The following is a 275,706-nucleotide window of genomic DNA, read 5'->3' on the forward strand; positions in this document are numbered from 1 at the left end:
CCATGTGACAAAAAAATCAGTTATCACAGCTTTCAAGGTTCAGAACCTGCCAACTATCAGAGCCGCTACCGTTACATCAAACGTCTCACACAAACCTGCGTAAGCAAGTTTTTATCTTATAGGAACAAGTACATAAATATACTCTTGTGACTTCAGGAGCTCTGTATATGCAAAAAAAAAAAAAACAGCTTTATGTCACTTTTAGTAACTTCTGCTCATCCAGCATCAGCTTCATCCAGCTGATTCCTCCAACATCATCCGAATTTTAACCAGAAATGTTTAGTCAGATTTATCCTCATTTAGACAGATGTTTCTGTAGCAGTCTGTGCTGCTGTTGTTGAAGCAAAGTGCAGATCCCCCAGTTGATGGCGAGCAGCTCTGACAGCATGAATTACTGCCATAATCTACCAGCCAACGACTATTTTTATGTTTCCCCTGAACTAACATGTTGTTGTGATCCAACTCTGCAATCTGCTGCTCTTTACTTTCTGCTCTAATTACTGTGTTGTTTACCATAAAGAAATAAATTATTCAGAGCTTCTATAAAACTGAAGCTGCAGTCAGCACAAGAGTCTGTAAAGATACAGACATGTACTCTCTGTACGGTTAAATCACATTTTGATATACTTTTAATTTAATATGTGAAACGTTATATTTACTGTAAAAAAAAAAGTATTTTTGCTATATTTTTTTTCAGATAGGCTATAAAAAAAAGAGTTGCATACATGGAGCCTGGGGTCTGCCACCAGAATAATGGCTGGTTTTTATTGTGTTTAAAAAAATTAAAACATACTTAATTAAATTTGCATTATATCACATTCCTTAAGAAACAAACACAGATGCAAGTGAAAAAAAATAAAAGAAAACTTTCCATTATTTTGTTTGAAATATTCAATCATATATTTCTATACATGTGTTACACAGTTTTGGTTGTAAGAAAAAAATTGAATTATATGTATGAAGTCTGCAGTCTGCAGAACTGATATAGTTGAAAAAGTGATTACAAATTAATAAATTAAATTTGCAGTAAAATGATGCATCAATGAACTAATAAACAGATGCAAGTGAAAAAAAACATAATAATAATAATAATAATAATAATGAATAATAATAATTATGACGAAATCATTAAATCAGAAAATGTGTTGCCCTTATTCTAACTTAAATTGTGAATTATTTGACATTTTATAATAAATAATATAGTAAATAATGAACTAATTTGATGATATCTTTATTATCACTATTTTACTTTAATTACTTAGTTTTTATAATGCATCATTAGAAATACACTAATTTATCAGTTTATCAAATTATCAGTTTATGGATTGATTACAACTGAACACTGTAAAGGTTTTTAATTATTCCAGTGGCGTCAAACATATTCTCAAGGAAAAATTAATTTACATATATTCATATGTGTTACAGAATTGGAGCTCATTCCTCTAGGAATGGCAATATCAGTCAATTTATTGATCATCAAAAACTTATAAAGTTATAATAGTTAATACAATATACATAAAATTATATGGAAAAACCAAATAAAACGTAATATATAATGTAACATATTTTCTACCTGTTGGGTTCCATAGACACTCTGCATACATGCTCTGTACATGAAGCAATGAGCTGTCTGGAGACATTTGTTGAGCACTCGGTCTCTTCTGACGGTTTTCAGGCAGATACAAACATTTGTCCTCCATGTTGAGTGTTTGGAGCAGAGTGATGGTTGGCTGTTGATGGAGACGTTTGATGATGACAGCAGCGGCAGTCTGTCAGCTCTGCAGTCTCCTGGCCCTTCTCTGTGAATGAATCCATCCAGCTGATTGATCGTTCAGTCTCAGAGGCTCCAGGTTACGTTGAGGCTCTTATCAAAGCTCTCAGCAGCTCCCCGTCTGTCAGACGGACTCCATCACTGCTGCCCTCCTGCTCTGATCTGGATCTGTTTCCATCAGGTCGCGCTCTCTGGGCCTGCGGCGGGGGTGATTATTGCTGATGTTTCCCTGCCATCGATTAGCTTTCCACAGAGCAGTCAGTCAGCGGCCGGGGGTGTCGTCGAGAGGAGTCTGGAGAGAGAGATCAACACAAACACTGTCAGGACTCATCTGGTGTATGTAGCAGCACAGGAAATGAAAACTGTCCCTTTGACAGGATGGAGAGTCAGGGGGCAAGGAAGACGGTTCAGGCCTGAAATCAACACCTGACAAATAACTGAGACCACAAACTGTCAAACTACCAGCCCACATGTAGCTGAATCTAAATATCACTTCATCTGTCTGAAGGAAGCCAAAAGCAAATGGTCAAGTGTTCCCGGACAGTTTTAGTCCTACTTTTGTTCATGCTGCTCCCCATCACACTGCCATCACCTCCAGGGATACTATAGGTTGTTCAAACTTTTAGTAAGAATCATGGCCAAAAAATGACCAAACAGTTATGGGTTAGGTATGGACCAGCTCTGCACTGGTACAGATCACTTCCAGGATCTGCTCCACATTTATATATTACCAAACGGACTTGTCATCTGTACGCATCACCTGGGGACTTGTAAGCTTGTGGATGCTGCTCCTGCAGCCTCCTGCGTTTGGACAACTGTCCTAGTTATAATTGTTTTGTGTAGTACTGATTTAAATACTTTCATTTGCTCCAATTAATTTCTTCTCCTAGTTTTGCCTACTGTCATGCAACCCTGTATTTTGATACTGACCATATTAATAAAATGTTCAAGATTTGGTTGTTTACACTTTTTGGCTGGATTGTGACGCTGGGGCCAGCCCTGTAAACGTGAATGTTGCTGACTGACTGAGTGATGAAGTTCTTCCTTTGGAGAGTGAGCCGAGGGTTGGAGTTCCCCCATTGGTCATTGCTCTTTCAAGATAAAGTGGTATAAACAAGCAGTGTTGCATCTGTCACTAGATTAACCAACTTTTTAGACCCCACTAAAGAATTTTTTTCAGCAACAATTCTAGCAACTTTTCGGACAAACCTTAGCTACTATCTGTAGAGAGTCGCCAGCACTGCTCTGTGATGAGGCTGCAGGGACAGTCAGTCATAACCAAATACCTCCAGAGGGTAAGGTAAGGGTTCTGAGGAGCCAGCTCATGGGTAGGAATAACCCTGAATTCATAAGGTGTCAAAATAATCAGGAACATTTGTTTTTCAGACTGGGAAGATTCATACGAACGCCCCCTCGAGTTGGAACAATGATTTGAAAAGATGGCAAAGATGTTGGTACACAACTTGACGAGTTGTTGACGTCATATATGCAGAAATTATTAAATGTTTTGTTGATAGTGAGAAATTTTGATAAATGGTGCAAATTCATATATTGTTTTTGCTGACATTTAATTTGTAAAATGGTATTAAGTTTCTAACTATCCATGTAGAGTGACCTTGATTAGTTAAAAAAGGTTATTTATTAGCAGTAACCCTGATAAAAAAGTAGCACAATCACTAGAAACAGCTCAGCAATAAAATACAGCATCCATGCTGTTTCCACTTTATGTCATAAAACCACATGAACAAAGTCAGACGAACGATTTCCCAACTTGGGAAATGGGACCATCAGAGAACATTAGAACCATTTAATCAACATGTGCACCCTGCAAGTCAAGGGATACCCAGCTGGAATATTAAGCTTCCCACAGGAGGAGATACATGCCACTGATATTGAGACATAAAAACTCTTGACAGTGCTTCGGAGGCTTCTTTTTGATGTCCAGCACCCTGAGACTCTGAGTGTCCATGAATACATCGTGAAGATACCTCAGGCAGCAGATGACTTGGGGTTGATGAGGCAGTAGGTAGTAGCAGGGTGTAAGATGGAAACTGGTACAGCGTACACTGAAAGGCATAACAAAGTGGACGGGATAGTGTACAGCAACATCTGTGCTGAGTATGGATTAGAAATCCCAGTGTCCCAATGGGACACATCCCTGAAAGTGGCTGAGAACAACAGAGCTAAGGTCCTGTTGGACTTTAAGTTCCAGACTGACAAGCAGCTGCTGGTTAAACAACCAGACATCGAGGTGGTTGACAAAGAGCAGAAGTTGTGATAGATGTTGTTAATCCCAGTGAACAGTAACATCAGAGAGAAGGAGCATGAGAAGTCGAAAAGTACCACGGGCTGATGGAACATCTGGAACAGATGTGGACAGTTAAGTCGAACGTGGTCCCAATGGTAATGGGAGTATTAGGGTAGATATATATATATATATAGACATTTTTGTTGATTTGCCCTGGACATTATAGAATCAACACAATTTTCATAGTAAGTAAAGTGAAACACTCATTGATGTCATAAGTTATCACCTCTACTTAGCTTACTACTTTATTTTGGAAGGACAATAAAGGTTAAAACTCAAACTTCCCCAGACAAATGAAACAACACCTGTGAGAAAGCTATGGAACACAGATGTTAAGAAGGGCTTCAACTTAAATCATATTTAATAAATATAAATATGATATAAAAAATAAATATAAAAGTTTATGTTGGTGCAAATGTAGCCTGACGTGGACTTTGAAGCGTCAGTGTGGTATAAAATAAGCTCAGTGACATCTGAGATTTCTGAGTGTTTTCTCAGTGTTTGATTTTCTGTCTGTTGTGTGATGCTACACAGCAGCAAATACACAACCAAGCAGCATCTGTTTAATAAGTGATGAAAGCTGACTGCAAAACAATTCCAGTTATTAGATTAATGTCAATGAAACAAATTGATTTTAATTGTCTGCGAATTAAAGTCCAGCCTTAATAAGGTCAACACAAACTGTTTCCTTGTTGGTTTTGAGAACGAACTGATGAACGAGTTCTCCTCATTTTGCTGTTTGCAGAATAAACACTAAGGCTTTTTTTTTCTAACATGCTTGAAGTGAGAGAAGTGTGTCGACTTTCTCTGATGAATAAAGTGTAAAGCCTATTAAAAACCCTCTGGGTTTTTTTTTTTGTGTTTATTTCATGGAAATCAGCTCCATGTGTGCTTTCCATCAAAACTCCTACAGACTGTGTAACAATGATTTTCAGCAGGCATGAAGGAACAGAGGAAACACTTCACTCAGCATGAAACAAATGCAAATACACCAAAAACCGTGCACAATCAGGGGGAACGACACAGCTGGCTTGAAATCGAGGAGCGGTTCTCTTGATTCCTTCGATGGAGAATCTTCTTCAACTCAGAGCCACGGATCAGCGTCTCTTTGTGTCTTTGGTCTTTGGTTTTAGTTTGTTCCTTCAGGAGCCAAATTAACTCGGCAGCGGGGACAGATCCACTCCGACAAATGCTGCTTATTTGGTGATGAGCAGAAAATGTGTGGAGCTGGCAGAGAGCTCGCACCTGCGACTAATGAGTGTCCTCGTTTTCACAATTCACAGAAAAACACAAAGACACAGACTCACGAGCTCGTTCCTGCGCCACTCAAGTGCCTCATTTAAAACCTATTCCCCTTAAACCAAACATTAACATCCAGATGTTCTGCTGCAACGGAGGATCTGTCATCGGCCTCTGGGCGCTAACTGTGTAACAGCTCCACCACTTTGAGTCCAGCTCCATGTCACCTCGCTTCTCATGTTCTGTACCAGCTTGTTTGACGTCTGGTTACTGTGTCATCAGGCCAGGGTCAAACCTGATCTGACAGGAAATACAGGGATAGTGTATTTTTTTGTGGGCACAGGTGGAGGTGGTTGTCACTTGACAACAGCTTTGGCCATCGTTGCATTTACAAGACAAGAGGTTATAATATGTCCTCTGAGCAATGCTACGTCATTGGAGTCTACACTGAGTGACGTTGGTCAGGGCTAGCTGGTTAGCATGCTAAGTTCAGTAGAGGAAAAGAAATGAGAGAGATAAGGCATTGGCGTTCCCCATCTGGAGACAATTGTTGGTGGGTAAAGGAATGAAGTTTGATGTTTCAGGTAAGTAAACAGCTGTTAACGCTAACGTTGGCTATGTAGCAATAGCAAAACTTACAAATGTCCACTTTAAAATATCATCTGTCATTAGTCTAGAGACGTGCTGGCAGCTCTGTGTGTTCAGCAAAAATACGAACAACAGGTGTTAAGTCAGAAACCACAGAACTGGACAATTTAAAAGTTCATTTATGGCGGCACGAGAAGAAAAGAAGAGACTTCTGGCACAACTTCACCAACCTCCAAGGTGCATGGAGAAAGGAAAAAGTCTAAAGAGGTTGAAACTCCAGCAACACTTGAAATGTATAGAGGAACTTTATTCTTAGACCAATGCATTTTGGCGTTTGGCCTTCATCAAAGTCTTTATCTAATAATAATAATAAGTTCTCCTGGGGGTCGACCCGATAGCTGAATAGCTGGTTCGACTCCTGGTCAGTCGGACTCTTTGCTGTATGTCAGTCCCCTTCTTTGATACTGTCGACCACCGTTTACCTACTACTTACTCACTTCTCCGTCCCATTTCCTGTCACTCGTCACTGTCCTATAACATAATAAAGGTATAAAATGGCCAGAAAACATAACTGAAAAAATAAATAAATAAAAATAATGATAATAATAACAATAAGTTCTCCTGTAGCTAAGCGTGGCACGAGAAGAAAAGTAATTCCTGTAAATAATTTCATGGCAATCCATCAAATTGAGTTGATAATTGAGTCTGGACCAAAGTGTTGGACCAGACAACAGACCAACTTTGTCACCAATAGAGCCACACTTCTGGCATGTCTGAAAAAAAACATTTTAAATAAAGTCTTGACAAGACTTTAATCAACTCAAGACTGCAGGTTGCTCCTGGGCGGGAGACTCTGTACGAGAGTAAGTGAAAACATTTAGCCACATACTTTTGGACAGTTATGAGTTGTGCGTCTGCGTTTGTTTATGTGTGGGTGTGAAATATGAGACAGCAGCAGCCTGATTATACACAGCAGCAATAAAAACTTAAGTATCAGTGATTAAACATGACAGCAGAGCAACACATTTTATCACAGTGTAAGTTAATGAATCACAGCAGACAGGCACCTGAAAAACACTCAGATCAAATATTTCATCTTCTGCTGGTGTCGACCACAAAGAAACAAGAAAAGCACGTCTGCAGACTGCAGCTCAGCCCCATGGTGAGGGATGTTAATCACCAGTGAAAGTTCTTTTTGTCTTGTTCTGGTCCGACAGCCACAGTGAGAGGCCAGTTTTTCATTCCATGACATGGAGCTTTTCAAAAATGCTCTCCAGCTCCGACGTTAACTTTTATTTTGTGGCCACTTTAAGTCAACTGCTACTTTAACTTAAGTCTACTGCAGGTAATACGCTGACTGTAGATAAGCACCTCACACAACTCCACATGACATAACCTGAAATATCCCTTTAATGGGACCAATGGGAGAATTACAGCCACCAGCTGTTTATCTCAATGCGCCAACTCCAGTGGATGGAAAAGTGTATTCATTAAAATTTTCATTTGCAGGTTTTAGATAAAATTTGTGCCACATTTGGATGGAAACCTGACAACAAACAAACACAGGGAACACAATGCAGAGAGTTTCCAAACTGGCTGAATTTTCAGTGTTATTGTCAGCAGTTGCTGTTTTGATTGAAAATAATTTTCAATATGTACACTGTCTCAGTCAAGATTTTGTTCTCTTTGTCCTCCTCGTTTCTCTTTTACCTATTGTACAATCATTCTCTGCATCTCTGAAGATGTAATATAACCAGCAAAGTGGAAATAGCCTTTAAGATGAAACTTTTTATTCCTCTGACCTTTCTGTTTTCCGCTCAGCTTCATATTTGCTGAGAAACTTAACTGTGCGTGAAACGATTCATTTTCACTTCTGCCCGAAGTGAAGATGAGCGATGGATTTTTTAACAAAAAACTAAGTGTCTTTAAAACAAGCAGAGAGTTACAGTACAATATTACAGCTGTAAAACAACACTGTGACTTACACATTGTTGACTGGTGGAGAGAAAGAGGGAGAGAGCTGAAACCAATTTAATGTTCCCATAAAAACCGGAGGATGCAGAGAATGAAACTGGCCTCAGGTCAGCGTTGAGCGCATTTCATCCAAATTCAATCTGAAATTTACATTCTGTGTCTTGTCATTGTTATGCAGAGCACAGAGTTTCTCAGGGCAACACATTAAATGTCTAAGAGAACTGAACTAAAACTGTCTGCGTGTCTGTGCAGAGACAAGGGAAAATATGCAGAAATTAGGAAATAATTATGAGATAAGAAAGCAAAGAGATCTCATGTCAACAAGTTCAGTGTTTGATTAGGAAAAAAACAGGAGTGAGATTTAGCTGGAGGCAAAGCCAGTAGTTTGTATAGCACCCTTCAACGAGAGGGGACACAAAGATGTAAAAGACATTAAGACAAGATATAAAAGATACACATGGAAATATAAAGAGACCCACAGAAAGAGGGTTGAAAAAGAGTAAAATAAAATAGAAGATAAAAAATAAGGTAAAATAGAAACAGGAGAATAAAAATTACAATGCAGCTGCAGCATGAATTGTCCCAAATGTAATGTTTTTAAATACAGCGGCAAACAGAGACGTCTGAAGCTGAGTTCAGTGCTGGTTTGTTCCAGAAATGTGGAGCAGAAAAACTGAAAAGCTACTTCTCTGTGTTTGGTTCTGACTCTGGGGACATTAAGCAGACTTGTCCTGACCTTCTTTGAGGTCCAGACGTTTCATAACAGAGCAGCAGATCAGAAATGTATTTTTGCCCTAAAGCGAGCGCTGGTTTATAAACCAGCAGTCGTATTTTTAAGTCAATTCTCTGACAAGCAGCGAGTTCAGTTCATAGCTTTAGAAAAACATATTGCCTTGCCCTCCAAAAGTTTTTAGCAACGCGTTGCACAACAAACTGTTGTTAGAACAACTTTTGAGTTTTTGTTAATGAGTTTACAGAAAGAAAAAGGGGCATGAAGAGGACACCTGTGGCCCAGTTTCAGGTCTAACAGTGGTTACTGCAGCCTGAGACCTTCACAGACCCGGCCAACAACAAGTCTCCAACCTCAACTACCACTGGTCGTTTGTCTCTACCCTCATTGAGCGCTCCTAGCTTTAGGGAAACATCTTAGTACTTTGTTAAGGTTAAAGAACATCTGTTGTCATGGTAACATTAATAAACATCTGTTGTAAGACCGATCATGGTCATGGTTAAAACTGAAAGGACAGAGGAAACGGACGGCTCCAGGAATAACGTATTTTTGTAGCCTAACCCAGATGTTAGCATCACCTTGGTTCCCTCGACAAAGAGCCGATGGGATTGTTACATTGGCTTTTGAATTATTGCAGGAAATAAACTCTGTGACAAACAGAAGTTAATGGGACTTACATGTTTTGTTCAGCTGGATAATCTTCAGTAATTAACACCACTTTTATGATTGCTGAAGTCTGGTTGCGGACTGGTGAGTAGATCTGTTTTTGTGTTTGACCTGATGACGTTTAACTGGACTGGGATATTTACTGATGTATTTTGGGTCGTAGAATAAAACGTTAAAATGTCTTGAGCTTGTGTTAAACACAAACCTTATTTCAGTCATCTCACCAAAAACCCATTTACAGAACCCAGAGACAGGATGAGGGAACCAGAAGTGCCAAAAGGCAAATAATGTCCAGGATAATTTCAACTGCAAATAAAACTATACAGTGAAAAGTTTGTGTGTCCAAACTTTTGACTGGTACTGTAGTAAAATGACTTTTCAGAGCCCTGAGCAGTGTCTGCAGGTTTGCCTTTAGGTTGCATTCAGCCTCAACAACATAACCACCGTGCAGCTTGTGAAATCTGCAGTTTTTAGAGGTCAGGATTGCAGGTGAGCTTCTCTGTCACAGGTTAACCTCAGGGTTCAGATTAAGCCCCTCCCCTCTCTCCTCCTGACCCCGCCACCTGCTGCGTTGCTCTTTATCATCTAATTGCTGCATTATTCAGCCGGCATCTCCGAAGGTTCAGCCGCTGCTGGATTTATGGTCTGGCTTTAAGTCAGAGGTAGAGCAACACATTAGGCAGATCAGAGCGGCCTGTGTGGAATTATTACGCTCACTTTGCTGCACAGGAGGGGGATTAATTAAAGAAAACACAGAGGTGATACATCACCAGCCCGTCACTTCATTTCCCACAGCAGACGCACAGACTGTGGCTACACTGGATACCACGCACACTGTGAGGCCGCTCTACTCAGGAAAGCACCACAAAGATTACCACGAAGGTTTCAAACATCAGGCCTCATGTTTCAATACACGCCTGTTGAATAATAAAACACAGCCCTGCTGCCCTCATGGGATAATCAATAGGAAACTTATGGTTTAACTTTATATTTTATGAAAGTGGTAAAATAAATAACTATGCAAATATAAACTGTGGTGTGGCATTATTCTTAATTAGCTGCACCTCTAAGGTCTCGTTATGTCCGTAACACACTGCTGTAAAACTAGAGGCCACTTTGTTAACTGTCAGTTTCATGAGCTTTAAAGCACAGTGACAAACCATAGGTTTCTGAATAAGATAAACTGATGTGTCTTTGTATTTGTAGTACATGTTTTAAATTTAGTTTTTCAACAAGACTTATTGTAAAATTGGCTGTTAGGGCTGTAACTAATGATTGTGTTTTTTATCGATTCATCTGTTGCTTTATTTCCCTATTAATTGATTAACTAGTATAAAAATCATCCGTCACAATTTGTTCAAGTTGATATATTTAAATTCACAAAATGACTATAAAGCAAAAATGTATTCATGCTGTCTTGGGCAGGAAGCTTGGTGACGTACTAACATGCTAGTGTTAGCCAGCCACAGAAGCCAAAACATAGCTCCGTTTGCTAAGTTGCTAACTAGCAAAAAAATTTTAAAAGAAAGAAAAAAAACTTAATAAAAGTTAAACATTCAGTTTACAAACACAGATGGTGGAGTCAAAAAGCAAATATTAACATTTGAAGATTGGAACCAAATAATGTTTTTTTCTTAAAAATTGACCTAAGAAATTAACCAACTATCTGAATAGTAGTTGATTAAATTGCTGTTGATGGAGAAATTTACGAAATGACGAATAAGAAAAAATGTATTGATGCTCTCTTTTGAAGCCTGTGGTGGTGGAAGCTAACACATATTCATGGGGCAAGCTGCTAAGCTAACTGCTAACATGCTAGTGTTTCAGTCGAGATTCTGACTGAAACATGTTCACACTGACAATCTGACAAACTGAATCCAGCTCAACCTGCCTGCAGCCTGAGATAATGAAGAGCATGTAGAGTGAGGATGTAGAGAGTCAGACTGGAGGTTTATTCTCATATTCAAAATGATGCACTCATCTCAACTACACATTATGAATTAATTAAAGTTTAATTATTCTTGATTTGAGAGGAAGCTAATGTCATAAAGACATGACGGCGTGCCTAGTCTGTCACTTTCTCTTTCACAAACATTAAACTGCCTTCTGGTTCAGTCAAGAAAGATCTATATGCAGATTATTGAAGCTGAAAGGAAGCATGAGACACTAACTCTGGCTCCGTTGCCACCAATTGTTAGATCTCATTACTCTGAGTGAGAGCTAATGTATCTCTCAAAGTCCTGGTAGCTCATCTAGTGAAGCGATCGGAGGATTGTGGGTTCACATTCTCTCTGGCATTAAAAACATGTTTCTCTCATGATGCGTCTTCTACATCAAGGCCCAACTGAGAAACTGGAAACTGTTTTTTAAAACCGTGTTTATCAGAAATGTCTCTCCCTGTTGTATAATTAGACACGTTCCCGTCTCTGCACACTGTTCACACTGGACAGGAGGTCATTCTCAGGTTGAGATGTGAACGTATAACTTCACTCTGCAGCTTTGTTTTCCTCCCTGGTAAAACCCAGTGGAGCAGCCTCTGCTGGATGTCTGATGATGCTCCCCGGCAGCTCATTCATCTGAGGATGAGCAGTAAACAATGGAGCAGTATGAGTTCTGTTTTCCGGAGACTTTGATCCATCCTGCTTCTTATCGCCTGTTTTTCAGAATCGCCTGCAGGGCTTCATTTCCACCGGCTCGCAGGGCCCGTCCATTTATCTGAGGGGTTTACATACAACGCCAACGGGAAGACGACCTTCCTCCTGTGTTACAGACGAGGATGTTATCTGGAGGAATTTAACTGACAGGCCGTCATATGTGGATAAGAACATTCACAGTGAGATTACATCACACCAGCCGCTCGGAGGGTTTGTTGTAGAGTCTCCAAAGAGATGAAAAATAGCAGCAGGTGAAAACAGATCTGTAAACGTCCTCAAAGTTTTAAGTTTCGACTCATCATCTTGTTGCATCCTCCTCTTCAAGATTATCCTGAGGCACCAACATTCACGTAATGTCAGCGGAAGGAAAAGTGCATTAATCCATGTTTTCTTGTGCCAATTGTCTTGTAAACCAACCTTCTGTATTTTCTTTTCATCTTAATATTTGTATTTTCCAAAAAGTTCAATGTTAAACTTGCTTATATTGGTGCAAATTGAGTTTTTGTTTATTTATTCATTCAAGATAATCATGAAAAGTATAAAACAGACAAAGAGAAAAAGAGATAAACCTCAATTAAAGAAAAAAAGTTGATTTAAGCAGAAGACAGAAATGAGTCTTTTCACATCCGTCTGAACCGGGACACACACTCAGTGCTCAGCTCAGCGTCTGATTTAGCCAATATATAACCTGAGCAATGACTCAGGTGTTTCAGTTTTATCAGTGGAGACTCATCATGTCGATTTAATCAGGAAACGTAGCAGCAGGTCACTGCACAAATGAATTCCTGCTTACAAATGAGCTTTAGTTTTTGTTTCTAAATTGAGACACCAACTGATGTGACTGCATCCTGCAGCACTGCGGCACTCCTCCAGATTAAAACGCTGATGGAGACAACAAATTAAAACTAATTCTGCTTTTAAAAGGAGAGTTTGCTCACTTTAAGACAACGAAGCATTTTTACAGACCCATTCCACAAGTGAAATATATATATCTTCATTTATTAATCTTCTCTTGTTCTTGTTTTTCTGCCTTTAGAGCATTTCTGTAATTGTTTTCAGGATTGTGTCTGTATGAATAATGTTAACTTTTTGATTAATTAATTTAATCTATTATGGGTAAAAGGGATCTTTAGAGGTTGAAAGTGTCCAGCCTTCCTACTGTATTCACACGGAGAAGAAGAGAAATTTTAACAGGTTTAATGTTCAAAGCAGGTCTGACTTTGTTTGACCTGTCCAGGCTGCTTTTCAGTCTGTATCTAGTCATCCTTTTCTTCTTCATCGTAGTCTTCTCTTGCTGGACCTCGTGCAAGAATCACTCTAATGAATCGATTTATTCTTAAGCTGCAAATTCAAACGATATTTGTGGAATTCATCACTTTTCTCGTGCTTCTTCTTCTCTGAGGAACAAATGAATTTCATAAGTGGTCCAGACCTGTCGCACAAGTCGTGACCCAAAATCACAAAATCCTAATCTGAATGAATGTAGAGTTCGCAAATGACAATCATTGTCATCATGGCTGCCAATTTACCGAGAGGTTTTTCTAGATTCTAGGATTTTATTGTCATATTTTGGCACAGAAAACTCTCCCTCCTCCTGCTCTCGCTGCCTCAGGGTCGTTCTGCAGGTCACTGTCCTGTATCATCCTCTGTTATATCAATGACAGTGTAAAATCACCTACTGTTGGCTGTAATATCCTCTGTGGTGTAATATTTCGATGATTGTTATGTCCTCTTGACAGCCTCTCATATTAGTCAAGGGCTGCTTCGCTTCTATTAGACTTTTTTTTTTTTGTGGCTAAGTTCATGTCAAACCGTTCTCTCTCTATTTCTTTCACAGTACACGGCGCTGACACTTCGCTGGCAGCTGTAAGACTAATATTTTCCAATGGTTTCTGGTCCGCTCACACCTCTGCTGACGCTGCTAAACGTGTGATGTTCTCGTCTGCTCATTTCTGACAGCAGGGACCTGAAGCTCCGTGGAGTGAAATCCCCTTTTTTATTCTGTTTGGTGATGTTTTTACAAATAAAATTTGCCGCCCAACAGGTGGAACAGGTCATCTTATGTGGAAATTTTAGTGTCATGCTTATGCTAATGATGCTAACACGCACCTACTCATGAAAAGGTGACATTCATCAGGCTGAAATTAGCATTTTATGACAAGTCTGTGCATTTTAGAGAGTTTGGTGAATCTGACCTGGAACATTTACACAAGCTCAGACTCTCAGAGAAAAAAGTCAGAGAAGTTTAGGAGAAGAAAGTTTTCTTGCATGAAGCTCAATCTTTTATATTGGGGCCACTAAAAAAATTTTCTAGAAAAAAAGTCGTAGTTTTGGGAATAAGTTTTTATTATAGGAATAAAGTCACAGTCTGACTGATATCTGTTTCCTCAGCAGACCATTGTAAAGTGTCCTTATGGGAGGTTTAAGCAGGTCTATAGTTGTCATTGTAAAATGTGCTGTTGTTGTTAGGATGTGGACCTTTTGTTTTCCCTCCCTCATGTTCGTTTGTCCCCAGTTTGATCTCTGTGCCTGTATGTGTGTGTGTGTGTGTGTGTCAGCTGGGCGTGGCTTATCATGATCTCTCAGGTCTCCATACACACCTGCTCTTCATCATGTGATCAACTCCACAACCAGCTGCTGCATAAAGGACCAGTTTAACTCACCGTTCTCCAGATCATTACATCTCTGTGTGTGGTACTAACGCTTCGGCCAAGCTCTGTCCGTTACCTTTTTTTCTGTGTCTTAATCCTTTCATTCCTGAGCTTCAGATCCATACTCCTGCTACCTGCCACGCTCTGCTCCTGTCTCATCTTGGGTTTTGTTTTTAGTGGATTCCTGTTTTGTTTGACTCCCCTGTCTGCCCTGCTCTGTGACTCCTGCCCATCTTGGCCATGACTTGACCTTTTACTAAAACTACAATAAAAGTTTTGTTGTTTTTACCACTACTCTGTGTTCAGATCTATACAAAAACCATACAACTGTGGGTCCTTTTTCCCCGTGAGGGCCCCAAGCATTTACTGGGAGTGTGGACCTCTGGTCATTTCCTCACCCGTCATATCAGCTGATCAGCTTAGTGAAACACGACACACTGTGTTTTATTTACTCGGCTCAGTTTAAACTGATTGAATCATGTCTGCAACAGAGCAGAAACATCTTACTCTCTCTCTTCACAGTAAGAAACAGCCCGACTGATTCCACAGTCTTTCTGAAGCCAGTCTGCTGAAAAGAAAACCAAATCATAGTCACGTTATTAAATGCTATTTGACGACAGTAAATGCCTGTGGTCGGATGTGCGCATCTGATTTTCAGAGAACTGCTGAAATGTGCTCCGCTGGGAGGGAAAGTGGATTATGAATAATAAAGAGTTTCCTCCAAACTTTCACACTGAGATCAAACTGTTCAGATTCCTGCTGTAAGAAGACGTCAGGATAAACCTCGTGTGGATTAACTCGTCTGTTCACAACCGGAGTTCACAGCTTAGCCTTGTGGAGGTTTACAGTACAATAAAGTCAGTGGGTGTGGGTTCAGCTGCCCCCAGCAGCAGGTGGAGCTGCTCTGGTCAGGGGAGTCTGGTTTCTGGTTTCCGTGGTGATTATTCTGGATGGTTGTCAGGGTGTGCCAGCCAGTTGCTGGGGTGTTACTATGGCGTGTTTAGGTGATTGACAATCTGCACAGTTGGTTGTTAAGGTGGTGGTTTGTTGCTAGGGTGTAAGAAGTGGTTGCCAGGGTCTTTCAATTTAGTTGCCATTGTGAATATTTTACAATATGTGAATATTTGTTGGCTGAAATACTCAATCAACAGCAATTTAGCCTAATAGATTTGGCTTAGCAAGTTAGCAACCTAACTAACCTTAACAGTGTTTTGGCTACTGTGGTTGGCTAACATTAGCAGTTAGCAGTTAGTATATTGGCAAGCTTCCAGCACCACCTGTTTCACAAGACAGCATGATACAATACATTGATAATAATACATACAGATACAATACAATCAAGACAATTTTGTTCTTTAGTCATTTAGTAAATTACTACATTGACGGCAATTTAACAATACCAATAAAACCTAAAGGATGAGGAGCAGGAAGGGGAGGAAGAGGAGGAGGGAAGACATAAGGAACAGAAAGAGGAAGAGGAAGGATCTTTAGAAAGATGATGTGTTTGAACAGAGTTATTTTTCACCCATTATTTTCTGACTGAATCAGATTACAGACGAAATATTAAACGAGTGAAAAATGTTTTATTTCAAAAATAGAGTGGAGTGACCGTAATGAGCAGATATTAGGATGAGTGCACATCTGCTGCACAAGACTTAAATAGCTCCAGTCTTTAATAACTCCACCGCCGCCACCAAACACCGTTACATGACGGAGTCTCCATCCTGCTGAGTGACTCAGTGATCACACTGATCAGACTCCAACATCTAAAAGATGGAAGAGGCTGTTTTAGAAATTGATTTATTGGTTGCATTATTTTTATTTGGCCTCCCTGTGCTCATTGATTAATCCACAGAGTAGCTACATTTATGCACTTCTGATTAAACCCACAAGAACCAATCCCTGCAGAGCTGAGGAGGCAGAGGGCCAATCAGGCATCAGAGGAGGCGGACCAATCCACTGGAACACAACAATCCTATTAGCTTGAGGATACTACTCCTGATTCCTGCAAATTTAGAGAAAATCACTGTTGCAGTTTGGTTAAGTTCAACAACTTCCAGCGCCTGTTAGTGTTAATGATTGTTCTGCATTTTGATTTAAATACTTATATTGTCTTAGTTCTGCTGCTGTCATGACACAACATACATATTACCACACTGAGAGACAGAGTGAGTATTAATGGGTGAAACCATGTTAAGTACTCATGCTGCCACGATAGTAGATATTTATGGGAGCTTTAGTTTGTGTTCACAAAGTAATGTTAAACTGTCACTAACTACCAGAAGTGTCATTTCCTTATAGCCAGTGTTGTATTTGAGGCTGAAACTGAAAGGAATATTGAAAGAAACCCCAGATGCTCAATTTCCAGGTTACTTCCAGGTTAATCTGGAGGTGACGCTGGACCTCAGCTCTGTACTGTGCTGATTAAAGATGAGACTTCACATTTGAATATTTATTACAATATTTCTTGTTAGTGTTTGTCAGTTCCTGCAGACACTTGAGGCCTTTAAATTTCTCTTCCTCACTCAGCCCACCACTCAGCTCTCTCTGGAGTCATCAAACTAAATATCTGAGTTCATTTAAACATGAAGTATTATTGAAACCACTGACTCCAGGCCAGTCAGTGTGGTTACAGATGTGTTTCAGCTGATTACATCATGGGCTGAGAGCTGAGCGTGGGCAGTGACATGAAGCTGATGGGAATCAACTGTAAAAGCACTCAAAGAAAATGGACATTTGAATGGAGGGTAATATATTGAGATACTTTTACAGCCTTTCTGCAGAGTTTAAGGTTGTGCTAACCAACCTTTTCCTGACATCACTTTTAAAGATGTACCATTAAAAAAATATTAGACGCTCCTGCCCTGCCATGTGCATTTAAACACCTCTGTGGTCAAACAAATAAATGCATTTCCTGTGGTTGCTTCACAATAAAAGTGTTGTGAACTGCAAGTATTTTAACCCCTGTCTGCAGTGGCAGTGTTAGGCCTATTTCTCATCCATTTAATGCTTAATAACTAACCATTAACGATGGTTAATGCCTTAAATTGAAGAAGACACTTGTACCTTTTACTGTATAAATATAAATTACTTAATTTATTTGTCTCCATGAAAATATAGGACACTGAATACACTTTTATGATCAAATAAAAATATTTATTGTTTTATTGTTTTTGTAATGTTTTTAAATGCCTTTAGATGGCCTTCAATAATTGTAATGGAAATACAAACGTGGTTTTCATTAATTACAAAACAACAGTAGCATATATAAACTTCTAATTTTGCATATTTGTAGCTTAAATGTTGCTAATAATTTTGAAACCAGTTCTACAGACCTTTGGTTAAGGAGCAACTTTGCTTGATCGCTTGACATCCTGCTGGCTCCAGGTGTCCAGGTGAAAGAGCAGAGAGGATGAAGATGTTAGAGGAGGAAACATCAGAGAGACTCAGCCTCATGTTGGAGCCTCAGTCAGACCCAGACTCAGATGAGGAGTCTGTTGAGACCAGAATCAGAGACTAGCAGACGGATCAGAACCGTTACCGTAGTCTGCATCTTTTATTTGTTGTTTGTTAGCTTGTAACTGGCAGTGGCTGACACAGTGCTAGTGGTTGTGCTACTGCAAAATGTTGCTCTCTGTACTGACAAGGTTTCAGGTTTATTTAGCCCCGCCCCTGTCCATGCAAGTTGACAGGATTGGTTCCTTAGGTTATATGACGTATAAATCCCTGACTCTCTGAATCTGTTTTTATGAGACTGTCATTGGTTCACTGCAGTTCAAGGTCGAAATTATTTCACTCATGAAACACTGCATGGAAATGTTCACAAAGTTAACACTTGATTTTCATCACAAGGTTCTTTAAGGATAAAAAATTCATCATAATCCTTGTGTGTGTCTGACATTCATCTTTTATTCTTTGAGATTCTGGACTTAAGTTTCCCACCTGCACATCGATCCACTAGAGGAGCCAACTTCTGACATTTGGATGAATCACAGAAAGCTACTGTTGACATCAATGTATGAGCCTGTTATAACATTTTAACTTGATGAAATTTAACATGTTGATATAAACATAACTATATCTGTAATTTTATCTCATCTGATATTAAACAAATTTCCCCCAAAAATGACAGATGCTCCTGTGTATCTGATGGTCTGACTGCAGCTGCCCCAACACTCATGTTGACCAGCAGGAGCTCCATTAATCCATCACTGAAACTGACTGATGGGTCTGCCCTGTCGCCTCCTGGAGCTCGAAACAGCAGCTTCCAGCAGTCAGATAACAAACGTCACCGTCTCAGCAGCAGCAGCAGCAGCAGCAGCAGAGCCATTATCCCACAGTGTGTTATCAGGGATGGATGAGGAGGAGGAAGAGGAGGAGGATATCAGCTCCTAATCTTCCCCACGTTGCTGTCTGTTGCTCGCACTGCCGCCGCCACCAACACCAACATCACCACTGCTGCAGCAGCAGGCCGGGGAAAATGGATTCTTAACGCCCGCTGCAAAAACATTCCTCCTCCTCCTCCTCCTCTTCCTCATGTTCCTTCGTGTTCGTCTTCCAACAGTTTGGTGAAAAATTAAACCTTGGCTGAGGAGAGAAGGAGTGGAGCTCTCTGACCACAAACAAACAATCAGTCTGGTTTTAATTATCAAGAGAAAACCTCTGTGTAGGTGAGGGAGTTAAAAATGATGTTCAGGGGTGTCCAACAACCACACACACACACACACACACACACACACACACACACACACACACACACACACACACACACACAATCACTTTATAGAGGTGAGCTTAAACTAGCTGCCTTATCTTTTTCCAGCTGAAGGAAAAAGTAGATGACTGTTATGACTATAAAAATAAGAGTAATAACCAGTTAACTGGAGTCTGAGTTATACACATGTGAAATAAGAAAATACAGAGTCAAATTCAGCAGTTTAAAAGTCAGTGAATAAATCAAAATTCTGATTTATTCCTTAAATTAATTCACCATTTATTGTGATTTTAGTTTCACCAGATGCCAAGTATTAAATGAAAGAGACAGAATTATTGGTCTGTGAAATGGTTTGTCATCCTGCAGGTTTAGTTTAGCTTCACAAATGTTGAAAACTGGGGAAAAGAAAACAAAGAGCAGCGACTGTGTGCAGGTGAGATGAGGATTCCTCCGGAGAGTTTTATAAAAATGTCAAAGAGGAGGAGACGCCGGAGGTGAAGATAACCAACAATGACACAGACGGCAGCAGGTTTGTGACCTTTGAACGCTTCAGAGAACTTTACAGTGCGAAACTCTGTCTGAAGGTCTCCAGAAAACTGAAAAAGTTCAGAGAGCCTAAGAAGAGCTGGAGTTGTCTTAAACAAAGTGGAAACATTTGCTGGGACGAATCATCTCAATTACATCAGTAAAAATGCATCGTAACTGTCCTTCAGAACAACACCTGCATTTTCTGATCGATCACTGCTGAAAAATAAATCTGTTTTATGATGTGATTGCTATGTGGCTCTAAGCATGGGGAACCTTTGTCACCATGGTTACAATAACAATGGTGGTTATGGTCGGTAGGCGAACAACAGTCTCCCATGTCAAAGTCCTGTCACTGTGCCAAACCTACAAGAATCTGAAGATGTTCTTTTTAGGTTCTTGCAGGAATCTGGATCATATCTGGAAATTTTTTTTATGACATGTTACAATGCCGTGATCGGAGCATTTTGTGCAGTGATGTGTTTTGAACAATACGACGACTGTTTCCACCAACATACACAGATTATGAAGCTTCTGGCAAATTCTTAATTGCTAGAAACTTTTCTGTGTTGCAAACCTCAGTAAATATTATTACACTTCCAGTTGAGCTCTGCTTCAGTCTTAAAAGTCAGAAAGTGAAAACAGCAAGAAAAAGCAACACACTGGGTGAAGGATAAACAATGATTTATTGCACACATTCCTAAAAAAATAATCACAGATGAAAACACCTGTGCAAGTCGGTGGAAACCATCTTTATATGTTCACACTTCACAAGAGCTGCTTCAAGTTCAGTTCACCAAGGTTCATTTCTTGTTGTTTTTTTTTTTTAAATTATTTTTCAGTACAGCCTCGGTCGTAATCCTGTACACACTGTACATTTTTTCATGGAGATAGATAGATAGATAGATAGATAGATAGATAGATAGATAGATAGATAGATAGATAGATAGATAGATAGATAGAAACTTTAATGATCCCAGAGGGAAATTCAAAATTCCAGTCGCTCACAGTGACACATTAGAAAAAAAATATATACAATATATACAACCTACAGCTGAGGCGCAGCAGAGATTATTGATCAGTGATCAGCTCCCTAAACAATCAGGCCAGTCGTTTATGAAAGGATTCCTATTCTTAACCATCCATTTGAGTGTCTGAAACTGTCATTTGAAGACATGTATTTTTCCTTTTTAAAATAAATCTTTTACCCACTTGAGAGCAGCAGTGGGTGAAAACACCAGAAGCTCTCCTGTTATTATTATTTCACTTAAATCCAGTTTAAACTTCTGACTGCACTTGAAATGTTGAGTCGTAGCCTGTGTGAGTCTCTGCAGCTTCATCCTCAGATAAACTGAGCTACAACATCTTCAGCCTTCATGCTGCTCCTGTGTCTCCACTGTTGTTTAATCTGATCTGACTGAACAGTCAGAGTCTTTTGTTCCTGCTCTTTTGAATCATTTGTAATCTGTCTGTTAACACCTGATGTATGAATAAAGATTTAATCGCTGTAGTCGACACTAAAGTGATGAGTCTGGTTTTCTTTTACAAAATTAATGAGAAAGCCATTTAACATGATGCTGCCAAACACATGCTGCACAGTCTGTTCCAACAGTTTAACACACACACAGATTATTTATTGAGCTGATTGATTTATTCATACGGTCAATCTGCATTTATTCTGATTCAATGAATGTAAATGAGTCACAGAGATAACAGCTCAGGTTACACATGAAAACTGCATTTCCCATCAACCAGGTTACATCCAAGGAAAAAAGAAAAACAAACATAGTGAAAATAATGAATGTTATTGCAGAAAAAACACTTTAAATGGAACCAAAAGCTGCTTTTTATTTCATGAAAATCTTGATGAACAGACGTCGTGTGTCCTGCTGCTCAGAACATTTATTTTGGTTAGTTGAATATTAAACATTTCCTCTCATCACTTCCTCCATCTTTAAACACTTTCTCTGAAATGTGAAATCATGTTATTATTACATAACACTGTTGTCCAGTGAAAACCACATATATCCCAAAATGTCAGCGCTCCAGTTTCCAACAGTTTAGGAGGAGACGTGCTGCACGAAAATATGAAATTATCGGCTGTGACTTAAATGTGTTTATGGTGAGTGATTCACACAGGTCTCCACAGGGTTTATATTTCTATTTCTTGTTTTGAATTTTGAACAACATCAAACTAAAGTTTGTCCCTGAACCATATGTTATATCTTTATGTTTTTTTTATCCTTTAGCTCGGCTGAGAGCTGGTTCTCTTCCTCTGACTGTTGAGGTTGGTCAATTAAAAATTCAGGAGGAAATCTATTGTGTGATCTGGGTGGAAAATGGGCCCCATTTTCCTTTGTGTTGTACAAATTATGGTGATTTAATGGTGAGATACATAATTTTCACTGGACTGTGTGTGTGTGTGTGTGTGTGTGTGTGTGTGTGTGTCCAAGGTGAAGGTTTGGAGCTGATGATTTTATTTATGAGATTTGAAGTCAAGAAAGAAAACATGAAAATCAATAGACCAAAGGTGTGTATATGTGCGTGTCCGAGTTTTTTATAATTTATACTTCCCAGCTCTGAACACACACACACACACACACACACACACACACACACACACACACACACACACACACACACACACACACACACACACACACACACCTCAGTGTGGTGAACTCCTCGCTGATCCATCGATACGAACACATCCCTCTCCTTCCTCCTCTTCCTCTCGGTTTAAAGACTCTGCCTCAGAGCGGACGAAGAATAACTGAGCATGTTTGATTTCATTTTTGAATTAAATTTTTCAAAGTGAAAAATCTGCAATCTTGTGCTCCATCATCCTTCTTCTTCACTCTGCTTCTCTCTGTTTATCATGAGGCAAAGAGCCTGCGGTGAAGATGATGAGTCTCCTCTGTGTCGAACAGGAGGTCAAGGACTGATGGGGTCAGAAGGCTCCTGGGCTTCAGCTGCAAAATATGACAGAGAGCAAACGACCAAAATGAGACTAAAAACTACCACAAAGAGACAAAAAATGACCTCAAAGAGACACAAAACAACTAAAGAGACACAAAGTGAAGATGAAGAGACTCAAAACACCTACAAAGAGACACAAAATAACAACAAAGAAATACAACACAACCATAAAGAGACACAAAACGATGCCAACCCACCAGCCACATGTCCAACAATTCTAACTACATTGTAGAAATGAAACTATTATTCCCATTAAAGTGAATTAAAATTGATTACTTTCCAAGTACAACAGTGTTGTTCACTTCTTCACTCTTTACCTCGTTTTCCTGAAGATCGGACGCCTTCAGCTGCCTCCACTGGTCACATGACCCTCGGGCCGTCGAGGGTCTTCTGTTGCAGGAGATAGTAACGTCTCTAAAAACAGCTGGAAACTGTGAACCACGTAAACATCCTCACATTCTAACTCTCACATCACATTCTCGGTTTGATTTCAGATCTGAGGCTGGAGCACAGAGACAAAAACCTCTCACTGACGGCAGCAGAGGGGATGTTACATGTCGCTCTTTTCAAGGGTAACCTCTGCACGCAGCCTCCCTCGCCTCTTCTTCTTCTTGTAGTCGATCTCACGCAGACAGGCAAGGTGAAAGGTCACAGCAGCTGGAGTGCTTTTAAAAGGATTACATGTATGTACCCAGCACCACGATGTCACTTCTGACCTCCAACAGAGACGAACATAGATTTTTCTGACCTGAAAAAACTGTCTCAGAGCTCTTCACCACCAACGCCGCTGCCTGGAGAAAAGGCCGCCACTCGCCTACAGAGAGCTCTCAGCGCTGGTGGTAATTGGATCCTGGTCTTCCTCTGCCCCCCTCCCCCCCTTCCTCTCTCTTCTCTCTGCTGGAGGTGTCATCATCAGCGCTCTAATAAGGCGAAGGCCACGAATGCCTTCAGCGAGTCATTATTCACAGTAATGACTTCCCGCTCAGCTCTGAACACACTCGGCTCCTCGTTTACAGGACGGCTTGTATCTGCACGCACGGAGCCGGGCTGCAGCTTAAAGACTCAGGTCATCGGATACTAAAACACAAACTGAAAATAGTCCAGTTCTGCTGCTCAGCAAGGACACAGCCAAACTTTTACTGATTGTGTTTCTTCGCTTAAAGTGGCCACAAAGTATTTAAACAAAACTGAGCTTTCCCAAACTCAAAGAGCTCTGCCAGCGAAGTGAGGGTGAAGATGAACTAACTTATTATGTTAGGAGCAGCTTGGGAACGACTGCTGGTTAACATGAAGTGTTTATTTCACCTGCGTTCAGCACAACAACAGACACACAAAAATATGTGAATGAGAACCTCTATATGTTGACTTGTTCCTGCATTAAAACACAGTAACGGTCAGTACAGTCAGTCTGGCTGTGACGAGTTCTGTCAGAGTTGCTGAATGAAAAGATGATACAGAAGAAGAGATTCAGCCATTTCAACGTTGTTGAGGTGTTTCACTGTGGACAGAGCTCTCTACAAGAATAATGATGATAATAATAATAATAATAATAATAACAATAATAATAATCTCTCCTATGAATGAATGTAAAGAAAAGACAAAAAAGTAATTTAACGACATGAGTCTTGTAAGTGACTGATTTTTGTAAAACAACCTCAGGCTTCAGTTGCATCCTTGTCTGATCTGGTTTTTCTCCATTTGAAACAAAAAGGTTAAAATATATTATAAATAATAAATATTGTTTATAATAATTATAATAATAAATATTGAATATTGTGGTATTTTTCACAATATCAAAGAATCTTTTTTTTTTCAGTTTAGCACAGTCAAGTGCTGTTAAGTGGCAGCATCACTTATACCTGAAACATGAAATACAACAAATTAATTATATTATGGTTCAAAAAACAACTGTAACATAAAATACTGTAATATAATTTCATATTATTAAAACAAACTGATTCATAAAATGCAATAATATAATTATATAGTTTTTTTTTTTAATTTCAGTGATACTGTATGTTCATTTTTGGACATCGCCCAAGTCTAGTTGGTACCACAGGCATTTATTTTAATAGCGTCAAATTAATTAACACATGTTTATCATATGGAAATAAAAAATATATAACTTACATTGAAGTTTGCAATATAACTTGACTTGAAAATAAACAAAAATAAATATGTTGAATATGTAAAAAATAATTGAATTTTGAGTTTCTGAAAGCACACACTCAGCAGTGATTGTGATCTACCCTCCCTGGGGGGGACTCTGTGGTCCTGAAGACCTTTAATCTCTATATCTCACTCAGAGTTGTCTGTTCAGTGAACTGAGATTCGAGCTTGAGTGAGTTGTTCTCTGGGCTGAAGCACAAACTAACCCCTAAAATCTCATCATTTGCTGTTTGTGCCTTGGTTCCTGGTTCATAACAGTTTGTCATTATATAAATTGATTCATTACACTTTAACCTCAGAGTTAATTTCTGCAGCTCCTCTACAGCTTCTTCTGTAACATAAAAAAACCCGGACTTCATTCAGATCTGCAGCTGCAGTCGGTCTCAGTGTGCGATCATCAGTGTTTGTCTGCTCCCTTGAATCTGATGATGTGGTGTCCTCAGAAAACCAAGAGCATGTTTTATTCATCACTCCATCAGTTTGTGCCTCTGAAGACGTGGATTTCCTCAGTAACGGGACACAACGCGACACGCTAACTGCTAACACAGGAAAAAATCCTATTCTGCTCTCTTTACACAGCCTTTATATTTCAGTTTATTCTCTTTTCCCTTCCTCCATCTGTTGTAGGATTGAGACGGTTTACAGTTATTATTACTATTATCAATGTTCCTGCAGCACAGTGATAATGTCACCGGGTTTAAAAAGCTGTTTCACCCTCTGGAAGAATGGAAGTGATGATAATCTGAAATGGACTTTACTGTATTTGGTTTGAACACTGGCCTTTATCCTCCCTCCTCTGAATTACTGAATCATTAATACTCCTTAAAGTCTCATGTTTTCTCAGCAAAAACACACAATGTGGTCAAAGTTAAAAAATAAACTTTGATAGTTGAGAGAAAAACTTTTCACGGCATCTTCAGTCTCGTTCATTTGTGAAAGAAGCAGCAGCAGTGTCGACAAACCGGCAACAAAATTGCAGCTACAGACATAATTTTAGCTCTTTTTCCTCTAGCTTCAGTAACTTAATACAGTCTCATTAGCATGTATGTCCTCAGGCTTTGTGAGGAAATGAAGTGAATTCCTGAGGTTTACTTTCACTGTCTGAACACATATCGAGGCTGGCAGCAGGAACCAAGGTCTTAATCCAACAGATAAGGACATTTAGCTTGTTTTACCCATACACACATGTAATATATGTACATATATTGAATTTCCATATATGAAATATATGTACAAATAAAATAAAAACACATCTGTAAAAATTATATACTATATAAAAACTGATTAGTAATTGGAAGCCACATCCACTATCAAGCTAAAGCAAACATACAACATAAATAATTACACTTATCGTTCTGTTACGTGACTTTTGGTCACAACAAACTCCTGAGTCTGGATCTGACTCAAGTGGCAACCCACTGCCGTCAATTACACGGTAGCCACGCCCTAATGTATACCCTGCTTTATCATCTATTTTCCACTAAATGGACCATAATTTAAAAAATTAACATCATGTTGTGTTGAAGAAGACTTGGAACTAGAGATTAAGACCATAAACTCACCAGGAAAACATTTACTGAGGTAGTAGTTGAGAAGTTGAGACATTTTCCCATAGACTTCAATACAATCTGACTTCTTTTTCAACCAGTGGAGTCGCCCCCTGATGGTCAGTAGATAGAATTCAGCTTTAAGACACTTTAGCATTGACTTAACAACCAGCGACTTTACCGTGTTTTTATATTATTTAAAAAATAAATTTGTCAGTTTGTTTTGAACAAACCTTTAATACAGGTATCTGTAAATAATAGAAAATATTTGTCAGAAAAACCACAGTTTTTAATCATTCAGTCGTAGTTTCTGTGGTTGGTTGTTTCCAAGTTCATTTTGTATTTCATATTCTCAGTATGTGCTTATTTCATGTCCTCTGTGTATAAACTGAGTCTGGGTCTGATGTTGTGAACCAGAATCTCTCCTCCATCACCATCACGCCATCGAGCTCAAACAGCTTCAGGCAGTCTGTCGGCAAAACGCTGCTGTTTGAAACAAACTGCCCCTTTTTGTGTTAACTGAAGTCTGCAGAGCCTTTCCTCCACACGGCGAACGCAGCGCAGCATGAATATAAAGTGGAGAAGAAGAAGTCACTGATGTCTCAAAGAGCAGTTTTCTGTCAGAGGGGAAGAGGCGGCGGTGTGAGAGGAGACGCTCAGCGGGAGGCCGAGGACTCTCCAGAGACTGAAAAATATCTGCGCTTCAGAAACAAGGAGAAGAAGTCGGCGTGTTTAACACATCGCTGTGACAAAGGACTCTGGGGTCCTCTGATGCAGAGCAGTTTGGAAAACTAATCATTTCTTTTTTTTGTCATCTCTCCATCCAAACTTCTGAATTTTAGATCTTTTCCATTATGCTCTGCAGAGGAGATGAATTTTAAAACAGCTTCATGCTGTGAACAGAGAAACCGGAGTTTCTAAAATGTAGATCTACATTAGTGATGTTTCCATTCAAGTGTTGTGCAAAAAATTTATCTGAATTTGCTGAAAATTGGCAAAAAGAAAATGCAAATGAATGAATCCACGACTGTGATGTGAGGATTAGGAGATAAACAGCTGGCGAAGCAAATTAACAGCTCGTTAAAGGTGCATCAGTCAAACTTCAAACTGTGAAAATCAATGAAGAAAATATGATGGACATTTCTGTTCGTCTCATGTATTAATATGAGGAGTGTTACAGTCGCTCCACAAAGATCTGATGATTTCTCTTTTTTTTAATCGTCATCCATTCAGTCTGTTTTCACTGCACTTTGTCACATTTTGTTTTCAACAATTTGCAAACTTTTCCTCCTGAGTTTAGGATTAAAGGCTTTAGATTACATCCCTGTTTATCCAGAGTCATTTAAATTAATAACCATTTGTCACAATTGCTATGTGAAGTCTTGAGCAATGGCTAAAAAGTGTTTTGTGAGGTCAAACTGACCTTGACCTTTGACCACCAATATCTAATCAGTACATTCTTGAGTCCAAGTGAATGTTCGTGCCAAATCTGAAGAAATTCTGTGACGGCGTTACTGAGATATCGTAAGATGGTCAACCTGAAAACAATATGGGTCCAGCATTAAAGCACAAAAATCCATTTGACTGACAGAATTATTATTATTACCAAATTTCTTATAGATATTGCAAATATATTGTTATCGTGAATTCCTTTGGTCACAATAATCTGCATTTTCATTTTCTTTTAATACTTGTCTCAAAATTGAGGTAAAGTTTGCTCAACACTGGAGAAACTGTTTCTGTTTCCTGTGATCTTATAAAAATACATCCAGACTCAGACTCAGTTTAATCACAGATTTCAACTCTCTCAAGCTGAGATGTTGCCCTCCACCCAGGGCGAAACTGTGGATATTTTCATCTCTTTGCATAATCACATTTACTTAACATACGTTTTTCTCCCCAACAAAAATGAGCTGTCCAGTTCAAAAGAATTTCAGAAATAAAATAAACAAACAACAAAATGAAAAATATCCAACCACAGGCGAAGGAGGCGAGGAGCAAAATCTGATTGGCCATGACAGTCAAGCGTCTAACAGAGAAATATGAGGGACCCTCCTCCTCCTCTTCCTCCTCCTCTTCCTCCTCCTCTTCCTCTCCACACTTCTGTGTCCTTGCTCGTCAATGTTCGCTATCAGGAGGACGTATGTGTTTTAAAGGAGCAGAGACCGCGCCTTTATCTCAGCCTGTCATCTCTAATTGGCTGTCAGTCTCATTTCCCCTCCTCAACATTGGTTGACCCCTCGACACACACATGTTAACAAAAACACACACACACACACACACACACACACACACATCTTGTTCGCCTTGTTTCGCCGCTGCCTCTCCATCTGTGTGTAAAGATGTGGTCAACTGAGGGGAAAGAAGAAGATGGAGGTCGATCTCAGCCAAACCGCTGGTCTATAGTTTATGATGAGCAGAATCAAAGCTGTGTCTTCATATCTCGATGAATCCAGATGTGATATAATATATTACTCAGAGTTTCTCTGCTGTTTTTGTCACAATTTTATCTGATATTCTTGAGTGTTATAGCTCCAGATTTCTCCTCTGGTTTCTGGAGTTCTGTCCAATATTCTCTGATATTTTAGTCCCAGTTTTGTTTGATATTCTCTGATGTTACAGCCCTGACTTTGTCCAGTATTCTTTGTTTTTAGCTCCAGTTTTCAGTCCTGATTTGTCCAAACTTTTCTTCTTTCCCAAAGTCACACAAACACAATCAGCCCCTCCTCCCTCTGTCCATTGATTTATCAGTATCTTCCACTCTCTCTTCCTTCATGCTCCTCTCTCTGACCTCTCTTCATTTGCACCACTTGACCTTTGACCTCCGGGATGGATCCAGACTTCCTCAGTTCATTTCATCCTCACCGAGACTCGGTGTCTCTGACTGAAACCAGCGAACATCAGCGGCTGTGCTCCAGATGCTCAGAGGTCAAAGGTTAATGGGATCAGGAGCTGATCAGTGGTATCAGCTTGTCAGATTAACTGTGGGGTTAACGATCACAGCCGATGTGATCAGTTGTAAAAACAGACACGAAGCTGATTGTTTATGTCTGGAAACAAATCAAGCCTAAAACGTCAATACGTCCTGGATTATCTCTCCTGGTCACTGATCAATATCTTAAGATGGTCCTAAAAAGCTTGGTCTGCTTTACAGGTTATTAGAGGCTCATGCTGACTCAGTCAAAACTGTGACTGCTGCTTGGTTTGTGGTGTTTTATTCAGCATGTTATTATCTGTGGTTACCTTCAGGAGGTTAGCTGCTTCTCTGTGCTCACACGAGGACGTCACGATTCAGTTTTAACACAATTATCAAACCCAGGATTTACAGGAGAAAAGGCAGGAAGTGTAAAAACATTCAGGCCGGATCCAGATGTTATCACCATCTTTGTGTCCTAAACTCAGTGCAAAACGTTTTGCACGACTTCCTGACACTGGCATGTTGCAGGTGTCAAATGAAGCGATACCACGTGATCCGTTCGGTGGCATTTAAAATGAATAAAAAATAACCCAGAGCAGGCTGAGCTATTTCTCCTTCTCTCCCTGGATTTATGCTGCACTGATCCCTGTTTTTAATGTCACTCCAGTGATTCAGTCTGTCTCTTAAACTTGTCGGACTTCACAGATTTTAAAGAGAACGGTCTGTGCAGCAGGGGGTCGAGCTCCAACAAGAGTAATGAATGATGAAGACAGAATCTGCTGTGACGTAAAATGTTCTCACCCATTCGAAGTTCCTCCACTGCACCTTTATTCAGCAAAGTCATTACCAACACGGCTCAAGTCCAGACTCCGGCTCTGCTGTTGTACTGAGAGTGTTGCCAATTCAGTTAACGTCAGCATTGCCAGCACTCAGTGAACTTGAAGCATGGTGAGTAAAAAACATATCTAATTTCATCAGTTCAGCTTTAAACTCCTCCTCTCCTCTTCTATCCTTCCTCTTCTGAGCACCGCTTTTTTATTATGCTGCTGACGAACTCACTTCTAAAAGGTTGAAAAAAAAACTGACGGCCACTAACACAAGTTATCATAAATAACACAAAGCAAGCTAATTGGTGAAATTAGGATTTCCCAGCAAGCTTTATTTCATAACTTTTGAAAATAAAAAGAAAGTAAAATTTCATTTTAAACATTTAAAAACATTATTCATTGCTTTTTTTAATTATGATTAAATTTTTTTTTTACCAAAACTTTTCTGTTTTGCAAATGATTTGTCGGCCCACTTGCAATACCGTCGCGGCCCAACAGGTAGCCCTGGCCCACAGGTTGGGAACCACAGGTGTGGAAGGTTATGGCTCCTTTTAGCAAATAAATCATAGTCAGAACAAAGACATGACACAATCTGACTGTGGTCAAAACAACCCCTCTCCTAAGAATTAAACATGTTATATAAGGTTGATGAAATTAACGTGGACTTGACGTCGATCTGCACGATACATATGTTACAAAATTTACTTTATCGTGATATATCGATGAACTGATCAGGTGGAAAACTGATGGAGTTCCCAGTTAACTCCACCTCCACCCTCTGGAGCGGCAGCACAGGTTGACGGCAGGATACGTTGTTATGTGTGTGTTCAAGCGTCGCACTGTCTCACCTCGTTGTTCCTGAGCTGCGACACCTCGTCTCTAACAGCACGCCGTGTGTTTAATCATGCAGACTGCGTTTCCTGCTTCTCATCGCATCCCTTTAACTGTGAGCAACACGCAGGAGGCCTGGACCTGCTCAACACACACACGCCGGCGGTGTCTATTTATAATGCATCCTGGATGTCTGTTTGAGAATTCACTTCAGCTCATTTCTGCTTTAACAGCTGACATAATGTCACAGGTTTCATTCAGCCGCCCAGGGCAGTTAGCGGAGGTCAGTCCGAGGTCGACCCGTCGGCTCCAGTTATTCACACATTTGTAAGGAGAGAAAAGCGTTTTCGTCTGTTTGCCATCATCACGTCTGATTAAACATCGGTCTCGTCTTTGTGTCAGTTTCACGGTCGTCTCATCTTCACTGCGAAGAGGAAACAGCAGATTCCCGCAGAGCTCAAAGCAGCACCTGGAGGGTTCGGCGAGGGGGGGGGTCGCTCAGGATGAGGGTTTTTAGATCTGGATTTTCTCAGGACAGATTCTCTGAGAAATAAAATCTGTTCAGCTGCTGAGCTGACACAAGAGAAAACTACCTGTGGTCTTCTTGGTCTTGGCCTTTGGGTTTATTGCTTGTTTGGAAATCCTCCTCATGGCCGACTCTAAGCTCTTCATTTGCCCATTGATTCATTAAAGTGGCCTTTACTCTCCCTGCTGTGTTCAGGTCCTCTGTCCTGTACGGTCACACCCTGAAAAATGACTTACACCTCAAGTCCTCTGCTGAAGACCAAGGGTCACTGGGCCCTTTATAAGTGAGCTTTGAGTGTGAAATTACTATTTAAATCTATCTGTCATTCTCCTGATTCTTACTTTATTGATTATTTTAATCATTTTCGTAGTGAAGCATCTTCAGTTCAACCATTTGACTCCGTATGGGCACAAAACAGAAGAAAAACCGAATGAATAGTTTTTAGATTTTAGAGTTGAATAAGAAATTATATCTTTAGAGCAAGAGAAGGTCACATCTTTCACTTTCTGTTTCTGATTTCATCTCCAAAAATTTTAATTTTTAGTCTCTACTACCATGGAAACTTTTGAACTTTCAGCCAGACTTTATATTAAAGCTTTTGGAATTTAATATTAATCTACAGCATTAAATTTTCGTAACTATACTATATATTTTGCTGATATTACTCTGTTCTCAATCACATTAATTTCCCTCTCCCTTCATCTTCCCTGCCAAGAAATAACACTGTACCTAGAAGAATAACCACAGCCATCACAGATGAACTGAACCCACTACCTGCTTTTATTAACCAGTTTGATTCAAGATCATTTCTCTACACATGCACTGAAATTTGGAATAAAATCCCACATCATTTTAAAGATACCTCCCTATTTGCACTATTTAATCACTTACAGTGTACACATGCATCCCCTCTTCTCGGATAAATAAATAAAGACAAGCTTCTTTCTTTCTTTCTTTTCCCAAACTCATCCTCATTAGTGGATTTATACAGGAGTCCTGTTGACAAGGTCACCATCGCCCCAGCAACGCTTCAGCAGGGGGACGATGTGGAGAATAATGACGAGGCCTATCAGAGCAACATCAGCAGCATCAGGAGATAAAATATCCACCGAGAGAGAAAACAGCTTTATTTTCAGAAGATTACAGCCTGAAGGGGGGGGGGGGGGGGGTTGGGGGGGGGGGGGGGGGGGGCTGGTGGTGGTGGTGGTAGGAGGGGGGGGTTCAGTGTGTTCAGGTCCAAGTCCTGATCTGTCAGTATCAGCAGTTTGAGTCTGAACTTTGTCTCCTTGTGTGTGTGTCTGTGTTGTAGAGCATCAAAACCTCTGATGGACGATCAATGATCGATGTGATTATTGATTGTTTGTTACGGTGACCCACAGAGATCAACGCACTGAAACCTGTGTTGAGTGAATCAGTGCATTTGGTTGTACTGTGAGTATTTGCAGTGCATGTGTTGTCAAATGGATGAAGATGATTTCTGAATTTGTGCATGTTATGTCTATTGGTATTGTTTTCTTAAATGCAGTGAGCTTTAAGGGCCACCGTAGTTTGTCGTCTTAGCTATTTGTAAGTTATTGCTACATAGCCAACGTTAGCATAAACAGCTGCTTACTCCCCAGTGTAAAAGAAACATTGTTAGTTCAACATCAAAGTGGACAGGAGTGGACAGCAACACTAATGTTAATTCTTGTCCCTATCACTATTTCTGCTCTACTGAAGTTAGCATGCTAACAAGCTAACCCCAGCTAAAACCACATTGAGCAAGTAAAGGAGCGAGTAAAGGAAAGAAGTCGCAACGTTTCTCCTGGACTGGTAAGTAAACAGCTGTTAATGCTAACATTAGCTATGTAGCTAATCTTACAAATAGCTCCTTCAAAGACCCAATATTTTACTCTTTTCTAGTGTAAAATTAGGACAGGAGAATTCCTCTCTTTTTCTTTTTTTTTGTGTCTTTATACTCACAACATGAGTATAAAGTTTTATGAAATGAATAATCGATGAAAACTGCTGAAATGTTTTGATTTAGTCCAAAAATAGCAAAAGTCTGATGGACTGGAAAATACTCGGTTTTGTCAAATCATTAAAAATCAAATCAGCCTGACTCAGGGATCAACATGAGAGGATCAGGGTCCAGTTAATTTACGGACTGTTATTAATCAGACGCGGTTTTGTTCTTTACGAACTCTCGGTCTGTGTGTCTCTGCCTCTGGTTTCCTTCAGGTTTCTCTTCTTTGTTTTGTTCCTCTGAAGGTTTTTTTTTGTATTTGAGGTTCGTCTCTCTGTCCGCTCTGCTTTCTGTCAGGCTGCATCAATTGATTCATTATTGATCAGTCAGATCCGGGCAGGTTGGCTCTCAGTAAAGTGCTTTGAGCCCGATGACTTCAGTTCTACAGTCAGAGGGTGGTGCTCATGACTCTGAGATGAAGGGAAGCTTTCAACACAAAACACGTCAGCCTGGTGCTGGTCGGTCACAGAAGTTTGAACCTGCAGAAGAGAAAAGATACCTCAACAACTACTGCTCACGTTGGCCTGAAGTGTTCAGATCCTGCTCTCCAGAGGATGAACCCTTTAAGATAATAGTTAGTGGTATGTCATTGTTTTGTGTTTTGTGCCTTTTTTGCATCTGTTTGTGGTCATTTTTATTTGTCTGTGTTGGTTTTGGATTCTCTTTTATAGTTGGATCTCCTTGTTGTCATTTCATCTTTGTAGTTGTGCACATTCATTTTGTGTCTGTAGTTGTTTCCTGTCTCTTTGTAGTTGTTTCCTGTCTCATTGTATTTGTTTCCTGTCTCACTGTAGCTGTTTCCTGTCTCTTTGTAGTTGTTTCCTTTCTTATTGTGGTTATTTTGTGTCTCTTTGTGGTCATTTTGTAGTTGTTTTTTGTCTCTTTGTACTTGTTTTCTGTCTCTTTGTGGCAATTTTATCTTTCTTTGTAGTTGTTTCCTGTCTCATTGTGGTTGTTTCGTTAGGGTTAGGGTTTACAGTCTTTACAGCACAATAAACCTGCAGAAGTCACATCTGTCTATTCACATCAGTGATTATAGTTTTTTTTTCCTTAGCTCTGACTCAGGATCAGATTCGTCTCTTCACTGTGAGGTTTTCTGTGTGTAATTAACCATGCTGTCATACATCATTCACACACTGACGATACGGCGGCTCGTGTTTGATCCGCCGATTAGCCTGAGTCAACTCTGCTAAGAGTCTGTACAAACCCCAACAAAACTTGTGAATTATTGATCAGGACCCAGCGTTTCCTCCCATCAGCTGTGGTTTCCTCTGATATCAGATCAATACGCTTCAGACCACACAGTCGCCCAGCAGCAGCAGAGTGCTCAAGCTCTTTTATTGCAGAGTTTTTGGATTTTATATGTGTATCCAGTGACTGTGGCTGCAGATCTGCAGCTGTGGTGTTGGAAGAAGACGAAAGAGTCACTGTCATCCTGCTTTGATGCAGCGTGTCCATCAGGGTTCAGTGTTTTATCACAGAGCCGTGACAGAATAATAACTGTAACAGGGAGAGCTTCAATTTAGATGTAATGAACTGAAATAACACTCTGTGTCAGTCTGGATGAATAGAAGGACTGATTTACTGGAATAAAGCTGAACTTTTCATCAGGAAAATCATCCAAATGATACAAAAAACATTCACAAACTGCTCTAAAAAATTTTAGCTGCCCAGTTACATAAAGAGTAATCACCCAACAGCCTTCACACTTCCTCCAAAGGACGCTGTGACAAAAACTTTTTAAGATTCCCATGTTAAGAAGTTGGAAATGGACACAAATACTGTTTCCCCCCAGAACATTACTTCACTGTGTCTGACTCAATATTTCATCATCTGCTGTTTGATTCGTGCTCTGCAGAGAGAGAGAGAGAGAGAGGAAGTGAAGTGTGTGTTTGGTGGCGGCGGCTTATGTTTGTTCACTCACTGGGGAAACCCGACGCCCTCGAGCGGGGAGTGTCAGGGAGATGCGTGTGAGGCTGGTTTGTCGTGTCGGCGTCTGTGTTTACGCCTGTTAATGTCACATCAAACATTGACGAGACACAAAGGATGATGGGAAACAGGGCTCTGTCGACACAGCTGGAAGTGATGGGACAGTGGTGTGTCATAATGAGTTATGTGATGATTGACAGGTGGTATTTAGAAACATTTAAAAAATGAAAGAGTGGCAGCGTTTCGTCGCCTCCCGCCTGTAAACGTCATCAGGAGCTAATGTGTCACCATCTGCCGCCGGTTAACATCTGCAGAGGAGCTATACTCCACACGTCTCAGCCAATCACAGACGTCCTGCTGACAGGTCATCAGCCGTCGTCAAGCTGGCAGCCAAGCAGGGAGTCCCACCTGCTGCCGCCGCCGCCGCCACAGTTTAAAACATCAGGGTGCACAAACAGACACTGAGTCGTTTTGCTTCAGGCAAAGTCACAACTGGAGGACGTGGAGACGACGTCAGAGCTGAGACAGCTTCTGTGATCTGATTGGCTGAAACAAAAGAGTTGGTTGTCTCTTATGTAACAGAAAATGATCATTATTATCTATGAATTAATGCCTGAGCTATAAAAAGATGTTTGTCCCAGAATTCTTTTCAGTCTTGCTCCTCGTGATCTGAGAACATTTTTTAATATTTCATCCTTGAACATTCCCTGGTTCTGTCGGTCCAACACACAGCGGTGTCTGCTTTAAGAGACTCTAAGAGTGACAGCGTCATTTGTTTCAGCAAAATCCACAAAACATGTTTATGTTCAAGTGACACCTCCCTCTAATGGTCGTAGTACGCATCTGCAGATCTTGGTGGGGGAGGATGGATCGAAAATCATTAGACTTGAACACAGCAGACAGTTGTTAATTTCATGTTTCAAATCAATACTCAACATTAGCAACATTTTTATTATTGTAACCCTGACGACAAAGTGAACAAACCTTAACAATCTGGTAATTTCAACCCAAAGAAGAAGTGAAAGACTGGAACAGCAGTGGTGGTGGATCTGATATCCTGACTGTTCTCTGCTGGGTGTGCATTTGTCTCCTCATCATTCTCCTTCGACAGTGATCTTGGATGAAGCGATCAGCCTGACGGCGGCTGCAGGTATTTATGATCCTCGTCATCCAGTCAGCAGCAGGAAACACATCACTTTTATGGAGGGGGGCATTAATATGACTGTTATTCAGGGATTTATGGGTCCATCCTGCAGCGGCCGTTTGTGCCAGCAGGTAGTAAAACGCACCAAAGTGTAACAACCTGCATCAGATGTTTAACAGCAGACTGTAAAAGCCCAGACGTGTTTTGGACACCTTTTTTTTCAGTGGTCTAAGTTATCTTTCAAAATGCTCATGCAAGTTAAAAAATACTAAGACATCCTTTGAATCAAGTCAATCTCTGATTTTAAAACGAGGCAAACTGGATATAGAACAGGTGGGAATAAAACAAGACATACTGGTTTTAGAAGGTGTTACAGCAAAGGCTTTGTGGATGAGGAGACTGACTCAGGTGATGGATTCAAACATAAAGCAACAGGGCTAACAATCAACGATGTTCAATATAATAAGACTCTTATTATAAACCATAACAGAGTCAGCCACATTGTTAGACATCTCTCTTCTGACATTGGTCTTTGTCTTAAAGCTGAGCTGCAGCTTTTTTTACAGGCTCGATGTTTGTGACCAGATTAACCTTGTTGTTGCGCTCCTGCTGACGTCCTGTTCACTTCAGCTCAGTTCAGTTTTATTTGTAAATCACAACAGACATTATGTCAAGACTGTGCTTAGCACTGTTGCCTCAAACCTGTGGGCTCGAACCTGCCGGCTGATCAAGTTCGGCTTCCTCCCAAACTCCAAAGACTCCAAACTCCAAAGCAAAAATACCAAATCTTCACTGGTGCCAGCTTCTCTAGATTTTCTATGACATTAAACTCAACATCTTTGTATTTTTGACTGTTGATTGAGTTTACAGAAACATTATTTGAATATATGATCTTGGCCTTCAGGGAATATTGATTGGCATTTCTTGCACTGAATACTTCATTCACATTTTACACCCACCCTAACTCTAACCCTTAACTCAGCAATAACCTAGAGAATCCAAACCCTAACCTCCCTCGAGGTTTTCCATCTGTTAACAACTTGATAGACAGAACAAATGGAGGCAGTTTCAAACTTAAAATTAGGTTTTGACACAGGATCTCTCTACAAGGCTGCGCTATAAGATGGAGCGGTGCAAATTTCAATTAATCCAATCATGTAGACCCACGTAAAATGGAATAATCCTGGGACTTTTCGGGCTGGTTGGTAAACTGGTGCAGCAGCTCTGAGTGTTTGCTGTGACTCAGGTAAATATCTGCTATTCAGAGACTGAGGTGACTCTGATTGGCCGAGGCCCTCTGAGGATGCGATGTAGAGACTGATTTACAGCTGACGATGTCCGCAGGGGCCGACTGCAGCGCTGATCGATAAGTCACAGTGAGACGGAAGACGCTCGCTGATGGGTCTGGGCACAGGAGCTACTTTTCTCATCATCTTCTGTCTGCGTTCATGAGTAGACCTGCATCTGTGCCAGAACCAGACGCTGCTGGAGCCGATGTACCAAACAAGACCCAGGCTAGCTGTATCTGAGGTCGACTGGATTTAGATCAAATTAGACTGGTTCTCACTAGACTGGACTGGGTCTACGCCAATTTAGAGTACATTTATACAAGATAGGTCTGCACCACTGGTTTAGGCCAGGTTAAACTGGATTTAGACCACATTAGTTTTGACCATATTAGACTGGGTTTAGGCAAGATTAAACTGGGTTTAAACCATATTAGACCAGTGTTTAGACCAGAGTTGATTATGTTAAAACCAGTTAAAATTGGGTTTAGGACAGATAAGACCGGTTTTAAACCAGGTTAGTCTGGCATTACACCAGGTTAAACTAGATTTAGACCAAGTTTAGGTAGGTTTACACCACATTAGCCTGGGTTTAGGCCACAGTAGACTCAGTTTAGGCTAGATTAAACTAGTTTAAATCAGGTTTAAGCAACATGGGTTTAGACCAGAGTAGATAATGTTTAGACCAGGTAGAATGGGTTTAAGACACTCTCTTCCGGCTCCCAACGAAGGCGGACGCATCTTCCCCCTCTCTCCTCTCCCTTTTTTTCCCTGCTTTGCATCTCACGTCTCGTCCTGTCTTGTCTAAACCTTGGAAGCCTCTCTCCGCACTGCTCTCCAAATCTAAAATCATGGAATTGGTCAACTGGTCTCTCAACGCAATTGACAGGATCTTCTCGACGAGAAGCCCGGGTTCGGGGGAACCTGTCTGCCCTGGCGGAACGTACCCCGCTGGCTACATGAGGGACTCCTGGGAGCAGTGGAGGGTCGTGTGCCTGGCGAGTCTTTCCGTTGAGGACATCGAAGATCTCTATATATTCGGAATTGTGATATCAGGCTTTCTGCTGATTGGATTAGGCATTGCCCTGGTGTATCGGAAAATTCGGAAGACGGTGACAGCAGTCCAAATCCCCACGCTGCCCGACATAATTGATGGAGTGAGTAAAGCTGTAAGCACTCAGACTGTGATTGTGAACCGCAACTTGGGAACCACCTTGGAAGGAGCTGTTAATGCTCAGACTGTGGTCATAAATCGCAACATGGGTCACATCTTGGAGAAGCTTGCAGCTTTGAAAAGGAGAATGGATGGAGATGACCAGAATGGACTAACAGAGTAAGCCGTGTCTATTGAAATACGACTGCTCGCCCTAACCCAAACAATCATAATCTAATCTGCGTTCCGGCCCCCGCAGCACCGGCCTTGGCCAAGACCGGTGCTGGAACAACTCCCCCACGAGATCGCTGCAGTGAGACGCTTCTACTCCTACCCCCCCCCCCCTCCTCCACGGACACCTGTGGATTGTTGACTCCGTCCAGGAACCGATCAAGGATGTCTCCATGGCAACTTGCTGTGTTATCGCGATGACACCCTGCGAACTGAGGCACTGATTGTGAACTAGACGAAGCGACTCCCCAGGCCTATGCACACACACACATTCACGGACACCTCTTACATGTACATATGCAACTCACAACCCAACCCCATCCCACGCCTTCGCCGCTTCCTCCCATCCAGCGCGGCGGGCGGGGTCCGATAGCTGCGCCTAAATGGCAGCGGCTGCGGCTGGCTGCCTGTCTGCACTGGAATCACCTCCTCCCCCCTTTACCCCCTCCCCTGGAGCAAATTGTCTTGAGTCACTGTGTTGTAAGATGTGTTTGTTTATATATGCCTATGTTGCTGAGGTTTTTTCCCAGGAGTATAGTTTGGGTTCTGTTATTTTTTCTCCTCTCCTCTCCACGTGTTTTTTCCCCATTCCTCCTTTTTAAATGGCGCCGCAGATGGCTGCCTCTGTGTTTTGGTGCGCTCTGCACCATTCACTAGAACAAATTCCTTGTACGTGAAAACATACTTGGCAATAAACCTGATTCTGATTCTGATTCTGATTCTGATTCTGATCAGACTGGTTTTAAAACCGGATTTAGACCAGGTTAAAGCCTGGATTTAGGACATGTTCAACAGAAATCATCCCGCAGTGAGACGTTGCTGGATCAGTGTTACAGGGAAAGTTTTAAAAAGCTGCAGATAATCTCAGTGTTTTTAAAAAGTCTGAGCAGACAGAGGAGGATTGGGAAAGTTTGACTCTTCTCAGTGAAGGGATCAATATTTATTACACAATCTCACAGTCTCACTGACTGATTTATAACACACACACACACACACACACACACACACACACACACACACACACAGCGAGGTGTAGGCACATGTAACCTTCAACACAAGTCCCTCACCATGCTTTGCTCACCAGGTGTTTTCAGCTACCTGTCCTCTCTGATGAAGGGAGGACAGGTAGGAATATTGTTTGTCTCACTAACGACTGAAAACTCAAAATATTCATCTCATGAGTTCAAGCTGGCAAAAACATCTCCGACTCACACAAAACATACGTCTCACATCCTGTTTGTTTGTTCGTCTCGCATATGTGTTTGGTGTTCAGAGGCTGTTTGTGTGTGTGTGTGTGTGTGTGTGTGTGTGTGTGTGTGTGTGTGTGTGTGTGTGTGAGGAGCATCATGGGAAGTGTCATTTTGAATAATGACAGATGGTGTTTGGGGTTTTGGAGGTTTATGTGGAGTCTTTAAACATTCATTCATCTGTCTGTGGGTTTGTTTACATGTCAGAGATAAACCTGCTGATAAAAACAGAATTGCGTTTACATGTTCCATCTACACAGTGTGTTATTCCACATGCCAACAGTGTGTCCAACAGTCACATTTACCCCCATGTAAATTTTACTGTTTCATATTTAATCCTACATTTAAAATGTGAAATATCTGAAGTGTCCGTGTGTTATGATAAATTCAGTTGTGCTTTTTGTAATCAGTAAATAAAATAATTATATAATTTTCCTAAATTTATTTATTTCTCTTTGCCCTGTCTGGTATCAAAGATTAAATTGGTCATGATTATATAAAATAGAAAAATATCTTATATCTATCTAAATCAATCAATTAATTAATTACATACAGTGACAATGAATGAAATAAGTGATGAATATCAAATGAAAAATATGAATACCTCTCCCTGGATTAAATTAACAAGCAGTTAATGGAGTAAATAAATATCATATATATATAATCAAATATATATCCAAATAAATCAGTGTCCATTGAAATAAATAAATATTATATAATATTAGTTTAAAACTGCTTCCCAGCTCTTCTCTCTCTCTCTCGCTCTCTCTCTCTCTCTCTCTATATATATATATATATATATATATATATATATATATATATATATATATATATATATATATATATATGTCTATATGTTTCAATGTATTTGTATAATCTGTTTGTTTTTTGTATTTGCCTTCTCCCAACAGACAAACCCTCCACACTTTTACTAATCATTAATGAAAATGAATAAATCAGTTTTAAGGTGAGATATTGTTTGATTAGGCTTAAACAGGATCAAGGTTTAAGTGAAAAAAAACAACAGATTGTTAAGGTTAGTGGAGCTTTGTCGTCACGGTTACAATCATAAAAACATGGCTAAGGTTGTGTATCGATTTGAAACAGGAAATGAACAGATGTTTCCTGTGTCCAGTGTCCACTGTTTTATCAGTTCATCCGTCCATCACGACCTCATCCTAAACGTTTACTATGACCATTTATGTTTACATCAGATACACACAGTGTCTTTCAGTTTCATAACTACATAAGAAATGATTCACACACAGCCGAGTGTCTTCAGTTAGTCACTGTCACCTCCAGAAACAACAAATATTCATATCTACATCATTTTTGTGTCCTTGTTGTTTCCTCCGAGCTCAGACTGGACTCTGGACTCGTGCTGATCACGATGAAGCTCTGGTGTCTCTGAGTTACAACAGAAAAGAGATTGCAGTTCTTTATTTTCAATATTATGTTGATGCAGACACATCTGACGCTTTTATTCTCAGCACTAGTAAGAGTTGATGTTGTTTAAAACTAATAGAGGAGCCAGTTGTCTCTGTGCTCATGAGCTTAACTATAATTTTGCAGCATTTAGCGCCACTCTTTCTCTCGGTCTCACTGTCCATTTTTTATCCGCACCATTTGGCTATAATCACTTTACACACTGACTGAAAGTTGTGTGGATGTGACAGAGTGAGGTGACCAAATTCTCTGGATCCGGGTGCATGTGTTTTATTGCTGTTTTAAGAAACATGAAGATGGAGGTCCTGATGTTGGAGACTCTACCGGCTCAACGCCAAATACTTCAGCATCAGTACGTCTCTTCTTCTAAACCCAAGCTTCTCGAGGAGTTTAGAAAACAGAAAAACATGGTTTGTGAGTTTGTTGCTGTCGCTCTCTGAGGCAGAGACAATAAATTTTAAAGTGAAAAAGAAACTCTGGTCCAATAAATCACAGTGTGGACGAACCTGAAGTGTTTCAATGAGCGGCGCCGTGCAGCAATCACAGCCGAGGCCTTGAAGAGACTTCTGAAGGGCGGAGGTGTTTTATTGGCGTCTCCAGGCAGCTCAGATGTCAGCGTGAAAAGACTTCTGATGGAAAGGTCAGCGCTGGTCTCCGCTGCTCCACCTTCAATCTCCACCCGGACCCCGCGCCGCTGTCACCGCCTCCCCTCGGCTGTCCATCACACCGGGCAGGGATATTATTGTTCTGAGGCAGGTGGAGAGCCGTCGTTCTGATGACAGATGAGCCGCCCAGATCAGAGAGTCCTGCAGTCCTGCAGAAATGAGAAACTGGAGTTCGACCGATGTGAGACACTTTACAACATGTGAGAGGAAGGTTTGGACTTAAACTGCAGCAACATCATCATCATCATCATCATCATCATCATCAGACTGATGAAACCTGACAGAAACACAGCGAAGGATAAAGGCTCTTTACCTGCCTCTGAGAATATCTTCTACACACATGAACTTATTTTGTCTGCAGCACAACAGCTACAACAACACAAAGACACAATCATTAAAACAAACAGATGTTCGTTAAAGCTGAACATCCACCAGTGGCCGTGGTGTCTTTGTGGGAGTTAACCCTTTAAACCACTGGTATAACTTCACCAACTCCACCTGTCATGTGACATAAAGAAAGAGGCAAAAAAAGACCACAATAAAAAGCTTGGCTACATTTTTTTTTTTTCTGCTTGTTTTTTGAAATAACAAATCAGTGAGTGACATGGTGATTTGGAAAACATAAAAAACACTAAACATATGAGACAGACAGTTGACATAACTCTGGGTGAAGACTGGATCATGTTAGGTGAGGTATGCTGTAGGTCGTGCGTTTGTATGATGAGATGTTTTCTCCCTTGTTCGTCTTTTGGGACATTTTTGTCCTCTAAGGACCTCAGTTTAAGTTTTTTAAAAGGATGCAAAAGGGTTAATAAGAGCCTGTGGTTAATAATAATAATAAGAAGAAGAAGAAGAAGAAGAAGAGGAAGAATATGGAATTTGAACATGATGTAAAACAACCTGATAACAATAACAAAATATAATATAGTCACATATTTATATTTATATTTATATTTATATTAATAACCATTCTGACAATCGTTACTATAGAGAGGCCATGACGGTGAAGGAGAAACCTGTGGACATATCTGACATCAGTGGCAGTTTGGATTCCTCTTCCTTATTCTGTGGATGACGAAGGCTCAAGCTCTTTAATAAGCAGCAGATTTCTAATAAATTAGTGCTAATAGCTCACTATTTATACCAGACTAATGTGGCATAATGAGCTACACCCTCAATTACAGCATGTTTCATTATATAATTGAATATTCATCCTGGTTTCATTTCATTCAGAGACACATGAGCAAGAAGAGAGAGAGAGAGAGAGAGAGAGAGCTCAGTCTGCAGGATGAAAAACGATTAAAGTTTAAAGTCGCCTGAAGAGATCCAAGTTTCACAGAGAGAGAGAGAGAGAGAGAGAGAGAGAGAGAGAGAGAGAGAGAGAGCGCTCACTCTGCTCAGAAAACTGAAGCAACAACACAAACATGGATCCAAGTTTTACAGTTTGTCCATGTGTGGATTCAGGTTAATTAGCAACAGTTCCCTCAGCAACCTGCAAAGCTTTATTTCTTATTTAAAGGCACTCACAGACCTTTGGTCAAGGTTGGTGAGAGATGTTGGTTTTGGTTGAATATAAATAAACATGTATCTGAAGTCACTGTGAATTTTTTCTGTATCTTTCCTGAACTTTAACCCAGTGACGTGAGAGTCTGAACAGAACCATGAACCCGTTTAATGTCGCTGGAGTCGCTACAGGTGAATGTTGAACTGTGAACATTTTACTGATACGCCCAATAAATGACCTTCAAAATGTTGTAATGGTGCAGTTCAGTTGTGTATAAATGTTATTTAAAGGACACAGGGGTACAACATCAGAACCGATACATTAATTTCAGTGATCTCTTAATCAATCCAGAGCCGCCCCGGCCTGATTCGTCAATATAAGAGCCTCAAACAGCAGGTTAAAGAAGTATGACAACACTCCGAGCTGCTGCTGGGAAGGACAGGAGAAAACGCACAACAAAAACCTTAATAAATGCTAAAAAAATAAATAAATAAATGTGTTTCCAACTCAATCACTCTGACACACTCAGCCACAGCCTGGATGCCTTCATACATTTGAGATCATTTGCAGAGTAGCAGCAGACTAACAAATGTCCAAACACCATGTTTTTATCATTTTATCATGGGATCTGAGGAGGAGCAGAACCACAGAGTTCAGGTTCATGTTTCAGTATTAAAACGTGAAAATAAATCTTACAGTCGAGATGCTAAAAAAATGACCTTGATTTTTAGGCAACCCTCCTGCAAGATAGGATTTTGATGTCTTCGGTTGGTCCAAGGTGTAAGAGGTCCAACACTCCCTGAGGCCCCTGAACGTTGCACACTGGTTATAGTTGACAGTCAGCTGGATGCACAGGCTGCAAAGTTCCCGTCTACAAAAAGGAATTAGTTTGGACATGAGGTCCTGTGTCATGGATCACATCAGGACCAGAGCAACGCTGCAGCTCCGCGAACAACCACAGAGTCAGTTCACACCTTCCTGTTCGTCATCAATAAACTCCACACGAATCAGCAGGAAGATGCACTGTGGGATTTATTCTGATAAACATGTTTCTACTTTTCTTTTCTCCAACAGCCAGGTTTCTTCATCTCCTCTGAAATAAAATAATACAATAACAATATTAAAGACTCAACAAGTGCTCACAATATCCGACCGTGTTTCATGGATTAAATCTGTGACAGTTTATAAAATGTCTCATATATTTTTAATGAACTCTATCCTTCTATCTCTCTGGATGGAGTTTCATTTGTTCCTGATGCAGCTGGTGGCCCTGCTGTTTTTTTTCTTTTGTTTTTTTTTTTTGTTTTTTTCTGTCACGCTGGAGTGTTGCTATTTGACTCCAGTAATTAATTAATCCTGATTGTGACGGTTTCTCCTCGGGGGCTCGTTGATTTAGTTTTTGATTAATCCAAGTTTCACTGAGGAGGATAATTGATGAAAAGAGTTTTCAGCTCAGGCTGAGATGTATATTTATAAAAATGATAATTTATCCATCAATAAGTTGATGAAGCATAATTACACATTTAATGACCTTAACATGCACATTAGGTCTATATTTGGTCCTCATACTGGTACTTAATTAGTTTTTATTCTTATTTTTATTCCTTTTCCTACAGATTTTTACATGAACTTGTTTTTGAAAAGTGATAAATCATTTAAAGGTCCCATATTTTCACTTTTCCTGTGTTTTATCTGAAGTGTTGATCTCCATCAGAAGATATATTTGTGGTTTTAAGAACCAAAAACCATCTCAGTGTAGTTTTACATCTCCTCTCTCAGGCTTCTCTCTGGAGCTCTAGTAACAACAGGTCGGTCAGCCAATCAGAAGAGAGGATCTGAGCCTCTCTTCTGATTGGCTGACTGTTTTCTGAGTGATTGAATAAAAATAAAGCAGATTTTAAGTGACCACGTTTTCCACCAGCACTTAAACACAGCATATCGTACATTTGTGAATCAGGGATCATGAACATTTGCTCTAATTGTTTGATATTCGTTTGTGGATTTGACAACGATCATCATACAGATTTATAAATCTTATTTATATTTGTAGATCATGTATCAAACATTTGACACTGCTGCTGAGACTAATCTCTCTCCATGTTCATGCCTCCTTTGTGCAGACGTTCATGGTCCTCAGAGGATGAATCCCACTGACTTTTCCTCCAGGGCCACATAAATTCACATTTATCTGCCTCTCTTGGCCAAATTAGCTCCAGACACACTCACACAGACACAAACAGGCTTTTATTTTACTATTTTTATATCTTCTACTGTGTGTTTGTGTGTGTGTGTGTGTGTGCAGTGTGTGTGTGATGGGAGGTGAGGAAGCTGCTCGGACAGATGAAGTCAGAGGTTGTCAGGAGACAAGCAAGTGCTGTTGTAGAATCTGCTGAGTGGCCCACTCCCTCTGACCTCTGACCTCGAGCATCCATCCCATAATCACATCCCAGCTCCGTCCTCTGTCTGCCGTCGACTCACACGTCAACATCAGCATCGACACTAAAGTAAATCTACAGCAGCAGGTACAGTTTGACATTTAAATTGCAGAAGGACACATTAAAATAGAACACAACTCATCTTCAAAAACAAGGAGCTCTTATTTTGAAATAAAGGCACATCTGATTATTTTCATCATGAGGTAACTGTCCTGTTATTTTCTTGACTTATTGTTTTTGTGTCTAAACTGATGATGTTTTTAGATTTTAGCACAGTTTAATGTCTTTATTATAACTCAACTCACCCACAAAATTAACAATGGATTATTTACTGAAGGGACCTCTACTGAGGAAAAGGCTCAGGGGCCACAGGGCCTGCAAAATTATCACAAAAAGAGACACAAAACAACCACAAAAGCAAAATGAGGCAAAGAATGCAAAATATCTTCAAAAATATACAAACAAAACTACCTCAAAGAATCTCCTTGAGGGTCTTTCCTCTGTGTGTGAGGGGTGGGGCAGTTTTTACATGTCTGTGCCATCTGTCCAAACTGTTATTAATTAACAGTTCATTTTAAATTTGTTGTGTTTAAATTTCTCATTTTCATCTTTGCAGATCCAGATCCAGAAATCACATGTGAAGCATCTTTTCCTATAAAACAAGCTTTTGAATACATGTATTATTGTTGTCACTGGCCTTGGTATTATTTTTACTGTATCTTTGTCCTTTTCTGCCTGAGACCGAACTGTCGCAGCAGCGTCTTGTCGTCTAAAAACTCTCCTTCATCAAGGTCGTCCCCAAAACTTGCTGCCATCATCATCATTAACAAACTGCTTCGTTTTCCAGAAACAACAAAAAAAAAAAGAAAAGAAAAAACAGCCACGTCTGCGTAAAAATAACACAACATTAGACTTAAATGACTGAACCTTTTACACACACACACACACACACACACACACACACACACCTTTCCTCTGGCTGTTAGCAGTTAATAAATAAAGGAAATGAGCAGAGAGAGCTCATTAATATCAGTGAAGGTGAACAGCTAACAGCCCCAGGAGGCTGCTGCTGCTGCTGTTTATACTAGAAATGAATGGAGAGAGATGACCAGAGCTAACGCTAATGCTAACAAACACAAATAGAGAGACTCCCTTGTTCCTATCCATAAAATAGACTATAAATGTTTACATATACAAACATATTTTATATTTTTTCCTCCTCCTCTCCCCTCTTTCTTCTCCTCTTCACTCTCAGGACCTCGGTCACCAGGAAACCATTGTGTGTGTGTGTGTGTGTGTGTGTGTATCTGTTAGTGTTAGTGTGTGTGACCTTGGCTGGACTAATTATTTATATGGAGGACACAGCACGTTTTCCTGCCTCTAATGATTCATAAACAATTTTAACAGGATGAACTCCATCAGGACCTTAATTAGTCTGGGACACACACACACATACACACACACACACACACACACACAAACCTCTGAACACACTAGATGCAAAAAAGTGTTATATGGACGTATTTTAGTGGAAACTGGAGACAGATCAAAGAGGATGTTTCCCATCATGTAACATCACCTGTTGTCACCTGATTTGTGCAGATCCATTCTTCAGACAGTGAAATGTTATAGAAAGCTCTGGGTAAAACTTGTAGTGAACCTTCAGTTCAGATTATTTTTGACAAATATCAGATAAAACCAAACTAAAAAATGTCTGTAAATTCAGTATAAAAAATAGAAGTATTCATAATGCAGAGTGTTACACTGCTGTATACTGAAAACAATGAGATTTTTAAGGCTGGAACTAAAGATTATTCTCAGCAGTGATTAATCTGTCATTTATTTTCTGTATTTTCTGCACCTTGGCTAAAACCTGGATTAAAACAGTGCAAAATGTCTGTAGTATAATTACTGGAAGACTCTATCCACAACTGACCTCAGAAACGGAATCTAACCAAGTTCAAACTGGTTCTGATGGTGGGTCGTCACAGGAACTTTTTGTTTAAGTGCTTTCATGGAGTTTGTAAAGTTGTAAAAAAAAAAGTAAAAAACAAAACAAAACACAGTTTCAACCATTAGACTGCAAAGAAAGATGGACGTAGCCTCTGTGACGTCACCCACAGGTTTCTGAAGAGCGGTTTTGAAGCTCAGAGTGGGCTGCTCCACTGTTGCCACCTTGGCAGTGCCTGACCCCGCCCCTAACTCCTGGCTAATCCAAAAATGGGCAAAGAGGTGATGCTCACCCACCTGTTACTCAAAGCAGCCAAGTCCACAATTATGCAGAACTTTAACCTTAATAAAATGTAAACAGGTGAGTTATTTAAAGATTCACCCTCTGTACAGTTGTCATGAAGGAGGAAATTAGCTTTAGATACCAAAACCATTTTTTGCACCAGGCTGTAAAACATGTTTATTTCTGCTGTGGGTATTTTTACATGGGAGTCTATGGGGACTGACTCACTTTCCTGTTGGCTTCATTTTTTCTTGGTGACAACACAGGAAATAATGAGCTGCTGTAGTTGTGATGCCTTATTAGTCAGGTGTGATTTAAATAAACAAAAATAAAAGCGTAATAAATTTATCTGAGCAAATGTACATTTTAAATGCAGGTAGCTGGACTTCAGTTTTTTTACTGTTTAAAACATCAGAAAACAGTGAAGATGACCATAAAATATTTAGATTCTCTTTTTATATTGATTAAAATATATTATCAAATTTTATATTAATAAGACAATGAGGTAAACTCTCACATTTAAGAAGTAGGAACCATCAAATATTTGGTGTTTTTGCTTTAATGATCATTCAGTATGATCAATCAGTTCTCAAAATAATGGGCAATTAATTTTCTATCAGCTGACTAATTGATTATTCCAATAATCACTGCAGCTTCACTAATCTTCACTATCTTAAATACTGTTAGATAATTACATTTATAACAGTGCGTTATGTTTCATCACAACATGGCTTGAATGTAAAATTTGGACTAAAGTTCTGTGTCAGAGTGAAGCTCAGGTGAGTCTCAGCAGGTTGGAGCAGGTGAACAAGGCACAGCTGGAGGACCATCAGGTCAATCAGACAGGAGGTGGAGCCAAACATCAGCTCAACAAAACTCACCTGCTGCACAGGTGAGTTTGTTTCGAACAGAGGAAACACAACACAGTGAACACGCCAACATGATGTCGACCATCAGATTCCTCTTCTGTCTGTTCTGTGGAGCTGCAGCAGCAGCTCAGGGGTTAAACTGGAACATTCAGTCTGCAGCCGGCAGGTTCGGAGACCAGACACCAGGTCAGCCTGACGTCCAGGAACCAGCAGGTAGACCTGATCCACATCACAGGGATCAATACAACAATTACCAGTTTCTTATCTGATGAAAAGGGCTGACGTGTTTTGTCTTGATCAGTAGAAACATTGACCCTGAAACTATTTAATGTTCCTGGTTCAGATCCAGAGTGATGTGAGTCTGTATTCATATTTTCACTGAAAACATGCTCAATAATACATTAAATAAGCATTTAAAATTTTAGTTTAACCTTTAAAATTAAATGTTAATCTTTGAGAAACATGTCAAACATTCAGCTGCAGATCAGAGATTATTCACCTGAAGGGACATGTAGAAAAGAGACCAAACAGAACAGGGGAAAGAAAATGGTACCGCAGTAGAGTTTCCACTTTCTTTACTTTATGCTTCTATTCATCACAATTCAGAGGCAAAATTTGTTTTATTCCACTTTATTATTATAGTTAGTTTTCAGATAAACAAAACAAAATACAACCAATTTATAAATGATCATGTATTGTTATAGGATTAAAAAGATTTCATTGTTGTGGCAAACTTACAAGCTGCTCTATAGAATTACATGAGAGGCCCAAGATCAAGAATCCATTTTTTTTGTAGTTGTCATAATGTTTAACAAAACAAATCCCACTGATGGATTCCCCCCCCCCCCCCCCCCAGCTGTCCAGCAGGAGAAGCAGTCTTTCCATGAACCGTTATCTTGGAGGTTTCCGGAGCCTCCGGCTGAGGAGGAGCCTCAGTTCCCTCCAGATTTTGAGCTAAAGGTTCCGACGGCAGCCAGCAGTGTCAGCGCCGTGTGCGGGGAGAGCTCTGTCCGGGTAGAGGCCAAGAGAGACCTGCTGGGGATCGGTAATCCTGTCCTGCCTGCTGACGTCACGCTGGGAGGGTGTCCCGCCACAGGGGAGGATCCTGATGCCCAGGTCCTGGTCTTTGAGTCGGAGCTGCACAGATGTGGCAGCCAGCTACAGGTGAGGGTTACTGAGAAGCCTGAGTTCTGCTGCAACACCTTGGTTGATAAAGGTTATAGGATGTCCATCTCGTCTCGTCAAAGACATGACCTTTGTTCCGACAGACCTGAGAATGCAGGTTTTAGATTTTTGACAAAACGCACAGTTTGAAAGAATTGCCATAAAGCTTGTTTACGTTGTAAGTGTTGGTGAGAACCACATTTCATGCTGTTCAAGAGGCAGCGATGAGTTCATTCCCTACACAACAAACAAGGGCAACGCAAAGGTGAGATTTATGCTTTATCAAAAGCAGGTGAGGGTTTAACGTGAATCATGGGTTTAACAAAACACCTTGTTTGACTGCAGGTTTGCTTTGGTTTATGTCCATCAGAAAAAATACATATTTGCTCAAATGTTCCAAGAATCCAGTTTTCATATCGTGAACCTTTCAGGTTGACTGTTGTTTGTATGAAGTTAAACTGACCTTTCAACAAGTCTGGTCCCACTTATTTGCTACTTCTGTCACGCTGAGACTAAAGCGTACAGTAAAGGTGCTGTAACGCTGAAATTAGGAGCCAAATGAGGCTAAAGAGAGTTGGAAACTATTCTTACTGGGTTCATAACTACAGAGACACTTGACCATTAGTCAGTTGAAATTAGAATCCAAGACATAGAGCTTAAGGTTAAGGTGTCCAGTAAACTGTTTCAGATATCTGAGGACTCGTTTGTCTACGAATTCACACTGATCTACACCCCCAGTCCTCTGGGAGACAGTCCCATCGTCCGAACCAGAGACGTCACTGTCAGCATCCAGTGTCACTACCCGAGGTCAGACTTTACACAACTCTACCACTGAATCTGTTTAGTCTTGTATCAGTTATTTCAATGTCTGTTCCACGAAATGTTTCCTGACATTTGGGTTTTGCTGTTAGAAAATATTATCAGGTTTCAGACTGTGGCTGTAAATGTGTGTTTTCAGGAAGCATGATGTGAGCAGTAGGCTGTTGAAGCCGACCTGGACTCCGTTCAGTGACACCAAAGCTTCAGAGGAAAATCTCTACTTCTCCATCAGACTCATGACTGGTGGGTTTTTGTTCCAACTTCTTAAATGATAGAAGTAGATTTTTGAAAATCACTGACATTGTCACACCTAATGGTACAGATCCTCTTTGATTACCTCTAAACTTAACGGTTAAATGTCCCAGAGCACTGACGTCCTGACCGGCGCTTTTGTGTCTCAGATGATTGGCAGTTCCCTCGTCCATCCGCTCAGTTCCTGTTGGGAGACATGATGAAATTTGAAGTTTCCATCAAACAGTTTCATCACATCCCTCTCAGAGTGACGGTGGACAGCTGTGTGGCCACCGTGGTCCCAAACATCGACACCGTCCCTCGATACGTCTTCATGGGAAACAACGGGTCAGTTCAATGTGCTAGTGATAAATTGTTCAAATTTAATTTCAAACCTTTTATGTTGTGTTCAGGTGCATCTGTCTGACGTGTCTTCTGTGTTGCATTCAGGTGTCTGTTTGACAGTCAGCTGACGGGATCCAGATCTCAGTTCCTGCCTCGGTCTCAAGATGACAAACTGCAGTTCGAGGTGGAGGCGTTCAGGTTTCAGCAGGACGAGAATGGCGTGGTGAGACTCTGCACTTTTAACTTTTACTACTAAATGTCAAAGTTGAATTAACCATCATTGTTTCTCTTCAGATCTACATCACCTGCAGCATGAGAGCCACAGCAGCCACTGCAGCTGTTGACGCCGCCAATAAGGCCTGTTCGTTCTCCAACGGGTGAGACACCACCACACACTACAATTCCCATCATGCTCTCTGCTGCAAACACTACAAATGCCTCATCAGTGGATTTAAATTATTTCAATCACCAGACTTTGTGCTTTGGTGCTGAGATACTTGAAAGTAAGACAAAGCAACAGTTTCACAAGTGAAATTCTCCTCAGTGGAAAATCTAAAATTAAGAAAAGTTTAATTTTAGAATCTTAAACATCTGTTTTGTGTCTGTACTGTAAGAGGAGTAATAGCATTTGATTGACAGGTGGACGGAGGCCAGTGGCAGCCATCGCACCTGTTCCTGCTGTGACACAGACTGTGGGACAGGAAGCCAGACTCACCTGACCGGGACAGGTAAGTGAGCCTGACCTGGTTTGGACTGGTTCATGCTGCTTGTTCTGAATCAGCAGCTCTGTAAACAAAATGTCACGTGTACCAACGGCATCCAAAGACAACATGTGTGATGCAGCCGATTTTAGATTTCAGAACATAACAATAAACTCATGAGATGCTCTCACCTGATAAGAGCTGACTGCTTCAGATGTTGGATTAACAACATGACAGTTTATAGAAACCTTCAATTTCTTTGTGTGTAATTGTGGAGAATTGTGATTTTGCTCTCCGAAGATGTGTTCTGTGAACAGAGTAGATGTTGTGTGGTCGATGGTGAGTTATGTCAGAGGCTCAGCTCATATCACAGACAGTTCTGTCTGTCTGTGGTAGCTCCAGGCTACAGTATGAATATTATTTATTTAATGTCACACAGACTTTGGTAAGTGGGGTGTGATTATTGTTGAAATAATATTTGTGCAGATGTGAAGCCCTGGCAGTCTAAATAGCTGACAGATCAATAATGTCAACAGTTCTTTCCCTTTTGTGAATTTTGACTATTGATTGTTTAGTATTTTTGTAGTTTTAAAGTGACAGTAATCACCTCTCATCTGATTTTAAATACAGCAGCTTTTTAAAGAGAATTCATGAGGTTAAACCACAGATCGTCTATATATACCACATAATGCAGCAGGAAGTAATTAAAACAACTGGAGACTGAGTCCAGGGTGACTGGTCTTGAGATTTTATTAAATGAAGATCGAGATTTACTGGATACTTTTGTCTGCCTTGTTTTAAAAAGAATAAAATCAGGCAAAAGATTAACCTGTGGCTTCATCTTTACACATGGACACTGTGTGGGGTTATAGGAAAAAATACCATTAAATAATTGCGAAGAACTGAATACAATAATTCAGCTGTTCAACAAGGTTAAATCTGAAATGCGTGTGTTCATGAATAAGTTTTTGTGTATGCACATCTTTTCTATATCTGGGCCATGGACTGTACACACCATGTGCCTGAATTCCTTTTGAGTTTTTACCTTAAATTTCCTTGAACAATTATCCATGATCAACAATGTAATCAAGGTCATTCTGAGTTATGTGGATAGTACATTACTGTTAATGCATTTAAAATATTAATGGATTAGCTGCAAAGGTGCTTGTGTGTTTTTGCTGTTAAGTGTTATTTTAATATTTTTAAATGGTAATGCTCCACTTGAACTTGACTAAAAAACATTTAAGTGTAGTTTTTGTAGTTTGTACATATGTGGTGTTTAAAATAAATAAATAAAAAAACTAAAACTTGTACTATGCCAATAATCCATTTAAAAACTGTTAATCCAAGGTACAAATCAACAGGTTCCTGTAAAGTTGTTTTTATATAAACTTTAAGGAGTTGGCGTCATGTTTGTATTTCCAGGTGCTCAGTGGGAACAGGAAACAGCTGTTGGGCCAATCACAGTGAAGGAAAGACCTCTACGATGAAAAATGAAGTGAATGAGATTAAAATTATGTTCTGATGAGAAATTGGTGGTGCTGTGGTTTGTTTTGGCAAAACTCAGGAAAAACAATTCTATTGACGACAGTTTCCACAACGCTAATGATGCTGTAGCTCGGTGTGTTGGTGTTCATACGGACAATCTATAACTTGACATGTAATTTGTTACATTTGTTTTAAATTTGATTTAATTGGTAACAATTGCATTTCCTACAAAATTATTTTCTGTTGCTACATAAACATTTCTAGGAGATACGGTTGCAGCATCAGAATCTTAAAAGCGACAGGTCATTGAACTAAAACGATCCATTGTCTTGGCACCAGGTACATTTAACCCTTATTGTGTTGAATCTATTGGCTACTGACCAACACTGTGCAGGGACAGGTGCTCTGCACCTCCACCATCGTCCATTTTAGGTGATAACAACTGAGTAGACGTGGCTGGAGAGGCTGTGTCACCATGCATCATACACAGGACTGTTTCCTATATATAACCCTGACCTACACCAACCCTCCTCTTCCTCCTCCTCCTCCTCGCCATCGAGCTGCTGTGGCCTGAGAGTCAGGAGGCAGCAGCATCCATCACGGGCCGGAGAGGAGCTTCCTGTCAGACTCATCCGTCTCTGCTCTCCGTCTCTCAGGGGAGGACAAGACGACCTCAAACTGAGAGGTCACAGGGTCAAACTCAACAACAAAGTCTTCAAAATAAAAGTCTGCAATCAGAGTACAATGATTTTATGTCTTGATTTATCAATTACTTTACTAAATTAACTCAAACATTTTCCAAAGAGCTAAGGAAATTTTACATCTTTTACACAGTTGATCATGGAAAAAATTAACTTTTAAAGATGCATTGAAGCTGTTCTGGCAGCACGTCATGGTCCAACACCTTTAAGGACACTTTAGCTGTCTCCCAGTTCAGGGGCCGGATCCTTCGGGGGCTGCGTTCAGGGAGTTAAAGGAGTTAATAAAAGGTTGTGAAGTGACCATCAGCCAAACAGACGTTTTAGTGGAAGTGGACTTTTTGGATGATTCTTTCTCCAAACATCATTTTTGACAGATTTTGCATAAGACCAACAATATGCAAGAAGTTAAACAAGCTCATCATCACTTCCTCCTCATCTTCTGTATCATATCAACATTAACTCTTCTCTTTAGAAACCTGATCAGCACCCATTAGAGATCCAGGTTAATCAGCACAAGGACGGACAGGCCACGGGGAACCAGGCTGAGTAAAGAGTTTTATTTCTCAGTGTCTCATTGAAGACAGGAAATAACATTTGTAATGATGCAAAGACACAGACAGTCTGCTCAGAGTCTGACGTTAACTTTAAAAACCCAGCTCTAATTATCTACTTCCAGCATCACACTAACCATCAGCAAAGGGTTTAAGATAAAAATATATAAACATTCAACGGCTTTTAAACAGAATCTGGATTCATGTAAATTCCATTTAGTGTTTTCCTTCCCTCCTGTTTGAGTTGAGATTAAAACTGTTTGAATCTTATTTGTTCAAATTAAATAGTTTGAATGAATCAAACAAAAATGAATAAAATCTGAAGTTTCATACACACAACGGTTTGTGCAGCAGCAGCTCCCCCTGCTGTCTCTGAAGACAGAGACATGCTGGTTTTTTTGAAAAGAACTGAAATGAGAAGAGCTGGAAGACACACATCACATCCTGGAGAACCAGGAACTCGCTTACCAGTCAAAAAAACATCCTGGAAAATGTAAAAAAAAAAAAAAAAATGAAATGTCTTTCGTGTTCTTTTTTTGTTTTTGTGTTGTTGTTTTGTTTCTTTTAAGAAAAGCACCATAGTCAAGTTGATTAAAGTAAATGTACTGAACACAATTTAAACCAACAAATGTTGATTAAGGTGTCATATCAGACCACAGACCACACTGGTTCCTTTTACCACTGATTTATGTTATTTTTGTCCATGCTTTTATCTTTGAGATATTTATTTACTTCCTATTTTTGACTTCCTAAACTGATGATTAAAATGATCTGGCATATTTTTCTTTTCTTTTTTTCAACTTTTATTGACGTCTTCATAACAATTTTGAGAATATCTCATTGACGTGAGGACGTGATGACATCAAACGCAACAGTCTTCTGATGCTTTCAAGGGCACCATGAAATGTTGGACATTATGAATAGACACTGCAACAGAGATAAATGAGGTAGATAAATGAGACATTATGTTATGTTAAGTTTGATTATAAAAATGTTTACAAAAAGTAAAACATAAAAACATTCTCACTGTTGACTATTCTAATACTACTACTAATAATAATATACTATTTTAACCTGTCAACGTAGGAATTTAGGTGAGATATAAAGAAAGAGCAGTTTAGAAAAAACATATAGTGTCTCTGCATCAACCTCATCAGTACAGTACTTGAACTATGTCCAAATATAATTCATGTTTGTTGAGTACTGAGCAATCTTCTGTTAACTGAGGTCAAAGAAGTACTCAGAGACTTTACTTAAGTAAAAGTACCAATATAACAGTATAAAAATACAAGTTAAGGTCCTATACTCAAACCTGCTGAAGTAAAAGTATTAAAAGAAAAAGTACTACTTTTACAGGAAAGTTTCCCCTTAAACTGATAAATTTATATGTGACATTAGTAATTTTTCTGTTCTATTTTATTTATTTTTTATTGTCTCTCTCACTCTCTCTTTCTTTGTGAAAATGTGGATGATTTTACCGCTTTCGGTCTGGAGCAGTTATTTAAAGATAAAGTTTACAGGGGAATTCATTCTCTGGGGACAGTTCATAGACAACAAGCCAAAATATAAACCACTGATTTAAGCTTAAAGAATGCACGAGTTAAGGTATTTTATACGATTATCATGTGTAAAGTCCTAATCTGAAATTTAACAAACAACTGTATTTGCCAGAGAAATGTATTGGAGTGCAACACAACGCAGCATTAAACGGACTCATCTTCTCATTAACATCGGGAGGATTGTTATTTTCCACCACTGTCAGTCAACGGAGGTTTTGATATCACACCAAAATGTTTGAATAACAGCTCAATCTCAAAATACATGAATCAAATTGAAAACTAAATATTCCGAGTTTTCTGGCAGCATCGAACGCACCATGTAGCCCCTCCCACATCCGGTAAGAAACCGCTATCTGCCAGAAAAAACATCCCGAGCTGAGAACCGCTACACGGCCGCACTTTGTTGGTCTCACCGCTGGTTTATAGGTGTTTATTTGGGGGTTGGAGCCTCTCCGGACCCGCAGAGAGAACATGCCCGGGCGGAGGTAACCGTCCCGGTGCTGCTGCTGCCTCCTCGCCGGCTGAAGGACGCAGATGGAGAGGCCGGGCCGGCTGCTGTTGTTGTCCGAGCTCCGCGTCAGAAACGCCGCGAACGACGTGAGCCTGTGCCGGTCCCTGCTCACCTGGAAGAGGCGGACCTCCAGCCCGGTGTACCACCCGTTCAGACCCAGTAAGACCCGGCTGATGTGTGTGTGTGTGTGTGTGTGTGTGTGTGTGTGTGTGTGTGTGTGTGTGTGTGTGTGTGTGTGTGTGTGTGTGTGTGTCTTTATCTCCCCTGTCAGTCAGTCTGTCTGTCGGCCTCAAACGCACCGCGACATCCTGTGTCATAAACAAAGGACAGAGAGGACACAGGAGGGACATGTTGGACTCGGAGACACTGTCTGGACCTGTGGGTAACAAATAGCCCCCCACACACAGCAGGACACAGTTTGGTCACATCCGGTTACCTAACCAGGTTTCTGTGGAGGTGACTGAGGCGGGAGCAGCACAGCCAGAGCCCAGAGAACAGCTCTGGATCCAGCTCCCTGTCAAACAGACCTTCTGCTTTATTTCAGTTTCATGTACAGACCCACACATGCGGCCTGCTTTGTCTTATCCTGCTGTCCTCTGAGAACACTTACTGATTTCCATGATGTGGTTCACCTGCTGTTACTCTGCGGTGCAAAATAAGTACTTTTACTCAAATATTGAACTGTAAACTGCTGAAATCAATACTTCTGTATTACCCAGGAATCACATGACTGCCTGTGTGCAGGTCTCCTCGGCTCTGTGGAGCCTTCTGGCTTTCACTTCACTGCTGAGCTCAGTCTCAGCGCTCTCACAACCTCAGCTCTGGTGAACCCGCCGCACTCACTGGTGATTAAAGTTTAATCAAAATACCAGATATACTTCTCAGGAGCCAAAGGGAGAGTGACAACCGGACTGAACCATCCCCAGACAAACAAATGTTGCGTTCACAGCCTGTTCCTGCTGCGCCCAAAACATCAGCTACTGCAGGCGGAAGAACTAGTTTGAGGTCACAGTAGTTTAAACCTTCATTTTAGAGGAAAACATTTTACTGCACTACATTCTGGTGCTTAATCGTCTCGTGGCACAGGAAGTACACCGCTCCACCGCTCATCCTGATTGAGCAGCTGCACCATCACATGCTCAGGTTCTTTGGTTACTTTATAAATTCAGATTTGACTCATAAAACACGATAAGTCCGTTCACCTGTTGTTGGGCCCCTTGTGACCCCTCTGCTACCTTGTCAAATATCCCTGACTACGGCTCCTACCCTAGAATAAAACTACTCATCTGTTATTTAAGGAAAAGCACCTTATGAGCACAATATAAACAAAAATTAATTTATATTTACTATGTTTTATGAGCATAGAAAATGTTTTATGTTGGGATGAATTATCTTATATCTTTGTCAGGCTGTAGTGGAGTGTGCACTGGGCAGCTGTGTCATTAATATAAGTGTTAGATCAGCTTTGGTGTCAGCAGATACCAAATATTAGGAGGGAAGAGGCGACGAGTATTTCGAACAGCAGAAAAAAATGTGGTTTTAGTGGTGCTGACTAACTTAGAAACTGATATCACTCTGGGTTAATGCATGATGAATAATTTATCATCATCATAGGCTGCCATGTGAGGATGGCACCTTTTCAAGAGCCCCGAGTGGAAAACAACAACACACAAGCCCAAAGTCTTTGGTAATAAAAGTTGTGATGTCAGGTGCTGATTACCTGGTGAAGTTTGATCGGCTGTTGTCGTCATTTGCTCATAGTTGGTAGAAGTTTGTGGGTTTTTTTTTTTTAAGGAGGAGAGAAACTGGTCACTATGGCAAAGTGGATTATCCTCTAAAGCGACGAATGGGGGGAAAAAGTGTCTTTTAAAGAAGAACTTGGCTTTGAACTCGTCAGTGCCACAAGCTGCAGGATGTTGTTGTCAGGATCTCGAGCAGCTTTCTGAGAAGAGTTTTACACATGAAAGCAGCAGGAGTCAAAGACAACAAAGGGAAACTGGGTTTTCTCTGCAGATCAAACACAGCGACACGTACAAACGGGGAACTGAGCCGCAGGTCAGTCAGGCAGATTATCACCTGCATTAACCTGGGCAGGAAATGTGAAATAGTGTTTTATGTTTGACTGTGAAATTGTGCACTTGTGTGTCCAAAGCCACTTAAAATGAAAGGTGTGTCCAGGTGTGTCCTCGGTCAGACGGCTGAGCTGGGAGCTGCGGGAAAAGTGATTATTTGAATATTCAAAGCAGCAGCGCAAGAAGGTTTGAGATCAGCCTGAAGCAGCTTCAGGGTGAGACCTGCTGCCGGACCACGTCCCGAACTGATCCAGGATCAGGCAGGGGCCCCACTTTACACAGGGTTCATCAAAGATCACACTGTGGTGAAACAACAGACCTTGAAGCTCTGTGATTGGATGTTTCTTAGTGAAATGCACCATGGGAGTTGTAGTTAACTCCTCTCCTTCCCTTTTTTTATGAGCTGAGGCTTCTACCTTCGACCTCGTCTTTCGCTCTGATGACTCAGCAGGAACAGTTTCCACGTCTCGAGGACACGAACCCGACTGTGACCTCAGGAGAAACTGGACCTGGATTAACTCTGACAGTGCTGGTGCTCCGCAGCGTCTCAGCTGATCCCAGTCCAGCTGTTCAACATCCCCATAGCTTTGTGTTTCTGTTGCCAGGGCGACGGCAGACGGCAGTGTGCGTTTGTTGTGATTGTGTTTCAGCCATGAATTTTTAATCTCTGACCTGCTGCTGCTGTGAAAGTACACAGGGGTCAGTGGTGAAGAAGTACTCAGATAAGTGTACAGAAGTATTTTCAGCTACATGTTTTAAAAATACTCGTTCTGCAAAAAGGACTGATACGTTATTATCTATAACATTATAGATATTTAATATTGATCGATCAGTGTGGTAACAGCATTCCACTGTTGTAGCTGCTCGAGGTGGAGCTTGTTTTTACCACTTCATTGACAGGTTATTAGTTTAGTCCAGTGGTTCCCAATGTAGGGGTTGGGCCCCTCCAAAGGGACACCAGATAAATCTGAGGGAATTGTTTTGTTTTTTTCTTAATAATGATCATAAATTTGGATCCATTGGTTTAATCTTTACAAACGTATCAAACTTTTCCATGCAAACTGTTAATCTGAAAAGTGGAATGAAAAGGATAAATTTTCTGGGGCATCGGCAGGTTAGGGTTTGAATCCCGGCTGATCGAACCCTTTACTGCATGTCTCTCCCCCCACTCTCTCTCTCTAGCATATTTCCTGTCTCACTCAACTGTCTCTATCAAATAAAGGCGTTAAAAATGCCCAAAAAATCACCTAAAGAAATTAAATTATATTTCCTCTGAAATGTTGTGGATTAGAAATATACAATGGCAGAAAATGGACATGTAACAGTACATGTATCTCAAAATGTTGCATAGTACAAAACTTGAGTAAATGTATTCAGTCATTTTCCACCATGGACAGTGATACAGGATCAATAATTTAAGGATCAAAAACTTAAAATAAAGAATTTCTCTGTCTGGTCCAGACTGAAAAATCTCAACAGCTTTTGTTCAGACATTCATTAACCACTGATCCGTTAACTTTTCATCTAGAGCCGTGAAGATTTTTTTTTTTTTTTTTTTTTTCATGACTCTGGTTTATGATCAAACACACTAAACTGAGACGCTGAACTCGCTAACTAGACTTCACCTTGGACCCTTGACATTTTAAGGACAAATCTTTAACTGAGAAAATATTAAAAAGATCCGGGAGGGGGGGGGTTATAAGCTGACCACGGCCTCCTGGTTGAACTCTGCTCTGTGGGGTCGTCTGGTAACCGTCTGGTTCTCCCGCAGGGTTTTGTGTTCCCTCATTCCCTCGTCGACCGCAGTCAGGTAGGAGATGTTTTCCCAGGGTGCAGTGCGCCACCTCCACCTGCTGACTGCAGGTTTAGTGATTGTGTTGCTGTTGCTAGAACGTATTTCTGTGTCTGATGGCTGAACTTTGACCTCTGGTTGAGTCCTCCCAGCAACACTGTGTCGTGGACATTACGCTTCTACACGACTAAACCACAACAGCAAAGATGTTTTGTGGGAAACGTAATCAGAATCAGAGGCAATTTCTTTTTAAAGAATGAAGCTCTACATTTATTGATTTATAACGGATTCATTTATTTCATTTAAAAGTGGAGTAAAAAGAACATTCATTTAATTGAACTGATTTAATTTCCCCCCGGGGACTGATAAAGTTATAAGTTTCACATCCACAGTCCCGTCTGTGGTCTAGGCAACAAAAGCACTTTATTTAAATTTTAATAAACACATTGTTCCTGAAGTCACTGTGAACGTTTTCTGTATTAAACCAGAGCAGGATTTTCCCCCAAATTCATTCAAGATGAATTAAAAACATAATGATAAAAATAATGATAATAATCCAGTTGCTGTGTTTCCTACAAATCATATTTGCTGTCACAGTTTAGTTGCATTGACACATAATTTTTAGGATTTTTAGGGTTGAGTCCAAGACTTAACCAACAGTTTTGTTCCAAAATCTGAAAATTTCCTCTTAAGATTAAATGAAATGAGTCAGCTTCTTGTTTCTGTCAAGACTCTTAAAAATGGATCTTTAAAACCACAAAGAAGAAGCTGAACTGAATCCCAGACTGGTGTCAAACCCCCATCATTAGTTTCAGTTTCACGAGTTCGTCTTGATCTGATGAAGATTCTGTGTCACCAGAGTGAAATCATGTTTTGGAATAAAACTCAGTTGTAGCTTTAGTCGTCCTCCTCGCTGCTCCTGGTTCATGTGTAGTTGGGCTGATTCCGCTCACCCAGTCTGTAGGTTAATGTGCTGCTGCTGCTTCCTGCAGTGAAATCCTGTTTAAGCGACAATCTTTAAAGGAGCAGTTCAACATTTTGGTACAGTAACTCCGACCTTTACCAGCTGACCACAGAGAGAAATTAAAACCTGCAACTCGTCACATTTGAGCTCAGATCATTTGTGCTTTAGGAGCAGGCAGTTGAAGCTATGGATTGTGCAAAAGATACACACATGCATATTAAACAGAATATATGAAATGTCAGTAGTGCAGATGATCATGTCATTTTTTAGTTATAATACACGAGCACGTGGATGAATCAAATGCAGCTGTGTTAAAGCAGAACGAGCAGCATGTGGATGAAGGAGATCTCATTGTCCTCCACAGACACAAACAGGCTTTATCGTGGTTTAAGAAACTCATTTCTATCTGAAGCGTCTGTGACACTGCTCTCAGCCAAATTTCCAGGTATTTATAAGATTGAACAATTTCAATTTCAGTACAATTCAGTGCACGTATGGCAGGGAAATGTTAACTGGAATCATGGGTTCTTGAGAATGAAGCGTCGGTACAAGCTTTAAATGATGCAGAGATGAAGGCAGATTGTAATCTGTTGAAGAGGAGCCAAACAAGGTCACGACTACATCTAATGGATGTGATGAGTCTGTGCTGGAGTGATAATATTGGTGATGGAGAGTGTCAGTGGTAAAGGAGCCAGCGCCGCCTCCTCAGTGACAGTTGAAGCCACAGACATGGTCACAGCTCTGCAGCGTCTCAGTTCATGTTCCCTCGTCACATCTTGGGTTTCCCAGTTCGTCGTCTCTGTGGAAGCAGCAGCAGCAGCAGCAGGGTGTCACTCCGGAAAGTTGATCCATGCATCAATTTCCCCCTCACACCCTCAGGGTTAACGTTATATAACGTGTTTGTGCAAACATCTGTCATAAGGCACAGATGCGTCATGTGGCCGACAGGTGACCGAAGGCCTGAAGTCACCTGCAGTTTGTTTTCTTTATCTCAGTCTGACCTGATAGAAGCTTTACAGTGTGTAGCTTTGTGTTGGTGCTTTATAATAGTTTATATATTATAATATTGATACCACAGATTGTGAGGAGATGTTTTTATGGAGCCTGTAAGTATTAAAAAAATGTTTTTCATGTGAATGACTAGTAAAGTAATAATGTGGGAAATAAATCTTTCTGTTTTCTGTTTTATCATTTGCTTTACTTTGTGTATAGACATAAATAAATGATAAATGCATTTGCTCTTTGACTTTGCTTTTCACTGTATTTCCACTGTTGTCAACTCTTTTGTTTTTTTTTTTTTTGGATATGTAAATGTGTCTGTGTCTGTGTGCACTTTGCTGCTTTACAACCTTTTTCCCCCATTTGGTTTCAGTTCATGTCTTTAAATATCTTGTGAAACTTGCTGCATCACCGGAAACATTTGATTTTATTTCGGTCACAGTTGACCTCAGACCTGAAACTGGAAGTGACAGTTAACCTGCTGTGTGATGGTGCGTTCAAGTGCCACAGAGAGGCTCTGAAATCTGATGTGCAAGAGGCGGCTGCTTGATTGTAAAGCTAACTGTGTGTGTGTGTGTGTGTGTGTGTGTGTGTTGTTCAGGTGTGTTTCACAGTGTGTCAGTGTCAGAGATCATTTCTGTCAGAGAGGAAGAGGAGGAGAACATCAGCAAACAAAGAAACAATGGCAGCTGGAAAAAGATCAAAGAGGGGGAAGGAAAGGACTACAGGCAGGCCTTCACAGGTACACACACCTGGAAACACACACACATCTGGAAATATAGTTAAAACACCTGGAAACACATTTAACACATCTGGAAACAGTAAAATAAAACATCTGGAAACACACCTGTAATCTGTTCTGAGTACTCTGAGAGTTCTGACTGAAAGAAGAAACATGAGAATAAATTATTCAAAATATCTTTATTATAACCTCGGTGACCAACATGCACTTCCTGTAGTACTTCACAGTAAAAGCATCCCATTAGCTCACAGGTGAAATGTTTTATTATTTAGAAAAGTTTGTTACAATCTGAAATTTATTGCATCATTAATGACTAAAAAGTCACTTCATCAGTTTTGACTTTGTGTGTGTGTGTGTGTGTGTGTGTGTGTGTGTGTGTGTGTGTGTGTGTGTGTGTGTGTGTGTGTGGGTTTCAGTGTTGTACGTGGAGAGGTGTCGGCAGCACCGCTGGCGGTGTGCTGAGGTCACCTTTACATGTCCAGATGCCGCGCTGTGTCAACGCTGGGTCAGCAGCATCAGAGAGCAGCTCGCCGCCATCAGTACGACTTCACACCAACACACACTGACCAACACACACTGACTAACGCACACAAACACTGACTAATGCTGCATTCACACACACGGCTGATATTCATTGTCCAGCAGCAGCAGAGGATAGAAATTACAAACTCAACACTCGGGAGAGACCAGATCCTGACAACTACTTTGTATCTGTGTATGTGAACGCACCGTAATAAACACTTAATTGTTGCCAGAAACTGTCAGTAACACGTTTGTTGTTTACAGCCAATAGACCCAAACACCTGCTGATCTACATCAACCCGTATGGCGGGAAACAACAGGGCAAACGCATCTACGAGCAGAAGGTCGCCCCGCTGTTCGCCGAGGCCGGCGTCTCCACAGACGTCATCGGTACGTCCTGCATTACATCTACAGCTTCCTGTGTCAGGGATTATACATCTCAACATGTTATATTTGTATGTTTGTTGTCACAGTAACGGAGTACGCCAATCATGCGAGGGATCACCTGAGGACAGAGGCGGAGCTGAAGAAGTACGATGGGTGAGTTATGTAAACATTTAAGATTTAAGATCTCTGCAACAGCTAGCAGCTAAAATTAGAACCACGTCCAGGGACCAGATGAGGTTCGAATGGCAAGAGAGAGAATATAATACCTTTATTTATATCAGGTAACAAAGGGGTTTACATATGATAAAAAAAAGTACGGACTTTCATTAACATTGATAATTAGTTTTGTTTCTCTTTTGTAAGTTCCTGCTAAAGTTTCATGTTTCACCTCTGACCCCCTCTCAGCGTGGTGTGTGTCGGAGGGGACGGCATGTTCAGTGAGATGATCCACGGGCTGATCTGGAGGACACAGATCGACGGCGGTGTAGATCCAAACTGTCCGGATGAAACGCTGCTTCCCTGCTCGCTTCGCATCGGTATCATTCCTGCAGGTCAGAAACACAGATGTGACTCCTGCTGCTTTTATTTTTTTGGCTTGTTGTTGATTAAAATGCAGTCTCGCAGAGGTCACTGAGGATGTTAAAGAGGTTGATCTATAAAAGGTCTATAAGGGTCTTTGAAGAGGTTGCAGAGGTCACTGAGGAGGCTCCTGGGATCCTTGAGTGAGGTACAGTAGCCTGTAGCATCATAGATGTTGCTATGGTTACCCACAGCTCTGGAGTCCAGGTTAATTTTGCTTAATATTTGACAACTTTCGATGCAATAATTTTTGTCTTACCCAGCATGCACGGTATTATTTTTCAGCACTATGCACACTATGTTTGAGTTGAACACAGTTGAGTTGATAGACAGCTGACAGCCAATCAGAGAGCTTGATTCTCTGTTTCCAGGATTTAAATGCAGATATAGATTGTGGCCTCATTCCTCAGTTTGTTTGCGTCCTTTCTGTTTTCTGTTGTTAAGTGCTCTATAAATACACACAGTCATGAGGGAGACACTATTCTCTGCAGCAGCCGCAGAGGAGGAAGCAGCTCACCTGGTTAATTAATGGTTGCTGTGATTGGTGCAGTTGTGAGTGAGCGTTGTTGTAATGAGACAGTAAGTCAGGCTAACATGCTGTTATCAGGCTAAAATAGTCTTATTAAATCTTATTCAGCTAGTTAAGATCTTTGAAAGCAGCTTGAGGATTGATTTGCTGATTCTGATGATGTTATCTTGCTCTTTAAATACAGGAAAAGTTGAAAGTGATCAGCACCCAGACGAGGCGTCCACCAGAACAATATTCATGCACATAGTTCTCCTTCAGACAATCTGTTTGTTTGTTTGTTTCAGGTTCAACAGACTGTATCTGCTTCGCCACTGTGGGCACCAACGACCCCGTGACCTCTGCACTGCACATCATCGTGGGTCAGTCACATCAACTTTGACATGAGTGACCTGCGGGGATTAAATTTAATAGCATTTTTTTTTTTAATGCAGACCTCATAAAACAGATTTCTTGTCAAAACATGTCATTATTTCCCAAATAGATTCTCCACATTGCACCACATTAGTTCCACCGATCCTGGATGTGACCAACCGTGCCAAATTTGGTCAAAATTGAATAATATTATAATATTATCTCAGCATTATATTGTTCAAATGTCACCAGATGTGTTTTCCATATCAGTTTGTCCTCCAAATTCAGTTCAGTTTTAAAATGTTATTTATAATGTTACTTTTCTTTCCATGGTCTCATACAGCCATCTAATAGGCTCTGAGCATGCCTGGATTTACAAACAAAGGCATGTTACACCACCAGCCTTATTTAGTAATACTCCTGCCTTCCCTATCACCCTGGGTCGGTATTATTCTGAGTTGAACCCCGGTATACCTGTTGTTATACCTGTATTCCATGTTGATATGTTGATGTGTGCTTATGTGTGTGTTCAGGAGACTCTCAGCCTATGGACGTGTGCTCGGTTCACCACAACAACACGTTCCTGCGATACTCCGTTTCCCTACTGGGATACGGTTTCTACGGCGACGTGTTAACTGACAGTGAGAGGAAGAGATGGATGGGACCGGCCAGATACGACTTCTCAGGTAAAGACGTGACTTGTGTTAAGCGGTGAGAGCGTGAAGGGTTTGAGGGGAAACCTGTGATATTAGTTAAAATCCTGGAAACGTAAGAAACAAGAGAATGTGAGGTTACAAACACATTGCAGGACCCAGCAATAAAAAAAAAAGACAGAACAGACTGTGTCCTGATGATCCCATTCATTAATGTGTAAACTGGTTTCATGTTGACTCCTGCAGGTCTGAAAATGTTCCTGACTCATCATTATTACGAAGGAACAGTGTCCTACCTGCCGGCCAGGGGCATCATAGGAACGCCACGAGACGCCGCCAGGTGTCGATCGGGGTGAGAGAGACGCTATGTGACAGTGTGTTTTAAAGAAAAATGCTCTGTTTACACATTCCATTTGTACTTGACCAGCTCATGGTTGAACTTAAAACTCATATTAATCTAGTATATATTAATCATATTAATCAGGTTTGCTACCACTTAATTTTAGGGGCCAGAGCTGGTTTGCTTCAGTTTAATTTAGCATCCAGAACTGTGTAGTTCATGTTAGTAAGTAGTAGGAAGTTAATTATAGCAAATTTCTGCTCTGGTTAAATATCCATTTAGCTTAGCAGCAGTTTGGTTCAAGTTAGTTCCAGTTTCAGTTAAGCAGCCAAAATATTTAGTTTCTAGCTGTTCATTTTGGAAACTATAATAGTTTGGTTAAAATTAGCTTAGTTTCAGTCGGCTAACACTTTAGTTTAGGAGCTAACATAATTTGGTTCATCCTATCTAATGGTTCAGTTTAGCAACCACAGCTGTTTTGTTCAGGTTTAGAAGCTAAAAAGATTTGATAAAGGCTAGCTAACATTTTAGTCAAGTAGCTAAACAGTTCAGTCTAGGTTTGATAATGTTTTGGTTTAGCAGCAAAACGGTTTGATTAAAGTTAGGTCATGGTTCAGTTTGGCATCCTTAACTTTTTAGTTAAGTTTGGTATCTATAACTGTTTGGTTCAGGTAATTTAACAACCAACACTATCTGGTGCGCTGAAGTCTAGCACAGTTAAATCTACCTATCTGATCTGGATTACGGCTAAAATATTTAGATTTAGTTTAGCAGCTTGAATTCCGCTGAGGTTAGCTAAGGATTTGACTCAGGTGTGCAACAGCTGCACTTAGTAGCTACAACAGTTTGGCTGTAGTTAACCTGATCTAACTACTGTTGTTTCCTACTTTTTTGTGATAACATCCGGTTTGTAAATGTCTGTATGTCTGTGAATCTCCAGCTGTGTGGTTTGTCAGCACAACGGGCAAGTGCTATCAGAAAGATCTGAGAGGTGCGAGATGGATGAAGCATCAGAGTGCGGTGAGTTCAACAGATCCCTTATCCAGAGCGGCTAGGTTTTAAGAAAATAACTGAGCAGTCCATGGGCCAGTGATACTGAAAACAAGGGAACACAAAAATGCAAAAATGGCTTCATCAAAAGTGAAAGTAATAGAGCTCCTAACAACTTAAAAGCTGTATAATTGTCATAGCTTGTTGTAAATTCGAATATATTTATACTGTATTTGGAAAAAAGTGGGCCATGAATAGAGCCCAGGGGTATGCCACAGCATGATCCTTTCCACACTAAACTAAAATTTCTAGCTTAACATGCGTCTATTCTCTTCTTAAAGTTGACAAAACAAGATTACCTCAGTGTCAATCCATTCAGTAGCTGTTCTGGGTTTTTCAGTCCTATCCCATAATCTTCATCAGCAGATGTCATGGAATTGCAGATGTTAAAATATTTTTTTTCATTTTTCTGAGCAAGAACTTCTCATACATATTGTCTTGAAAATTGAGGTTCAAAGTTCAATCTTGACCTTGGAAACAGCAGCGCACAGAGAAATCTCAGCTCAAGGTCCATTTAGTCGCTGTTCTGGAGGTTTCAGTCAAGGTCATCAAATACGACGTTCCCAGAGTCAAGAATAAACTTTGAATGTCAACTTTTTGAAGTTATTCAGCATGTTGTGTGATCAAAGGTTTGGCAGCAGGAACACTGAGAAAGGTCAGCACTGTCTTTTTGTGGGGTTTGTTCCAGAGAGTGACGGTGAGTGGAGGACGATCCGCGGGAAGTTCCTGGCTATAAACGCTGCCAGTATGAGTTGTGCTTGTCCTCGCAGTCCCAAAGGCCTCTCACCTGCCGCTCACCTGGCCGACGGCACCACCGACCTCATCCTGGTCCGAAAATGTTCCCGCTTCGATTTTCTCAGACACCTCCTCCGACACACCAGCAAAGACGACCAGGTAAGACTCAGAGGACAACAAATCAGTTAGGGCTGGAACAAACGATTATTTTCATTATTTATTTATTTATCTGCCAATCACTGATATTGATAAAGGTTGAGCACATTCTTATGTTGCAGTTGCACCTGTTTCCTCCAGATCTCCCTCACCATCTTCTTCCCTCCTTTCACACAGTTTGACCTGACCTTTGTTGAGGTCCACCGGGTACGACGTTTCCGCTTCACGCCGCGTCACTGCCAGAGCGACTCGGACCTGGAGCTCGACATGCTGGAGAACAACAAACGCCAGATCTTCAGCCAGATCTGCCGAGACCACCCGGCTTGTGGCTGTGCCCCCGCCTACAGCAGCTGGAACTGCGACGGCGAGATCCTGACCCACACAGCCATCGATGTCAGGTACCACAGCCCTCTGGGATTTTCTTACTTTGCCATTTTCAAATATTATTTATCCACTTTAGATTTCTTTTAATACCTAACACCTTTTCCTCTTTCTTTTCCCCCAGAGTGCACTGCCAGTTGATCAAGCTGTTTGCACGAGGAATCGAAGAACCGGCTGTGTTCGAGGATCTCACCAACCCCTGTGCAATATAGACCCATGTCCCCAGTATTCCCTGTTAGACACTGGAGTCGTCTCTCTCTGTTTGTCTGCCTACAACACTCCTGCTGTCATCACACAACCGCTCATCACATCCTTTACCAGGAGACTCGACAGGATTTGCTCTGACGTAATTTTACTTCCTGGGTTTAAAAGTACAACATAAGTTTCCTTAAATCACCCCGAACAGCTTTAAATGTATTTGAGAAACAATCACGAATGTATAGACCTGTAAAGATTCACCCTCAGATTTTGGATTTGTTGTGACACTGAGGGTTTTTTGGTGTGAACAGCTGAATGGTTGCTCGGTGTCTGGCACCTGATTTATTTTTAATATTGATCTCCAATCCTGAAACTGAGATGTATGACAGCGTTTCTTCTCCGTAATCGTCGTATCATGACTTGATGATCTTGATGTCTTAGTAATGTAATGTGTAACCAGAGAGCAACTGATATAGTTGGAAAAAGGTCAAAGCAACATGGACTCATTGCATGGCTGTGTTGTCCTGCATCTCACTGCCTGTAGAACTCAGCTCCAGTTTTAATGTCCGGTCTCTTTTTTTCTTGAAGTCAGACTTGTTTTGAGCTTGGAGTCGTATTGTTGACAGTTTGACTCTTTTCCCTCTGTCTTCTGACAGTTTGGACTCTGATCTGTCCTGACTCAGACTTGTCTCTCTCTTGGGGGTGTTTTGACCCAGACTTGTAATGACTCAGATTTGTCTCGGCCTAGTAGGTGTCCGGACTTGGACTTGTCTAAGTCTTGTGGTACTTTAACTCAGGCTTGTAATGAGACAGACTTATGTGTCTCATATGTGTCTTGACTCAAATTTGTCTGAGTCTTGTGGGTGTTCTGACCTGGACTTGTTCTGACTCTGACTTCTCTCGTTCTCATATGTGCCTGCATTGTGACTTGTCTCAGTCTTGTGGATGGTTTGACCCGGACTTGTCCTGGCTCGTACCTGTCTTATTGGTTGTTTTGAACTGGATTCTCTGGATCTTGTGACCATTTTGACTCAGACTTGTCTTGATTTTGTGGCTGTTTATACTGACGCTTGTCACGAGTCTCGTGTGTGTCCAGACTCAGTCTCGCTTCGATCCTGTGGACACTCTGACTCTGAGTAGCTCTGGTTTCATTGGTGTGTTTAGATTCCAACTTGTTTCTGTCTCGGCTACAAGTCTAACCTGTTACAGTCTTTTGTCTTGACCAACTCCAGATTGGAGAGGCTGCTGTCAGTCAGATGTAAAGTGGTCTCAACTACAGCCCTTCTGCAGATAAGAATATCGAGTCTTTGTATTTATTCAGCAAATAAGTAGATTAGAAACTACTACATAAATGTTAGCTTGTTTGCACTTTTTAAATAGTTTTAATTATTTTAAATACATATGTTTTAAGGCTGCCAGACACCTTCCAGTCATTCCCAGGGTCATGTGATCACTAGGGGTTCATGAAAAGTAGAAACTAAATCTCATGCATGTGGTCAGTACTTGAAGGGAAAAATGACGCTGACAGGTGATTTGTTTTCAACTGCTGATTTTCCTTAAACAGTCACCATGTTGTTCTTCAGCTGTGTGAGGGTTTCTGTTACATTCTGCTTCTCAATCTCCATGTCTCTCAGGAAAACCTGAGCTCAATCGTAGCTATGAAATCATATTTTTTTACACACACTAATTCCCAGCAATTGAGAAAAAACTGACGAAAAATCTCAAAATTTAAATTCAGACAAGAAATGTTGTCAGTCAAGCTGGTCGTGGCTGAGTTAATCGCATGAATGTTTTTAATCTTGATATGCAAATGGTCTCAGTCGGCACAAACACATGACACAAAGGAAGTCGTCTTGAGAATTTTTGCTTTAACACCAAACAAACTGTGCAGATCTGTCTTCAAGATGAGCTGAAGATGTAGCTGTACCTTCAAATTACTGTCAGTGTGATGTGATGTTCTGACCTGGTCCGTTTGGTTCATTTTGTTTCATAAAACCTCAAGATAATCATCTGAACCTTCCACAAATCAAACAACAAATCAACAGACACAAACATATTTCTGCAAAATGGCTTCAGAACTTTTCCACCTTCTAAGTTTAAAAATATGTATTTGGATGATTGTGACGTTCCTCACGATGAGATACACTAAATGGCCAAAAGTCATATTTGATAGTTGAACAGCTTATTACAAAACCATAGACTTTAGTCATCTGCTGTAACAACCTCCACTCTTCTGGATTTATGCTCTTCAACAGTTTATTCACCTGGATGTTGGGATTCGCTCCCATTCAACCACAAAATGCATTAACAAGGTCCATCGCTCATGTTGGCCTGGTTCACAGTTGGTGTTCCAGTTCAAAGGTGTTGGATGGGGTTGAGGTCAGACCTCTGTGCAGGTCTCCCACACCAGACTAGGAAATTATTTCTTTAAAAACACTTTTGTCGAAAATGTAATTGTGCTGTAACATTAAGATTTAAATCCTCTGGTAACAAAGGCCACAAGCCAAGAAAACAAAAACACTACACCTCAGGCTGTTGTTCAGACTTTTCTCTTGTTAAGTGTTGGATGATTTTATGTTATAATAATTCAAATAAAACAGTCTGATCTGACATAGACATATTCAGCCTGTGTGAGGGGTAATTAACAATATGAAGAGGGACATCCATATACTTTTGGCCATATATTTCACACTTTTCTTTCTGCTTGTGAATAAATGAATCCATCTCGCTGTGAGAAATAAATATTGTTTCACTTATGTAGATTTAACAAAAAAAGAATTGTGAATGTTATTGATTGTATTAGTGAAAGGTTCATGTTATTGATTTTGTGAAGTTTTGTGAATCCTGGTTGTGTTTTTAAAAAAAAAAAAAAAAAGCTTTTCTGTAAAGTCCAGTGTTGATAGACACGCTGTAGAGACACTAGTTTTTATTTTGAAATGTTCAAAGTGGACAGCTCTGAGCTTGTTGTAACCTGTCAACTCGCTCTGTAGCTGCTGCTCATTGTGTCCAAAACATAATCTAAAGACAGCAGCATTAAATTGATGATATTCTACTTTTAGATTCATGTTTTTCCATATTTACTAATCATATTCACAGCGAAGTTGCACAAAATCTGAGGATGGTGACGTCAATCTATCCATCATTTTGGTTCACAGATCTGTTCACATCATCAAAAATGTCCCAGTTTTATTCCTGCTCTCCAGAGGATGACAAACTTTACATTTTTAGCTCCACTACTGTTAAGGCCTGGAGAATCTGTAAACCATCAGGATATTGTTCGTACTCATTGCAGCTTCTAGGGGACACGGTCATGGAAAACATAAATGAAGTAGATATAATATGATGACTTACTTTATATCCATCCAACAGGAATTCATCTATCAGCACTGGACAGTCAGACTCTGGATGCTGTTTGTTTTTGTATTTTTTTTTCCCCCCCTACAGTTTGTTCTGACCAGCAGTCCTGTTTCCTCCCTGCTGATGTCGAGCTGGACTCAAACTGATGGAGGAGGGAACCAGTAGCAGCTCACGGTGCTCCAAAACACCGATCAATCACCTTTCAGCTTTGTCCTGATTTTAATCTGACCAAATACCAGCCGGGGGTTTCATGGTGTAGCTGTTTCTCTGTGACGGTTGTAGCTCAGCCTACAGGTCTTCACAGGTCCAAAATGTTGGACCCACTCCAGGTAGACCCATGGAAAACCTACATACATTTATTTTTAAGGAAAGAGATTTAAAGATTTAAAGGGACCTGAGGACAGACAGAACCGGTCTGAATTGGACCCAAAGATACTTGACCGTATCTAAAATGTGGTGGATCTGACCAGAAGCAAACAGAACGAACACCAGCACTGGCAACAGCACGATGCAACAGAACAGCAGGACCCTCACAGACCTGACTCGGGTCTCAGTTAGAGCCTTGGTTCCTGGTGGCCGAGTGGATCTGTGAAGACCTTAAGCTCAGTCGTCTGTCTCATGTTGATTTATGTCTTAATTTCGTGTAATTATGCACAGTCAAAGTCTGGATCTTTGCTGTAAAAACCTAACCAACAAACCAAATGTGCGCACACAGAGGTCGACTGATGACAGATGACTGAAGTGGATTTTTAATTAGGAGAGGATAGAAAATTATTAACATTTAGCTGACTGAAATCATTAATTTAACATATTTGGGCTTTAGTATTAGCACAAATTTAGTTTCCAATTTAGCATCAAAGCAGACCCTTGTAAATGAATTTGCATGTTTTGTGAAATGCTGGAAGCTTGGAGAAATATTCTTGGTGAGATACTGAAACGCCAACGTGCTATTTAGCCATAGTCACCTACTTAACTAGCTCAGCTGCTAACAAGAAGTAGCTTAACTGTCCAACCAGAATACCTGGTCGACTTACTACCAGCTAATGTCGCACACACAGACTACACAGCCACAAAAGGTTCAGCAACAAAAGAAAATTTATCTTTGCGTCTGCACAAAAGAGGTGTTGCTAGATGCTTGGTGACGTACCAACGTCTCACTGGGCTGGTCAGTGAACTCATAAATTCACACAGTTTATTCAAAAGACATATGTGTCTCATAACTGTCTGTAAAATATTTGTTAATACATCCGACAGAATCGCAGAAAGAAACGAGACAAAAATTGAAATTAACCGATTTAATTTTGAAATCTTGCTCATAAATGCTGACACGACTGGGACCTTTAAAGACAGTTAGACATGTGAAAACATAGATTAGAGAACATCTCTAGTGTTGTTTGGTGTTTTGCTAACATGTAGAATGAAGCATTCATTATTTTTAGCACTGATTCATCTTATCTATCTTTCCAAAGTGTTTCTTCAACCTCTTTCTTGGCTTCTTACTGAAGAAATTCTGAATGAAGCATTAGTTAATCCCAGTTTAAAGCCTCCTCTCTTAACAGGGAATATATTCATTTTCAACACTGTAGTTTAACCTGACACTGAAAATTATTTAGATTTAATCAGTCGACCTCTCGCTGTATTCTGAGCTGTAACTGATCTTTACCTTCTGCTGTAGCTGTTTCATTATCAGGAATTAAAAACATACTCAGCTCTTATTGTGTGTCTTATTCTTGACATCAGACCATCACTGGTGAAAGGATGACTGTAATTACAAACACTGTTGCTAATAAACTAATGAGGTTACTTACCACTACTTATGAGCTTACTAGAGGACTTAACTCTTAATTCCCTTTACCTTTGGTGAAAACTACAATGACATTGTCCATACTGTAGTAAAAACAACAAGAGACATAGATTCTGATTGTGTGACACCGCTCCACTTTTCTTCATTAATTAGTGATAATAAATCACCTAATGAAGAAAGTATATCAATCAAAATATTTCAAAAAATAATTCGCATTTTCTACCATGCAACAATTAACCTTCACCTGTCACTGTTTGCTTTAAAAAAAAAAAAACTTAATAAATTAGAATAAAATAAATTAAACCAGCACAATAAAACATTAAATAAAATCATATTAAGTTGAGTCATGATCCTTAAAGCCAATGATGAAATTAATATCAAAATAAATGCCTTGTTAATAAATCTGATTGTGTTTAAAGACAAAATAAACGCATTTTAAGGAGAGAAACTACTGTAGTTTAATAAAATCATGGAGTTTACTGGTAAAAACGTCACCAGTGACAACGTGAAGTAATATTAAAACCTCACCAGCGACCTCATGAAAGAATATAAAAGGTTTTAGTTTTAACCTGAATAAGGTTTTCTGCTCAAAACCTGAGCTGCAGGTGAATGTCTGATCTCTGAGGTGGTCGAAATGTCCAGAGTAATGTCTGTGAGGAAACCCAACAGAAGACCATGATGTTCTTGATGTGTGTCTTGATACCAAATGCAATTTTTCAGCACAACACACACGACGTTGCTCCTCTGGAAGAAGAATGTGGAGGGAAAAAGGCCGAGCTGCTGAGAGCAGAGGCTGAAATTCAGCAGATGACCCAGAAGAATCAGCTGAAGCTTCAGAAGATCAGACTCTCAGTGGAGCTCAGCAATGAAGCTGCAAACGTAGAAATAACGGACGGTCTGTTTTCCAACTGTAAGAGAAGTACTAGAGCCTTTTAAATCAATTAAATTAAATTAAATCAAAGGAGTTGGATCCTGGACACAACTTTATATGATGGCTATAATGTTACTGTTGTGTTAAGAACTAAGCTGCTGACCTGGTGAGTAGATCCTCTTCCTCCATCTAGTGGTCATCTGTCTGTGCTGCACCTCCACCGACACTGTCAACTGCAGCAGGAAAACAGGTAGTAACACACAAACACAGACACACAAACAACTGAAAGTGATAATTACTTGCATTCTGCAGTCACTCATTTAGCAGATGCTTTTATCCAAAGCGACTCAAAAGAGTCCAACAACAAAAACCCCAGAGCTTCAGTGCAGCAGGAAATGTAGAAGCCTACTTACACCACTTATGTATTTATTTATATTAATAATAAATGAGGAAAAAGCTACAGAGAAAAAATCATGAAAGCAATCGATAAACACAGAAAAATGTTCTATTTATTTATTTTCTTGGTCAAATCTGGACTCACTTATTTTTAATTAATAATATTTATTTAGACATTTTGTGTCTCTTTGTCATCACTTGTGTCTTTTAACTGATTGGACATACATGCATATGGACGGACCAGTCAAGCCATGAAGTGGGTGTGGATGTTGGCTTGTTGGTTTCAGAAATGGCCGCTCACGCTCTCTCAGCCGATCTGATGCTGGACAGGTGCTGGAGAGGCTGTTTCTGAAACTACAGAGCAGTTCTGACGGGAGTTTGCTGTTACCTTCACTTACCTCATCTTCAAGGTTCTCTAGATGCAGTTGAAATGGAAAACAGCAACGTACTAATGAGACATTTAGTTCCTGAGTTTAGTTCAATTAATTCTACATCTGAAGGTAAAAATTCAAAAGTGGAAAAACATGATAACCTGCATCTATTTGTCAAGTTTCCATCCAAAGTTTGTACAACGTTCATGTGAATTTCCACACAATCAGCAAAATATTCAAGTTAATGCATGTTTCCATCCTCAACTGTTGTATGAATATTATTTATGTTGTTGCTACAAGAAGATAAACCGTTGGTGGAGCTAATTATGTACTAAGTTTAACCATTAAACCATTGTAGAAGAAAACACAATGAGATCATTGAAAGAGTTCCAGTCAAATCTGAATCTGATGAAAACCATGTGGAAAACAGATTTTTGTTTGTGCTGAATTGATTTAACTTGAGGAAGGGATGATGTGGATCCAAAGCCTTTGTTTACTCATTCACTTCTCTCCATGCTGTGGGCCCTTAGTAATAATATTAATAGTAACCACTACATTGATTGGGACACTAAAATCAAATAGCAGCCAATGAATATAGTTCACTTTATAGTAACAAGGAGTGATTTTAAACACGACTGTGATGCTGTCGTCTGCAGCTATTTTTTCTCTTCAGTGGAAGGTTGAGTTATATTTAAGTCACGTCATGATTTATTCACTCAGTCTGTTTCCATTGCAATTTGCCAAACATGAAAACTTTCTTCTTCTTTTTCATTTCCAGCATTTTCACTCAGATTTCTAAGGCTCAAATTGAAATGTGCATGAAAACAGGTGGATGGAAACACACTTATTGTCACGTGCATTGATATAGAAGAGGTTGACACAAAAAAGTAAGTGTGGAGGGGAAAGTATGAGTTTAGTGACCTGTTAAGTCTGAACCCTCCAATAAAGGTCAAATTCTCCACTGAGAACAGACACGATGGAGCAAACAGAAAAACAAATCACAGCAATAAAACAATATACCTGTGAGTCTGAGGATCAATACTCTGCACTGATGTCAGATTGATTTCATGTGAGCAAATAGCAGGCAGCTCTCACAGGTGATTAGAGCTCATTAAGGAAGTCAGAGCCAATAACTTCATTAAGACTTCAGGAAGTGACTAAACCGACGCAGTGGCTGGAAAACCTGACTCCAAATTCAGCATGTTGACACGGTAAATAATCAGACCAATAAAGTCAGAGGGAGGTCTGTCGGAGGAACGATACCTGAGGGGGTACAAAAGGAGGCCGCACAGACCCTGATACGCAGTCTGCAGGTCTGATCTGGTTTTGTCTGGTCTCCGTGTAGGATCTGTTCAGGTGAGTCTGAGAAAATGTTATTCGTATAAGTCCAGGGTCAGCTTGCTCAGTGAGGAGGCAGCTAAATTATACAGGGGGGTGCAGCCCTTTATTTTCATTATTATTAGGTTATTTATTCATTTTTTGCTTTTCAGAATAAAACCTGTTGTTTTAGGGTTGTAGCTGTTCTTTTATCTATTGCTAACAGTTGCTAACGTTGCTAAAGTTGCTAAAATTACTCATTATACTGCAACTAATTAAACAATAATTTAACTTTTTAATTAAAAAACAATTATTTTTCACTATCATTTAAGCAGTTTTTTCTTTATTTTCTCAATTAATCAATTAATAATATTGGAAAAAGGCCCTTAATGATTTCCACAGACTATGGTGACAACGGCAAACCCAAAGACTGTGATAGGAAACAGAGAAATCTTTGCATTCAAGGAGCTGTTTGCTGTGACTAAAGATCAATTTAATCAAAAATACTGATCTATCAATCAACTGATTAATTAAGTTAAATATCCAAACTCATTAAACAGTGACATGTTTCATTTATAGTTGAAAATCATGAGGTCTATGCCATGTCTGTTGTTACTGCTACCTGTTAATGTTGGAGACACAAATCATTGATTATATTACTTTTATTTACATTTTCACCTGTGGATTTATTTTCTAAAAAATATGGAGATGTTTTGATACAAACAACGAAATTCTGCAAGTGGATATATAGTGAATATATATAAAAAGAATAATATGATTATATTTGAATTTTCTTTACAGAAGTAGAGATCACTGGTTCTGATTTTTTTAGTAACACTTTGTGGGCAAATATGTCTTGAACTAACAGTGTAATTTGTTCCATGAGTGAGGTGCCAATACGCTACTGGGTCTTAAATGTAGGTGCAGTGGCAGAAAACTAGACTACGGAGAACAAAAAATTAAGAAATGGGTGTTTCAGTGGAGAGGAAAATTATAAATTATACTATACTACTGTATTTTTGTAAATACTGTGCTGGGTAACAAAGTTGGAGTCTGGTCTGAAGTAACAGCTCTGTGGGCTGTTCTCCCCTTTTCCCTCTTTAATTACACAATGAGAAAAGGTTGTTCACACCATTTTCCCAAGAGAAAAGTTTGTTTTCTGCTCCAGCGTACCTGAGCGGCCCAGCTGCTAAGATTACAGGTACAAACAGTGAGGTCTGACACTGATACTGGGTGATGAGGTCTGGTCCACAGCTGGTGTTCCACTTCACCCCAAAGGTTTGAGATCAGGGTTCTGTGCAGAACACTCAGGTTCTACCGCAACAGACTGGGAAAACCTTTTCCGGTGGAGCTGCTTTGTGCACAGATGCAGTGTCATGTTTGAACGGGACAAACACAAACTGTTGACACAAAGCTGGAAGAAGACTGTTGTTAAAAATATCATCCTCTTGCTGTAGCAGTGAGCCTCCCTTCAGAGAAACTAGGAGGACTAAACCAAAACCCAAGGGTGTGTTTGTCTGTTTGGAGGTTTGAAAATTCAACTTGTCTCCTCAGGAAATCCTCATCTTCATCATCCTCATGATGCCGTCCGTCAGTGTGACTCAGGTGTTCCTGCTGTTGGCCCTCCTCCACCTCACCACAGCACTTCCTGCCAGGTACACGATCACCTGAACCTCGCAGATGCTGCTGAAAAGTTTCACTTGTTCTGGAAAAACTGCGAACGAATTAAACATCTACCAAAAAAATGTCAACATACCCCACTTACACAGGTTTTATTTTCTTGTTTAGTTGTAAGATTTCTTTGTTCTCTTCTGGAGAGAGGCAGTTTTATTTTAGCTGATATTGCCTTCCTTTCCTGTATCTATGACTCACATCTTAACATTATAATTTCCTTTAAAATTTAAATGATTTAATTAATTTGCATTTTGATTTCTATGCTGTTTTCTTACTTTTTAAAAATGTCTTTAATCCTGAACAAAGAAACCTCTCTTACCTTTGAATGCTGTGAATCCTCTTCTACTGTGACCTCAGGGATGAAGATCAAATGGAGAATTTCCTGACTGAGATCAGACACCTGAACGCACCGTGGTCTCTGTCAGGGATGAACTCTGCAGACACTCTGCTGGAGGCCAGACTCAGGTAAATCTACACTGAAATAGATGAATAAATACACTTTTCTTTTGGAGCTTATAGACACAAATGCTACAGAGTTTAAATTGTCCCTTAAAGCTGCTGTAATCTATATTTTTGCAGAAACAATGTCTAAAATGACAATGTGAAAATAATGACATATGAAGTTATGAATAATGTTTCTTTTCTTTTTTTAAAAAATATATCTTATCTCATGGATAAATTGATAAAAGCATCTACAAACCAGCCTGACGTTGATCCATCTTGATCTGATTATTGACGTGATGGTGTTTCAGGCAGCTGCTGTCTGCAGGTCTGGACCGCAGGAGGCAGCTGGGAGACATCGAGTTCTCCAACAGATACTCAGAGTTCCTGCGATCTAAAGCCAAACACAGCTCCATCTGTGCCTTCCTGCGCCGCATGCAGGCCGTCAAGAAGAGGTGTGAGAGATGTTGACAAAAATGTTTCCCAGGATGATTTTGAATATTACTGTGCGTTCACAAGAATTACACTTTACAAGCAAAGTGTGATCAGGAGTCTTGTTTGGCCCCGGTTTTGCCTGAAGGCTACAGCTCTACTCTCTGATGGGTGGCGGTCGTACCTGCAGACATATTCAGGGCTGTAAAAACATCCAAATCCTTCCACACACTTTTCCCATGAGAGAAAATCGGTGTTTAATGTAATATATTGTTGTACGTTTTCATTTATAGTCAGTGTTCTCCTAAAAAGACGGTACTGAACTCAGCTCGAAATGAAAAATGAAACTCCTGGGGTAGCTCTGGAAAGCCCAATTACCAATTTACTTTAGAATATGTCATTTAATTTGATTTGTTTATTTACAAATATATGAATGCAGGAAGAAGAAGTCACATGTTTGTGTTTTTGTGCACAGCGCGGTCGGAGGAGACATGGAGAGGGTGAACCTGCTGCTGAAACAGTACATGTGCCCGTCCGTCTATAACAACTGGCCAACCGACCTTTAAACACAAAGCAGAGAGAGAGAGAGAGAGAGAGATTGAATCTGATGTGAAGAGGACAAACATGTAACTGATGTTCTGAATAAAGCTCTTCGTATGAAGCTGTTATGATATTTAATGTGGAAACATCTTTGTTATTAAAAGAGGTTTTATGAAGTACATGAGGTGTTTACTGTGTTTGATAAATGCCAACACCATTTACACACTACCTTCACTCTGATAAGTGGATATTAACAAGGACTGTGATCATGAGATATTGGCCTCAGTGAAAGACTGAGACTAAAATGAGACGACAAATCTAACTAAGAACCTTTTCCCTGAAGGTGGCGCTGGATGCAAGGTCACTGGATCATTGAAATCTGAAGCATCAATCCTCTGGAGCCGCTGCAGTAACTTCTTAAGCTGAAATGCAGCCTCATTTAACATAAATGATTACATGTTGAGTTTTACACATCACCATATTAAAACATGCTGCACCACAGAAATCACTTCTCACATAGAGATAAGGTGTCACTAGAGATTTACACCCAGAAACTGACAGGTGTAGCTGTTGTGGCGCTAACTGAACCAAAGCTAACGTTAGCTTGCTTAGATAAGACCTGGTTAGAATGAAAAGTAAAAGATAATATTGACTACATTCTACAAAAATAACACGACACGCCTCAAATGTTAAGCCAGTTACATTTGACTAAATTAGCATATAACGTCAGTGAGGTCAGTATCAGATTTTTCCCACTCAAACTGTATGAAGGCTAGTACTTCCTCTGAAACACATTTCTCCATGTCAGCAGGCGTTAATAAAACAAGCACCTGCATTTACAAAAGATCTGCTCCTAAAACAAATAGTTGGAAGTTATGTTAATAATGAATTATGGTGACTTCTGTTTGCTGTCAACTGATTTACACATTGAAACAAGCTAGAAGTTAGAAAGAACCGAGGAGGGACACTGGCGCTACTGAAGCAGAATATTTGAGGACAATCTCACCAGTCGCATGAAAACTTGAAGAAGCTGACGGACAAACATCACCATCCTCAGCCTTTAGATGAATAGGTTTCAGTTATAGTATATGCTAATGACTTCTCTAGAAGATCTCCATCTAAATCTTCCTCCATGCTGTTGAAAGCAAAATAATAGCATCATACTTTGAATTAAGAGAAAATGGACCTCATGCAGGAACATTTCTAATGCAATCTTAGACCTCATTCTTATCCTCCTGTCTCTTGTCTGCTGAATTCAGATCTGATGACTGAGGCCACTGAAATTCACTAAACTCGCTGTCGTGTTTATGAAACCAGTTTGGGATGAGTTTTCCTTTGTGACGTGGAGCCCTGCTGGTTACTCCCAGATCACAGCTTGTGACAATGGGTAACAGGGCTTTTGCTACTAAAGCCTCCACCCCGTGGAGCTTCCTGTTGAACTCAGACTATGCTAAGTCCGTAGCTTCTTTAAAATCCCGTCTTAAAACTTTTCTTTTTGTGAACACGTTCAGAAATGTCTGACATATGTCGTTCTTTATTTGTCTGTTTTTATTTCTTGGGTAAAGTAAAATACAACAAATACCATGCAAGAAACAGATGGACATTTTCAGCATATGGACAGTAACAATACATACATACATATTGACTGATTGGTATCAAGGGCCCATAGTGTGACACAATTCCTGCAGCATTACACCACCACCACCAGCAGCAGCCTGGACTGATAATACAAGGCAGGCTGGATGGACTCATGTTGTTTACTGTCATCAACAAGTTGTATTTTAGATTCAGATTTTATGCACTGGATAATTGCATGAATAAGCAGGTGTGCACGTGTTCCTAATAAAGTCTTTGGTGAGGTGTACTGTATGTTGTCCTTTCTGTATTTATATTATATTATATCAAGACTTTAGAGGATACAAAACTTAATTAATTAATAATTAATTCTTTCCACTTCTGTATGTGTATAAACTTGCAACACTAATAGAAAAGTTAAAATAGCTGGTCACGAAAAAAAAGAGATTTTATATGCCTTTCCGGCAAATTGACGTGTTTGTTATGTTTTTATGACGGGGAAAAGTCCACTGCAGCCATAAAGCTGAACAGATAAGCAGAGAACAGAGACAAACAAGGATCAGTTCAGACAGGACGGACGGACGGCGACATGGAGAGGCTTCATCCACTCTTCACCATGAGGACGTCCCTCAGCTTTCTGCTCCTGATCCTGTTTCAAACGTCCACTGTGGCCGTCGCAGAGAGTGAGTACTGAACTCTTCTGCTTCAGCTTGTTTTATCTGACCGATGGTTTCACCTCACAGAAAATGATGGGCTCAGTAACCATGTGCTGGTACAAACTGTTCTGACTATTCACACTGTGTAAATGCAGGTAAATATTGTAAAAGTGGAATAAAACCAGAGGGAGAACTGAGGCGACTGAAAAAGGAAGAAGTTCAACATTGAAATAGCTTAGTGGAAAGCATTTGCATGGAGGCCAAAGAGATGAGGGGTGGAGGCCGATATTCTGAACACTGATGTTCAAAGTGCATTCTGATTATTTATCAATTGATCAATGAATTTATTTTAGTCAATTACAAAATTCTTGAATACCGAGCAGATGGTATCGTAATACATTTTTATAACAGACTATAATGTAGCTTTAAGCAGATATAAGTGCTTATTATGTATTTGTCAACAACTAAGTAAAGGATGATAATGACAATACAGTAAAACACACATAGATGTAATAATATAAAATGTCTTACAGAAGAAGTTGACAATCATTGTACATTAACATCTGTTTACACCTACATTATAGTGTGTTATAAAGCACTTAATACATGTGTATTTGTAAATGCAAAATGTAATTTTGTTGTATGACTCAGGCTAATAAAATAGTCACTGGTTCTTCTTGGTATTTAAATGTAGCACAGTGGAAGAAAACACAACTAAACTCAGGTATAACAACTGGGTATTTCAGTGGAAATGACAGATAAAGTCTAATAAAGTATTTTTGTAAATACTGGGTACTTAGTCTCAGAACTAGGAAACAAATGTGAAATTAGGGAAAATGGTGGACAAAAGCTGTTGAGGCAGACGATAGTTTAAAATGATGAAAGTAAATTCGTCTTCACATTGCTGTGGCAGAAACACCCTCCACGTCTCAGCGGATTATTGAACCTGTGTTTCCTCAACTTGTTGGCAGAAGAGTAAATGAGCGTTGTTGGAAAGTAACAAAGGGCATTTACTCAAGTCCTGTACTTAACTGCACTTTTGAGGTACTTGACTTAGTATTTTCATTTTCTGCTACTTTATACTTCCATTTCATTTCAGTTCAGAGGGAAATTTTTACTCCACTGCACTAATTTAATAAATGTAATTTCTTTGCAGATTCAGATTAATAACACATAGGATACCAACAAATACATTAGGATGTATTATTATGGATAAAGGTAGGATTTAATTGATCCTATTCACAAGCTACCCAGCAGTATAAATTAAAAAAAATTGCTCCACCTTTACCAGCTTCAATAGATACAAAAGTGATGTACACAATAATGCATCAGTAAAGTCTAACAAACTAAAACTGTAAATCAAGAATGTAATACACATTCCTCTGAAATGAGCAATTCTCTGTAGTAAGTAAGTATTTTCAGTACATTCTGATGCTAATTATAGTTCTTCCTAAATTATAGTGTAAGTCTTTCACTCCTAATCTTACCTCTTAAATCCACCCCACTAATATTGTTTTTGAATTTACACATTATGCAAATTCTAATTTCCACTTTTTAGAAAACTATGTTTGAAAATACTTTAGTGATGCCTTCAGTACACAATCAACTTTTTTCAGGTTTCCTGATAATTAATTAATTGTGACAGTTGTGATGTTCTTCTCTCCCAGGAATCTGTTCTGCTCCTGTATCTGTGCAGTTTCCAGAAAACAACTCAGTGGGTCAATTGATAACAAGTATCACTGTCAAATCAGGGGTGACCCTCACCTTCAGTCCTACCTCTGACAACCCCAACCCGTTTAGGCTCGAAGGAAACCAGCTGTTAGCTGCAAAAGTGTTTGACTATGAGGTACTGTAGAAGATGACTAATAGTGCCATCCAGATCCAAAAACCATATCCCAGTTTAGATCCTAAAATCTCTGAATGAACCTAACTGTTGAGCATGATCTTTGTTTTGTTAGCAGTCTGCAGAAAGTCCTGTAGCCTCTATCATCTGCACTGAGACAGCTACTGGCCTCAAGGTAACACTTCTGACATGTTAACCTGACATGAAAATGTGCACTGTACTAATTTAGATTTGAAAATTTTAACTCTGTAGTTTGTTTAAAAAAAATGACTGATTGTGTTGTTACGGCAGCATGGAGATAGAGTCACTGTATTAATGAGTAAGACATTGTCCTACAGAGAGACACTCAACACTGATGATGGGCCTGTTTGCAGATAGAAAGAAACAACATTAACAGCCCTTTTATACTTACAACTTGAAAGGCTTGAGGAGGTTGTAGGTTCTTGTTGAGGTTCTCCAGGTACCTCAGGAGCTTCTCCAAGGGCTTATGGTTTAAAGGGTGTTCAAACAGGTTGCACAGCTTCTAGGGGGTTCTCCAAATCCTTGAGGGGGTTCTATAGATGCCTGAGGAACCTGTACATATTCTTGAAGAGGTGGTAATGATTCTTCAAGAAGTTTTAAAAGATGTTGAGGAGGTTGCAGAAGTTCTTGAGAAGGTTAGTAAGTGGGGAGGTTGTACAGGTACTTGAAAATGGTTATCCAGGTGCAAGTGCTCGAGGTGATTCTACAGGTTGCTGAAAGGTTGTACAGACACTCCATGTGCTGAAGGAGTTTTTTGGGGTTCTTCAGGAGGTTCTCTGTGCTTTAAGAGGTTGTAGTATGCTTAAGGAGGTCATCCATGCATTTGAAGGTTGTAAATCTTTTAGAGGAGGTTGTAGAGGTAGTTGCAGAGGCTGTACAGGTTCTTGTCGAGGTTCTCCAGGTGCTTGAGGAGATCATACAGGTTCTTTAGGAGGTTATACAGATGCCTGAGGAGCCTGTACACATTCTTGAAAAATATGTAAAGGTGCTTGAGGAAGTTCTCCAGGTGCTAGAAGAGGTATTAAAGATTCTTGAGAAAGTTGTAAAGGTTCATAAGGAGGTTCTTCAGGTGCTTGGGGAGGGATCTATATGCTTGAGGAGCCTGTACAGGTTTTTGAAAAATGTTATACTAGTGTAGGGAGGTTCTTGAGATATTTGTAGCAGTTTTACAGGGTTTTTTTCAAAGATTGTAGAGGTTCATGGTGAAGTTTTAGGTTTTCTATTTGCCCCACAGTGCAAACTTCTCAGAGTCAGGCTCTTTGGAGGTCTGAATTCTGTGTCTTTGATTTATTCCATATTCATAACACTTAACATCATATAAGTTACATATAAATAATTAGATAATATCAGTAAAATGCATAATTTAAACATGTATTGTGTCTCTGTGTTTCCAGGAGAAGCTCACCATTGTTGTAATTTTGATCAATCTAAATGATAACCCTCCAGTCTTTGACAAGAACCCCTACCGTATCAGTGTCTACGAGGTAAGAGTCTGATAAATGCCTTTGATTAAACAGGAATTATTGTTAAAAATTATAGTTTTTTGGTTTGTTTGTTTTCTCTGTTATTTGGTCAATTCAAGCTAACCCACTACTATAGTAGATTTTTAAATCTGTATTCTACTTTTAAAAAAGCAACATACTTTACGTACCTTTTTGTCCCAGATGTCTCCTGTAGGAACATCCGTGGGCCACTTCGCTGCCACAGACTTAGACAAACCCAATCAGCTCTACTACAGACTGACATCTGAAGCTGTAAGACATCATGTTTACTTGTCTTTTGTTTGGATATTGGCTTCTAAGATGTGTTTAGCCTAGCTTAGCACACAGACTGCAGCTTATATTGCACTCTTAAGAGGCAGATCTTAACCGTTTTTATTGTTATGTTTAATTCTGCAGAACGAATTTGAACTGAGGTCACCTACCGACCCAGACCTCCTCGTTAAGACGCCTCTTGACTATGACAAAGTCAAAAATGTCCGTCTGGTATTGACCGCTCAGGTGAGTACTGCTCACTGCTGTTTCTAAACACTGATCTCTTTCTTCCATCTTGATGAAGTGTCTCACTCTCAGGAATGTTCTCTCAAATATCAGTTCAGACTGGGGCATCTATATGACACAACATGTTGAGGGAGTTATCCACAAGTTGTAGGGTTTGAGCCCCAGCTCCTCCTGTCCACATACTTTGTTGGGGAAGAGCTGAGCAACATCTTTATTTCACTATAACTGTAACTATAGGACCCTCAGAACATATTTTCTCAATCACCTTCTTATTATATGTGATGGGATCCCACATGAATATAAAATTGAAAGTAGAAGAGTAGTTTTGGTCGTTTCACATGAGAGATTTTGTGTATTTTTTGTTTTGTTACTGCTCTTCTCACTGGTTTGTAGAGGGTAATTATCATTTTGAAAAAGGAGGTCATGCATTTCTCTCCACTAAACTGGATTTGAATCAAAATCTAATGACAGTTGTGCCACTGTTTGCTTATGATGCCAGCACTGTCAATCAAATCTGATCAGCCCACACCCACACACTTCTGAAGAAGCAGATTAGCCAAGTTTTTTTTACTTTTACACCAACAATAACTAAGCTTTTCCCTCTAAAATACATTTTTATTACTACACATATTCTTGCATTCATATTAAATGTCATAAGGAAACACTTTAGGGGCTTTAAAATGAGAAAAGCCTCCGTTAAATATTTAGTCTCACTAAAGCTATACCTTGTGAGACTAGTTTCAGTCCAGTTTCTCAGACCTCTGCTGACTGTATTGTGCTGAAATAATCAGGTTTCAATTGTTTTGTTTTTTCTCCAGGACACACCGTTGACACCAACAGAGGGCGGGGATTCATTTACTGCCACCACTACCATCTTGGTCAACATCTTAGACAGCGACAACAGGCCGCCATGGTTCCAGCCCTGCACCATGCACGACGTGGGAGGGGCTATGATCTGCCAGAGCACCGGCTACACAGGCAGGGTCGTCCTAAACGAACAAGAGGTGCAGATCTTTAAAGTCCAGCATAAATACTGAACTGTATCAGCAAGCTCACTGACTACATGTTGGGTTGGACCACTTTGTGGTCAACCATGTCTAAAGCCGAAATGTTTCTACCTGTTCTGAACACTGGATTCTTCCCACTGCCTCCCTGAAGTGCAGTGGCCCTGAAAGCTCAACACAAGCCAATTTCAGAAAACACAGGCACATAGATTAACATGCAAATGAAGCCATCACTGTCATCAATTCAACAACAGAATCACAAAACTTAAACTGCAGTGTGCTGAGCTTTTAGGGCCACCGTACAGTGGGGATAAGAGTCTGTCCTCAGAGAAGTTTCATGGTGTTGGAAAGATGTTCATATGAAAAGTGACTAATGTGGTCATGTGAAGAATGAAAGAAGAGCTGGAGAGGGAACTTCAAATCAAACCCGTACTTTGACATCTTAATCAATCACTGTGTAAAGTATGCATGATTGTCACATTGTCCGTTTCTGGAAGTTGCTAAATTTTTCAGATCAGCTAGTAACAGATGCTTTTAGACAATATCACAAGCATGTTGTATGGATCAGACTGTGGCTCAATACAGCTTATAAATTGTGTTTCCACCTCTTCAACCACTCTATTAGATACTTGATGATGAGAGTGTTTTCTCTTCTGCAGACTGGAGTGTTACCGCTGAAACCAGGACCACTTTACGCCATTGATGGAGACTCTGGGATAAATGAGGAAATAACATACTCATTTTTGAGTGGTGAGCAGCTCGGATTCTAACAAACAAAAAGTGGTTTGTTTTTTCTGTCTGCCGTCGTAAGCTGTTGATTATTGGCAGATAGAAGCAGCTCAGCCTGTCTGTGTTTTAGGAAATAATGAGAATCTGTTTGAGATCAACGGAAACACGGGGAACATCAGCATGCTGAAGCCGGCCCACAAACTGGATTCAATCATTCTGACAGTGCTGGTAAATACAAAAAAGTTTCACATGCTTTTATTCAATGCTGCAACCAAATGGCCCTTTGAGTTTGTAATAGAGTGAACTGAGAGGGACAAGCTGTCGTAACATGTATACTAAACAAACAAAACACTGAATCATGTCCTCTGTCATACTTATATGATTATTATAATGTTTGAAATGACATGAAGAAGATTTTATATTCCATAATCAAATACACATGACACTTAGTCCAAGTAACCCTCATCAGTTTTCTATGTATAAAATGAATAATAGACAGCCCAACTCACATTGTCAAGCCTGCTTGAATTAGCATGAAAGTGCATTGTCTTACACATGAAAACAAACATTAAAGCAATTGCTTGTAAGATTTTATGGAGGCCAAGCAGTCAGGCCCCTCCAAATGGTCACAAGATAAATCTCAGGGGTCATGAGATTATTAGTGGGAGAGGAAAGAAAAAGCTAAATTCTGATACACACATTTATAATCATTTGATGGACTTTTTTCCCCTTTTTTTCTGTTTGGGAAAGTTTTGGACCTATTTGGGCGTCGAATGGTTATTTAAACAAAAAAGCATAAGTAGCCAGTACCTCAGAACTGTACTTGAGTACAGTACCTGTGTAAATGTACTTCCACCATTGTTCTCTGTGGTTAAAAACAAGAAAACCTCTCCTAGGCTGCCCAGAGGAGGAACAGTCATCAGTTTGCAACCACCACTGTCACAATCAGTGTTCAGGAGAAGAGCAACAATCCTCCACAGTTTCAGAGACCTCGCTACGAAGGCATCATCACTGCAGTGGGCTCCATGGCTATGGACCTGGAGGACAAGGACAAGCCGCTGCAGATCCTGGCCACAGACGATGACTACACTACCACTGGGGTAAAACACTGACTCCAGAGTCCATATATTGCTCAATTCAGTCAAGGTTTTCCAGTTTTCTGTCGACATGATGTGCAGCACTAACCCTTTCATTTCTGTTCAAACAGGGTATAAATCCCTACGTCACCTACTCCATTATTGGGAGCAGTGATTTCTCCATAATTGACGGCCGCTTATTCATGACTAAGCATCTCCCAGAGGACATATTATCCCTGCAAGTGAGTTAACAGATCTAATGGAAGTTAAAGTGACTGATTGATAAGTTATTTTCTTTTTTTAAGCATGTGACTTCATCTTTACACATCCAGGTGGTGGCAAATGACACGTCTAATGATGAATCAGCTACAGCTCAGCTCATGGTGGAGGTAAAAACAGGTAGGAACCACTAAAAACAAACCCTCTGGCTCTGATGCCTTTTGGTTTTAATCAATTTCAGGTTGACAATTGGCCTTTTTCCACCACAGACCTTTTCCAGGAGGGAGCACAAGAACATTTTTATAAAAGTTTACGAAAATGTACCTTAATTTCAACCAGAAGAACCAGGATGTAAATTTAGTGCCTGGGTATTGCCTCATAAGTGAGACTGAGACAAAGCCTGACCCTCCCCTGTCGATTGAGTTACCTTTTTGATTTGTGTATAAATGTACCATACACACACAGTCACACAGTCCTGTGGTTGGTCTGCTTGGATGTCACCACAAACCTCATCAGAGATCATTTGGATGTGGACAAAGACCTTTTCATCCAGTCTTAGCGCAGTTGTTTGAAAGCGTTTGGCAGCGTTTTCATCAGCTTAGCTAATACAGAAGGAACCAGCAAAGTCTGTTTAAACTACACAGAGGTAAAGGCGCATGTGCATGGGTTGAGCATGTTTCAACATGTACAAAAGGGTTGTGAAGCAGTATGACTCCACATCATGAACATTTACAGACGGGAAAAACAAGGAGATAAACTAGAAATAATAATGGAAACAAGTGAAGGCCTAATTTATCAAATGTTTATATGCTCAGTTTTTCAGTTGTGGGCACTCATCTTTCAAGGGATGAGATTTATTTGTTTCTTCTTGCGTGTGAGAATGTGCACTCTAGTGGTAGAAAAGGAGCATTACAGCAATCTAGCGCACAAGAAGCTCTCTGGAATGATGAGGGTTACACTGCCCTCTTCCTGTGGCATTTACTTCTGTTTTGTCGATGATCAAATTCAAATTGAACCATTTCTTTTTAATGTTGAATAATACAAATTGGTTTTATACTTCATCGGTTAATACAGCCTCGTCATTGTCATTGAAGTTTCTCTTCCTGGCCTTTTTACCTCGCTCCATGTTGCTGGCAACAGGTGTGCCTTTCAAAGCAAAGTTATTTAAAAGAAGAGGTTGAATTCCTGCACACTGTTCGCACTAATTTTATTACAGATACAGCATTTGCAAAGGTCAATTATAGTTGATTTGTAGTGTTTCTTTAAGTAAATGCTCTATAGCGTTATAGAGTGCGGGGTTCATTGCTTCTTCATTGCTTGCTTCATTGCACATTGCATTATGTGCAGTTGTGTGTATATATTGTGGTAAATTTGATATTTTCTTGTGTACGGGCTGAGGACTGAACTGTCACCAAACAAAGACACAGGAACCCAGTCAGCTAGCTAGAGTCTGTATTGTCAAGATTATTGGCTTTTTGAAGCCAAATCAAGGCAAAATTCACTTTGTGTCTGGTCTGAAGCACCTTTTTAGGTTCAGAGGAAACAGGGACGTGAGGTGAAACCACTATGCTTCAAAATATGCTCTCCTCCCAGGTTTAACCACCACAGGTTTGCCTCTAAGCACTACAGACATTATGACCACAACGGCCACAGCGGAATCCACCACCGACAGCAAGACAACTGAAGATATCGCGTCCACCACCAGCAGTGTTTCAACCACTAATCCTAGTATGACCAGTGAAGGAAGTGTCTCCACTGCCAGCACAGCTCAGCCTGCCACAGGTGGTCACACATTTTTCGCAGTAGCTTCTCTGTCATATAAAATATTGTCCCTTAAAGGGAAAGCGTAGGTAGCAACAAAGGTGAGAGTAATCATCCCCAGGATACCAAAACTTACCTTTCTCTAGTTAGTGTGAAATGGCAACCAGGCCAGAAGACACAATAATCCATTTCTAAGTTCATGTAAAGGTTCACTGCGGTCTTTAACATTTTCAAGAGCTGTCTAATTTGACCAGAAAAGGTGTCTTGTTGACATTCAAAGAGACCAACCACAAAGAGCAATGCTTTGTTGTGCAGTGATAGCACTTACTTCTGAAAAGTTTCAAACAGATTTAAACAGACTTACCTTAACTGAGTGACCTTTGTTCTTGCAGTGATCCTACCTTCTGGTGCCTATGGGTGGGTGGAAATGGCAGCACTTGGTGCGACCCTGGGTGCCCTGCTGCTTATCTGTCTGGTGGTCATTGGGGTGCTCGCCCATCGCCTGCGGAGGGATAAAGCAGACTGGAGAAAGATCTACGAAACCAACATGTTTCGAAGCTCTGTGAGTTCAGTTTGTTAACGTGTTCTGAGTAAGGGCGGGTACAAATGTTTTCTAAACCTCCAGACTCATCCGTGCCCCTTCCTGATTATTGCATACTTCGGTAAAGTGACATGCTTAAAGTGACATATCCCTATAATTACTACCGGTCAGGTTAGGAAGGAAAAAGAAAAGCTTGAAGTCTTAAATACCCAAACGCATTTTCCTCCTCTAATTTTGGAATTCATTAATATGGGGTTGAATGGGAAACTTTGGGGGGGCAGTATGTAGCCTTTGGGCGGCCAATTAACAATCACTGTTCTAGACTGTTAGCTTTGACTTCAAGAACACCATCTCATATGGATTTTAAATACAGCTTCTCTTTAATAAAAGCATAGTTTACCAGTAAAATTAGTGGGTTACTGTTGGGTAGGTGATAGAACAGGCAGTCCAGTAATAACTGAAATGGTGGTTTACCTCTGGACAAGAGGATTTATAATATACTTACCTAAAATAGCCAGAGACACATATTAGTATTCGCCATGCAGAGTCAGGCTGCAACCAATCAATCTCTTGTGTAATCAATGAGGTTGGCTACGGCTCAGGAGGTGTAACAGGTTGACTATTACCTATGAAGTTTGTGTTTCAACTGTGTTCTTAATTAAGAAATAAAATAGCAGAACATTTTTATATGTCTATAGAAAAACTCAAATTTCCCTGGATAAAAGTGCCAAATAAATGTAATGTTCACTGAGCATGGAAGACTTTTGCTCCCTGACTTACAGCTTAAGGGCAACAACTCAATCCAAGCTCCAGGAGTACTGTCAGACTCACAGTCTTAAAGATTAACTTTGAGAGCAAATGTCCATTAGAAGCCACATACAAATGCCCTTGTTTTCTTTCCCTGATTGTATTGTCTTTCCACAGCTGGGTCAAGGTGCAGGCGGTCCTAAGGAGGGCATCCAGTACACCAACGAGGCCTTCCAGAACGATGAAGACGATCAAAGCATGGGCTCTGGTGGCCCAGAGGGAGGGAGCAGAATGGCTGGCAGAGAGCCACGGAAAGCAATGGAGGACCACATGCGCACAGAGGCCATCATGAAGTCTTCAGCACCACTGCACACCCTCCTCCCCTCTGACAATACCAGCCAGGCGAGCTCAGACAAGTCTGACAGTGATCAAGAGGTGAAACCCATCCTGACTAAGGAGAGGCGCATTGAGGAGGGATACAAGTCGGTTTGGTTTAAGGAGGATATCGACCCCAACGCCAAGGAGGAGGTGGTTATCATCCCAGACAGCAGAGAGGACGACAGCGAGGAGGAAGACGCTGAACAGTCATCCAGCAGGAGGGAGGAGGGAGAATACGAAGACCCACCAGTAAAATCCCGGAAGGTCGTCTTTGGTGATGCAGATCTGGATAGTGGACTCGGGGTGAAGATGGGGGACTCAGCAGAGGACTCGGATGGTGATCAAGAACTGACCTCTGATCTGTGAGATGAGCGGAAAGACAAGGACAAGGCGGGAACCACCTATAATAAATTCTAATGATGATTTATCAGCTGTGAGTCCTTATCAGTCATGACAGAGGAACAGTGAAATAACACCAGGACTCAACACACCTTATGGAAAGAAAAAAAAAAAGCCACAAATTTCTTAATTTAGAACGTGTATGAATGTTTAGATTTGAAGTAAGTTTAACCTTTTACAGCATTTATTCTTTATGCAAATACTTTGTGTCATAAATATATAGTGGGAATACAGTAGTGGTAACAGCAGAAAATGTAGTTCTGTTTTTACCTTCCTCTTTCTAGTTTTATAACATTAGAGCTGCCAGTACACATGGTTTTCAACTGTAAGAGGAAAGGTTTGTGGAAAAAGACGGTATTTTGGGTTAATAAGTTACTGGCTGTATTTGTTGTTTAGTGTTGTATAAAACTAGAAATGCAGAGAGGAAAAGCAAATGATTAATAACAGAAACTTCTGCTGTTGCCATGTATGATAATAAAACCCTCCCTGCCGATACTGAAGACAGTAAAACATTATGACAGAATCAAACTCTGAACTTCCATTAAATAACTAACAGCAGTTAGCAGAAATGTTCGTCAGCAGTTTAATGAAAATAACTAACACATGTTGAACCAAACAACAGAAAAGTAATGTAAATAAGTCTGGTTATGTTTGTTTTGTTATTGTTGAGTTGTTAATGACGGCCTGAAGCTTGACATTAATTAAAGCAAGATTGTTATAAACATAAAAATTAATGTGGTGTTTACGAGAAAGTCCAACCTCCAGATAGTGACACCAACAGGCTGGAGCCGGTACTGCACAGAAACAACAACAACAACACGTGTCAGTGTTTGACATTTGATTTTACTTAAATTAAAAAAAATGTACAACACATTTTAACAACAAATGTCATTTCATTTAAAAACTTTACACCTATTTGTACAATGACGCCATTTTATAAAACCCTTACATCTGATACATACAACAGGTCAACAGCACTTATGAAACTTCAAAAAAAAATGAAACCACAAACAAAGGAAGACCAGGAGTTAAAAACGTTCAGTTAATGCACCAAACAAAAAGTTTAAATGAGGCAATATGGCATTAACGACTGGTGTCTATATTGCAAAAAGGAACACGTTAACATTTTAACAAGCAAAAAAAAATTAAAACTGCTTAAGATTTGGCAATGAAAGAGCTTTGCCCTGATCACAACAAAAACTGACAGTGAGATTACTCATTAAACTGTGTTTGTTTGTTTTTTTATTAAAATTTTGATACAACTCCAGAAGAAACTACTTTCTTTAAAGCGGCTGTTTTATTTGGGGAAGACAATTTTTAATCATCTATTTTAGCTTTAGTGTGAAGTTGATTGAGCTAAAAAGACACCGGCCCTCATTTTGGATGGTTTGGTTTTGGTCAAAAGAAAACATTTGTAACAAGTTAATTACAATTGCATCTGCAAATATTAGTCAATAATTGATTAAGAAAATTAATCAGCAACTATTTTGATAAGCAACTAATAATTTGTCCATTTCAAGCAAATATGTCAAACATTCAATAGTTCCAAGTTCTCAAATATGTGGATTTTCAGAGTTTTATTCGTCTTACATTATAGTGAAGTAAATCATTTTTGGGTTTTGGACTGTTGGTCGGATAAAACAAGACCTATGATGCCATCACCTTGTACGTGTGGAAATATCTTCTTATGTTTTGTAGACCAAACAATTAACTGACTAACCTCGAAAATAGCTGGAACATTATTCAATAATGAAAATAAATGTCAGTCAATTGTTAAAGTGAATTTGACATGAAATAAAAGTTATAAATGCTGGTGTTTCAGCTTTCAGAATAACCGAAAAATACAGTTAGAGAGCAGCGGTATTAGGAATAGATGATGATTTTGCAGATTTGTCAACTTTAAAAAGCCTGAAAGATTTCATAGAGATAAAAAAACAAAAAAACAATAATCTTGCTATCAAATTAACCAAAAATACATGTTTAAAAATGTTTACAGCATTTGAAAAGTAAGATCTAAAGTATATTAAATACATTTCTGTCCAAAATCAAAAGTAGTTTTCACATCCTAGTGCTTCATTTAGATCACCTTGACAGCAGTGTGAAAGCAACAATTTGTGTGACCATAGTTCTGTTTTTTTCAATCCAGGACAGTCGCTGGCTCCGTACAAAGTAAAAAAAAAAAAAAAAAGCTTAAGGGAAAATAAAAAGAAAAAAAAAAAAAAAAAAATCTATATTTTAGCTACTGTAGCTTTAGCCAATTAGCTTTACAATAGGCAAGCAATAATAAGCATCATTTTAAAACAGGAGCTAAATAGAAAGGAAAAAACTTCAATATCCAAAAGCTACCTGAACTGTGATTAGAAAAAAAACGTGCACTTCAAACTACTGTGTTGTTTTAAATTGTTTAGCTTTAGCTTATTAGCTTTGACCGTAGAATATTTAAAACAGCAGTTAAAAAGATCAGGAAAAAAAAAACTTAAATATTTCAGCTTTTTTAAAGCCTCTTAGCTTATTGGCTAAGAAAGACAGAAAAACCTTGCACTTGAAGTCACTGTGTTGTTTTGAATTGTTTAGCTTTAGCTGATTAGTTTTGAGCTGGGAGAGAAGCTAAAGTTGAAACAAAAAGTTTTTTTGATTTAGCTTCTAGATTGTAAAAAAAAAACCTTAACTTTTAAAAATTAAGCTAAACAAAATAATTAGACAAAACTTCAATATTACAGGTTGTATCTGTTTTGCTAGTGTTAACTTATGAGCTTTTAGCCAAGATAATAAGAAAAAAACTAAGAAGCTGAGATTAATTTTCTGGTTTACATTAAATGTTGCACAGAAAATGGTTGTAAAACATTCATATAGAATACAAACAGTCTCTTGCCACCACATAAAAAAAACAACAGTACTGTAATATTAACTGATTGTAAGGCTTAACTGTCAAGTACAATACAGAGTCATTTAATAAAGTTTTTACAATTCCCTGAAGACACTAAATTAATGAGGTTTAAACATGTTTATCTGCGAACAACACTGTAAAAACCACAGTCCAAAAGAAATCTTTATTTTTTTCAAATATAGCTGGAATATGTTTAAAAAAACTGAGTATTAATTTGAGCACTAACGGACTGTGTAGTGAACTTTCCACTGTATAACTAGTGTAAGGACATTGGACACTGGAGTACTGAAAGTCGCTGCCTGGATCTCACAGTTATTTGGATTTCTAATTATTCATTTTCGCCAGAGAGAAACACCTCTCTGCAGCTCCAGTTCCTACAAAGTAAGGATTTGCTGCTTTTCTCTGTTTTATTACAAAACAAAATAACTGATGGCATTGTCTTAGGACGGACATTTCTCACCAGTTTCTGACTTTTTGTTAAGACCAAAACTTTACTGAGTGAATAATCAGCTAACCAGTATTATTAGAAAATAACTTTTAGCTGCAGCCCTACTTTTAAGTTCAGTAGGTTTTATATATGTCAATACAGTACTGTTCGTACAGCTGCAGCTAAGATTAACTAACCATTTAGTCTATAAAATGTCAAAATATTGAAAAACGTCTATCCAAGTTTCTGTCAGTCTGAAGTGACGTCTTCAAATGTCGTGCTTTGTCCGACCAACAGAACATTAACCCAAACGTAATCGGTTTACGAGGATATAAAACAGAGAAAAGCAGCCACAACCACATAAAGGTTGGAGTTTTGAATTTTTTGACATAAATGATTAATTGCAAAGGGATCAATTGCTCAACTGCGAATTGCTGTGATTTTCTTCTAATCAAGAAATGATTTCAGAACTAACACAATGGGCCTTGTGCAGAAACGTTTTGTATATTTGTTCTAAAATTCTCAGCTTCTTCGTACGAGTGTTTCAAGTCAGATTCACCGAACTCTCCTAACTGCATAAACTTTTCCTAAATTGCTCCTTTAAACTGATGAACACAATCTGTTCATGAAGACGTGCGCATTTATCAGATTTAATCACTAGCATAATCCACATCCCTAAAATGTCCATATTAGGCTGCCTTTCATTCACAAAGATGTCAAACAAGAGTGAAAAGAACTGCACACTGTGGAGCTTCAAGACTGCATCCAGAAATCAGCAAACAAGAACATAAAAATTTAACAGAGTGAGTCGTATAAAAGGACCCAGCACATTCAGAAAACGGTAATAATAGTGCATCTGTAAGTGACGAGTCATCAGGGGGTTTAGGCTACATTAAATTAGATGCTAAAAAAGCCTCAGTGAGATATTAGACTCAAGGATATTACAGCAGGTGATGTTACAGGTGTTTTAACTGCAGGAAGAACCTGAGGCAGCGAGAGAAACGTAGAAGCTGCAGTGAAGAAACTGCCAATGAAAATACTAAAATCTAAAAACACTCTCAGTACCTTGGCAGTCGTGATGATGACAATATGATGAATATTAATTTTGCATTTAGTTTGTCGCAGATATTTTTTTAATTATGTCATATTTAAGCTCCAAATTCATTCAGATTCATCTACTATAATCTTTAAGGCAAAAGAGTGTTTCCTCCCATTAAAGGTGGGCTATGTGTTCATGACTCGTGACAGGTCTGGATCACTCGTGAACTTCGAAGGAAATTCTAAGCTTGAATTCCACAAATTTGTTTTTAAATCGTTTATATGTGCTATTTTAGAACGAATGTAACAATCCTGAATAGAAATAAACTGAAATGACACAACTTGCAGTAATTGCAGACAGTATCTGCTACTCCATCAATTCCCATTGTACTGTTGCATCTATTAGACTGTAAACCACTGATTTTTCCTGTGTGAACAAAAGAAATTAAGTAAAAAAAAAAAAAAAAAAAAAAAAAAAAAAACAGTTTCTGAGCTGTTTCCCTGCAGATATTTTCACATTAAAAGTGAGATAAGGATTATTGCCCTTTGAGCTGCTTTTAATGTGAAACAGGAAGAGTTGCATTTAATTGAGAATAATTTAAAAACTGATTACGTAGAAGCAACAGGAAATAATCAGTGAATAAGAAGAGTATCAGTGGTAAACGGAGAGAGTGTTTTCAGCAGATTGGTGAGGCTTACACAGTACCTGTAGCTCTGATTATAGCACAGGTAATTTCACCATTCCTCAATGTTCTTTACCAAACATTAAAGGTCCCATATTGTTTCCATGTGTTGTGATTATAAAGCAGGTCCAGGTTCTATATTAATACTGTGAAAGTATCAAAGCCTCAGTCCACAGAGAAATGCACACAGCCTGTATTCAGACACTGAGCCTTAAAACCAGCCGTCAGGACTTCTGGAACTTTGTGATGTCACAACTATGAAATCTGCTATATTTTTATTTGATCACTCAAAAAACAGTTCATGCGTTTCATCAACACTGAAATCACAGGAAAGGTGTAAAATATGGGACCTTTAATTTGTTTTTTGTTTTAGTAATTATTTGAATACCATTTTATATTGAGAATTTACTGTAAATTAACATTCATGATTAACATATAATGGACTCTTTTGAGGGAGATTTATGTCAAAGTGTTTAACAACAGTGACTGTTACTGGTTTGGCTGATTCTGACATGAAATCAGCTTATTTAATATAAATCACTAATGTAATCTCAGTGTTTTAGATGGATGTCTGATGAAATGACCCAGATCATATAAAGCAGAGCAGCCGCTCAAACTGAAGTCAGGAGCTGCTGGGAGATGGTGGAAAAGACAGTGAAACAGATCCAGAGGTTGTGTGAAGGCGGCCATATTGTGAGGGTGGTACTATGTCTCTGGGCTGGTGGCTGTGGCGATTCCCAGAATCTTGTTGTACTGAGTGAAGATGGCATCGAAGGCTTCGTCTCTGTGCATCATAGCACCGAAAACCATTGGCTGCAACAGAACAGAGGGAACGTGAGATTCAGAGGAAGCTTTTCTCTACACTCTGATGCTCATGTAGTCCACTTGTACTTAAGTATTCAAATGTTATACAACTAAATAATTCATATTGCACTTTTCACTCCACTACATTTATTTTCCAGATGTATTTACTCGTTACATTAAAGGCTCTACACACCCACACAGTTGCTGATAGGACCTGTAGTCTGGTTTGATGCTACATTCACACAACATGGACACAATGGGAGGAACAGGTAACACCTGTTATTCTCACTTGGGAGTGTTCATCAGTTATTCTGGCGTTGTTAGCCGTGGTGTTGACCTTGTAGTCACATCAGATAAAACAGCCTTGTACTTGAAGCATAACCTTTACCCTACAAACAAACAATGTGTAGCTCCTATAGAATGAGCTAGATCAGCTGGTGGTGATGCATTTCCCGCCATTCTGTCTCAACAGTTTGATCGTCTGTGATATCTCTGACTCTGAATTACAAGTCAGAGGCTCAGCTGCTTGTAATTACAGTCAAATCAGCTTTTAAAATGTACACACAAAATATAGATTTTAGATACAAAACATAGGATTATTTTATAAAGGTGATGATGTGTCGAGGATATATTCACAGCAACTACAATAAAATCAGTTATTTCAGGTTTAAGTAATATTTAGACTCTATTCTTACACTGTGTTATTAGTACCTCTACTTAAGTAAAGGATGTGGATATTTATTCCACCACTGATGTTAAGTCTCCGCCCTGGTTTCACTGTGACTTTATTTTCTCTACACAGAAGCGTGAACACATTTTAACTTTAACTTCAGATCAAATCATTGCGCCGTCTGCGGTCGAGGCTCCTCCCACCGAGCTCTTACCTTCTGGGTGGATGGCGTTGCTATGGAGATGCCCATCCCAGATCCGGGCAGCACCGACAAAACTTTGTACTGTGAGGGGCAGAGAGGGCAAAATCAAATCCTATATTGTTTCAGAATATAAGAAAGTAAACACCAGGAGCATGTTTCATGTTTTCACAAAGACCAGAGCAGAGTCATTATGATTCAGCTCTGTATTAAACAAGAAACAGGAACCAATCAGTAATCAAACGGGCAATAAACAGGAGAAACTGGAAAAAATTTACCTTATATATTTATATATATTTTATGAGGCAGCCACAGAGCGGACAGAGACTGTGCCTACCTTCTGGATTTCTTTGATGTCGAGCAGCTTGATGACTTTGTTCCTCTTGGAGGATCCAGACCTGGAGCTGGAGCTCTCGAAACACAGATAACTGAGGAGGCAGAGGAGATTCAGTTAATCCCCGTTCACACACACGTTCAGAGACCAGAGACCAGAGATCAGAGACTCCCCTACATCGCACCACCAAGCCCGGACCAGCTGGAGCCCAGATACAGGACCTCTATGCCTGTCCGCTTTGACGCGCTTAAATTTTTCTATATATTGAAACAACTAATCATCAAAACTGAAAAATATTTTTCCCATAATGACAATGAAACATAAACTTAATAAAAACATAAACTCTGAAAATAAAGACCATGATGAAACATTTTATAACAAAATATTAATAAAAAAATGTTAAACGGACAAACAAACCAATTACTGTTTGCATGAAGTCCAACAGCCTGAATCCAGAATCAGAATCACGGAGGACTTACTTCTCGGTGACGTATAGGACGCCGTTGCGGATGTAGTCCGTCGGTGTCTTCCTGTCTCTGTTGATGAGGCAGCAGCGCCAGCCGTTCTCACACACTGAAACAACAACACAACGATTTTAAAATATGTTGTACTTATGTCACGGTAAAAATTCAGGTTTATTTAGGTCCAGGACCATCTGATGGTATCAGGTTGTTTTGGGTCCAGCTCGACAAGCAGATCCATAAAGTCATTTAGTCTGTTGCTCAAACTTAAAAAATATTCTTGCGATAGTGAAACTCTTGTCTATGAATCTCTAACATGAGACTCAAGTGGAGACTGATGTTTTTTGTCTCAATGTTTCCTGGGTTTTTTTCTGTCAGTTATTTTTGTTCTTTATAATTAAAGACTCAGGAGTATAATAAATGGCAGGTTAAAGGTCAATCAGAAGATATATTTGTGGGTTTAAGAGCCAAAAACCATCTCAGTGTAGTTTTACACCTCCTCTCTCAGGCTTCTCTCTGGAGGTCAGTCAGCCAATCAGAAGAGAGGATCTGAGTCTCTCCTCTGATTGGCTGACTGTTCTCTGAGTGATCAAATTAAAATATGACAGATTTCAGGTAAACACTCAGAGAAACCAAATCCTGCAACGTTGGATGGTGGGTCCACGTGGGCGGGGCTTGGGGAAAGGCTGAGAGTGGTGACTGCTTTGTTGTGACATCACAAAGTTGCAGAAGTCCTGACGGCTGGTTTTAAGGCTCAGTTTCTGAATACAGGCTGTGTGCATTTCTCTGTGGACTGAGGCTTTGATAGTTTCACAGTATTAATATAGAACCTAGACCTGCTTTATAATCACAAACACATGGACATCTACCTTTAGACTGGATGGACCTTTAAGATGTTTCACTGAAAAGCTTTACCTGTTGACCAGTTCCTTCCTCACCTGTCAGGGGGCGCTCACTCTCCGGAAGGCTGAAGACTTCGTGAAACGCTCCTCTCTTGGTGCTGTAGTAACGTCCTCCGTCCTCGTCCCGGCCAGCACCCAGAGGAGCTGCTGCGCTGAGGCTGCCCCGACCCACAGGAGCCTGAGCAGGTGGATCAAGGTGGGTAAAGAGAGAGAGGGGAGGGGAGGGGTGGGACGACTGGATTAGTAAATCAGCAGCAGGTGAGGTGTTAAGGTGGCAGCATCCTAAACATCACTGCAGTCCGAGAATGAAGACCTGAAGATCAACAAGAACAAATCACCTGCCCAGGTGTGTCTCAGCTGTTCGAAAGAATTATCAGCTTCATTTAAACTTTGTTTCAGTGTTGCTGTTAAAATATGACCTCTGCATATTATTAGATGAATAAATAATGTCATGTAAATGAATGTGTTTCTAAGAAGTTTTCATATTAAATTTAGCTTCTCTGTTTTAAAGAAGTGTTTAATAAGGCAGCCGGAAGGAAAAACCAACAATCTGGAAAAATGAAAAAATAATAACCTGAAAATTGGAGAAATGCTTCAAAATATGATTAGTGTCACTCTTCAAGCAGTAAAATGTCCTGCTCACCTTATTTCTTTGTCACAAGTTAAAAAGGAACTTTATCAAAACTGTTTGTGTTACGGTTTATGTAAAGAAAATTAATGATGTTTTCATATCAGATTTTTTTAACTCTCAAATATCAATATAGAAAAGTTATCAGCCTTAAAAACTGGTGGAAGAAGAAGAGGAAGACATAACTTTATTCACAGTATCCTATCTCACCTGAACTTTGGCACCAGGTCCTAAAAGAGGTACACCTGAAAATTCAGGTGATATCTAACCTGAAACTGTCCTAGAGGAAAGGTCAAAGGTCACAGGGTGATTAAAATCTATAGAGGAGCAGAACTGTTGGGATTTCTCACTCTATCATGATCACTACTGATCAGCAGCTGATTGGTTTTATCCAGTAACTGACGACTCTACGTTTCTAACTACAGCACACGCAGCTGACCTCTACACTGTGACTGTAAATTCACACACACACACACACACACACACAGGATCCTACCTGTTCACACTCAGACAGCTGAGAGAGAAAAACACAACAACTCAGAGAACTGAAACCAGACTGGCCTGAGACCAGCAACTGGGACCTGTAAGAACCGGTAAGAACTGTTCCACTGGTAGAGGGGTTAGATCTCATGATGACTTCAAACTCAATCAGAGATATTTTAATTTGAAAGTAAAATATCTGAATTTTTTGCATGTTTTGACTTAGTATCTGCAGGAAGAAGCTGTGGCGTGTTGAGCTGTGGCGTGTTGAGCTGTGGCGTGTTGGGCTGTGGCGTGTCGAGCTGTACGTTTGGATGTTGTGTGGGACGTCGGACTGACCCGTCTGCTCAGGGTGGTGCTGCTGCGCTCCTTCAGCTGCAGGTCGGTGGGTAGATTAGTCCAGATGATGTAGGGGGTGTCGAAGCGCTGCCTCAGCTTGGGGCAGCTCTTAAAGATGAAGTCGATGATGAAGAACTTTATACCTGCGTACACAGCTGAGGGAGAGGAGGAGGAGGAAGAAGATCCAGTTCAGCAGCAGCACAGAGATAAAACACTTTCATGAAAGCAGGAGAATTTATTGCAGGACCGTTGTGTAAAGTTGTGTTAACTTTCGCTTCAGCTGTTCCTAATAAACTGACTAAATGTGTGTGTGTAAAACGTACCGATGATGAATCCCAGCAGTTTGTAGGGCAGCAGGCAGGAGGAGATGAAGGCCAGCCACAGTCCGACGTACAGCTTCTGAGTCAACTCTGGCTGCACCCACATGAACAAGCTGCACGCACACACACACACACACACACACACACACACACGGTATTAAACATCTGTATATGAACCGTCAGCTCTGTCTGACCTGGAGCGAAGTGTGTGTGCAGACAAACTCACTTCTTTATCTTCTCCAGGATGTTGGCCATTCTCCCAAACAGATTCTGTGAGGACGAAACAAAAAAAAGTTTGTGTCCAGCTTTGTGTGTCTGTGTTTGTGCAAGGATCTTTGAGTGTTAATTCATAGGCGTCTCTCTTGCCCTTTAGGCAAGAAAAACAACAAAGACACACACACACACACACACACACACACACACAAGGACAGACAGCGGCAGCTCAGCTCTATAAAATGTTGTTTCTAAGTTGGAGAATTTTTACAACCCACCAAAACTTCTCCCTCCTCACAAGTTCATCAGCTTAAATCTCACAATATTTTGTGTTTGAAAGACGTAAAGTTTCCAGGACGCTGTGAATTTGAAAGTCATTTGTGTCGTTCAGTCTGATCTGAATAAGAAACTAATAACGTTCTTGCAGCTCGTTGTTTTCCTGGGGTGTCTTTCTGACACCGTTCTGTCCTCGGGCTCCAAACGCTGCTTTGTGAGAACTTGTCAGGTCTGAATATCACTGAAGCTGTAGAGTGAGCTTCTATTTTCTGTTGCATTATCCTCAGGGTTTCGGTTTAGTACGTGTCTTTTTATTTGTTTGTTTGACATAGAGTTGGTATATTTTTTTTGGAGACAGATTCTCATGTTTGTTGTTTTGGCCTCTGCTTCCGTTATTTACGGTCACAGGTGTCGGCTGTGACGCAGAGCCTCACCTGTGCTTTCTGAGCCACGTCCAGAACCAGCTGGAACTTCTCCGACACTGTCAGGTCTTCTTTAGGAGGCTCCTGGAAAAACAGAGTCATGTAAGGTCACAGGCCGACATCACCTGACGTCCCCTGGACACCGTCCTCAACACACCTGACCACTCATCCAGAAGATAAATGATAACTGACGAAAACAATCACTTTAATTTTTTAGCTTAACTTTATCCCCTTGAGATATCAGCCCAGTCTTAAACGCATCATTTTCATGTGAACAGGTTGAAAACAGATGTTTGATGAGGTAACATGTGTGCAGGTGTAAAGACAGATTCCTCACCACGGGCTCTGAGACTTCAGGTACGATGCTCCACTGGATCCTCCAGCCTCTGAGAGCAGTGCATCATGGGAACACACAGGTACATATGAGATAATTTCACATTCAACACTTGTCTATTTTTATCCAAACTGAGAGTCAGGTGGTTTTGTTGTTTTCTGATCATCTAATTCAGTCTGTTCGTGGATGTAAAAAGTCGACTGTGTCAGTTTTTTTCTCTTAAAGTTTCCATAAAACCCCTTAAACTACAGATTTCCCCTTAAGAAGCTTCAAAGACAGAACTAGATTTGCATGTTTCAGGGTCTAAGTACGAACACACCTCAGAATCACAGGCTCATCAACGTCAGGTGTCGCTGATCTGGAGCTAAACTGTTATTACATTTTCAGATTTACGACATGGTCATAGTAAAGTATTTTTTTACTTATTTATTTACTCCTGAGTTGAATTTTGGGAAAAGCATTTAAAGATATAAAGTTTGCTTGATGCAGAAAGAAAAAGTCACTTTCTTGTGTTTGGTTCTGATTCAGGCTGTGTGATTGGTTGACAGAGAGTGGGCGGGGCTTGCACTGACCTGGAGATGAGGTAATTTAAAGACAGGCGGAGGATGGCGAGGAACAGGAACATGGGGATGACCCAGCCATGCCACGCTGCATACATGTAGACCTAAATTTAAACACACACACACACACACACACACACACACACACACACATAAAATAGATAAACACTTATATCTTCTTACAACTACATTATACATAAACAAACATTTTTTAAAGTGTGAAAGGTGCATTTATCCAACTTAATCAATTCATAAATATATATGTGTGTGTGTGTGTGTGTGTGTGTGTGTGTGTGTGCAGACTCACGATGAAGGCGATGGCCGACGTGTAGACGGAGTACCAGCTGGACAAGGCTGAGAGGTTCCTCATGAAGTTGGTCACAGGTCTGAATCCCCGTTCTGAAAACACGACAACAGACCAACTGACCAATCACAGACTGAGAATTTATCCTGACAGAGAAACTTCAGCTCTGTTAAATATTTTAAATAAAGTGTCTAAAGACCTTGAGTAATCTTTCCAAAAGTAAGTGGACACCTCTGTAAATTTTAGCAGAGCTGTGAATGTGTAATTTTCTGCTGGGGAAAACGACCACAGCCACACAGTCTTCAACCAGACAAAAATACTCTGCTTTGAAAAGGAAGGATTTTATTATAGTTAATGGATTAAACGACACGGAAGTTTCCTGTTTCGCAGTTAAGGGGAAAGTTAAGGAAAACTTAAATGACAATCGCGAGTGAGCTATTCTCCTTTTTTTGCACCATTTATCATGGTGTAAAGGTGTCAACACATCCTAGTTAAAGCCTTAATGCTGTTTAAAACCCACATTCAAGTTTGTGAAACCTTCATTATTATTATCTGAAAACACAAAGACCACATCAGACTGGGTCGAGATCAAAAACCACTTTACCAAGACTTACAAATCTGGACTAGATAAACAGGGAGAGTGGAAAGACTGATTAAAAAGACCATTTCACATTTGTGAAGCATTTATTCTTTTTGTGAAAACACAGACAAAATAAAAAGAAATATTTAGATTTCAGTGATTTTTCCCCATGTAGACCACATCAAACCAGGTCTACATCAAAATCTCTTCAAAACTATATTTTATTTAATTAATTAATTATTTATTTTTTCCATATCTATAATTAATTAGAATGATTAATTCATATTTAATATTGCACTTGTTAAGTTTCTGTTTTTACTCAGACTGTTGTGTTGTTGGCGACGGAAGGGAGGGTTTTTGTTCAGTTAATCAAAATGAGCAAAAAGCCAATAAATACAGTTCTGAAAAAAAATAAATACTCACTGAGTCGTCGCATGTTTTCAGTCAACCTGTGGAGCAGAAACCAGTTAATTATTTAGATTTAAGACAAATACAGCTTTAACAAACAAACACACAGTCGGTTACATGTTTAGATATGTGAAGGGTTTAAGTAAAATGTGTATCTGTTACTCATAAAGCGAAGCTCCTAAACTTCACAGCGTCTGTTTCCTCCTCACCTCTTCCCACTCAGCGGCTCCTCCGTCTCCACCGTCTTCTCCTCCGGCTGGAAGCGGAAGTCTTCGATATAAACGCCGAAACGGTCATAAAGCCATTTCAGGAAGCTGTCAGACAGAGTGTCCTTCTGTTTTTCTGAGGAGGGAAAAAGGAAACAGTTTTCACCACATTTATCCAAGTTTTCACACCGAGGTCTGGCCAGACTTTGTTCTAGAAGATTCAAAGCTCAGAGACAGAAAACCTGGACAAATAAAACAAAAACTGACTGAATAGATACAAGCAGACAGAAGAAAGGAAACGAACAAACTGCTTCAACAAGCTCAGGAAAAATATGAAAATGTAGTGATGTTGCAACAGTTCAGTGACACTGCAAAACAGTTAGAAATTCCAGTTTTAAACAGTTTTCCAGGAGGTTTCAGGTAAAAAACACTGGCTACAACAGGATTTGTAAATGTAGACTTCATGACTCAGCTGTTGCACTGGATTCCATTAGATTGTACAGATGTACCTAATAAAGTGGACATGTGTGTTAAGTTACATTGAGGAGATAATTTAAAGAAAAGAAATCATTTCCTCTTGAGCATGAAGCACAGATGAAGACCTTTTCCTTTAAGGTGAGTGAGTTTGTGCAGCTCACCTGTACCGCTGCCTGCAGGTGGAGGAGGGGGCGGGGCTTTAGGCGACTGAGACGGTGAGTCTTCAAGTCTGTGAGGTTTCCCAGCAGAAAGAAAAAAAATCAGTCAGTCAGGTCAGATGGAAACAAGCTGCTCTGTCCGTCTCAAACCGGCTCATTAAATAAAGTTTTTTTTAAATAACCACCTGGATCTCAAGGCGTCGTTGACCTTCTGCTCCAGCTCCATACGTCTGCTCCGCTCCTTCTCCAGCTCCTGTCTCAGCGAGTCCACGTTGGACTCCTCCTTCAGTTTCCTCAGCTCCTCCTCTGGAACAGACGAGAAGAGAAGAGACAGAGTGAGACTCTGAGCTGTCAGCATTGGCGAGGAAAATCAAAACGGACACAAGTGTTTGCAGATTCAGCTCAGGTGACATTTTTACGCTCTGCCAGGTGACGGCAGCCTTCAGGTGCCTTTTCTGATTTGATTTCCTCACAGGCTACACACAGGTTGTCCTATATGCAGCTTGAAAGGAAAACCTGCAGACCCGACTCTGGTCTGGAAAAGGTACAGCTGAATGTGTGTGTGTGTGTGTGTGTGTGTGTGTGTGTGTATATTCAGATTTGTGAATATGTACAGAAAGCTGCAAATGGGTAGTCAGATTTGCAATTGTACTGAGATTTGTAAATGGTTAAAGAAACTACAGCTGTGTCCAGCTACAATTACATATCCAATAAATACCAAAATAAAGTAAGAAAAATAGAAAGGAAATATTGTGTGTATACATATATACAAATAAAACAGAGAATCTAACGACTAAATTGCACAAATCCTTAATCCCACAAATAGATTCACACACTATACTACATTATTTCACTATTGCACACTTCTAACAAGACACACACATTTCAGACTGTCATCTGAAGTCGGACCTTTCTTGCTTATTACACAGCACACACGTCAATTACATCATTATATGAAATCTGCCCAGAAACTACATGGTTAATACTAATACTGTGCAGAGGTGGACGTGTGCATCTATCCTGGGATGCAGCCCCTGAATTGGGCCACAGCTGTACACACATCTGTAAATGCAAATACATTTTTTATGTGTAAAAGAATCTTTAAATATATGCAGTAAAAATCTGCATGTAAAAGTCATTTTTTTAATATGAGTGAAAACTCCACTAATACATCATCAATATCATCAGCTTCATCATTTATTAGATCCCTGCTGCCTGTTCTATAACCTCTGACACTGACCAGTGACGAGACACTAAACTGGGACTTTGATTTAATTGTTCTATTGAAAGAAACATAATGTCCTTATTTGCCTGTGTGGGTCAGATGAGGTCAGCAGGTTATTAATAGCTCTGTGTGTGTGTGTGTGTGTGTGTGTGTGTGTGTGTGTGTGTGTGTGTGTGTGTGTGTGTGTGTTACATAAAACTGATATTGACGGATTACCCAGCATGCTGTTGTGCTTTGGGGCATTTGACTCCAAACTGATGTGAGAAGCCACAATGGCAAAAGCCAATCAAAAACTAAAGGGACACTTCTGTTTTGCAATTTATATTTTTGACCCTGAAAGTTCGTCCTCGACTTTGACAACATGAGTCAAGTTGCATTGAACTGAGGACGAACCAGACGATATCTGGTCTCACAGCGTTACTGAATCTGTTGACTGCTCTTTACTGTTCAGCTTTTTCTGGAGCTTTCAACCACATCTCACAGTCTTCCTCAGCGAAGAGACATCTTATTTCCAGATTTCATATTAGAGCCACATAAAATTCCTGATTCATTTGTCTTCAGTTCATATTGTTTATTTCAACAAACTCTTCACACAGTGTAGGTCAGGTCAGAGTACTCACGTAAAAAGTGTTTCTCTAACAAGGCGATTTCTAGGTGACCTTTGACCTCATTCAGATCTGTCCTCGAGTCATCTTGGAGAGCTGCGGAAAATGATGCTGGGCCAGCCTGAGCGACAAAACAAAGAAATATAAAATAAACATGATACAACAGATAAATGAATGAAATAAAATCGTTAACAAGAAACTAAACTGAAGCAAATCTTTGAAGCAGGATGATGGTTTTTGGTCTGTTGGGGTGCCACAGGGTTCAGTCCTGGGTCCTCCTCAATTTACACTCAAACAATTATTTCACCAGGTAAGAACCTGCTGACATTAAAAAAGCTCAACAGCACACAGTGGGCATCATTAATTAACTTTTTTCCCTTATTTTTTTCTTCTAAAATTGTTGGGGCTGATGGATAAAACCACCAAAACAAAACAGAAAAGTCCTTTCAGAGCTGCAGGTCTGGATTAGCACAGGGGTAAGAAGAATCAGGTTGTTAACAAACCTTCACTTTAACCCAAACATCAACACAACTGATGTGGAACAGTGAACAAACTGAAAATGTCTGTTGAAACCGTGTTGACGCTCTGTCAGACCAACATTTCAAATATTTTTTTTAGTTTTAAAATAAAATTTGTTGCTTCAAAAAAGTCATCTTCAGGATCAGGATTAGAAAAAGGATGTTTCTTTTTAAACTCTCTGATTTCCTCCGTCAAAGCTCAGACAGGTGTGTTTTCGTACCTGAGCGTCACTCTGCTGCTCTCCCTCCACCTCCCTCAACTCCTCCGTCTCTCTGATGGACGTGCGAGGTTTCATCACCGCCTCATCAGTGCATTCTGTGTCAGACGTGTTGGGCGACTCGGCCAGATCCAGGAACTCGTCCCGTCTCTGGCCCCGGAACCGGATCTTGTCCAGACGCTTCAGCATGGTGGGCGTCGCGGAGCCGGTCTCTACCTCAACATGACCAACGACTGGAAGAGGAGAACAAAAGAAAGAAAAACTGAGAAATAAAGCATAAAAAATGTTTAATGAATTGATGACTGACATGTTTCCACGGTGACAGTCAGTCAGATCTTTACCCATGCTAGCAGCTTAGCTCTAGGGATGGTGGTGTTTGTCGGTCCACCACTTCAATCAAAACTATAAAAGCTCAACAACCATTGGTTGTATTGCCATGAAAACAACTGTGGCATCCAGAAGATGATTTCTACTGACTTTAGTGATCACATGACTTTTCCTCTACCTCCACCATGAGGTTGAAATTTTTGTTTTCTATTGAAATATCTTGGCAGCTATTGGATGGCTTGCCATGAAATTTGGTTCAGACATTCACGTTCCCCTCAGGATAAACTGAAATAACTTTGATCCTCTTAACGTTCATTTGCCCAAAATTATAATTCATCCAATACTTCACTAACTAAATTAATTAATTTACTAAATACCTGCCAAACTAATGTCATTCCCATCAACCTCCTGAGGGGAACATGAATGTCCCAAATTTCATGGCAAACCATCAAATGGCTGTTGAGACATTTTATTTAAAAAGACAGATGTGAACCTCATGGCGGCGCTAAAGGAAAAATGGGGGGGGATCATCAAAGTCAGGGGGAGTTCATCCTGTGGGGACAACAAATTTTATGCCGATCCACACCAGTTCAAACTTCTACTGTTCAACAGTTTAAACCTTTACAGAGACGACTCCTTCAACACAAAGTTATCACAGGTTTTATTTGTCCAGGGAGAGCTCTCAACACTTCAGCCGAGTCACATAAAGACTCGTACAAACAGCTGAAGCAGCCAACCAGATGTCATCACACTGTTTGTTCAGGGAGAGTGAAATGTGTCATCACCTGCTCCACATCATGATCTTTACAGACAGAAACAACTACCAGAAAACTTGACTGTAGGGTCTGAGGATCCTCTAAAACCTGGACTCTGGGTTGATCACTATCATTTCTTTCCAGCAGTCGACTTGTCTTTGTCTTATGTGATAGTAAATTTTATGTTTTAGGGGTTTTGATTGTTGATTGGACAAATAAAGCAATTTAAAGACAGCACATTTGGGTTTAGGAAATTATAACAGGCACTTTTCAATATTTTCTTTATAGAACAATCTATTAACCAAGAAAATGATCTCACCAGATTAATCAATAAATAATGGTTAATAAGGGTAGTGACACAGCTGTATCCAAAGGTTTGGGCACCCTACTAATGCTTCTTTAATACAGACATCCACCTTCAGTGCCATTAAGACGACCACTCATCATGCTGCCTCTGCTTGTACCAAACAAAGGCGGCATAATGGCGCCTCAGTGTGTTTTTATATGGCAGCAATCCGTAATCAGAGGGATACTGTGCAACACAACAGCATCATGAGCCACATCAGCGCTCCCTTTTACAAAGACATCAATCTGGCTTCGTGATTACCTCCACTACCAGATCAACGGCCAATCAACAATGCTCCGTTCCATGTTCGTACATTTTATACAGAATGGTCAGACAGAATAAATGTGCAAAATTTCCACCTTGGACAGGCTGTGTAAAAGAGACTTTGGTCATTCAGTACGTAACCGACCCTATTTTATTGGCAAGGGGTGGCTAAACTTTTACACACAACAATATAGAAAGTCAAGAGCTCCTGAAACATGTTACAATTCATCGCGAAGGGACAAGAGTGACTGCACTGGATTTCATGACAATCCATTCCCATTGTTGTCAATCCCAACCACAAATGTGAACCTCGCAGAGGCCAGGGAATAACCAAAGTCCATAGGATTCTCCCTCTGGGACCATGAACGTCTGGGCCCAGTCACTTCAGTCCAGTCAGAGTTTGACCACACAACGTCCTCAGTGGTAGCTACAGCTCTGATCTGAACCATAGACTGTGTATAAAAATGGATATAGACTGCAGGTCTGAAAAGTGAAGCTAATGAGGAGGTGTCTTAAACCTGCATCTATCTACTGACCATCAGGGGGCGACTCCACTGGTTGAAAAAGTCTGATTGTATTGAAGTCTATGGGAAAATGTCTCTACTTCTCACTGATTTATTACCTCAGTGAATGTTTTCCTGATGAGTTTATGGTCTCAGTCTCTAGTTTCAAGTCTTCTTCAATACAACATGATGTTCATTTTTTAATTATGATCCATTTAGAGGAAAATAGACCATAAAGCAGAGGATGCATTAGGGCGGGGCTACTGTGTGATTGACAGACAGACTGTACCACACACAGAGACCTGCCTGACAACCAGGATAGAGGACGGAGCAGCTCAGATCGGCCCCTCACTCCTCCTCAGCTCCACCTTCTTCTCTAAATATGGTTTCTCCTGGTTTCAAAAAACCAAGACGGCGACGGCCAAAATGCAAACTGAAGGATTCAAAACCGCAAATCACAAACCAACGGGTGACGTCACGGTGGGATGCCCCTTGATCTAAACACTGTCGGTGAAGACAGGTGACGGTGGAGGGATGAAGGTGTGTTCAGTCTGAAGGTCACTGAGCTGTCGGACTGGTCTGACTGCTTCTGATGGAAACTGTCTGACTCTGTATCTGCACATCAGCACTGTCTGAACTCTTCAGACTGACTGATAGACCACTGGTGGAAACCTGGTGGGAAACTACATTCATTTATTTACTCAACAAGTACTGTATTTTATCATTTATATAACTTTGTACTTTAATTTTCTGCTCATTTATATTTCTACTCCCCCACCTTTCGGAAGCAAATCTCATAATTTTTTTCTCCACTACATTTGTTTGACAGACATTATTACTTTACAGATTAACATTTTACTTTCAGTACATGTATTAAAGGTCAAGGTTTTTATGCACAGAACAAAGCAGTCAGCAGTTGAGCATTACAATTTTAGGACCGGACAACACCAGCTTCAACTTGTTATAATTAAAAATAATAAAAGTAGAGGAGAAAAAGAGCAATCTTAATAGGTGATAACTAAAAAATACACTTAAATAACAGACAATATACACAGTACCTTGTGCTGTACTTTTTTGCATGTGTGTGTATCCTGCTGAACATGTGAAAATATCCATCAGGATTTTCTGAAACCAGATTTACTGTATAACACCATGAAATGGGCCTTTCTACATTACTTTTACTTTTAGTACTTTAATACGGGACATTCAGCCGACGTTAGTTCTGTGCTTTCACATACGGACTTTTACTCACACTAAAGTATTTTTACTGACGTAAAAGATTTACTTCTTCTGTCACAGTGGTGAAGTGGCAGAAAAAGAGGCCGACTGGTCCGACTGCTTGTGATGATTATTGTGTCATTCATTGTCTGTGCACATTACAGTGTCTGCACAGGTGAGGCTGTTAACATGGCCGACTGGCAGTTCACCGACTGAACAATTCAGTATTTCCTGACAGCCTGAGTGATTTTAAACTGACTGAGAGATTTACAGACTGTTGATCGACTGCTCGCTGCCGGTGGTCGGATTAATCTCTTGTCCATCACACATTACCATCAGGAAGGTGTTGGATCGGGCGCATATTCATTCTGTGGCAGGAAAACCAGCTCAAACAGCCGGACTCACGCAGAAGCGTCTGCAGGGACCAGAGGAACGAGGAGTCCTGGCCCCCACAGAGCCCTCAGTGTGAAGGCGTCAGTCTGGGATCACATGAAGAGACAGAAGACGCTGAACTGTGGCAAATTCTCCAAGATGCTGGAACAACCCACCTGCCAAGCCCCTAGACCACTGTCAGCAGGTGCACTGACCTACAGGTACAGTGGGGGGGGGGGGGGGTCAGCCATGTCTGTGTGAAATTCATTCCTAAATAAAAACGACTGGTGGCTTCATTTTTGCATCCTCACTTAAATATCACTCCCTCAAAGCTTTACACGGGAAGGAAACTGGATTCAAGGCTTTTTGAGATTTTCCGAGGCCAGCAGACCACCTGTCACCTGGGCCGGTGAGGGCCAGCCTGCTGCCGCTTACCTGCGCACCTGAGGGAGGGAACCGCGAGGTCCTGGTGGGACACGGGGGGACACCTTCAGAGCACCGAGATGAAGACGGCAGGAAGCGAGGAAGGAGTGAAAACAGGGGACAAAGTAGGTGTGTCTCACCGTGAACCGAAGCCGGAGCAAACTTTGCTTCCCTGTCCCCAAACCCGCTGCAACCCGGTCCGGGCTCCTCTCAGACCCGGGCCAGACCGCGTCCCTCCTCTGCCCCGGCGATCAGTCCAGTTGTGACGGTTTCAGGGGATAAAACCGGACCGTGTTTTTCTACCTGGCACAATAATCACCGCTGTGGGCGGGGTGACAGGCGGCGGCCGAACGCGGAAGTGACGCCATCACGCTGCGCTCTTAAAGCGAGCGTCAGGCGGAACCTAAATAAACACTCCTTGTTTCTGGGGGAACTTTGGAGTAGTTTGACAGACAGTTCAGCGCAGCGCGGTTCAGTTGAGGTGTAGTTAATGTGTCGTGACTGTGAACAGGTAGATAGATCCACGGAGGCTGTGAAGAACCTGCAGAGTCTCAGCCGAGAGGCGGACATGGGCTCCACGGTCCGGAACACCGACGTGAGGCAGGTGAGACTCACCTGAGGCAGGTTATTCTGGCCTGTCTCACCTCCAGCCACAGAGAGACAGTGAAGCTCACTCACCTGCAGAAAAACTCCGACCCACCTCTGACAAAAATCGGAGGAATCACGCTGTTCACTGTGCTGTTTCTCACACCTTTCCGCCAGACTACGTTCAAATAATGATGTATTTAAATGTAATCTTCATCTTTTCTCAGAAAACATCAATTAGATCTTGTACCTGCAGACGTCAGTGATTTCTGTTAAATTCCGGATATGAATAACTTTAATAATAATGAAGTTCAAACGCCTTAATCTTGCACATGTCCCATCAAAGTGGGAGAAATTTGAAAGTGACATACTTGTGAAAGATCTAACATGTGCCGATTTGAGCAACGGGACCCAATTATTTCAAAACACTTCAAGCCATTTTTTCATTGCTACATACCTTCGTCAGTTAGCGACGCACTTGTAAAATTGCAGGTTTTGTAATGGAGATTCGGAGAATGTGAGGCTAAACATCCAAGTAGTGTCTGCAAAGACGACAGAAACAAAACAAGCAAAACTATTCTTTAAAAACGTGAGAAAATGTACAATACCATGGTGTAACCTCACATGCAAAACTGTATTCAAGAATACTACAGTTTAATGTCTGATCAGGTGAAAGGCCAGATTTCACTTCAAAATCTGTTATTTTATTGATAGTTTAAGTTGTGTGTCCATGTTGGTTCTGCATTGATCTTATAGTGATGTTGTATGGGTTCATTATGGGTTGCCTGATGGTTCGGTTCGGTGTTGGTTCTGTGTGTTTCGTGTTTGTAAGTACCAAAAAGTGTGTTTACTCAAATGCTGTACAGTGTTAAAGTACTTTACTTGAGTATTTCCATTTTCTGCTGTTTGTTGCTTCTGCTGCACTACTTTAGAGGTAAACACTGTACTGTTTAGAGGTAAACATTGTACTGTTTACTCCACTACATTCATTTGATAACTTAATACAAAATATAATCAACATATAACCATATTACCAGCTGCAACATTAGCCTGTGATGTACAAGTGATGTATACATGAATGAATCAATAATCAATAATAAGATGTTCATATTTCCAAACTGGGCCATTCTGCATATTGAGTAATTTAACTTTGGTATTTTAAGTATTAGTTAAGAAAGTTTTTAAATGAAGGACTTTTACCTGAAAGAGAGTAATTCTACACTGTAGTATTGCGACTTTTACTCAAGCCAAAGATTATATTACTGTAATGTTTGGTTTGACAAAAGTTTTTGTTCGGGACTCTCTCCAGACCAGATCTCCACCGATCCTCTTGTGTGATTAAGGCTGGTTCTGTGTCTCCTCTGCAGAAGGATGCCGATCGCGCGGTGGTCGTTGCAGTAACGTCTCGTGCTGTGTTTGAATGTGGAGCTGATGATGATGAGGTGTACAAAGTGGGCGCTGCTTTCCCGCTGCTGCAGGTCAGAGTTCAACACTGCCATCAGTTTACAGTTTTGTTGTTTTTGTGTGTGTGTGTAGAAATTACTATTAGACAGTGTAGATGCAAGTCTGCAGGTAAGAGTAGTGATATTCATTTATTCCAAATGACTCATACAGTACATAACTCACCAAATGTGGATTAATCCGCCCCTTGAAAATAGTCCCTAACAAAAGCAACTATTTATTTGTCAGCTGATTTAGACAGGAAAAGGTAAAAGTTATTAAAAGATGGATAAATATAGTATAACGCCCGTAGAATTTCAGATCATTTCATTTCATATTCATCTTTTTATCTGCAGGCACTCCAGAGAGTGAATGAGCGTCTGCTGGAGGAGAATCCTGCTGAGGCGCTGCTGTTCGATGTCGTCCTGATCACCACCGACAGGCAGCAGCAGCAGCAGAGCTCCAGCATCATTAGTAGCACCAGACATCACGGTAATTTAACTCCCACCATCACCGGACAGATCACAGCCCGCAGCTGATCAGAGTTTATCATCTCCTCAGTGACCGTGTTCACTTCCTGCCGTGACGTCATCGCCGCTCTGTTGCAGGTCTTGAAGTCAGCAGGTTTTGTTTTTCCAGCGAGGAGGATTTCATCGAGAGTTTGCTGAAAAATAACGTGCAGCTCTTCCTGTCCACGGACGGGGGCGAGGCGTTGCAGGCGTCACAGAAAGGTCAGGAAGTTTCTCTTTTCTGTCTTTTATTCCAGCTGATGTGAAGCTCCACAGGGCCTGAAAACCCTGATTCAAAGAGGAGTTTGACATTTTTGAGACTAAGATAACTAAAGTATCATGTTTGGATAAAGATCTAAAAAGTTAAACATTAGTCACAGATTTATCTTTGGAAAGTGCTGAGCATCAAACCTCAGTCCACTTTAGAACAGAATGAAATGTGTTCATTGTAGTGAGTATTAACAGGACTAATAATTCACTAAGTAAAACCTAAATGCCAATGTCAGCATCCTACAGTTCTCACAATAACAATGTGAAATATTGCCTTATATCCAAAAATGTTATGACTTTATTCTTAAAATACAAATACAATTGAAATACTGTGACTAAAATATTAGTTTTTTTCCACATAATATTATAAATTTACTCTCAAAACTTGTTACTTCTTTCAAGAAATGTTACAATTTTATTCTCAAAACATTGCAAATTTATTCTTGAAATACTACGACATTATTCCTGAAATATTACAACTTTTTCCCATAAAATACGACTTTTTTCTCAAAATACAACTAAGATATTCCTGAAACGTTACTGTTTTTTTCCTTAAAATATTATGAATTTATTCTGAAAATATTGTGACTTTAACCTATAAATACTACTACATTATTTCTGAAATATTGAGATTTTGTCCTGCAAAATATTACAACTTTATGCTCTAAATACTACTATGTTATCGATATACAGCAAGACATTTATACAAGACAATTTAAAATACAAAGCTACAAGATAACAAACAAACCTACATATGATACATTCTTTCTAAATACAACAACTTTTTCCTCAAATATTTCAACATTATTCCAAAAAAATAATACAGTTTATTCCAGAAATATTATGACTTTGTCCTTCAAAATTGATTTATTCCTGAAGTATTACAACTTTATTCTCAAAATATTTACTCTTCATAAAATGTTATTTTCATTGATTTTCAACTTTATTCTCAAAATCACTATTGATTGTTAATCCTAAAAATATTTTCAGCAACATGTGAAGTTTCCCTCTGAAAGCTCACAATTTAAGTAGAATTCAATGTGTTTTCATAATGTATTGACGGGTGTCCAGGTGAGTGTGATACTAGCAGGTGAATCCCCCTCCTTGTCCCGGTCCAGGTGTTCTCTCAGCGCTGCTGGACCGGCAGACAGCTTCCTGTCCATCAGAGCAGCTCAGAGTTTTATTCTGCGGAGACGCCGTCATCCAGCCCGACACTGGCCCAACGCCGGCGAGCCGACAGGCCGCTCAGGTCTCAACAACATCCTGCTCACACATCACCTTTACTTTTTAATTCTTGCTGAGGATTTTTCCTGAGCTGACTTGGAGGCTGATTTTAAATCTCTCTGCAGAGTTTCTCGGCTCAGCTGGGTGAGATGCGGCGGAAGTTCAGCGTGTTCGACAGCCCTCTCAGCATCGTCATGGTGACGTCGCGTGGTGGCAGGGAAAGCTGCTGCGCCGCATTGCTCGCACTGCGGTCCCGTGGTGTCAGCGTGGACGAGGCGTACTGTCTTGCCGGGGCCCCGAGGGGTCCCATCCTGTCCCTGCTCCGACCTCATTTCCTGCTCAGGGACGGCTTCAGCAGCCTGGACGAGTGATGACATCACCACCTTATTCTGGACTCAAAGTCAAACATGCGTCTGAACAGTGTCTACTGATGTATAAAATGTCTCCATTGCTCTTCATTGCTTTTCACTTTATTGTAAACTCAGTATTTTTTGTCCCTGTCAGGATTCTGTTCCATTTTTCTAGTGATCTGATTGATCGATAGTCAGGCTATTGATGGATCTGATCTGATCAGGTTGTGATCAGTGTTTGGTTTTAGAGAATCACCACTGAGCTCAGATACAGTTTCAGGCCTGCAGGGCGCTGTAAGAGAATCAGAGAATTGATTATTTTTTTACTGTAATGTGTCTGTATCTGAGGGTCCTCACAGGTATAGTGATGCAGATGGGTTATCCCACACTATTGCTTTTGTTACAGCTGTTCCTGGTCACTGTCATTTGTTTCTGAAAGAACTGGCAGTCACGTTTACAGGTCACAGAATTCTCAGTCACGTGTTTTACACATAAATAAAATATGAAAGAGAAAAAGGGAAATAGAGGCTTTGTGTGTGTTTTTGTTTGTGTCAGTGTGATGTGTGGCGTTAACCAGCAGGGGGCAGCTTCAGTCAGTAAAACCTGCAGAGGACAAGGCAGAGTTCAAGACATAAACACACACACAGTAAAAGGTCATCAATATATCAGAAATGAATGCTGCATAATTTATCTCAGTAAGGCAGGTGTATCAAAGAAGGTTCCAGGGGTCCTTGAATAGGCTTCAAGGATGCATTTAGGACATTTGGAAAGTTCCAGGGATTCTATGGATGTTTAAGGCAGTTTTAGATGTGTTAATGTTGAGTGGCATTAAAGGAGGTTCTGCTGGTGCCTGACACAGTTCTGGGGGTACCTGAGGATACACCAAATTAAAGAATTAAAGAATGTTCTGTTTATCTGTGAGACAGTTGTAGAGGTTCCCAAAGATGCACCAAGGGTCCTTGAAATTGGTTCTAGGAATGTTAATGATTTGAGCAACATTTAATGTGGTCTTGAAACCTAAAAGTCCTAAAACCTCAAGGAGATTGTTTTTGTGCTTAATGAGGTTCCAGAGGTACCTGTGAGGCACCAGTGGTCCTCAGTTATGTTCCCCTGTTGTCTGGGATGCTACAAGGGTCCTTGAGGTGGTTCCCAGGGTCCTTCAGGAAGTTCCACTTTTTAGAGAAGGTTCCAGGGCTGATTTACTCTTTACCTTCCTCAGGCCTTTGGTTCCTTGATGTATTTTCTTTCTTTAATATATATTGTAATCTCTAGTGATCCCTGAGAAGGCCCACTGTCATTGAGACATTTTATATTTATAGATAATAAATATAATCAGAGCAACAGCCTGAGAAAAGAGTGTACCTAGAAAATCCAGCATGTTAATGTGATTCATTTCATCAGAGGTTGTAAAACAGATGGCGGCTCGAGCTGATCATCAGAAGGTGTCGACTCATCTCCGCTACTGCAAATAAAAACATGTTCAGTGAAATGAAGCAGCCCAGTGTGGCTGCCTTTTTCTGACAGTCTCATATACACTGTTTGTTTTCATTATCCTGAGTGAAGTTTCTGATGAATGTTGGCATCATCAGCTACGCCTCCTGAGTACGAACACATCCTCAATTTAAAAAATGAAGCTGCAGGAAGCTTCATTTCTGCTGTTGAAAGAGCCTCAGCTGCCTGCACGACATTCCTGTTCAAACTATCATGACTATCTCTTAATAATCACTGCATTAACATTTAGACGTGATCTTTTATTACTTTTCATCTTTTCCCTGCCCTTCAGAAACTTCTATGGGGCCTTCAGGAGGTTTCAGCAACCCTGGAGGAGGTTGCAGTGGTCCTTGAGGTGGTTCTGTAGGTCTTTACAGGGATCTTTAAAGAGGTTCCAGTGGTCTTTGATGAGTTTCCAGGGATTCTCAGTGTCTCAGTGGTCCTTGAGAAGAGTTACTGTACAGGGTCTTTTTGCTGTATATTTTCTGTGGCTCCAGTGCTCTTTGAAGTTTATTTTCCATAGTTGGCAAAAGTACTCAGCCATTCCTCTTGTTTGAATTCTTTTCTCAGATCTCTGCTGCAACAGTTTCATTTTAGATGATTGATTTTTATTTGATATGATTGTGAAGTTGTGTGGTATTCCTATGGAAAACTGAAATAATCCACATTGTGGTTGTCTGTAATCCCACTGACTCTAGATGTTGCACAATTTCATATTTGTAAAAATAACCAAAATGCTCCATTGGGACCAATTTTTTTAATTAAATCTCCATAGAATAGAAATACACAGTATATAATACACAGTCTTTCTACAGGTAAGTGAATACCATTAGAATCTCTGAGTCCAGTGTACGGTTATTTTTCACATTCCTGACAAGGTTTATCACCAGGATGGTGTCAGTCATCCTTGAGGAGAGGCTAGGGGTCCGTGATGGGAACATTTGAACTGGGGTTAAATGGGAGAGAGAAAACCAGCAGATGCAGCATCACTGTCCCCACAGCTGCTGGAGGGTAAACTGAATCAAAGTATAAGTAAATGAATAGTGCTGTGTGTCCACAGCTCCTCCTCTGGCATCCCTTGAGGTTTGGATGACGTCACTCCTCAGCTCATCCATCAGCAGTGCAGGTGACAAGACCTCTGATTAAAAATCACCGCACCACCTTGAGACCAGAGTGAGATGATGATGATGTCCAAGTCCTCATTAGTGTTTGTGAAGAGGAGGCTGGAGTCAGTGGCTGTCTCAAACATTCAAAACACAAACAACCAATGCAGGAAAAATCAAAGCCATCAAAGCAGATTATAGAAAACTAAAGAACCACAATGCTGCACATATTACAGAGAGTTTCAATCTCTGACCAGTTTGTGGCGGCGCCAGCAGAGGCCTGGATCCAGAGTAGACCAGACCAAACATCAGTATCACTTCTCCCACAACTGCTGGTTCCACCAAACTGAACATTAACACATTGTCCTGCTGTCGCGGTTTAAATGATACATCGTTGAAACATCCCGGTTCGTAAAGTAAAGCAGAAACACAACAGGAACCTTATACCGAAGGGTCCTTCAGGTTCTAGGGAGAACCAGGTTACAGATCGGTGAGTTATTGCTCAGTTGTTTTACAGCATGTGTTGATAAAAATTCAGAATATCATGACAGCAATGATCCTCTGCTCCTTCTGCTCCCAGCCACAGGCAGGAAGGTCAGGTGGAGGGATGTGATGACGAGGAGGAGGAGGAGGATGTTGGAGCATCTGTTGGATCCTGAAGCAAACTGAAGGGCAGTGGTAGTGAGAAAATGGCAGAACATGTAAAAGCAGTCAGATACAGATAAAAGGAGCCGAGCATCACTGCAAAGGGAAACAAATCTTGACTTTTAGTAATAAAAACAATGGAGGAAAATGAACAGGGATGTGCTGGAAAAATCTAGTATTTAGGACTAATTCATCACTTTCTTTATTCCTTAAAAACTAAAAATCAAAGTCAGAGTTAGTGCCCTTCACAGCACTGCTCAATCCCATCAGGATTTTAGAAATACTCAGGTCACAAATCCAAAATTTTCCTCAATCCACCAAGATTTAAAAAAAGAAAAAACATAATAATTTATATTTTTTATTCAACTGTTCAGTTGTATTCTCACTGATTAAATGTCAAGAAATCCTTAGTCCCCTGAACTGAATTTAATATTTTTGAATATTTACATTTACATTTAAAGATACAGATATAAGGTGGAGTCACTTCTAAAAACCCTCAATTACCCAGAAATAACACAAATGACAAATCTCCCATTGTGTTCTTATATTGCAACATCTCACTCAACATTTTTGTAAAACTTGCTGAACTCTTTTCCAAACATTTTTTAGAGTGATGACAGGTTCCTGAAAAATGATTTGAGTTTTTCACTGAAGCAGAAAATCAGCTCTATTGATGGATAACCCATGAAAAACATCCTTAAATAAGTGAACTACTCCAATTTTATATTTATGTTTAAAGTAGATCTGCACCAAGACTTAAATTTAAGAAACACTGGACTGAAAACAGACACCGCCACCTGAGAACAGGTGAGGTCATGTGACTGAATCATCTCATTTGATGTCAGCTCATGATTCCTGAGAGGCAGACTGATGTTCAGATATTCAGTCTGACTGGAGGCAGAGATTTCTAACTAACTGAGCGAAGGCAGCAGCTGAGCTCTGACGTCCTGACAAACACCCTGAATATTAGATAATCACACAAACAACATAAAACACAGAGCAGAGGAGACCGGCAGCGTGTCGCACTGGCCGGTCCCCCTCAGCGACCCAGAGTGACTTCTATGACGCTCAGAATTATTTTTAGCCTTCCAATGGACAAACAGAGAAGACTCTTCTAACAAAAGGAACTGCAGCATATCTGAAACTTCACTTTAATTACAATTCAAACTTTTCATTTTTCTGTTTGTAGTGAACCAACTCCTCCTGTTTCTAGAACATTCCCACTTTACTTCGGAATATTTAAATGCCAGTGCTAGAAACACTCCAGTGACCACCTGGTAGCATATTGACATATTAACAAGTTATCAGCCAGCTTGTAACACCATAGAAACTGCCTGATAACAATGTGGCAAGAACCCACCACAGTCACATGGCCACCGCCATATATCAAAACAATAGCAACCACCCTAGTTATATATCAACACCATAGCAACCACCCAGCAGCCACCGAAGCCATGTATCAAAACCATAGCAACCACTCAGCAACCATCCCAAGCATGCCTCAACACCATAGCATCCACTCAGCAACAACTCTAGCCATAGCAACATAATAACAATCACTTGGCAACTACCCTATATATACTGAGGCCGTGGCAACAACTTGGCAACCACCAAAGCCATGCATCAACACAGTAACAACCACTTGGCAACCAGCCCATCCATAATCAGCACCATAGCAACCACTCTGCAACCACACCAGTCATATATAGACACCATAGCAACCACTTAACAACCACTCTAGCCTTGTATTAACAGCATAGCAACAACTCAACCATTCCAACCATGTATTTACAACATAGCAACCACTCTGCAACCACCCCTGTCATGTATAGACACTATAGCAACCACATAGACACCACCACAGCTATATGTAGCTACACCATACCAACCACTTCATTCATGTATCAACACAATAGTAACAAACTGGAAAATTCACCTCAAACACACTCTTATCCTCTAGTAACACCTTAGCAACCACTAAGCAGCTGCTTGGCAGCAACTTCTTCAAGGACCCCAGCAACTATCTCCCAAGTCCTCGTAATCAGCAATTCAATAGCAACACCTCCGTATTCTCTCTATTCTGGTCATCTGTTGTATGATACAGAAGCTTAAATCCTTGTCTTACTATGTTTATAGCGTCCTCATAAAAAGCACAAGTATTAAATTATAACTGAAGCAAACAGGTAATAACTTCATTCAGGTTCCAATGTTCCTGCACTGATGTGTTTTTATTCTCTTGATTTAAATGAATCCAGATGTTGATACTAAAGTGAAGCATAGGATTCCTGCAGATTTCTCTTTGTGTGTGTGTGTGTGTGTGTGTGTGTGTGTGGTGGTAGTGGTGGGGAGGTTCCTCCTTTCTGCTTAGTTAAACCCTCAGTCCTACACTCCACACTGCAAAAAATATCCCCCAGACCTGTTTTAACCTTCAAACACCTTCATGAGGGCTTTTATTCTGAAATTGACCTCTTAAATCATTTGGATAAAAATTCAGTAAACTTTATTCTACATTCTGGAGATCACATGTTTCATAAGATCTGTTAGGCTACATTATGGAGAAATGTGATTAAAATTATGCAAAAAAAATGTCCTCACACCTAAAGTAGCACTGTGTTTATCTAAGACAGTTATTTGCTGCTAACATTGACTCTCCTACCTAACAAATAAAAAAGGTAAATCTATTAATTAATGGATTGATTCATGGATTCTTTTTATTTTATGATCATAACTATATTCCTACTAGATTTCGATGGGATTTTAAGAGGATTTTTGGTGCTTTCATGTCTATATTACAGATTTATCTGCATGGTTTAATGAAAAAAAGTAAATAGTATTTAAACTTAGTCCCACCTTTACCAAATCAAATCAGATAATATACCACGTGATTCTTGTGTTTCTGTGTGTTTGTATCTACAACACTGTGGTTCTAGGTTGTTTGTAGTGACTGTTCCTCTGGTTGTTCATGTGCCTCTGTGACATGGGCTGTTTTAAATTCACAGCTGAAGTTGTGGATATTTTTTGCAGCGGTTACGCTCCCTCGCACCCACACGCACAGACAGACAGACAGACGGACAAACTGTCTCCTGCTGGAGCTCAAGGACTGAAGGACACCGTAAAGCGCAGCTGCTAAGCGGCTTTAATCGGCTAATTTGGCCCCGGTGGCCTTTAGCGGGCAGCAGGGAAACGCACCAGCAGCCGACACACGCACCTCTGTCTGAAGCCCCTCGACAGCAAACCGCTCCAGATGGTCTTCACCCAACAACAGGCTCTCATGGCTGAGGAGACCTGGATTTCCTCAACATCACTCTGATGATCTGAGGATTTTTTATGCGTCTTTGATCAAACTCCGTCTGTTTCCTCTGAGTTTTTTTAACGACACAAAATGATGTTTCTCAAGAAGAGAGACGGAACTTTATCTCCATCGATTTATTTATTATGAGTTGATGTTTTAATTTGTGTTTCACTTTGTAACTCGGACCAAATTCCACCTGCTTCCATTCTGTTTTTACGCGTAAGTGATTGCGTAAAGTGCGCACCGGAGCGCTCTGGAGCAGCAAAGTTAAAGTCCCGTAGAGTCTGAGTCTCCGTGGCACCATGGTGAGACCGCAGCGCCGTGACCAGAGTCCGGCCCGGTCTTCATGAGAGCCCGGTGGAAGCGCTGCTGTGGCTCGGAGCGGGACGGAGCGGAGGAGCCGCGGCGGAGATGGCGGCCAACCTGAGCATGGCGGCGGAGGCGGAGGCGGGGGCGGCGGGGGCGGCGGTGCCGGGGGCGGCTGCAGCGACGGGACACAACCTGCCGGCCCTGGTGTTCGGGGTGCTGCTGATCGTGGTGATCATCTGCGGGAACCTGCTGGTGTGTCTGAGCGTGTTCACCGAGAAGGCGCTGAAGACCACCACCAACTACTTCATCGTGAGCCTGGCGGTGGCGGACCTGATGCTGGCGGTGCTGGTGCTGCCGCTCTTCGTCTTCTCAGAGGTGAGTGCAGCCGCCGGACCACACCTGAGTCTGAGCACAGGTGAGGCCCTTTGTAGCTGCTCTGAATGTTCATGGCACAGGTGCATCCAGAGCTTCAGGGCCCCCAACTGTTTCAGGGGCCCCACAGAGCTCTTGAGTCTTCAGATGCAGGATTTCAATATTATATAATTTCTAAGAGCCGAGTCTGTTTAAGGAACTTTTTATGAAACAAAATCCCCTTAAAATACCCTTAATTTAGCCTTACTTTATACCAAAACCCTTAGGCTAATTGAATTAAGGTGGAAGCCTGAGATCCCTTAATTTGTCAGCTAATTTGAAAAAGCAAGACCCAACCCCCTTAAAACACCTTCATTTAAAATGCCATTATTTAACATAATAAGTTTATCTTTAAGGGTTATTGAACTATCCCTTAATTTATACATTAATTTTGAAATATTTGACAAATCAGTGGCTGGGATTGCTGCGATGTAGGTCTGGGGTTTTACACAGTAAACAGCCCTTAAACCATGCAGATAAACCATTAAAACTGTTTCATTGCACCACCATCCATTAATTTAGCCATTAAGTATCCCCTTATAATCCCATTAAATTGTCTTAATTACATTGTTATTACACTTAATGGGTAAATTAATGGAATTTAAGGTAAAACATTAAGGGTTTCATAAAACAAAAGATTTTGCTGCAGCAGAAGGAAATAACAGGTTAAAAGTCAAACTAAGTATTTGTTGCTTAAAAATTTGGACTTTTTGTTCTCACAGTTCAGTTCAGTTCATTCTAGTTCAGTTTAATTCAGTTCAGGTCTTTATTGTCCTGCAAGAGGGAATTCGTTTTGCAGCAGGGGAAACATTAAAAGAATAAAAACACAAAAAGACAAAAGAGGACATTGAACATGTTGAGAAAAAATGGCAGTAACTATGAGAAACATGAGAATTAAGAGCTGTTATTAGACTCAGGAATAATAAAAACTAGAACATGATGCACCAAAATTTCAGATACCAGTATCTCTTACCAACGAAGGAGGAAGTCAGACTCTTTAAAGAAGGGATTGCCCTGATTGGCTGTGATTCTAGCTGCTTGCGTTGATAAGGTAAGCATGGCTTAACAAGGGAAGAGTTTTATACACTGGGTGACTGACTAATTTCATTATTTAGGGATCCTGCACTCAGCTTATACTGACTTATTATAGGACACCAGACAGCAACTACAGCCAGCGGTGGAAAGTAACGGAGCACATTTACCCAAGTACTATAGTTGCTTTTACTGTGATTCATTCATTAACTTAACTGCAACTTTCCATTTCAAATTTCAGAGGAAATTATTGTACTTTTTACTCCACTACATTTGTCTGACAGCTTTAGTTACATTACAAATTAGGCTTGTGCATACAAAACACATGAGCATTAATAAGAGTTAATTTAATATGACGCTGTGTTATAGACTGAACTACCCAACAGTGTATTCCAGTAGAGCTGAAATGATTCCTTCATTCATTCATTTACAGGACATTAGTGGGAAACGTCTTGCAGCCCACTGTGGGCTTTTATTTGATGACCCACAGGTTGGGAAACTGGTTCAAAGGATCAATTCAGTGTTTTTACAGCCAGAAACTCAGAGGAAGCTTCATAAAATTAATGTTTAAAGTCTTCTCACCCATCTTGGAGCTTTCTACCACATCACACAGTCTTCATCGGCAGACTGCACTCGTCAGTTGTCATAAACTGTTTTAATTTTTCTGAGCGTCTCTAGTGTTTGCTTGAGAGCAACAATCTCAATCAAGGTCCACTTACTCGCTTGTTCTGGAGCAGTTGTGCAGGTGAACAACATGTTCATGTGAAGTCTGACTGACTGTCCCTTTAACAGTCAGCTGTGAACTCCAGGTGACCTCCCGGTGAAGCCCCGCCTCCTCCTGTGACCCCACTGAGTAGACAAACACAAAGATCCCAAATTTGACAATATTTAATTGGATTTGATTTGCCCTCCACATGACAGATCAATCTTTAATTTAAATTCTTTTATCAGTTTTGTTTCACTTTTATGAATGAATTAATTTTTTTTAATTGTATGTTTTTCTTTAACTAAGTGGATACAGAAACACTTGTCCCTGTCCCAGTAAAATCAGTCAGTCTTTGTCTCTCAGAGCTCAGAGAACAATCGTCTGTACATTCCTCCTCAGGCCGGCTCTCTTCCAGGGGTCACAGGTCAGCCGGTGGCCCCTCGATCACAATAGATCTGTTGGTCTATTTATCCATTCATTATATTTTTCCTGTTACATCCTCCTCACAGGTTCTCGATGTGCACTCTGTCATCTAAACTGCGTTAGTTTTTGTCGTCTCACCCAACATTTGACCGCAGGAACTAAACTAATTAAAACAAAACAACTCAGCTCACCCTTGTTTCAGCCTCAGGGTCCGGGGCCCCGCAGATCTCTGCTCTCTGCGGGAAGGAGCATTAAGAGGTTATACCACAATATCAATATATTACCTGCAAAACTGCAGGTACTTTACACGAAAAGTAAAAGTACTCAAAGCAGGAAAATGTGCCCCATCAATGTTTTATTACTATAAATTATATTATTATGATAATCATTACTGGTGCATCAGTGTGTAAGCAGTATTGTGTGCTGTAGCAGGGGCAAGGATGAGCTCTTTATTCTTTCTGGTACTTTTTTTTTTATATATTTTTTGGGCAATTTGCCTTTATGGATAGGACAGTAGAGAGTGACAGGAAAGAGGCAGAGAGAGGAGGAATGACAGGCACCCTAACTGCTCGGCTATCGGGACGCCCCTTCTTTGTGGTACTTAATGTTACTATGATGTGTCATATTTAATGAGCTGATCATATGTTTTTGAATGTAAAAGCCTGAGTCTGAGTAATAACAACAGCAGTGGTGGGTACCTCAAAAATACCTCAAAACTGTACTGAAATACAGAACTTGAGTACATGTTACTCTGCCTGTTTGTCTGAAAGTGGTGGAAGAATTACTCAGATCCTGTATTTAAAGGTAAAAGTACCACAGTGTAAAAATACTCTAGAATAAGTAAAAGTTCTACATTCAAAATCCTACTTAAATGAAAGTACAGAGCATTTTTCTGACGGCAGTAGCTACTAGTTAATTTGCAGATTTAATTTTCACTTAAAAAAAACATGATGCGCTTGTTAAAAAAAAGAAACGAATATTAAATATTAAACCAGTGATTTCCAACTTCTTTAGCCTGTGACCTCTTACAAACATACAGCTCCTCATCAGAGAGACATCACCCCTCTAAACTTCTCACATGGTCTCATTTAAATAACTGTTAAATGTCTAAAATGGTAAAAGTATCTAATATGTCACACAAAAGTGAAATATTAGATTATACATTTGTGTCGCAGAACTTTATTTTCCTTCTTTTCTCTCCCATTAATCATCTCAGATTTATTTTCTTAACAGTAAACTCAGATACCATGATGTAAAGATAAAATCAAAATCCTACTTGAAGTACTTATATACAGAATTGTTATCTGAAAAATGTACTTCATGTGTCAGAAGTAAAAGTACACATTCTTCATTAAAATGTCCCATCTGACTGTTGTATTATACATGAAATTAGAACAAGTTCTGCAACACAAATCTGTGTTCATTTTTGGACATCTTCACATTGGACAGTTTTACCTCTTTGTGGCTCAGGGTTAGAGGTGAAATGTCTCTTTGATGGAACTGTTAACAACTCATACATCTGGAACATGACAAGATGCTCTAAACTAAGAATGTTAGGAACTATGGTTTAATCCTAATTGCTGTTTTTATAAACTTTTCATATATTGTGTTCATATCTGTAAAGTAGCTACACCTGTCAGATAAATGGTGGAGTTAAAAGTACAATATTTCAATAGGTACAACATAACAAAAATGAAAATACTTGAGTAAAGTACAGGTACAACAAAAGTACAGTACTTGAGTAAGTATGGATGAGTATGAGTGGCCTCACTGAACGTGCCTCTGTGTGTTCCAGTTTCAGAACGGCGTGTGGACCCTCAGCACCACCATCTGTGACGCTCTGATGACCATGGACGTGATGCTGTGCACCGCCTCCATCTTCAACCTCTGCGCCATCAGCATTGACAGGTCAGTGCTCACCTGTGCAGGTACCACACTGCAGAGAAACAAGTAAACAGTAGGCCGGTCTGTGTGAGAATATGATTTATATGATGATGTTTACAAAAGGAAATTTTGTTCTAAAGGTGGCGCTACAGAAAAGGTCACTAAAATCTTTAGGGTTCATGGGACTGTCCTCTTGTAAAAAAAACGAGCCCATAGGTTGTTTGTGCAGCAGGTCACTATGACCCATAGTTAGGTTTTGTTACTAGGCGACATCTAGTGGTCGTAGTAATGATGACAGGAGCAAAGGGAAAAGTGCGGTGACGTAGTTTATAGAGTGACTAAGTGCAGGTCAGGAGGAGGTTGGGGTGGATGGATGAAGATGACACAGGAGAGCGGTGTTTGATTCCCATGTGACAGTAGCAGTTCATGTGGTTTCTATTATCCATGACCGTTTGTTGTTATTGTTGTAACCATGGCAATGAAGGTAGATACACCGCTCTCAGAACAGTCCACGTGTTTATAATTGCAACCATGACAACCACGGTCCGGTACGCCTGCGACTATAGAGGCGCCGTTTCAGGAGACACTGCTATGGATCATATCAGAGGGTTGAAAAAAACGACCTGTGTGGTTGTTCAGGTTGGAGGACTGGTTCATTGCGATACATCCTCTGGGGAAAATGAATGTCTGTACCAAAGTTTGTGCCAACTGACCGAGTAGATGTTGAGATATTTCAGAGGATAAGTTTTAGCTATTGGGATTCATCCTCTGTGATACATGGATGTTTTGGTTTTTTTTTTTACCATATTTCATAATAGTCTACCTGTTAACTGTGTGGATATTTCAGTCTGGACCAAAGTGCTGGTTTAACAGACAGACAGACGCTGTTACCACTTGTAGTGAGAAGATAGTCAAACAAACAAACCCTGAAACCCCTGCAAGAATATCAGAGGAAACTCTGTGCAGCTCATTCAAAAGAAGAGGTCAAAGTTCAGCCATAACTCACATACTCCGTGTCAAAGCCAGAGCTTTATCCAGCCTCAGGTCAGGGTCATCCAGGAACAACTGGCTGATTAATCAAACCAGGACCTGAGCGGCCTGTCAGGAACACAGAGGACATGTTACTGAGGATTTCAGATCTCCACACGAAGGTCGTCAGGGTCAATCAGTCACACTGCAGTTCACTCTGATGTGGAAATATGACGATGACCTTTTGTCTATTTCCTGTAAAAGCTCCAAAAGAAGAAAAATCAGAGCAGACAGAACAATTTAAAGCTCTAAATGAAGGATGCGTCCGCAGTGATGAACTGCCAGTTTCGCTCTGCGCTCATTAGTTTGACTCAATGAGATTATCTGAACCCTCGGCTGATGTTGAATGATGAAACTCTGAGCTAAAAACCCGGGGCTGCTCCTCAAATCTGATGTCCCGACTCCAGAAAATATGATTACATCAGAGACCGATGGAGGCAGTGAAGCTAACGTGGACTGATGGTGATGATCTGAAGCTTTTTGAAGCAGTTAGAGATTTAACTGGATGACAGAGTCTGAATAATTCAACAGACTCGTAGGAAGCAGATCCTGAAGGTCTGCAGAGAGTCCAAAATGCTGCTGGAGTCCACGGGTTGAAGAGGGAAATCTTCTGGTCTCTCTGCATGTTTGATGGTTTTAAGAACAAACTGATTGATGCCCTGGTATCATTCACAGATGGATTATTTAACAGGGCCAGGGGCCCACGGGATCAGGGGGCCCCTGAGCCAGAGCCTCTGAATGAAGTGACTCATTATTAATATTTCTTGTTGGAAAGTCAAAGAGGTCAGTCCTGTTTTTTGCATCCGACCTCAACCCTTTACAGGATTATTTGCTTTTGCATGACAGTTAGTGAGTTATTGAGATAAAGGAAGTACCATTTATTTAATTCCAGCTGTGGCAGGTCAAAGTGTCTGCTATAAAAATAAATACAAAATTTAAAAAATGAATTACAGTCATTTGGGAATAATAAAGAAACAAAAGCGCTCTGATTCTGTCATCACCTGTCAAGATTTAGGTTAGAAAGATTTATTTAGACAGAACAACAACTTTCTGCTTTGTCTTAAAGGTTTGCAATTATTAAGATGATGGAAGATGTTATTTCTGTTTTTATTCTCATATTTGATTTTTCATAAAAGTAAACGATGACTAATGAGTCTGATGAGTCTGACTAATAATCTTTGAATTCTGTGAATGGGGTAATGGAGAAAATGAAATTAATTTCATTCTTTAGTGTCTGTAATATCATGATTTATGCCAAATACTATTAAAAAAAGTTCATGTTCCAGATTTAGATTTAATTAGAGTTGAGGGTGGAGCTTTTGTTGAACACCTTTTGATCTTGCTATTGCATTTTTTGAATATATTTGTAAAACATGAAACAGAGAGAGAAAATAATAGATAATAGAAAAGATAAATAGATAAAACCCTCATATTTTACTTTATATAGATTATAGACTATAGTATGTAATGATTTTTGGGATGCATATGGAGATTGTGTTTTGGTTGTGTTTGTAAAACAATCCATTGTATAACAAAACGTAAATTGTTTCACAAAAGAGCGATGGTTTGCAGACAGTTATTGGAGGAGATAGGGCTCAATGGTACAAATACATCTCTTTAATAAACTTAGTGAACTTCCAGTTAGTGATCATGTTTACAAGCTTGTTCATTGACAAACTTGTTTGTCTGAGCTAATGGTTAGCTTGCACTTACGAGGAGTGCACCACTAGCTCTGCTTTCCCTCCCACCTATTTCACATGGGTGAAGGAATGCCACTCTTTGGTATGAAACTGCACAAGAATCACATCAGTCATAATGAGATGGAAAAAAATGAAATGAAATGAAACTTCAGGCACAACATATGCCTGGGTCCGTGGGCAGCTGTTATACTCCCACATTGGCTGCCAGCAAGAAGACTTTCTGTGTGTTTGCCAGAACTGGTCCAGATGTGGAAGTAGCACCTCACAATTATGCTGTATATGGGCCAGATTTGGGCTGTGGAAGGGGGCATATACTGGGCCAGAAGAAAACAAGCATATGGTTCATGTATGGGCTGGATTTATTTTGTTATGCAGTGTGGCAGTTCTCAGTTCTCAGACTGTACAGTTTCTCTCACTTGTTGCAGGTTCATCGCTGTGTTGATCCCTCTCAACTACAACAGAAAGCACGTAGACATGCGGCAGGCAGTGCTGCTATCGGCCACCTGGATCCTGGCCCTGGCCGTGGCATCACCTGTCATATTTGGCATCAACAATGTGCCTGGTCGCGACCCAAGTGAGTGTAAACTGGAAAACGACGACTACGTCCTGTACTCGTCAGTGTGCTCCTTCTTCATCCCCTGTCCCATCATGCTGCTGTTGTACTGTGGAATGTTTCGCGGCCTGCGGCGCTGGGAGGAGGCCCGTAAAGCCAAGCTAAGGAACAGCATCCAGGCCTGTCGCAAGCTGCAGGAGGCTGCTGCTACGCTGCCACCGCTGGCTTCGCTGCCACCGCCGCTGCCACCAATCATAGAGCGGGAACTGATAGATACTCCAGATGAACCATCCACCTTCCCATCCACAGATCGGCCTTTCCATTCATCAGAGTACAAAGATGGCCCTGTGCGGACGGTAAGCTTTGCAGAGATCAAGTTCAACCCTGATCCTCACAGAAGGAAGAGGGCCAAGATCAACAGCCGGGAGAGGAAGGCCATGAAGGTGCTTCCTGTCGTTGTGGGTGAGTTCCCCTCCTGTTCAGCAGCATCGGTGCCGTCAGTAACATCACTACACACAAGGCTGAGGGATTAGAGGGTCCAAAGAACAACTTCATTGTGAGACTGACGAATACCTCAAGTTGAAACTCAGTAATAAAATTATGAGTTCTGGGCCCCAGGGCCAATAAAGTGTCAAGTTTTATACAAAATGGAAAAGGTCCTAAAGGCTCAAACCTCCAGCAACCCTTGTTGTATTAAAACATTTTCTGTGAGACCTACGTGTTCTGGTTCATGCCCCAAAATCTCCAGGTTTACTATGTGTCAACTGGTTATAATTTCAGTGATACAGCCCAAACACTGACACTGACACAAACACTAAATTTAGGTAGAAAGTTTGAAATTCTGCTGCTGGAAGTCAGCAGTGTGAGGGGGTTAGACCTCCTGCAACACCAGGATTACAAAGAACTTTACTGTGAGCAACGTTGGGCAAGTTACTTGAAAACAATCAGCAAATTGACACATCACACCTTCTGTATTTATCAGAAGCAAAAACAAAACAGAGACATTGTGGAAAACATAGGATTCATATGATTATACTGAATGGAACAAGCATTTGGTCACTTCATGGAGCTCGGTGCATGTAAACACTGAACCCCATTTCCATTTAGGTTAATTCGAACAAGACAACACTGTCCTCAACAATGCTGACAAAAAGAGATATGTAGCATTACTTTCAGCAATTCTACTCTGGACAAAAGTAAGAAGAAAAATTTGAAAATTAAACTGTAGATGGCTGCAAGATGCAGACAGTCATTGAGCTGCAGAAATTACAGACAGCCAGCCACAACATGCAAGAATACCATCCAATCTGTTCTTCCAAGTTCAAGTGCTGCTGGAGTTTTGACTTTTTAAAACTTTTTTTTTCCTGATCTTGGAAGGAGGTAATGTTATGCTCGCTCAAAATTATTTGGAACAAACATTGATTCATGTGATGGTTCACAAACATTCAATGAATAACCTTAAAGTTACAAAAGATTTAGGAAGAACATCATCCATCCATCCACCCAGACGTTTACATGAACAGTGATATAACGGGCGACTCCAGGTACCTGAACGCCTCACCTCAACCTCTGATGTCTGTTCAGATGCACTAACACCAACAGAAAGGTTGGCCTATTAATAGCACTCAGTGTTGGTCCTAATGCGTAGAAGTGCTTCCCTTTAGCACACACCAGCTAAGCCTGCAGGTTCTTAATCTGAAATCCAATTATTACGTAAGTCTTGGTCAGACACAATTCTCAGTGTACATCACTGACAGTTCAGGTGGTCGCCTAAGGGTTGCACTTAACAATATAAAGAAAATAATAACAAGTTATAATAGTTATAATTAAAAGTTTTCTGGCCAACAGAATAAATTGAACTCCAGGCCTGTATTGGTGGTGTACATAGTACTTGACAAGAAAAAATGTTCTGCATTTTAAATAGAATCACTTAAAATAAGGCAGTTTCTCCCAGGTTTCTTCAGTCTAGTTTTCTACTGTTTTCTTCAAAGATGTAGGTGAAAGATTATGATAGCTGTCTACACACTTTCTGTTATTTACACTCAACTTCCACTGAGCTAGCTAAGGTAGGTAGATTGGTAGATGAGGAGGTAGTAAGGTGGTGTGGGACATGTGTAGATGAGTAGGTAAATAGATAGCAAGTTACTAGTTTGGTAGGTAAATTAGGCTGGTAGGTTGGGAGGTACCATAGATGGATTGGTAAATTGGTAGATAGATAGGTGAATTGGTGGTTTGGCAAGCAAGCTGGTAGATACAGTAGACAATGCTCTGACCTCATTAGTTCATCTTACTCAACAGCAAGTTAGTAGGTAATTAGAGGTGGTAGACCGGTAGTTAGACAGGAAGGAGAGTTGGTAGGTTTGGTAGACTGGTAGGTAAGTTTGTGGGTGATTTGCTAGGTTGGTAAACAGATAGGAAGATAGGTTAAGAAATCAGTTGGTGAATTGGTGGTTTAGATTGATACGTAGGTCAGCTGGTAGTTTGGTAAGTAAGTTGGTGGGTAGGTTGGTGAAGCTTTGCTCGATTAGCTCATCATTTGTTTGTAACCTATGTGTAACGGTCAGTTGCCAGATTGGTAGGCAGGTAAATTGGTAGGAAGACAGGTAAATACATCAGATGGGTTAGTAAGTTGGCAGGTATGGAGGACTGTGGGCTGGTAGGTTTTTGGGGACATCACTAAAATTAAGATAAATATTGAAAGTGGCACTTTCATGAATCACAATTTCACTGTAAAAATACTAAATCATTCAGCCAAACCTGAGAGAAAGGTTTGTGCTTTTCTTCTGGTTCCAGAAACAGATTATATCAAGATTTAGTGTAAATAGCAAATGTCTCATTTCTCAAATTTCAAGGTGGATATTTCTCTGCATCCATTGTTTGTGCTAAGCTAAGCATGTGCTAAACCTGTCTGTATACTGGATGTATGGAGATTAAACTAATACCCAGAAACATCTGGAGAAGATAGGGTTTTGTCTAAATGCTGGTAAACTCAAAGCGAGGCTCCAGGTGTTCCTGTCGTACTGTAGACAAACATCTGATCTCTGATTCTTCTTCTCCTGCAGGTGCCTTCCTGTTCTGCTGGACTCCCTTCTTTGTCCTCCACACAATGCGAGCTCGCTGTCAGGACTGCTACATCCCACCGGCTCTAATGAGCGTGGTGACGTGGCTCGGGTACGTCAACAGTGCTCTGAACCCTGTCATCTATACTATCTTCAACACAGAGTTCAGGAACTTCTTCAAAAAGTTTCTGCACCGCTGCTGCTCTTAGAACTGCACCGCTACTGCTGCATGGACAATTTTTAAACGCACAACAGCTGCAATAGTCACTATTGACTGTTGAGTTAGTGTCTTTAGTCTGTGAATGTTGCCATTGTTTCCTTCCTCTGTGAGGTTTTAATTTTTTTTTTTACATGTGACGACAGCAAAGTTTGTTTGAGCTTCATGTTCCCTGTAAAGAAGCTTCAGTCTGAGGAGCCAACGGTTTATAGGTTCACCAATAAATCTACATCACATAACCAACAAGAACTGATTTTATATGTGAAAATTCATCTTTTCAGAATAAAAGTTTTAACTAAAATTCAGGTTGTGTGGTGCAATGACATCTTTCTGGTTGGTAATGTACTCGCACATTATCTTACCACTCGGAGCCCTTCTGAATGACAATAAATAAGAGTTTCCTCTTCAGAACTGTTCACAAAGCTGCTAAGAGCAACTTTTAGTATAAAAATAATTAGAACCCCTTAAAGAAGCAGTTGGGGGGGGTTGGCCCTGTTGTATGGTTGACATTATGTTTCATGAATGAACTTCTTCACTATGTCCACTGTGATTGGCCTTTGACAGGTCTGTGTGAAATAAAATATTCATCATCCTTCAGGAGCATGAGGAACAAATTGATTTGATTGAATTAGATTAGATAGATTTCAGAGATTGCAAATGCTTTATAAACTATTGATTTGTCAACTGGCACCAAATACTATCGACATGTGATATTTTTTACAGCTGGCAACAATCAAACTTTGATGTGATAATTCTACATATGGCAGCAATTTTAATAGATAATCCAGCAATGGCCTTCAAAGCAGCTTTATTTAAATATTTATTGCTGTTGATGATTCTTTAATGTGCACTTGCTCAAATAAGTTTGAAGAACACAGCTTGTGACGGATAATCCTGCCAGGCGGCTGAGGAGGAGATCATCAAATTGTATCATCAATTGTGGAGGCGATCATCTCCAAAGTTATTGGATTGCTTCAATTTAGGGAGCTGAATCAATCCTTATAAAGTGGCCACCATCGAAATATGATTTTAAAGTTTGTAATAACTCTGTTTCTACTTGCTGCACATCACGGACTGTGGGCAGGATTTGGTGCGTAACAGGCCATAGACTCTAACTTCTCTCAGACAGAGGAGCAACTATTGGAGCTAAAATTCTTTGTGAATTACATTCTAAATAAAACTAAAAGTGCTGTATCAGTAGCACAGGTGGAGCACAGCCACATAGAGCTGACTTGGTAAAGTCCCCTCTACTGTAATATTTATCTAAAGTATTAGCTACCTTAAACTAGTGGCCATACCAGACCAAGTAAGGCTGTAGCAAAAATGTTAGCTTTAACGATTTTTTCTTACCAGTCTAGAACTGTTGTGAGTTCAGTATCAAACTTCACTCCTTTACTCACCGAGAGCTGTTTCCAGCGGAGGAAGATTAGCATGCTTCACAGCCCGGTCGGCCAATCTCGTCACTTTCCGACAGCAAGTCACTGTAGTGTTTGCCCTGAAGAAGTAGCGCTGCATATTATAACCTCTTGTATTGTAAATGCAACAATCGCTGAATCTCTTAGGAAGCAACCATCACCACAACCTGCCCCCAGCATGAAACCAGGTTCTGCAACAGAGAAAACGTTAATATAGTCCCTTTAAAGTTCAGATTGACATACCCCTTATTTTAGGAGTTAGCCTGGCTTCAGAAATGTCTGTTAGGGGTTGAATCAACCAAATGATGGTCTACAGTCACCTAAACACATACATATTCACCACATACTGGTTACAGACAGTCACCTTAGTCTTTCATGTAATCTGTGGAGTTTACTGAAGGTAGTGTCTCCTCCAAGACAAAATGTGCATTGCCTTAAAAACAATACCAAAGCTGGGGAGAAGTGCAATCTGAAGGACAAACTCAGGAAACAAAAGTCCTTTCAGTCACTGATGGTTCTGTAATTGGCGAGCTTCGTGGACAGGGATGAAATGTATACACTTCTAGCTAATTGTGCACACTCACATTTATGAACCAAAGGCCATTATTAAAGGGTGACCCAACAGAAGGTTAAATAGCACTGTTGCACTTCAGTCTTCAGTGGTTGAAAATTCAGTGATTGGCTGCACCTGTAGCCACACCCAACAATGATGTCACAGTGCACTGTCACACCTGTGGTACACTTCTATAGCATGGCAACAAGGTAAGAAATTAAACCACTGGAGGTCAGGGAAAAAAAGGTTTTTAAATTGCCCTTTCATCTGCGTCAGAGCTGCTCATTATATTCCAGAGTCCAAAGTGCTCGGGGTCCCTGCAGGATCAAGACCTGCACAAAGTCATCTGAAAGTCTTTAAAGTTTGATGGCAAAAAGACACGAAGCTTTAAAAGCTTCTCAGCAGATCTCATCAGAGTCAAAAGAGCTGAAAGCTCAGAGGACAGACTGACAATAGCCACATGCTCCCTATGCCTCTGGTGTCTCTTTTAGGATCATTTTGGTCCGAACTGAACAGGTGAATGGAGCTTGTAGTTTTCCATCAGTAAAACCACCAACTTCCTTTGTTGAAGTTTCCCACATTTACAGCTCAGGTGACTCGGCTGTTAATGTAGGAAATGTCTGGTCCTTGGAGGAGTCCCCGTCACTGTCAGCAAGCAGCAGCAGACATCTGAGCGCCGCCGGGACTGAGACACAGCAGAATCAAATGTCATCATGTCTGAGGAGATTTATCAGGAGTCGCTCTGACAGATCACCTGAGTGCTGACTGTTTTATTTATTTATTTATAAAAAACTAAACTGCAGCTAAATACAGAAAACTGTTTGGGTATAAAAACTACAAAAAAACACAAAAATCTGTCTGGTGTGAATCCTGAAGTAGGAATGATGCTGAGTTTTCCCTCAGACTAGTTGGATAAAAATAATTTTCACCTGAAATCTGCATTTCATTAATAAATTAAACATCTGTGGATATGAATGAGGACAAGTCTCATCTGAATCCTGCTGAGGGAAGAGAAGACAGCGACAGAAGGAAATAAAGTATGAGAGGAAACAGGTGTAAAGATTACAGATCAGTGAACAAGCTGATCTTTAAAATGCTGCTGATACATCCTAGAAAACCTTCCATGGATTCTATTTATGATCCTTTGGAGATTTTGATTTTATTTTGGTGAGGTTCACTGGATAGAAAACATGTCAGAATTTAAACTAAATTTGATTAACTTGAGATACACTACATGACCGAATATATATGGACAGCCAAACTGTCCAGCTATATATGTCCTGCAGGATGTAGTCATGTATCAGCAGCAACTGTGGTAAATCCTTCAACCATATCTCATGGTACTCCTTATATATGGTTTTTTTTTTTTTTTAATTAATTAAAAAAAAAAAGATGATATGACGATAATTCAATTTGCAAATAATTGACAGTGTAATATTAGCTCATTTCTACAGAAGTCAAGAAAGGCCTTACACAATTTTTTTTAATCCCATTACTAATCCCATAACACATCTTAGTTTTCTCGAGGTAATGGGTGAATTATTCTGTTATCACAAGATAACAGAGCTTTGTTATGTCGAGATAACGGAATAATAATAACAGGGATAAAGGGCTTAAAAAAACATTTGTGCGTATGGCCTTTCTCGGCTTCTGTACATTTCTAATATGAATAAAATGTAAATGTATTTTATCCTCAAACATCAAAACCACTGGGCAGATTGGCTGAAAATGCACATATCACAGGACACAATTTAACGGCACTGGCAGAGAAACAACACTCACAATACCTAACTTTTGACGTGTGTTAAGTATTTGAAACAACAGAAGACAGAGTTAAAACTTAACTCAAACCTTTACTTGATGCCAAAATGTTTTAGTTGGAGTTACCTTTAACATATGAGTGGTGTTTTTTTTTTGACAACAAAATCAGGCCAGAAGGCAAAATGAAGAAAAAAACACCACAAAACCATTAACAACAGACAATAATTAAAAAAAATATGCATTCTGTCTTCATTTTAGCTCATTTCTAATTCAACAACCGCCCTTGTTTCTGGCCGAGAAGCCATGCATGCTAATTTTAACTTGCACTATGTGCACACAAACTGCAAATTAAATACTGGCAGCTCTGGACTTCCATACTTCACTGAAGAAAATTTTTGTCTTTTTGTCTTTCTGAGTTTGAATCTCAAGTTGACATAAAAAAAAAACTACAGATGATTAAACAGACTAACTTCCATATGTAAAAATAAAAATTGGATCACAAACATTATTTCAAAGAGAACAAAAACCTTTAAAATCTGACAATGAGAAACATGAATCACAATAATAAACATAAATACCACAATAACATTTAAAAAAGACAATAAATAATTCACATCAAAGTACTGGCCAAGATGGGGCGGGGTTTTAATTTAATATTATTTTATTGATGTGTTTGACCTTTATTTAACCAGGACCTGTCTGGAGATTTAAATCTGCCTATCAAGAGGTAAAATGGCAACAAAATAATATTTCAACAAAGAGACAACAGCCACTGAGGGAAGATAGGGGAAAAAAAAAATTGTTATAGTGACTGGTAAAATAATTTAAGTATTTCCTGCAGCCCTAAACTCGTTTTTCAGTCTGATTGTAACACTCTGAATTCATGTTGTGATAATGATGGCAGTATCAATTTTGTCATCATTTTATTCACGTATAGTTCAGTGTGTGACAGTTTTGTTTCCAGGAGCACAAGCTCGATGATCAAACTCTGACTGTACTGAATTGAATGGTTTTTAGAAATTTTTCTAGAAATAAAAAGTTTGTGCAGTTTATATACAAGTTCAACTCTGAGGAGACCACAGTCCTTCTTCTCACGCTGCGCCGATGGGAAACTTTCACAATAAAAGCTCCAGTAAGGAGGCGTTAAGTGGATTACTCTCCTCTTTGCCCACTTAAGGACTTCCTGTTTGCAGCAGCTGATGACAGTCATGACGTCGGGACGACCTCCCCCACCTTCATTTTACTTTGTCCATGTCAATGGCTGTGATTGGCTCCTCCTCCTGGATGGCCACGCCCCCTGCTGACTGACAGCAGGTGTGCTGATGATCCTTCCAGTCCTGCAGAGAAAAAACAAACAAATCTGTGAGTCTCTTCACAGACTTAGACTGTTTATATACATACATGTCTTCACACTGTCATCCTGATAAGGTGACAATATCAGATTTTCATCCTGCTCCCATCTCCAGAGCTCCAGACGTGGCGACAGGCAGATATATTAAGTGAGAAGAGGGATGTTTTCCAAATGCCCAGTGACACTTAGATTAGTAAAAGATACTATTTTGACTAAGACAGAGTTATTTTTGTGATGCAGCAGAGAACAGATGTTGCCCTCACTTCCTTTACGCTTTTTGCAAGATGGAAAATGCAGCTCTGCAGGGTCAGTGATGATTCTGTCAGACTCAACATTTCTGTTGGTCATAAATCAGACTTCATCGCTGTAACAGCTCCTCATAATGTGCATGACAAGGTTCCTCAGTGACAGCAGACTAAAACCCCAAGAGAGGGTTTTCAGCATCATCAGTGCAATACTGCACAATATGTGCAAAATGCATTAATAATTATAATAAATAAGAAAGTGGAAAGGGCTGGTAAATAAAGGTGTATATGCCAGTGTTTAGTTAGTCTATTGTGTAAATGGTGTATTGGTAAATATCATTATGAGATTAAATTTGGCTTCATATTTTCGCACATTTCATTTTGTAAACATATTACATTTAAATTTACATACTTTAACTACATCTCCCATGTTTTTCAATAAGAGTTTAGAGAGATCAGAGAGAGATGACAGTGATTTTAGAATTATGCTTCTCTTTATTTCTGTCTTTCTGGAGTATCTAATGTCATCAGTCCTATGATGCATCTCGCCCACTGTAATTATCTTATCTATCTCATCTCAGGACAACTGTGAATAAGACATTTTTTATTCTCGGTGAAATAAATGTTAAAAATAAAAAATAAATAAATAATACATGACCGTACTCTGCAGGATCGTTCAGGTGAGTCTTACCTTCCTCTGACAGAAGGTGGAGCAGTAGTTGACTTTGTGACAGCCCGTACACTCACTCATCGCCACCCGACCACAGTTCACACACATCTGCTGCAGAGGCAACACAAGAAAACATAAAGTTTAAATTACAGAACAGCCCAGAAAATAAATTCAAATTTCTCACTGACCGTCTCAAAGCCCCTTAGATTTACCTGGGGACCCTCCGGAGGGACGCGACCCTTAGGTTGTGAACCACTGCACTAAACCACCTGACTATACATGATGTAGTTAGACAACAACAGTTAATGCTGCTAAAGCTTTATTGCATCAGTATTAACAATGAAACAATGTCATATATTATAATAATAATAATCTGTCACTGAGGACATTTTACTGCAGTAGCCTCAGTGTAAAGACGAGGTGGAAACACACTGTTGTTATTTCTATGTGAGAGGTGTGCTTGTCTTTTTATTTTATTATTACTGCATTTCATTTTATTCATTTGCATACTGAATTTATATTTATTTATTCATTTTTGTCTTAACTATTTATTTAGTTATTTATTTTATCTCAGAAAATTGTTTCCAGTAGCAATAGCTTGTCTTCTTTCTGTGATTGGGGAGGATGGGAATAGAGTTTGAGCTGGGTTGTAATAGAATATCATCTGTGATCTGTTGTATGACTGATGTTTATTTCATAAAATAAAAATGTAATCATATAAAAAAATCATCCTGCGTCACAAACTGCAGGAGTGGAGTTCTGAGGGTCTAATGAGCGACGCTATCCTGTCGCGAAGTAAGAGTCAGGATGTCTCAGGTTGGAGTACTGCTTTAAGGGCTGCTATTTGTGAAAGTTTTAAGTGTGTGTGTGTGTGTGTGTATCATACGTTGATGATGATCTCAGTGATGTCAGAGCTCCTCTTGGCCTCCGAGTCATCTGGCTGCGGAAAGGAAATCTGGTTCTGAAACGACTGACTGAAACCACACTGAAACACACACACACACACACACACACACACACACACACACACACACACACAGATCAATATATAACTCAGTAATAAGTCACCTCTACTATACCACATCATTTTTATGTGATTATTATGATTCATTATGATTTAATTTCTAGTTGATGCTGATGGTCTAAATCTCAGACTGTGTGTGTGTGTGCGTGTTCTCACCTCCTTCCTGACTCCCTGACCTTTGAACCCCGTCGTGTCCCCTACGGAGCTTTTGGCCTGTTCGATCAGAGCCTTCAGCTGCTGAACGTTGCTCAGCAGCGTGTTCGCCATCTCCTCCAGGTACAGCCAGGTGTTCTTCTGCCCATCGCTCACTGCCGGCCCCGCCCCCCCCACAGGCCCCTCCTCCAGCCCGCTCACCAGCCCTTCTGACGGAGACGCCGCTGCCGTCGTCGTCACTGCCAGTTTTGCCTGAACAGGCTGAGGAGTCACAGCCAACGCCGGCAACGCTGTCAGCACTGAGAGAGAAGAAGAAGAAGTTATTTTACTGTTCATCTGGTCAGTTTTTAACAGCTGAGAGGAAACGAGCAGATGACGTGCAACAGATTTCTTCATCAGATTCAAACCAGGGTCACAACCCAGTTCCCTTAACTGCATCCTCGTTTCCTTCACTTGAATATTTTCCTTCCCTCCTAAAGGAAAAGATGTTGATGGATTTTAAAGTTAATATTTAGTTTTATTTTAATTATCCCATATTGACTGAATTCCAACACAACTGATTGATATTGTTTTGTATTGTATTGATATTGTAGATTCATTACTTAATAAACAGGTTGAGATAAGAACGTCTCAGCCAAACTGTGTGGGTTTAGTTTACTATGATAAGAAACAACAACAAACAAATATTCATATTTTACAGGATGAGATATTTGTAATTTTGCTGAAAAAGTCATTAAATAATTAATTAATTATCAGAATTGATCTGTTAACTTTTGTTATATTTAACCTTTTATTAATCCAGAACAGCTCAGAACACATTTAAACCTCCTTCATAATTTCTAAAATGATAATACAATATTAATTCATTCATTTTTATAATTAATAACTGATTAAACAAACAACTGTGAAGTGTGAGAAGATCAAGGGTGTTCAGGTGATTTTACTTCTCACTAATGATGATTTTCATTACTAATTAAACTGTTGTTTTTTTTAGTACAGAGTTCAGTTAGACGTTTTCATAAAATGCAAAGGTTTCATTTTATGATAAAAAAAAACCTCAGACTGGAGAAAGTGACAGTAGCAAGTGGTTTGAGTGACTGGGCTCCTGCAGCTTCACCACCTGAAGCTCAGATTTTAAACGTAGACGTGAAGGATGAGGAATCGAACACGAGCAGGTGGTCTGAGTAGATCCAGGTCAGTGTGTCTGTGCGTCCTCCATACATTCTCTCCTGACCTACATACACGATATAATGTCTGTTCTTTTCCATTCACTGACAACTCGGAGCTCCACTGAGAACAGACCAGTCCCAGAATAACTGGACATCAATCTCTGACTGTGGTGTAACATGTCCTGGGGAAAAATGTGTGTGTGCGTTTGTGTTCTCGCAGGTAAATGGAGGATTATATCAGATCTTATAGATCTTACTTTCCTACTAATCTGATGGAAAATTTCCCAGTAGTTTTCAGGAAGGAAGCTGGTGTGTAACTGCAATTTTGCAGGATTATAATAAAACAGTTTTCAGGTGGTACAACTGGAAACAGGGTGTAATTTCCACTGGGAGTCAGGGGGACATGTCCCCCTCACTTGATAATTTCAGGTTGATTTTCACAATAAAATCGCTCTGAACATTGTACCCTTTTTGTCCTGCTCCTAAAATGCAGATGAGATAAAAGAGGAGCTGATAAAAATGCTGATTATGCCAACGATGAATAACCTTCACTTACTACGCCGCACAGACTTAAGGCTGAATACACACTGGCCTGCCTTAGTGGAGGAGTTTGTAAGACTTTGCAAAAACTGCTCTGTTCTCCACTGCCTTCATTTCATAATTTAATCTTGCACTTTAATTTGATATTATCTGCTTTATAATCTGTGCTTCTTTAGTGTTTTCTTATTGCGCTTATTCCCTCTATTTTTATGCATCTTTCATTAACAAGAACAATTAAGAATATTATCAAAATCATAATATGACCAAGTGTAATATCCAAATCACATTGTACCATGAATGCATCATTGTGTTGCTACAGAGATCTACTGTATATAAATCTGTGTTCCCCAGATGTAAGGAAACATGCTCGTCTGGTGCAGAACCCACTTTCAGTGAAAGTCAGATGCAAAAATTACAATTCCCATTATAATGATCGTTTTTTAGTCCTATTATTATTATTATTATTATTATTATCATTTGTTTTGTCATAGTACCAGTGTTATTATTACTTTCTTCACCCTCACCTTCCCTCACCTCTACAAGCAAACCTGCACCATCAGTTGGTAAAAACTAACTCATGTTAAATTTCTGAATAAAGAACCACAGATGTTTATACACAGCTGGACACAGAACTAAAAGTTTCCACTGTGGCTGTAAATTAAAGGTAATCTGATAATAAAACAACTCTGGAGCATAAACTACAGTTGCATATTCATCTGTCGGTTTGTCTTCATCATGAGTCCCCAGGTTGTTCTCCTCAGAATATATATATCTAACTTCTTCCCCTGCTGATATCAGTCTTTGTTAATGCAGCCGTTTTATTAAAGTCCAACATGCTAAGATGAGTGCTAAGTGTCTCTGGTCTGAATCAAAGCCTCTCGTCTCTGTGTGAGCTGGTTTTCATTCTGAGTTGTGGTTGATCTACAGCAGCAGAGACTTGACTGAACCCTGCTGTTCTCCTGCTGAAGATGAAAACAAACAAAAGCTCCATCAGCTTCATCATCCACATCCTCTTCATCAGAACAACACTTTTACACCTCAAGACAGAGAGCTGTTTAAAATCTGACATTAGTCATGTGGATGTTTGACAGATTTATCACTGACTTTGGTTTAATCTGCAAATTTGAATAAATGTAAGTGAATTACAAAATTATTTTCTCACACACATCTCTTCATATGAAACACACACACAGGCACAGAGTGCTTCATTAATCTTGGGGTGAAGGACGGAGAGACAGTCTGTCAGCTGAGTGTGTGTGTGTGTGTGTGTGTGTGTGTGTGTGCCCTGCAGTCAAATGAAAACACCAGCAGCCTCTCAGCCAATCAGATTAGCCCTTGGGATGGTTTCTAGTATTTAAATGATATTTTCATGTTTGAGATCTGGATGAAATACCATCAGTTTGTGATCACAACAATCAATATTAATTATCAGCCCCAGAAAACAATAATAAACTGGATTTGGTTGTTCAGTGTTGGTCACAACTGTCAGTTACAGTAGGAGTGAGGAGATGTGGGAAGATCTCTGATTGGTCCTTTAAAGAGGAGGTTATCTTCAGGTAGAGAAATCAGGACAGCGTGTGGTGGTGGCGCCTCATTATTCACCACAGTGCCGCGCTCTCCTGAGAGCTCATTACAGCAACGCAGCAGCCAATCAGAGAGACTGATAGGATGATAGATTGGCCTCCGGTCAACGGCAATGCAGGGGTCTGTGAGAAACCCCTCTACAAATCATTAAGGGGGGGACCATGGATGTATAGAGAGATCTCTCATCTGTGCTGCTAACCTGTCCCAGTGGCAACTGATGGTATTGCAACAACAAAAAAAATCTGCTGCAGTCCAAAAATCATTTTCCGCATAGACCACCATTATAAAAGAGGTATAGGACACATAGAACTTCAAACAGGGTCAGGTATTACTCATTCTGTTATAAATTATTAATCCATGGAGGTTATATCTTTGTTAAACTTTCCCAGAGCATGGAAAAGTTTAATTTTGTAAAATCTGTGGACTGAGGGAACATCACACCTCATGACATCTGCAAACATAAGTTCAAAAACCCAAATGAATCCAAATATGTCCAGGTTACTATCTAAAAGACAAAGAAAACCAGAAAATATTCACATCTTAGAAGCTGGGATCCTTGAATTTTTGTCATTTTTGCTTGAAAATTTTTTTCTGTTCATCAACAAGTCGTTTGATCAACTCCAATCATATCTCTGAAATGTTCTGCAGAGGAGGGACAGCAGTCAGGATAAGTGGCAGACGGTACCTGCGGTGCTGGCGAACACCTCGCTCTGTGCTGAGCCCTCTGAGATGATGGCGGCGGCAGCGGCGGCAGCAGAGGCGTCACCTGTCGGAGTACGGTCGAAGGTCAAGGCTCCGGTGGTGGTGAACTGTCCTGACGGGGACACGGTGACTGTTGGTGGAGGACAGACGTGTCAGACACTTGAAGACAAAGTTCACACTTCAGATTTGATGTTCAGGTCTTTTTCAGATGAGCTTCAAGGACCAAAAACCTCAGAACAGCCGGTCCCTTCGTTCATGTTTCATGAATTCAATACTGTTTTTCAAAACTGAATTCATTTCACAGGTGTTTTACAAAATGATGTGATGAGTAATGTGACTAGAATTTCAAGAAATGTAAACTGAGTGATGAATAAAAATGAAAAAATTTTCCTCTGTAACTTTCCAACCTTTTAAAACAGCTGATGTGACTGTGAGCTCATAAACCTGTCGATCCTGAACTACAAACTGTTAAAGTGTTTTCTTCTTCTGCTGTGACACAGAGCCAGCGCCCTGCTCAGCGACAGCTGAGGTCACCTGACGTACATGTGGTCCCGGTGGTCAGCGTGATGTTTTTGGTGGCAGGAAGTTCCTTTTTAGGGAGGACAAGCGGGTCTGTGTCCTTCTTCCGTCTCTTGTACGGGACGAAGAGTCGGACTGGACCGGTCTGACCCGAGCAGAGAGGAAACACAGACTGAAATCAATAATAATACCTTCTTTTTCTTTAACACTACCTTAAATATGAACCTGTTTTTACTTCAAAAGAATTTTTCATTGAACTGAAGAAGATAAAGTTGTCAAATGTTAAATGTTGTTTACACATAAGCAGCTGTAAAAGAACTTTGTCTAAATAAAAAAGTGGTGAAAAGATGATTTAAATCAGGAACAATCTGACTAAATAATAAAACATCAAATATATATTTATTGCACTGTATATGAACACATTTTTCTTTAAACACTGTTGAACTGTCTACGCAGGGTCATATCTTTCTTCTGTATTTGAATAAGGGACAGTAACAGACCAGTAGTGTCCTTTGTTTATTGACTTGTCCTTCAGGTACACACACCTAACTTTGATATTTAGGTGCCATCACAATACAAATTGAGATAACAATGTAAAGCCAAGATGTGTCCAGATACAGATCACAGGTTGAAACCAGATGGAGATGATGAGGTCGTAGTGACAAAAAAACAAAAATTAACTTTTACCATATTGATGTTTTCTGCTACCAGAGAGTCTCCATCCTTTGGACACTGGATAGAGAGAGAGACAGACACAAACTGAGATCTGCTGAGCTCAGGTGATTCCTCTGAACCAGGTTAACACCCATGTTTAGTGTTTCTTCAGCCTGTTTGTGCAACACAAACACATTTGTCAGTTTACAAATGACACCTGAAGATCATCACAGAAACTAGAACCACAGACTGTGTTGCAAGATTTCACTGACATCAAAGATCCCTCTAACCCGCCCAGTTATCATAAAAAGGCCCAACTTTGAACTGACCTCAGACCACAGTCTGCCAATCAGAGGTCGGCCTACAACCTCAGAGGAAATCATCCAAATAGTGCCAAATGCAACAAGTTATAACAAGTCACCACAAACTGTTTTTACCTGTCCGATCAAATAAAAAGGCCAACCAGATCGAAACGGACTCACCGCTGTCAGGTCGTCACAGCAGGCTGCACAGGTACAGGAGGCAGCGTGGGGGTTCAAGATACGCTCCTACACACACGCGCACACACACACACACACACACACACAGTTGTAGTGCAGAATAAATTTATCTCCTGGTTTCTGTCCAACAATCTGTATGCAAACTGTACTGCACTGTAAATGTGCTTCCTATGGTGTAAAACTGTGTAGTGCTGCAGTAGTAAAACCGCAGTATAGTGTATTAATAGAGAAGTATCAGTGCAGAAGTAAAGTGGTGGTACAGTGTATTAATACAGAAGTATCAGTGCAGTAGTAGTAGTAGTAGTACCTGTATGAGGCAGAGCAGAGGTCTGCCAGCGTATCTGATGCTCCTCTTCCAGTCTTTGCTGCTCGCTCTTCCTGCCAGACCTTCAAACTCAGTGGGAGTGAACCACTGCTGATTGTGTTTGATGCAACGACCTTTACCCCCTGGACACAACACAACACAACACAACACAACACAACACAACACAACAACGTCAGTGTGGGTAATAACAGGACAAATTACCCAAGAGTTAGAGGTGATTTAATCCAGTAACAGTCTGATTCGCGTTTTCTTCAACAACTTGAAGTGACTGACAGTTGGAGCTCTTCAGGCTTTGGATCAACATGAAACTCTGCCGTCCGAATCATCAGTACTAAAGATCAACAGCTGTGTCACTGCAGCTCACAGTAGTGAAAAAAATGTGATGAATCTGACATAAACAGTAAATGGGCAGTGAACAGAAACTTTAAGGAGGAATTTGGAGTTGTACATTGTAATTGTGGTTCAGCCTGAAAACCAACCTGACCAGGTTCATCTGGAGGGATAAGTATTAGCAGTAACCAAAAAAGGACATAAACCAGGCTTACTGAAGATAGCCTGGTTTAAAGCCTGGTTTAAAGCCTGGTTTAAAGCCTGGTTTAACTGGTAACATTAGCTCTCACTACAGGTGTGCTGATCACCTGATCCCAGTCGGTTCTTGTAGAGGACTCCACTGGTGTTCCTGCAGCGGACCGGCAGCTCATTGTTATATACTGAGGGGTCCCAGTTGTACTTAGAGCAGGAGTCTTTGTCCTGGGGCGGGGTCAGCGGGGTGGGCGTAGTCTGTGGACCTAAGGGACGCACCAGAGGACGAAACAAACACACAGATCCGGCTCAGCAAGAGTGATGGCTGTCACTGCCCTTTGTTATTTAACAACTTGGTTCAATATGGACTCAAGAGACAGCAGGACCTTCTCAGTACTGTAGCACAAACACACACCTTGTGTGATGGCGGTGGCAGACTTGAGGCCAGTAGCCTCCACGATGCTGCCATCGGTGTGGACCACGATCAAAGTGGCCTTCTGAGTACTGAGACCTTCACCCAGCTGCAGGGTCGTCCTCCCACTCTGTAACACACACACACACACACACACACAGAGTATAAATACAGAGATGGTGTAGGACAGGAGGTGGTTCAACTGTCTGACAGCAGAGGGCATTGAAATCACAGCAAGTGCAGAGGCTGAGGTTCTGGAGGGCCTTTTGGGATCCTGTAGGTGGCTTAACTTTTCTGAAGACATGTTAGACAACACTCTCAACCAGCATCATCAAATAATTCAGTTCCATCGGACTGATTAAATAGTCAATTCTCTAATTCAGAAGTCTACAGATGCGCACCTGCAGTATTTGTGAGCATGAATTACACTAAAGAGTGATTAATGTGAGGATAAAATTGACTAATTAGTGATTTAATTTGCACAAATGATCAGAACATGTACCTCTGCCACCTGCTGAGCTCTGTACAGGCTGCTTATAAAGGATTTCGGAAGCAGGATGAAAACAATGAAGTTGCACTTTGACCTGAGTATTGCTCTCTGAAACTGATCTAATCTAACAGCACAGACTGTACATACAGAGTGACACTGATCATATGCAGTAATGAAATATGAGAGTGTGTGTTGATCTACCAGCACATGTTCTGGGAGGCTTCCTGACGTGGCAACAGTCGTTGTGAAAACGTTGTCTTCTGCAGCCTGAACATCCCCCACCGTCACCGCCGTCACCTCTGATCAAAAACAAGAGATTCAAATATTTTATCATCAAATACACCCTCAGATCAGTATAGCTACTGCAGTACAACTATCAAGGAAGGATAACATTATAATATCACAGCCAAACTGTATGTGTTATGATGACAGCATGAAGGGCTATACATGGCAATCGATAAATATCACCAGAATCTATTTTTGTATTAACCATACATGCTATAATGTGTTTGAGTCAGCAAAATCACTAGTTTAACTTTACTCAGCTGCATGCTCAATATTTCAGACATCATGCAAAATTTCACATTTATTTACAAAGATATAAATGTTACAGTTAATTACTGAAAACTGTGTTTATTTTTTTTTTCCCAAAGCTCTGAAAGTTGCAATTTTATTATGTATTATTATCAATTTATTATTCATCTTTTTCGAATTTGGGAGCAGTTGATAAATTAAATAGACTATGTGCACCATGACATCTATAGATATATATATATATATATATATATATATATATCTTATCGATATGTTACAAATCGTTAAATTGCACAATAATTGAATGGAGTTTGGCGGCACATACCAAACGCGAAGAAGCTACAGTGGTTCACTTATTGTTGAACACTTTTATCGACGGGAGGTATTAAACACCTGTCTGTCTGCCTGCCTGTCTGTCTGTCTGTCTGTCTGCCTGTCTGTGCTCTCCCCTTTTACAAACTAAGCGACTCTAACTAACGTTGCCATGTTTTTGTATTTTAGCGCCACCACGCACAGCTGCGGCCTGCTGCTAGCTAAAGCCCGCCTCACCTGCAAACGCCGCCTCGGCCTCGTCTGAGTTCGGCAGGGACTCGGCTCCCATGTCGATGTTTCCCTGTTCCGCCATTACCGCCATCGTGGTGACTTCGGCCTCCGACTCGGTATCCGAACCCACTCCCTCCACCGGCGGCCCACCGATGGGCGGTTCATCCAGCCCGAGCGCCTTCGTGGCCGAGTCTGCTTCGTCCATTCTTCCGCCGAACGACAAGAGCCGAATGTGACCGAGCCGCAGCAGTGTGGAGCGGAGTCCGAGTGCAGCCGAGCCTGGTACGAACCGAAGAAGAATTGCAATTACGGAACGCGTTAACCGATAATCGATAAATCGGGAATAGATTTCCTCCGAAATTAACGGAAACGTTGAATCCGGAGACCTAACGCGGAGGGAGGAAGACGGCCCGACTGTTTGTTTTTTTTTCATGAAGTGGAGGAAAGAGATGCACCGGATACTGCCGGAAAAACACGAGTCGACCCGAAGCGACACAGCCGCCAAAACTGACAGGGACAAGAAAATCTGAAATTACAAAAAGTGTTCTATTCCGATTTCATATCAGCGAACCTACATTGTTTAAATGTATTTGCTGTTGAGTTTGTGAAGTTATTTTGGTTAATGTGCTAATGTAAAAATATAAGGCGCGAATACGACAGGGCTGATTAATTCTAAGGGCTAATTTCCAGTTCAGTGAATTCACTTTTACTACTTAAAGAAGTAAACACAAAATTTCCCCAAATAAATCCTGTATGTGAGAAATACTGTCTAACATGAAATAGGTCCTCTTTGGGGTTTTAAACAGCTGCTGATTGAGGCTGTAAATTCAATTTTATGAAATGGGTTAGAGCTGTGCAATTAAGTAGTTTTCCAGTCAGGGCCTGAGAGATATTCTACATATATATTTTATACATACCAGGACTACAGCTTAACTGTGCTTTGTATCTAAAGTGTGTTTCCAGTATTTTTAGTGTCATTATAATCAACATGATTCTCTTTTTATCCATCAGAACCACTTCAAAACAACAGCATTTATACCTTTGTTTCGAAATAAAATAGAAAAATTATAATTGAAAATGGCAATAAGATCATGTGCCTGATGTAGAAGCACATGAACTCAGTATTTCTGAAATCCTGGTTTCTTTTTGACTTTATCAAAATAAAATCTGTCTATATGAGTCATTATGAATATGATAATGACATTTTAAAAATGCACTTTTTTATTAGACTGTATTATGAAAAAGAAAATAATAAATTATTGCCAGAAAATCTCACATAATGACCACAACCATAATGAACCATATAAAAAGGCAATTATCCCAAACAAGATTAATTAAATTAAAACCATTTATTGCAGGTGTATTAATAATAATAATATTAAATGTCTGCTGTGGCTGATCAGCAGTCAAGAGCCTGGAATGTGAACAAACAGAGAAAGGAAACTCTTTAACCCTTTTCAATGTCTCCCAGTGTCTTTCACCAACTGAATACGTCATTAAAAAGACAATGTTATAAACAAAATGTTCCTGTAAACCATGAAACAGGCTGAGCCGCAAAAACACACAGAACTAAAACTGATCATCAACCTAAAATTAAACACAACTGAAAAACATGGGTGTTTTAATGTTGTTTAAAAAAATAATATTTGCCTGTAGCCCTGTGTCCATCAACTGCACCCATTTGTTAACATATTAAAATGTCAAACCATCACCTACTCTGTCCCAGTTCCACACGACACAAGTTGGCAGACAGTGAATATTCTAGATTAACTGCCAGGAAAGTGTTTTTCCTGCTTCAAAACATCCTTAAAAACTTTACTGTTTTGTACCAATGGGAAATAATAAAATAATGTGTGCTGACTTCAGTCAACTTTGACATTTTATAACACTGCCAATTAAACCTTGAAAGGAAAAAGAACAATGTTTCCTGCCCTCTGTGCAGCTGTCTCACCAACAAAATTGAAATCTATTATGAGTTTTTGCTGCTGTGAGTTGTTCCTTCATTTCCTTTGGGCATTGCTTTGGAACAGCACGCTCAAATTTTGAGTTTTTTAGTTTGTATATATTTTGTGTGAATGGAATAGTTGCAATTCAAAACCTGCTTTAGATTATTGTGCAGTCTGGAGCTGGGACAGCTGCTCTGTTATGTACCTTATGTTCTAGGACATGTTTGTCATAAATGACAGGTTCATCAGCCTATTGCACTCAGCTGTGGTGGGTCCCAAGCCCACCTGCATTTAGGCTCCGCCATCTCTTTGCCCATATTAGGACTTCTTGGCTTGCGACAGGAAAGCCCAAAGTCCACAGAAAACCCTGAAGTCCGGGTTTCTTTCAATTTTTTTTTTTTTTAGAGACACGAGCATCATTGGTATGACCATGACTGCTACTGTTTTCGATTCCCCTTGCTCGTCAGTTCAACAATTCACAAAAGTTTTCTGTTTGTTTCCCTGTTTTTTTTTCTCACTTTGGTGCAGAATAAAAAAAGTCTTCTCCTGTGCAGGAAAGCCACAGAGATGATTCAAATCGATCAGATGTGACGTCAGAGTCAAAGGTGTCAGGAACAGTTCCTGGCTGATCTGGTTTTCATGTCAGCGTTGAATCCTGGAGACCAGGTAGTAGAGCAGGAAGAAGACTAGAACCAGGCCTATGGAGACGTAGCAGAGGATGCGGCGATTGTCTCTGCCGGATCGTACCATGGTGGAGAAACGCTTCACGCTGCCAGTCAGCAGGCCTGTCGCACTCATGAAGTTTGAGTCCTGAAAGGAACAAGAGCAGAAGAGCAGGGATAAAAAGGACTGACTCTGCAGGGAAAGTAATTTATTGTATTAATTCTCAGATAATAAAGGGACATAACAGAAAAGCAGGCCTATATTTTAGGCCTGTTATTTTAAAGCAACTTAACCTCCCATTTTAGCTAAAACATGCCCCCTTCACATTTTCAAAACTAATTATTCATTCATCTCTGGATTAACTGATTCATTGTTTGGACTAAACTGTCAGTAAAAATTGAAAGGTGTCTGTCACATTGTCCCAGAGCCAGAAGCAATAGATTCAAATGTCTTGTTTTGTCCAACAAACAAACAAAAACACAAAGATATTCACTTGTCATGTTTATTATTTTTGGTTGAGAAGTGAAGAGAACAATTTATCAGTTATCAATATAGTTGCTAATCAATAAATTGACTAATTGTCTTTTATTGCATTTTTGCCTTTACTTGAATTTGGACAGAGTAGAAGCAGACAGGGTGGCAGTTCTGTGGTATGAGCCATATCTATTTTCCTATCAGGACGCTTGGATATGGTGGATCTATTTCATTTATGTAACAACCCATTACTCTTTTTTTGTTTTATTTTTTTTTACTGTCCAAGAATATTTTACTCTTGGTTAAGTGTAAGCCCTGGCGTTAATTCTGGGTTACAGTGAGATCTGCCAAAAACTGCCCAACAAACTGGATGAACTTCAGCTACTGGTGCAGAAGAACAGAGACTTTTCCTCATCTGCCGTCCTGTGCTTCACGGAGACGTGGCTGTGTGGATCGATTCCGAACTCTGCGCTGGAGCTGGCCGGCTTCCAACTCTTCAGAGCGGATCGCGACACAGAGCTGTCCGGCAAAACCAAAGGTGGAGGAATCTGCTTTTATGCAAACAGTGGCTGGTGCAAAGACGTGACAGTGATCCTGCAGCACTGTTCTCCTGACCTGGAGACTTTCATCATAAACTGCAGGCCCTTCTACTCCCCCCGTGAGTTCACCTCAATCATCCTGGTCGGTGTTTACATCCCACCACAGGCCAACGTGCAGGAGGCACAGCGGGCGCTCGCCGACCAGATACTGTGTGTGGAGCAGACCAACCCGGACTCCGTAGTTATTGTCCTTGGTGACTTTAACAAAGGGAACCTCAGTCATGAACTGCCCAAATACAGACAGTTTGTTAACTGCCCGACCAGAGAGGGGAACACTCTGGACCACTGTTACACCACAATCAGTGGTGCTTATCACGCCGTCCCCCGGGCTGCACTGGGCCACTCTGACCATGTCATGGTCCACCTGATTCCCACATACAGGCAGAAACTAAAACTGTGTAAACCTGTTGCGAGGACATCAAAGCAGTGGAGCAGTGAAGCCATAGAGGATCTGCGGGCATGTTTGGACTGCACTGACTGGGAAGTGTTCAGGACTGCTTCCAACAGTCTGGATGAGTTCACAGAGGCTGTGACGTCATACATCAGCTTCTGTGAGGACTGCTGTATCCCATCACGCACCAGGGTGAGTTATAACAATGACAAACCCTGGTTCACAGCTAAGCTCAGTCAGCTCAGGAGGCAAAAGGAGGAAGCTTTCAGGAGTGGGGACAGGGACAAGTTTAAAGAGTCCAAGTACAGGTTTAGCAAAGCGGTGAGAGAAGCTAAACGACTGTACTCTGAGAAACTTCAGCTCCAGTTCTCAGCCAATGACTCTGCTTCTGTCTGGAAAGGGCTCAGACAGATCACTAACTACAAACCTAAACCCCCCCACTCCATTAACGACTTCCGTCTGGCCAACGATCTGAATGAGTTCTACTGCCGCTTTGAAAGACAGTGGGACAAGCCTGACACTAACCTCCACATCAGAGCCACATCAGAACCCTCCTCCTCCCCTACCAAAGGAACGTCTCTCTCTATCCTGGAGAGAGATGTCAACAGGCTTTTTAAGAAGCAGAACCCCCGCAAAGCAGCTGGTCCTGACTCTGTCTCTCCATCATCCCTGAAGCACTGTGCTGATCAGCTGTCTCCAGTGTTCACAGACATCTTCAACACCTCACTGGAGACCTGCCACGTGCCAGCCTGCTTCAAATCCTCCACCATCATCCCTGTCCCCAAAAAACCAAGGCCCACAGGACTAAATGACTATAGACCCATTGCCCTGACCTCTGTGGTCATGAAATCATTTGAGCGTCTTGTCCTGTCCCACCTCAAATCCATCACTGACCCACTCCTGGACCCCCTGCAGTTCGCCTACAGAGCCAACAGGTCCGTAGACGACGCCGTCAACATGGCTCTCCACTTCATCCTCCAGCACCTGGACTCCTCAGGGACCTATGCCAGGATCCTGTTTGTGGACTTCAGCTCTGCCTTCAACACCATCATCCCGGCTCTGCTGCAGGACAAGCTCTCCCAGCTGAGCGTGCCTGACTCCACCTGCAGGTGGATCACCGACTTCCTGTCTGACAGGAGGCAGCACGTGAAGCTAGGAAAGCACGTGTCTGACTCCCAGACCATCAGCACTGGATCCCCGCAAGGCTGCGTTCTTTCTCCTCTGCTCTTCTCCCTGTACACCAACACCTGCACCTCCAGCCATCAGTCTGTCAAGCTCCTGAAGTTTGCAGACGACACCACTCTCATTGGACTCATCTCTGATGGCGATGAGTCTGCCTACAGGTGGGAGACTGAGCGTCTGGTGACCTGGTGCAGGCAGAACAACCTAGAGCTAAACGCTCTGAAGACAGTGGAAATGATAGTGGACTTCAGGAAGAGCCCAGCCCCACCCACCCCCATCACCCTGTGTGACTCCCCCGTGGCTACCGTGGAGCATTTTCGCTTCTTGGGAACCACCATCACACAGGATCTCAAATGGGAGCTAAACATCAGCTCCCTCATCAAAAAAGCTCAGCAGAGGATGTATTTCCTGAGGCAATTGAAGAAGTTCAACCTGCCAAGGACTATGATGGTGAACTTCTACACCTCCATCATTGAGTCCATCCTCACCTCCTCCATCACCATCTGGTACGCTGCTGCCACGGAGAGGGACAATAACAGACTGCAGCGTATCATCCACTCTGCTGAGAAGGTGATTGGCTGCAATCTTCCGTCCCTCCAGGACCTGTACGCCTCAAGGACTCTGAGGCGTGCAGGGAAGATTGTAGCTGACTCCTCCCACCCTGGACACAAACTCTTTGAGACACTCCCCTCTGGCAGGAGGCTGCGGTCCTTCAGGACCAAAACCTCTCGCCACAAAAATAGCTTCTTCCCATCTGCTATTAGCCTCATCAACAAGGCTAGAGAGCCCCACTGTTGCTGATCAATTGCACCAATCACCAGAAAAAATTCCTTGTATGTGAAAACATACTTGGCAATAAAACTGATTCTGATTCTGATTCTGATTCTGATTCTGATCTCCAACCATAATTTTGGATTGATGGTCAAAGACATCAGCACGTCTCTCACAGTTGTTAACTTCTGTCCAGACCAGCTCAGTGAAGAGGAGCCTTTATGAACATACAATAGCGATCATTTTGTACACATTCAATAACTACAGCTCCCATGAGGCTTTGAAAGTGTGCTGATAGCTCAGGAGCATGGAATATGTTGTCGAATGTGAAATAAAGAAAATAAAAAAATAAAATACATTTCAGAAAACAGCTCTTTCCGAGGTCATAAAAACAAAAAACAAAGGTGCTTCGTGGATCAGATGGACTCACCATGCCGTCCAGATACTCATTCTGATCCTCAGCCTCTCTGTCGATGTCATACGCCAGCTGTCAGATACAGAAACAAGACAGGTCTTACACTTCAGTTTTTTATGTTTTTAGAAAAGGAGAGATTATTGATATGAAATACATCTTTGTATCATCTCAGGGTCAAACTACAGACAGCAGAGTGACCACGAAAGCACATTTTTAGAGGGGAACATCCAACAGAGAAGATCCAGACCAGCAACACAGAAATCTTGTTTTTTTTTCAGTTTTACAACCAAATATCATAAATCACAACTTTGCCTTGCTTCAAAATCTGTACAGACCCTCTGTCATTAGACCCTGTGTTTTCATTCATATCAATGTCATATTAATACCAACAGGTGTGTGAATTGTTATTAGAGGAAGTAATTGTTTGTTGTGACTCACAGATTTCAGTCTGGAGACTTTGGTGGCCAGGTTCTCAGCCATACGTTTGTTTTCAGCATCCAGCAAGTCATCCACGGAGCCATGACCTGTAAACACATCGGATTAGGAAACCAGGTTATGAATCCATTGTCGTGTTTCTGTAGTAAGTCCTCAGAAGATTATGTAATTCTTTTAATTTACAAGTGTGAAATTTATAATTAAATGTAGGCAAAGTCTACTTGAGCCTTCTGTAATGTGTCAGTCAGTGTCTAAGTCTGTAACACTTTATTTTACCAGTCCCATAGTTTCCTAATATTCTCATAAAAAGGAACTGATGTGTAACTGTCATTCCATAAGAAGGTTTTTAGGGAAAATGGAAGAATTAATTCCAATTTACTGATTGTGTAACATGCTTACAACAAAAATATAGTTGTTGTAAAAATGTAGAATTTGTCTTTTTTTTTTAAATCAAGTTTTCAACAAATAAATCAACATTTAATTGCTTTTAAATGGATCTGTCTCTTTTCCGGTGCATATGAATTTAATAGTTCTTCCAAAGAATCTCCTGCTAATGAACTCTACATAAATAATAACTGCTGTGTAATTTCCTGTTTCTTTCTTAACACATCTTATAACTGAGAGGTTATTTACTCTCTGTCTCAGATCTGGGTGTCTATTTTTCCTGTAATTGGTGGGGTATATGCATACTGATCACATTTTCTGGGAGTTTAATTGAGAATCTAAGAGAGAAATGTCTTTTGTGGCCAAACCACTAGACCAGGAGCTTAAATCTGTCAGAACCCGCCAAAGCTCCATCGCCGTCAAAATCATATCATCATAACACACTTGTATTTTTTTAATCTCCTAATAAATCTAATAGCACATGGGTCTTGATAAATACTCCAGAGTAAAAGAGAAAAATTGTTAGCCAATGCTAACAAGCTACTAGCAACTAGTATATATATATATATATATATATATATATATATATATATATATATATATAGGCATCGACGTCATGAGACGTACACGTCATCAAGGCGCTTCGGGTTTCCAACGGCGCGAAAATCACCATTTCACACTCAGTCGTCGTTTTTTTTGCTGTGGTAAGTTTTTCAAAAGTTAATTTCTGAGTTAGCTAACATTTTATGTGTATTTATTAAGCTCTGTTGCCTTGGTGAACTAGACATCCCTCCCCCTTATGGTATCTGGCTATTTCGATTTGAGACACAAAAACACGGTTAGATAATTCGGCGGAGCATGAAAAATAAATTCATAACTGATAACGTCGCTGCGCAGAAAGAGGACACTGACAGCACAGGGACAGACAAGACAGCTCCGAGTTATTCGGATAATCAGGAAAATATTTAAATATTCACATCTGTTGTTGTAATGTATTTCTATGCTAGTCTTCTTACGCACACAGGCCGTTGTGTGAGGGAGTTACTATGGTTACAGCGACGGTCTCCATGGCAATGAAACTTTCTCATGATTCAATAACGGGCGTTTAGGTTTGTATGCCTTTGCAAAAATCACGAATCAACCTCAATACTAAAATCTAGTGATATAATTTTACATTTTGGTTAATATATTTAAAAAAAAGAGGAAGCCTCAGACCGAGTGTCATGCAAAAATATAATTATAAATGTTCAACAGTCTTTTTGTGCACACAGGAGCACAGTTTGTCTGCATTACAGCAGTCTCTGATCTGAGGTAATGTAGGTTCAAGTGATTTGCTGTGGAAGTTATAAGTACTGATTCCTGTATAACATTACAACTACAGCAGCTGAGAATAGCTACCTCCAGAAGTGAGTAAAATGATGGCATTAAAATAACTGTTGTGACACAATTTCATTCATCAAGATTGTTTGGATACTAGTTGTTTGACCTTGAATATGGTCTAGTAACCTCCAACCTACTTACCTCTTTCAAATATGAAATATACATTTTTCTAATAATAACTTCCTGTCCTTTTCTGGCCCGTTATAAACTATTCTTGGTTTTCACTGCATCTCAGTCTGATCAAGTTAGATTAGTGCAGGTGGCTGTTTCTTGACTTAATCCAAAAGATTAGTTGGTGTAAAAATGCAGGAAATGTTTTAAATTACAATATTTTTATTACAATATATATATTTTTTTTTCCAAAAATAACTAGGTGTCCATCTAAATGCATTCTTTCACAACAATACAGTAACCATGACAACCGTGTACCAAGTAACATCTGTGTTGAGTGGGGGCTTCAAAACGTCCGTAACCCCAGACTTTACCGTAAGCCCCCCCCCCATCCCAATTTGACCCCTGATACTGACAATACTAAATCAGTACTGCTTACTGGAAACATATAAAGAGACAAATACTTAATTATAAACAAACAAAACAAAAAATGTATGATAAGTTAGTTAGACGTTAACTGTGTGCACATCAGCCTATCTGATATCTTATAATTAACGTCATCCTCCACCGGCATGACCATACGACCAGACAAAATAAAATACTTAAATATTTCACCCAGTCAACAAACCGTATGAACACCAGTCACATCAGTGTTAGTATTGCACACAACTCCATCCAAATTTAGGCTAACGTGTGGCATCAGACAAGGAAACTTGACTGATAAAACTTTCCGTTCATAGTCGTCCGGACCTGTTTAAAATGAGCAACATATCAGTACTTTATCAGCTAACTCCACAGCTAGCTAAGCTGGCTAAGTTCCTGGCTTGTTTTCGGCTCTAAGTGAAGTAACTACGGATCCAGACATGAAGCACAACCGCTGACCCGGCCCGTCATTTCGGTTTTACAATCGGTCACTCTGCTTTAACGTTAGCTCTGAGCCCCTGGAGCGGGTTAACGGCCGAATATTTAGAAGTGAATACGTGTCGAAAAACAGTACCTCTGTTCCAGTCCGCCATGTTGGTGAGTGACGTCACGATCAGCTGTTTACCGGTTTGATAGACGTGACCACGCCCCCACCACCACCTCAAGCAAACAGCAGTTTGTGTGTTTGATGTTTTCTTAAAAACTCCCAGTGGTCCAGCATCAGTAACTGGTAAAAAAATAATCGTGATAAAAAAAAAGACTTAAAAAGACTCCTAAATTCATTCTATTCCCTAATCCAATCTGACATGTTAGCTTTTTTTGACAATCTATTTCCTTACATATGTCCCAGGAACAAAATAAACGCATTAATGTGCATGAAAATTCGAAAAATTTGAATTATTATATTATTTTACGTTAATATAATAATGTAAAATAACGTTTTAAATTTGGAGCATGAAGTACAAATCTTTTTTTTTAATTTTTAAAGAAAGACTGATGCTCATGAATGCATGAAAGACAAAAATAACTCGAAGCAGTAAAATACAGTGTGGTAAATTCACACAGAGCCACAGTACAAACACATTCAGTAAGAATTAAAACAGAAAGTTTTACAAATTGTCAAACGACAAAAAGAAGAGAAGCAGATGAATGTTTAGTTTGCATTTTACGTCGTTTAGTAAACCTGTTTTTTGTATCTTCCAAAGTCAGGAAACTGAATCTCTGAGACATCTGACTACATTTTTCAAATCAATAATTTGTTTGATGTTGTTACTCCACCTCTTCCCGTTTATAGCACCAAGCTCCTGGTTGTAGGACTCACACGGGTATAACAGTAAAATGCTGTAGGTATTAGGTTTTCAAGTATGTTGTCAGCAGCGTGTTGACTATGTGTGACCACAGGGTGGCAGCAAACACAAACTGCATAGACTGGTGAGCTGATCCCAGGTCAGCTTACCCAGTGCAGACTGAAGCAATTCACCCAGAATGAATTCATCAAGCAAGCTTATTCCACAGACTTAATCTTCCTCGTGGGATGTATTTTTTTATTTGAACCTTAACAGTCTCCATCTTAATCACCCTCAGGTCAGAGTTGCAACATGCGGTTAAGTGTGTACTAGATAACAAATAAAAAATGTGTATAAGTCATGGTTTTGTGGCAAAATGAATCCAGAACTCTGACAAACTGGAGAATGTGTGGGGACGTGGACAGTCCCTGGCTGATCTGTTCAATGAGTTCTTAAAATACTACTGTGGTAGACCCCATTAGAGCATGGGGTCAAAGGTCACTCGAGCTCAGTGTGAAAACACTATCATCCAAATATGAAACAGTGATATCACCTTGTGTGTGTGTTTGTGTGTGTGCGTGTGTGTGTGTGTGAGTGTGAGTTCAGTTAATCCTCCTGTTTCTCTATGCACTGTAATCCACCTTTGTGTGTGTATGCGTGTGTGTGTGTGTGTGTGTGTGTGTCACGTGTGTGTGTGTGCCTCCTGACGTCAGCCTGAATCACTGCTGCTCAGAGTGTAGGGGGAAGGGAAGTGTGTGAGTTTTGTGTGTGTGTTTATGTAACAAATGGAAACAACAGTTGTGAACAACGACTAATGCAGTCAGAGCAGCGAGAACAGGATCGACATTACAGTTAGCTGGTTGCTAGGCTGTTCCTCGATGGTTGTTAGGATACGCTAGCTGGTTGCAAGAGTTTTTCTTGGTGGTTGCCAGGAGGGGCTCACTGGTCACTGGGGTGTTTTCTGGTGGTTGCTTCACATTCTGACTTCCCTGTCTTCAGTTTTACATCTCCTCTCAAGTCTGTTTAAACCTGGTGTGTTCCTCTTAGCAGGAAGAGCAGTTTTAGATGTGATCTATGCGGGGCTATGTAGATATAGTGTCTTTTTTCTCAGCAGGAAGAGCTGCAGCAGCGGGTTCAGATGTGGTCAGTGTATACCTGGTGTGTTTAGATTTGGTGTGTGCAGACCTGGTGTATGCAGATCTTGTGTATGCCTCTCAGCAGGAATAGTTGCAACAGTAGGCTTATATGTGGTCAGTGTAGACCTGATGTGTGAAGATCTGGTGTGTGTAGACAAGGTGTTTATAGACCTGATGTGTGTAGACCTGGTGTGTCCAGACCTGATGTGTGCAGACCTGGTGTGTGTAGACCTGGTGTGTCCCTCTCAGCAGGAAGAGCTGCAGCAGCAGCAGTCTCTCTGGCGCTCACTGAAGCCACAGATTGTCTAATTAGATTAAGCGAGGCTTTCCTCAGATAATCATTTAGCCAGCTCCTGTTTTTTCTTCCGATGGAGCGCTGCTTGTGACTGAGAGCTTGCTGAAGGTCAAACTGAATTTCTTAACAACAGGCTGTTTTGGGGAGTAAACTGTGGTCTTGGAGCAGGTCTGCAGACTGTGGATGGGTTATGGGCTTTTTCTGGAGCTGTGAGTGTGACGCTGCTGCTCAGAGTAATCGGACTGACGCTAACACCTGCTGTTGCTAACAGGAGGCGATGGGGGAAGTTTCTGTAAGTAAAGCTTTTCTCCTTCTCAGTACTGCAGCAATGAAGTGACAAAATGTTTTAAGGGTTTCTGTCAAAAATCCTGAATGTGTTTCCTCATTGTGGAGGGCTGGAGTTTATTCAGCTATTACACACAGCTACAGTTTGTGTAGTTTCATGTACTGCTGTCATTAGTTCATCAGTAACTGAACAACATAGGATTTCTCCAGTAAAAATCTGACTAACCTTGTTGCAGCTTCTCTAACGCAGATATTTTCAGCCCTTATTGTTTTATTTTGTCAACAACATTTCTGTGTGTGTTTGGACTGTTGGTTGCAATCACTAATTCCAAGCTTTAATTTTGTATAGTGAGCAGCAAAGCTTTATTAACCAGTCATGACTTCTGTTCAGTTGCTCTTCTCTTACTCTCCTTCAGCCTTAAACAGGCTGCTTCTCTCTCGCTCAGATTAAGCCTCTGCTGACTGATTGACACAGATTACAGTTGAAGGCGCAGAGGTCACAACCTGTGAGGAACAAATATAAAGGCTTTTAGTTCACACACGGGCATGCACAGCATCCTATGCCACACACAGATATGTGTGTGCCGTTAAAATGCACTGGTTACTGTTTTGTTAACTGGGGTTAGAGAACAGACATGTCAGTTACCTGGTTGACTGAGGGCTATTCACTCATACAGTGACTGACGTGAGGTTACGTGATGAGGTGAGACAATAGAATAAGCACAAAGTTAGACACCTACATAAATGTTGAGTTTGATCAGGAGATTTTTCTGATATTTTTCATCTCCTGCAGCCCAGGAATAAAGGAGTAAAGTATAATTTAAGTATGTTGATTCTTAAAAACAGAATCAGTATTTTAAAAAACCGTAATGTGTAATTTGCATGTTATTGGTGAGTGTAACCCCCCACATTCCCAGAACCTAGACTGAGGACATGACCTTGGTGTGCTGTGCTCAGCCCCAAATGTTAAGTCCAGTCACGTTCTTTGTGTGGTCCAATTTCGACATTTTTTCCCAAGAGTTGTGTACTTGTTATCTAACGAGGCCTCTGAAATAACCTGATCTATCTGTCCTCCTACAGTCACAGAGTCCCTGTAAGGCCAGATCTGCACCTCAGTCCCACCACTGAGTCTGTGTTTTTCGGGGAGGCCTCTGTCAAGTCCCAGAGGAGAAGACATGGCCAATAACTCTTTTCGTGGGGCCAAACATGCCCGACGCGATGAGGCCAACCATGAGGCAGAGTTCAGCTGCTCACTGCAGGAGCTGCGCTCACTCATGGAGCTGAGAGGAACAGAAGCACAGGCCAAGATCCAAAATTGTTATGGAGATGTTAACGGACTGTGTGCCAGATTGAGGACGTCACCTGTTGAAGGTAAATATGTTCAGAAACTCTGCTTCTGTGGTGTCCGTACAGATAGTGGTCACAGCACCATACAGGTGAATCACAAATCAGCCATAGGCAGTGTGATGTTCCACTCTAAATTCAGTTTATGTAGTTTAGTTGGAGCCATGGTGGTATGGGATCATGTTTTAGGCCCCTCTACCTGTGATTCACAGACTCCTCCCCCTGACTCTGTCACCATTTAACCAACAGAGGACAAATAAAGTTTAGTCTGTGCTTTAGTCTGACTTCAGGGACTGTTGACTGTGGGATGGGCAAAGTCAACTATGACCTGCAGCCCCTGTTGATCCTCTTCTGCTCTGTGTCAGCTTCAGGGCAAAACTGTATGAGACAAACACAGTGTGTTCCAGGCTATAAATACTGCATTTAAATTAAGAAAAATTCAAATGGAGAATTCACAGCAGCATGGGCAAAAAAGGTTTATCTTGTTTCCGTGCCAGTTTCAGTGAAGTGGACTATGGTTTGACTGAAAAGGTTCAAAGATGTCATTTAGTGCTTTGAGCTTAGAGGAAACCTTTGAGGATGCTGTCAAAAAATCCTAGTGTGTGTCTTTAACTGGAGATGTACTAATCATTTGATCAATCCATCATCTGATTGGTATAGGTGTTGATGGTGACCCTGTACAGCCAACTGAGTATCAGCCAGATGTCACCAATTCATATTAAAGGCAATTTTTAAAATCTAAATCAGATTGATTTTCTTCCTCCATACACCCCTTGGTTTCAGTTCATTTCTATAAAAGTCTACCTGCAGAGACATAATCCATAACAGTAAATATTAGCCATGCTTTAAAGTTGCTCTATTGTGCTGACCTGTGGACAGTGGACTCAGTGTCCCTGGGTGGACTCAGTGTCTCTTGGTGGATTCAGTGTGCCTCATACGTCTGCCCTTTGACATTTTCCTCCTCATCATTTATTCAGTCAGTCTGTCCGTCTTGCACACGCTCAGTAAACACCTTCAGTGTTTCGACTCCTGCTGGCAGAGAGAAGTAAAATGTCAGTAGCAGCTTGAAATCTGTGGAAAATCCATCTCACCGCTTTACTTCTCTGCGTCTCTGGGGTGACAGCCGGGGGGGGGGGGTAGATCCATTAACTTGCAGTGTAATCCCACTTACCTGAAAGCACAGAGCATGCTCAGTGCTCTGCTCACTGAGTTTCAGTTTCAGACAACATGAAGAGAAGCGCTGGGTTAAAAACCTGCTGAGACTCACTGAGTCAGCTGCAGCGTGTCCAAAGGGACCTAAACGAGTCCCAACATGTTGTGAGGCTCCACAGCGGAAACTAGTCTGCAGCTCTGCACACCACACTACTACAGAGACACAAACATGTGTCATCTTCTCAAAAAATATAATTCAAATGAAGGGAATTAACATTTGTAATTTGTTTAAATACATTTTGATGCAGCCCATGTTGCCTAATCCTTAACTACATTAAGTTCCTCTTTAGCAACAGTAGACAGATGCATTTTACAAAGTCTGCACATAATGCTGACTTATTACCTCCTGCGGTGCTAAATCACATGTGAGTTTACATAACTTCTCAGTTGTTTTACCGTTATGATTATTTGTTCAACACAGTATGCACGTTTATAACAGTATAACAGAGCATTGGTCTAATTTTTATGTAATTTTTTTGTTTGTTTGTTTTTTGCTTTCACACAGCATGTTGAACTAATACACTGTAAATTCAGACAGGCTGGTACGGAGTGTCTTCCTCCAAAAACCTATGATAAAACACTTTGTGGAGATCTGTGAAATTATGTGCAGTCGGGATGCAACAACAGTCTCTGATTGACTAGATTTATTCTCTCTCATCTCTGACAGAAGGCGGACAGTGTGCACATCAGCTTCAGTAGATTTCATTTACAGGATATATCAAACAGGGATGCAGTCCTCTTGCTGAGAATTGGACACTTACAAACTTGTAACGATGCAACTTTTGTCTTTCATGTTTTTTTCGACAGATAATATGTTACAGTTATGTTTTTATATACATAATGGATTAATGTTGGGGTGAATCGTGTGTCCTAATTGTGGGTGGTTCAGGTTTAGGTTTGTTGAGAAACCCTAACATCTGCAACAGTACAACATATCAGACTTTGTTAGTGACAGGATGATAAAGAATTTATTACCATCATTGTCTTTGGTGATTGTCTCTATATTTAACCTGTTTTTTGTTCACATAACTGTTGTCTGACTCACACCTTAAAAGTCAAAACTTCATTACATTTTTGGAAGCTGTGAACAGACTACCTCTGTTCAAGTCATCAGTGGTCATCCTCGGAAACTTTACAATCTCCCATAAAATTTAAAATGAAATTTTGTGAGATTGAGCAAAGTTTGTAAAAGTGGAGACACTGAAGGGTATGTGGGTTAAATATGTTTCACTATAATCTGATTATTTGGCTCAAATTCAGATGTGAGCCTCATAATAATATGATGAATATTTATCAGTGATTAAAAATGTTAAACCATTTATTACTCATAACATTTATTCTTCAGAGTTTAACACATATGAGGAGGTTTGGATTAAGAGTTATCTTGGCTCAACAGATGTTATATTAAATATGAACTCAGTTTAATGGTTTAAACCAGGCTCAGAGGAGGACGTGTAGACTGACTATGTTGTCTTTGTGTTGTCTTTGTGCTGCAGGTTTAGATGGAAACTCAGAGGACATCAGCAGAAGGAAAAAGGAGTTTGGACAGAACGTCATTCCTCCTAAAAAGCCAAAAACCTTTTTGCAGTTAGTATGGGAAGCCCTGCAGGATGTCACGCTCATCATCCTGGAAGTGGCAGCCATCATTTCTCTAGGCCTTTCTTTCTACAGACCGCCAGATGCTGAGAGAAAGAGTGAGTTCATCTTTTCTATTTTCAATCTGTTTGTTGATGAAATGAAACATTACATCTTCAGATAAATATATTTCTTTGCATTTTATAATGAACCTTTGTTTATATACACATCTCACTGGTCAGCTTGTTTACAGGGACAAGCAGAGAGTGTGTGTTTTCTGTTTTCTGTTGTCCCATCTCATCTCATCTCAGCTTCATATGTACAGCTGATATGACAGGTAGTCATATCAGAAACTCATGTTCAGGCAATCAGAAGCTGAGCTGCAACTTGTCTATTGACATTTATTCAGTTTTAAAATCAAATTTTAAAATATTATTACTGATGCTTTTCTGAAAACATCTGATTCACTGACAGTCACAGGAAAGTGTGTCTACTCGAGGCTTATTCGTGTTCGAGACATTCATATGAGCAAGCTCACACATTCATCTCTGGTTTTTTGTGTAAGCAGAGACTCTGGTTCGCTCTCTGCTTCTCGCACTCTCTCTTCTGTCTGCTACTCAGTTGTGTATGTAAATGTAAATGTTGGAATCACTGAATCAGGTTCCATTGCTGACAGAAAGGTCAGTTCACCAAAACCAGGCTTCATCCAACTCTGGTCACGGGGAGAATCAAGAGGCAGGGTCAGCTGTCTGCAGGTTTGATCCCTGATGTGTCTGTATACTGTGCTGAACTGAGTGGAGTATTAGACAGGGTAAATATATCGAGCCGCTATGCAGGACAGGGTACCAAGTATGTCTTCTTTGTGTCAACAGCGCACAAACTAGTGTCGACTACTGCTTTAAGTGTTTTAAATTATCATTTTCACTTGTGCTGCCTCCTCATCTGAAAGTCCTGCAGGACTCCCTGCACATGTGGAGACAACAATACGTCTGCATTTATAAAAATGCACCTGGTTTATTTGTCTGCTTGCATCGTCATCATCATTATCATCTACTAACAAGATACTGTCTCCAAGATTTAACTCTCTGCAGGGACCAATACAAATGAAAACCTGAAGAGTCCTGCTGGATTTGAAAACTGGTTTATCACTAATTTTAGATTAAAACATCATTAAAATCAGTGGTTTTTCTGTCACAGCAGCAACGTGTCATGTTGTTCCAAAGTTAGAAACCTGGATCCTGCTGTATGCAAAGGTCAGAGGTCACTTTCTATCAGGCGGCACTGTTGTAGTATTTATAGAACTAGGGGAACTTTAACTCCTGTGTTGTCTCTGCTCAGACTGTGGCAGTGCCGCCGGCGGCGTGGAGGAAGATGGTGAGGCAGAGGCTGGATGGATTGAAGGCGCTGCCATACTGCTGTCGGTGGTGTGTGTGGTCCTGGTGACGGCCTTCAATGACTGGAGCAAAGAGAAGCAGTTCCGCGGCCTCCAGAGCCGCATCGAGCAGGAGCAGAAGTTCACCGTGGTCCGAGGGGGGCAGGTGATCCAGATCAATGTGTCCGAGATCGTTGTCGGAGATGTTGCACAGGTCAAATACGGTAAGAGAACAAAAATTATGTACATAAACAAAATTGTTGAGTGATGAGCTGGATATCAAACGTCCAGATGCACAATCTTGTTGAGTCAGATACTTCCTGATTTAAATCATAATTTTGCCATAGATATTTTCACAATACACAAAGAGGAGACCATGATAGACCTTACTGTTTCCTTTCTTTTAGGAAAAAGTCCAACGGCTGGATGTTAATTGTGGAAGGTTGCAGATACAGTATTTGATGACTTGTAGCTCTTGTTCCTTTCCAGAAGCTTTATATGGATTATTTTAGATTTCTAATGGCAACAGAATAATTTTGTCATTTCAGCATTACAATAACTGTCTTCTAGGGATCACTGAGACCCAGTTTTCACTTGGTATTAAATTAGATCTGTATGTGGATAAGGAAATGCAAGGTGTAAATGGGTCAGAATGTGATTGGCTCTGTCTGACCACTTCTGGATGCAGTCTGGCTCACATTGTGTTTGGATCTTAGGCAGGTGTTAAAGCAATCTTTGACACTTACAGCTGCTTTGCCACCACCACAGATTACCTACACGTAGGTTTAGCTCAGGAGGACAGAGATCTGACCTCAATGAGGATGAGGAGAGCAAATTTAAAATACCAGGTGTAAACACAAAGTCAAGATCGGATTGTTAGTTATCTTGATAACTTATTTGAATACAGACCTCATTTTAATTTAATAAAAGTGTAAACAGTGTGTCAAAGTTCACATCAGAACATCAAGACTATAAAATATTCTTATTATATTATAGGAGCTAGTGATATTGTGTCTGTGTTGGTCAACAGTTTACAGTTCAGTGACCTCTGACTCATGAAACAGTCAGAGATTCAAACCCATAGCAGACTTCATGTTCTCTGATGCCCATATGCAAATATAATATATAAAATAACATATAGGTAAAGATTATATATGAAAACTATTAGAACCTATTAAAGAATTCATATATTGACATATATGTCCAGCCCATACAAATATATATGTTTATGTATGTATGCTTATATTTTAGACATATGTTACATAAATATATATCCATCCCACAGCCTGTCAATATATGTTGATATTATTTACAGTACGGTCCAAAAGTCTGAGACCAGTTTCCTAGAATAGGAAGATGCACGTTTGAAATGAATGAGAAATGAATAAGAAAAACACATACAAGCATATACAATTTTATATGTATGTTGTTTTAATAAACTTGCATATAGAAATGAAATATGCATTGTTAACAAATACAGTTGTATGTTATATGTTACACCATATAAAATTTGTTATAAAGATATTTTTAATATATGTACATATAAAGATTTTACTTTTGGTACTTCATATATCAAAGGATCTGTATATATGATAATACATATATGATCCCTCCCTTTCACTGTTGCACTGGCTAAAATTTTGTTTCTCCTCTCCTGACAGACAAATGATTTAAATATGATGTCACATAACCACCTGATGACGATGACCTCTGTGTATCTGTGTTCCAGGTGATCTCCTCCCCACTGACGGCATCCTGATTCAGAGCAACGATCTGAAGATCGACGAGAGCTCACTGACCGGGGAGTCAGACCATGTCAAGAAGAGTGTCAACGAAGACCCCATGATGCTGTCAGGTGCTTCACTCTCATCAAATTATAGCAGAGTTCAATGTGACCTGAGATGTTAACATCTAGTTTCCACTGCTGATTTTCTACTGTTAACTCTGGTTTTCACACATGCAGACTGGACACTCTTCCTGCACTTAAATGAATCACCTTAGATACTGAAGACATGTCACTGTATGAATATTTTATGTAAAATGAAAAATGAAAAACCTGTTTCATGTACAGAGTAATTGTTGTGGACACACAGGTTGCAGCAGTGATGAAGCTCAGAGCCATAAAGATGTTACAGCGATGTCACAGGTTTGAGCTCAACCAGGGATTGTGTCTGTCTCTCTCTCTCGCTCTATCTCACAAGAGGGGCCCATGTGACTGGATGATAACTGGGCGTTATACTTTTTTTAGATGGCTCAGCATGAGCTCCATCAGGTTGCTCACTGACCCCTACCATCCCCATGTAATATATGAAAGAGCACTTTCCTAGAATGAGAAGATAGACACGTTTGAAATTAATAAGAAAAAGTCACTTTGATACAACACAGACACATGTAAACATAAAGACAACTTCAAATGAAGTTAACTTTATGTCACAGCCTGAGCTGACCAAAGTGCTGTACAAAGGACAATTTCAAAAAATGAAAGCAAGTAAAACAATGTATAGACTAGTAAAACACAAGGAAAGCAGGTAAATACACTGTAACAGAAACATATAAACATCCCAACAAATATACAATAACATGACAATGAACTAAAAGGTTAGAGAGTTTGTTTATTTAGAGCAGACAGAAATAACTCTCTCTCTCTCTCTCTTTCTCTCTCTCTCTCTCTCTCAGGTACCCATGTGATGGAGGGCTCAGGCAAGATGTTGGTCACCGCTGTAGGCGTGAACTCTCAGACCGGCATCATCTTCACACTGCTCGGTGCCGGTGAGGAAGGTGATGCCGACGGTGAGGATAAGGGTGAGAAAGAGAAGAAGAAGAAAGAGAAGGAGAAGAAGAAAGAGGAGCGGAAAAAGAAAGAGAAGAAGGACAAGAAGAGTAAGTTCAGCATTCAGTTCAGGCCAAGCCCAACACTGTGAATGTTCTCCTGCAGAGATTGAAAATAATACTGAAATCATATTAAAATGATATCACATCTCCCCACCCTCTATGACAACCGGCTTTTCCCTCAACCTTTGAAGGTGAATGTTCAGATCAGGTGTAAGCACATCTGACAAACTGGTTCTGACAGACCATTAACAGACAGTGGCATTTCTTGATGTCTCTTATCCATCCCAGAGAGCAGATACTAAATGGACTAAAGATGCTAAATGGACTTCACATACACAGTCACATACCAAAGGTAACGAGCCCCCATAAATGTTACCAGCCATCAGGAGTAGTTGAGGTTCACAATCAAGACCACTTAACCATGTGGACAGAAGGAGCCAGGAATTAAACCTCCACTTGCTCTGGTCTGCTGAGCCACAGCCATCACACAGATTCACTAGTTCACACTGACACTGAAGGTTCGTTGCATGGATAAAACACTGACAATAAATTTAAACTAAACAGCCACTGATGAAAAGTCTGTGGATCAGCAAAGTTTTGGCAGTTCATGTCTGGGTGTCTGAACTGAACGTGATCCTGACAACAGTCAGGGTGTCTCAGTCTCTCGGACCAAAGTGGTGGACTGACAAAGAATCCGACTTTGTCTGCTTTGTTGGGTTAATTAAGACCTGGGGTGTTCTCTAAACAAATACGTTCTAAAACCTCAGCACTGTTTGAAAACAACCTCCTAAAACCTGAGGGTTTTCTGAAAAACCTGACATTCACCAAAACCTTTATTCTGCAACCTCTGAAGCAGATAGAAACATTAAATAAAAACCATCTAAGAGCTTAAACCTCTGACTTTTATTATAAGTCATGGGCTCTCCTTTGAAACTGGATCTGGTTGGAAAAACAAGCATATTCATTAACATTCCCATTTCAGTTCAACTCTTAATAACTAAACCAACTAAAAAAAATACATTTCCCATAATGGATCTCGCATTCCTGACCCAGCGAATTGAAAAGCATTTCGTCAGTCACATGCCTTAAAAATGACAAAATCATATACCACATGTGTACGTCACATCCAGGGAGAAACACGCATATGTTGCATCCCTTCCTAATGGGTTAATACAGTTGAGCCCAAAAGTATTAAAAGTGGAATATTATATTTGTATTATAATAAATTGTAGTTCTTGGTTCTTTTAATGTTTTATTAATATTTTGTTCCATATGTATAACTAACTAATGGTTGTTGCATATTTTTCTTTCACAGGTAAAAAAGACAATGACAAAAGCAAGAAAGGTGAGCAACACATCACTGCTTCAGTAGTGTGAGTTACTGTGAAGCTTGCATTGAACGTGATGGCAGTATTTACAGTACCTGTTACTGTCCTCTGTGAGTGCAGGCTGTAACCTGTGGAGCAGTGCAGAAGCCCACAGGCTGTCACTGGTCTTTGGTCTCAAGTACTGCCCCACAAGGATGCTCCTCCTCCCTTTCTTTAATGCACCTGTTTTACCCAAAATAATTTGGGAGCTGAGTTGTGTGAGGGCTAGGGGTATATAAGTATTATGCATTTTGCATTAATCAGTTGTGAGAAGCGAGGCGTCGATCAGAGGGTCAAACAACCCATTTAAGTGCATCAGGTTTTTGGCCATGCTGCAACACATCACAGTTTCTTTGTCACTGTCATTACAACATTCACTCTTTCAGTTATCAGTTACATTCATTCAGTCAAAGTGGACTAATTTGTTAGTTTACAGATTTTAAAGATGGTAAAAACAGAGCACTTGATTGAGATCATAGTCTTGATAATTTGAACTTCGTTGTTGCAAATGATGACACACACTAGAGATGACACAGTGGTAGTGGAAATGATCTGCTACCTAAATTGTGATCTTTTTGAAACATACAATGGAGAATATCCAGACTCAAAGCAGCCTATGTGCTTATCCATTTTCTCCACACAATATTGCACTAAAGACACTGTTTTCAAGATGGTCATATTCACAGCTTTGAACAGCACCATATCCTTAGAAGAGAAGATATATTTATATGCATATCTTACTTTATATTTATATATTTTTAATGATTTTATACTCCATTCATTTTTATATATACTGCTGGGAGAATTGCTGCCAAATATAATTTAATTATGTATGCAGTGACAATAGATTTGTTGTATTTCCCACAGAAGTGTCAGCTGTTGCCCGACAAAGTTTACAGATAACCTTGCTTTGAGAAATATCTGACTGTGCATAGTAGTTTTCCAAGTACATCATACATGAAAAAGACTCTGTGGTAGATTGAAAAACGTGATATAATTTGGACATCTAGCAGGCAATCATTCTGTTGGTTTGTGAACACAGCCATGTTATTAGGGTAGATAACTGAAACGTAGATTGTGGATGTTCAGTCTGACATGTCTAAACTCCCAGGGACAAATATCTTAATTGATTTATGAATAAACACAAACTCACTCAAAGCCACTGATTAGTTTTGGTTGTGACTGTATGTTGAGCTGGCTGTTTGATGAAGAGGCTTTTGTTTAGGTGAGCCTGTAAAATTATGCATCCATCATAACAGAACATTTCTTTAAAGTAAAGTGAGTGTTTTTTTTTTTTTGTTGTTGTTTTTTTATTTGTGGGTCTGTACATTATGATTTGGCTGGCACTATGTGATGCAGGACAGTTGAGTCAATCAATCAAAAAATCTGTGTTGGTTCACAAGAGGTTTTGATCAGACAGGTCGAAGATCCTGCAGCAGATCAGAGGTCATAGGTGGGGTCAGTCAGACTCTTGGTTCTCCTTGAGTCCGCTCATAGTTCTCTGTGGCTGGCAGATTCTCCTGGGTCCTTGTGGTCCCTGTGGTGCCACATGGTGCAGTGTGTGTCCCTGTGGTCTGAGCAGCAGCAGCAGGTGCTCCTGACTCGGTTGATGGTGATTAGGACCAAGCAGATTATCAGCCTTAAGCTCGGCAGCTGCTTTCTTCTCCTGCCTGCTGCTGCTGCCTGCCCACTAATAACCTCATTACTGAGCTGGGATCAGCACGCTCACACACACCCATACACACACACTCACACACACACTTGCAGATACCCTCACTCTGTCACAGAGCTACAGTGTCACTTGGCTCTACTGTAATGCAGTTTATTGTAACTGTGGTGAGGACAGAGATGATACAGTCAGGTTGGTTGGTCTGTTAGTAAATCAGTTCGTTAACTAACACAACAAACCTCAGACTGGGATTAGACAAACACCACCTACGTGTTGACCCACAACATCATGGCCCCGCCCTGTACTGGTCATCTTGTCACATCCTCTGACTTGTTACTCCGTTAACACAGACTTTTAATAATGAGTAACAATAATGCTGATGACAAAATGTCAACTTAGTTATATTATTGTCCTTGTGTCTGTGGAGCCACATACTGACATCACCATCTTCAGGTCCTGCTGTGTGATTCATAGAAAGAAATGAACCAGATGTTCATTAAGGAAATTAAAATGTACTGTAGAGTGTGATAGGATAGGACTTCCTGACAGCTGCAGTTGCTCATATAGTGGACAAGGTATTTGTTTACCTCAGATGCAAAGAGACCCAGGGACCAGTTACACAAAACACCTAAAGATTTTCCTTAAGCCTGACTTAAGATTTCCTTAAAAGAAAAACAGTTGCACAAAAACAATTATTCTCCTTAATGTTTCTTTAAATGTTTATTGAAGTATTAAAGATTTGCTCCTTATTTTAGTCTTATACATAAGGAATCACTTAAAGTCAGTTAAACCACTGCACAAAAGACCTTAGCGAACAAAGTAAGGAACAAAAACTCTATCTCTGACTCTTTCTTAACTGCAACATGACTGAGTTTATGTTGCTAAATGAAGAAAATGATCAAATCCCAACAAGAGCGTTCCACGATCAGAAGATACCCTTTTAAGATTCTGTGCATCATCCTTAAGTAACTCCCTCAGCTAAGGAAAAATGAAACCTTAAGTTCATACATAAGTAGAAAACTTAAGGTGTTTTGTGCAACAGGCCTCAGGCCTTTATCTAAAACAGAGACAGGCTATTACTTCTAATGTCTCCTGTTTTACAAGCATATTTGATCATACTCAAATAGGAATCCTCCCTGTTTTATGATCTGCTCCTTTAATTTGCTATTGATGCAGTCTCCTCTACCTTAGTTGTGTCATACTCACCTCTCTGCTGAAAACACTGTCTCTGTTTAACACTTACACTGTTCTCAATCACAGATTAATTCCAGTCGGCTCTACTTGAAAGATTCTTTTAATCACTGTTTGGTTGTTGTCAGTGAAATTCAACAATTCTTCCATAGTTTCAAGTGCAATTGTCCATCCCTTTCTCAGTAGGCTTTTAATGTGAAACATCTGCAGGAAGTGTCGATATCATTGCTGGCATCTTAACAGCCACTGAAAAACAGGAAAACATTTTTTTAATCTTTTAATAAGCCATTATTTGAATACTGGCTTGGCTTGACTTAACTTGAAGGATCAGCAGCATCTGTTTTGATGATTTGTGCCTGAAACACCTGAACACTTTGCTGACCTCTTGTGTCTCTCTGAAGGAAAAAACAAGGACGTGGAGATGGAGCCGCTCAACGAGGACGGAGATCCAGAAAAGAAGAATAAAAACCTACCAAAGAAAGAGAAGTCTGTCCTCCAGGGGAAGCTGACCAAACTGGCTGTGCAGATCGGCAAAGCAGGTACGAACAGAATCAGATAAATGAGGAAGATATTCAAGAGCGAGGCATATGTTATCCTGCTCTCAGGATTAGGAGTGAAAGTATTTTATAACCTGTGCTGACATTTACAAAAGCTGCAGGGGTCATCTAGCCTGTTGGGAGGAGAAATTCAAAAATAACCTATTAAAAGATACTGTTTTGACGGATCATGAGCGGGAGATAATAGAGAGCACGATACTTTCCATTTAAACCAAGGTCCTTGCAGCCTTGTGCTTTTGGAGTGATGCAGTGATGATTATGTCACTTTCCAACAGCATGTAATGAATCTGTGATTACTTTACACAGAGGTGGTGACCTTTGAGCATCGGGTGCTGAGCCTAGATTCCTCTTCAACAAAAAACTATTAACATACTCAAGCTTCATTGCTGTAGGACACTTTGAAGTCAATACTAAGTACCCCATCACTAAATGTGCAAGGAGAAGCTCTCAGAAGAGATGAGTCTTGAAGAGATTCTTAAAGATAGAGAGGGATGCCCCTGATGAGAACAGTCTGGACTGAGATTGTCTTGTGTGCAGGGATGATAATGCCAGACGATGACCTCTGGAGGAGCATAGTGGCCGAGAAGCAGCATAAGGCTGAACGACAGAGTAGATGGTGCAGATCCAGAAGTCACTCTCAAGGCAGCATTAGTGACTTGAATTTGAGCCATGGCTCGGCCATGGACAGCCAGTGTATGTCGGTGAGCAGCAGAGTAACATGCCACATTCTGGACCATCTGTAAGGTTTCACTGTGCATGAAGAAAGGTCGAACAGAAGGGCGCTGTGTTTTCTTGCATGTGAGGGCTACACATTGCTTAAAGGGGCTGGAGGTTTTTGCTGTTGCTGCATACAGTAGCTGTTAGCATTAACAGCTGTTTTCTTACCAGTCTAAAAGAAACTAAGACCAAAACAAAGAGCTGTTTCCAGTGGTAGAAAGCAACAGCAATGTCAATGTGCTAGGATGTGCCCAACCTACAAAGCCGTTAATGGTCAGGCATCACCCTGTCTTAAAGAGCTCGCTGTGTCCTATTACCCTACTAGAACACTACTCTCCCAGAGCACAGACTTACATGTGGTTCCTAGTCTCCAACAGTGGAATGGGAGGCAGAGCCTTCAGCTGTGAGGCTCCTCTTCTGTGGAACCAGCTCCCAGTTTGGGGCAAGGAGGCAGACAGCCTCTCCATGTCTAAAACTCTTCTTAAAACTCAGCATCTTCTCCTGCAGTTTTATGCTTTCTCATCTCTTGTCTCTTTCGTCCTGATGCACTCTCTCTCTCTCTCTCTCTCTCTCTCTCTCTCTCTCAATCCAACCAGTCGAGGCAGACGGTCGTACACATTGCTCGAGGTTTTCTTTTTTCTGTTTCACTGTCGCGACATGCTTGCTCATGTGGGAATGTTGAGTCTGTAAATTATATGTAAAGAGAACAGTCTAGACCTAATCCATATGAAATGTTATGATTTGGCACTAATATTGGTAAAATGGGGATGACTACATGTGTAGGATGCTTCATCAACAACTCTCAGTCCTACTCTCAGGCAGAACTGGTTTTAGTCTTGGGTTAACTCTCAGCATGTTTCTTTGGAAGTTATTCTTATGCTTAATAATAACAACATCTGCTGTGCTCATGATCAGGTTTACAGCTGAGCTAAACTCTCCATGTCTCTCTTTCTGTCTGCGTCTTCAGGTCTGTTGATGTCGACTCTCACCGTCATCATCCTCATCAGTCGCTTCCTGATCGACACCTTCTGGATTCAGGGGGTTCCCTGGGCCAAAGAGTGTGCGCCCATCTACGTACAGTTCATGGTCAAGTTCTTCATCATCGGTGTGACGGTGCTGGTGGTGGCCGTGCCTGAAGGTCTCCCTCTGGCCGTCACCATCTCCCTAGCCTATTCAGTCAAGGTCTGTTCAGAGCATCATACAGCCTGTCAGCCTGAGCGTGTACACTCTGATTGTGGTCTTTTCCTTTTCTTATTTTTCATATGATTTTATTTCCTAAAAATAAACATTTGTGTAATCTAATCTAATCTAATATAATATGTTGAATAACAGATCTCATATCATTTTAATATTATTTTACTCAGTGGGTTAAAAAAACAGTTTTTACAGTATTATTGTTCCTATTGGCTTGAGCAGTGACTCCTAGTTTTACCCTCTCTGGACAGTCCTGGATCAAACACAGTTCTTGATGTAAATGTCTAGTTAATCCAGAACAAAGCACTCAGACACAGGGATTCCTGCTTTCCTCTTTTGCCAGAAAATGATGAAGGACAACAACCTCGTCCGCCACCTGGACGCCTGTGAGACGATGGGCAACGCCACAGCCATCTGCTCCGACAAGACGGGCACGCTCACCATGAACCGCATGACAGTGGTGCAGGCCTACATCGCAGGATGCTTCTACAAACAGGTGCCAGAGCCGAGCAAGATCCCTGCCAAGATACTGGACCTGCTCATCCTGGGAATCGGGGTCAACTGCGCCTACACCACCAAGATTATGGTGAGCTGTAAAAATAGCTGTCCATTCAGGACGCTCTGTTATTTAAGTACCTCACAAAGAGAGCAGGTTGGTTTTGGGAGTCGCCACAGCAGCTCAGGACTCATCTGATCATTGCCTCCTGGATCGACCGCGCAGTTCAAGGAGGAAATAAACAGGCGTGGTTAATCAAGTCATGACATTTTTTTTTTAAATGGTCAGTTCACTGCTGAGACAGCCATTAGCATTTATTTTCATCATCAATTTGTCTCATGATTATTCTCTCAGAGCAAACACCAGACTTCAGTGAAAAAAATTCTGATTTACAGTAAATCTTCCAGATCTGCCTAAAAATGTAGCAGGTTCTTCCCTGATCCATGACCCATCCCTCCACCAAGTTCAGTGCAAATCAGCCCAGTAGTTTTTGCGTCTTGGTGCTGACAAGTAAAAACGCACATATAAAAACATGACCTCCTTGGTAGAAGTAATTAATGTAACAGTATCAATTTTCCCTATAAATAAGTGGTTTAGTGACAGGGGTTCCTAACCTGGGGTTGGGAACTGCCCAATAAAAGGGTCATGATGCAAAAGTCCATCACTGGTTCAGAAAATATATGGTGAAAAATGCTCTTCACACTTTCTGAAGATGATGTCATTGGTTTTCTGAGTAACAGTCCAAAAGTCAAAGATCCAAACTCTCACATTTGAGGGCCTGGAACTAGAAAGTATTTCTTTTTTTTGATTGAAATAAAAAAAATAATAATAATTTATGGATCAATACAGACAAAGCAGGGTTTTGTCTGAGGCTATGCACAGGTAGTTGAGGGTAAAGTAAGTAAATATAATCTGGAACCACACAGAGCCTAAAAACCAATGTTTGTTGAAAGTTGTGTCTCACTGCTGCTGTTGGATTAATGTTCTCCGCTGCTGCATTTGTGAGTTTAAGCTGAAAACTTGTGCTGTGATTCATGGTCATTTCTGCTGCGGCTTCCTGCAGCCTCCAGAGAAGGAGGGCGGGCTACCTCGCCAAGTGGGAAACAAGACTGAATGTGCCTTACTGGGCTTCGCCCGCGACCTACACCGAGACTACCAGAGCATCCGCAACGAAATCCCAGAGGAGAAACTGTTCAAGGTCTACACCTTTAACTCTGCAAGAAAGTCCATGAGTACCGTGCTGAAGAACCATGATGGCAGCTACCGAATGTTCAGCAAGGGGGCATCAGAGATCCTGCTCAAGAAGTAGGTTTACTGCTGCTGCTGACACGGCTCTGTGCTCGGTCAGGTGACAGTCACATGACTCTATCCTGTGGTTCCAGGTGCTGTAAGATCCTGATAGCCAGCGGCGAACCCAAAGACCTGAAACCTCGGGACCGAGATCACCTGGTGAAGAAGGTGATTGAGCCAATGGCGTCAGAGGGCCTAAGAACCATCTGCCTCGCCTACAGAGACTTCCCCGCCGCTGATGGAGAGCCTGACTGGGACAACGAGGCCCACATTCTCTCTAGCCTCACCTGCATCGCTGTGGTTGGCATTGAGGACCCTGTGCGACCTGAGGTACGTCAGCCTTGTCGATCACAGTAAAAATACACACAACTCACACAACACCTAAAACATTAAGGTTCTTGTTTTAAGAATTTTAACTTGCCAGGAGCTGCAGGAGGGATGTGACCACATGGTCTCTTAGCAGAACCTGCGGTCATCAAAACCCTAGATTTTTAGCAGTGATGGTTCAGCGTTCTGTCATCTGTCCAGAGCACGCCATTAACCTCAACATGCATCACTCTCTACTTGTTTTTTCTGCTGCTGTTTTGCATCAGGTACCAGATGCTATCAAAAAGTGCCAGCGGGCCGGGATCACTGTCCGCATGGTGACTGGAGACAACATCAACACTGCACGAGCCATTGCCATCAAATGTGGCATCCTGCAACCTGGAGACGACTTCCTGTGTATGGAGGGCAAAGAGTTCAACCGACAGATCCGAAATGAGCTGGGAGAGGTAAGGCAAACACACACTGGACCAAAACACAGCAGTGTCTGTCCCAAAGTCTGTCAGTCAAACACAGTAGATTTAAAGACCCACTAAAGATGAGACTCAGAATAGTTAAGCCCCTTGTAACCCCTTGAAGGTGGGGAATCGCCTACAGTATTCCCCACCTTCACTACCATCACTTTATTCTCATAAACTGAAATTGAATGAATGTTTTTTGACTGAAATGATTAATATATATGTTTGCTGTTTCTCTGCAGATTGAGCAAGAGCGTATTGATAAAATTTGGCCAAAACTGAGAGTCCTCGCCAGATCATCGCCAACAGACAAACACACTTTGGTCAAAGGTCAGATATACTTTAAACTGGTCAAAAAGAGACATACAGAAAAATAAGTGAAAAATAAACTTTGAAGTGAATAAATAAAATGTGAGCATATAACAAATTCAGAGGCAGTTCTGATATAAAATTAAAACAAAGCCATTAAAGCAAATTAAAAGTGATAAACACCAGAGAAAACAAAGGTTTTAGCTGTTTTCAAACGTGGCACACCTTAGAGCCTCTCTGTGTTTATGCTCTCTCAGGTATCATCGACAGCACGGTGTTGGAACAGAGGCAGGTCGTCGCGGTTACTGGGGATGGAACAAATGATGGACCCGCCCTCAAGAAAGCAGATGTTGGCTTCGCCATGGTAACAACTGATATCAAATTGTTGCTTCTAGTTCACTCTGTAACATTCAAGACGGCTTTTTGTAAACGGTCATCACATGTTTATGAAACAGAACATAAGAATAAACATCTTCTAAACATGTTAATATGAGGTGATGTGAAAAGACAACAATATGTGTTTCTGTCAGGTTTAGATCCAGAGCACGTGGGAGGTTAAAGGTCAAACAATTGATTATTATTGTTATCATCCATTTTATCAGTTGCTTTCAGATAGATTTAATTGATAGATTAAAGATAAAATCTCCCAAATCAAATACCCCACCACTGGGTGAAGTACCAGAACATGTGGGGATCTACTGAGAGTCAGCTGACAGTGTCGGACCAATCAGATATGTGAGGAGCTTTTAGATGATCAAATTTTGTTCTTAGGTCATCAGCGTCAGCAGCAGCTTCACATGCAGACATATCCCAAACCCCCTATACACCAAGGTCAGTTTACTGTCAGGTTTATTTTAGCTAACCTACAAACCATGTCCTGCAGGGCATCGCGGGGACGGATGTGGCGAAGGAGGCGTCTGACATCATCCTAACTGATGACAACTTCACCAGCATCGTGAAGGCCGTGATGTGGGGCAGGAACGTCTATGACAGCATCTCCAAGTTCCTGCAGTTCCAGCTCACCGTCAACGTGGTCGCCGTCATCGTGGCCTTCACGGGAGCCTGCATCACCCAGGTCAGAGCCAACTGACACTGCTGCTGTCTGCGTCTTGTGTCCAGATATTTTGGCTTTTTGGCTTTAGCTTTTTCTTTTTTTTTTTTTCTTTTTTTTTGTTGTTGAAAAAAAGCATGACTGCACAACATTTTTCGCTCGTGCAATAAAATCGGAAATCTGCATCAAAAATAGCTCTCTTGCAGATATCTTAATGCTTTTGTTCAGTGAAACAAGCTTACTGTGAAGCAGGCTGGTATAACTTTTAATCTAAAGACATTTATGCTTTTTGAAGTGTATATTATCAAATCCTACTTCAAATTCTATTTTTTCTATTTTTTTCTAAATTAATTTGTTGGCCAAAAAACATGATAGTGACATAGAAGACATTGTGACAAGGACAACAGAGACAGTTGAGGTCACACGGTTGAATTATGTTGGGTGTGTTGTGGGTAGTGTGTGTGTGTGTGTGTGTGTGTGTGTGTGTGTGTGTGTGTGTGTGTGTGCGTAGGATGTTCAAATGAGAGTCCATAATAATAATAAGAAGAGGAACAGGAATAATAAGATTATGGCATCGATTATAATAATGAAATAGCAAAATATTTATGTATATACACAGACACTGTCACAATAATAATCAAATCCACCATTTTAAACTCTGTAAATGTTTGTTTACCAGTGACTGGCCTCTGACGGTTATTTCCTTGTTTTTTAATGGATGAACTTGTAAAACTTCAGGTTGATGTTGTGGTTTCTATGCTGACAGACACTGGCTATATCTGTTTGTGTGTTTGTGTGTGTGTGTGTGTGTGTGTGTGTGTGTGTGTGTGTTTTTCCAGGACTCTCCACTGAAAGCTGTGCAGATGTTGTGGGTCAACCTCATCATGGATACCTTTGCTTCACTGGCTCTCGCCACTGAGCCACCAACCGAGGCGCTGCTGCTCAGGAACCCATACGGCCGCAAGAAGCCGCTCATCTCCCGCACCATGATGAAGAACATCTTGGGTCACGCCATTTACCAGCTGACTGTAATCTTCCTCCTGCTCTTCCTTGGTCAGTGAATACACCACAGTGTGTGCCAAAGAGCAACATAATTATGTTTTAGAAGAACTGAAATTGAAGGTTCAGATAAGAATGAGCTGACATCACTTTCACTATGGATTAGGGGACAATAAGCAGTAAATATTTAACACTCCTCTGGTTACTGCCACTGTCTGTAAGAGATGTAATTTGTGCATGTTAGAGGGGAACGGTTCTGAGTATTCACAGTTTGGGTCATATCACTGTTTTCATACTGCCGATTTCAACATGTTTTTCTTGCAAAAAAAGAATTAACAACTGTTTGACTTAGGTTTTCTAAATAGTGCAGACAAAAAAATTTAGCTTTGTTATTGCCAATTTTTATAAATGTCCACATTATAGACATACTAAAGTGCAGCATAAACCAAAGACACAGGGCTGCATATCTCTCAATATGATAACCCCTAATGCTTTGGTTATGGATTTTGCCCTGTCTGAATGTGCATGGAGAGTAGTTGCTCTTTCCTGCCTGACCTTCTCCTTCTAGCGCTGTCAACGGACACACTGGTGTGGTGTCTTTTCCACCATTGTTATGATTAACACAAAATCTGTAATGCTCCCATACATCAGAACGGAGTGATGCTGGTGGATCCTCTAACCGTACATTGTCTTGTCCACTTGCCATTTATAAAAATGAACTCAACAGTTCAGTTTTTTTACTTGAACCATTCTATTCCTAGTGCATGTACTAGCTCAACATAAAACATTAAACACAAAAATGTACAAACAAAATGAGAAAATATGATTAAAAAATCACACTGATTTCCTGTAGAAATATTTCTTGAAAAGGGAATTGAGAGTTGACACTGAAGTAGTAGCCTGCATCCCTTCAGCAAGTCAGGGAGCCCTCACAACAAAGACTCCTGTAGTTACTAACCAGGAGACTCCTGTAATTTCTGTGTCTCCTCTCAAAATTTGTTATTGGAGGTGTGAGGTACAAAAAGAGTTAAATTCCTGCAATACTTGCAGGAATTTTGATATTAAAGGGATTTCAATGAGTTTTCTGTATGGATTATGGGAAAGAACTCAACTCTTGCAAAAAGTATGAAAAATATCTTAATGCACCAATTAATCTTTAACAATCCAACTATCTTTAACTATTTTGTGTTGATTCCTCCACCTCTTCAGTAACCTTTGTCCCTCCCTCTCACAGGCGAGACTTTGTTCGACATCGACAGCGGCAGGAACGCCCCCCTCCATGCCCCGCCCTCTGAGCACTACACCATCGTGTTCAACACGTTTGTCCTCATGCAGATCTTCAACGAGCTCAACGCCCGCAAGATTCATGGAGAAAGGAACGTCTTTGAGGGCATGTTCAAGAACCCCATCTTCTGCTCCATCATCCTGGGAACCTTAATCATACAGGTAACTTCAGTCATCACACTTGGTCAGGTTCACAGTGTTAACGTGATGGGTCCCTCTGTGATGGCATGACTCGGTCCTCCTGTAGGTCATCATCGTGCAGTTTGGTGGTAAACCATTCAGCTGTGTGGGTCTGACCATCGACCAGTGGCTGTGGTGTATCTTCCTGGGCCTTGGCAGCCTCCTGTGGGGTCAGGTGAGATACTCTCTTTGTTAGTAGATCAACTTTATTTTGATAGTACATAGTAGACAGGAAATGAGGGGGGAAAGGGGAGGGATGACATGCAACAAAGTTTTCCAACCAGACCTGGGGACTGGGCACAATGTGATTAGATGGTACTGTGGATCTTTCCTCATCAAACACTGTCACACCCAGAACAACAAGCTGGTTTTGAATTAAAAATCAGTTGGTGAAATATCCACAAGTTTCACAGGAAAAATCTTCCAGCAGCTTGATGGGAAATGTTTTCCGAGACCCCATCAGCAGAGTCAGTTAGAGTTTATATCAACGCCAAATTAAAACAGGAGCTGATCAGGAAACACACAGGCTTCTCACTAAAATGTGATCCAGTATATACAGTATATAGTATATTTGATACGTTTAGCGGAGTTGAGGACCCAAATGCACAACAAAAACTATAGGAGGGGGAAAAAGATATATTTAATAACAAAAGAACTTATGAAAACAAGGGTCCATCACTAACAAGGTAGGAACAAAAAAAAAGTAAAATAAAAACACAGGAGCACTACCAGAGCAAGAGAGTCACTGGAGCAAGATACAGGGTTAATACAGCAGTACAAACAGATGACAGTGAGCACAGAAACTAAATAGACACAAGGGAGGCAAGGGCAATAGAACACAACACAACAAATAAAACAGGAAATGAACTAAAACAGAATCAAAACCAAAGTCCTGACATAAAATGTTATATATTATATTGGGTAATATAATATATACAGTTTAAAATGAGGGAAATTAGAAATAATAACCTGCATCTTTTTTACTGCTGATCATTGTCATTAGATGATTAAAAACCGTCTCCAAACCTTCAGGCGTATCAGTAAGATTTTCAGGTCACAGAGTTGAGTGTCGAGGAACAGGAAGTGTTGTCTGTGACAGCGGTGTGATATTTGTGTTGATCCCCCCCCAGCTGGTGTCCAGTGTCCCCACCAACTGGCTCAAGTTCCTGAAGACCGCAGGTCACGGCACGCAGCAGGAGGAGATCCCTGAGGAGGAGCTGGAGGAGATGAAAGACCTGGATGCCATTGACCACGCTGAGATGGAGCTGAGGAGGAGCCAGGTGCTCTGGTGCCGTGGCCTCAACCGCATTCAGACGCAGGTATGGTTTCACCTTTGTTGGAAAATTCCACCTGGATCAAAGACTAAAGCCGGCAAAACAGTGTTCAACATAAAGACAAACTTTTATATTATGACTAACGTTTTATACTAATTATTTGTCCCCAGACAAAAGTAAACAAACAAAATAATCCCGTGGATTAGCTGCTATAGATAACTGTAGTGGGATCTACTCCAAACCAACAGCTGCCTGTTCATCTGCACACACACACACACACACACTAGATTCTGTGCGTGGTCATGCTTGAAAAGTAGTAGCAAATGACTGTTATGAGGGCGGTGGTCGGTCATTTTGCTTCGATTCGATAAACTAACTGACTAAATCTTGCTCGGGGCAAAGTGACTCACACAGGACAAGAGGCTAGTTTTTCTTTTGTCACGTGACCGTGGCATGAGGAGGAAAACTAAACAGATTCCAGCTGTTTAGTTACAATAAGGCTGTTCAGTTAACAGATCCATCTGCTGATAGTTACAGAAGCTAATCCAGGAGTTTACTGTTTACTTTAGTTTGGGCAAATAATTGAAATTATTTCTGTGATGTGATGTGTGAGAACACCAGAAATTTCCTGGAACACACTCAGCTCCTCCATTAAATCCTGAACTCCCTCTCATCTCTCAGATCCGTGTGGTGAACGCCTTCAGAGACAGCGTGTCTCCCTACGAAGGACTTGAGACGCCCGAATCTCGCAGCTCCATCCACAACTTCATGAGCCACCCTGAGTTCCGCATCGAGGACTCTGAGCCTCAGATCCCCCTGATCGATGAGAACGAGGATGAGGACGACGCCCCCACCAAACGAAACTCCATCGTCATCCCACCGCCACTGACCGGACTGTCCAACCTGCCGCCACTCCCGTCCTCGCCCAACCAGAACAACAATGCCATGGACCGCGTTGTCCCGTTGCATAAGGACGGTTCCAGGCCCAGTCTGATCCCACCTAACTCAGCAGGGCTGCCACCGTGTCCGGGGAGCCCCCTGCACAGCCTGGAGACCTCACTATGAAGCTCCTATGACCACTTCCTGTTCCAGTGGTCTGTTCTGTTCGTACTGTGTTCCTCATGGCGGGAGCGCTGCTTCCTCTGAAAGTGGAGGAATAAAAAAACATTTCAAAAACAGACTCGTCTAATTGTTGCTCGTCAGGAGTTCACCTGATGAATCTTAGATTCCAGGAAGCAGAAGTGTTTCCAGATGAGTTTGTTGTTATGTTTGAAGTGGCGGCGCAGGTTGACACAGACTGTTTTCATCCTTCCTGATGTTTTCCTTCTTTATTTTAATGAACTCTGCAGTTGTTATTTAGGTGAAGAGTGTTTGTGAAGTGGTCAATCAATAATCAGTTTCTGATCTGTAAATATCAATGTTGATGTTCAGACGTAGTCAGGGCTCGTTTTAATCTGCAGTGTTTCTGTTTGTCAGCAGACAAGCTGATGTGAGCTGGCGGTCGTGAGTTAAGGTTAAAGGTTAGTTTGTGTGGCGGTTAAACTTCAGGATCTGTGACTCAAAGTGTAGAGTCAGTCAGTTTTAATGAGGAGAGGGAGGGGTTGGGGGGGTGTATTCTTACAGAGATGTGTTTGTAGTGAGAAATGTTTAAAGTAAATGTCTAATGTCTGAATTTTATTCTAGTATTTTTGTAAAAAAATGTTTTAGGTTGTTTCAAAAGGTGTAAAACCAAAAGTTATTAAAAGTTAAAAACAACAGCCGGGTGTTTGTGACACATACAGTTTCACATCAGACTGAAGAAGAAATGCTGGAGTTTGACAAACCACAAACTGATTCATCTGCATATCTAATTTAAATTACTTCAAAGACATTTTCACAAGGAAAATAACAGGTCAAAACTGATTAAAACTGATATAAGTTATATGCTGTTATAAGTTTTAATCAGGAGTGAAGAGAGACTGAATTAATAAAGAATATCAGGTCATCATTCTTCACACTTACATCTTCAGGCTTTACTAAACACACCAAATTACATAATATCACAGGGAGGATGGTTCTTTGTACAGCGCTGTCATTTTTCTATGGAAGGACTCACAGGCCTCTGTATTTGTGAAAACAGGGTGATTTTACAGGGGGATAAAACCATCATAAAGCAGACTTGGGAAATGAAGGCTGGATTAGAAGAACACGGTGAAAGCAGAGTGTTAGGGCCAAAATGTCACAATGTTATGAAAATAAACTTGTGGTTTTAATTTAAAAACAAAAAAAGTTTTGACGCTGAGAGTAGCCTCTCAATTTTACAAGACAATATATTTCCAGATGATAAATAAAAATGTCATAATGTTATGAAAAGAAACTTGTGGTTTGGATTTTTTTTTTTAAGTTGACTCTGAAAATAGTCTCAGTTTTACAAGAAAAACAATTTCCAGATTATAATTTCATGAGACCATGACAAAGTTATTTATTTAAAGGAGCTGTTTGTAAGTTTTGCTATTTCTGCATAGCATTGTTAGCATCAACAGCTGTTTACTTACCAGTCTTGAGGAAATGCTCTGAGTAAAGCATCAAACTTCATACCTTTATTCACCAAGACCTGTCTCCAGAAGTGAAAAACAACCCTCTTGTTTTGCTTCTATTTCTATCACCTCCTTTCTTGTACTGAAGTTAGCATGCTAACCAGCTAGTCCTGAGCAGGTCGGACTGTCTCATTATTTCCAATACCGAGTCACTGTAGCATGAAGTTTGCAGACGACACCACTCTCATTGGACTCATCTCTGATGGCGATGAGTCTGCCTACAGGTGGGAGACTGAGCGTCTGGTGACCTGGTGCAGGCAGAACAACCTAGAGCTAAATGCTCTGAAGACAGTGGAAATGATAGTGGACTTCAGGAAGAGCCCAGCCCCACCCACCCCCATCTCCCTGTGTGACTCCCCCGTGGCTACCGTGGAGCATTTTCGCTTCTTGGGAACCACCATCACACAGGATCTCAAATGGGAGCTAAACATCAGCTCCCTCATCAAAAAAGCTCAGCAGAGGATGTATTTCCTGAGGCAGTTGAAGAAGTTCAACCTGCCAAGGACTATGATGGTGAACTTCTACACCTCCATCATTGAGTCCATCCTCACCTCCTCCATCACCATCTGGTTTGCTGCTGCCACGGAGAGACTGCAGCGTATCATCCACTCTGCTGGGAAGGTGATTGGCTGCAATCTTCCATCCCTCCAGGACCTGCACGCCTCAAGGACTCTGAGGCGTGCAGGGAAGATTGTAGCTGACTCCTCCCACCCTGGACACAAACTCTTTGAGACACTCCCCTCTGGCAGGAGGCTGCGGTCCTTCAGGACCAAAACCTCTCGCCACAAAAACAGCTTCTTCCCATCTGCTATTAGCCTCATCAACAAGGCTAGAGAGCCCCACTGTTGCTGATCAATTGCACCAATCACCAGAAAAAATTCCTTGTATGTGAAAACATACTTGGCAATAAAACTGATTCTGATTCTGATTCTGATGCAGTCTGCTCTGAAGACGTAGAGCTGCTCAGAGGCGTCATGGTTATAACCTCTTGTCTTGCAAACACAATGATGGCTGAGGGCTTGCCAAGACTGGTAAGTAAATATCTGTTAATGCTAACATTGGCTATGTAGCAATAGCAAAACTTGACAGCTCCTTTAATGTTTCAAGAATAACTGATTTTATGAGAAAAACGGCTGATTATTAAGAAAATGGTAACAACAATAAACGTTGTGAAAAATAAGTTACAATTTTATGAAAGAAAACATTCAGAGGACTCATATTGCTTTGTTGGAGAAGACTTTAGATTTAATAAAACAGGGCAAATGGGTCTGGGAGTGGCCCTATACTGATTTCACAAGAAGAGGGAGAGGCTGCATCCAAATGGCAGCTGATTGGGTTGAGCCACAGGAAGTAGGCCACATGTTAAGCTACAGTAGGCTGTACATGTAGATGTACTGTGTATGCTAACTATAAATGGAGGTCCACAACAACCACACACTTCAAATGTGTTTTGGATGAGAAAATCTACAGACAGACAAACAGACTTAATCCTTATTAAAACATTCTTTATTTTTTATCAATGTGACGGTTCGTTTTAAATCATTTTAGTTAAACCCAAAAATCGGCTTTAACTCTGTGGACTACAATACCCACAACTCCACTCGCGGCCTCGTCATAAACTTCTAACCAATGGCTGAGGGCGTGTGAGTCACATGACCCGCGGCGCCGCAGATTTGAATTGTTTGTGTATGTGTTCGTCTCGCAGTTTGAATGCGGAGCAAAAAAGAAGATTTGTGAGTTTTCAGAGAAACTTGAGGTTTGTGACTGTTACGTTAGTTTAACGGAGACTCTCTGTGAGTCCCGTGAGCCGCTGAATGAACCAAACTTCCTGTTTAAAGTCTCAGTTTAAAGCTCATGTCAGTTACCGTTTGATTGGGTGGAGAACTAACGGGCTAGCAAGCTAACGTTAAACTTAGCATGGTTTTAAAGTTAATGTTTCTTAAAGAACTGTTTGTTTGAAATGTTGTTCTAGTTTACTCGGAGAGCTGAAGGTCTGCAGGTCCGATCTGGATCAGTCTGTGTCCCACAGAGGAGAACCAACGGCGGGATGGACTGTCGAGCTAACAGCGGTGAGTTAGCCTCCACCACACCGTCCACACCGTGTTCGTGTTCCTTAACGTCTTCATGGTTCACGTTTGTGTCTCCGAACAGATCTGTTCTTTCTGACCGATGAGAAGTTTGACTTCGATGTTTCCCTGTCACCTGCCAGGTAGGAAGCACATGTCGGTGTCTGCTGAGCTCAGTAATGACGGGGCCGGGGTCACACAGCGGGAACACTGAACCAGTTCTTTTTCATTCCGTGTGGCATCAGCACCGTCTTCCATAGTTCTGCTTGGGGCAAAGTCAATGTTTAAGTCCAATATTTCCACACACTGTGCCTCATTTACGGCAGACCAGGGGTGTGTGTCCCAATCCCCACCTCCACCCCAAACGTTTGAGTATGAAGTGAATGCTGTGTGCTGAGGCCTAAAATGAAACTAGGTTGTTGTGTGTGGTGTGCACACATCGTGCTCTGATCATATAAATATCAGGTCTCTTAATGAAAGTAAACAACACTGTAGTATTAGTAATGATAGAGAAGCCACCACTTTTTATTTCAAACAGTGAACGCGGTGGTCGATAACTTCTGGTTCTGCATTAAAAGGAAAATTTAAGACTTCGATATGAAGCAGAAACGGAAATGAATCCAATGCTTATCTCAGAGGTTTTGCTCAGATTGGACGTCAACCCTCTTCATCCCTTTCGAGTTTGCAGGTCTGAGCTTCATCTCTTCACAGAGCTGTTTGTGTTCCTCTCGGCCCTGATGTCTCTCTCTGCTCTGCAGCTCCAAAGGTGATGAAGATGAGGATGAGGTCTTCGTAGGTCCGGTCAGCCATAAAGAGAGGTGTGTCTCTGTTCACGTGGCGTCTCGGCTGGAGGACGGTGGCGTGCGGGCGAGCTGGAGCCCGCTGACTGGGGATCAGCTGGAGGCTGTGTGTCAGGAAGCCCACAGACTGGCCACCCAGCTGCAGAGCGGCGAGCCGCGCCAGGAGCACGGCGAGGGTGACATGACCACCGGTACTACAACGGACAGGGAGGAGTTCGTTCAGGACGCAGAGGCCAAACTGGGCGTGCTCGGTCAGACCGCCAGTGCCCTCAGCCCCATCAAGCGCCAGACCTTCTGCGTGCAGGACAGTCCCATGAAGCAGCTGCCCCCCGCTGTCCAGCGCCGCCTGCTGGGAGGAGGCAGCACCAATGCAGCTCAATCCACATGCCCCACTGCCCCCAACAAAATTTCATCCACCCGCCCCGCCACTGCCTCTACAGCTCCATCCACCCGCCGTGCCTCTACAGCTCCATCCACCCGCCGTGCCTCTACAGCTCCATCCACCCGCCCCACTGCCAGACTCAGCACCTCCAGCCCTGTTGCTGGCGCCAGGGCCCAGCCCAAGACCGCACTGCGAGGGAAAGCCGCGCTGGGTGTTGGCATCGTGCTGCCGAGCAAACCAGCCGCTCCGCCAACCTCCTGTTCAGCCAACAAGAGCAAGGTGGAGAAAACCAGACTGCAGCCACCGAGCAAAGTAGGAGCAAAGTTTGTTTTTTACTTTTCAGTTCACAGGTGAAACACTCCATTTATAAAAGACCAAAAATAACGACAGGGTCAGTGGCGCCATCTGGTGTCAGTAGCAGATATTGTAAACCTCCGTCACTGCAGGTTCTCACCAACCTGTGACATGTATCCAGAACCTGAGCTTACAGAACCTTGTGAATCTTCAGTACAAGGTTCTTGAATTTCTACTGTGTTTCACAAACCAAGACATTTAAAATATAAGTGTTTTATGGTATGTTCAGTAGTTTAGAGCAGTTCTAGGGCAAACAATAATGGAAAGAGTGAAGCTAACATTGATTTTCTTGCATGTTTACACATAATGACTCTTAAACCTCAGTATCAGTGAGTTAATAAAAGGCTCTGCCTTCAGGAGGTTGACAGGCTGGGACCAGCTCTCACCACACTGAGCAGCTCTAATGAGGCAGCTGCCTCCTTCAGGACACCCCCCCCTCCCCCCCCCCCCCCCCCCCGGCTCTGTAGTGTCAAAACAAGCATCCCACTGCTCAGTTTTCTCCTGAATCAGTAGAGTGAACTGCAGCTGGATCATCTGTGGGATGTACAGCAGTCACTTCCTACAAATTTTTCTTACAAGAGAAATCAAATAAAACTACTGATAGTTCCCGAGCTACCTGAATGTTACTGGACATTGTAATCGAAGTAACAATATACTCCCCAATACTGTGAACAATCAGTGGTGCACAGAGACTAATACAGAATAATGTCAGATATTGTAAATCGCCTACATATTCAGACACTCTCCATACAGTAAAACAAAACAAACACATGTCCTGCTTTATTAATTTTGTGTACATACACAAACTAATGGTTCATTTATGGTAAATGTTGGCAAAGTGACATCACATCTGCTCCGTCAGTCACCACTGATCGTGCTGCCGCCAACGTCTGCAACTACCTGATCTTGGCTTTAGTGGCAGCCTTTTTTTTTTTTTGTGTAAGAATACAGATCTCTGCCACAGAACAGTTTTTACTTCTCCTCCCACTGATCATCTGTGACCCCTCAGTTATCTGATGACTCACCGCAGGTGTTGTGACCCCCAGTTTGGGAACCACTGTGTTAATAGATGAATGAAGATGTTCATGTTTTCTTTCTGCTCTCTTTATTTTAAAGGCGGTTGGGGGATGGAGGCGGAGCCCGACCTCTCGTCCCTCCAGCAGGGCGGAGTCTTGTGAGGATCTGCTCTCTGATTCGGCGAGTGTGGCTTCTGACATCAGCGACTCCTCACTCAACTCTAGTCAACTGGGGAAACGCACATTGGCTCCGCCCACCAAGGTAACATACCTGTCCCTTGTCGCGCAGGTGCTAAAAACTCCACTGAGTGGAAATCAGCTCCACCTGTCGGACAGAGTCTGTCGCTGCAGCCAAACAAGTAAGATAAGTTATTATAAACACATGTAATGAGACTGATGTTTTTCTCTCCATCAGAGTGCAATGAGGAACCTGTCAGGTGTGAAAGCTCCGCCTCCTCAGGGCAGGAGAGTGACAGACAGGAGGAACACATCATCATCCTCATCCTCAGTGTCGAGCTTCAACTCCAGCCTGTCTCTGTCTCCTGCTAAAGGTATAAATTCATATTTAAATATGGTCATGATCTTCATCTAAGTTACAATAATGACGAAACACAATATATTTGAACAAATAACACATAAATCATTGTGTTGCATTCGTCCATATTGAAACATGGACGAGTGCAACACAATTCAAACACAACCAAACACAACCTTACTGGAGTCAGGAGTGATCACAGCTGGAGTCCAGTCTGTGAAACTGAATTGAATCTGAATTTGAATTTGAATTATGGGAATGTGGACGTATATGCAGGGGTTGAATTTTCAGTGAGGTTCAAATACAGCTTCAGAGCAAGTAAATTCAGTTTCATAATATTTACATTAAGTCTCAAGTTTATTGGAATTTAGTTTCAAACTAATAAATTGAATTTCAAATAATTGTATTCAGATAAAGTTATTCAAGTTCAAGAACACGTTAAAAGAATATGATGCAAATTCTGTTTTTTTTAATGCAATTATTGAAGTTGAGCAAATCAAATTCAAATGTGAATTATGTAAATTCAGTTTATAGTGACAGACACACTAAAGTGCTCATTGTCAGGCAGGTTTTCTCTGCTGCTCATCACCTTTTAACATTTCAACACAAAAATAAAGTTTATAGTATAAACGAACAGAATATATGAGCTTAAAGGACCAAAGTCTTATTGTGAGATTCTCAGTGGTTTTATGTGTCTCATGTTTTCACACATAGCTAAACAGTTATTGTCTAAATGAGCAGCTACTTCTAACTTAACAGGCTAACTAGTTTACTAGCAGCAATCTAAGCATCTACTAGTTAACTAGCTAACAGCTAAGTAACCTGCTGACTGTGAACTAACCAGCTGACTAACATGCTCTCATCGTCCAATCAGAACATGCAGCAGTACCTGTGTTGTGTCTCCTCAGGTAAACTGAACTCTTCACTCAACCGGAGTCTAAGCGGCTCCACTGGCCCCGCCCCCAGCAGTGTCAACAGACTGGCCAATCAGAGCAAACCACGTCGCTCCACCGTCTATGCAGCCGCAGAGCCAGCATCCTCCACCGCAGGCCGCCGCTCGCTGTCCGCCCACGGCAGGAATCTGTCTGAGTCAGAGCGCATCAAAGCCCTCAGGTCCACACCGCTGAAGAGGGCTGAGGCCACGCCCCTCCAGATGACGCCCGCCAAGAGAGTTTTGGAGAGGAGCACCTCCGTACCTCCCACCGCATCAGTCCGACCGCAGAGCGGCCTGAAGGCCAAACCCAAACCTGAGGCCGTGGTCATACCGACACCCAGCGGAGGAGTCAGAGGAGTCCACCACGGCGATGGTGAGACGCTGATGATGTCAGAGCTGTGATTTTAATGTCAGTTTATTCCGTCATCAGATCAGTTTCACATCCTGGAGCTCGTTCAGCAAACTCTTGTTCTGTTTGCCTTCAGAACAGGAGGAGGCACTGAAATTGTGTAATTTTTCTGTTTAGCACAATTTTCAATAACGTCACTCTTCTATTTTTACTGACACAAAACCTCCGTGTGGATCTTGACCTCAGCTGGATTCAGATCTGATCCATTTCTGATTAAACTGGTCAAACAAAAGCAGGTTTTCAGTTTCTGTATTGAATCATCTGACGACACCTTTTTGTCTGCCACTCTCTGTTTTTAATCTCCAGACGTCTCAAAGATGTTGAAGCCGAAGAGACTGATGTCGGCGAGCAATGTGGACAGGTAGATGACATCACTACACTTCAGCATCAGCTTCACAGTGACATCATTCACATATATGGAAAATAACAGATTTTCTGACTCTGCTGAACCTGTTCAAACACTGCAGAGTGAATTACTAGTTTACTAGCAATCTGGGCAATGTTGGTTTCACTCTCTTCATTGTGTTCTGTTGAGAAACACTGAATGTGAAAACCGGAGAACCCTGGGGCCTTTCTGTGTGCAGGTAAACTGATGATTCTGAAGTTCCCATAGTTATGAATGTGAGCGTGAATGGTTGTTTGTCTCTATATGTGAACCCTGTGACAGACTGTCCAGGGTGTAGCCCCCCATATCCTCATAAGGAGAAGTGGATCGATGGATCTCTTTACCACTCAACATGCATAGTCAGCGATAGGTGACCCTGGAAGTCACTTTAAAGCAGCTACAATTAATACATTTATATTGATAATGTATTAAATGTCTGTGAAATGTCATCTTGTACCGATGAACTTGCAGAGAATTATCACCTGTTTGTTTTCGGCTGCAGCAGGAAGCTCAGAGAAAAATGTCCTGTACCTGTTCAGCAGCAGACAGACGCAGTCAGAGAGCAGCTGGTGAAGGTAGTGGAGCAATTAGCAGCTAAAGAGCCAGATGTTTCCCTCAGGAGGTGGTGGAGACCAAAAACAGAGCTAAAAGAAGAGGGAGCACTGGACTTGGATTTATCAGGAGGACAAAAACATCACTCCACACTGAAATGATAATGTTTCTCTGTAACTGCTTAGTGTGTAATTAGGCAACAAGTTCACAATATCAACATAAAAGGTGATGATTGATAAGTGTTGTGTTCACCTTCACATCTGTTACTGCAGGGTTAAATACTGAGGGATATTGTTTGGTAGTAAACGCATCATCCAGGAGAAAACACCTGGAACATCTGTCCTGTCACTTGTTGGGTCTGAATTCGACCATTAAGTTTCTGACAGATCAATGATGTCATCACTTAGCACCTTCCTCTCCTGTAGTCTTCCTCAGAAGCCCTCTGCTGCTCCTCTGACGCCGTCTGCTGGCGGCTGCAGGTCACTGCAGATGAAGGCGCGCCGCCCCTCCGCCCTCCCCACCCCTGTGAGACGCAGGATGTCCGCCATCCCCACGCCCACCAACCAAACCCGGGCTACCAAGCCACCGCCCACTTTTGACGTTGACCCCACCCCCGGCTCAGCCAGGAAAGAAAGCAGTTGCAGGTGGGATATTTTAAACTGCTGTAAACCAATAGGGACGCTGCTGTTACCATGACAACACACGATGAGGTCCGGCCTTGTTAATTATCTCTGTGTTGCTGTTTCTGTGTAGCCCCGCCCCTGCAGTCATGCAGAAGGCGGAGCCAGATGATGCCCCTGACATCCAGCCCTTCTGTCTGGAGGAGGAGCAGCCCCCTGCAGCCCCCCTCCCCAGCCCGCCCTTCAGTGCTCCACAGCCAGACCAGGCAGAGAACGTGGAGCCCGGAGCCCCGAGTCAGGGCCAATCAGAGCCCATTAGAAACCTGATCGAACTGGACACTACAGAGGAGAGCAACAGCAAGACCCAGGAGGTCAGAGATCACACTCTTAAACACACTCACCAGTTCTACCAGTTCTACCAGTTCTAATCATCTGCCCATGTCTGACAGGGAATTTGTAGTAAATCTGGAAACTTTTGTATCCTGCATTTGTTAGAGTCTGATTCATAAAACAGTTTCTCAAGTGCATCTGGTTGTATGATTTTTTTTTTATTTTTTTTTTTATTTTTTCCTCTGTTGGAGAAACTGATGAATCTCCAGCTGTCCAGTTTAATCTGAAGTGCAAAATCTCTGAACCTTCAAATAACTTCTCTCCAGGTTCTCCTGTTGGATCTTCCAGCTCCGACTCTGCAGCCTCAGGAGAAGCTGCTCATCGACCTGACCAACACCCCCGACCTGATCCGCACCAGCAACAAGTCCTGCACCACGACTCAGGTAACACCTCACACCTGGTTATACATCTACAGACAGTGTGCTGTAATGTTACAGCATTGGTAGGTGAAGTTTTTCTACATGTCCAAAAGTATGTGGACACTTCCGCCTCCGTCTTCAGTGTACTTTTGGGCTGAGTCTCTTATTAGTCAATAAGAAGCTATAATTATTTAATAAAGATGAATCAAATGACCATATGAAATGTGTTTCTGATTGAGATGAACCTACAGAGAATTATCACCCGAATCTGCAGCTTGTCAGATTTAAGGAGCTCTCATCGTTTCACAGTCAGAGAGCAGCAGGTGAACATTTAACAAAGGTGATGGTGATGATGATGTGTTCACAGCTGTTTCTACTGTTTCAAAGTGGACAGAAATGGAACAGTATAACTTTAAAATCACGTTCATATATCTAATTTTAAGAAGCTTTAAGGGGTAAAATACCCGTGACTAAATAATATCAAATCCTTCCCATAACTTAAACCATAAAACCCTCATTTTTAATTAAATGGAAAATGTTTTTGTCCCTTTAAAGATGTTGGGATATTCATTTCAAAATGACTTAATTGTATTAATGAATGGATTGATGCAGCTGTTGCCTCAGACAGAACAAAGATAACATCGTCCAGTTTAATGAATATTAAATGATAACTGATGAGTTTGTCACATTTCAAATTGATGCATAAATTAAGTCATGCACCCTTAAATTATATTTTGTACTTAATTAAGGGCTTTTTAAATAGTTTTTTCTCAAATAAATGAATAAATGAAGGGATCTCCGGCCACCATACCTCAGTGCTTTTATTTTTTTCTTGGGTAAATAACAGATGAATTCTTATTTCATTGTGCAGCTCTGTGGCAGCAGTTTGTACCACAGCTCCGTGCACAAAGCCAGCTCCATAAAGACATGGGAAGGAGATAAAAAGTTGTGTTTAAAAGGGTAAAATAAAAATAAAAAACCTACCAGACAATGAGTGTTTGTTATTGTTGTGTTTCAGCAGCTGATCGACCTGAGTTCTCCGCTCATCAAGTGGAGCCCAGAAGACAAGCGGGAGAACAACGCTCCGCTCATCAACCTGTCCTTCTGATCCAGGTCCTCCTGAAGACCTGGATCTCGTGGTGTCTGCAGTAAACTGGACTTAACAGGTTTCTGTCTTCAGAAACTCTTAATGATAATTTTGTTAACAACATGGTTTTAATCAGTGAAGTCTTTACTGAATCAAAGTATTGTGTTTTAAATTATGAAAATATTCAGAGGTTGCTGAAGTTTTTCTGCACCTGATTCTACTTTTCATTGTCTCCGTCTCGCTGCTCTTATTAATGTCTGAATAAATGTTGTTCATGTCACTACTGTAAACACTGATGATCCTGTGTGTTTTTATATAAGTATTTCTGAGCTCTCCCAGAACCATACTGAAAGGTCATTTAAATCATCTAAACCTATGGAAGAGTTTGCTATAATAATATAAGTCAGGGTTGAAAATGTAGGAAATAAACGAAGTACTCGTCAGTCTCTCCTTGAAGACATTCAAAGTGTTGCACTTAAAAGTGAAATTAAATGTGAAGAAAGAAAAGTGAAGTGGAGAGAGAAAGTCAAACCCAGTGTACTTTCACTTCCACTTCCGCTCAGCTGCTGAATCATTGGTATCAGTGTCAGATCGTTCATTTTGGAACGATTTGACTCTCTCCAATGTTCAGACTTGGTTTCTGCTCCCAAACCTCTTAAGAGCATCCAGAAGAACAAACCTCATCAAGGCCGTTTCCACCAGCCTGTGCAGGTGTTTAACTTTGCTATCAACGTGGTTCTCAATGGGAATAGATCTTTCCGTCCACTTGCTTTGCTAATGTAGATTTTAAAAATGCAAAAAAATATAATGATAAAGGTTCTGTGCTTGGCAGAGGGGGAAAGGTTGCTGTAAGATAAAAGCAAAACGGGCAGCCTGGTAGTCGAGTGGTTAGTGAGTGCAAGACGCTCTTAGCAGGCAGTCACCAGTTCGACTCCCGATCGGTCCGACTCTTTCCTGCATGTCATTCCCCTCTCTCTACCCCCTTCCCTGTCAGTCTCCACTGATCTATCATAAAGGCACAAAAAGCCCCAAAAAATTATTGAAAAAAAAAAGATAAAAGCAAAACGCTCTAAGTTCAGTGGAAACAGGTGTTGCAAATAAATTACAAGATACAGAAAGTGCATGACTTGAACTTCCACTGAAGAGAAACTGTCCTCACATGTGTAGTAATACTTGAGTGTATTTCACAATTTCATCAGAAGTTAAATTGCCTGTAAATTCAGATGGATTACTGTAATCACCTTCACAAGTTTTTACAAGGAACAAACAAGGGACAAACAGGACAATTTCCAAGAATCAGGGTGTGATCTGTTCTAAGCTGCTGTTGTGACAGAGTTGTTGTTTCTTCCTGGAGTTTGTGGATTTATTCATTTATTTTGTGTATTTTCTACTCGGCCTCTTCACAATAAATATATTCTATATAGTAAAAACTATATACTACACTATAATTATGAGCATGTACATCAACTGTGGGAGGAAATGTGCTCATGCATTAACAGGTGGGTGTTGCACATCCTCACCCTCAGGTACCGCACTGAATCATTATTGGCACCTTTTGCCACAATGCATACTGATGCCAATAAGCATGTTGCTTCATGTCCACACCAAAAACAGCAGTTATTACACAATCCTGACCTTTCTTATCAGCAGGCGTCTGCTTATAAATACAAGCTTTACTTCCCTCTTCAGTTCACTGGGTTTCCTTATTCCATCCAGCCAGAAGACAGGACTTCAGAAACCTCCGACTGAAGACAGTTCATTACTTTTGTAATACAAGAGCCAACTGTAAAGATGGTTGATAGAGACATAGCACTAGAGGCTTTGAGTGCCCTCCTCAATGCCGATGTAGCATCTGTTCGACAACAGAGTTCAGGGGCTACTTTTCGCACTGCAAGCTTTCCAGCAGCACAGCCGGAGCAGCTGTTGATCAAACAACTTGTCTTTACTGTCCTGGATGCAGATGAAACCAGGTAATTATTGGAGCTGTGATTTTTGTTAGCCTCAATCCTGAGAAGATCATTTTGAAACTGGGCCACACTGCAGGTTCAAACAGATTTTATATTAGAGTTGGTGAAAACATTTCTCTATTTGCCGAGCGTGTTGTGAACATGCAGTATAGATATAGATCAGATGTGAATGACTGCAAGAAGAGACTGAGATTAATGAGCTTTGAAACTGTATCTCCACCTCTCACTTTACAGCCAGGTGTCAAGATGCAGCTTCGGCCGCATCCAATGCATCTTGCAAGGCAGTGAACCAGTGAGTGACTTCCCAGGGGTGACCCAGAGGGACACTGGTTCAGGAAGGAATCACATCATCGATGAAGATGAATTCTTCGCCCCGCAATATGACTATGATTTCACCCATTTGAGAGACACCGAGACTTATTGGAGAGGTGGAGAGAAGTACGAACGCCCAAACGGTTGGTTCCGTTTTGGCCTCAAGGTGAATATATCTTTGTTTTGTTAGACTTTAATCCCAGAATTTCCTTCCAGTTTACCAGATGTTTTGGGATTTGGGCTCTGCACAAAATTAGGGATTGTACATTTTTCAACTTCACTGGGTTAATATCTGGCTCTGTTGCTGCCAAGTGTTTCACTGTGTTCACTAGTGAGCGTCCAACTGTGTCTGGCTGCTGTTTGCTGCTGAACAGGGTTTGTCAGAGCTGCCTGCTGCAGCTGGAACCAGTCACACTGAACCATTTATGACCTGTCTTTATACACCCCTGTTTACACAACCAGCAGAGAAGTTTCTGTTTTTATGTGTCCTTTCAATTTTCCATTTAAAATGATTTGTGGAAAAGTCACAAAGTAGCCCCGCCCTAATGCAAACCCTGCTTTATCATATATTTTCCTCTAAATGGACCATAATTAAAAAAATGAACATCATGTTGTGTTGAAGAAGACTTGAAACTAGAGACTGAGACCAGAAACTCATCAGGAAAACGTTTACTGAGGTAATAAATCAGTGAGAGGTAGAGACATTTTCACATAGACTTCAATACAATCCAACTTCTTTTTGCAACCAGTGGAGTCGCCCCCTGATGGTCATTAGATAGAATGCAGCTTTAGGGCAGACCTGGAGTCCACGTCCATTTCTACATACGGTCTATGGTTCCAGATAACTGCTAATAACTAACCTCACTGTTTCGTCAGAAACCAGGTCAAATATCTGATGTCACATGGTGTAAATATTTTGTCACAGGTCCTGGATAAGTATGATGGAAATACCTGGCTGGGAACCAGTTACCGTAGCACCCAGTCCTGTCCAGGGGAGTGGCCTGTGTCCTACCACGGGACGTCAAAGAAAGGTTCTGAGGGCATCATCGAAGGACACTACAAGGTTTGATTTATATATTCATTATTATCAGTGTTAATACAGTACAATGTCCACCTTGCAGTACTGAGTTACACATTAAATTTCATTATATACATTTAAAAATTTTAAAAGACCAGTGTTCAGTGTGTGAACTATCCGTTTTCTATATTTACTCAATGTTCACATTATCGTAGAATAATTTCATTTTAGAGTAATAAATATACTTTTTAAAAATAATGTTGTAAGCAATGTGTGCCTGTGTAGTGTTACTGTTCTTAGTGATAAAGATTATACGCAACTGATGTTAATAAATTCTAATTCACACTTGTATTAAACAGCCAGGCCCAGGGCAGGTGTATGGCAGGGGGATTTATTCTACCCCAGAAATCGCTGAGGCGATCTACTACGCTAAAACATTCACCTCCAAGAAGAACGGCAAGAACTACAAAGTGATTCTGCAGAATCGAATCAACCCTGAGTACAGAGAGAAATACAACAACGATAAGTACTGGCTGATTCCCATCCCCCAAGGAACATCGGACGGTGACGAGCAGAGGGTGGTAGAAAGGGCCATCCGTCCTTATGGCCTTCTGATAAAAGAGGTCTAACAGAGAGAGATCACAAGAAAACCCACAAACCTGACCACTTCTTCAGTTTTATTTTGAAAAGCCTGTGGGTGTGTTGTCTTTGAAACGTTACCTTTGTCATTGGTAATTCATGCAAAATACTCTGATGCTGTCAAATTTGATAAAGATGAATATGGGAAAATAATGCTTGCTTTATGGAAAGATTGAATAAACAAACTACAATAATCTGCCTGTGTCTGTGAATTTCCTGCACTGAAATTTTAATAAGCCATTACATTACTTCAAATTGAAGTTTAACAGAATTTGATATCATTGTCTCTGCAAACCAACGAGAACACAGTGGATGCTTATAATCAACTTTAGAAATGTGTCAAACGCCCAAATTGTAAAAGTAAAGTTATCATTTGCACTAATTAAAAATAATAAATTCATAACTGAAGTTTGTATCCAGTCCAAAATTTCAAAACAATGATACATCCCACATTGATTCAATAAGAGACAGATGGCGACTGTACGTGGAGCCAATACTGGTCTGTCTTTTCTGAGATGAAGAGCCTCATGAGCTGCTCAAGGGCCCCAGATTAACATGGAGCTGGCTTTTCTTCTCCTCGATGTGGGAGTAACTTGATGGGTACAACATGTCTGTTTTCATTAGGGACCGGCCACAGTAGTTCATAATGTTAGGAAATGTGTTCGGCAAATGTTGCTATTGTTAGCTGGCTTCCTGCTAGCTTTGCTGTGGGGCATATCACAGCAATGCTAGCACGGGCTAATGGTTGTGGCTGGATTGTTTTTTTGTTGGTTCTTGTGTCCACAGTGTAAATGCATTCAGCTGTGCTTCACTGAGCTCCATAACACCTTGTGGCCAAAGGGAGGGGGACAGCATTTGTTTTGGTCTGAGGTGGTGTAGTGTGACATCTAGTGGCAGTGAATATATGTGTGTGTGTGTGTGTGTGTATATATATATATATATATATATATGTATATATATATATACACAGTACCAGTTAAAAGTTTGGACACATCTTCCCATACACTTAAATGGGAAAGTGTGTCCAAACTGGTACTGTGTATACATATAACCTATAAACAATTAAATAAAACTTTAAATAACTTTAGAAATTCCACTTTTGGTTGCTAAGTAAAAATCCTGTGGAAGTCTTCCTGACCTCAGTACTCACAAAATGTATTTGTCCAAACTGTTGCCCTTCGCTGACGTCTTGGTCAGCACTTATCGTCTCTGTGTAAACTACACCAACTGTTAACTGCTGTGTATTTATTTGTCATTCAGATTTCAGTTTGACAAACAAAATCCCTGAGTCTGACCTCCCAGTTTTTGTGATAATGTAAAATTGCAGTGTCAGGAGGCGTTATAAATACAAGACCACTTCCACACTGCCTTTATATTTGTCAGAAGAAACAAACAAGGAGCCCAAACTTGGGCATTAATGTCAGCGTAACTTCTGTTCAACAACAAAGATCAGAGGATGAGTCACTGACTGTCATGTTTCTGCAGGAGCAGCACTACTGATGAAAACTGGTAAATACTGCACATCTTTCTTTTTTAAAAATCTATTGTGAATATTATTTCTGAAAGTGGCACACCAGGTTTTTAACGGTTTTGTTTCTGTATCAATCTTGACAGTTCTGCAGGAAGAGCTCCTTTAGCCAAAATCCACAAGTAGCCAATATATCAAGATTCAGTGGAGGAGTCAAGAATTAACATAGGGGTGGAGACCAAGGGGGAGTCTAATTATTTACAATAGTATAAAAAAATGTGATGCTGTACCTGACAAAGTGTTTCTGTAATTTCAGCATTTCTTCCCTGAAGATTTTTAATTTCACTCAGTGCCAGAGATCAGTCATTTAATTTGTGCTCTGCTCTCATACAGTCCAGTGTCAAGAAGCATCCTGCAAAACATTGTCCAAGGTGGAGGTCTGCAAGCAACAAACTTCATCAGTTTGAACCAAAACTTCACTAAAGACGAAACAACAGGATAGCTTCAGTTTCACATCATCGACGAGGAGGAATTCTTTGACGATACGACTACGATTTCACCAAGTTGAGAGACACTCAGACTTACTGGAGAGGTGCAGGGAAGTATGAACGCCCACGTGGTTATCAATGCTTTGCCCTGAAGGTGAGTGAGCTTTTATTTTTGTGTGTCTTTAAATTAGCACAACTGCTAACACTGTGTCAGCCACTGCCAGTTACAAGCTAACAAGCAAACAACATAGTTAAATAAAAGATGCTAAATGTGTTAACTGTCGTCGCCAATTTTGGTGCAAAACACAAAACTAATGCCAACCATCTTAATACCCACTGCTTTTTCACCTGTGGACTCAGTGCAGGATGTGGTGGTGGGCGGAGCATGTTGCCTGTCATATTTGCTCCTGGATCCATGAATCCATGAATTAACTTTTTTCCACTTTTTATGTGCGAAAACCATGTAAATGAAAATATTGATCATAGCAGAGTGTTTTTAAAATGTGTCTGGAGGGGAACCATAAAAAAGATCTTTTGCTCTGTTTTTAAATTCATAATTTGTTAAAACTTTCATTATTTTAAAAACCATTTTTGATACTATTTATGTTGGAATTACGTTTTCTCTGTAATTAGATCTATATCTATGTATAGCAATTTCAATGTTAAAGGTGAAGTCTGCCTCTCCTGTGTGGGTTTCAAATTATGTCAACATAAAGAAGGAATTGACAGGAAATGATGCACACATGTATTTGTATCTTATCTAATTGAGAGAAATTTCCCTCAAGTTACTGCTAATGCAAACCAATATGGTATGGATTTATGTGTGCTCTCCACACAGCCATATCATGTCATATCTGCCAGGGATGGGATTCTCTCAAATGATTTTTAATTCATATCAGTGCTTTATCCGGTTTATATCCTGTTAATAACTTATGAAGGTGATAACAGCAATTCATCTGGATTTCAGTCCTGTTGAAATGGTGAAGGAGACACACACGTTACTACACTTGTGAGGACACTTTATCTCTTCAGTGGAAGTTCAAGTCATGTACTTCCTGTATGTCTTGATATATTTACAACCTCTGTTTCCACTGAACTTGCAGCGTTTTGCTTTACTACTTTGCTTCCTTATCTTACGGCAAACTTTTCACCTCTGCAAAGCACAGAACCTTTATCATGATATTTTGAGATTCTTTGGAATTTCATTCATGTTTTGTCAGAGGTCTAGTGGAATCCATGCCTTGATGGATTAGGGCTGTTTTGGTTGCAAAAGGGAGAGCTACTCAGTATGAGGCAGGTGGTCACAATGTTATGGCTTATCAGTTTATAGATAAGCAAACAACCATTCACACTCACATTCACACCTACAGGCAATTTACAGTCACCCCATGAACCTAACGTGCATGTCTTTGGACTTTGATAGGAAGGTGAGGTAAGCAGTAATCCACGCAAGGTAAAAAAAAAAAAAAAAGTATAATGACCTATTTATATTAGCAGGCGTCTGCTTATAAATACAAGCTTTACTTCCCTCTTCAGTTCACTGGGTTTCCTTATTCCATCCAGCCAGAAGACAGGACTTCAGAAACCTCCGACTGAAGACAGTTCATTACTTTTGTAATACAAGAGCCAACTGTAAAGATGGTTGATAGAGACATAGCACTAGAGGCTTTGAGTGCCCTCCTCAATGCCAATGTAGCATCTGTTCGACAACAGAGTTCAGGGGCTACTTTTCACACTGCAAGCTTTCCAGCAGCACAGCCGGAGCAGCTGTTGATCAAACAACTTGTCTTTACTGTCCTGGATGCAGATGAAACCAGGTAATTATTGGAGCTGTGATTTTTGTTAGCCTCAATCCTGAGAAGATCATTTTGAAACTGGGCCACACTGCAGGTTCAAACAGATTGTATATTAGAGTTGGTGAAAACATTTCTCTATTTGCCGAGCGTGTTGTGAACATGCAGTATAGATATAGATCAGATGTGAATGACTGCAAGAAGAGACTGAGATTAATGAGCTTTGAAACTGCATCTCCACCTCTCACTTTACAGCCAGGTGTCAAGATGCAGCTTCGGCCGCATCCAATCCATCTTGCAAGGCAGTGAACCAGTGAGTGACTTCCCAGGGGTGACCCAGAGGGACACTGGTTCAGGAAGGAATCACATCATCGATGAAGATGAATTCTTCGCCCCGCAATATGACTATGATTTCACCCATTTGAGAGACACCGAGACTTATTGGAGAGGTGGAGAGAAGTACGAACGCCCAAACGGTTGGTTCCGTTTTGGCCTCAAGGTGAATATATCTTTGTTTTGTTAGACTTTAATCCCAGAATTTCCTTCCAGTTTACCAGATGTTTTGGGATTTGGGCTCTGCACAAAATTAGGGATTGTACCTTTTTCAACTTCACTGGGTTAATATCTGGCTCTGTTGCTGCCAAGTGTTTCACTGTGTTCACTAGTGAGCGTCCAACTGTGTCTGGCTGCTGTTTGCTGCTGAACAGGGTTTGTCAGAGCTGCCTGCTGCAGCTGGAACCAGTCACACTGAACCATTTACGACCTGTCTTTATACACCCCTGTTTACACAACCAGCAGAGAAGTTTCTGTTTTTATGTGTCCTTTCAATTTTCCATTTAAAATGATTTGTGGAAAAGTCACAAAGTAGCCCCGCCCTAATGCAAACCCTGCTTTATCATATATTTTCCTCTAAATGGACCATAATTAAAAAAATGAACATCATGTTGTGTTGAAGAAGACTTGAAACTAGAGACTGAGACCAGAAACTCATCAGGAAAACGTTTACTGAGGTAATAAATCAGTGAGAGGTAGAGACATTTTCACATAGACTTCAATACAATCCAACTTCTTTTTGCAACCAGTGGAGTCGCCCCCTGATGGTCATTAGATAGAATGCAGCTTTAGGGCAGACCTGGAGTCCACGTCCATTTCTACATACGGTCTATGGTTCCAGATAACTGCTAATAACTAACCTCACTGTTTCGTCAGAAACCAGGTCAAATATCTGATGTCACATGGTGTAAATATTTTGTCACAGGTCCTGGATAAGTATGATGGAAATACCTGGCTGGGAACCAGTTACCGTAGCACCCAGTCCTGTCCAGGGGAGTGGCCTGTGTCCTACCACGGGACGTCAAAGAAAGGTGCTGAGGGCATCATCGAAGGACACTACAAGGTTTGATTTATATATTCATTATTATCAGTGTTAATACAGTACAATGTCCACATTGCAGTACTGAGTTACACATTAAATTTCATTACATACATTTAAAAATTTTAAAAGACCAGTGTTCAGTGTGTGAACTGTCTGTTTTCTATATTTACTCAATGTTCACATTATCGTAGAATAATTTCATTTTAGAGTAATAAATATACTTTTTAAAAATAATGTTGTAAGCAATGTGTGCCTGTGTAGTGTTACTGTTCTTAGTGATAAAGATTATACGCAACTGATGTTAATAAATTCTAATTCACACTTGTATTAAACAGCCAGGCCCAGGGCAGGTGTATGGCAGGGGGATTTATTCTACCCCAGAAATCGCTGAGGCGATCTACTACGCTAAAACATTCACCTCCAAGAAGAACGGCAAGAACTACAAAGTGATTCTGCAGAATCGAATCAACCCTGAGTACAGAGAGAAATACAACAACGATAAGTACTGGCTGATTCCCATCCCCCAAGGAACATCGGACGGTGACGAGCAGAGGGTGGTAGAAAGGGCCATCCGTCCTTATGGCCTTCTGATAAAAGAGGTCTAACAGAGAGAGATCACAAGAAAACCCACAAACCTGACCACTTCTTTCCCTGAGATTTATTATGAGAAGCCAGTGGGTCTGTTAATACTCTCAAAATACTCTATACCTTCGCTGTCAAATTTAATAAAGATGAGTATGGGAAAATAATGCTTGCTTTATGGAAAGATGGAATAAACAAACTACAATAATCTGCCTGTGTCTGTGAATTTCCTGCACATAAACTTTAATAAGCTATTACATTACTTTAAATTAAAGTTCAACAGAGTTTGTTATCATTGTCTCTGCAAACTTGTATCATTTTCTTTTTTAGCAAAATTGCTTAAATAGAAATAGAGATACAAAATTGATGGTACCCTTCCGTTAAAGAAAGAAAAACCCACAACAGTGTCAGATCGCACCATCCGTCGCTGTTTGAGCCAAAGTGGACTTCACGGAAGACGACCGAGGAGGACACCACTGTTGAAAGCAAATCATAAAAAAGCGAAACTGGAATTTGCCAAAATGCATATTGACAGGACACAAAGCTTCTGGGAGAATGTCCTTAGGACAGATGAGACAAAAATTGAGCTTTTTGGCAAGTCACATCAGCTCTATGTTCACAGACACAAAAATGAAGCATACAAAGAAAAGAACACTGTACCAACTGTGAAACATGGAGGAGGCTCGGTTATGTTCTGGAGCTGCTTTGCTGCTTCTGGCACAGGGTGTCTTGAATCTGTGCAGGGTACAATGAAATCTCAAGACTATCAAGGCATTCTGGAGCAAAATGTGCTGCCCAGTGTCAGAAAGCTTGGTCTCAGTCGAAGGTCATGGATCCTCCAACAGGATAATGACCCAAAACACACAGCTAAATACGCCCAAGAATGGCTAAGAACAAAACATTGGACTATTCTGAAGTGGCCTTCTATGAGCCCTGATCTAAATCCTATTGAACATGTGTGGAAGGAGCTGAAACATGCAGTCTGGAGAAGGCACCCTTCAAACCTGAGACAGCTCGAGCAGTTTGCTCATGAGGAGTGGGCCAAAATACCTGTCGACAGGTGCAGAAGTCTCATTGAGAGCTACAGGAATCGCTTGATTGCAGTGATTGCCTCAAAAGGTTGTGCAACAAAATATTAAGTTAAGGGTACCATCATTTTTGTCCAGGCCACTTTGTTTTTTAAAATGATTCTGTTGAACCACAATTCAAAAGCAATGTCTTATTTTCATTAGTTAATTTTCAGTAAATTTTAATGTATTATTCTTTTTGTCAGTTTCAAGTTATTTCAGTGACCATTGTGGGTTTTTCTTTCTTTAACGGAAGGGACCAACAATTTTGTCCACGTGTGTACAAGGATATAAACAGGATAAAGCACTTATATGAATCTAAGGTCATTTGGGAGATGTCTTCTTTCCAGCCGATCATGTCATATCTGTCAGGGATGGGATTCTCTCAAATGACCTTTAATTCATATCAGTGCTTTATCCTGTTTATATCCTGTTAATAACTTATGAAGGTGATAACAGCAATTCATCTGGATTTCAGTCATGTTGAAATGGTGACGGAGACACACACACATTACTACACTTGTGAGGACACTTTATCTCTTAAGTGGAAGTTTAAGTCATGTACTTCCTGTATGTCGTAATTTATTTACAACCTCTGTTTCCACTGAGCTTGCAGTTGACAGATAAATATGAATGCATGTGCAGTATATTGAGTGACATGAACTCACACAACAGACCCACTTATTTAACAGGTGATGCTACAGGAGGTAGAATTTCCTGTTTTTATTCACATGCAGTTATTAAAATCTTGGTCAGTATAAAACTACCAAGAGTGAAATAATTTCCTGTCTTGATCAGAATTAAGAATAAGTGTGAGGAATCTGTCCATCCCATTCATATCAAAGAGGATCAGCTAAATAACAGAAACACCTCTCTGTACAATACAACACAGTTCAGCAGCACCACAAACTACATCCTACAGAATCATCACAAAGTTGAATCAACACCTCTTTAAACCAGGTTCAACTACATCTGAACATTTTAACTTTAATGAAGGTGGGTTTATTGCAGGACTGTTGTATTAGACTGTATTAGTTTTAGCTAGGTGTGCCTAATAAACTGGAAACTCAGAGTTGGAGAGTAGGTGTAAAGACTGGTTTCAGCTCCCAAATTAGTATGATGATAAATTAATGACAGAAGTAACGTCTGACTCAATAGCCAAACTCCTGAGGCTACAACATGAAAAAAATCTATGACATGGTAAAATTTTTAATGAGTATTATATAAGCTGAGCTGTGAAATACACACATTCTGGTGAGTGGGAGCTGTAATTATTCCTGCTGTTCATGCCAACCATAAATTTTACTGTAAGACTCTACTGTTAGAGCTTGGGGTCAAAGTCCACAGCAAAAATGTATTTGCAGTTCAACCAAAGCTAATGTTGATAACAGTGAGACAACCTTGTACTATAAAGACTGTAACTTGATTTGTCTGACTTTGGCTAAACTCTGAGTAGTTTTGCAGGAGTTTTCAGATAAGAAGCTTTGTGTGATAACGACATATTATCAGGACAAAATGATTTGTTTTTATCCTGAAATAACAGGAGAAAATAATATTTTTGTTCGTTTTTTTGTTCGATGATTGACAAAAAATTGTTCTCTCCTGAAAATATGTCGTTATGTTGAGATAATGAGCTTTGTTATCTCGAGATGATAAAAAAAATATTTGTAGTTATGGCCTCCTCAGCTTCCATAGCACTGAGTAGAGTGGTATTAAATTCTAATTCATACTTGTATTTAACAACCAGGGCCACGGGAGGCGTTTGGCAGGGGGTTTAATCTACCCCAGACATCTCTGAGGCAGACGGGTACGCCAAAACATTCATGTCCAGAGGAACGGCAAGAAGTGATTCTGCAGAATTAAATCAACCCTGAGCACAGAAAGAAATACAACAACGATAAGTACTGACTGATTCCCATCCCTGGAGGAACATCCAACCAAGAAGAGCAGAAGATGGTAGAAAGGGCCATCCGTCCTTACAGCCTTCAGATATAGAAGAATTATGACCGCTGAGTTTTATTTTGAAAAGCCAGAGAGTGTCATTGTTAGAGATTCCAACTTCATATTCCTCCTTTCCACAAGGAGGCACCAACTGGTCCCTAACCCTGTGAGTGTGCCTCCTCCCACATTATAAATACGGGTCAGGGTGAGTTCCCCTCTTCACCTTGTTGAGCTCTGGTGGGTGTTTGCTGTGTGTCTTTTGAGTTATCTTCAATGCAGGTGGTCATTTCTTTATCGTTCTTAGTTGGGATTTGAACGTTGGTTGATATGATTTTATCTATTCTCTGTTCTTTTTGTTAATTATTAAATGAGGATAATAATATTTATGATCTCATGTAATAATGTAATTGTGAAAGGCCAGATTGAAATAATGATTTTTCTCTGTCTAGAACCATGGCAAGCATCCCGGGAACCAACACACCCGCTGAGTAAACTGAATAAACAGGAATATTAATCACAACCCTTGTGTCCTGGTGGATTGTGGCTCCAGTTAGAACCTTAAGTTCCCAACAGTCAGGGTCTGCCCTAAGAGGACACTGAATGTTTTTGATTCTCACCTCCCTTGTGGGTCTCATGTAACTTTACTTCCTGTCTTCGTCTTGTGTTTCCCTCCTTGTCTGCCCTGCCTTTATGTGTTTCATCTGTGTTCAGTTACCTCTGCCTCCTTTGTGTGTTTGTCCAGGAGTCTTCCCCTCTGTCTCTGTCAGTCTGTCTGTCGTCCTCCAGTTTATTCACCTGTTAAATCCAGTTTATTCACCTGTTAAATTAAGTTAAAGACATTTTTTTCCATTAGCTGCATTGGATTCAGTATCTCCAACCAAACATGACAGTGAGTGAGTTGTCTTTGAAACATTAACTGTCTTTGTTTTTCCATGAAAAATGATGCTGTCAAATTTAATTTGCAGGTGAAAATAATATGGGAAAAATAATATGTATATTTGCTTTATGGAAAAACAGAATAAAAAAACTACAACTAATGCGTCTGTCCCTGAAACTTTCAATAAGCCACAATACATAAAATTAAGTTTTAAAAAAATTGGTATCATTGTCTCGACCAATGGATGAATGTTTATTTATTGTATTCTTGTACTATTTTCTGTTTAGTAAAATTGGTTAATTTTAAAAACAGATGAAATCAACTTTAGAATTGTGTTTAACATTCAAATTACAAATGTAACATTATCATGACTTTTATTCTGAAGTTTTTTATCCAGTCCAAAAGAAGTTTGGTTGTCATAAACATTTCAGATCAGGTTTTGTTGGTCTGTTTAAGACTCATGTGTGAGGAGTGATGTTTTATTCACAGGAGTTGTGCATAAGGACTGGTGACATTTTCTTTTTAATTTTGACTTGCACTCACAGAGCAGCGGTCACAGTGTGACCAGCAGCTATGAGCTTAGAGAGATTTCCCAGAGCAGAGCTGATTTCCTGGAAGAGACTGAAGACATCAAAAGTGAAACTACTTCCATGTGAAATACTGAGGTTTATATAATGTTCTCTCTGAGTGGCTGTGTAACATGATCCTAGTGGGCTGACACAGACAGGGCAGAAGCTGTTCAAAGTCCTGAGGCTTTTACTCCGCTGGGCAAGATGCTGAGTCATAGATAAAAAATAAAGCACATTTCTACTCACCTCAGCTCTCACACATATTACAAAAACACATTCTCTCTCTAATTAACTGTAGTGATAATAATCCACAGACCTCACTGAACGATGTTGCTTATGAAGTTTTCAAATGTCATTTTTTAAACATTGCAAACACCACAAATAACAGTGCATTTGCTTCTGCTGTATTCAAGTGGAGGAATAACACTCAGAGGAAGATCCATGTTTTTCAGAACCAAATAGAATCACAACTACCTGCATGGCTTGATTCCATTCGAGGTAAAACAAGAGAAAATGTGTGTTTTCTTGCATATTTTTGTTTGTGTTTTTGTAATGTTGGTCCATACTTGCATCAGTGTGGTTGAAGACAAAGTAACACTTTGTAATAAGGATAAAAAACGTACAATATTAAACATGATGCTTTTGTTTCACTTCATGTCTACCTTGATGTAAACCTGCTAAAATTAACACACAGACTTTAGGCAGCACTTTAACGTAGTATCTATTCATTCATTTGAATGTCAGAGACCGAAGAACAAAAAACTGTGCAAATATTTAGATTGTACACTTAGTGGGCTGTTTATTAGGAACACCTCTGAAGTCCTCTAAAATCCTGCTTTCATGAAGGTTTTCATGTTGAGGTTTTGTTTAATGAAGTAAAAAGTCTCACATAGAGAACAGTCCCTGTTTCATACCCTCATTATTAAAAGTTAACACTTTTCCAGCTGTATGGAAGTCAAGAACTTGCATGTGGATTTCTTGATCATGCAATAGGCCTGTTTAGCTCTTCAGTAAAAACAAAGAAGAAGAAGAAACCAGCCACAGCCAGTGGTCAGGGCTGCAGCAAAGTCAGGAAAAGTTTATATTCTACAAGTTTGACTCTTATTTTTCAATCAGCATTTCTCCATAATGTGGAGAAAACACTGAAACAGTATTCAGATAATTATGTCGACAATATAATCGAGCTCTTAAGTAATTAAATAAAACATTAAAACTTTAAATGATCCGATATCTTTCATTTTTTGGGGGGCTAAATGGAAAAGGCTTGAGGAGTGGGAAACGTTGCTCTGGGGGAACTGTGACTGCACCGATGCCTTTCTGTGCAATTCATGAAAGAAATCAATACCAGCAACCAGTTTCTGAGCACTGCTGCCTTCACCAGGTTTCACTTTCATCCTTACAGTCCCCCTGAGTCTGACTCCATGATGATTGGTGTGACCAGGCATTATAAATACGAGCCCAGTTCTTCTGCTTCTGTATTTGATGGAAGAAACAACCAAAGCACAGTAACTTCAGGACAATAACATCAGCATGATCGACAGAGCGATTGCACTTGAGGCTCTGGGAGCGCTCAGCGACTGCACAGTAACTTCAGTCCAGCAACAAAGATCTCAACATGGGTTTTCATCTTTCACCGCCGCTGCTGCAGGAGTGGAGCTTTCCACCAAGAGGCTCATCCCTACAGTCATGCGTGCTGATCTAAGCCGGTAACTAAATGTAATATATGTATTGTGTTTTCATTTAATGCAATATATGCACCTACAGAATTAAAGAATATATATTGAAAAATTAAATATGACACCTATTAGAAACCATCTTTAGATGAGAAGGGGGAGCTGAGGGGGAGTGAGGGGTGGAGCTGAGCCGCTCTGTCCTCTATCCTGGTTGTCAGGCAGGTCTCTGTGTGTGGTACAGTCTGTCAATCACACGGTAGCCCCGCCCTAATGCATCCTCTGCTTTATGGTCCATTTTCCTCTAAATGGACCATGATTTAAAAAATGAACATCGTGTTGTGTTGAAGAAGACTTGAAACTAGAGACTGAGACATAAACTCATCAGGAAAACATTTACTGAGGTAATAAATCAGTGAGAAGTAGAGACATTTTCCCATAGACTTCAATACAATCAGATTTATTTTTGCAACCAGTGGAGTTGCCCCCTTGTGGTCATTAGATAGAATTCACCTTTAAGACACTTCAGCATTGGCTTCACTTTTCAGATCCATCTACGTCCGTCTACTATCAGTCTACGTCCATTTTTATACAAAGTCTATGTTTAAATAGAAAATACTTATCTGTGTGGCCACAGGCGTGTAGGCTATAAAATGAGGTGTGGTCAGGCGCAATGTTGCCCCACTGCTATTTTGAAGCAGCAGCAAGTGATCAGCAAAAACCTGGTGGTGCAGTATTTCACTGTTATTTTAAGGTCGCAACGTCAACAGTAATTAGCAAATTAAGTGAGCAATAAGACATGGACCCGCCCTAAATGCACTTGATTGGATCGTTAAAAGAGCCCAAAGTTTCATGACAGAAGACACCACTAATATGCTTTCAAGTTGCATTTCAGCCTCTGTTTTCATACAGTGTGGAGTCAAGAAGAATCCTCTACAATATCGTCCAAGATGGAGGGCGACAAGCAGCAAGTGGTGCCCTCCCAAATATCTTGACCAATGATGGGCTTCTAGCAGCAGGTGGTGCCTTTGGAAATATAGCCCAAGGTGGACCGCAGCTAAATTTGCTCGATCTCAGGGGTGTCTCAGGTGCTGCTGAAGCAGGAAAGCTTCAGCTTCGGCTCCTCGTCGATGAGGAGGAATTCTTTGACCCTAGATTCGACTATGATTTCACCAACTTGACAGACAGCAGGACTTACTGGAGAGGTGAAGAGAAGTATGAACGTCCATGTGGTTATCAACGCTTTGCCCTCAAGGTGAATGCACTTTTATTGTGTCGTTAAATCAGCATCAAGTTGCTTCTGTATATTCTGCACAGAATGTAGGCTATTACATAATCTGACTTCAGCCGTCAGGGACCTGATTGAAATTTGATTTTGGACATAATTTTGCACTTGGAACAGAAGTTATACCATCATGTGCTGCCATCATATAATGAGTCTTTCCTTTCAGTAGGGAAAACAGTGTTTTATATGAGAAGGGAGAGAAGAACGACTGTTGAGTTCGAGGTTTTTAGGAGGTGCACGTCAGCTATGGAGTCACCTCAGAGCCACACATGTAGGTACTGTAGGTACGCCATAGCTCCTTGACACATAAGTATAAATAATATATAATTTAAAAGTCCTCCACTGATTTCACTTTGCAGTCCTATAACACTGTCAGACTCATGACAGACAGTTTAAAATCAGTATGAAAAATGATGCAGCAGCACCAGAGATAAGGACTTTACATTTCACACATTCTTCATTCCCAGTGCATGCATTACCCACAATGCAACTTGACTACTGACAGTCTCCTGTGAAAATCTTGTTTTTGCTGACCCCTTTAAAATATATTTTTTGATAATAATAGTTTTTGTTTTGTCACAGGTCCTGGATAAATATGATGATGGAAACACCTGGCTGGGAAACCAACTGCGCAGCACAGAGTCAGTGCCAGGGGAGTGGCCTGTGTCCTACCACGGGACAACAGTGGAGGGTGCGGAAGGCATCATCGAAGAGCGCTACAAGGTTCAGTTTTATATTCTTTATTATGAAAGCTTGAATAAATATGAATGCATGTGCAGTATATTGAGTGACATGAACTCACACAACAGACCCACTTATTTAACAGGTGATGCTACAGGAGGTAGAATTTCCTGTTTTTATTCACATGCAGTTATTAAAATCTTGGTCAGTATAAAACTACCAAGAGTGAAATAATTTCCTGTCTTGATCAGAATCAAGAATAAGTGTGAGGAATCTGTCCATCCCATTCATATCAAAGAGGATCAGCTAAATAACAGAAACACCTCTCTGTACAATACAACACAGTTCAGCAGCACCACAAACTACATCCTACAGAATCATCACAAAGTTGAATCAACACCTCTTTAAACCAGGTTCAACTAAAACCAAACATGTTAACTTTAATGAAGGTGGGTTTATTGCAGGACTGTTGTATTAGACTGTATTAGTTTTAGCTAGGTGTGCCTAATAAACTGGAAACTCAGAGTTGGAGAGTAGGTGTAAAGACTGGTTTCAGCTCCCAAATTATTGAGGAGCGCTCCAGAGGTCACTGACAAAGGCAGATCCATATTTCTGACTTTAAAATTACAAATAGATTTAAATTCAGGAAACATTTCACAACTGTCCAGACAGTTAAAATTTTTCAAGTCAATTCCTCGATTACCACTAAGAAATATGTGAGTGTGTGTTAGAATCACAATATATCCACAAACTCCAGTGAGGATTGTAAATCCAGTGTTTGAGGCAACACTGTGCGTTAGCTGACAAAGGTCATACTTGCAAAATTTATGTTGTTATCTTCAGATGACGAGTTCTCTTTGATAATGACAAATTATCAGGAGAAAATAATTTGTTATTATCCCGAGAGAGCAGGAGAAAAAGATTTTTTGTTCATTGATAACGAGACAAAAAAATCATTTTTTCCTGATATGTTGAGATAATGAGCTTTGTTATCTTGAGATAATAAAAAAAATATTTGTATTTTCTCAGCTTCCGTAGCACTGAGTAGAGTGGTATTAAATTCTAATTCATACTTGTATTTAACAGCCAGGCTCAAGGATGGCGTATGGCAGAGGGGTTTACTCTACTCCAGACATCTCTGTGGCAGACGAGTACGCCGTAACATTCATGTCCAAGAGGGACAACAAGAACTACAAAGTGATTCTGCAGAATCGAATCAACCCCGAGGAAAGAAAGATATGCAGCTATGATAAGTACTGGCTGATTCCCATCCCCCAAAGTACGTCAGCTGAAGAAGAGCAGAAGATTATAGAAAGGGCCATCCGTCCTTATGGCCTTCTGATAAAAGAGGAGGGGCCTAGTTCGTGCACAATACTCTGATGCTGTTATTGAATTTTCTTATTAAGATGTGTGAAGATATGTGAAAATGTTATGTGTATTTGCTTTATGGACACATGGAATATACAAACTGCAATTATTTTACTTGCTTCTGTGAATTTTCAGCAGTCGATAATATATTAAAATACAAGGTCTCTCTGCACACCAAATACAGCACAGTGGGTGAATGTTTAGACATTATATTATATTTGTATTATTTTCTATTTAGCAAATTGGTTAATTTCAAATAGAGATTAAACAAATAACTTTAGAATTGAAACGTCCAAATTGTAAATGTAAAGTTATCAGTTCCTTAAGTAAAAAAAAAAAAAAAAAGGATTAATAACTTTTATTGTATCCAGTCCAAAATTTCAGACTGTTGAAGTATAAAATCAGATTTTGTTGGTCTGTTTAACACTCGTGAGTGAGGAGTGACCGTGGTGGAAACCTGTTGTATTCATTAGTGCCGTGTTATACTCTCGTGTCCCTTTAGATGCACTTAAAAACAATATGTGGTCATTGTTGATTGCTCTGGTGACAAATGCTAAATGTGTGTGAGTCTGTTGCTCTGGTGGAAAACTCAGGCTGGCCGTCCTGGTGGGTCACAGAGAAGTGATGCATAAACAACAGCTCCACTGAGAGGCAGGGGCACGACATCAGCGACTGAGGCCGTGAGATATACGGCTACAGAAAAGAAGGAGATGTACATTGAAAGGGCAACATTTGCTTGACCAAGATTAAAGGGCCACTGTCGTGATAAGGGGCCCGAGGTGTGTGTTCATTGATATATACTGAGTGTGTCCTTGTGTGTTCTTCAGTCTGCGCAGAGACAAACTTGGGTCTTTTTACGGAATAAAAGATCTTTAAGCTTGAACCCTCGTCTCCGGAGGATTTTTTTTTCTACCACATGACAACTTTACTCAGCTGTACAAGTTTTTCTCAGTTTCACTTTTTCGCGGTCACAGTGTGACCAGCAGCTACGAGAGATTTCCCAGAGCAGAGCTGGTTTCCTGGAAGAGACTGAAGACATCGAAAGTGAAACTACTTCCATGTGAAATGCTGAGGTTTATATAATGTTCTCTCTGAGTGGCTGTGTAACATGATCCTAGTGGGCTGTTCTTTTCCACTTCAGATATAAACCCCACCTTCTTCACCAGAGCCAGGACGCAGACAGAGAAGAAGCCCCTCACGAGCGTTTTCTGTCTGCCTTTCTTTTCTTTTTAAACTTTTATTTTTGACTCAGCAGCTTCATAATGACTGACAGGGAGATTAAACTTGAGGCTCTTTCGATCCTCTGCAATGTCAGTGTCACATCTCTTCAGTCCCAACAGTATCAGCTTCAAGGGGCTTCTCTTGGAAAGTGGGTAGGCTTAGCAATGCCCATCACAGGCTTCATAACTGCACTCATGGGAAGGTAATGTATCCAACTTCCTCTTTCTGTGTAGTGTTTGTTTCCTTTCTTCTCCTTTTTCCCCTGTGGAGTTGAAGAGAGGTCTGTTGTATAATGAAAACCAATTGTTGTCTCCACACAGCTCTCCTCAAACACAACGAGGAGGCATTTTGATCAATGAGGAGGAATTCTTCGATCCAAAGTATGACTATGATTTCACTGATTTGAAAGACACGGAGACGTATTACAGAGGCGGGGAGGTGTACGAACGCCCCTGTGGTTGGAAACGTTACGGTCTCAAGGTGAATAAAGCTACAGTTTGATTTGACTTGAATGAAAATACAAACTTCATTTAAGAATCTTTTTTTGGATTAATGTCGTCCCAGTTTGACCAAATGTGGCCTGGACAGATAAATAATCCCTTCACAAATGTAATATACATACATGTTGAATTTTCCTGTAAAATAAAAGAACATATGTCAAACTTATATATGAAACCTATTAGAAATGGGAACAATTTCATATATTGACATATATATCTAGCCAATGCAAATACGTATGTTTGTGTGTATATGCTTATATTGTAGACACATGTTATATTAATATATATCCATCCCAAAACCTATATAATATATGTTGATAGTATGTACAGAAGGGTCCAAAGTCTGAGACATGTTTAAAATGAACAAGACATTAAAAAGAAAAACAAATATAAGCATATCGAAGTTGTATATGTATGTTGTTTAAATATACATGTATATATAAAGTAAATATATATTGTCAACATAGAAAATTCATAATATGGATATTTTCAATATATGTACATGTGCAAATTTTACTTTGAGTATTTCATATATATATATATATATATATATAAACTTACATTTTATTATAATATAAGTTACACATATGACAACATCACTCTTGATATAGGGACATACAGTATATATAATATAAAACAAATGAAATAAAGATGCCCAAGATCTCAGGGAACAGCATCAACGCTGTCTGCAAACCAAATATAAAACATTCAGGGGAGTCAAGATAAAGTTGACGTCCCCCAAACAGCAAAGAAATATACTTTGTAAAGAAAAGACCGTCAGACCCATTTTCAAGGATGCAGACGTATTGAAAGCTGGACCAACACATTGTTGATTTAGTTTTTTGTTTTTTGTTGACAATAAAAATATAAATTACCAACTTTATCCTTTCTTAAGTGATAAAAATGAAAATTATCTGAGACCTGAAAGAGGCTAAGTTCTGAGCCAAAATCCTGGATCAATGAAAAACTAATAAGGCAGCATGAGATGGGCCCTTCACAGTCTTGAACATTAAATTATTTGACCACTGCGTTGGAAGGACAAATAATTTATATATTATAATAATTAAATATAAATATGATATTATATAAATATTGAATATAATAATTATGAGTACAGTTTTGAAAGGAAAATGATGCTACTGCAGTGATGAAATCTGTCCACAGACAGACGTAACACCACCTCTGTGGTAGAAATATGATTTCTTTGTGTTTTCTTAATTTCATCTCAGGTGCTGGATAAATATCCAGACGGAAACAGCTGGCTGGGAGAGCGAGGCTGCTGCACCAGCACGGACTCAAAGCCCGGGGAGTGGCCCGTGTCCTACCATGGCACATCGAAGAAAGGCGCTCAGGGCATCATCATAACAAAATTTGAGGTTTCTTTTATTTCTGTTATTATGATGATGATAGAAAATAATGATTTATTGGTGTGTAATTGGTGTGTGTGTGTGTGTGTGTGTGTGTGTGTGTGTGTGTGTGTGTGTGTGTGTGTGTTAGAGACATGCACTCCTGCAGCAGCTTCAGAAAGTCTTCAGCCCCCTTCACTTTATTGTGTTTTTAAATGGATAAAACAGACAATGAACCAGCTGGATCATATCAGTCTCCTCCCAGGTGTCCTACAGACAGACAGCGATCTCCTGGTTTATGGCTTTAGCATAAACTTAACTAAAAGACCAAATACTAATGAGGGAAAAATCCTTTCACAAAAGTGAAAACATTGGTTTTGTTTTTGTTTTTTAAATTTCTGCTAAATTATTTATTATTTACAGAAGAATTCAGATGCTCTGTTGTGGCGCGCACTTGTGTCCTCTTCGCTTTTATCATCTTTGATCAGTGTCTAGAGCTTGACAGGAGTCCACATGTGGCGAACTGAATTGATTGGACATAGTTTAGAGAGGGACACACCTGGGTTTATGAGGTCCCACTGCATGTCAGGTCAAAACCCAAACCATGAAGTCCAATGACTCTCTGTTGACCTCCCAGATAATACTGTGGGGATGCAGAGATCAGGGCAATGGGATGAAACCATTTCTAAAGTTTCATGTGATCCCCTGAGTACAGTGACCACCAGGACTCTTCTTGGGATTGGCCGTCCAACCAAAGCAGTAGTGAGGGAGGAAGGGCCTTCGTCAGGGAGGTGAACAAGGGCTTCAGAAGTCCTCCACAGAGGTGTGAGAACCTGAGATGGGAGGCATATGAAAAGGTTAAATGTTTACATGTCATTTCCTTTCAACAGGCCGGGCCGCGTCAGCTTTACGGCAGAGGGATTTATTCTACTCCATACATGTCTGAGGCGTTACAGTTCACCAAAACCTTCACCTCCTCTTCAACGGGCGCCAGATACCAAGTGGTTCTGCAGAACCGAGTCAACCCCAAGTACAGAGAGAAACACAACAACGATAAGTACTGGCTGGTTCCCATCCCAGAGGGGCTGTCCAAGGACCAGGAGGAGGAGATTGCGGAAAAAGCCATCCGTCCTTACGCGCTCCTGTTGAAACGTCTGTGAAGGGGCAAAAATTATGAAGAAAAATTTAAAGGATTCCTACAATCGCAAATATCCTTGACTGACAGACAGACTGACTGACTGACCGGCTGATTGACTGACTGACTTTTACACAATATACTGAGCCGCGTCTCCATTAGACAAATAAACCACCTCCATTACATGTATCACCAGCACTAAAGGAGGCAGCAGAATCATTAAGTGTAAGACACATCGAGCAGACCCAGCAGGCACGAAGCACCGACGTCATTAGATGTTGTGACGTCAGGGGATCAAAATTCACTGTGAAGACAACGTCTAATGCCAACGTTCATTTGACGTAGACCACTGACGATAGAAATCCAACGTCTTCCAAATTTCTCATGTCAAATGAAAAAATACCGACATTCTAGTCGTGAGCAAAACCCAACCTCCACTATACGTCAGCCGAACAGCTCAGTGTCAGTTAGTGAATGTTGGGTTCTGACATCAACCTGATTTTGTTTTCCAACCAAATGTAACATTGGTCCAATGTCAGAGTGGTTAGAGTCAAACCTCTTTCTGACGTTATATTGACATCCGGTGCCAGGAGGTGAGAGAGCGGGAGAGAGACAACACTATGACCAGTTCTACACATCAAACACAGGGAGTCAGACACGAAGGCCTTCCTCTAATAAAAGTCTCTTACTTTCTGCAGCTGGAAGTAAAGAAAAGCTAAACTACTGCGGATCCCAGACAGAGCACAGCCTCTGTCTGAGAGACTAAATAATAGGGGCCAGGTTTGAGTCCAGCCTGTGGCCCTTTGATGCATATGTTTCTCTTTCCCACTCTCTCTCTCTCTCGTTCCACTTTTTCCGTCTCACTCTATGACTGTCCTTAGAAAATAACTGTAAAAAAAAAAAAAGAAAGATGTTCTGTCTCTCCAAATGTTATCTCTGAGTTGTCATTGAAAATCACAGCGTAATATTTCTCTGTCGTTTGTGTTTGGTGATTTTATCAGATGATGTCACAGTTGCAGCCAGATGCTTGTTATTTCTTTGTTTAGCTGCAGAGAAGTGTCACACTACAATTACAGGAACCACATCTTTAAAACATGCATACATACAAGTATATAAACATATATTTAGCATAATATCATATTGCATATTTTTAGTTATTGTACTGCTATATTATCACCTTTTTCACTGTTGTTCACATGGTGCTATAAAATAAAAACCTGAATGTGTGTTTTTGTATTCCAAATAAAAATACAGTATTATATATGAATGTATCTGTCCATGAGTAATTCATTCTGACCAGATTTTGACCAGGAATAATTTAAATAGATATAAAATGAATAAATATTAAAAGAAAATTTAAGACAAGAAAAAATTCTTAAAATTAAAAAAAAATAATAATAATTTAATTACATTTTTTTCTTAAATTTTAAGAAAAAAATATTTTCTAAAATTTTATTTTAATGTTTTATGAATAATATATCTATTAAAATGATTCCTGGTCAAAAATTGTTGAATTTGTATGTCATCAATTTGACTCACGAGGGCAAAACATTTACTAAAGGAAAATTTTGAGACTGTTATTCTCATAATGTTCAATATTAAATTAATTTTTACTCCCTGGACGTCCTCTTCTATCAGGAAAACAATGCAAAAATATTTACATGTCATTAAGAGCTTGATAGAGTGATCTTTATTTGTTGTTTTCTTTGAGACTATTGGTCCAGTGTTTTTAGATATCAAGTCAAAATAATTATGATTATTTCATAATTTCATGTTGTATGTGATTTTTTCTTGGCATAAACAGGTTTCCCCCAGTGAGTGAAAAATGTTGAAAGAAATGATGAAAATGTGAAAATAATATGTGATTTCCTGTGGTTTCGTAACACTTTTCTAAAATTAACAACAAATAAAACCATAATGTAGATTAATCTGGTTTATCCTTTGTGCAACAAATAGTCCAGGATCCATAAAAACCACCAGGTGTCCTGAAGACAAACACTCTCACAAGGTCCCAGGACAATCTTTGCAACCACAAGCAGATTTTATTTTAAGGTGGGAATCAGCAGTGTGTTTTCAAGGCAAAGAGCATCTTATCACTAAGCAAAGCAGCATATTTTTTCAGCAGTTAACAGATACACTGAAGGTTATAAACAGGAGCAGCAGCAGGACCCAGGTGTTAACACCGTCCACCTGCAGGCTGGAAACATGGCTCTGGTGAAGTCCACACTCAGTCTCCTGGTCCTCCTCCTGGTCTCCGACTGCTCCTGGGCTGAAGAGAAGGTGAGGAAATGTTTAACACCTTTGTACTCAGAATTACAAAATAACAAGATTCAACATAAAGATAAAATGAAATTTGTGATTTATGTCTCTCTGGGATTTTCTCTTGTTTTCCTGTGTGACATCAGGTTCTGCTGGATCTCTTTTCTTTATAAGCAATAAAATCCTTATTCACACCCAACAACACAAAAAACTGATGCTAAATTGAATTAGTATAAAAATGATGCACAAAACAAATTTTGTGAAAATTCAAGAAACTTGTAATTAAAGGCACAATATTGATAATAATACTGGAATCTGAGAAGACTTCATGTCAAGACCCTTCATGTATGGAAACCAAGAGTGGTCAAAATGAAATTGATAAATAGACATTATGATATAAACTCAGTCAAAAATATAACATACCCATGACATTTTAAAATAACAAACAAATCTTTAAAACTCAACCAGTTCTTTTACGGAATGTTTGTCTTTTACAATAAGAGTTTTGGGGGTTTTTTTTCAAAATCTTCTTTTTTCAAAGTTTGTTTTTCTTTATTTTATAATAGCATTTTCCCTTATTTCTTAAAACAGCCAGTCATGTAGCCTCGGTTTGAAGAGACTGTTAACATTTCTTGTTGGACAGTCAATCAGCTGACCACAATGGGACACTAAACAACCACAAAGAGATGCACAATGACTGTGGAAATGATCACAGAGAGACATAAATGAACAACAGAGAGACTCAAGAGACCTCATATCTTCCTGAGTGTGGTGCAGATACACAGCCTGTACAGTATGTTGACACAGCCCTTACTAATGGAGTAATATCATCTCCCTGATCCAGGAGCTGTCCGTCTCTGAGCTGCTGTGGAGGGCCAACAAGGACGTTGGTAAGACAAGTCACATGTCCAAATCCAGACGTTTGTTTACTTTTGTCCCACCAGAGGAAGGATATGATGCTGAGCTGGTAATTTGTGTCAACATTCAACAAGCTATGCAAGGGTACAGCACAACAACAACACAAACTACATCCTCCAAAATAATCACAGAATTTAATCAGCCCCTCCCTAAAACAGTTTCAACTAAAACAGCACATTATAACCATCATCAAGGGAGAATTTAGATCATGACTGTTTCAGTTGACTCTACCTGTAACTAATACACTGACAGCTGGATTTCAGTGGTTCCCAGCATGGATGTCGTTAGGTCTGCTTTAGGGGGCCTTTTTTTTTTATAAGAAAACAGTGCAGGCATGCACTTAACATAAAGAAGCAAGACCATGAGTTTAAATAAATAATAATACAAATTATCATTATTTGATTAAAATCATCCTTCTGGTTGGCTGATAGTGGGCATTAGGACCCAGGGGGAAGCTGCATGTCATTGCTTCTCTGTTAAGCAAGGCTGACATTCCATGAATGATCAGCAGAGTTGTTGCAGAGAAGGATTAATTCATACTTCAGTCCCACTGTGTTGTCAAATTTCATTAGGTCCTTGAGCTAAACTACTAGCAACTAAACTAATAAAGCGACGCACCATATGAACAGAGTGACATGAATTTTGCTGTGGTGATCTATCTCCACCTTCAGGTCAAAATGTCAGATTTGCACATGTACTAGGTCATTATCTAAAAGGTAGATTGAATGACAGTGTGTTCGTGCTTCCTGGTGGATAAATTAAACAACACAGAGAGTCAGACTGAAAAAATAGAATCATCAGCATAGAAGTAATTTCACTATGTGGTGTGCATGAAACACAGGTCATGAGGAGGTCTTTAATCTTTCATTCAGATGTTTAATCTGAGTCCAACCTGCCAGTAGTATTTGGAAATTTTGTTTTCCTCCGACAGTGCACACAAAGGAAGAGCCCTTCGTCGTGGATGACATTGCTTATGACAATGAGAATGACAGAAACGCTGATCAGTGCACCTCCCGCGGCTGCATGTGGGGCAAATCCAGTGATGGGAAGGTCTACGTGCCCTACGTCATCGCCTCACATTACTGTAAGTGACTGAAGAATCATAAAACTGACTGAAACCTTTAATGCAGCGTAGAGCCATAAAGTGAACTGTAACATGTTTATATATATACATTTCCAAATTACTATATGGCATTTGGAAATGTCCTTTATGACTTACTATACTTACTATTACTTACTCACAGCTTTCAACAGTCAACAGTTTTCTGTTGAATCAAATTGGTTGAAGGTTTGAGTAAAAACCTACTTTTCTGAATTTTTTTTCATAATCTTTCTGTTTTTTAACCTCTTTGTAGTTAAAATTTCACATGAATGATAACAATTCTCAAAGCACTGGTTCAGGATTTTGCAGGAACAAAATACAGTCCAGTAGCATCTTTTTTAATTTTTCTTGCAGTTCAACTTTTTTTTTCTTTTCTTTTAGTTTTCCAATGGATAAAAAAATGTAATGTAACATATGAGGACATTACAGTAAACCAATGAAGACAAACATAAACATAAACAAAATAAATGGGGTAGAATGTTTACATTATTAAAAACAAGTAGGAAGTTATGTTTTAGTTTGGATATACATGAGCATGTCTTCTCAATTCTTCCCATTTTTTAAACTATTATCCTTCCCAACTTTCTCCCTTCGTCTTATAATTTTGTTTTTATTGAACCAGATTTTCCCCAGTGAAATCAAAACTCTGTCGAAACAGATCTTAGATCAGTCTGCAGTCTATATTGTTCATGTGTATTTTCCTGCATGTGTCTTCTCAGCTTCTCGTGAGCGCTCCATCATCGAGCGTGGGCTGCAGTCCTTCACCGACGTCTCCTGCATCCGCTTCGTCCAAAGATCCAGCCAGAGAGACTACCTGAGCATCCAGTCTGACAACGGGTAACAATCTGTGGAAACTGTGCACAGATTATTAACTCAGACTTGTGTTTGTACAAAATAAATAACATCACACAGGGTAACATTTCACTTTTTTGAGGCTTTTTTTATGGCTGCAGCATTATGTCAGAACAGAAATGGAAATATTCTGTATGTATTTTGCATTAATTTATACCATTTCTCCTCATAGTCAGAGATATTTGTGATCTTTGAGAACTTTTGGATCTCAGGAAGAATTGAAATTGAAATTAATTTGTGAAATGTGAAATGATTCATAATTTCTAAATTCAGTTATGGACCTGAAACTGAAACTATTATAAACTCAAAATTTCCTCTTCATTTCAAACCAGACCAAATTGGACCAAAATTTAAAAAAAAGAAAATATTAGTACATAGTAATTTATATCACAGTTACATTTGGCTTCATCTTAAGAGAGGTAACTAACTATTTTGTAAGCACGTCTTGCTTCAAATATTTCTTTACTGAGTTTTATTTTGATGCTAAATATTATTTGAAAGATTGTGTATCACACCTTATGTAGCCTAGAGAAACATTAAGAGATAAACAGATTATTGAGTGTTTACTTAAAATACATTTTATAGTGGAGATCTTTGTTACACTGACATGAGTAAAGTAAATCCTGTTCCATCAGTAGTAAGAAGGAAACTTTACAGTCCAACACCCTAAATCTTGAACTAAATTATTATTGCCTGCTTTCATTATTATTATTTTCTTTTTAATTGCATGAATGCAGCTGTTACTCCTACGTCGGTCGCCGTGGTTACGCCCAGACGTTGTCTCTGGACCGTCAGGGCTGCCTCTACCACAGCACCGTCCAGCACGAGCTGCTCCACGCCCTCGGCTTCAACCACGAGCAGTGTCGCTCTGACAGAGACCAGCACATCCGAATCCTGTGGGAGAACATCCAGTCCGGTCAGCGCCTGGTCGCCCACACGCCACAAACATGAACATTATCATCACGTCACACTCATTTAGGGGTCCCACTAACAACTATTTAGGGCCTGAGCACAGAGGGTGTGAGGACCCTATTGAAACTGCTGTGATTATTATTATTAAAACATAAAATATGAAAACATATCACATTTTTAAGGGCCTCGTCGTGCTCAAAAACTCCTGGAACTTTGAACATAAGCATCAGGCCTGGTGAAAATGTTGATATTTTATGGGTCTTGCACATGGGTGCTACAAAATTTAAAAGAGGCCCTTACTACTCACCTACATGCATGAAACTCAGTAGGCACATGAAACATGCCGAGATGTATAAAAAAGCCTCCTGCACCCATAAATTTTGAATTTAATTTGCAATTTTGGCAGCGTTTTTGCAGCTGAAGGGTCTCATACTTTAACGAACTCCTCCCACAGAATTAATCAGATCGACATCATATTTGGTCAGACAGTTCTTTCAGTTTCTCCTGACGCTTTGTGTGGTTTTTGCCTCTCAGGCTGGGAGTACGCCTTCGACAAGCTCAACACTCTGAACCTGAACACCCCCTACGACTACAACTCTGTCATGCAGTACCACAGGTCTGAGGATCCCAGCGTTCATTTAACATCAGTTTGTCCAGATAATCATTGATTGATTCTGTAATTATTTGCTCATATAACTCACACAATGAGAACAATCTGACAGACCTGATGAGTGAACTGACCCTTTAAAAAATAAACCAATAGTTTTTATTTTTGTTATACAAACTAAACATTATTCAACCCCTGTGTTAATTCCAGGTACGCCTTCTCTGGGAACAACAAGCCCACCATGGTGCCCATCCCCAACGCTAATGTTGAATTTGGCACAGCCACCCAGATGAGCAGGAATGACATCACCAGACTGAACAGGCTGTACAAGTGTTAAACAGTAAGAGAAAAGCAACGAACACTACTTTTACAAAACTATAAATCCAACACAACATTTTCCATGAGCCAATCCCAGCTGACACTGTGCGAGGGCGGGGCACATGGATCAGAGGAGTTATGCTGTGTAACCACCATCTTGATTTAAATAAGACATAAACTCTCTGTGTGTACAGGAAATCTCAGTGTTCAGTATATATATAATTTACTGTGCTTCTGTTGCTGTATGTAACTTGTGTACAGCCATTAAAAAAATGTATTTTTGTTTGTTGCCTTTAACGTTTTTCTTTTTTTTCCACTAGGTGATGAAAACAGTCTTGACAACATGTTTCTAATTCAGACATGAAACCAGCTGTTTATAATTCTGTGGATTCTGTTATTATCTTATTATAATAGAGCTTTGCACATTGTATTGACAATAAAACATTGTGGATATTTTCACTCAAGACTTGTTTGTTGTTTCTGCACTTGTGGACATTTGGAACCTCAGTAACTCTGTGTGATGACAGACATAAAGACATATACTATATGCAAGTGCAAAAGCTGCAGGATTTTTCTATGTTTATTTAAAAAAACATGCAGCTCGAGAGCTTTACAGTATCTGTTTTAGTTTTATGGCACATGGTTCAGTCTCTGATAAACCTGCAAAGCAACAAACAGACAAATTTAGAGACTAATTGTTGAGGAAAGTGGAAACTGTGAGCTAAAGAGCCAGATATTTTTCACAAGAGTTAGTGACTGAATCCGGCTAAAGAAATAAAGTGGACTCTGGTTGTCTGCTGACACACTGGCAAAACCACTATTCTACATCTGTGTGTCTGTTCTGGACTATGTCTGCCCCTAGTGGCCAAACGAACAATGAATGCAGCTTCAAATTCATGTTGAACAATATATTCTTCAAATTAGACCGTTAACCTTAATAACTCACACAACACATTAGTAAATGACCATATATATATGTATACAATATATACCATACTTTAGAATATTTAACCAATAAAATATTTGCAACCTATTTAAATTAAACAAATACATAGTGTGTTCAAAATTTTTGTAGCCTTGCTATTTTATCCAATGAAAAACTGTTTATCTGTATGTTTATTTAATGTTGCATAGGCAGAATGAATGCAACAGGTGTAATGTAGCTATAGGTGTCCTGTCCCATCCTGCTCCTAGGTTATTTTTTCTGTTTTTCCTGTATTTATTATCATTTCCTGTTTTATTGTGATGGTGTAACCTGTCCCTCTCATTTTGGATTTACACTTCCCTGATCTGCCTGTGCACCGAACCTGTTTGAAGTAAAGACCCTGTGTCTGAGTGAGCTACATTACAAGCAAATCTGAGCTTGAAAAGTTGATTTGACTTTTAAATTGAGCTAAAGAATTAAGTTGATAAAATGTTTTAAGTTTTTCTGAAACTGCTGAGGATTTTCACACCCAACAGTCTCTAGAGACGAAGACGTCTTGTTGATGAGAGAGGTCAGAGGAGACGGACCAGACTGGTTGGAGTTGACCTAAAGGCTACGGTAACTCAGATAACCACTCTTTACAACTGTGGTGAGCAGAAAAGCCTCAGAATGAACAACAGGTCAGACACTGAGGTGGGTGAACTACAACAGGAGAAGACCACGTCAGGTTCCGTCTGATGAATCTGGATTTCTGAGGCAGCAGATATTAAGGTCAGAATTTAGAGTCAACAGCATGAATCCATGGACCCAACCTGCCCTGTGTCAACAGTCCTGGGTCTGGAGCCCTTAATGCAATCATGGTCTGAATGCTGGGTATTGTGTCCTGACCATGTTCTTCCCTCTATGGCCACAGTTCACCATCTTCTAATATCTACTTCCAGCAGGATAACGCTCCAAGCTGGTGTCATGTGAAAGTTTATACAGTATATGTATAAAGTATGTAGGAGTAAATAAATGTGACAGGTGCATCCATTGAAAATTCATTAAGTGTTCTTGTGAATTTGATAAGAAATCCAGCAAAGAAGATGTAAAAATTTTCAAGAAAAAAAAAATTCTTCTGCACAATAAAATACATTTTGTATTGTCAATATGAAATCCACAAAATGTAAAATTAAACAGTCTTAAATCCCCTGCTTTGGTAGAATGTGGAAAACATGCTCACTGTTGACAGAAAATATGTTTAAGCCAAGTATCCAAACCAAACAAGATTAGAACGGTTCTTATTATGGGAATAATGCAATGTGGCATCAAGGTGAAATATTCTTATCAGGCCCTAAATTCTATTTTCACTCATTTCCTCCATCGCTGTCCTGAATCTCCTTTAAAGGACACATTTCCGGTACAGCTGAAGCTTTATAATGTGACGTGGCTCCTCCTGCTCGCTGTGTTTCTCTCCACTCAGAGACGGCTGTAAGTATCATTTACAAATTCTCATCAACAATACTGTTGTTCATGTTTATCACTGACCAATGTCACTTAAATCGGATTTGTAGTTGCAGGAAAAAGAACTGGTTATTTGGTTATTGGTTGTTTGTGTCTTGCTGCAGGTTTTTGTTGACAAAATGAAGTGCATTCTGGGTCTTGTGGTCCTGGTGGCTGTCTCAGCGTGGGCTGAGGAGGAAGTGAGTTTTGCTGCAAATGTTTTACATTTACACGCTTTTACCACAGTGGAAGAAGAACTGAGATTATTTTCTTAGGAAGAAGAAAAAAGACATTCATGTAAAAAATACTGAATTACAACTAAAATTCTTTAAAGTACTGAAGTTTTGTCAGCTGAACGTGGTTAAAGTATCAAAAGGGAAAGTTCTCGTTCTGCAGTGAAATGGATGTTGAATTCAAAATATGATCTAACATGACTGTAGCTGGTTCCCAACCTAGAGGTCGGGCCCCTCTAGAGGGTCACCAGATAAACCTGAGGGGTCCTGAGAGGTTAAATGAGAAAGGATTTTTTTTTTTCTAATGTCTCCTTCATCTTTGCATTTTTGTCAAATATTGAATATTTTCTTCCTCTTGAGGCTTCAAACTGCTGTTTAAATTAAATGATCAGAGAAGTTTAGAGGGGAGATCTCAGGGAGCCACAACTATTTTCCTCTTTTTTCACAAGCCAAAATGTCTGGTAACCACCGGTTTATCTTTAATAACGCTTTAATGTATTTTGTAAATGTATCCTGTGTTTTTCATGTACAATCATAATCTGGAAACTAGCTGGTAACTACAGTATAGTATCTGTAGTGAAGTAGAAGTGTAAAATAGCACAACATTAAAAGATTAAAGTAAAGTACAAGTACTTCATAACCGTACTGCAGTGTAGTACTTTCCACAACTATGATTTTTTTTTTTTTTGATCACTCAAAATTTGTCTTTCTGTCTCCTTTGTTTCCTTTGCCTGATTTCTGGAAACGGATTCTGTAAGTTTTCTGTCTTTATATAATAACCTGAGTATTTGAACTTGTTATAAAATGTACAATATGATATTAAAGTTGAAAATTAATGAACTGAAAAATAATGAATCAGTTGAATATTCATGTAAGTTTAAAACCCTTCCTCACAGTATTTTTGTGCGATAATATTCATTAAACCTTCATTACTTCCTGTATAGATCAGGCTTTGACTATGTCAGAGCGGATTGAGAGAGCCAACAGGGACATTGGTAAGGACGACTCAATATCTAAGTGTGTTATGTTTGTTAAAGGCAGCAGAAACCTCTGAAGTCAACATCTGGAAAATACAGAACATGACCACAGTGTTGTTAATGTTTTCTATGACCCTGTTATCAGCACTAAACTGTCAGATCATGATTGATAAACCTAATAAAAGAAAACTTTTTCATATTGATCATCTGCTGCAGTCCGATCTCCTGATGAGCCCTACGTGGAGGATGACGTTGCCTATGACTCTGAGGCTGAGAGAAATGCTGATCCCTGCACGTCTAATGGCTGCATGTGGCCCAAGTCGGCCGACGGAAGAGTCTACGTAGCCTACACCATTTCCAGCGTCTACTGTGAGTAGGAAATAATGAGATTTGATGTTTCTTTTTTTTTAACAACAGATTTTAAGTGCTTCCATAAAGATTGAGATAAACACTTCAGCAATTTCTCAACAATTCATAATTTAAAATGTAGGATAATTTTACAAGACACTCAAAAAAATCAGCCCAATATTTAAGATTTTCTGATAATTTTCTAATAAACAAGTTTATAGTTTGTAAACCTTGTTAAACCAAAATATGCATCACATTAAGTTCGGTTATTTTAAACTGTGTAATCTAAATTGAAATAAATACTACATGCAACTAAAATACATAACTCTTAAACATTATGCAAAATATTTTTTGAGTGTAATGTTTACAAATGCTTAATGCTCCTATGAATAAATAATTAGTATTAGCATCAGGAAACAGTAGTAACAGTTATTGTGTTGTTTAGTCCTTTTAAATATTTGAGGCTCAAATAAATTTCCAATCCAGTTATTGATTAATTTTTTTTTTTTTTAATTGTGATCATGGACTGTACCTTTTTTATTTCATTTATTTATTTATTTATTTATTTATTTTATATTTTTTATTTTGTTGCACATAACCTTTAACATGTCCAGGTTTACTGGTGCTCTGAATCCTGCCAGTGTGACAGTCGTCATGTCTCTACAGTAGATATCGTATCAGAGCATCATGTCAGGCTTGCAGTTGGTGTAGAATCAATTTAAAGTGATTCTGCTGCTCTCTCAGCCTCTCGAGAGGTGGCCATCATCGAGCGTGGTCTGCAGTCCTTCCACGGCGTCTCTTGTATCCGTTTCGTCAAACGCAGCAGCCAGAGAGACTACCTGAACATCCAGTCCCTCAATGGGTAAAGCTGCACCTCAGGAGCTCCAGAAAACACTTTGCATGACATCCTGACTTGTTCTTATTTCTTTATTTTATCTGAAGGTATTTTCCTGTTGCTAAAACAAAACAAAAATTAAACAAAATCATTGACATGTCATCAGCAAATGGCCTGAGATCTGTGCTGCACTGTTGTCACAGGTGCTACTCCTACATCGGCCGTCGTAGCTACGGGCAGGATCTGTCCCTGCAGCGTTCAGGCTGCGTTTACCACGACACGGTCCAGCACGAGGTGCTCCACGCTCTGGGCTTCCACCACGAGCAGAAACGGTCTGACCGTGACCAGTACATCCGCATTGTGCTGGAGAATGTCATCCCTGGTTGGTCTGTTTACAACGATCATGATCTGTCACTGTCATCTCATCACTGATGAGACTCAGCTTTTAGATTTGGACTTTGTTTAGTTGAAGTTCTAAGATGAAGCCACAAAATGTTAAAGGAGTGGTTTGACACATATTCACTTTCTTACTCAGAGTTCGATCAGAAGGTCAACACCACTCTCAGCTCTGTCCTTTAAATATGAAGCCAGAACAACTAGCCGGTTAGCTTAGCATAGCACAGAGACTGGAAACACTGGGAAACAGGTGGTCTGGTTCTGACAGACAGGAAACTCCAGCTACTAGCTCCTCAACGTTTGTTTTAACCTGTGCCAAAACCAAAGCTTTGACGACTGTTTGCCATTCTGTAGTTTTCTGTGCAGTATTGTTGTTAATGGAACAGTTTGCAGACAGAGTTCAAGCCCCAGGAACCACTTGAAACATGAGTGATGAATATGATGGATCTGTTTATAATTCTGTTTTCTTTTTTCATCTTCAGGAAAGGAGCACAACTTTGACAAAGTCAACACATTAAACCAGGGAACCACCTACGACTACGACTCAGTTATGCATTACAGCAAGTAGGTGAAAGAAAAACAAGTGTGTGCCTTCGTCAGGGAGGGAATGAGTGGGCGTTCAGACATGGAGGAGTGTTGTTTCAAGAACTGAGATGTTTAAAGGCTTATTAGACACTGAAGCACTGCACAGTGATTGTGAATGAGATGAGAAGGGTTTTTTACAAATCTGGAAAGTTGTCATGGTGTTTATCTTTTTGTCCTTCACAAAAAAAAAGCACAAATATGGTTTTCAATTGATAAAGTGGAGCTACAGTTTAACTGACCTTGTAAAAACCTTGTAAAATGATGTCACAGTTTGCTGATTGCTAAGGCAAAACACATGGACGTCCATTCTCTCCCATCTACTAATACACCTAAAAATAGAATAATAAAATAACAATTAAATTCTAAATTGACAGAATTAATTAATTGATTTTTATTTATGTATTTGTTATGAATAATTGCTCTGCTTTTTATTTTCAGGTACGCCTTCTCCAAGAACAACCGGCCCACCTTGGTGGCTATTCCTGACCCCAGTGTTCAGTTTGGTGTGGCCACTGAGATGAGCCAGAAGGACATCCTCAGGCTCAACAGGCTGTACAACTGCTGAACAGTGTTGGTAAATGTCACAGAGCATCTTTTCAGCCATTACACACATCTTCTTTACGTCGATGTAGGTTTTGGATCGATCTGAATTTGCGCTTCAGTTTAATTTTAGAGCAGTCGATTAACTTAAAAACTTTCCTACCAGTGACTCTCGTGCACATTCTGTTGACACCATCACCTCCCGTCCCTGTCCATCATTATGTTTCTGTCATTTGTCTTATCTTTGTAATGTACATTTTTTTTTAAAAAGAAAGAAAAAAATGTGGCATTAATTATAAATATACAATTATCAAAAAAGTTGTTTGTGCACTAAACCTGTTTAAAATCCTCTCTTTAACCAGGTGACTAGGACGAGGCCTAAAGTATCATCATCCTCATTTTGTTCAGTCATCGGGTAAACTGTGAATAATAAATGTTGTAACGGTCATCAATAAATTTGCCTTTAAGCACACAGATTCTCTGAGTTTGTTCATTTATTTAAGTTGAGTTTCCAAACTGTATAAAACAGGCCAAACTGTGCTCTGGTTGAACTCTTATGTCTGGACCTGTGTGTTGTGTTTGTGAAAGTCACAGTGGTTGTTAAGTGAAATGACATATTTTAATGAATCAAATTGTAAATTAATTTATTACATTGATTTCAGTATCAATAGAAAATTGACAAAGCTAAATTACATTTAATTCCTACTAGCGATTAGTTCTAAGTTTATTGCCATAAACAATATAATTAAAATGTACAAGAAAACTGAAAGAACACATTTCTGTTGGTAGATACAACAGCTTCTCAAGTATTCAGTGAAATTTATGGAATAACAGAGAGCAGCATCTCTATTTTTGTAGGTTACATATAGGTGCTAAGGCAATTGATTTGTTAATAAATTAATTCTTTAAACTCAATTCTTTACTTTGTCAATATGTTTATGATTGAGATAATAATTAACTATAGAAAAAGAGTAATACGTTCCCCACAACAGACTCTTTTAGGAAACAGCATTATGAGAATCAGCACATGGCATCAAGGTGAAATTCTCTTATCAGCTGCAAGAGGTTTATTTATATCTCATCACATTTCTCTCCTCAGAATATACAATAGACATGCTGCTAAATTGGCCACTGAGTTTATTTTCTTTGCAAAATATTATATTTTCAATAACATTAGCTGCTAACTTTGGCCATTAAACATTGCATTGCATTTTCTGAAAAAATATAAATAAATTAGTAACGTTAGCTGCTAAGTTTTAGACTTTACAAAACTGTAATGATTTATTTTTGACAAGTGATGTAAATATATAATCAGTGTTTGTTGATATTTTAGGAGAGAAGAGAGGAATTTTCATCAAGTTATTATTTGGTATTCACAAAGGATTTCATCTTACAGATAAGGGATGCTTCTCGTGACTGTAAAATGTCTCCTTGTTTCCCTCAATTGCTCAAATCTTCTATCTGTGATTTATGACTAATTCATGGGGTTCAAGGTCTTTGAGTGAGATATGTTTACAATGAAATCCCAGCATGCAATAGTGAAGTGTTACTCTGAAAGTTACCTGTGTTATTGTCCAGTAGGGGGCGACACACCCTCACAGTTCTTGAGACTCATGCAGAGACCCTCAGCTCCAGTGGTTTATCCAGAACTAGTTTTTAAAGGCCAGTTTGACACTGATATGTTGCGCCTAACTTTTAGTATCTTTCATTCTGGACACTCAATGTAAAATTCTTTGCAAAAGAATTTAGTCCACGAGAGAATTCAAAATATACACTTCAATCCTGAAACATAAAAATACTGGAATTGTACAAGTTTGCAAAGAAAGAACTATTTTATTACAGGTTTTGCAGGTTATTTGTGTAGCAGTGTACTCATGAAGAGGGGCCATTCCTCTCCCTGGTTAGATTAAGTTTAAAAAAAAATATTAGCCTGCTCAGAGTGAACACACCTCCTGGATAATGAGACTTTGGTTTTATCTGAGGGACTGGAGAAAATTTCAATTATTGCAAGATCAAATAAAATTTCTTGCTTGTGCTGCCACCTTGCCCCCCCCAAAAAAATCTCAAAACTAATGAAAACATGTGAGATAGTCTCTCTGTGGGCTTGTTTAATCATTGGAAAGGTTCATATCATTTCCAGACTAAAGAGCGACTCTGCAGATCAGTGAAAGCCACCTGGAGTCCACCATCCTGAACCAGATCCCCGACATTCCTCACTAATAGGAGCTGTGAGTGACGGGCCGCCTGAAATCAGCGGCAGACTGTCACCGTGGAAGAGCTGGAGCAGGAAGTGTCATGTCAGGAGTTTCACTGAGAGAGGAAGTGGAGAGAATTCACAGGAAGAACAATCTAAACGTGTCACATTTGATGGTTATTGTATTACAGGGCAGATTATTCTATTGTATGTTGTGTGTCAGCAGATATGTGCATCTTTCTTTATATTATATCATGTATGTATTATGTAGTGTGTGTAGTACATGTATGCTCTTATAGGAGCGGTGGTGGAAGAGCAATGAGCTGTATCATCAGTAATAGTAATCATAATAGATACAGTTTATTTTTGTGTTATTGTTTTACCTGCTACGACAGTATCCCACAGTCACCATGAGCTTATAAAACACCACAAAAATTAATCCAAACCAGATGCAGAATTCAGAATTTTCCTAATCTGACTTGAAATGAAAACAAAGACTTATATACCCTGAACGGCCGGGGTCTACTGTGCTGTGTTATTATTTTCATTTACCATTTATTTCTGATTGTGTATCCTGCCTATTGGATTAACGTTTGGACAGATGAGATGCATGTTGGGAGTGTTTCATTATTCATTTTAGGGTTCCAGGCTTTAGGATTTAGGTATTTCGTGGCTATATTTGTATTTGTACATTCTGTGCCCGGGCCCCTATTCACAAGCTTTTGACGCTTATTGGGGTGTCCCATTTTCACCCTGTGATTCATGATCATATGCTTTTTACTGTCTATTCAATTTCTGTGAAATAGTAAAAAGAAATGAATGAAATGAGCAAGTCTCTATTCACAAGCCCCTGCAGCTTGTTGCTGTGTCCCATTTCCACCCATTGCTGTTAACATGCTTTGTATGATTTTACTTGTATTTTATCCTGATTTGTGTGAAATAAATGAAATTATTGGTCCACTGTTGTAACTTAAAGAGATATTACATGACTTAATATTGCACTTGACTTCCATTAATACTTGATAGCCTCTTTTCCTCCCTGCCTGGCGCAGCTGCATTTTTTAAACTCCGTGATCCGGTTTATAACCAACTTTCTGTTTCATTAAACAAACCTTTAAAAAAAATTGCTTTTGTTTCACGGGTTGAGTGGTGCTCTTTAAATAATCTTGATATGTAGTGTCCCTTCATCCAACACCTTAGCACTAGAATGTCTCAAGGTTTTGTTGAGCTAATTCATGAAAAACAAAAGATCATAGTGTGTAAAGTCCAGAAGAAAATGAGACTGAGTTGCTTTTAATAGTCATAATAGAAGAAGTAGTAGTAGTAACAGTATTTCAACTGGTAGCAATAACAGGAGTAGCTTCAGTACAACGTGCAGTATAAGTTTTGGCATCATCAGTTTGGTCTAAGTGACAGAAACAAGGTGATTCCAGAAGCATTAATCACATTTATACCGTAATTATTGACACTAAATACATTATATTATGTAATGTAAGTTACATTGTGCATGTGCAATTAGGAACAAAAGTAGGAGCTGTTGTAGATATAGTAGTACTGCAGTTGTGGTATTAATAAAGGTAATAGAAGCACGAGTTGTTTTTGTGATATTCATACACTGACAGTTATAAACTGTTCTCCTGGATATGACTCTTGAATGTTGAAGGGTGGCGGCCAAAAAGAATTTCTATAAGGATGCAGTGTGTTTGGCACCTTGTGTAAAACATCACTCATGTTTATTCAAGGCGACTCTTTGGCAGAACACACAGACTGCAGCGTTCAGGAGGGAGGAAGTGCTGGAGGGGACGACGGCTCCCTGCAAAACACTGAAGTCGTCCAGCTTCTGGATGACTCATCTTGGCATCTGAAGTCGGAGCAGGTTCTGAACAAGAGTGTCATTCTCCCCTGACGCCGGGTGCCAAGTATCAGGGTTGTGACCCCGACCGCGTGCTGGTTGGACCGGAATCAGAGAGTCGTTGAGGAGGGGGCGACCCTGTCATGTACCCCGACCCAAAGTGCAGAGGTTTGATTTTCTGCACCAGACTGAAGGCTCCTCTTCTCCTTTGTCTTCTCACCTCATTACCTCTTATGCATAGTTACATTCCTTAAAGGTTTTCCATCCTTTATCAAGGTGAGTGTGTGAAGAACTGGCTGCATCAGTGTGCATTCTGACCATTCTTCTGAAATGTGTGCACAACAGGAATCTCAAGCAAGGACACCAAGAAACCGATTCCTCAGCACACTGTGCATTATGGAGGGTACGTGCTACTAATTCCTGAAATCCCTCAAAACAAAGAGGTTTGCTGTAAAATGAGGAGTCGATTCTCAGTCATTGTGCAATGAAGGCTTCAAATTTGAACATCATACTTGTGTAAGTTGCATGCTGGACTGTGGTTGGCTCCAAATGTTGTGCATATGTCAAACTCAGACTGGTGCACATACATTATTCTGCACTGCAAAGGTAAAAAATCAAAGAGAAGAAGCAATAAGCAAAACACATTTTTGGGTGGATGCAACTTTACCTCTGCAATGGGACTCTTAAAAAATCTTTTCAAAATAAAGCAACCGCATTTAAACTCTTCCTTTCTGGTTGGTTTTGCTGCATTGATCCTTGAAACTGAGAGAAAAAAACAGCGACTGCAACCGTTGACTATTTAGCAGAAGCACCTGCTCCCTCCAGTCCACAGTCATGGGATGTTTGGTGGGACAGAGGGAGACAGTGTGAGGGGGGACGTCATGAGGCAGCCAGATTAGAGCTCGGAGGGGAAAGAGACAGAGCAGCGCTGACTTCAGATCAGCAGGGAAGGCGACTGAATAGAGGTCTCGTTCAGATACTGGCAGCCACTCAGGGACAATCAGACGGAGATGTGGCCCAGATCCCGGCTCTCCTCCTCCTCCTCCTCCTCCTCTTCCCTCCATTTCCTTTCTCTCAGTCAGTGGAGTCACTATCTAGACCTTCCATGTCCTCCCATTTGAAGCTCCAGCCAAGATACGGGATCCGGGGCTCGCTGTCTCACTCTTTTTGTTGTCTTTCCTGTCTGCCTGCTGGCCGGCCCGGCTTCACAGCCACAGCACACAGGACCCAGTGAGGGCCGACCGGCCACCCGGCTGCCCTCTCGGTCCACCATGCCCTCGTCCACAAAAAGGGGGTCATTGTGCCTGCTGTGCGTCCCAACAATGAGTGAGTTAATATGAGCCAAGTATTCACGCAGGACTGAGGCAGGGGGGCGTCTGGCTGAGGGACCTTACTGCCGCTTCCTGACTCCGGCTCCATCCATCAGTGTCTCCAGTTGCACCACTTTCTCCTGATGGTCATTACTTCAGCTCCAGGCCGCCGTCCTGCCCTCACATCCCCGCTCACTCTTCCTGCAACAGACCCTGTGGACATGGTTTATGGGTCATCCACAGACCCGCAAACCACGAGGCTGTTCGCACTTCAAACACATGCAGGAAATACTGCACAGCTAACCACAACTACAGTCATGTAACTAAGTAGATTTACTCCAGAACTGCACTTAAGTACAATCTAAGACACTTGTACTAGTGAAGGACACAAGTACTAGTACTGTTATCTCACAACATTACATTCATTTGGCAGCTACAGTTACAAGCTTTTACATACAAAACAGCTGATTAGTTAATATAACTCTCTGTCTGCCTGTGATTGATTATGGAGATATATTGTATGTGCATGAAGCTTTTTAATGTTGTATTTTTTTATTATGCATCTTGGAAATGGAATCATCTACAGAAAGACCTAAAATTAGATAAACTTATGTCCAATGACAACTTTAGTAGACGTCATAAAGAAAGTGGTAAATGAGACATTCATCATCTATGTGGTATTTGATGTTTTATGCTGTATTTTAAGGTGTGGTGTGTTTGTATGGCTGCTATCCTGCCCAGGTCTCTCTTGTAAAAGAGATTTAAAGAGATCTAAAAAAAACTTCGTGGTAAAATAAATGAAATCATATTTTAAAATGATGTTGCAGATTAAAAATTTTAGTGATTTAATATCACACTTCCAACAGATCCTCACAGCATCACTTATCTGTGTGTCTTCCAAACTGTTACTAATCACTGTCCTTAATGAATCTGTTTTATGATCTGAAGACACTACAATAAAGGTTTGGTTAAGTTTTAGCATATTTTTACTTTGTAATATTGCTATTGTGTACTTCCACACCTCCATCAGTGTGTATTCAGTATTTAAAACATGTTAGAATAGAGAAGTATAAGATGGTTTTATTTAACAGGATGTCTCCTGTGTTTTCACTGTCTGCATCTTTTGTGTATAGATGAACAAAAACCTAACAGAAGCGAATTCTGCCCTTAAAAATAAGACTAAATGTTGAACTGCTCTAGGAAAAAAAAATTCCATCTCCTTAATAATTTGCGCCGTGCAGAATCGCATGTTCTTCATGCACATGAGACGTACTCATATTAGCATTCACATGTCTTCTCACTGCATGTCTCCTGTTCCTCATGGTCCTAACGTCATTACGGAGACTGATCTGGAGGTAGAATCATCCATACCCCCTCTGCCTTCAGTCAGTAGTTTCCCAGGCTTCCCCTTTAGAGACCAGTCAGGCCAATTACAGCAAAACATGATTAGCCACATTTGGCACTGGGTCAGCATTTAGTTGGATCTAGTGACTGAACACTGGTTCCCTTCAAGCTGCTCATTGCATCGACGAGGTGCTGGGTTCATGGAGTGGAAAACTTGATTATTAAAAGATAGCAAGATAAATCCAGCCCATACTTGGCCCAGTATACGCCCAGTTCCACTGGTCAAATCCGGCCCATCATTGTCAGGTGGTACTTCCACATCTGGACCCATTCTGACACACACGCAGAAAATCTTGCAGCTGTCAAACAATAGTAGACAATAACAGCTGGAATCTGCCCAGATGTGGAGGCATATGGGCCAGACTCAGGCCATGGACCCAGGCATATGTTGGACCAAAAGACTCTCAGCTCTGAGTTTTAGTCTTTTCATGGGATTCGTTATCAGATAAGAAATATATTGAATATTGGCAGTGTTGCTTGATATACGTATGTGAATGCTGCAGTTCCCTCCCTTCATCCAAAAACATATAAAACAGACATATAAACCCTTTGGATTAATGAGCCTAAACTTCACCATAGGTATGAGTGATAGTTTTCTCTCCCCCTGTGTTTATTAACAAGTTGTCACGATGGTCACAGTTGTCTCCGGCCCCGCTGGCTGTGTGAACAGGATCAGGCAGGTAGAGTGTCAGTCAGGTGTCATCTCATACTGTTCAGAAAATATTCCAGGTCAGGATTCATTCACCTCAGCTCAATATACTGTACAGATCATTTGACAGCATCATAAACATCAGCAGACTTGTTTTTAAAAGACAAACATGTCTGACTGAGAGCAGCGAATACATTTAATACACCCTGCAGACTTTATAACCTAATGAGCACAATGCAGGGAATTAACGTGGATAAACCTTCATGTCACCGTTCTATAATGACTGCAGAGTTTAGCGTGACATCAAACAATAGACAGCTGGCAGACCTTCTTGTTTTTCTGGCCCAGCTGCTCATTTATGTTTCATGCTCTGTGTAGGCAGTCTTCAGCGGCTGCCAAGAACGGCAGACTAAGAAACCTACGATGTTGCACAAGCATCAAATGTACACACAACTCCGATGTGACTGACAAACTGTGCACTGCGAGGAATCGTCTAGTGTATCTCAAGCTGCAGTCGTTGAGCAAGTTCGTGCATGTTGAATTTCCACAGTGCATAGAAGTCTTATAAGGTTGGAAACTCATGTGGAAAAGTTATAATGTTTCAGAAAGTGTCCAGAATGTAAAGTGGAGGAGTTCACACTGACAGTTTTCACTCTTTCACATGTTCCTTACATTTCCTTTTACATATGTTCACAACCTTTTTGCTGCCAAATGCAAATAAACAGAAGAAGAAGGGAAAAAACACAAATACAACACATCCTACGTAACAACACTAGCCACAGGCAGAGTTAAATCCAGAAGAGCATTTCTTTAAAAAGAACAAAAGTAAATAAACAGTATGAACAAAGGTAAATTAATACACAGTGAGGTGCTTTAAAACCAAAAACCATCTCAGTGTAGTTTTACATCTCCTCTCTCAGGCTTCTCTCTGCAGCTCTACTAACAACAGGTCAGTCAGCCAATCAGAAGAGAGGATCTTTTTTGAGTGATTGAGTACAAATATAGCAGATTTCAGGTAAACACTGAGAGAAACAAAATCCTGCACGATTGGATGGTGGGTCCAGGTGGGCGGGGCTCAGAGCGGTGACTGCTTTGTTGTGACATCACAAAGTCGCAGAAGTCCTGATAGCTGGTTTTAAGGCTCAGTTTCTGAATACAGGCTGTGTGCATTTCTCTGTGGACTGAGGCTTTGATACTTTCACAGTATTAATACAGAACCTAGACCTGCTTTGTAATCACAAACACATGGACATCTACCTTTAGACTGTGTGGGACCTTTAACAACAATCTCCTTCAACTTAAAAAAATGCCTCAGGCTAACTTTTCAGTTTAATGTTTATCCCACATTTATGTAAATCAAGTTAGAAACAGTTGTGTTTTAAGGCAGTGAAATGACCCACACTGTGGTCTGGATATCAGAACCTGTGGGCTGGTGTATATTTCTGGCAGACAGTGAAATCACAACGAGATTTCTGCAGTATAACTACCACGGAGTTTGATAGAAGACATTATTTTTCTGTTTTGACTTCAGGCCCTGCGGTGTAAACAGCTTTCACCAGTAACAGTCACAGAGACGCATCAGTTGTAGAGAAGCCGCAGTCTGAGACGAATCCTACTTTCACAGCAGCAGAAAAAAGGCGAAGCCACAAGACATGTACTGTACTTAATGAAAGGGCATGACTCCGGCTTTTATTCTCAGGTTCTCTACATCATTATCACAGCTGCTCAGAAAACCTCCTCCTCTGAGAGTTTCTGCAGAGAACACATTCACGAAACAGTAAACTACAGCAGATAATCACTGAACTTCTCACTGAATGAAAAAATCTCAGGGGGAAATGTTTTCTTTCAAGGCCACAGGCAACTTTGTCATTGTTTCCAAGCCAGTGCCACATCTCTAGAGTCCCCCATAATCAGCGGCTAATGACGAGCTTCCGTTCAGAGGTGGGGAGGGAAGAATTATCTCCACGTGACAGCTCCGTCTCCGCTGATCTGCCTCAGATTTAGACACGAGTTTGGGATTTGACACATGACAAGACAGTCAGAAATAAAAGATCTCTGTGGGAAAGACAGGAATTCACATCTGAAATTCCCCTGCGGATCAGTGAAAAACTGAGTGACAACCTTCTGCACACACAATCTACAGTGTGTGTGTGTGTGTGTGTTTGGGGGGATTAAGGGAACATTTAACACCATCGAAAAAAGGCTTTTGGAATCATTTTAAATGTTTTGAGGCGAGTTGCTTTCAAGATTTCAAGTCATTAGTGAACTCAAAACAGATATATTTCAACACATCCGTTTCATTTGCTGCTACAGTACAGCTGCTGTTGGGTGAAAACCTCAAAGATCAAAGATGTCAACTGGTCTGCCAAGAGAAAAACAGCTTTGTTTCTGTTCTAACAACTGTGGATTTCCAAGTCTTCCAACAAGGTTTGAAACATTTTCCAGAGCATAAAGGTCAGGAAAGTTTTTTCTAATCCTTAAAGCAGCATGTAATCAATTTAAGCCAAAAAACATGATACAGTAGATTTTCTTGAAAGCATACACAGGTTAACCATGTGTTTCCTCTCCACTGGAGTCAACAAGCTCTGGATGCAACCAGCCAACGCCGATCGTGCAACATTTGACCTAAATAGAGACTTAATAACCTCACTCTGGACGACCGGGCTGGATCAGCGTCCGTTAATCCTGAACGCCACATCTGGGAGCAGAGAGGGCCCGTATCCACTCCCTGCTTTTCTGGGATAAACAGACCCAGAGCTGAGAGGTTTGAACTCATGAGCATCGACTTGTGTGAGATTAACACTGGGCCCCTGCTCTGCTTTTGGGTTTCAGTTCAGAGACAGTGGACGGTTGTGTTTTCTGAGAGAACCATTTAAACCTGCATAGTTGGCCTGCATATGTTCCTTTTACACTTGGAGCTGCAGCTATAGTGGGTGCAGACAGATGGTGCCTCAGTCTTTAAAGTGGAGGACACATCACAGTACATTCATTTGACACACAGTTTTGTCCAAAGTGACTCAGAATGAGAGCATTCAAACCCCACAAGTGCAACTGTAAACAAGCAGCTAAAGGCCTGCTCACACACATACACTAGTATTTTCAAGTATTTTCTCCTTCTTCTTTCTCCTTCTCTATATTTCAGGGAGAAATTTTGGACAATTTAGTAAAGTGAATTTTAATTAGTTACTTAAGATTATTTTACATTACTGTTGCTCATTTCACTTGTTTTACAAGTCAGTTCTTCCTCATCTGGAAACAGACAACTTCAAATGCAAGAAGAGGCTCCTTTTTTATAATGGTAAAAATGATTTTTTTTAAGGGGGGGGGGCTCAGTATTGACCTCAGTGTTTCTAAAATGCTGCTACAGTCCTGCATGATGTTGTACATGCTTAAATAAACCCAATAAAATAAAGTAAAATCTTAAACAACAAAGTGTCTTCATTGCAAGAATCCAAAATTCGTGTTGATGATCTGAACTCGTTTTTTCGCCTCTTTGGAAACACCTTCATTCACCTTTGTCATTTCCGCGGCGCACAGACACCTGAAGGTCCCTGAACGTCGCTCTGGGATCCGCTCACTGTCTTATTTTACAGCCACAAATGCTGCTGTCACTCAGTCCGTGGGGACGCGCCTCCTTTCCAGTGGGGAGCGCACCGCGGCTGCATCTGGATTTTACGCGTCGCTCGGTCCACGCCTACCAGACGCCTGCACGCCGCCCCCCTCCCGCAGCAGCAGCAGCAACCCGGGCACTCGGCTGCGGGCTTTTCACGGCGGTGACCTGTCTTCCTCTCGGCCCCCCCCCCTCTACACTTTTGCAGCTTCCTTCAGTTTGTCACATCTCGTCTCGCCTTCCCTTTCCTCGATGGCCGTCCGTGGCGTGGTTCGCGTCCAGCAGCGCAACAGTTAATGAGAGCCGGATGCGCCCTCGCTCCAGCAGACCGCTACAGTACGAAGATGGCGTCGGAGGGAGCCAGCGGAGAGCAGCCTCCTCCGGTACAAGCACTGGCAACCGCCGTGCTGGGAAGTGTCGACACGGTAAGACCCGAGGGTCCGTGGAAATGGCACATCTGCGTCGGTGTTTTTCACCGCGGGGCTTTGAGGCGGTGGCGGGGAAAAGGGGGAGAAATGCGGTGCGCATCTATTCCGCACAGGCTCATGAAGCAACAGCGGTGGCCAGCGGGAGCTTCGCGACAACGTCTGGAGGAAAACAAGGGGTTTCTTCTCGGTTTTCAGGTGATAAATGACCCAGGTTTACCCGTAGTGGCCCCGGCACAGGCAGAATAGCGCGTCTGTTTCCTTCAGGACAGCGCGGCGGGTCTTTTGTTCGCCTCCGCCGGCTGCCTGCAGCACTCATCCCGCAGTGTGTGGTTATCTGCGCCGGATCGAGGAGGGACCGTCGCTGCTTACACAGGTTGCAGCTCACACACGGCGCAGTAAATGGGAGCCGTTTGTTTGGCTGCACTAGAATCTGAAAACTGAAGCTTTGCCCAGGCTGGTTGTTGATTTGCTGCCTGATAAAGGTGAAAACATTTCATTCCACCTTTTTTTTTTTTTGTAATATAAAACAATTATATAATTTTTAATAAGTGATATTCACTCGGCCTTGGAGCTGATTGTGGCATGAAAATAGTTTTTTTTTATTCCTCCACCAGTCAGCTCTGCATGAATCCTTCAGGCTCCTATAAACTGGAAGAGATTGATACTGAGCTGAGTCCTTCCACAGGTTTGCACTGATTGTCAGACCAAGTCAAAGTGTTTCTGCTGAAGTCGTCCCTTTGTTGAAGCTCCATGTGTTTACACACACCTAGCTGTGATTTCTCAGGCCTTTCTCAGGTCGCAGCAGCACCACTCTCTGTGCAGTTTGATCAGCCTGTTGCCCCGGGCCGGTGGGAGGCCGTGAAACCCTGCCTTCCCTTCCCCGGCTCCATCATGCAACCTGTCAGACGGCTGCCATCGACCTGACAGCTAATGCACTATGCACAGTGATGTTTTTACCACTTGAGATTTTTGCCCTTGTTTTGTTGTACTGAGCTTTTACCTCTGTAAAGCTTGTGAAGCCCTTGCTGAGGCTGGAGAGGTAGGCTGGTTCAAACGTGTGGAGTTGCTGGAATAGAAAGCAGCCACGGTCCGTGAGGGGGGGGTGGGTGGGTGGTAGTGTGGGTGTAGGGATGGGGGTGGGCTTGAGGAGATGGTGGAGCGAGGTGGGAGGAGAGCTGCGGGGGTGGATGGAGAGCAGAGGCAGTTTGGTGGTGGGGGGGGTTGGAGACCCTGTTTACCAGACACCTTTCTAAATTGGTCTTAATTTCAGTGACTCAGCGGGCATAGCTGGGAGTACCGTGTCAGAGCAGCTCAGAACTGCCCGGAGGCTACTTTACATTTAGCGTCGAGGGCGAACAGGTGCTGCGGGGACACGGGAGCCAGGCAGCCTCCTCAGCTCGCCCGTCGCCCTGCCAGCACACTCTTCCTTCTCCGGTCTCCAGCCAACGAAAGGGGGCTTCCGCCTCCATGCCCTCCCACTGCCCGCCCCCCCTCCACCACCACCATCATGCCTGCCGTGGTTAAATAAAGCACTTTGCTCTTTGCTCAACCCTGTCAGACTCTCTGTTGTTGGCTGTAGGTGGGGGAAGTTTCTCGTTTGTGAGGACTCTGAAGGACCGGCCCTCGTGGTCCAAAGAGGGGTCAGAGGTCAATGAAAGGCATTCTGCTGGTCACCTCCCACTCATTTAGCATAATGCATGTGAGTGTGGCAGACAGCCTGTCTACAACCTGCTCTGCTGAAGTTAAAGGAAAACAACCAGGCTCTTATTTTTGTAGTTTCCATTCATGTTTTACCTTTTTACCACATGAACTGATGAGATCCGAGGACAAGGAGTCAAACTAGACCAGAACCAAGAGCAGTTAGATGATCACACAACCTCCGGGTTGAGCAAAGAGAAAACCAAAAAATCTCTTACCTCTTATTTCACAGAAAAATTGTGTGCGTACAACTGTGGCATGTACTCAGTAAGTGTATAAGTTTGGTGGAACTGGGGTCAATTTGTTCCTCAGTTGTCTGACTGTTCATCTTCCCTATCCCGTTAGACCCCTATTAAAGTAATGAAATGAAGTTCTTATAAAATGTTCCTGTGACAGACTTGAATTCAGGGAAGAATTACAAAAATAGACTCTGTTTCTAGGGGAAAAAAACATCGATTTTCCCTTTTCAACCCCATCTTTAAACCTTGTGTTAATGCCTGGCCGGGCTGTTATGTAACAGACTCCTGAAAGTGGTTATGTGGGATATGCTGCCATGTTGGAAGAGTGGCCTTCAACACAAGTGGCTGTAATGTCATCGCTTCTTCTTCCTGACAACCAAATTTCTGTGGTGTGATACCGGGGTGGGGGGGTGGGGGGTTCAGATTACATGTAAACAAGCTGAAGAGGTCATTAGAAGGGTCGAGCATTATAATTTTACAATCTATTAAAGGGCTGCTTCACTCAAAGTACAAAAACAAAGTATTAGTTGCCTTGAAGTTTATCTTCCTGTGCAGATCCAACAGTTTTGAGATGTTTCTGCCTCCAGCCCAAAACAGTGGAGGTAAATGGGATTTAGATTGTGGTGAATGATCTGGTCTGATACACTGGATTGATCAAGTCAATCAGATTATGGCTGTGATCAGTAACATTCGTTCAGTCCCCAGCCTGGAGAGGTAACCAGAGCTCAAATATGGGACAAAGACAGAACGGGTCAGTACTCTGTATCCACAGATACTCTGAGAGGAAGTACTTCTACTCTCCAGATACCGGCCTGTTCAAGGCAGGAATGTTGCGCCTTTATTCCGACTTATTGTTCTGTGCAAACTGTACAAACACGGGATAGGAGGCTGTTGTTGTTCGTTGTAAGTGTCGGTAGCGGAGGAAGTAACAGAGCCGGATCGACGTCTATCATGGCGGGACAAGACGCTGATGCTGTTGTTACGTGTCACGCCGTCACAGTGGGGTGGCAACATGTCGGCGTCTTTGGTTCAGTGTGAACAAGCTAAGCCGGAATAACAAGGGGTCTTCTGAATGGCAGAGTAGCAGCATCTCTGTATGAAGGGGGCCACTGATTTAGATTGTATCAGAATTAGTAAAAGTTCAGATCACTGCATCTGTCATCGCAGAATTGAAAATGGCATCTAGAAAAATCAATAGTCAATATGTTTATCCTGAAACTTTCTCTCTGTTAATGAATCCTCCACAGAACAGCTGAAGTTTTGACCAACAGAAAATCAGTTCATCGTTTAAACTGCAGCAAATTCAGGGAACTCGCTGCTGTTCTTTATTTTACGTGATGAAATGTGGTCAATATCTTTTGGGTTTTTGAGGGTTGATCAAGAAAAACAGGCAATTGGATGATGTCATTATTGATCTGGTTTAATTATTTTCCTACATCTAATTAACCAAAATGATTAATTGTGGAAATAATCAGCAAATTAATCAATAATCCATTTTCATCTGAACTTTAGTCAGAAATATTCTCAGTGTGAGACTGATCCCAAACCAGGGTCGAGTGATTCCCAAATGTAAAAATATATTTTGTGGTAATTTGGTTGAACCGACCCTTTAATCCATTTTTCCCCCTGAGCTTGGTGCCATTTTCCTTGTAACCAGTGGTAACAACCCCCCCCCCTCCTGCCACCATATCACACAGTTTCTGTAGCAGGACACGAGTCTGAGAGGAACCTACAGACCTAAGCAGGCCTTCTCCAGCCGAACGCAGCGGGAGCTTTTCCCTCGTGGCTCGGAGTGAAATGACACGGAGCGGGGCTGCAGCGCTGCCTCTGAGCGCCGGCCAGGCTGCTCGTGCCCTTGGCGCACGGCTCACGGCTCATGGAACAAATTAGTGTTCGCTTCCTCTTCACCTGCTCACTGTGCTGAAATGCCAGAGAAAGACAGAGAGCGAGAGCGTTCAACCCCCACCCTCACCTCACCTCACCTCACCCACCACCCAAGGCCCCTTTGACAGGCCAGCATGGCCCAGGGTTGCCGTCCATCAAGGCTCCCAGAGCCCTCCAGTTCTCTGAGTGGTGAGAGTGCTGCCGGGAAAATGGGGGCCGGGGGATCGATTGGAAGGCTCGACGCGAATGAATCAATCCCTTGGAATCTCTCCTGCTTTTATTTCCAGGCTTTGCCGTGATCGCATCAGAGTAAAAACGTGGTTTGACTAAACTGAAACATGTGATCAAAGCAACACTTTCCAGCTCCTTGTTCTGAAAAGAAAAAGGTCCACGTTGGACACAGACTGTCCTTTTGTTAGAAGCTGATTCCTTAATGAGAACGTGGGATGTTTCAGCACCTGCCTCGAGGAGGCTTTTCTGGCTAAAACATCACATTTTTAAAGAAAACGCTTTTCAAGGAGAGAGCGTTTGGCCTGTTGATTCCTGTGGATTTATTACCACTGTTGCAGTTGTTTGAGCGTGAACTTTTCCCCTCTCGCAGTGAAATAAACAGTGTCACAGGAGCGTAGAGAGGACACAGACGAGGCAGCAGCTTGTTGGAAACTCAGACCGGCCTGTTCAAAGTCATAGTCTGTGCGAGGGAGGTGTGTGTGCGACTCCTTGATGAAATGGAATAATCTTGGCTGAGGTTTTTAGTGTGGGCTTGTAAATCAGACGTGAGTGGCCGGCTGACAGCTGAGCCTCATCAGAATGAGCAGGTAGCAGCCTGATGAGCCCCACAGCTCCCTCACTTCCTCCTCCTGCCTCTTTGGTTTATTAAGGTTTGAAGGTTTGGTGAGAAGCTTCCAGATACTTTGCAACCGGATGTGTTTCTCTGCAGAGGGCTGCAGGAGTCGCCAACATGGTGATTGGAAATTCTTCTGTCACCGAGCTCTGGTGCTATCTCTTGGCTTCTTTTCGTGACTTTACATCATTCTTTCTTTTTTGTTTTTGTTTTGCTGTCCGGACAAGAATTTCACTCATTTTCCTCAGTAAGGTTTTGCTTTGGATGAGCTCAAAGCCAACAACAACAACTATTTGACACGTAGCTTTGGAATGTCAACCAACCAGATGCTGTTGTGATGTTTAGAGATGTGACTGGGAAAAGTCACTCTGAATAGGACTCATTGTCCCAAAATGCCTCTTGGTTTATTGTTGAATTTTACATCTTAACAATAGAAAGGCAAAACTTCTGTCACATACTTGATGTTTTCAGAGTCAGTCACTGAACTTTTCCTCTGTGACGCTTTTAACTTTAATTGTGCTCCTTAACTCAACAAGCAAAAGCTCATATACAGGAACCCAGTGTTGGAACATGTGTTTAGATACTCTGGTAAATGACCAAAGTAATAGTTGCAATAAAAAAGGTCCATTATAAAATGTCAATGTTATCATTATTATCAGCAATAGGCAGTAAAAGATAGACAATAGGCAGAATTGCTCCTTCCACAGTTATGTTATGTTATGTTATACTAGTCCCACTTAATTGATCATTAATCACTTAATGATTTTTTAGATTCGATCATTTTTTGTGACCATTTGTTCTATACACTGCCAGAAATTAGTTAAAAAGTAGCCCTAGAAATTTCCAGAACTTCAAGATGACTTCTTCCTTTTTCTGCTTTTTTGTCCAAACCCCAAAAATCTTAAATTGATAAAAAATATAAAACAAGGGGAAAAGATTTGAGAAACTGGAAGCAGAGATTGATTTTTATTTTTGCTCTAAAAATGATGTAAGAGATTAATAAACTGTCATTAATTGACCAATTGTTTAAAGTCCATTATATGCAGTATATTATAATATTTGATTGTTAGTATTATTACTGAATTAAGAGGTGAGCAGCATTTTAATACTGAAGCTGTTCTGCTTTGAATAGCTTGAGGTGGTTAAATCTATAAGAATGCACCATTTTTACAATTTTTAAATGTAAAATTAATATTTAAATTATTTAAAACTACTCATGTTGACTGACACATACTATTACTCATGGTTGGTGTTTTTACTCTGGCAGTAAAAAAGTCTTTCACATTGTTAAAATGAAGCAAATAATTTAAATGTAATATTCACCTAGAATTATATTTCAGATGGCACATGGAGGAAAATGACATATTATTACTAAATGGGTGAAATGATTCAAGGAAACGGTCATATTTGCTCCCTTGAGTTAACTTGAAACCTTTTTTAGCCTTGCCCCCCCCCCCCCCCCCCCCCCCCCCCCAAAAAAAATACAGTAACAGTTCTAGTTCTATAAACAACATTTTCTGTGTTTTTACAGCACAACATGATTCACAGTCACACAAAACAATACAGCTGGAGATGAAATTGTCGGCTTCCAAAACAAGTGCTGCCTTCTTCCTATGAACAGACCAGACCACAGCTGTTTGGCTTTTTAAATTTTTTTTAAGGGAGACAAATTCACACATCCACCAACCTCAGATACAGAGAAGAAGGTCCTGCACATTTTTCTCACTGAGCATCATAATTTTATGATGTGATGATAAATATTGTGATGCTGAGCGGGAGCAGGATCTTCTTTTCTCTGGACCACGAGGAGACTGGAAAAAGCTTTTAATTGACACAAGGGGACCATGAAGTGGTCTGGTCATTTCCAATTACAGTCATCTCCACCCGTTAGCCCTGCAGAGGCCACTGACCAAATAGGTGCTTAATGACCTATAGTTAAATGTAATTAGACCTTAATGGCCTGGGGTTAGGAACAGATATCAGCCTAATTTTAGGGCAGCGCTTCATGAGAGCAGTTGGAGATTGGGAGTAAGTTGTGCATTTGTCATATAAGCTTGTTTCTTTTTCCTGCTGGTGGAGTCAAAGTGGGCTTGGTTGGATGATTTACAACATTCACAATGAGAAACAGAAAAACAGAACTGCTAATAAACAGTATGAAACAGTATAGCTTTCTGTTGATGTGCAGAGCAGCCATCTTGGTTTTTTGAGGTCGGGGTTGGTGAGTTTCCTCTGACTTTCTGAGTCAGAGGAACCTCTGACTCGGATATTTCGGTTTCCCATTCGAAATGGAACGGATCAAAATTCAAGGATAGAGCCACAGTTTTTCAAGTCTGTCTTAAAACAATAGGCTGATGCCCCCGTTCATGAAAAATGAAACAGCTGCAACTTTTCCTCCTGTTAAAGATCTTTTCCTAATGAGGTTTAATCTGAGCGATGTGGGACTGTTGTGGGGGAGGGAGGGGCACAAACAGGGAATTTTATCATCATTATCATAATATTTGTTCAGGCTGAGAAAAAGATGTTGCCCCCACCAGTTATATGTAACTAATGTGTTTTTTATACATAGAAACCGCATTAGGGAATTCTGTCTTAATGGCAAGAACAGGAGGAATTATTACAGCAAACAAAACCTGTGTCAGTGCTGATGAGGGCACAGGTTGTGAGGCTGTTCTTTAAGGGTTGATACCCATGTGTATACTTTAAAAATGAACTGTGTGTATGACTCTGTGTTGCAGAAATGTGAATTCAACATGGATAACCTGAGCAAGCCAGAGCTGCTCACCCTGCTGAGCATCATGGAGGGAGAGCTGGAGGCCCGAGACCTGGTCATAGAGGCCCTGAGGGTGAGTCCGGACGACACCCACACCCACACCCACACCCACGCACTGCTACGCTGATTAGCTGCCGGGGTTATTCTCAGCAGACTGCCTCTGTGAACCGGCTTGAGATGAGATGATTAGCTGTAGTTGCGGCTCAGAACTGAGTCGGTATCGCTTGCTTTGATGAAAGATGAATGGTGGTGAATGCTGCTAAATGAATGTGATATCACAGGATCTGAGTCTCTGTCTTTATCCCAGAAAGATGCAGAACACTTGTGTGACCGCGATGAAACACTGTGCCCCACTGTTTCTTTCTTTCCCTTGTAATTACCCGCTGATAAGCAGCCTCTCTAATTGCCTGTGTTGGGTGGGAGCTGACTGGTTAGCACTCTGTTTCCTGCCAGAAAGGCCAGCGTGATCAAAATCCTTGTGTCCAGCCAGCACCACCTGCTTAACTAGCGGTAATAAAGAGATGATAGAAGCTGGTTCTGGCTCCTGTTGTTACTAAGTGACTGTGGAAAAACCAACGAGGAAGCAGCTGCTGCGGTAAAATGTGAAATTGATTTTATTTGGTGGGAATCTGAGCTTGAGAAATGAGGACAGATCTGAGCACTGACGAACTGAACTTCTGTTTCTGAACATTGTCCTTGACTGAAGTGATGCTGATGTGTTTCTGCATATTTACACTCAGCTGGCAGTTTATTAGAAACACCTAGCTACAGCTAATGCCAAGCATCAGCCCACCGTGACGTCATCCGTTGGTTTGTGAGCCTTGAAGCCTTGAGTTTGTAATTTGGCCGTCGCCATCTTGGTTTTTGAAACCATAGAAACCATATTTGGAGGAGAAGGTGGAGCTGAGGGGGAGTGAGGGGTGGATCTGACTTGCTCTGTCCTCTATCCTGATTGTCAGGCAGGTCACTGTGTGTGGTACAGTCTGTCAATCACACGGTAGCCCCGCCCTAATGCATCCCCTGCTTTTCTCTCTAAATGGACCATAATTTAAAAAATGACCATCATTTTGTATCGAAGAAGACTTGAAACTAGAGACTGAGACAATAAACTCATCAGGAAAACGTTTACTGAGGTAATAAATCAGTGAGAAGTAGAGACATTTTCCCATAGACTTCAATACAATCAGACTTTTGCAACCAGTGGAGTTGCCTCCTGATGGTCGTTAGATAGAAAGCAGCTTTAAGGCTCTTCTCCATTGGCTTCACTTTTCAGACCCAGAGTCTACGTCCATTTTTATAAACAGTCTGTGTCTAACACCCTGACTTTTGACCTCCTTAGGGACGAAGAATGGTCCAACAGTGACTGACACCAACAGTCCTGCAATAAATCCACCTTCATTAAGGTTCCAGTGTTGAGTTTTTGTTGAAGATTTAGTCTGTGGTGCTGTTGAAGTATTGGCAGGTGTTTCTATTATTTTCTCCACCCAAGTGTAGGGAGGTTAAATAACACAGCTCTAAAAAGCAGCACAGTTCACCATAAACCCATGAAGATGGATTTAATGCAGGACCGTTGTATTGCAGCGGTGCAGGGTTTTGCACTGTTGCCTCACAGCAAGAAGGTTCTGGGTTCGAACCTTCCCGCCGCCCGGGGCCTTTCAGTGTGGAGTTTGCATGTTCTCCCTGTACCTGCCTGGGCCTCCTCCAGGTTCCTCCAAAGACCTGCAGGTTAATTGTGTTTAATTGGGGGTTGTTGGCAGCTCTAAATTGCCCGTACGTTTGTATCTGAGCGTGAATGGTTGTTGACAGACCTCTGATACTCTGGCAGCCCTCCCCCAGTCTCAGCTGGGATTGGCTGCAGCCCCCCCATGACCCTGATGAATGAATGTTATATTGGACTGTATGAGGTATTACTTTCAGCCAGGTGTCAGCTGAGAGAATGCACTGAGTGGCTTTTGTAATGACGGGACGATGAAGGTTGGGTTGAGTTTAAAGGGAAGACGAATCGATCTGTGGTCACTGAATGCTGATGTTGCTCAGACGATGTCTCTCTGTGGCGTCCTGGAGATCCTGTCTCACCCCCCCCGTTGAAGGTCGCTGGTTCTCCGCAGGGAGCTGGAATGCCGAGTTATTTCTGAGCAAACCCTTGCACGTCCCTCTCTCTCTGCAGCTCTGTATTTAGGTCGCCTCAGCCTGTCCACGCTCTACTTTAAGGCTGTCCTCTCAGGATTTATCTTTTCTAAATGTGCAACTCATTCACAGTGTCTGTACTTATCAACTGCTACGTTGTCTTTGTTGTTGTGCGACAGCCTTCCACAAACATCCCCGTCATCCTTCCTCTTCCTGCAGATGTTTTGCTCAGTTTTCCTGATGTTGAGCCGGTTGTGTGGTTTTACAGCCCTCGACCTGATATCGAGCAGCACTTATTGACTCTGCATCACTGCATCGGCTTCTCACTTGTTGCAGCCTCTTTCTTTTTTTTATTCCGATCCCTCTGCCCTGCTTCGTTCCATCATTTCTTCTGTTTCCCTTTCATTCAATTAAGGATTGTCTGTGGCCCGGTGTCACCTCCTCCCTGTCCCTTTGTGTTTCTGTCATTGGTTGTCCTTCTGTTCCACCCTCACTGCCAATTCACCCATGTTTTCCACTGGCACTAAGAGTCCCTGCAGGCTCCATTTCCCCTGTGGATGGATATCCTATCCAGGTTTCAGTGAAATAAGCCTCCTCTCTGCTGCCCTCTTGGCTCTCGGAAAACACAATGAGCCTGTTTGTTCTGTTGGGCAGATAAGCCCCGTCAGAGAGCGAGGAGAGGGTGGAGAGGTGGGACAGGGATTGAAGAAGGGGGAGATAAACAAAAAAAAAAGGGAGACACAGTTAAGGAAGATGGATCTGGAGGGAGAGGTTTGAATCAAAGCGAAGGCGACTGAGGGAGGTTGAGATGCAGAAAAAAGGAGGCCTGACATTGTCTCTGAGAGAGCAGGACAGTGTGACAGAGAGGATTAAGCCAGACCCCTCCAACCCCCACCCATATCCACTGGCTTTCCACTTCTCTCTGCAACCCCCCCCCCCCCCCCCCCCCCAAAGGGCTTGAAGACTAGCATCATCTGGCCCCCAGCTGCAGGGTTATCAGATTCACTGGACGATGCTGCCCCTGTTTTATAAAACCCAGCTGACCAGCCTCATTAGTCAGGACTCAGTGCAGCCTGTGTGAGTCCAGGTCCTCGAACCACAGCTTTAGCACAGCTGCACCGGTTGTTTGTGGCGTTTGGGTGTTATCAAGAGGCTTTGGTGCTGCAGATTAATTGGCGTGTGGCTAAAGCTGGCTGAGCTGCCGTATCAGGTTTCATCCTGGAGCAAAGAGAAAGGAGGCCGTAAGCAGATTAGCCAAACAACGGCGATGTCACATGATTACTGCGGCCGACGGCGACACAAGTCAGCTGATCTTCACCGTGTTCTCAGAGCAGGAAACAAACGGTTTCACAGGCAGAAGGTTCCTTTCTAAAATAACGTGGCTGCTTTCACTACTTTACAATCGGCCGAGTGAGTCAGGAGAGTCAGAACCCAGATTACGTCTCTGGCCGAAGACACAGAGACGCTGTTTAAAGCCTCTTTAGCTGAAACCGTGATACAGACGTCCACGGTCTTATCACAGTTCACACTAAAACGCACATAAATCGCAGCTTTATTATTCTGTCCGGGCTGTTTGTTTGTAATCATCACACCTTGTGTTTTCCAACTGCAAGTGTCACGTGACTATTTTGGTCCAATGACGTAAAAGTCAGGCTACTTTAATTAGCTCAAGATGGAGGGAGTTGCAGCATAGGACGCCTTTTTGTTTTTGTTTTTTTTTATATACGTATTTTTCAGCACGTGGTACAAGCTCCGCCTGGGAAGCTACCGGGGCGCCACCTTTTTGAGTAGAGACGTGCGGCGCCACCGTGTTTATGGAGGCTCCAGTGTTTAGAGCCCATCCATGTGTAACAGAGCAGCAGTGGTTCTAGCAGGATGACGGCGTGGTACCACTGTGCCGCATGTTTAACAAGCTTCTCCCAGTTAGAGCGGATGAGGCTTGTTCCTGAGGTGGACTCGGGGTAACGCCCCCACAGGCGGCGGAGTTCAAGAATCCAGATGGGTGGTTGCCGTTTCTGCCCACCGGCGTCCGTCCGGCCTCCTGCGGACAGACTTCCTCAGAGGTCATGTGATCGGCCACATGACTAAGAGAGCCCGTGGAGCCGCTGTCAGCGCCGGGCTCATACATGCTCAGCACAACGCAACACATGCCCCGAGCCATCAGGCCTTCTCCAGCGTCACGATATCTCCCAGCATCTAGCTATTTAAGGCATGCCCTGTTGCTGGGCTTTTCCATCTCTCCCCTCACCACACACACACACACACACACACACACACACACACACACACACACACACACACACACACACATACACACATACACACACACACACACACACACACACACTCTCAGCAGTGTTTGTCTTCTTCTATATCTCTGTTCATCTCTTTTTGGTCCCATAAATCTCTGTTTTTTGGACGTCCTGCTCTCTCTCTGTCGCTCACTGCGTCTCTGCTCTTATCTCTTTGGACAGATACTGTGGCAGCTCATTACTCATCATTACTGTCTTTCTCGGTCTCTCTCTCTCCTTCCACATAAATCTTTGAGTTTCTTTTCTTCTCTTACCATCTCTCTCCCTCTGTTTAATCTGAAATATATTAAAAATCACTGTGGGCTCCTCTGAGCCGTAAGAAGCTGCCATTTCTTTCTAGAAAATCTTCCCCCGGGAGCTCGTTTCTATGCTGTGCAAAATTTGTGAGTCTACAAATCAAAGGAAGTTTTTTCATTTTCTTCAAAATGAACAAAATAGTGAACAATATTATCATCATCCCAGCCTGACCCAAGTTATTTGGGAGGTTTTGTAGATATTGGAAGTGAAATTGGGATGAAAAACGCCTTTGACCAGGAGAAGTAATGATTTCCTGTCAGTCCGTTGGCAGCGTGTGTGTTGATTGTCAGTCAGAAGCACAAATGTTGCAACATTTTGCCAAATAAATCTTTACTTTAAGACATTTTGGAAAGAAAAATAGGTTTGAAAACACTACACAGAGAGCCCTTCACAATAAAAGACAATCAGTCCACATGTTTATATGCGTCTTTCTCCCTCTTTGTCTTTTCCACGGTCCAAAAGCAGGTCCACACTCCTTGGGTTAAACCACTCTCTCTCTCTACACACACACACAAGCCAATCAGCATCCTACTCTGATCGCCTGGCTGCCTAGCAACCAGACCCCCTAACCTGGACCCCCCCCCCCTTCACAAGCTCACAGGCTCGTGTTTCACTACCACCCACTGACATGCCACTTAAGAATCAGGCTCAAAAGACTCAGAGACTGTTTCACCACCAGTAACCCCCCCGTTTCAGGGAAGTTGGTATCACCCGAACGTCTCTGAAGAGCCTGTTACTTATGACAGTTGATTTTTTTTTTTTTCTTTGGTGGGGTGGTTTTTGAAGTGCTGTCAGTCAAGACGGGTTCCCTCCCAGGGGGGCGGGCTGTCTCAGAGTTAAAAGAGCATGTCTGAGTGTGGGTGTGGGTGTGGATGTGCATCTATAATAGATGTGGGACTTATTTGGATTTTTTTTTTTTTCTGATTAATCAATTAAGCATTTCATCTAAAAAATGAATGAAAAGGTCAGAAAATAGTGAAAAATCCCAGATGTACGTCCTGAATTCAAATTGTTGTGCTACTTGTTTCCTATTGTTTTTTTTTCTTGGATGTTTTTTTCCTTGAGGAAACGGTTTAAACTTGAGCTGCGTTATTCGATTAATGGATGAGTCGATTAGCAAAAAATAATCAGTAACTTTGTCCTTTTTCGAAGAAAAAATCCAAACATTTGCTGCTCAGAGTTTCTCAGATGCTGTGATTTGCAGCTTTTCTGTGTCATGTCTGATTGTAACCTGAATACTCTGAAGTTTTATACTGTTGGTTGGAATAAAACAAGTCATTGAAATAGTGCTTTGGGAAATAACAGTGGACACCTTTCACTATTTTCTGACACTTCATGGCAAAATTATTAACTGATTGATTAAAAGTGATTAACTATTACACTCAGGAATATATTAATATATTTATGTGTTTATTTCCTGCCATATGTGATATTTATCATGTTAAAGGGTGGGAAAAAAGTCCGTTATTAAATATATATAGATTTTTTTACCTACATCTGAAACATAAAATATAATGATAAAATTATGCAAAAATAACTGTTACATAAAATACAAAACATAACAACCCCCGTCGCCCACTATAATATTGTATATTTTGATATTTCCTGCCATAAGCAATATTTATCATGACGATGTAGGAGAAAAATCTGTTATTATGAAAAAAAATGAACGAATCTTACATCTGAAACATGAAATACAATTATATAATTATTAAGGCTGTCAAAGTCAACGCGTTATTAACACGTTAACGTAACATGCCTTTAACGGGAGTAATTTTTTAAATGTGATTAACGCTTGTGATATTTGAACCTCGGGCCACTCTGTAGCTCGGGAGGTCAAGAAGCAATGCACCGAGGTCGATGCCGTCGTGAGCAGTAATGGATAAAAAAGATATTTTGAATGGCAAGTTCAGCTTCAAAGTCTTGGCAGATGGCTCTTGACAGGACAAAAGTAATTTGTATTTATTGTATTTATTATTACTATAATGTTACAGTTAGTAAATTGGTATGCCCATCTGTAATTTTTTTTGTTGGGCTTTTGTTTTAGTTTATTTCAGCATCTTGTTTTACAATGCAGTTTACCCATGTTAGTTACTTGAACTGAGAGTATTTCTCATTGTAGCAATAAATAAACATGATTTTTTTGCATAAAGCAAGCATTTGTCTATTCTCATGTTGAAAAGAGTATTACAATTTGAAAAAAATCAGTTTAAGGTACATTTAGAACAGATTAAAAATATGCGATTAATCATGATTAACTATGATCACTCATGCGATTAATCGTGATTAAATATTTGAAGCGATTGACAGCCCTAATAATTATGCAAAAACACCTTTAACACACAAATACAAAACATAGCAACCCCCGTCCCCAACGATAATATCGTATTTCAGGATATTTCCTGCCATATTTGGGCTTTTACAGTTTGGGTATCACTGCAGCTGAATACCTGTGTGTTGTTTCAGCTGTCAGGTTGGTTTTACTGTCTCCAGCCTAACAAAGAGTCACTGATTCAAACTGCTCAGCATTTAAAACCATTAATGTGTCCGAGTGAATAAAGGCTTGTACATAATTTACACTTTCTCCTCGCTGCTTCATGCCTTTACAGGCTTGCTGCAGGGGAAACAGGCCTTTGGATTCTTTATTTGCTTTGTGCACCTCTAACTGTATTTATTTAAGCATTTTTCTGTGCACGTCTCCTGTGTGTGTGTGTGTGTGTGTGTGTGTGTGTGTGTGTGTGTGTCGATGCCGTGTGTTTTCACTGTGTGTCCTGTGCTCACAATAAATCTTCACTGTGAAATGAAGCGATCGGTGAAGTACTGAGGAAGTAGGTCATAGCAACCATCCCTCTCTCTCTCTCTTAATCCTCTCCCTCTCCTTCACTGTACCCCCCCCCCCCCCCTCTTTACACAGGCCTATATTTCACTCACCACCCTCCCCTCTCTCTCTTCATTCTTTACATAATTATATAACATATGCCGTTCGGTGCAGGCTTTTATCCAAAGTGCCTCTCAGTGCTGTGGGTGCAGGCATCTTGAACATGGGGGGCCCCAGTGGGAGTTGAACCCCCAACCCTGGCACTGATCAGGGTTTCGCTCTGTGTGCAGCTCTACACTGTGAGTGTGTGATTCTCTTGTGAAGTCGGACACCTGACTGAACATGTGTTTGTGTTTCTGGGTCAGAAATAAAATCAAACATGGAAGGAGTGAAGTGTCGGATCTTCCTGCTGCTCGTTCCTCACAACAACTGACTGTCGGAGAGAAATCTGAGGGAGGGAGGCAGCGTTATGATTTTAATTTCGCTAATGACCTAATGACTTGGATTCTCCAGATTTCAAGTTAGCAAGGTTTAACTTGTTTTTGTGGTCGTAAGATAGTTAGAAAAAGAGAGAAGCAGCAAATTCTCACAGATGAGAAGCTGGAAGCAGGAAATGTTTGACATTTTCACTGAAGAAAAAAAACAATATCAACAACAAATGAGTGATAATTGATCAATCACATCCTGTTGAATAATTAGTTCAGAATTCAACTAATTGTTTCCCTTCTGCTCTAGTTTGCAAGCTGATCTGAGCAGCTTAAATTTTTTATGGCTCCATGTGCTGGTGACAGATTGTCGCCGGAGGGACGAACGACCCGAAGACAATATGTGTACGTCCGTCCCATTCTCATGGACACGATGTCTCAGTAACACCTTTGATGGAGCTTCTTCAAATTTGGCACAAAGATTCACTTGGACTCAAGGATGAACTGTTTAGATTCGGCCAAAGGTCAAAGGTCAGTCTGGTAACTTTAGTTTTGCGGTAGAGAAAAGTAAAATCCTGCAGCTTTACGTCGCTGCTGATCTGTGATGCTCCTCAGGAGGAGGAGACCCGAGCGGGACCCTCGGGGACGGCGGTTGATTGTTTTGGCCTCTGACAGGTTTAGGTTGTTATTATAAGTGTCTCACATCATCTTCATCACTCTCTTACCTGATTGGATGATGATCTTCATCCTATATTATCTTTCTCTCTCCTAATTTTGTACACTTAGCTGTCAGTTTATTAGCTTCTCCAGACTAAAGCTAATGCAGTCGAACACAACAGTGCTGGAATAAATCCTCCTTCAGGAAGGTTATAACTCAGGAAATCGTTTTAAAGAGATGTTTATTGATCATTTTGGAGGCTGCAGTTTGTGCTGCAGTTACACAAAGAGGTGCATCTAACCCATTGTTTAGCCTGTTCTCATTTATTTTAACGGGGTGGACAAAATAATAGGAACAAGTGTCAACAATGCAAATGCAGTGCACTTCAACTCACTCCACTTCACTGAGGAGGAGGAGGATTTATTGCAGGACTGTTGAGTGTATACCTGCATTAGTTTTACCCAGGTGTGATTTATGTGCAGATCCTCTCTCTCTCTCTCTCTCTCTCTCTCTCTCTCTCTCTCTCTCTCTCTCTCTCTCTCTCTCTCATATGGTGTCTGGGTCAGTTGATTTGATGACATGGCTGCTGTTTGATGTGGGCTGAAAGTGTCATGAACACTTTAACTCTCTCACACACACACACACACACACACACACACACACACACACACACACACACACACACACACACACACACACACACGGCTGCTCCACATGACGAGGAGGGGAATGAAATGAGAGATGGTGATGCAAACACAAAAATAGTCGACTCTGCCGGCCTCAGTGGACGCTGTCTGAAGGAATGATCAGAGCCGAAGCTACAATACAGTGTGTATCTGTAACAAGACATCTGTGTGTGTGTGTGTGTGTGTGTACAAATTACTTTGTGTTTTATAGGAAGTACTCACACACTTGTGAGAGGCGTGAAACTGAACTGGGAAGACCTGACGTCAGGATTTGTCAGGAGTCTGTTGGTTGGTTGTTCTGTGAAGAGCTGAAGCAGAACGGAGGAAACGAAGCAGAGAGAGAGAGAGAGAGAGAGAGAGAGAGAGAGAGAGAGAGAGAGAGAGAGAGAGAGAGAGAGAGAGAGAGAGAGAGAGAGAGAGAGAGATGGGTTGGAAATATTGATTAAAAATCTTGTCACAGTATAATTTATATCACGATCCACATATAAACTCTACATCATGACTGAGAACTGTTTGGAAACGACAGAAATATCTAATTTAATTAATTAAGTAGCTAAACGCTCAAGGTACAATCCTCTCATGAGTCAGAGACAGAGACAGCAAAATCGATCAATAAGTTTGATTACAAATTAACAGTTTAAACCCCTCATCAACTTGTTGCACTTAAATAAAAACAAGACGTGTGAAGTCATCGTCTTGGAAAGTCTACCTTCCATTTTTCACTTTCTCTGACATTTACAGAGAAATTGATTAACTGATTAATCCAGAAAGGTAATAATGAGTCTCTGTCATCTCATGATGTTCTCTCCCTTTATTGACCACCTCTGTGATCCAGTCCAGTCCAGCAGCTCTGCCTCAGCAGCTCCTAACGGCCGATTGTTGTTCAAGCTTGGTGAAGCTTCAGTGAGATAATGATCATTGCTGAGTGGTTAGAATACAGTCCAGTTCACCACCTCTGCAAACGAAAACCTCAATAATAAAGAGACGAACGGTTAAATTAATACGTCAGTGATGAAACTGGGATTTGATTTTACAGGTGAAGCTGATAAAGTGACTCTCTGATGTAAATCTGCTCACTGCTCAACCCCAGCAGATCCTGTTTCAGAGGGCTGACATTTTGTTCAGCTACTGTACATGTCGCTGCTGTCAGTCATCCCAGGGGCTCCACACACACACACACACACACACACACACACACACACACACACACACACACCATTTAATAGAGAGAGAGAGAGAGAGAAACCTTGTTATATAATTTTTTCATCTTTCCAGTGCTTTTCTCTTTCTCTTTCTCTTTCTCTTCTTCTCTCTACATGAAATAATAATTGTGCTTTTGGTTGGGCCTGTCCACCTGCTCCTCTCCTGCTCCTGACGCTGCTGCTGCAGCAGCCGGAGGCAGCAGAGAGGAGCGTGGGAGTTTTTTCCAGCTGCAGCTCCACAGGAACACGGCAGATAAAAGTTTACTGCTCTTAGCTGCGGTGGAAACGAGAGACGATGCAATTAATACATAATCACAAAATAACACTCATTATGACACTGTGTTATTTAGTAGAGGTGTCACACTGAAGGTTTAATTCCCCCAGAATGCTTTGTGACTGTGTTTATTAGCACATGATGCTACGGTGCGGTTGACTAATTAAATCCTTTCATGATTTAATTCCTCTATTCTCAACATCACACTTACTTTTCACAATAAATGTAGTTTAACAGATGAGCATGAACGGTGAATCATAACTACTGAACACTAACTAATGGCTCATTATGTTATGATTTAGAGGTAGAAAGAACTAATTTAGTAGATTCTTACCAATAATATTATTTATGGCAGTTTGAAATGGTTAAAAACAGGACATTAATTGAATAAATGCACCCGCTCCCCTGACAAAAACAAAAAAAACAACAAAAAAAAAACGAATGTTGGGGCAATGTTCTCTGTAGCATTTCAACATCGTCACTGCTGAAATGCTTTCATTGGTATGGGCCTCAGAAATTCACCATTATAATTATCATATATTAAGGCTTTCTTTCCCAGCTTGTACTGCTTTTGATTTCAAGGGAATCTCTGTTTTGCTTTATCACACAAAACAGGATGAGGAACCCTTTCTTTCAAAGTAAAAGTTGAACTAATAATATTTCTGGTATCTAAGGTAATTTTAGGACAGAAAGCTTAAATAGTACATCACTACATGATTATCTTCTTCAGTGAAAACAAATGGGGGTTCAACATCTACCTTTATGACAGGAAACAGCAAGGTTTATGGGAAATGTGGTCTAGAGGAATCCAAGATATCACAAATAATTTTAAATTGATTCCCTGATGGGGAAAGTAATTGGCCACCAGTTAAAGCTGCTCTTTATCTGTTTAGTTTGCTCAGTTTTTCAGCCCTGAATGAGGACCTGGTCCTTAAATTTCACGTCTTTGTGCTCAGAGTTTTCATCTTTTAATGTTTCAGTCATTTTAAAGAGCCGTAGGTGGAGTCTTAAAAATAGAAAGTAAAAGGAAGAGGGGGTTCTGTGAAATGTTCTCAGGGTCATTCATTCTGCAGCTGTTCTCTCCCCGGCTGAAATGTTCTGGCCCCGTCCCTGCTGAGGTGCCCTTGAGCACAGCAGCGCCGCCACCAGCCACCCACCTGCTGCAGAGAAGCGTCCTCTCCCGCTGCGGTCTAACACCTGAGGTGAATGTACTGAATGTGTGTCAGCGAGCGCTTTGCCAAGAAGCAGATTCCTCGAGCTACTGTGTGAGATGGTGACAGGAAGATGGCGGCCGAGCCTTGACACGTGTGAAAATGAAGGGAGGAGGCGTGTGAGAGGCTGCGAGTGGAGGAGAGACGCTCTAATCTAAATGTCAAAGAACGCCTCCGAGTCATTACAAAATGGAGGGCTGTTCGGGGCAAGGTGCCGATGGCGTGGGACTGTGGGCTGATGCTGAGCCAGTGAAGGTGTTTCTGTGGTTGGTTTGGTCCAGACTGAAATATCTCAGTGTAGCAGTTCTAACTTTTTCCTGTTGCACCATCACCCGGTCAGATTTACCTGCCTACACCTGGCGTTCCCATCAGCCTCACCTGCACTGAGTGGTCATCTTCAGGAGGAAATAATACAACCTGATGAGACTGAAATCTTTATTTGATTTCTCATAGATACATTGAGGGGTGACCCTCAGTTTCAATGATGCTGAGATTACAAAAGCAGAAAGAAAACAGGGAAACATCAGAACACTAATTAGTTCCTAATAAAAAAACAATAAAAAATATTACGATTTAAAAGATTTAAAAGCGTATTTCTACAGTATCGTAGTCTCAAATCCCACCTGTCATCCTCCTGCTTGCTGCATGTCCCTAAAGTCTGTTATGTTATACCAACTCCAAAGTGTATTTGTTATAGCCTGTGAATATTCTCATTTGTCCAGGTCATAGTATCTCAAAGGAGTTTTAAATTGAAAGCAACTGGACTTGGTTATTTGTCTAGGAAGACGTTTCACCTCTCATCCAAGAGGTTTCATCAGTTCTTTCTCGCACCTGACCAGGCTGGGACTGGGTGTATTTGTTATAATTCCGGTTTTTGTTGCAGCATTCACGAAATCCCAGACTGTCAGATTCCAGGGCTGCTGCCCTCCTTATGTTATTTGTTGTGATATAAAAATTTGGTGGTGAGGAATAGTGAATCTGTGGGAATGTGAACATGGATGATGTTAAAATAAAACTTAAAAAAAGTGTATTAACGGTTGTAACCACTGTCCAGTCCTGATGTTCCTGAGTGGTTTCAGTGGAATCAGTGTGGGAATAAGAGCCTCTGCCTCCTTTTCTGTTTCAGCCATTAATCGATCACTCCTCTCTCCAGCTCGACTTACTGTCTCCCTGTTGGCTTCACAGTAATGCATTGGAGCGAAAGCAATTAAATTTACAGGCATTCAGCAGCTACTACAGCGCTCCATCTGCATTTTTTTGCTCCCGTGGTCGCCATTCGTCTCCAAGGCAACGGTCCTAACAAACACCCCTGTCCTCCCCTCCACCTCCACCTCCACTCTCATGTTGTGTGATCTTTGTGCTGCTCTGTTCAGAGTGAACCAGAGTGCTTTTGCCCTGGGTGGGGGCTGGAGGTCGTGACTGATGTGGGTGAAGAAAGTGCTGCTGGGGGGGGGGCATCGTGAGTTCTGCTTCAACACAGCCACTGCTTTGTCTAGACGCCGAGTTCCTGAGCAATACTGGCGGCTCTGTTCTTGCCCCCGACAGCAGTTTTTGGTCAGAAAGCGAGGTCTCTGTGTGGCAACATTGACTCCTATGTGTCCGTTGCTTTCAAGCATTTTGTATCTGACAGCAGGTCACACCTGTTTGGACTAAACAGACCCAGGGTTTAGCATCTTAGTGTCATTTCAGTAGTTTACTGTCAGCGCTGGTGTTTTTCCCACGTGAAAATCAGACTCTTAAATCTGGTACCTTTTAAAAGGTCCCATATTTTCCATTTTCCTGTGTTTTGTATTTGAAGTTTTGATATCTATAAGAAAATATATTTGTGGTATAAAAACCAAAAACCATCTCATCAATGTAGTTTTGTATTTTCCTCTCTCAGTCAGAAGAGAGGCTCTGATCCTCTCCTCTGATTAGCTGACTGTTTTCTGGGTGATTGAATAAAAATAGAGCAGATTTCAGGTAAACACTGAGAGAAACCAAATCCTGTAAGGTTGGGTGGTGGGTCCAGGTGGGCGGGGCTTGGAGCATGGGGCATGGCTTAGAGCAGTGATGGCTTTGTTGTGACATCACAAAGTTCCAGAAGTCCTGACGGCTGGTTTTAAGGCTCAGTTTCTGAATACAGGCTGTGTGCATTTCTCTGTGGACTGAGGCTTTGATACTTTCACAGTATTAATATAGAACCAAGACCTGCTTTATAATCACAAACACATGGACATCTACCTTTAGACTGTGTGGAGCTTTAATGCTTTTCTTTATCCATTCATCCGTACCAGTGGTTCTCAAACATTTCTGACATGCCGAAGAAGCTGAAAACAGTTCACGACCCCACACCCCACTGTTTTTTATCAATCATTAACAATGATAATGTGTTAATGATTGACTGATAACTAATGAAAAAATGATCCATGTTGAGTCTCTGTGAAATAAAGGACAGCATGATAGCATCAGCAAACACATTTTTGTTTATATTCCCTACATAAATTATATTCATTGAATTTTTTTCAATGTTTTCAAAGTTCAAAATTTTCACAATCCACTTCACAAAGTGGATCGATGCCGCCCAGTCTGAGACCTCTGATCTCTACACAAGCACAGCTTTTGTTCCTTGGAAGGTTTAGGAAGTGAAGATGAGTATGGGAGGTCAGGTGGGGCTTATCCATCGCTGTACACATGTTGGTACAATGTAATCCAGCAGTCCAGATCTCAAGGATATTCAGTTTGCAAAGATGTGAAAAACCACAAAGCCTCTTGTTTAAGAAGCTGGAATCAGTGAATGTTGGTTTTTTTGCTTGATAGTTGACTTTAAGTGATTAATCATTTAGTAAAATTAACATAGCAAGAGGACAAATCAGCCAGTGGGAGGAAAAGTCTTCCCAAGTTCAGTATTTATCTGAGGGGTAACTAGAGTTAAGCAGTCCTGAGATAAACAAACAGGAAATACTTAGTCCACTGTTTTTTGATAATTTAGACAAAAAATTCATGACATGACATATTTTTGCACAATTATACATTGCTGCTTCAGTGCTTTAAGGCAGTGGTTCTTATCCCTGTGCCATTTGGACCTGATTGTATGCAGGAATTCATTCCATCAAGCTCATTTCACTAATTAGTTCCTCCCCCCTGGACGAAGACTCGCTAATCAGCAGAATGAGCCAGTGTGGTGGTTTGTTGGAATGAAACCCTGCAGACTCCGGGGCTGAGAGTAACTGTTTCAGAGACTGCCAGCTCCTCTCAATACGACAGACACAGATTAGAGGGCGTACCTGCTGTTTCAGCCCCTGCTGGTGTGCTAGTGACCCTCTGTTTCACACCAGATTCAGTTCTCGCCTCGCCAACCGGCCGCGTGGCAGGACCGGACCAGAGTGCCAGGGTTTTTCTGGACGCCCAGGTCCTGGCAGCAGAGTCAGGATGGAGAGTGGTGTGAGTAAAAGCTCCATCCTGCAGGAATTCTGATTCTGATTTATGATAGTGAACTGAGTGCTTCGCTGCATAAACACGTGGTTGTTGGTCAACCTGGAAAATGAATCAGTTGTATTTCGGGGGCTATACTTATGAAAAGATTTAAACAGCTTGATCCCAGAATGAGATAAACACTGGGAGAAAATGGGTAAAAACATACTCACTGGCAGGAAAAAGGGTGTAAAGTGTCCATTATGGGTTACTGTTAGAAATCAAAAGTCACCTCAGGGCCTGTGCTTATATTTTTGGGGACAATTATCTGTGTTTTACCATATTGGTAGAATTAAAGCCATTCTTTCATCATTCTGCCATTCTGGCATCAGTAATCAAGTCGCAATTAAAGAGATGTTGAAAATCTGCTGTATATCAATTGGATATAAAGTAAAGCTAATGTGGATTTATTCAGCTAAGCAGTTGAGAAATTTTGATAATCTGTTTAAAGTTAGTAATTTATGAAGCAATTAGAAGGGCACTGAGAAAGGTCAGACCTCCGCCAAGGGCAGTGTCAAAAAACACCAACCAGACTTCAGAGAAAAAAAATTCAACTTGATAGTGACTAAGCCCCATCTGCCCCAGAATGTAATGGGTTCGTCACTGGCCCATGCTCCATCCATCCACCAAATTTGGTGCAAATTGGTTCAGTACTTTTTGTGTAATCCTGTTGACAAGCACACAGACATGGGTGAAAACATGACCTCATTGCCGGAGGTGAAAATACCAAACATTTGTGTCACAAATATGAGGATTTGCTGATTTTCTCTGTTTTATATTATTGTACATTGAAAATCTTTGTGTTTTGGACAATTGGTTGGAAAGAACTCACAATTTAACGACATCACCATGGGTATTTTATGGGGAATTTCTCACAATTTTCTTGACATTTTAAAGACTAATCGCTTGACTGAAAAACAGTCCGTCGATAAGGAGCGTAATTGTTTCTTGCAGCCATGCACCAAATGCCTTTTTAGATGTTTAATGAACATTTAAAGCAATTCCAATATCAAACACTCCACAAACCCTGATTTAATAAACAATTGTTACCCAAATTTATTGTTTTCCATTGAGCTGAAGACTGGAGAAAACCTTAAAACCAGTTTATGGTCAAGCCAACGCCTTTTACTGCTCCGTTTTCACCACAAGCCTTCGTCGTTGGGGTTGATTTGACTCTGCCCTTCCCAGGCTGTTTTAATTCGGCTCTGTGAGATGTTGTTTTTAACAGTGCCAGGAGGCACCGCGTCATTACAGCGTGGTCTCTTTATGGGAAGCCCTGGTATGTACATTAGAGGTTTTTGTAAAGGGAGGGGGGGGGGGGGGGGGGGTGTTTTGAGTGTATGTTGAGCCTATGTTGAGTCACCAGGGGTTTTGTCCTGCGTCTGTGTTTCTATGTGTTTCTATCTTAGTGAGGACCAAGTTGACTTTCAGCAGAGTGAGAACAGTCCCTACCAATGTCGGTGCCAAGATATGGTTCAGGGTTAAGGATGGAATTACGATTAAGCTGAGATACGTAATGTAAAGTTGTGTTCATGAGCAAAGGAAAAAAGGAGAAAGAAGAAGAAAAGTTCTCATAAAAATGGGTTGTGTTTGTTATGTGAGTTTTTGGATGACAAAGAGAAGAGTGTGGTGACGCAGAACGTATTCATACTGTGTCAAACATTCCCCTCTCGAACTGTGATTCACGTCAAATCATCATGTTTGACCTCGTTTGTTTGAGACTGTCACACATTTCAAAGAGACAGCTGCAGTACAGTCAGGGGAGACGCTACTGGAAGAACGGCTTGAAGAGTAATTGAATTCATTTATTTGCCTCAGTGTGCACAACAACAGTGGAACAAGAAGACATAGATGAGGAGTCTTTGGTGACATCATCCCCTTACGGGAGTAGTGGTAGCATAAGCAGGAAACTCTCCCTGTGGAGTCCAGACCCTGGTGGGGGGGTGAGAGGCTGCACATCTGGGTGGATGAGATGTGGAGGCAGGTTTCTGATGAGCTCAGGTTGTGATGAAAGCTGAAAGTTTTAAATTTTGACAGCAACGAGACAATCAGTTCACAGAGGCTGCAGGAAAATCTGATTGGTTTAACGTGAAAGTGTGAAGAGATGGGGGATGTAAATAAACAGAGGACACATGAAGGCAGACTTCCTGACTGAACTTTAGCTTAGCTTCATCTCCACAGACATCACTGCTGAAACACAGAACTGCAGAGACCCACACAGAATTACATTAGGATTTGTTTTCAACTTTTCAACTTTCTTATTTCTCACTTGTGCATGGTCTCACCGGCTCTCTCTCTTTATGTCTCTCTTTTTACACATTGTAGTACTTCTCTAAATTCACTGTAAACATCATTAACAATAAACAGAATTCACCTTCTGGCTCACGAAAGTTGGACATTGTCTGTTAAACCCTGAGAGATCTGTTGACCCTGGTTCGATGCGTTGGTGTCATTCAGACCTTTAACCTACCTGGAGAGCTTTCCTGTATCCACAGAGACGTTGAAATGGTGTTTTCCAATTCTCCAAACTAAGTATAAAATCTTTCCACCTGCACTTGACTGGAACGTGTTTGTGTTTACCCAGATTTGCTTGTAGTGGTGAACATCCCGGATGGATCCTGGCAGATTTCATATCCGTCTGATAGAGATTAATATAAACTCGTTTGCAGATTTTTTACATCTAGAAAACAAATCTTCTGAAACAGTGGCTCTGACCCTGTTTTTGATTGTGAACCCTTGACTACAGTATGTAACAAGAAACAAATAAAGACGTTAAAGTCAGAAAAATCTTGATAATTTTGTGGTGCAGAATATATTTCCTTCTTTTCTCCCGCCCAAGAAATCAGCTTCTGACCCCTTTGGTAAATTTTTGGACCCCTCTCTAAGGGAGGAGTTTCCTGAACTCTTGTAATTTCGAAGGCTTCAGTTTGAAAAGGGGTTAAAAGCAACACCACAAAATACTGTCTGAACAATTGAGAGCTTTTTTACTGATGGCAGTTCAGACAGATGTCGCTGTCGAGTCTCCCCCTTTTACAAACGCTTAAATTGCTGTCTGAGCTGTGACAGAGAGGTTTGAGAAGCACTGTCTCTCTTTTTTCCTCGTCTTTCCTGTTGCTTTCAGATTTCAGCTCAGCCGCACTTGTCCAGTAAAAATTGCTGAGTTTTGAGCCCTTTAACATCAAAGGAGGATGTGACCCCCCCCGCAGCTGAGGAAACATTACCTCCCCTCCCTCACTGCGTCCTTTCCTCTGACTCTAATAACCTCTTATCTGGGGATGAAGAGTCCCCTCTCCCTGTCTCCTCTCCTGTTCCTGCCCTCGTATCTTTTTATCTCACCTGTTCATTTCAGCGCGACAGGGAGCATCACTGCGACTCTGATTCTTGTCTCCGCTGTCTGGAGTCGAGTAGCTGAAGCCTCTGCCACTGATTCAGAGTCAGATGTTTTATTATCACAGTCAGGGGTGCAAATACAAACCGATAAAAACAACACAAGTGCAACAATATGCATGATACATTATAATGACACACAACACTATAAAAATGTCAGACACTAAATACACAAAAAACTTTCAAATGGCAATTTACACGTGAAAATTCAGCAAGGTTATTGCACAGGAGATTGCACCTCAGCAGCTTCCGTTACAGGTGTTTTTTGTCTGAGACAGACAGTCATACAGATTCATTCAACATCGTTCTCCTTTTCCTCCATATTAAAAACATTTTGTTTCCTGAGGAAGTACAAACGTTGCTCAGGTTTCAGCTCACTGTCACTGACTGTGGCATTCATCAGTATGAAACTTTAATTGAGACGTTTGTTAATCAGACAAAATGTGACAGTTTCTGTTCAACGATCGTGAAGCTACTGAAGCAGCTGTTGTAAAGTTTAAAGCCTGATCGTGTAGCTTGTCGTCCCTGCTCACTGCCCTTTACAGGCGACTTCAGGCCAATCAATGGTATTGGTTGAATATTCCCTGTGTGTGTGACATTTTCTGAGCAGCTGGAAGGGAAACTGTGATCTAATGAACATGTGGTTGTGTGGAGAAATAATTGGTCTCGATTATTTTTCCTCACAGGGACACAAAGAGGAAAAAAAAACACATTTTTAATGTCACACTTTGGTTGAGCATCGACCTTTTTAAGCTCAGATACTGATTATTGTTGATGTTTAACCACGTACTCGCCCATGTCCTCGTTTATGCATCAGAAAAAGAAAAGGT

General features: G+C 40.7%; 17 protein-coding genes and 4 long non-coding RNA genes across 36 annotated transcripts in view; 16 read left to right on the top strand and 5 right to left on the bottom strand.

The window, feature by feature from the left end:
- The first annotated feature begins 8,540 nt into the window (after positions 1–8,540).
- On the top strand, positions 8,541–15,870 carry LOC139627258 (uncharacterized). The gene is made up of 3 exons (XR_011692543.1): positions 8,541–9,360; positions 11,941–12,181; positions 13,768–15,870. It is a non-coding gene; the product is annotated as an uncharacterized lncRNA (long non-coding RNA).
- Positions 15,871–49,769: 33,899 nt separating this feature from the next.
- Positions 49,770–54,555, top strand: LOC139606507 (zona pellucida sperm-binding protein 3-like). 2 transcript variants are annotated; one of them, XM_071458718.1, is made up of 9 exons: positions 49,770–49,949; positions 50,620–50,927; positions 51,616–51,734; positions 51,886–51,989; positions 52,148–52,325; positions 52,428–52,545; positions 52,617–52,699; positions 52,962–53,050; positions 54,449–54,555. In XM_071458718.1, exons 1-9 carry the CDS (start codon positions 49,835–49,837, stop codon positions 54,511–54,513), a joined length of 1,179 nt encoding a protein of 392 aa, XP_071314819.1. In that variant the 5' UTR covers positions 49,770–49,834; the 3' UTR covers positions 54,514–54,555. The 2 variants fall into 2 exon arrangements, with proteins under 2 accessions (XP_071314819.1, XP_071314809.1); XM_071458708.1 differs by having other exon boundaries at positions 49,777–49,976.
- A 3,122-nt stretch (positions 54,556–57,677) lies between these two features.
- On the top strand, positions 57,678–72,321 carry LOC139606517 (ceramide kinase-like). The gene is made up of 13 exons (XM_071458730.1): positions 57,678–57,992; positions 64,262–64,402; positions 64,819–64,941; positions 65,189–65,314; positions 65,398–65,464; positions 65,717–65,862; positions 66,704–66,778; positions 67,304–67,456; positions 67,670–67,775; positions 68,704–68,783; positions 69,502–69,707; positions 69,882–70,102; positions 70,210–72,321. The coding sequence occupies exons 1-13, from the start codon at positions 57,857–57,859 to the stop codon at positions 70,295–70,297; spliced, it is 1,668 nt and encodes a 555-aa protein (XP_071314831.1). The 5' UTR covers positions 57,678–57,856; the 3' UTR covers positions 70,298–72,321.
- Positions 72,322–83,594: 11,273 nt separating this feature from the next.
- cdhr5b (cadherin-related family member 5b) lies at positions 83,595–95,561 on the top strand. Of its 4 annotated transcripts, XM_071458760.1 has the most exons (16): positions 83,595–83,744; positions 85,385–85,563; positions 85,679–85,735; positions 86,976–87,065; positions 87,246–87,335; positions 87,480–87,581; positions 88,400–88,585; positions 89,245–89,335; positions 89,445–89,542; positions 90,211–90,414; positions 90,522–90,632; positions 90,723–90,789; positions 92,203–92,227; positions 92,285–92,391; positions 92,763–92,932; positions 93,836–95,561. In XM_071458760.1, the coding sequence occupies exons 1-16, from the start codon at positions 83,651–83,653 to the stop codon at positions 94,400–94,402; spliced, it is 2,238 nt and encodes a 745-aa protein (XP_071314861.1). In that variant the 5' UTR covers positions 83,595–83,650; the 3' UTR covers positions 94,403–95,561. The 4 variants fall into 4 exon arrangements, with proteins under 4 accessions (XP_071314861.1, XP_071314843.1, XP_071314852.1 ...); XM_071458742.1 differs by having other exon boundaries at positions 92,203–92,391; XM_071458751.1 differs by having other exon boundaries at positions 92,203–92,350; positions 92,761–92,932.
- A 2,383-nt stretch (positions 95,562–97,944) lies between these two features.
- Positions 97,945–115,654, bottom strand: LOC139606540 (GRAM domain-containing protein 4-like). 4 transcript variants are annotated; one of them, XR_011684652.1, is made up of 20 exons: positions 115,460–115,654; positions 111,115–111,344; positions 110,391–110,496; positions 108,731–108,851; positions 108,549–108,616; positions 107,914–108,046; positions 107,720–107,745; positions 106,720–106,811; positions 106,425–106,516; positions 105,856–105,904; positions 105,531–105,602; positions 104,834–104,877; positions 104,611–104,720; positions 104,288–104,442; positions 102,877–103,018; positions 101,957–102,050; positions 101,481–101,571; positions 101,159–101,227; positions 98,472–100,283; positions 97,945–98,168 (listed from the first exon to the last, which is right to left on the bottom strand). XR_011684652.1 is itself a non-coding variant. In XM_071458782.1 (19 exons), exons 2-19 carry the CDS (start codon positions 111,298–111,300, stop codon positions 100,176–100,178), a joined length of 1,758 nt encoding a protein of 585 aa, XP_071314883.1. In that variant the 5' UTR covers positions 111,301–111,344; positions 115,460–115,654; the 3' UTR covers positions 98,235–100,175. The 4 variants fall into 4 exon arrangements, 3 of the variants coding, with proteins under 3 accessions (XP_071314883.1, XP_071314898.1, XP_071314890.1); XM_071458782.1 differs by lacking the exon at positions 97,945–98,168 and having other exon boundaries at positions 98,235–100,283; XM_071458797.1 differs by lacking the exon at positions 97,945–98,168 and having other exon boundaries at positions 98,235–100,283; positions 115,340–115,472.
- On the top strand, positions 103,032–106,851 carry LOC139606573 (uncharacterized). Its single transcript, XR_011684657.1, has 5 exons — positions 103,032–103,186; positions 105,505–105,620; positions 105,835–105,934; positions 106,381–106,435; positions 106,714–106,851. It is a non-coding gene; the product is annotated as an uncharacterized lncRNA (long non-coding RNA).
- LOC139606559 (cytosolic 5'-nucleotidase 1B) lies at positions 115,311–120,219 on the top strand. 2 transcript variants are annotated; one of them, XM_071458814.1, is made up of 6 exons: positions 115,311–115,444; positions 117,272–117,382; positions 117,701–117,836; positions 117,953–118,075; positions 119,242–119,372; positions 119,473–120,219. In XM_071458814.1, the coding sequence occupies exons 1-6, from the start codon at positions 115,400–115,402 to the stop codon at positions 119,716–119,718; spliced, it is 792 nt and encodes a 263-aa protein (XP_071314915.1). In that variant the 5' UTR covers positions 115,311–115,399; the 3' UTR covers positions 119,719–120,219. The 2 variants fall into 2 exon arrangements, with proteins under 2 accessions (XP_071314915.1, XP_071314923.1); XM_071458822.1 differs by lacking the exon at positions 115,311–115,444 and adding an exon at positions 115,704–115,923.
- A 1,724-nt stretch (positions 120,220–121,943) lies between these two features.
- LOC139606649 (uncharacterized) lies at positions 121,944–130,272 on the bottom strand. Its single transcript, XR_011684664.1, has 3 exons — positions 129,301–130,272; positions 128,700–128,829; positions 121,944–122,956 (listed from the first exon to the last, which is right to left on the bottom strand). It is a non-coding gene; the product is annotated as an uncharacterized lncRNA (long non-coding RNA).
- Positions 125,817–138,148, top strand: drd4a (dopamine receptor D4a). Of its 2 annotated transcripts, none has more exons than XM_071458876.1 (4): positions 125,817–126,912; positions 130,905–131,017; positions 134,148–134,631; positions 137,338–138,148. In XM_071458876.1, the coding sequence occupies exons 1-4, from the start codon at positions 126,640–126,642 to the stop codon at positions 137,422–137,424; spliced, it is 957 nt and encodes a 318-aa protein (XP_071314977.1). In that variant the 5' UTR covers positions 125,817–126,639; the 3' UTR covers positions 137,425–138,148. The 2 variants fall into 2 exon arrangements, with proteins under 2 accessions (XP_071314977.1, XP_071314971.1); XM_071458870.1 differs by having other exon boundaries at positions 125,830–126,912; positions 134,148–134,737.
- Positions 138,149–140,274: 2,126 nt separating this feature from the next.
- On the bottom strand, positions 140,275–153,674 carry deaf1 (DEAF1 transcription factor). 2 transcript variants are annotated; one of them, XM_071458861.1, is made up of 13 exons: positions 153,224–153,674; positions 152,342–152,439; positions 151,654–151,780; positions 151,355–151,504; positions 150,699–150,838; positions 150,374–150,439; positions 149,925–149,969; positions 149,262–149,382; positions 148,702–148,848; positions 144,727–145,022; positions 144,433–144,531; positions 143,568–143,657; positions 140,275–142,617 (listed from the first exon to the last, which is right to left on the bottom strand). In XM_071458861.1, exons 1-13 carry the CDS (start codon positions 153,648–153,650, stop codon positions 142,516–142,518), a joined length of 1,908 nt encoding a protein of 635 aa, XP_071314962.1. In that variant the 5' UTR covers positions 153,651–153,674; the 3' UTR covers positions 140,275–142,515. The 2 variants fall into 2 exon arrangements, with proteins under 2 accessions (XP_071314962.1, XP_071314954.1); XM_071458853.1 differs by having other exon boundaries at positions 150,329–150,439.
- Positions 153,675–154,551: 877 nt separating this feature from the next.
- On the bottom strand, positions 154,552–163,032 carry bet1l (Bet1 golgi vesicular membrane trafficking protein-like). 2 transcript variants are annotated; one of them, XM_071458893.1, is made up of 4 exons: positions 162,966–163,032; positions 160,097–160,182; positions 159,674–159,730; positions 154,552–155,973 (listed from the first exon to the last, which is right to left on the bottom strand). In XM_071458893.1, exons 1-4 carry the CDS (start codon positions 162,982–162,984, stop codon positions 155,806–155,808), a joined length of 330 nt encoding a protein of 109 aa, XP_071314994.1. In that variant the 5' UTR covers positions 162,985–163,032; the 3' UTR covers positions 154,552–155,805. The 2 variants fall into 2 exon arrangements, with proteins under 2 accessions (XP_071314994.1, XP_071314987.1); XM_071458886.1 differs by lacking the exon at positions 162,966–163,032 and adding an exon at positions 161,105–161,127.
- LOC139606579 (plasma membrane calcium-transporting ATPase 1-like) lies at positions 161,062–190,438 on the top strand. Of its 2 annotated transcripts, none has more exons than XM_071458835.1 (21): positions 161,062–161,181; positions 166,474–166,764; positions 169,446–169,643; positions 170,863–171,120; positions 172,626–172,751; positions 173,573–173,776; positions 175,044–175,073; positions 178,357–178,494; positions 180,197–180,411; positions 180,767–181,009; positions 181,983–182,224; positions 182,302–182,539; positions 182,803–182,982; positions 183,234–183,321; positions 183,558–183,664; positions 184,184–184,375; positions 185,191–185,404; positions 186,585–186,796; positions 186,882–186,989; positions 187,945–188,133; positions 188,770–190,438. In XM_071458835.1, the coding sequence occupies exons 2-21, from the start codon at positions 166,569–166,571 to the stop codon at positions 189,151–189,153; spliced, it is 3,762 nt and encodes a 1,253-aa protein (XP_071314936.1). In that variant the 5' UTR covers positions 161,062–161,181; positions 166,474–166,568; the 3' UTR covers positions 189,154–190,438. The 2 variants fall into 2 exon arrangements, with proteins under 2 accessions (XP_071314936.1, XP_071314940.1); XM_071458839.1 differs by lacking the exon at positions 161,062–161,181 and adding an exon at positions 164,459–165,400.
- On the bottom strand, positions 165,407–168,231 carry LOC139606638 (uncharacterized). 2 transcript variants are annotated; one of them, XR_011684662.1, is made up of 3 exons: positions 167,909–168,231; positions 167,607–167,766; positions 165,407–165,897 (listed from the first exon to the last, which is right to left on the bottom strand). It is a non-coding gene; the product is annotated as an uncharacterized lncRNA (long non-coding RNA). The 2 variants fall into 2 exon arrangements; XR_011684663.1 differs by having other exon boundaries at positions 167,607–167,769.
- A 1,845-nt stretch (positions 190,439–192,283) lies between the features above and the next one.
- Positions 192,284–200,843, top strand: gtse1 (G-2 and S-phase expressed 1). Of its 2 annotated transcripts, none has more exons than XM_071458921.1 (12): positions 192,284–192,420; positions 192,637–192,733; positions 192,816–192,873; positions 193,489–194,224; positions 195,383–195,544; positions 195,698–195,833; positions 196,726–197,124; positions 197,467–197,521; positions 198,523–198,741; positions 198,851–199,088; positions 199,374–199,490; positions 200,485–200,843. In XM_071458921.1, the coding sequence occupies exons 2-12, from the start codon at positions 192,712–192,714 to the stop codon at positions 200,572–200,574; spliced, it is 2,232 nt and encodes a 743-aa protein (XP_071315022.1). In that variant the 5' UTR covers positions 192,284–192,420; positions 192,637–192,711; the 3' UTR covers positions 200,575–200,843. The 2 variants fall into 2 exon arrangements, with proteins under 2 accessions (XP_071315022.1, XP_071315030.1); XM_071458929.1 differs by having other exon boundaries at positions 200,488–200,843.
- Positions 200,844–202,233: 1,390 nt separating this feature from the next.
- LOC139606679 (uncharacterized) lies at positions 202,234–204,685 on the top strand. The gene is made up of 4 exons (XM_071458951.1): positions 202,234–202,523; positions 202,755–202,998; positions 203,758–203,895; positions 204,210–204,685. The coding sequence occupies exons 1-4, from the start codon at positions 202,345–202,347 to the stop codon at positions 204,477–204,479; spliced, it is 831 nt and encodes a 276-aa protein (XP_071315052.1). The 5' UTR covers positions 202,234–202,344; the 3' UTR covers positions 204,480–204,685.
- A 3,294-nt stretch (positions 204,686–207,979) lies between these two features.
- On the top strand, positions 207,980–210,405 carry LOC139606689 (uncharacterized). Its single transcript, XM_071458963.1, has 4 exons — positions 207,980–208,262; positions 208,494–208,737; positions 209,497–209,634; positions 209,949–210,405. The coding sequence occupies exons 1-4, from the start codon at positions 208,084–208,086 to the stop codon at positions 210,216–210,218; spliced, it is 831 nt and encodes a 276-aa protein (XP_071315064.1). The 5' UTR covers positions 207,980–208,083; the 3' UTR covers positions 210,219–210,405.
- A 5,351-nt stretch (positions 210,406–215,756) lies between these two features.
- LOC139606669 (uncharacterized) lies at positions 215,757–220,765 on the top strand. The gene is made up of 4 exons (XM_071458941.1): positions 215,757–216,355; positions 217,232–217,574; positions 218,187–218,327; positions 219,372–220,765. Exons 1-4 carry the CDS (start codon positions 216,180–216,182, stop codon positions 219,663–219,665), a joined length of 954 nt encoding a protein of 317 aa, XP_071315042.1. The 5' UTR covers positions 215,757–216,179; the 3' UTR covers positions 219,666–220,765.
- Positions 220,766–220,809: 44 nt separating this feature from the next.
- On the top strand, positions 220,810–225,122 carry LOC139606713 (uncharacterized). The gene is made up of 4 exons (XM_071459001.1): positions 220,810–221,076; positions 221,195–221,354; positions 222,604–222,750; positions 223,611–225,122. The coding sequence occupies exons 1-4, from the start codon at positions 220,916–220,918 to the stop codon at positions 223,878–223,880; spliced, it is 738 nt and encodes a 245-aa protein (XP_071315102.1). The 5' UTR covers positions 220,810–220,915; the 3' UTR covers positions 223,881–225,122.
- An 855-nt stretch (positions 225,123–225,977) lies between these two features.
- On the top strand, positions 225,978–231,282 carry LOC139606696 (high choriolytic enzyme 1-like). The gene is made up of 8 exons (XM_071458975.1): positions 225,978–226,135; positions 226,959–227,004; positions 227,964–228,116; positions 228,854–228,971; positions 229,724–229,902; positions 230,433–230,514; positions 230,716–230,845; positions 231,144–231,282. Exons 1-7 carry the CDS (start codon positions 226,061–226,063, stop codon positions 230,840–230,842), a joined length of 780 nt encoding a protein of 259 aa, XP_071315076.1. The 5' UTR covers positions 225,978–226,060; the 3' UTR covers positions 230,843–230,845; positions 231,144–231,282.
- A 1,869-nt stretch (positions 231,283–233,151) lies between these two features.
- LOC139606709 (high choriolytic enzyme 1-like) lies at positions 233,152–237,620 on the top strand. Its single transcript, XM_071458985.1, has 9 exons — positions 233,152–233,218; positions 233,356–233,430; positions 234,413–234,458; positions 234,657–234,809; positions 235,533–235,650; positions 235,827–236,005; positions 236,502–236,583; positions 237,043–237,178; positions 237,507–237,620. The coding sequence occupies exons 2-8, from the start codon at positions 233,371–233,373 to the stop codon at positions 237,167–237,169; spliced, it is 765 nt and encodes a 254-aa protein (XP_071315086.1). The 5' UTR covers positions 233,152–233,218; positions 233,356–233,370; the 3' UTR covers positions 237,170–237,178; positions 237,507–237,620.
- Positions 237,621–248,235: 10,615 nt separating this feature from the next.
- cttnbp2 (cortactin binding protein 2) overlaps positions 248,236–275,706 on the top strand; it is a 93,182-nt gene continuing 65,711 nt past the window's right edge. The window contains exons 1-2 of one of the 2 annotated variants that reach the window (XM_071459022.1): positions 248,236–248,588; positions 255,992–256,099. In XM_071459022.1, coding sequence (XP_071315123.1) covers positions 248,460–248,588; positions 255,992–256,099 — 237 coding nt within the window. In that variant the 5' untranslated portion in view covers positions 248,236–248,459. The remainder of the gene's footprint in view (positions 248,589–255,991; positions 256,100–275,706) is intronic. The other variant, XM_071459013.1, reaches the window with a different exon arrangement.

The sequence above is a fragment of the Trachinotus anak genome, unplaced genomic scaffold (genome assembly GCF_046630095.1).
Source record: "Trachinotus anak isolate AG129_WGS33_773 ecotype Australia unplaced genomic scaffold, CSIRO_AGI_Tana_v1 ptg000002l, whole genome shotgun sequence".
NCBI lineage: Eukaryota > Metazoa > Chordata > Actinopteri > Carangiformes > Carangidae > Trachinotus > Trachinotus anak.

What these genes read in the sequence shown, in the direction of transcription:
- LOC139606507 (XM_071458708.1), top strand. Translation starts at nt 49,835, where the DNA reads ATGATGTCGACCATCAGATTCCTCTTCTGTCTGTTCTGTGGAGCTGCA. An exon ending in CTCCATCAGACTCATGACTG is followed by an intron (nt 51,990 to 52,147) that starts GTGGGTTTTTGT and finishes TTTGTGTCTCAG; the next exon opens with ATGATTGGCAGTTCCCTCGT. An exon ending in AGCAGGACGAGAATGGCGTG is followed by an intron (nt 52,546 to 52,616) that starts GTGAGACTCTGC and finishes GTTTCTCTTCAG; the next exon opens with ATCTACATCACCTGCAGCAT.
- LOC139606517 (XM_071458730.1), top strand. Translation starts at nt 57,857, where the DNA reads ATGGAGAGGCCGGGCCGGCTGCTGTTGTTGTCCGAGCTCCGCGTCAGA. An exon ending in GTACCACCCGTTCAGACCCA is followed by an intron (nt 57,993 to 64,261) that starts GTAAGACCCGGC and finishes TGTGTTGTTCAG; the next exon opens with GTGTGTTTCACAGTGTGTCA. An exon ending in AGAGCAGCTCGCCGCCATCA is followed by an intron (nt 64,942 to 65,188) that starts GTACGACTTCAC and finishes TGTTGTTTACAG; the next exon opens with CCAATAGACCCAAACACCTG.
- cdhr5b (XM_071458742.1), top strand. Translation starts at nt 83,651, where the DNA reads ATGGAGAGGCTTCATCCACTCTTCACCATGAGGACGTCCCTCAGCTTT. An exon ending in ACAGACTGACATCTGAAGCT is followed by an intron (nt 87,336 to 87,479) that starts GTAAGACATCAT and finishes TTAATTCTGCAG; the next exon opens with AACGAATTTGAACTGAGGTC. An exon ending in CAATCATTCTGACAGTGCTG is followed by an intron (nt 89,543 to 90,210) that starts GTAAATACAAAA and finishes AACCTCTCCTAG; the next exon opens with GCTGCCCAGAGGAGGAACAG.
- LOC139606540 (XM_071458782.1), bottom strand. Translation starts at nt 111,300, where the DNA reads ATGCTGAAGCGTCTGGACAAGATCCGGTTCCGGGGCCAGAGACGGGAC. An exon ending in ACATCAAAGAAATCCAGAAG is followed by an intron (nt 101,228 to 101,480) that starts GTAGGCACAGTC and finishes TGCCCCTCACAG; the next exon opens with TACAAAGTTTTGTCGGTGCT. An exon ending in CAACGCCATCCACCCAGAAG is followed by an intron (nt 100,284 to 101,158) that starts GTAAGAGCTCGG and finishes GTTCTGTTGCAG; the next exon opens with CCAATGGTTTTCGGTGCTAT.
- LOC139606559 (XM_071458822.1), top strand. Translation starts at nt 115,810, where the DNA reads ATGTGTCGTGACTGTGAACAGGTAGATAGATCCACGGAGGCTGTGAAG. An exon ending in GGAACACCGACGTGAGGCAG is followed by an intron (nt 115,924 to 117,271) that starts GTGAGACTCACC and finishes TCTCCTCTGCAG; the next exon opens with AAGGATGCCGATCGCGCGGT. An exon ending in CTGCTTTCCCGCTGCTGCAG is followed by an intron (nt 117,383 to 117,700) that starts GTCAGAGTTCAA and finishes TTTTATCTGCAG; the next exon opens with GCACTCCAGAGAGTGAATGA.
- drd4a (XM_071458870.1), top strand. Translation starts at nt 126,640, where the DNA reads ATGGCGGCCAACCTGAGCATGGCGGCGGAGGCGGAGGCGGGGGCGGCG. An exon ending in TGCGCCATCAGCATTGACAG is followed by an intron (nt 131,018 to 134,147) that starts GTCAGTGCTCAC and finishes CACTTGTTGCAG; the next exon opens with GTTCATCGCTGTGTTGATCC. An exon ending in GGTGCTTCCTGTCGTTGTGG is followed by an intron (nt 134,738 to 137,337) that starts GTGAGTTCCCCT and finishes CTTCTCCTGCAG; the next exon opens with GTGCCTTCCTGTTCTGCTGG.
- deaf1 (XM_071458853.1), bottom strand. Translation starts at nt 153,650, where the DNA reads ATGAAAAAAAAACAAACAGTCGGGCCGTCTTCCTCCCTCCGCGTTAGG. An exon ending in GCTGACCACCGGGACCACAT is followed by an intron (nt 148,849 to 149,261) that starts GTACGTCAGGTG and finishes CTCCACCAACAG; the next exon opens with TCACCGTGTCCCCGTCAGGA. An exon ending in CCACCTTCTGTCAGAGGAAG is followed by an intron (nt 142,618 to 143,567) that starts GTAAGACTCACC and finishes TTTTCTCTGCAG; the next exon opens with GACTGGAAGGATCATCAGCA.
- bet1l (XM_071458893.1), bottom strand. An exon ending in AAGTCTCCAGACTGAAATCT is followed by an intron (nt 159,731 to 160,096) that starts GTGAGTCACAAC and finishes TGTATCTGACAG; the next exon opens with CTGGCGTATGACATCGACAG. An exon ending in ATGAGTATCTGGACGGCATG is followed by an intron (nt 155,974 to 159,673) that starts GTGAGTCCATCT and finishes TGTTCCTTTCAG; the next exon opens with GACTCAAACTTCATGAGTGC.
- LOC139606579 (XM_071458835.1), top strand. Translation starts at nt 166,569, where the DNA reads ATGGCCAATAACTCTTTTCGTGGGGCCAAACATGCCCGACGCGATGAG. An exon ending in TGTTGCACAGGTCAAATACG is followed by an intron (nt 171,121 to 172,625) that starts GTAAGAGAACAA and finishes TCTGTGTTCCAG; the next exon opens with GTGATCTCCTCCCCACTGAC. An exon ending in CTTCCTCCTGCTCTTCCTTG is followed by an intron (nt 185,405 to 186,584) that starts GTCAGTGAATAC and finishes TCCCTCTCACAG; the next exon opens with GCGAGACTTTGTTCGACATC.
- gtse1 (XM_071458921.1), top strand. Translation starts at nt 192,712, where the DNA reads ATGGACTGTCGAGCTAACAGCG. An exon ending in GTCTCTGTCTCCTGCTAAAG is followed by an intron (nt 195,834 to 196,725) that starts GTATAAATTCAT and finishes GTGTCTCCTCAG; the next exon opens with GTAAACTGAACTCTTCACTC. An exon ending in GCAACAGCAAGACCCAGGAG is followed by an intron (nt 199,089 to 199,373) that starts GTCAGAGATCAC and finishes ACTTCTCTCCAG; the next exon opens with GTTCTCCTGTTGGATCTTCC.
- LOC139606679 (XM_071458951.1), top strand. Translation starts at nt 202,345, where the DNA reads ATGGTTGATAGAGACATAGCACTAGAGGCTTTGAGTGCCCTCCTCAAT. An exon ending in GGTTCCGTTTTGGCCTCAAG is followed by an intron (nt 202,999 to 203,757) that starts GTGAATATATCT and finishes ATTTTGTCACAG; the next exon opens with GTCCTGGATAAGTATGATGG. An exon ending in TCATCGAAGGACACTACAAG is followed by an intron (nt 203,896 to 204,209) that starts GTTTGATTTATA and finishes TGTATTAAACAG; the next exon opens with CCAGGCCCAGGGCAGGTGTA.
- LOC139606689 (XM_071458963.1), top strand. Translation starts at nt 208,084, where the DNA reads ATGGTTGATAGAGACATAGCACTAGAGGCTTTGAGTGCCCTCCTCAAT. An exon ending in CTGGATGCAGATGAAACCAG is followed by an intron (nt 208,263 to 208,493) that starts GTAATTATTGGA and finishes CTCACTTTACAG; the next exon opens with CCAGGTGTCAAGATGCAGCT. An exon ending in TCATCGAAGGACACTACAAG is followed by an intron (nt 209,635 to 209,948) that starts GTTTGATTTATA and finishes TGTATTAAACAG; the next exon opens with CCAGGCCCAGGGCAGGTGTA.
- LOC139606669 (XM_071458941.1), top strand. Translation starts at nt 216,180, where the DNA reads ATGATCGACAGAGCGATTGCACTTGAGGCTCTGGGAGCGCTCAGCGAC. An exon ending in ATGCGTGCTGATCTAAGCCG is followed by an intron (nt 216,356 to 217,231) that starts GTAACTAAATGT and finishes GTTTTCATACAG; the next exon opens with TGTGGAGTCAAGAAGAATCC. An exon ending in TCATCGAAGAGCGCTACAAG is followed by an intron (nt 218,328 to 219,371) that starts GTTCAGTTTTAT and finishes TGTATTTAACAG; the next exon opens with CCAGGCTCAAGGATGGCGTA.
- LOC139606713 (XM_071459001.1), top strand. Translation starts at nt 220,916, where the DNA reads ATGACTGACAGGGAGATTAAACTTGAGGCTCTTTCGATCCTCTGCAAT. An exon ending in ATAACTGCACTCATGGGAAG is followed by an intron (nt 221,077 to 221,194) that starts GTAATGTATCCA and finishes GTCTCCACACAG; the next exon opens with CTCTCCTCAAACACAACGAG. An exon ending in TCATCATAACAAAATTTGAG is followed by an intron (nt 222,751 to 223,610) that starts GTTTCTTTTATT and finishes TCCTTTCAACAG; the next exon opens with GCCGGGCCGCGTCAGCTTTA.
- LOC139606696 (XM_071458975.1), top strand. Translation starts at nt 226,061, where the DNA reads ATGGCTCTGGTGAAGTCCACACTCAGTCTCCTGGTCCTCCTCCTGGTC. An exon ending in CGTCATCGCCTCACATTACT is followed by an intron (nt 228,117 to 228,853) that starts GTAAGTGACTGA and finishes GTGTCTTCTCAG; the next exon opens with CTTCTCGTGAGCGCTCCATC. An exon ending in GTGGGAGAACATCCAGTCCG is followed by an intron (nt 229,903 to 230,432) that starts GTCAGCGCCTGG and finishes TTTGCCTCTCAG; the next exon opens with GCTGGGAGTACGCCTTCGAC.
- LOC139606709 (XM_071458985.1), top strand. Translation starts at nt 233,371, where the DNA reads ATGAAGTGCATTCTGGGTCTTGTGGTCCTGGTGGCTGTCTCAGCGTGG. An exon ending in GAGAGCCAACAGGGACATTG is followed by an intron (nt 234,459 to 234,656) that starts GTAAGGACGACT and finishes CATCTGCTGCAG; the next exon opens with TCCGATCTCCTGATGAGCCC. An exon ending in AACATCCAGTCCCTCAATGG is followed by an intron (nt 235,651 to 235,826) that starts GTAAAGCTGCAC and finishes CTGTTGTCACAG; the next exon opens with GTGCTACTCCTACATCGGCC.